Raw genomic sequence first — 288,358 nt, 5'->3', positions numbered from 1 at the left:
ATCTTGGCAGAGCTAGAGGTATGGAAGCAGTTATGGATACAAAGGTACATGGATGCTAGTAACTTTATTAAAGCTTATTTTTGCATCAGTACCACTCACAAGCAAAAGTCTAACCGGTACGTACACGTTTTATTGTGTCCAAGACACTGGGGAACTGATTTATTGCAAAAGTGGGCTCTCAAAATATTATATGAATCAAAGTTGTTGAATGGTCAATAAAAATGGTTTTTTTCAGCTAAGGTATTTCATTCACATTTGCTTTGATATGGCACTGGTGACAAACGACGCTTTTTATGACATTCTTTAAAGCACCATTATGATGTTCATAATAAATAATTAATTTTCTTCTTTTCAAGAGCTAAGGTGTCTCCAAGCTTTTTGTTTGCCAGTTCTGTCTTTGTAAGCCTTTTGTCTTCCTGACCAGCCATCTGTAGGGGTCTGAGTTAAGCAGAAGGGGCTGCTGAGGAGTGATGGGAGGAATTCTTTCCTCCTGAGATGTGGTTGAGGCAGAATACTGGGACAGAAGCCAAATTTTCTGCCAGCACTGTAGAGCATGAAACTGTAGGGTACCCATTGATGTTGTCATAACTTTGTTTTCCACTTCAAATGAGCATAAACACTTCATAGAAATAATGTTGTTTTATAGAGACAGTCTGGCATAGCCAACCAGAGCCATATCTCTGGGCACTTATCCACCTGAGTAGCAGAGGGACATTTTCAGAGTTCTTACATTAGCAAGATTAGGAAGTTATGGGAATATCTTTATCATAGAATCAAAATGCTCAAAGGAGGCACTGTAAGGTCATTTTATGTATTTTCTTCAAAGATAGGCAGACATCCAATTTTTTACAGAGATGAGAGGCAGCAAGGTATAATGAAAAAAGCTAGGCTGTAGGCTGATCCAAATATTGGAATGTTTTTTAGTTCTATTACTTATTAACACGACTTTGAAGGAATTTTTCAAGCTCTCTGATTTTTAATTTTCTCATATTAAAAAATGAGGAAATAGGTGCTTTTGTACTTTTGATCCTCAAAACACGAATGCAAGTTGATGGTAAGATAGTGAAACAAGGGATTTAATAGATGAGGGATCCTGTTTCCATATAAGTTTTACTTCTTACACACAATATTTTAATGATTTAAATTCTCACATCACATCTCACCTAGATTCTTTGATTCTGTTTTACTTTGCAACTGCACAAGTTTTTCATCTGTTTAAGTGAGAATCTGGCTGAGGTCGGAAAGTGATCCTTTTTAACATGCTGAGTAATTTTTCATCCTTTTCTGTATTGTATTAAGTTTGTGATATTCCTATTACTTACTAGTATCTAGTATCTATACTAGTATTGTATTTATTTTTCTATTTTTTCACCATTTTAATCGAAAATAATGATAAATTGGAAAAAAAACCATTCAAATAACTGCACAAACATTGAATTATGGATTGCTCCATCCACAGAAGTTACTTGTTGGGATAGTTGGTTACTGTTAACTATTGCTACGAAGAACTTCCAAATCTCGTGGCTTGGTTCTTTTTTCTTTTTTTTTTTACTTACATAGAATCGAATGGGGTTGATCTTGCTTGAGCAGTTCTTCTCCAAGATGGGACTCAAAGGTCCTGGCATCTTCGCTAGGTGGCTCTGTTACCCATTAGGGCCTCCTTGGGAGGCCTCTGCTGAATCTGTTCTATTCAGCCAATTGATAAGCAAAAAGTAAGAATAAGGAGCATCTCAAGGGTCCTTTTAAGGGCTGTAAGTATGTACATCACATCTGCTCATATCCCATTGGCCATAAATTGTCATGAGATCCTATCTAGATGCAACAGGAATGAGAGATGTCATTTCCCGCTTTGCCCAGGAGAGAAGCAGAATGGTTTGGTGAACCCATCACAGTGTCTCTGCCTGGCAGCATTGCTAAACCAAACTGAATTATAGCAAGCAGGGTGTCTCTCAAAAAGTTTGTTTATCAACTGATGTACAAGAGGGTGGTTTGGGTATATATTTGGTAGTTTATAACCATTTGTGCATGACATACGAGAGCTGAATCTATGAACATTGTGGAATATCTGTATGTCTACCTCTCAGAGTTACATCTACTTTGGAGTAGTTCCAAGAGTTTGGGAGAGAGTTAAGTGACAGCATATGGCACCAAGTTAGCACTGACTGTGTTTCTCACAGTAAGGAACCCAGACCAGCATCACTGGCATCACCTTGGAAATTGGCAGAAATACTGGATTTCGCTTCAGACCTACTGACTCATAAAGTTGGGGTGGGGCTGACAACCTGTGTTTTTACAAATACTTCTAGGTAATTCTGATGCAATGAATGAAGTTTGAGAACTACCAGTTCAGATATCTTTTTCCACTGCACCCCTCCTCCTAAGGAAGGGACATATTCATTTCAAAGAAAATAGATTCTCTCACAATCTTTTTTAGAGATTGTGATGAATGGGTTCCAGCTACTCTGAAATATCTCATAGGTTGATTTTTCCCAACTTGATTTTTCTACAGTTTCCTCATATTCATTTTGAATTGTCCTCGGGGAGAGTGTAACATCTGATGATCACTCTTCCTGTACTTCTGCATCAATGTCAAGGCCATTCGGCCATCTGTAGGTCTTTTCTTCTTTAGGTTCACTTAAAACTTTTATGATATGTCTCCTAGTTTTCACATGTGACTGAAAGGATATTAACTGCCATTTTCTTGTGTATTTTTGTGTGTGAAAAATGGTGCATTATAATAATTTCATATCTGAGAAATTTTCCGTGGACTTAAATTTCCCATTCAAAAATGGATGTTTATTTCTTCAAAACTCTTTATCAAAAATAAGAATGTATTTTATGTGAGAATACATCAGGAAAACAAAGATTTCTTGCAGTGAGCTACTGTTAATTGAAAATTATCAGCCATACCAGCATAACCGGTATTTTCTATCAACAACACATGAGTGATTCTTGCTATTATGATCATTATTTATATCAGAACACTTTAAAAAGAAGTAAATTCTGATGAGTTCAATAATTTGAAAGGTATTTGACTTGAGTGAAAATTAGTTAATTCATACAATAAGCCACAATTATTTAACCAGATCAAAGATTAGTAGTTTTCCTTCTGGACTGGTGGTGAGACCTTCTCCCCTTTCTGCATCTGGTGAAGAGAAAAAGAGATACTAATTTCATAGGTGAATTTATAGAAGGCAATTGAACAAACAAAAAAGGAAAGAAATATAACTACACAAAGGAGATGTCTTGGGACACTGGCTTGGGTAAAGGGCAGATCCTTTGGGAATACCTTCCCAAGATTTTCATCTTATCTTTTTTTTTTTTTTTTTAATTTTGTCTGCATCTCAAAACGTACTGTCTCCTAGGGATGAATCAGATCTGTCCTGGGCCTGCCTTCCTGATGTGCTGCTAGAATTCAGATACTCAGGAATGAGGAGCCACCTTATAATGTGGACACTTAAAGGAACAGAGACCATGTTTTCTCAGGTCTGACTTGAATTTGGGAGGACTGATTTGCCTAATTTCAGAAGTGTGGTGACCCAGAGACATGGGGGCCATGTTTTTCTGCTTCCTTACCCATCCATTTACCAGTTTCCTGTTCAGTTCTCTTCTTTTGCTTAGTAGGTTTCTGGGTATTTTCATTTATGAATGTTACAAATGCCTTTTCAGATGAATTACTCATTTACACATTCCAATGAGAATTTTCATTTGCCAGTTATATCACAGCTGGCATAATTAACAATGTCAAGTTTTTAAACTATACTGTGACAACATTTAAACTTGTTATGCTTTTGCCTGTGGATGTAATTAAGACAGTGTGTTTGGTATCAGTTTATTCTAAAAAAGCAAAGTAAAAGCAGATGAGGTGTATTTATAGACTCATCAGCCAATGAATGGATGAAAGAGAAAAAGAAATTAATGGGGAAATGTCAGCCAGAATGGAGGAGGGACCCACGGCGAAGTTCATTTCCAGACCAACTATTTGGAATTTATTCCAAAGACAGCTGTCTCTTGAATTACAGTAGAGGGAAAAAAAATGACATTGTAAGACTATCAGGCTTCAAGTTAAGAAGCAGGCAAAGAGAACATACTTCAAATAAACTTCTGCAGTCAGGGTGGGGGCCCAGGCACAATACTTACAGTCAGAGCCCCACCTGGAGTTATGCCCTCCTACAAAGACTGGGGCTGAGGAAAATCTGGGAAAGAAGGAAAATCTCTAGGAAACATAGGAGCTTTGGAACTTGGTCCTGGCCACTTGAAAGCTGTTTTGATTTGGAGCCAAAGACCCCATGTTGGCGGTGGCGGGGGAAAGTAGAGAAAAGGGCAGAAGACAAAACTGTAGTATAAAACTCCAACCCAGGGAATTCAGTTTTCAGAACAGACAAAGAAGAAAAATGAATTGCAAAGCTTAAGGGATCTGGATTCATTTCTCTGTGTTCTCTCATGAGCCTGGCCAGTACATTTCCTTGACTGTGAAATGAAACACAAAAGTTGCCGGAGATTCTTGGGCATGTGTCTAACATTAGACACAGGTGAGGCAGAACAAATCTGCATTGTCTTGAGTACATAGAAAGGGGCAGTGTGATGGGAGGAAGTGTGGTTGTTTTGGTGTCCTATTTTTAACCATCAATATCTCAGCAACTAGGAGAAATGACACGGGTCCAATAAAAGTTCTGTGGTCTGCAGCAGTTCAGCTAGGGTGCAGAGAGGGGGTGAGAGAGCTGCAGAGGGAATGGCTTCCCCAATTCTCTTCCCAAGAGAGTCTGAAGGAATGTCTCTTAATGACTTAAAAGAGTTTTCTTTGGATTTTCATGGGTGAACGCCCAAGAAGAGTTCTTCAAAAATTCAGATTGAAAATCTCTCTTCTAGACCATTAAAACATATTAGTAAAAAGTGACTTAATTCAGAAAAGAAAAGTCTCCAGTGGATTCATGGAGGAATGCTTCTTTTGTTTGTTGTATATGCTTTTCTCTAGATCCTAACGTACCCGTGTTTCCCACATGTAGTTCTGTTTCTTCGTATGTCCCTACAGTCAGTCTTTTCCTCCTTCTTCCGCCTCAGTGAATGTTATTGACATACGTTATTGACATACTTTATTGACGTATAGGAACACAGGCTCTTAATTTCACTCTTTAAAGAGAGAGACCATGATGATACTGACCCTACATAGAAAAGAAAGAAGGGAGGGAAGGAGGGAGGAAAGAAGAAAGAAAAAGAATCAAGCATCACAAATCTAGTTGTTTTCATCATCTAGTCAAACCGTCCTATTTCTGAACAATGTACTCAGCTGTGGCACATCTGGAAAGACTGAGGAAATGAGTTCACAGAGTTTTGAGCTTTGTTTTTGCTGAGTTGATTGTTCTGTCATATAGATAAAACCTGTGTATATACACATTTAAACATATATATATGCATATACTATATGAAAACTGTACATTTAACTCATAAGGCAGTTACCTGACTATGCAGATCACTCTGTAGTTTAAACCAATGCTTTTCCAACTACCTGTGGCAAAGATCCAGTTTGAGAATTTCCAGCCAGTCATGACTGATATTTTTGTAAAATATAGCAAAAATGAATTACAAGAAAAACTGAATTAAAAAATATTCCAAAAGAGAGCAAAATGCAAGCCTCTAATGTCTAATGTCCGATTTAATAGGCAAAAAAAATTACCTGTGAAACTACTCTAGAGTGTGTGTGTGCATGCTAAGTAGCTTCCGTCGTGTCTGACTCTTTGTGACACTATAGACTGTAGCCCACCAGGCTCTTCTGTCCATGGGATTCTCCAGGCAAGAGTGCTGGAGTGGGTTGCGATTTCCTTCTCCAACTCTAGAAGTATTAATACCTAAATGCTTCCTCTTGATTTCTGTGCTTCACTCATAGTGTGATGACAATCAGCTCAGGGGCCAACACTGTCTGTCTCGGAGGTAGCACCAGTCTAGCTGTTCTCTCTGCAGAGGGTAGAAAAGTAAATGGGTAACGGCTTAGGTTGTTTTAGTTCAGAGTCATTAACATACCCTTGAAATATAGACAGGGAGATTGATTCTGGTATTTTTCAAATCATTTAGTCTCACTGTGTAATTATGTATTCTTTTCTTTCAAAAGAAAACATTTTATTGCCTGAGCACTGTTGATTTATAAAAATCACTGAGGTATTTGCTTAAGTAAAATAAACTATATACATGGAATATCACTGGTATCATATGGATCCAGTTTATTCAAACACTGAAAGAATGAATCTGTTTTAACACTGAAATTGTTTTAAGAATGAAACAGTTTCTGAAATGTAAATAAGGGCATAGTATTCTGAACTACATATAGAGCTGATATAATATACATATTCATGTATGCCATTTTTTAAAATTGATCTTTCTTTACCCAAATATAGTGAATTACTGTGAACCATTGCCTAATCCAGTGTTGACTGAAGTAGTGTTAATTCACAGATTGGGTTGAAATGGCCAGGAATATTGTGAAAGCTGAAAAGACTCTAAAGTGAATTGTGTGTTTTCCTCTTAAACTGTAAGAAACTTAACAATTCCCACCGATCCCAAGTTGCCCTAACGAACTTTCCACGCGTAGGCTAATAGAATTTACGTCCATAAAAGCAGTAAATTAAAGAAATGGAAGCTTGAGTCGCAAAGACATTCTCTTGCTATAAATTTATTATTTGCGAAGAAGAATTTCTTTTTTAACAAAAAATGCAGAGCAGAACTTTTGCTTATCATCCCCACATGGACCAAGTGGTGAAAGGACTGTGGCGTTGTGGAAATCATATTTATTGTTATCATATGTTTTCCTTAGCTGTGGCTATCAGAGAACCTTTTTGGGAGGGTATCATTTACAATACCCTATTGTTTGACATTCAGCTTTACGATTCCATTTCAATAGTAGTTTATTACCGCTACATCTTTTTTTTTTCCTTTGTAGATTTAATTTTATATATATGTCACACTCGTAATAAGATTTTAAGAATTACTCAGTAATTGAACCATGTGAATTCAACGGTCTCTAAGACTCGGGTCTAAAGAAATTACTGAGTAAGTAAATTTTGGGTGGTGAGCATTAAGAGTTCACATAAATATATAACTTAAACATGGAACTAAAATCCACTTAAAGACAACAAATTGACACCAACTGTCTTTGTTGCGGCCAGTGAGGCGAGCCGGCTGTCTGAAGGCTGAATTAGAAGTGAGGACGGTGTCCTAACTTGGATGGGGTCTTTGTGGGTTCAGGTGCACCACGATGTGGGGGGCAACTGTTGACTGCACTTTGGACACCTCAGAGTGCTGAAACCACTTAAAATTTGCCTATTGTAAGGTGTATGCCTCCCACAGGGGACCCTTCCAGTGCTCTCAATGGCAGGAATCATCCAGTTTTGTCAAAACACATATGTGAATCTGAGGGGCTCTGTGTTCTGAGAAAGGATGTCTCCAGGAGAAGACCATCATTCTCTCAGCCCATGTGCTTAGATCCATTTTTGACCCCAGGGCATGATTTGCCATCCATTGGTCCATTCTGGGTTTCTGTCTTCTGTCCTTTGTGCTTGCTAATACATAGTCTCCAGCTGATTGCTTTTTTGTGTGTAATGAATATTTTTTTATTTATTTTTAATTTTATTGAAGTATAGTTATTGACAATGTTAATTTGTGCTATACAGCCAAGTGACTTAGTTATATGTGTATATATATATACACATATATAACCTGGAATATATATACATATTACACAAAATATATTAATATATGTATTATTCTTTTCCATTCCATTCAACTATATTGAATATAGTTTCCTGTGCATAGCAGGGCCTTGCTGTTTACCCAGCCTGTTTATACTAGTTTGCTTCTGCTGATCCCAAACTTTCACTCCTCCCCTCCTTGGCAGCCACAAGTCTGTTCTCTATGTCTGTGAGTCTGATTCTGTTTCATAGATATGTTCTTTTGTGTCATATTTTGGATTCCACAAGTAAGTAATATCATATGGTATTTGTCTCTTTCTGACTTACTTCTCTTAGTATGATAATCTCTAGGTCCATCCATCTGGCTGCTTTTGGATTGTCAGTTTTTATCTTATATCCCCAATGATGACATTGACTGCTTTGGTTTTAGGAACGGTCAAAAATAGCCACTAAATACGAGAAAAAGAGCAAGGACTGTGTTAGTCACTCAGTCATGTCCGACTCTTTGCGACCCCACAGACTGTGGCCCGCCAGGCTTCTCTGTCCATGGAATTCTCCAGGCAAGAATACTGGAATGGATTGCCATTCCCTTCTCCAGAGGAACTTCCCAACCCAGGGATTGAACCCTGGTCTCCTGCCTCACAGGCAGATTCTTTACCATTTGAGCTACAGGGACGTCTGTAAGCAAGGACTAGTCCTGAGTAATCGGTAGACAACCCTGGTTTTGTTGGCTTCGTTTTCCTCTTGCATACTGGAAAATACAGACCTACAAAGTGACCACTGAGAGTCTGTTGAGGCTCCAGCCTAGCTGAACCAGAAGGATGACTGTGAGTCCTCTTCCCTGCAGACCCAATATCAGGGTGTTTTAGGAGGCTTGGAATCAAGCCAATTCTATACCCTAGTCTGTTTTCCAAAATGAAAACACAAAGAATAGGGCTCATTATTTGTCTTTGTAACGTTCTTACAAGGTATTAAGTAACATCGTTTGGGAACCCTTTTGTGGGGAAATTAGTTTTTCAAGGGGTGTTTGCTATAAGCAGGCTGATGTCAGCACACAAGACCTTGCTCTGCTCAATCTGTGAAGTTTCCAGATGATGAAAAGCTTTTCCATAATCAGAGGATAGTAGTTGAAGGAAGAGAGGTTGCTGGATTAAGAGCATGGTTATAAAAACAGCGACCAGTCGGTTCATAAAGTTCTTTTTTTTAATGTGAGCCAGGTCTTTTTAAAAAACTTTATTTATTTATTTTCTTGTTTACTTTTGGTTGTGCTGGGTCTTCGTTGCTGCATGGGCTTTTCTCTAGCTGCGGTGAGCGGGGGCTACTCTCTATTTGCGGAAGAGGGCTTCTCATTGCAGTGGCTTCCCTTTTGCAGAGCACAGGCTCTAGGGCACACGGGCTTCAGTACTTGTAGCATGTGGGTTCAGTAGCTGTGGCTCCCGGGCTCTAGAGCACAGGCTCAATAGTTTTGGCACATGGGCCTAGTTGCTGCCGGGCATGTGGAATCTTCTTGGACCAGGGATCAAACCCATGTCTCCTGCATTGGCAGGCTGATTCTTTACCACTGAGCCACTAGGGAAGCTCATTCATAAAGTTTTTTTTTTTTTTTGCTTTTCCATACTAACTTTAAGTTTTCTCTTTTAATTTTTTGAGTATTAGTACATTTAAATGGTTCAAAATTCAAAAGATACAACTGCTTATATTGAAAATAGCTTCCTACTCTATCCCTAGACACCCAAGGATTCACATTTTGCTCTGCAAAGGCAACTAATACTACCAGTTTCACTTGTGTTATGTAAATCCAAGTAAATAAGCATATATTTATCAATTCTCCCCTACTGTATATACTCTACAGCTTTTTTTTAACTTAAAAACTTACTTTTGTAATCTTCTTATATCAATACACAATGGCTTCATTCTTTTTTATGAATAGATATGTCATTGCATAGACCAATGCATTTTTTTCTTTTTATTAGATGAAAATCATATAACATACAGTTTATCATTTTAAACTGTACAATCCAGTGACATTTAGTGCATTCACAATGTGCAACCACTACCTCTAAATTTTTTTCATCTGTCCAGAACACCCATACATACCATTTAAAAATCTCCCTATTCCTCCTCCTCCCATCCCTTGGCAACCACTAATCTGTCTTCTGTCTCTATGGGTTTGCCTATTTTAGATGTTTCATATACAAGGAATTACATAGAATGTGGCCCTTTGTGTCTTTCTTCTTTTGTTTAGCATAATGTTTTCAAGGTTCATCCAAGTTATAAAAGGTATCAGTACTTCATTGCTTTTTATGGCTGAATGATAATCCATTATATGGATTTACCACAGTTTGTTCATCTCTTCATTTGTTGATGGACATTTGGATTAGTTCCATCTTTCAGCTATAGGGAATATTGCTGTTATGAACATCTGTGAACAAGTATTTGTTTGAATACTTGTTTTTGGTTCTTTGGGTCTAGACCTAGGAGTAGAATGGCTGCATCATGTGATAATTCTGTTTAACTTCTTAAGGAACTGCCAAATTGTTTTCTGCACTGACTGTACCATTTTACACTCCCACCAAAAACATTGTTATTTCTCTATATCCCCTCTAACACGTTTTTTCTTTCTTCTTTTTTAAGGCCATTGCCTTAAAATGGCCTGTTGATGTAAAGTGGATGTGAAGTGGTATCTCACTGTGGTTTTGATTTGTATTCCCTTAACAACCAATGGTGTTGGTTATCTCTTCATGTACTTATTGGCCATTTCTGTATTTTCTTGGGAAAGATGTCTATTCAAGTCCATTGCCCATTTAGAAATTGGGTTATCTGTGTTTTGTTATTGAGTTGTATGAGTATGTTATGTATTCTGGATGTTAAACCCTTATTAGAGGGAGACAAGGAGAGGGGACTGCCTCAAACGGGACAATGTGAAAAATTTGGCATCATGACACCAAACAGTATTACTCAAAAGGGTTCATTTTTACTGCTTATAATTTATACCCCGTGCTTTGTGTGCTAAATCACTTCAGTCATGTCCGACTCTTTGCAACCCTATGGACTATAGCCCACCAGGCTCCTCTGTCCATGGGATTCTTCAGGCAGGAATACCAGAGTGGGTTGCCATTTCCTTCTCTGGGGGATCTTCCCAAACCAGGAATCAAATCTGCATCTCCTGTGTCTCCTGGAGAATCTCCATTACAGGCAGATTCTTTACTACTAGCGCCACCTCAGTAAGATCAGTATAAACTTGATATTTTAAAAAGTAACAACAACAAAGAAATCAATAATAGCACCAAAAGAATCAGAGATTTAAAGATTTACTTATAAAACAAATGAAACTGGCAAAAAACAAATACAGTATTATAAAGCAATTATCCTCCAATGAAAAATAAATAAATTTAAATAAAAATAGTAAATGAGAAAAAATAAAACAAATGAGATACATTATGCAAAATGGCACATGGTCATTTACTGAAAAATTATAATGGCAAAAATTGGAAACCTAAATAATCCTTTACTAGTGAAGCTGTACAATCCACTTATTTGAGAGGCCAAAAATAAACTGAAACACCTAAGGTTTTGACAAGGATTTTCAACAGGGATTCCAACTCATTTTCAACAAGAATTCTAAAACCATTCAATGGATAAAGAACTGTCTCTTCAACAAATGGGACTGGGACAACTGAATAACACCACGCTAAGGAATGAAGTTGGATCCCCTACCTCACTTCATGTATGAATATTAACTCAAGGGACCTCTCTGGTGGTCCATCTAGTGGTTCCAGCGCAGGGGACTGAGGCTCGATCCCTGGTCAGTGAATTAAGTTCCCACATGGTGTGGGGCACCTAAGCCCGCAACTAGAGAGAAGACTGTGGGCCACAACTAGAGAAGCTTGCGGGCCACAGGGAAGATCCCTTGTGCCTCAACTGAGACCCTGTGCAGCCAAACACATAAATACTAAAAAAAGAAGTTAACTCAAAATGGTCTTAAATATAAGACCTAAAGCTATTCAAATTATCAGATGCAAACAGAGAGATAAATCTTCATGACCTTGGATTTGGTAGTAGATTCTTTTATTTGATCCCGAAAGCACAAGCAACAAAAGAAAAATAAGATACACTGGACTTCATAAAAGTGAAAAACTTCTGTGTATCCAAGGGACATTAACAAGAATGTGAAAAGACAACTTAGAGAATAGGAAATTTAATTATAAATCCATCCCTGTTTTTTATTGAGTCTTTATTTTGTGAAAGGCCCTCTGGCAGGTGCTGGGGAGTAGTATATTTTTGTTGCATTGTGAACTCTTTCAGGTAGGTAGTTTTTTACTATTTTATTGTATTAGCATTTATAAGTCAACGTCTAGGGACCTTGATCAAAGAACTCAACAGAACTTCCCCTAGTGGGCAAAATCTTGATTTTGCCTGTCTCTCTGTCTCTCTCTGTTTTCTTTCTCACACACACCTACCCATACACACTTCTTCTAATTATTTATTGAGGTTGCAGTCGGAGGAAGAGTAATATAGCTATCCCATTACTTGAGTGAATTTTAAATTATTTTTTTGTGAGACCTCTTCCATTCAAGTCCAGAGAAGCAGAAATAATTTGGTGTAGACTTTGTTGAAGTAAAGTTTCAAGGTGGAAAACATTGGGTACTCATTTCAGAAGAAGTAATAAGCAACACATTGTGTTTTACTGCTGAGCTGTGTAAGACATAGAATTATAGAAATCTAAAGAAGGAAGGGTCTTTAAGGGAGGCTGTCCACAGAAATGTATCAAGCTCTGAGTTTGAAGAGCACTAAGCGATTTCTAGTAAAGCCACGTCATTGGAGAGGTTTGTCACTGAACAGTGTTAGCACATGGAATGCTGTAATTCTGTGATAGCTGCAGCCAACGATCCCTAGGTTTTCTGGACAGCTGCACAAATGTTTTCTTTTAGTGTGATATTTAGCTTCTTCTATCATAATTCTGAAGGTTTTTCTCATGCCTCTACATCTGAAACAATTCAGTTCTATCTTTATTTGAAGTCTCTCCTGGTTAGCGAGCTGGCTGTTGGTGATGTTATCATATATAGTGGTTTCTGTGATGTGGTTTGCTGGCCATGGCAAGATGAATGAAGATCACAGTCACATCAAGCTGAGGACTATGGTCAGACTTAAATCATTATCCTTGAGGTGTATGGCTGTCGATTTATCAATGTCCTCATTTTTAAGAATGAAATCTTATCAAGGTTACCATACGCTTTGTGGGTGTATCAAATGAGGTATAATGTTATACTCACTCATAACTTCTTAAATAAGAATGTATTGCTTTGGGGATGGAATAAAATGACAAGCTCTATTTGGCATCTTTGTATTAAAAGGGTCTTAAAGAGATTAATGATTGTTGGCAGCCAATCAAATTTCTTTGATGTCCACTGTTTTTTTTTTCCCACTAGAATTCACCATTTGTCACTCCCTGAATGAGTTGCCCACACATTTACGTACATAAATTACGGTGCCTTTATTACATCACTTCCAACCTATCTGGATAAAAACATGGTGGGATTTTTTCCCTGTGTGCAATTTCCATTTTGGTGGCATTTCCGCCTCATAATAAATTCCAGACAAAGCAAATACCCAAAGCCTGTTTTTCTTTTTTTTATGTATTTCAGCTTTCTGTTTTCAGTCATACTTTGTTTGGGAGATGTCCTGCTAGGAAGTTACTTAGATTTATGAATATTTGGGAAGCTATTTGCAGACATGGGGGATCTGAAGATTCATATAATCTCATTGTATATTGTATCTCTTTTCTATTTAAGCTCTGTATTTCAATTTTTAATAATTTGGATCTGATATTTAATAACTTCTTGGCTTAATTACTTACTTAGTTTTAACTTTGATCTCTTTCTAAACTGTTATCAGAAGGATGTAAAAAAAATTCCAGAATGAACTCTGACAGATATATAAGATGCCTCCTCTATTCATATGGTTTTCTGGTCTTCAGAGACAGGCCAACTGTTTAACTTCCACCACTTCTCTAGTGTAAAATGTATAGGTGCCCTCAAGTGGTCTCCATCCACGCTCATTTTTCTGTTACTTCCTTTCTTCATTTCTCTGCTTTTAAGTGTGGAAGTTGGCTTTTCCTATTACTTGAAAGTAATGTCTCAAGGTGGAGTGTTTATATATTTTTATTTTGGTTTTATAATGTTTTAATATTAACATTATAAAAATGAAAAAGTGAAAAAGCTGGCTTAAAACCCAACATTCAAAAAACCAAGATCATGGCATTTGGTCCTATCACTTCATGGCAAATAGATGGGGAAAATGTGGGAAGAGTGTCCGATTTCATTCTCTTAGGCTCCAAAATCTATGTGGATGGTGACTGCAGCCACGAAATTAAAAGACACTTGCTTCTTAGAAAAATAGCTGGGACAAACCTAGACAGTGTATTAAAAAGCAGAGACATCACTTTGTTGACAAAAGTGCATATAGTCAAAACTGTGTCTTCCAGTAGTCATGTATGGATGTGAGAGTTGGACTATAAAGAAGGTTGAGCGCTGAAGAATTGACACTTTCGAAATGTGGTGCTGGAGAAGACTTGAGAGTCCCTTGAACTACAAGGAGATCAACCAGTCAATCCTAAAGGAAATGAACCCTGAATATTCACTGGAAGGACTGATCCTGAAGCTGAAGCTCCAATACTTTGTTCACCTGATACAAAGAGTTGACTCATTGAAAAAGATCCTGATGCCAGGAAAGATTGAGGGCAAGAGGAGAAGGGGGCAACAGAGGATGAGATGATTGGATGGCATCACTGACTCAATGGAGGTGAGTTTGAGAAAACTCAGGGAGATAGTGAAGGACAGAGAAGACTGGTGTGCTGCAGTTCATGATGTCACAAAGAGTTGGACATGACTTAGTTACCGAACAACAACAACAATATTAACAAATCACTGAGTAAATGCTTCTGGAGCAAATAAGTCCAATACCTAATCGACAAAATCAGTTTGTTGATTTTGCTTAAACCAAGAACAAAACAAGAAACATATTACTATCTAAACCTTCAAACTCCCAAAGTAAAAAAATATAAAATTGTTATATTTGTCATATAATTCTACTAGATATACTGAGAAAACACTCTACCTTCTGCAAAGATGTGTATAATAATATGACTCAATTATCCAGCTCAATGGGTTAGAGTTCCAGGCTCATGGTAATCCACAGAGAAATATCAGAGCACGAAATTTCTGGTCAGCATTTTTGACTGCCAGTCTCTATACTTTTTACTTACCTGGACTTGTGGTGACCTGTTACATCACTCTCCAGTGAGACACTCAGGAACATACTCGAAGTTGGCAATGCATAGGGTTTGTAGATAGGTGTGGAGAGAACGGAAACTCCTAAACCAACACATGAGCAATTACCGGCAAGCTGACTATGATGTATCCCACAAAGTCGACTCCAATGTTAAAGTCTCTACTCTAAAAAAAAATCACTTAAGGTGTATTTCACATCTATTAGAATGGCAGTTGGGGCTCCCTGGTGACTCAGAGGTTAAAGCGTCTGCCTGGAATGCAGGAGACCTGGGTTCGATCCCTGGGTCAGGGAAGATCCCCTGGAGAAGGAAATGGCAACCCACTCCAGTATTCTTGCCTGGAGAATCACATGGAGGGAGGAGCCTGGTAGGCTACAGTCCATGGGGTCACAAAGAGTTGGACAGGACTGAGCAACTTCACTTTCACTTTCACTTATCAAAGAGGCAAAAAATAACAAGTGTAGGTAAGGATGTGGAGAAAAGGAAATATTTGTACACTGTTAGGATGTAAATTGATGCAGCTACTATGGGAACCACTAAGAAGGCTCCTCAAAAAATTCAAATAGAACTACAAATGATCCAGCAACTCCACTTCTGGGTATATATCTGAAGGAAAAGTAATTACTAACTTGAAAAGATAGCTGCACTCTCATATTCGTTGCAGCATTATTTATGAAAACCAAGACAAGAGAAACAGCTAACTATCTATCAGTGGATGAATGGATAAAGAAAATGTGGAATGGACGATTACTCAGCCATACAATGGAAAGATATCATTTGTGACAATTGCAGGCACTTTGAGGGCCTTATACTTAATGAAATATGTCAGATAAGAAAGGCAAAACTGTGTAGTCTTAAAAAAACTATATGTGGAATTGTAAAAAAACCCAAACTGACTCATAGGTACAGGAAAAAGATTAGAGGTTGTCAGAGGTGGAGGATGGGCAAAATGGGTGAAGGTTGTCAAACTTCCAATTATAAAGAAGTCCCAGGGATATGACGTACAGCTTGATGGCCATAGTTAACAATTATATTCTATTATTATTATTTACATTAAGCTGATTCTTACTTTTTTCTTTTTGCTCCTGGCAGTTATTTTAAATTGAAGTTTAAAATAATTTAATAATAAAATTTAAAATAAAATAATAATTGATTTATAATGTGTTAGTTTCAGATAACAGTACTGTATTTTACATTTGATTGCTAAGAAAGTAGATCTTAAAAGTTCTCATTACACACACACAGATTTATAGCTATCACGGTGATGGCTGTTAAGTTAACTTGTTGTGGTGATCAATTTGCAGTATCAGTTCAGTTCAGTTCAGTCACTCAGTCGTGTCTGACTCTTTGCAACCCTATGGACTGCAGCATGCCAGGCCTCCCTGTCCATCACCAACTCCTGGATTTTACTCAAACTCATGTCCATGGTGTCGGTGATGCCATCCAACCATCTCATCCTGGTTGGAACTAAGGGAACTAAGATCCCACAAATTGTGCAGTGTGGCCAAAAAAAAAATTTTTTTTAATCAAAACAAAAAAACAAAACTCTCCTCTTGAAAAAAAATGCAAGTAATTGCAAGTGTCATCCTACTAAGAATAAAGCAAAATCTTTTATTTTGAATTTTTAAGTTTAATTAGCAAGCTTTGATATTTTGACTATTAATGTTCATATTGATGAGCATGGAATTCCCTACATGTTTACAACAGATTAAGCCACAGCAGTATCTTGTATCAAAGAGACTGATGCACAAAAGAATTGAGGGGTTCACAGAAGAGTTCAGTGGAAGGACAAATGTCATCAGGGTCTTTTCAAATGAGTCAGCTCTTTGCATCTGGTGGCCAGAGTATTGGAGTTTCAGCTTCAGCATCAGTCCTTCCAATGAATATTCAGGACTGATTTCCGTTAGGATGGACTGTTGGATCTCCCTGCAGTCCAAGGGACTCTCAAGAGTCTTCTCCAACACCACAGTTCAAAAACATCAATTCTTATATATATATATTCAGGTTATTACATTGCATCTAAAACTAATACAATGTTATATGTTTATCTCAATTAAAAAATCACCTCATAAGATGACAATAACAACAAAATAAGTCACCAAAGAAATCATCCCCAGTCTCAAGGATTAATTAAGGGATGGTTATTTGCAGGCAGAGTTTTTGTATTAGCCAAAGCTCTTCCCTAATCTTCTTTTCTTTATGTTAAACTCAGTAATCCTTTCTATTGCATTAAAAAATAGTTCACTCAATAAAACTGGAAAAAAACCCATAAATTTTAGTTAAATATTTTCACTTAAAAAGTTAAGTTTTAGAACAAAGTTTTTGGTAGATGTACTTTGTGTGTCTTGTATGACTTGTGGACTGCTATTACTACATTTTGTGGTAATGTTTTCCTCTCTACTCACATAAGATACTGAGTTTTCTTAGCCCGAAACATGGGCTTCCCTGGTAGTTCAGACAGGTAGTTCCCAGGTAGTAAAGAATCTGTCTGCAATGCAGGAGACCTGGGTTTGATCCCTGGGTCAAGAAGATCCTCTGGAGAAGGGAATGGCTACCCACTCCAGTATTCTTGCCTGGAGAATTCCATGGACAGAGAAGCCTGGTGGGCTACAGTCCATGGAGGCAAAAAAAGCCGGAGACGATTTATCAACGGGGCACGAGCACGACTAGAATGACTGCAGTCCATGAGGTTGCAAAGAGTCAGACACAGCTTGACCCCATTGACTGTAGCCCTCCAGGCTCCTCTGTTCAAGGGATTTCCCAGGCAAGAATGCTGGAGTGGGTTGCCATTTCCTTCTCCAAGTGATTTTTCTGACCCAGGGATCTAACCCGTGTTTCCTGCGTTGGCAGGCAGATTCTTCACCACTGAGCCACCAGGGAAGCCCTCATATGAATTTGGGTGGGACACAATTCAGTCCGTAACAATCACAGAAATTTGTCAGAGTGAGGTGAGGAGTGGAGGAATGTGATCAGACTTTCTTTTTGAGAGGATCACCTTGGTGGCTGAGAAGCTGGGAGTTCAGTTAGAAGGCTGTCACATAAAATGGTGAGAGATGGTGACAGTGGAGAGCCAGGTGTAGGATCTACTGTGCAGGTGAATTTGAGAATAATATGACTATGACAAAGGACTTCCCTGGTGGCTCAGACAGTATAGCATCTGCCTACAATGCGGGAGACCTGGGTTCAATCCCTGGCTCAGGAAGATCTCCTGGAGAAGGAAATGGCAACCCACTCCCAAGGATGGAGGAGCCTGGTAGGCTACAGTCCATGGGGTTGCAAAGAGTCAGACATGACTGAGCGACTTCACTCATTCACTATGACATTTGTCCTTCCACTGAACTCTTCCGTGAACCCCTCAATTCTTTTGTGTATCAGTCTCTTTGATACAAGATACTGCTGTGGCTTAATCTGTTGTAAACATGTAGGGAATTCCATGCTCATCAAAATGAACATTAATAGTCAAAATATCAAAGCTTGCTAATGAAACTTAAAAATTCAAAATAAAAGATTTTGCTTCATTCTTAGTAGGATGACACTTGCAATTACTTGCATTTTTTTTTCAAGAGGAGAGTTTTGTTTTTTTGTTTTGATTAAAAAAAAATTTTTTTTTGGCCACACTGCAAATTTGTGGGATCTTAGTTCCCTGACCAGGGATTGAACTCGTGTCCCTGAATTGGAAGGACAGAGTCCTAACCACTGGATCACCAGGGAGTTCCTACTGGCAATCTGATAAGTTATCTTGGGTAGAAGAAACAAGTAAGCTAAAGAAAAGCGTAACTTGGGGGTTCTCTAGGAGAAATTTGGGGTTGAAAATTATGCTTTCCTCCTGTTTTCACATGGGTGGCTTTTTCCTATCATTCATGTCTTGGCCCCAAAGTCTTCTCATCTAGGAGGCCTTCCCTGAATCCCCAGTCTAAGGTGTTTCCCTCTGTCACTTTTCATCCCATCGTGCAACTTTAGTTTCTGTGTGGCACGTTCACTCTTGATATTTTGTTTGTCGCCTGCCCCTCCTAATATCTGCATTCCAGGAAACAAGCTCTTTGTCTTGTTCATGACTGCATTCCTCCATCTAGAACATTGCCTGAATCACAGTAAGCACTCAGTAAATATTTGTCAGATGAATGAAAGGATAAAAGAAAAACTTGAAGGCCCAGCTCACTAAGACTTACAGATTGTGTAAGGGGAAAGAAACCCTTTCTGCGTAGTGCAACGCTGGCTCTTGACAGAGGACCACACAGCAGACAAAGGGCTATGTAGATTTCAGGGCTAGAAGGTTTGTATTTTTGATGGTTTATATGCAAATCTGGGAATCAAGAGATTGGGGGTTCACATCTGCTCTATCTCCAACTCACTGAGGGACTATGGTACAAATCATGGAACTTCCGCAAGCGTTAGTTTCTCCATCTGGGTGGCATTACTGGCTAGTTTAAACATTTAGAAACCTTCATTGGCAAATATGACTCTATTTATGCTGTTTCTTTCAGGAGATTGAGTGCTGTGTGGAAGTGAGCCCTGTTTTTCCCTTTGGTTTCTGAGTTGCCCCTCCTCAGCAAGCAAGGTGATTAATTGCCGTGGATTCCTCTTCTGCTATTCCCTTTCCCAGCCTCGCCAGTAAGGCTGCATAGCTTTGATGGGAAAGACAAGGCCCTGGTCATATTAAGACTGCCCTGGGCTGTCATTCCCAGACTTCATTCCTCTTCACTGGCCTCCCCTCGCTCAATCAATCCACCAGCCCTCCACCCACCCAGGCTCAGTGCCAGAGGAGGTTGGTAGCTTTGATTCATCTTCCATGTGATCAACTGCAGAAATTAAGTCCTGTGAGGGGATTCAAGGGGCTGTTCATGCATCCATCACCCATTTATTCTTCCCTGCCAAGCAGACCTGCTCTACAGCAGGAGGCCTTGTCCCTGTGAACGACTATGGAGTGATTTCCATCTTGACTCTGGGGCCTTCTTACCTCCTAAGAGTTAGGCATCTCTCTAGATAGGGTTCTGCTTTCTGTCCTCTGGCCATACCTAACTCGGAAGCAGGAGAAAAATTAGGCATGGCAATAAAGGCCATAAACTTTGGCTTTGGCCAGATTTGTATTAAAATCCCAGCTACATGACTAACTCTGTGAGCTTAGGTAAGTTACTCAACCTCTCTGAGCCTCAGTTTTCTTATCTGTCAAATGAAGATGAGGAAGGGTGATAAGAATTAAAAGAGGTAATATGGGCCAAAAATTCAGTGTAGAGGCTGGCATGCCAGTCTGGGAGTTACCACTCTCAATGACTAGTGCCCTCTTTACCAAGTCTAGGGAACCCACCCGAGAATGCTATGCTCCCTCTCTTTCTTAGTTCCCAGGGTTGTTTTTGAAGGTGTACATGTTGAGGTTTAAAAAAGTTGGTCTCCACTTTTTTGAGACCTCCTTTGTACAGTTAGATAGTCAATTGACTGTCACCCTCGGTGTTAGATGTTCATCAGCTCACCTCTGATGGTTAGTATTGCTGGTCCTCAGAAATGTTTCACTTCATCCTTTAAATAACAACCCTGAAAAAAGGAGGTGTTCCATCTAATGCACTGTCTTCACAGACAAAACCCAGCAGGAGTTCGTGTAATTTCCAGAGAACAAGACTGTGGAGACAAACTGGATTATTCCACTTGAATTATAACATGTTAATATTTTATAGACAACTTCACTTTTCTTTGGACTTCCCTGGTGGCTCAGACAATAAAAAAAATCTGCCCAAAATGTGGGAGACCCAGGTTCAACCCCTAGGATGGGAAGATCCCCTGGAGAAGGAAATGGCTACCCACTCCAGTATTCTTGCCTAGAGGATTTCATGGACAGAGGAGCCTGGCAGGCTACGGTCCATGGGTCACAAAGAGTTGGACACAACTGAATGACTAACTTTTCTTTAAATGTTTGATATGATCAATATTTTTTTTGAATGTCTGTATTCTGAAACCGACCTGATCTAATCTTTTCCATGCAGTGAATGGTGTATTGGTTTCCCACATGAACCAGATTGATGAAATATTTGCTTAGTCCCATGAATGGAATTTGTTTCCTCTTTAAAAAAAAGGAAATATCTCAATAGAGGCATTTGTTATACATTTTCCAACTTATCAAGTGGTGCAGCAGGTTTTCTTGAGTGGCATGTAATGTTACTTTCTGGTTTAAAGTTCTGATTTATCCTATAGGTTAGAACAGTGAGTGGGGGTGGAATCGGCTGGTGTTAAGAAGTCAGCCTCAGCACTAGAAGAAAGAAAGAAGAAAGAAAGACTGAAAGAAAGAAAGAAAGGGAACAATGGAAGCATTGTAAGAAATATTTATAAGTCAAATGTTACAGAGAAAAACCCCAAACCAAAACCTATTTCAAAAAATGTTGGAGGAAATGGTATATCTTTTTATGTGCTTAAGAAAACAGTTAAAAAGAACTTCACAGCATTGGGTCTATTAAGTTCATTTATTCCAGTGATTTCCCAGATATTTCCAAGTTCCATTTAAAACAGAAGTCTTCTATCAAGCAATCCTTTGAAATTATTTACTCTTTTATGGTTGTAAAGTATAGAAACATAATACTTTTAATGGAAACCCTAATAAACGGCACATGCTACAAAGTGTCTACTGATGTGCTTTATAGGTTGGGATTCTTACGTCACTCAAACTTGCCAGTCTACGTTTCTGATCCCAATAAACGTCCCAGGCTGTGGAAGAGGATGGCTGGAAGGGCACGGCCATGTAGTCAGGGCATACTCATCAGAAAGTTATGGCAGCCAGAGTCCTTCTGGAAGCACACCCTGCCAGCAAGGAAGAAACAGAATTATTTGAATTAAGGGCTTCATTTTGTTTGAGGGATGGTGACTTGGTGGGCACCATAACTTGCAAAAAGCTTTTTGTCATATTCTATATAAAGGAATGTTTTGTACGAACCTGGTTGTGAATCCCCAGAATAAAATAGTATGTAATATTTTTAGCACATATTTAATTGGCAACAGAAAAATTAAAACCACTTGACTTATAATGTTAAAATGGTACTCTGGTTAAAGTCAACTCCCAATCAAGAAAATTTAATGCACTTCACCAAATGCATATTTTCATACAAAATAAATATATTTTAAAGTTATATAGCCTTAATTTTATGCTGAAATAGTACCAGCAGTTCACAGATGGATTTTTCCCCCCCGGCAAATTATTTTTCATTGAAATGTTTTCAAAGCGTTCTCACTTGGGTATGCTTCCATTTAACAATTCAGGCATTCTACATTAACTAGTAATTGATTTATTGACATTTGATGGATTCATACTCACGTTCCTTGGTTTAAAAATCTTGTTAAAATGTTGTTAATAATCTGTGGGTATATATTTCAAATAACTGTCATTAAATTTAGAATAACTGTCATTAAATAGAGAAAATTAAGTTTAATAGAGTAGTTATTGTATATTAAATACCAATGGATGATTAGAAGCAGATTTATTGAGGGTTTAATCATGGCTAGACAGATTCATGCCTTTCCAGCAAATATATTCATTTGATTTCTTTTGTTTTTATTTTTCTATTTTAAAGTAAATGGTTAGTAGGCATTTAAATTGGTAGTGTATCAAAAGCGAAAGCTTCAGTTAATGAGCATTCAAAATACACAGAATACATTTTACTGCTTGAGATAATTTAAGCCTGTATATTAATTCTTCGTGAACCTGGAAAACTCTGCCTTTTGTAGGAAGACTCAGAGAAGCCCAGAGAAGAATGGCTATTAGGAAAAGAGAGTTAGGAAATTCACCTGATTGTGTTCATTTTTGCCACTTGGTAAAACAGTTATCTAACCTCTTTTAAAATGTCTTTAATGCTGTGGGTAAAATATCAAAGACTGATGCTTTTAACAACACTGTTCAAAAATGTCAGTTTGATACAGTCAAACTATCATGTTTTAGTTTTGCTTTTATTTTGAAATAACAAGAGCTATCTCCCAAACTATCTGGAGAGGTTGGTTTCGATTCACGGGCCTTCAGCCCACCCTATCCCAAGTTTGAAGCTTTTTGTTAGATCTCTTTGATCTGTTTGACTTCTGCTTCATGGAAAAATGCTCATAAACCTTCAGAGAAAGCCTTTCTTTACTTTTAGCTTTATTCAAGAATTATAAACAGTGCTCAGATCTATAGCAAAATGATTTTAAGAGCACTTAGGACCCCCATGCTAACTTATTTGCTCCCTAGTGAAAAAAAAAAAGGGGAGCGGACTTGTTTGGTAAAAAAGAAGTTTAAAAAGTTCAACTTTGCTTAGTGAAAAGGAACTCCACTTTTAAGCGGCTAAAAGTATTGCATTTCATTTTTTTTTAAATATTAAGGTCTCTAAAGCAACAATCTTTTTAAACATGTTATGCACAAGGATTGGCATGACGTTTGAAATGGCTTCAAGAGTCCTGTTACTCTTGACATGCTGGCAAACACTTCACAGATGTGCTTTCTCGCTGCAGCCACGCCGGGAGAATGCAAAAGCTGCCTCTGCCACCAGTACCTGCCTGTGGCGGTGCTCCGGTGAAATGGGCCAGAAGCCCAGAAGGTGAAAGTCCCCTATTCTTTGTAATATCCAGAATATTATATTCTCTGTAATATCCTCCTTACTCCAGCCTTGCTGTAGCTTCTTGATTAATTTTGGGATCTACCAGCTGAGCTCTACACTCTTAGATGTGGGATAACAACTGTTGAGTCAGAAAAAAACATACTAACAAAGTTAGAAATCTTTGGCATTTCTCAAAGTATCTTCAGTATAGAAGTGAGAGAGGTTAAAGATTATTTCTGCTACTGCTTTTTAAAAATAGAGTCTCCTAGAAATACCGTGTTGTTGCTGTTGTTTAGTCACTAAGTCCTGTCGGACTGTTTGCGACCCCATGGACTGTAGCCCACCAGGCTCCTCTGTCCATGGGATTTCCCAGGCAAGAATACTGCTAGAGTGTGGTGCCATTTCCTCCTCCAAGGGAATCTGCCCAACTCAGGGACTGAACTCGCTTCTTCTGTGTTGACTGGCAGATTTTTTACCGCTGAGCCAACAGGAAAACCCAGAAATATTATATGACATCCCTTATATGTGGAATCTAGAAAGAAATGATACAAATGAACTTAACTTTCAGAACAGAGACTCACAGATTTAGAGAAGGAACTTATAGTTCTTGGCAGGGGGTGAGGGGTAGGAGGCGAGGGAGGGTGGGTGGAAGGGATAGTTAGGGAGTTTGGGATGGACATGTACGTACACATTGCCGTATTTAAAATGGGTAACCAATAAGGTCCTACTGTATAACACAGGGAACTTCACTCGATGTTATGTGGCAGCCTGGAGGGGAAGGGAATTTGGGGGAGAATGGATACATGTATATGTGCGGCTGAGTCCCTTGCTGTTCACGTGAAACTATCACAACATCGTTTGATAATTGGCTATACTCCAATACAAAATTAAAGGTTAAAAAAAAATAAATATAAATGGGGTCTCCTAAAGCTCCACGGGAGTTGCAAAATGACATCTCCTGGACAGAACCAGTACTGTTAAGGAATTTTATTGGGAAAATTCACTTATTAATGCTTTCAGGTAAAAACTCAGATTTCAGTTTATCTTGAAAAAAATAAAGTCTGACCGCATTGGCATTTTCTCCAGCAAACTGGAAATAGTAGTGAATGCACATTTTATAGAGACAGTTTAAATTTTTATCATTTTCCCCACTCTTTAACCATGTCACTGTAGCATAAGATTACTCTGAAATACCAACAATGTTACCCATGTATAGGCCCTGTCCAAAAGACACCAAAACACCTTTTCAGTTGCTGGTATTATCAATTCAATCAACAGATTTGGCTTTCTAATTCCACAAAATCAACTGTGAGGCTGAGCTGACTAATCAGTTCGGGATCTTTCGGGGTGGGAGGACATGGTGTGTAAAGTAAGCACGTAAGAGTTAATCTGTGAACCTGGACCAGAAAGGGCATGAGATACCCCAAGTTAAACTGGGTTTTCGGCCTCAGGCTCTCTCCTCACCTGGCATTTGGCCTCCTTGACCCCATCCTTTTTCAGCTAGAAAGTCTAAAGGATTGAATTTTCTCTGGGTGTCCCCTTTGACCTCTAGTGTGTCCCCTCCATGGCTTGAAAGCCTGGTTAAACTCCCAAAGCTGTTGGCCTTCCTTGCTTACTGTTGGCTGTGTCTGCCTTGTCTCAGATTTTTCATCTTTGTATACCTAGCCTGGTAATCTTACTCCAACTCCTGATTTCTCCTCTAGCCTGGCAGTTTGGCAAAAAATTGAACAACTTCTGGGAATGGGATCTTTACTTTTTTAGATAACATTTTTATCTATGTCGCTCTTCATAATTCTTTCATTAAAAAAGTTAGTGTAGTTTAGATAGGACCAAATTTACCTTTTTTTTAGTATAAAGGTCTATGAGTTGTATCAGCGATATAATTGATGCTGTTGTTGTTCAGTTACTAAGTAATGTCTAACTCTTTGTGAACTCAAGGACTGTAGCACACCAGCTCCTCTGTCCTCCACTATTTCCTGAAGTTTGCTCAAATTTATGTCCATTGAGTTGGTGATGCTATCTAACCATCTCATCCTCTGCCTCCTCCTTCTTCTTTTGCCTTCACTCATTCCTAGCATCAGGGAATGGGTCAGCTCTTTGCATCAGGTAGCCAAAGTATTGAAGTTTCAGCTTCAGCAACAGTTCTTACAATGAATATTCCGGGTTGATTTCCTTTAGGATTGATTGATTTGATCTCCTTGCAGTCCAAGTGACTCTCACGATTCTTCAAAACATAGAACATTTCCACACCAGAAAATTTTCTGTGCCTCCTTGAAATCAAATTCTACCTTCAACCTCAGTTTCTGGAAATCAGTGACAACCAGTATAAAATATTTAGGTTTCCTAACCATTTGCAGATATCCTCCAGCCCTCATCAGGCTGCCCTGTGAGAACTGGGCTTAGAGGTACTAGCACAAGAAAATACTGATATTTTGGTGACTGCTATTGTTGTAAGTAATTAAGTCCTTTTCTCTGACCCAGGAATCTTGTGCCTCTGCAAGCATCTATAAACTGGGACAGGCTAACTTGTTATTTTGCAAGTTAGGATAAAATTTCAGTCCCTTTATATGTCTCTCAACCAGTTTATTTCTTCCTTTCCAATCCATTTCATCTCTCTCTCTCTCTCTCTCTTTTTTTGCCTTATTGCATTGGCTAGGATTTCTAAGTGAAACTGAAAGTTGCTCAGTCATGTCTGACTCTTTGCAACCCAATGGACTATATACAGTCCGTGAAAATCTCCAGGCCAGAATACTGGAGTGGATAGCCTTTCCTTTATCCAGGGGATCTTCCCAACCCAGGGATCAACCCAAGTATCCCGCAATCCAAGCAGATTCTTTACCAGCTGAGCTACAAGGGAAGCCCAAGAATACTGGAATGGGTAGCCTATGCCTTCTCCAGAGGATCTTCCCAACCTAGGGTCTCCTGCATTGCAGGTGGATTCTTTACCAACTGAGCTATCAGGGAAGCCCAAAGAATTTCTTATGGTGTTAAATAAGATCACCTTGTTTCCAATCTTATGGGGAAATCTTCCAAACTTATCCAATTTCTTACCATTAGTTATGATATAAGCTGTTAAGTTTTTGATAAATATCCTGTGTCAGATTGAAGATGTTTCTTGTTATTCCTAGTTTTCTGCTTTTGTTGAGGATATTTTTTTTCATCTTTACTTTCAGAGGGGTATTGGTCTGTACTTTACTCACAACATCTTTGGTTTTGGTATCAGAAAAATGTATGCCTCATTAAATGAGCTGGGAATTTTTCACATCTCTTTTATATTTTGAAAGAGTTTGTACAGTGTTGTTATTACTTCTTTCTTAAATAGTTAGTAGAATTTGTCTTGAAGTCCTCTGGGCCTGGAATTTGCTTTTCTTTTCCTTTATTTTTTTAAGAAGATTCTTAATTAGAAATTAAATTTTTTAAAAACATATGGGACTAGTCAGGTTACCTATGTCTTCCTGAGGGAGCTTAAAGTCCCTGTCTAATAGTCCCAATATTTCTCTATTATTTGTGATTCTGTTGATTGTTTTGTCTCTTAAAATAGTGTACTAATTTAATTTACTGCTTGCTGTGTCTTGCCCTGGACATCTTATGTACAGCAATATAGACCCAGGTAACTATTTATTCTGGATAATGGGCGTGTCTCCTACTTTTGCTAGTGTCTGGAATTGTCTTCCTGGAGGGTAGGGCTGGGTTGGGTTATTTTCTTGCTGTGATCGCCTTCATTGTAGCTCAGAGTTTCAGCTTCTAGCATTACCTTGTGTTTAGGGTCGGGAGCCGTCTGCTAGAAGGTTTTCCTCAATGTCTACTTCACTCTCAGGTTTAGGTCTTCCCTTTTTTGCCTACACTTCAGAAACTTATCTCGCCATACTTTTAAAAAATAATTATTTATTTATTTATTATTTATTTTTGGTTGTGCTGGCTCTTCACTGCTGTGCAGTGAGTAGGGGCTACTCTTTGTTGAGGTGCTTGGCCTTCTTATTTGGTGGCTTTTCTTGTTGCAGAGCTCAGGCTCTAGGTGCATGGGCTTCAATAGTTGTGGCACATGGGCTTTAGTTGCTCCGTGGCACGTGGAATCTTCCTGGATCAGGGATCAAACCCATGTCCTTTGCATTGGCAGCTGGATTCAAATCCACTGGACCATCATGAAAGTCCTCTCCATTCTTTTAAAGACTGCTGTTGCTTGTTTTTTGAGTTTGCTAGCCTGATGTTGGGGAGTGGAATGGAGGTGTTTTCCGTTGTTCTGCTTCAGTCCCAGTCTTAAATAGGTGCTTCAACCCCAGGTCTTACAGGTGGAGCCTTCTCAGTGATTCTTCTGCTTGCTCAGCAATAGGAGATCTCTTATATTCTGAGCCTTGGAAGTATTCTGGACCTTTGTCAGAGGGTATTTCTGTTCCTGCACCCACCTGCAATATATCTTCATCTGTACTCTGAGGGTGACAAGGTTTAATGTCTTTTCTCCAGTGGGATAAGGCTTTTATTCTGTAGGAAATATAGAAGAGAAGGAATGGGCAGATCTTCATACCTTCACCTCAGTGGTTTCTCTTCCTTTCCCCAGGTCTTCACCACAAAGGATGCTTCTCTAGACTCTTATCCTGTCTCCAGTTTTCTTAGGCACACTCAGTGAGGTCTCTGTTGTAAACAGGTGTGAATTCTTCTACACCTGTGACTCTCAGTAATTCTAAATGCTCACTCTAAACTCTATACCTTATACTCTACACTTGCCTTTTAAGGATTTGTTAAATATTTAAGTAAATTTTTTTCTTACCAGTGCATATAACATTTGGTGTTTGCTGTAGCTAAGTGCTCTCCTTGGAGGCATCTGTTGTTCTGAAGTTCTGTTGTTTGACCTGTGACCCTATCTCTGTGACAGATTCAAGAAAAGTTGTAATTTCCTAAGTTATCTAGCTTTTTTGGGGAGTTGTGAGTGTGGGATGATGTTCTTTCCTGTTTCCCATACCCCATAGTGAAACCAGAAACCCTATTTATTGACTTATTAAAGAGTTCATTTCTTGGTGTTCAAACCATCTATAGGCAAATCTCATATTATTGGTCAAATGTCAATCAGGTCATCTTGAACCTCAAGTATCAGTAACAGAAAATCCAACTTCAAATATTGAATCCAGAAAGTATTTATTATCTCATTTGAAGAGAAAAACTGAGGTAAAAGGTTTAGTTAAGTCAGGTCAATAATTTTATTAAGGTTCTAGGGTCTTTCTCTTTTCTCCTCTGCTATTCTCAGGATACTGCTGTGTCCTTTTAGGGTAACTTCCTCCAATGTCCCAAGATGGTTACCAAAGTTACCAAAGAAGAAAAAAAAAACTACATAAAACTATACATAAAATTAATAGCCTTTTTATAATAGTACTTGTTCAGAGAAAGAAAATTATCCCAGAAAGATTCCCATTAAGACTTCCTATATGTCTTATTCGGAGAAGGCATTGGCACCCCACTCCAGTACTCTTGCCTGGAAAATCCCATGGATGGAGGAGCCTGGAAGGTTGCAGTCCATGGGGTTGCTGAGGGTCGGACACGACTGAACAACTTCCCTTTCACTTTTCCCTTTCATGCATTGGAGAAGGAAATGGCAACCCACTCCAGTGTTCTTGCCTGGGGAATCCCAGGGACGGGGGAGCCTGGTGGGCTGCCGTCTATGGGGTCACACAGAGTTGGACACGACTGAAATGACTTAGCATATGTCTTATTTGGGCTTCCCTGGTGGCTCAGAGGGTAAAGCATCTGCTTACAATGCAGGAAACCTGGGTTCGATCCCTGGGTTGGGAAGATCCCCTGGAGAAGGAAATGGCATCCCACTCCAGTACTCTTGCCTGAAAAATCCCATGGACAGAGAAGCCTGGTAGGCTACAGTCCATGGGGTCACAAAGAGTCGGATACGACTGAGCAACTTCACTATATGTCTTATTTAACAGGATTGGATCACATGCACATTGCTCAATTAGTTGCTAGAAAAAGAATGGGACTACTGTGTTTGCTATAACATCAAGATTCACCTTTGGTCTGGGAAGGGAACAAATTCTTCTGAAGCAGATGGCCACCTGATAGCTGAGCAAAATCAGGATTCTATTACTAGCAAATAAAAATGTGAGGAATAGCTGTTAAATGGGTGACTAATGGTGCCTGGTAGAGTCCATAAGTTGTAAAGAAGGACAAGCTTTGCAGTCAGATATCTCTATTCTGGCTCTTTGAACTTTGGAAAGTACAAAATGAATAATATTTTGTAAATATTAAACATTTTATATTTATCTCTGTCCCTTGTGAAATCATATTCTTTGGCATTCATTTTGTTATTGTAGCTGAGGAAGAGGGCATGGATAATGCCACCTAAGGAGGATAGAGGAAGTGATTCTGGACTTGGTAGATGCTCAGAATATGGTAGCTGTTGTTAACCCACAAGTAAATTGTTGTAACACATTTAGCTAATGGCTTTTTCTAATGATAAGTCCTTTATTACAGCTGCATTTTCCATTTTGAGGGAAGATAGACAAGTAATTTCTAGCTTCAATGCAGAGTGACAGGCCTTTAGCTGACCACCTCTTCTGTGGTAGCAAAAGACAGGGTTATATGGCAGAAATGTCAATTTCAGGCTCTCCCATTAGAGAGGATAAGGACTTCCTTGTAGCTCAAACGATAAAGAATCTGCCTGCAATGCAGGAGACCCGAGTTCAATCCCTGGTTCAGGAAGATCCTCTGGAGAAGGGAATGGCAGATACTCCAGTATTCTTCCTTGGAGAATTCCATAGACAGAGAAACCTGGAGGGCTACAGTTCATGGGGTCGCAAAGAGTCAGACACGTTGAGCGACTAACACTTATCCACTTATCCATTAGAGAGGAGGGTCCTATATTCCTGTCTGATTGACATGAGCCCTTGCTGTGGAGTATGGAAAGCCTAGGAAGTGCAAGGAAGTAAGAGAACTCTTCACGGATTGGTGTTTGTCTTTCCATCCACAACTGTGGAACTCTGCAATGAGCAAGGAAAGTTATAGCACCAAACAAGAAATAGTTTAAGCTCCCATTTCTCTTTAGCCACAGCAGAAGAATGAGACATTGCTCAGGTTAAAGTGCAATGCATTTCATTAGGACCAAAAAACAAATGAGTCTTTTTGTTTGCGCATCACTGATGCTTTAGTTGAGCAAACTCAGGGAGATAGTGAAGTTCAGGGAAGCCTGGAGTGCTACAGTCATGGGGTTGCAAAGAGTCAGACATGAGTTAGCAACTGAACAACAGCAACATGCTTTAGTTATTCTAAAACTTATGCTTAGTCTTGTTAGTTTCTCAACATATTTATTTCCCCAAGGCCCACCAATCATATTAATTCCTTTTTAATCCTGAAATAATTTTTCTAAATTGAAAGTGCCATACCATTCTGAAAAATAAGATGGCCCCCCACCCAACCACAATTTGGTTCCAATATAGAAACACACCAAGAGGGTATGAAAAGGTTTATTATTTACCAAACTGAGGATTTTCCAGAGAAGTCAGGGCAGAAACCCTAAGCAGGTCTGAAAATGGCTTGAGAGAGCAAGGAAAGGAGACAGGCCTGGAATTTTAATGGTGCTTAAGGGAGAGTCCAGGCTGAGGGTTCTTGCCTATGAGTGGAGACTTGTGTGTCTTGAACTCCCACCAGTGCTAATGCAGCAAACACCCAGATTTTATCATCTTGCCAGACGTGAGGCAAAGGGAAAGAGATGTGAAGCTTACAAGCTGTCAGCAGTTAAGCTGAAAAATGGAGTCAGAATCCTTATTAAAATAAGATATCTTTGGGAAGTCCTATTGAAGATGATATTTCAGCTGTTTGGACCTCTTGAGAGCTGGGTGGGAAAGTTGCAAGAAACAGGATGAAGAAAGGATGAAGAAGAAAAGAACAAATGACCTTGCAAAATCTTTTGCTAGTACTAGTTACTTATTCTAGTTCTCAGTGAAATTCAAACAAATTTCTTTTGACTCAAGTTCCTTTATAACCACACTCCCGCCTGCCTCCTTCAGCCTCTCTGTAATTCACTGTTTGAGCCTCACTGACTTTTTTTTTTAAATGCTTTACAACTGTGACCTATTTCTAACACAGAGAGAAAGTCATGTGCTTTTCATAAACTGTTTTAAAAGTATGTTCACATACCCATAACTCAGATTTAAAATACACAGTTCTCATTGTTCACAGTAGTTATGCTCTATAAAGTTCCTGGGCTTCCCTGGTGGCTCAAATGGTAAAGAATCTGCCTGCATTGCAGGAGAGCCGGGTTCAATCCTTAGGTCAGGAAGATCCCCTGGAGAAGGGAATGGCAACCCACTCAAGTATTCTTGCCTGGAGAATTCCATGGACAGAGGAACCTTGCAGGCTACAGTCCATGGGGTCACAAAGAGTCATGCGACAAACACTTTCACTTTTCACATGCTCTATACAATTCCTGGAAACACTGATAGTGAGTATTGAACCATTACTCCTAGAAGAAATATAGGGTTAAGTTCTTGTGAGCCTCTGGTCACAACATTTCTATCAACTGATCAACACATAACCTGTCTTCTTTGTTTCTGTTTAAACACATCTTATTTAAGCTATAGTGGTGATAGTGAATCACCAATGTTGAGCTCATGACAACAACATTACAACTCATGCCTGATCAGAGCTTATATGACATGTGCTGTCAGACTTCTTAATTTTTGCCAAATTACTTAGCATAAAGTGCTATCTCACTTTCTTTTTTTTCTAGTTTTATTGAGATATATTTATATACAGCATTGTGTAAGCTGTAAAATGTACAGCATAATGATTTGATTTATATATATCATTAAATGTATTATCACAATAAGTTTAGTGAACATCCATTGTCTCACATAGATACAAAATGAAAGAAAAAGAAAATAAATATTTTTCTTTGTGATGAGAACTCTTAGGTTTAACTCTTTCTACTTTCTTTTAATTTGCATTTTCCTAATTACCAAGGAAGTTGAAAATCTTTCTGTGCAATTATTTGCCAGTTGGTTTCCTTTTATTGTACACTGCTTTTTGAGATCGTTTACCCAACATTATATTTAATGGTTTTTTCCTTATTAATTTAGACATTTTTAAAATGTACATTCTGTATACTAGTATTTTCTTGATTGTATCATCAACATCTTCCTACAGTAGCATGTCTTTGTATTTTAGATGATCTTTGTCATACAGAAATTTCAGTTGCTTTCATGAGGTAAATTTTGTGTTTTATTTAAGAAAATTTCTCTTGCATATTACAAGGTCATAAAGACATTTCTATATATATTGATCCTCTCCACACTATCTTCTCATGATTTTAAAGTTTTGCATTTCATAGACTTTTAATAAGCCTTGAATTCATTTTTATATGTGGAATAAATTTTTAAACATAGAGTCAATTTTCTCAGCTTCATTTATTAGATAGCCCATTCTTTTCCCACTATTTATGGTGTCACTTTCAGGGACCCCCGACCCCAGAAATAAATATACCGAGTTCCCAACATGTGAGTGTCTGTTTTGTGATTTTCTATCCTATTGTATTAGTCTATTTGTCCTTCAGCTAATATCACACTGTTTTAAGGACCAGAGCTCTATAATAAATCTTGATATTTGGAAAGACAAGATGTCCCCCTCCTTATTTTTATTTTTCAAAATTTTCTTGATTACTTTTGGTCCTTTATTCTTCCATATGTATTTTAGGATTAGCTTGTCAAATTTAGTCCAAAACCCTGTTAAGAGTGAGATTAAAATGGCAATAAATTTATAAATTAATTTGGGGAAAATGTATAGATGTGAGAGTTAGACGCTAAAGAAAGCCAAGCGTCAAAGAATTGATGCTTTTGAACTGTGCTGTTGGAGAAGACTCTTGAGAGTCCCTTGGACTGCAAGGAGATTCAACCAGTCCATCCTAAAGGAAATCAGTCCTGAATATTCATTGGAAGGACTTATGCTGAAGCCAAAACTCCAATACTTTGGCCACGTGATGTGAAGAACTGGACTCACTGGAAAAGACCCTGATGCTAGGAGAGATTGAAGGCGAGAGGAGAAGGGGACAACAGAGGATGAGGTGGTTGGATGGCATCACCGACTCAATGGACATGAGTTTGAGCAAGTTCCGGGAATTGGTGATGGACAGGGAAGCCTGGTGTGCTGCAATCCATGAGGTCAAAAAGAATCAGACACAACTGAGCGACTGAACTGAACTAAACATTCTTACAACATGAGTCTTTCCATCTACTGACAGTCTGTACATCTCCATTTATTGGTTTTATAATTGATCCTTAAGTACATTTTACTATTTCCATTAAGAAATGTGCATCTTTGGTTAAATTCATTGTCTGCCTTATGTCTTTGCTGTCACTGTGAATGGGATTCTTAGTTACATTTTCTAAATGGTGGTTTATTAGGTATAATGAAATTACTATTTTTATATATTGCTTCTTGATCCAGCAACTGATGAACTCTTACTGATTTTATTAAACCAATTATGGATTATCTTCAGTTTCATATCATTGGCTCACATGGACCATCCTGTTTCACTTTTCCAGTTCCTCTTTCTCTCTCTCTTTTCCTGTTCTGGATTCCATCCTGAATACAAATGGTAATGGTGAGCATCCTTCCCCTGTCCCTGACTTTAGAGATAATGTTCCTGTGATGTTGTACACTTGAAACTTATACAATGTTATATGTCAATTGCATCTCAATTTTTAAAAAATTGAAACATGCCTCTAATGTTTCCAATTTAGTTTGATATTTGCTTTAGATGATTGGCAGGTACCTGTATCAGGTTAAGAACATTTCTTTTTAGTCCACATTTATAATCATTTTTTGTCTTTTTTCCTTCCCTCGCTTCTCTCTTTTTTTCTCTTCCTCCTCTCTCTCCTTCTCTTCCTTACTTTTTTTTGTAAAAAAGTTAATGAGAAAATGTTCTATTTTACCAAATGCTTGTACAATTTGCCTCATTGTATATTGTCCATGTGGTATTTTAATATCAAAATTTTGCCAGTTTCTTAAAAGAAATTGGGGAGCTTCTCCTGTTTTTCATCTTTTAGAGCTGTTGTATATGATCTAAGAAAGTTTGGTGATATCTGAACCAATACTTTAACATATAATAAACATATGTTTGGTAAATTTAATGTTAATAATTATTAAATTAATACATACTTAATATAAAGATTATATTATAGCAATTAATGCAAATAATTATTTAGCATAATTATTAAAACAAAATGTTAATAGTGATATATTAATATGCAGTTATTAATGGACTGTATTTCTTATATTAAGTGAATGTAGAGTAAGGCTTGATGTTTACTCTTTCCCTTTTATCTCAAGGTTGAGGCAGCAACTGTACTGCAGCTACTCTGGCAATTGTACTCCAGTTTTCCATTTAGCATTTCTTGGACTTATCTTCCTTCTCTGGGAACTTAAAAACGTCCAAATGATCTCAGTGTGTTGAGAAACACAGGCCTAGCCTTCCGACCAGTTCTCAGAGGGATTGTCTCCTAGGTTTCTCCTGTTTCCCCAGTGCTTACTGGGGTGACCTGGAAATTACCCTTCCTGTGAGGTTAGGACCTTATTTCAAACACTGAGAGCAACAGGGCTCTATGTGAACACAAGCTTGTCTACCTTTCCAACTGAATCTTCCCAGTGGTGTCTGAATAAGCCTCACCCATAGCAAAAATTCAAGGGAAACTTGTTCTGGTTTTAATAAAGCCCTGTCAAACAATATCATGAGCCATTAATCCATGCCAAAATGAGGAAGTAAAGAGGATGTCAGGTGCTAGGTCATTGACGTTTGAAGGCTCTTTGTTGATTTTTTTTCGGCCACCGTAAGGCATCTAATTGAAGAGACCTGCGTGGACACAGCCAGGCCTCCCCTTCTTTCTGTGAGATCTGGACCTAGACGTGTCATCTCTGATCCGCTTAGGTGCCCTTCCTTCCATCTGGGGACCCGAGAGCTCCTTTTACCATCTAGATATGAAGCCAACATGGACAGCACAGCTCAAAAGCCCTACACTGGATCTTCTTTGCAACAAATGGTAATAGCCTTAATCGGGCCGTTGAAAAGGAGCATCGCTTGATCCTTCATTCTCATTTCTCAGCTTTGTTTTCTCTTCACTTCCACCTTTATTCCCTGAAATCAGTATTGCCTAGAAATTCTTCCTACCACAATTACGCTTTCCCAGAAACTCTGGAGCTGGCAGGCCAGAGCCGACCCAGCCCACACCCAGGGCTCTGCGTGCCGCCATCCTTACTCATAGCTCCTGTGGGTTTTTCCAAGACAGAGAAGATTCAAAACACACTCTCTGAGGTAAAATGGCCCCAGGAGGAGATTCACGCTAATATAACAAAGTCTGACAAGGAGTGTAACTCATTCCGACCCCTCACCCAAATCGGGATGCATGTTTAAGAAGAATTGCCAAGTATTCAATAAAAAAAGCACACAACTTCATTCTTGTGGTTTTTGTACCCCCATCTCAGACAGGCTTGGACAAATTCTACTAACACTATTGCTTAGTGATGGTTCTGGATGCATTTCCAGCCACTTGAGAGAGAAAGGAGACAAGAAAGAAGGGGGAGTGGGTTAGATAAGGCCGGTGGGCTCCAGCGGGGCCACCCAAACTATTGAGGGAAGCTGCTGCCACTCGCCTCACTAATCTTTTGAAACTTTGCTCCTATTGAAGTATAGGTTGGCTGGGGTAAGGGGTACACAGTGAAGAAGAAGGGAGGTGTATCCCCTTCTTCAAGGAGAGGTCAGCTCATTCAGCCACCCTGCATGGAACTGCTGTTGTGTAGAGAGGTAAGTGATGCCCACCTGCTGGCTGAACTAGGGGTAGGACCCTGGATTTAGTGGTTATCCAACCACCAGGACTGACCCAAGCAGGCCTAAGGCTGTAAGTTTTTGGTGTTCAAAGCAAAGTCTGGGGCTGGCAACATGAATTACAATAAACCATTAAGCCCAAAGCAGATCACAAAGAATAAAACCAAGAGTTGGAAGCAGAATGAGCAGCTGGGTCCAGAAAGGGTATAGGAGATGAAGACTGCAAAAATTCCAGGAAGGAGACCCCTTGGTGCGGACAGAGCTGTACACGGTCCAGCCCTAATCAGAGGAGTGAATCCCAAGATTCATCCTCAAAGAAGGAACCATCCCAGAAGAAAAGACAGTCACATAAACAGATAAACCTACCCAACATTCTAGGGGCATTGTGGATATAATCTCCCAGATGTTAAATAGAAAGAACCCTCATTGGTCCATGGTAGGTGCAGTGTCGTAGAGAGTTTTGCAGAGGAGGTCATGTTTAAGCAGGATTTTGGGGGATGCTGGCAATAAGGATGTGGGGAAGGCATGAGAATGGCTGTGTAAAGACACTGAGGTTTGAAACAGCATGGTGCGTGGAGAGCCCTAAGGAGTGAGGTCATTCTGGAGGGGAGGAAGAGAGGGCAAGGGTAAGCATCAAGACTGGAAAGGAGGACCTATGGGCTGGCATAATGATGGAGGGCTTCAAATCCATGCTGAGGAGTTGCCTCTGATGTGTTTTAACCAGCCTGTGTGACTTCGTCTTTTTTGAGTTTTTCAAGAATAAATTTCTGGAGGCTGAAGCATAGAATATTCATTTTGGCAATAACAATGAAAGGACTTAGCTAGTTAGAAAGCTGCTGCAGTGGTTCATGTCAAGGCTAAGAAAGCTGGAACCACGGTGTCGACAGTGGGCTTAGTGCTGGGCATGGAGAACAGATCCAAGATGCAATTGAGTTGATCATGAGTTAGATATGAGGTGAGGTGGAGATAAGAGTCAAAGATGACTGGATCAAGTGCCATTCATCCATCTGCTGTCATCTTCCTTTGCACTTAACGTTTACGTATAATCCACGTGGACCACAAAGCCTTCCTCACCTGCAACCTCCAGTAAACTTTCTAAGCTCACTTCCTACCACTCTCCCCTTGCTCACTGTGCTTCGGCCACACTGGCCACAGCAGACACTCCAAGCATGCTCCTGTCTCAGGACTTTGCACGTACCTGTTCTGCCTGCCTGTAATGCTCTGCATCCAGATATTCTCATGGCTGGCACTCTGATTTCTTTCAGGTGTCTGACCAAATATCAATTGATCAGAAAAGATTCCTGTATGACTCGATCTAAAAGAGAAACCATTTCCTCCCGTATAATTTTAAAAATACTCTTAATTGTGCTTGATTTTTCCACAGAATACTTAGCCACTTCCTTTTCCCTGAGAATTTCTGATGATTCTCTGGTAATGATCATTCCCAAACGTAATCGTCTAAACACGCATCTGACTCAGGCAACATGTTCACTGCAGACCAGCAGGGGGCTCCACTTGTGCCAATCACGCAGGGTGTCAGAAAGATGAGGCTTCATATACCGAGTTGCTACCCCAATGACCGCAGCGGTGTAAGGGAATGTGCTGTGTTTGTACCTGGACTCCTGAAGCTTCTGCCGGCAAGTGACACAGGTAATCACTGCTCCTGTGTCACTACTGGCAGTAACAAGTCATATTGTTGTTTTGTTTAGTCGCTTCGGTTCTGTCCGACTCTTTGCAGAGTGTAGCCCGCCAGGCTCCTCTGTCCTTGGGATTTCCCGGGCGAGAAGAATGGAGTGGATTGCCATTCGCGTCTGTAGGCGATCTTCCCGACCCAGGGATCGAACACGCATCTCCTGAGTTGGCAGGCAGATTCTTTACCACCAAGCCACCGGGGAAGCCCCAAGTCATATGACCACACCTCAGTCCAAAAAGGGAAGGCAAGTTTGTTGTCACAGTGCGCACAGCAGGCAGACAACCAACAATATCTGAGAAATAGTATCCTTGGTACTATAATAACAGACGCATTAAAGAGTTCTTTCTTCCTTGTCCATCTCCCTCCTCCAGAATATAAGCATGATAGCAATGTCTTTACTTTGTTCCCTCTGGTTTTCCCGACACTGAGGACTTACTTGGCATCTAGTAAGCACTTAATAAATATTTGTTCAATGATTAACACCCTTCTAAGTTCCTACTCTTGGCTGCAACTCCTTGAGGACACATTCAAGGTTCCTGCATCTTTCTATATCCTTTGATTTCTGGACAGTGTCTCGGACCTGTTAAACATTAATTAAACAGTTTCTGAGGGGAAAACAACCTGTGGCTTAAGGCCATGCCACTCTGTTTTATCAGAACCCCCAAATAAAATATTTTTATTTAACAGTATAGGAGAAACAGATTGGGAAAATGAAGGGAGAGACAGACAGAGGAACAGGCAGAAACCTTTTGACTAGGCCCCTGTATTAGATAATTCCAGAACTCTCAAAGATTGAGGGGGTCAATTGAGTCCAGATTTCTTAAAATAAATTATATATGCTACCTGTCTTTTATCTGAAGCCACTTGTCCCCCTCAAAATACACAGTTTCACACAATTCTCTCTTATTTGGATTAGAAAATTTTAGAACTTAGAATGTCACCTGGCTATCTGAATGTAGATCCAGGCAGCAGATACTGACTTAAAAAAAAAAATTGCTGTCCTCTTTATCAGTTCATTTTGAGTACAGATCTTTATTGTGGGAAACTCTGCAGTTGTGGCCTTCCAGGGACAAGCCTGGAAGGGACAGTGAACTGAACAAACTACTTGAGGCATCTGAGGCTGTGACTGAGAGAAAAGTGATATGTATGACACAGGTGACTGACTCAAGTTCCCACTTGTTCCCACTCCTGGATATTGGGTGTTAACTCTGCAGAAACGTGGAGGGAGCAGACAGACAGTCTTGTTCAGAAACTGAGCATTCATGGGAACACATCTGTCCTAGTTTCCTAATTTATGAATAAAAACATTGTAAATGTACACACCAGGAAGCATGTCTAGACCAAGACAGAAAACTTTTGGAGGCCTTTTCAAAAATGGAAAATATGAATGTTTCCTCCTACTTTCACCTGCCTGAGTAAAAGCTGAATGTGAGCCGAGCAGAGAGTGCTGTGGTTGTGGATGAGCTGGGCAAGCTTCGCTTGTTCCTTTCTATTTTCCTGAAAGAGCAGTCTGTTGATGGTAAGAAGAGTGGTGCTGATGGAAACACATACCTATGAATAAGCGCCAAAGGAGACCCTGGGGGAGGCAGTTGGTCTGCATCTTGGTCTGAGCACCTCATCATTGGAGTATGATGTGTGCAGGTGGCACCAGACATCGTGGCAAGAATGGTGCCTTAGTGTTAGCAGGCTTCTTGGAAACAAAGGCAGGATTTCCGAAAAATGACGATGATGCTCAAAGGTAAGGTCCTTTGCCAGGTCTTTCTGCAGCCCAATCTGGCACCCACTTCTGCCTGTTCTTTGGAATGCTGGGATACTCACCTGCCTCTCAAATGATCTGGATTGTGGGAGAGATCAGAAGAGTGCAGATGAACATCCAACGTCACCACTAGCATCCTTAAAGTTGGGGGAGCCTAGGGCAGGACTACCACAAGTACATTTAGAGAATATATATGCTGCTGCTGCTGCTAAGTCACTTCAGTTGTGTCCGACTCTGTAGATGCAAGTAAATTTCCCTTTCTTCTGAGCAGACACAATCCGGTACCACTGTGCATGATTTGGCAGGCAGAGTGCTCGCTCGATTTTAGTCTCACTTGCCACCTCAGCTGTGTACTTTTGCAATGAACAACCCGGACAGCTATGCATGGTGGCCTAGCTCGTTCAACTTTCCTCAGCAAACTCTCTCATCATCTTCCAGTGCTCAGTGACTAAGAATCATCAGTGGAGAAATCTCTTCATTAAGTTTTTGTAGGCTGAGAAGTGATTCTTTCCCTTCTCTGAATATTTACATTCTTCCAAACACATTTTTTAATTAATTAATTTTTTTATTGAAGGATAATTGCTTTATAGGATTGTGTTGTTTTCTGTCAAATCTCAGATGAATCAGCCATAGGTATACATACATCCCCTCCCTTTTGAACTTTTCTCCCATCTCCCTCCCCATCCCACCTCTCTAGGTTGATACAGAGCCCCTGTTTGAGTTTCCTTAGCCATAGAGCAAATTCCCGTTGGCTATCTATGTGAACCGTGAACTTCCTGATGTTCAAGCTGGTTTTAGAAAAGGCAGAGGAACCAGAGATCAAATTGCCAACATCCGCTGGATCATGGAAAAAGCAAGAGAGTTCCAGAAAAGCATCTATTTCTGCTTTATTGACTATGCCAAAGCCTTTGACTGTGTGGATCACAATCAACTGTGGAAAATTCTGAAAGAGATGGGACTACCAGACCACCTGACCGGCCTCTTGAGAAATTTGTATGCAGGTCAGGAAGCAACAGTTAGAACTGGACATGGAACAACAGACTGGTTCCAAATAGGAAAAGGAGTACATCAAGGCTGTATATCGTCACCCTGTTTATTTAACTTATATGCAGAGTGCATCATGAGAAACGCTGGACTGGAAGAAGCACAAGCTGGAATCAAGATTGCCAGGAGAAATATCAATAACCTCAGATATGCAGATGACACCACCCTTATGACAGAAAGTGAAGAGGAACTCAAAAGCCTCTTGACGAAAGTGAAAGAGGAGAGTGAACAAGTTGGCTTAAAGCTCAACATTCAGAAAACGAAGATCATGGCATCCGGTCCCATCACTTCATGGGAAATAGATGGGGAAACAGTGGAAACAGTGTCAGACTTTATTTTTCTGGGCTCCAAAATCACTACAGATGGTGACTGCAGCCATGAAATTAAAAGACGCTTACTCCTTGGAAGAAAAGTTATGACCAACCTAGATAGCATATTCAAAAGCAGAAACATTACTTTGCCAACAAAGTTTCGTCTAGTCAAGGCTATGGTTTTTCCTGTGGTCATGTATGGATGTGAGAGTTGGACTGTGAAGAAGGCTGAGCGCCAAAGAATTGATGCTTTTGAACTGTGGTGTTGGAGAAGACTCTTGAGAATCCCTTGGACTGCAAGGAGATCCAACCAGTCCATTCTGAAGGAGATCAGCCCTGGGATTTCTTTGGAAGGAATGATGCTAAAGCTGAAACTCCAGTACTTTGGCCACCTCATGCGAAGAGTTGACTCATTGGAAAAGACTCTGATGCTGGGGGGGATTGGGGGCAAGAGGAGAAGGGGACGACAGAGGATGAGATGGCTGGATGGCATCACTGACTCAATGGATGTGAGTCTCAGTGAACTCTGGGAGTTGGTGATGGACAGGGAGGCCTGGCGTGCTGCAATTCATGGGGTCGCAACGAGTCGGACACCACTGAGTGACTGATCTGATCTGATCTGATCTATTTTACGTATGGTAATGTAAGTTTCCATGTTACTCTCTCCATACATCTCACACTACCTCCCTTCTCACCATGTCCACAAATCTATTCTCTATGTTTGTTTCTCCATTGCTGCCCTGTAAGTAAATTCTTCAGTACCATTTTTCTAGATTCCATATATATGCATTAGAATATGATATTTATCTTTCTCTTTCTGACTTACTTCATTCTGTATAATAGGTTCTAGGTTCATCCACCTTATTAGAACTGACTCAAAGGCATTCCTTTTTATGGCTGAGTAATATTTCATTGTGTATATGTACCACAACTGCTTTATCCATTTATCTGTTGATGAACATCTAGGTTGCTTCCATGTTCTAGCTATTGTAAATTGTGCTGCAATGAACAATGGGATGCATGTGTCTTTTTCAATTTTGGTTTCCTCAGGGTATATGCCTAGGAGTGGGATTGCTGGGTCATATGGTGGTTTTATTTATAGTTTTTTAAGAAATCTCCATACCGTCTTCCACAGTGGCTGTATCAATTTACATTCCCACCAATAGTACAAGAGCGTTCCCTTTTCTCCATACCCTCTCCAGCATTTATTGTGTGTAGACTTTTTAATGATGGCCATTCTGACTGGTGTAAGGTGATATCTCATTGTAGTTTTGATTTACATTTCTCTAATAATGAGTGATGTTGAGCATCTTTTCATGTGTTTGTTAGCCATCTGTATGTCTTCTTTGGAGAAATGTCTGTTTAGGTCTTTTTCCCACTTTTTCATTGGGTTGTTTGTTTTTCTGGTATTGAGTTATATGAGCTTCTTGTATATTTTGGAAATTAATCCTTTGTCAATTGTTTCATTTGCTATTATTTTTTTCCCATTCTCAGGGTTGTCTTTTCACCTTGCTTATAGTTTCCTTTGCTGTGCAACAGCTTTTAAGTTTAATCAGGTCCCACTTGTTTACTTTTGTTTTTATTTCCATTACTCTAGGAGATGGGTCACAGGAGATCTTGCTTTGATTTATGTCATCGAGTGTTCTGCCTATGTTTTCCTCTAAGAGTTTTATAGTTTCTGATCTTACATTTAGGTCTTTAATCCATTTTGAGCCAAACACTTTTAATAGAAGCAAATGCTTCTAATTTGGAAAAAAAAAATTCTGTCTCTCAACTGATTTCTTGGTGGGGCAAATAGACTCACACTAACAAGACTTAAGAACTCTACAGAAGGAAACTCTTATCTCTTAGCTCTGTCAGTTGAGCAACTGTGTTTCCCTATTGGCTGAAGAGTCCCTTAACTCACCACAGAAACCCCAGCACCAATCCATTGAGATGAGTGTGTTTTAGAGATGGGCCAGATGGAAAGAGTCCAGATTCCATCTGTTCGTTATACAGATGTGGCCATTGTCCAAATCTTGTAAAATTGCCAGGAGAGAAAAACCACAAGGAGGTACATTTTGAGGGTGATCATAGCTCTTTCCCAGGTGGCTCAGTGGTTAACGAATCTGCCCGCAATGCAAGAGTCACAGGCGCTGCGGGTTAAATCCCTGGGTCAGTAAGATCCCCTGGAGAAGGGCATGGCAACCCACTCCAGTATTCTTGCCTAGAGAATCTCATTGACGGAGGAGCCTAGTGGGTTATAGTTCATGGAGTCACAAAGAGTCAGACGCAACTGAAGTGACTGAACACACACGCATAGTTCTTTGGATTATTTTAAATCCCCAAATAAATAGTGTTCCGTGTGTATATGTGTGTATGTATATATGTAAAGGACACCTTCTAGCTCTCTCTAGATCCAGGCAGACCTAGATTTGAACATCAGATCTATTGCTTATTAGCTATATCAGGGCAGGTTAATTCATGCTGTTATCCTTCAGTATCTCCATCTGTGTCAAAGGGTTGGTGTGAGAACCAAGAGTTTGTAGATATCCTTCATTTCTGTGTTTTCAAGAAAGTTATTTCTTCTAAACACTTGAAATTGTCTGCAAGATTTGAAGGGAAAAATACATGGGATAGTTATTAACAGTGCATATCAAAATTTTAAATCAAACTTAGTCCATTTTCAAAAAATGCTCATACCAATGGATTGGTGCTGGGATATCCATGGCAGGTTGACTGTGGATAAAGAAATACAGCTGATCACTTTACAGAGCTAAAGTTCATGGCTTACCTCCACAAGACCCTGTGCCTAATTTACATATATTTAAAATTTTTAAAAAGTTAAATCTCATTATTTTCATAAAACTAAAATCATTTGCAAATCTAAGCTTTAATGTTCATCTAATTACTAGTATAAACAACCAGTATTATAGTTCATGCATTAGTTATCTCTAGGTCTACACATATAAATTTAAGAGTAATATAAATTTTTTAAATGTTGCAGATTTTCTTTTCCAGAAATTATATGCAATGGTTTCAAATAAAGATAGTTGATAGGTATCTCCCAAGTTGGAATATCAAGAGAAGCAAGAAAATTGATGTTCAGTACTGCTGGGAAATGATGCTATTTATGTAAGAGGAAAGATGTGACAACGTCTTTTGTCTCTCTTACCTGAGAACTTGCACTGTTCCAATCCTCTTCTCACTCAAAGCAGTATTTTTACCCCAAGCATTGGTAATAGCATAACCTGTACACATCAGGACAGTCATATGCTTGTAGTTCAAGTATAGGAGGCAAGAGGTGTTTCCCTGTGGGCCTGAAGTATGTTAGTCTTGAGAGCAATGTTTAGGATTGCCAGACATGTGCAGGCATTGAATGCCAGATTGTAAGTAACAGAGTTCATGAGCTCTTCAATAAAACATGTGTGTGTGTGTGTGATGTTGTGACATGCTGCCAGTATTCTTTACATATTGTTACCTCCGTGGAACTCTTGCTTCCTCCAGCAAGAAACTTTGAAATCATCCTGGATCCCTTTCTTTCTCGCACATCCTCTATCAAATCCATCTCCTAATACTATTGGCATTGACTTCAAAGATAGTTCTTGAATATGACCACGTATGCAGCTTCTACCACCACCATTGTAACACAAGTCGCTGTTATCTTTCATCTTGTGTTGACGCTTTGTGCCTCCTCACTCATCTGGTTCCTCTCTCCCCTCCCCCGATTCCTCCTAAAGTCTGTAACAGCAGGCAGTCATCCTCTTAAAGTGAAAGTAACAGCATGGTGATCCTGGGCTCAAATTACTTCAATGCCTTCCTGTTGTATTTAGAATAAAGGCTATGGTCTTTGTCATGATCTACAAGGCGGTCTCCATTTGCCTCCTCTCTACCTCTCTTTCCTCAGTGCCTACCATTCACTCCTTGTTTGCTGTATTCCAGCCACAGGGGCCCTTCCCTGTCTGTCAGATCCTCCCAGCACTTGTCACCCTTGCAGCTTTTGCCCTTCTCTTTGCCCATACCTGGAACGCTCTACACCAGAGTCAACTACTAGTCCTGACCTCACTCCCTGCTGACCCTTTCTAAGAAGCAAACTTTTTCTTCCTCTATTTTTATTCTTTAGTGATTTTTTAAAAAAATTGAAGTATAGCTGATTTACAATGTTGGGTTAATTACTGGTATACAGCAAAGCAATTCAGTTATACATATATACACACTTTCATATTCTTTTCTATTATGGTTTATCATAAGATATCGAGGATGGTCCTCTGCGCTATACAGTAAGACCTTGTTATTTATCCATTCTATATATAAGTGACTGCATCTGCTAACCCCAGCTTCCTAGTTCATCCCTCCCCCAACCTTCCTTACCTTGGCAACCACTTGTCTGTCCTGTACATCCGTGCTTCTGTTTTGTCTATAGGTCCATTTATGTCATAGTTTAGATTCCACATATAAGTGACAGCATATATGTAGTATTTGTCTTTCTAGTTCTGACTTACATAACTTGGTATGATAATCTCTAGTTGTATCCATGTTGCTACAAATGGCATTATTTTGTTCCTTTTTATGACTGAGTAGTATTCTACTGTGTATATGCACCACATCTTCTTTAGCCATTCATCTCTCAGCAAACATTTAGGTTGTTTCCATGTCTTGGCTATTGTGAATAGTGCTGTTATGAACACGGGGTGCATGTATCTTTGTGAATTAGAGTTTTATCTGGATATATGCCCAGGAGGGAGATTGCTGGATCACTCCTCTATTCTTTCACTTTGCTATATATTTACTTAAAAAATAAATAAAAAATATAAGGTTTTATTTAGAGGACTTGTCAGCACATATCTATTTTTAAATGCTATGTGTCTTTCATCCAGATTTGTCATTTCAGATTTGGTTTAGTGGTTCGAGGACCTGACTTTACTCCCTCTGGAGGTGGGCATTTTACCAGGTTTGTCCATTCGCATCCACAATGACTGGTTTGAGATTTTACAAGTGGAGCAAATAGGTATCTGCTTAATACTGTTTACAAAACATTTTGGAGATAGAAGCTCTGATTTTGTCGGATTTGTTAAGTTGAAGCTTCTAGTAACCATTTCACCCATTGATGGGAGCTGCTGCTTGAAAATAAAAAGACAACACAGAAGAAATTGCACTTACAAGAAGGAAAGAGAGATTCTTGAATGTTTAGTTTGAGCACCTGGATTTTCAGTTCAATAATCCAATGAGTTCATCTTTTCACTTGAGCCAATTGGATCTGCAGCCACCAAAAGATTCTGATGAATATAATTATACTGCATTACATCTATATTTACCTTAACATTCTCATACAATGATTTATGGGTACATCAGATTTTATTGAAGATTTGGTGTATCTAAAAAGAATTACCATATGGAGGGTTATAGTACTAATATGATATAGCATATTAATATTATTATGTTAATATAACATACCAATTATATAGTAATGATATAGCATAATATAACAATAAATAGTCTATAATATAAAAGTAAATTATCTAAATGTTGTACACTAAATACAGCATTTCCAACAGTCTAAGAGAAAATAATCCAAGAAGTTGAACAATTTACAGGGTGTTTCCTTATGAATGTTCCATATCCTGTCCTCAGATATGGGACATATCCTTTCTCCTAGAAAATGCCTCTTCTTTCTAAACTCCCACGAAAGAAACTCCACCTACCTTTTGGGAAATCCTACCCTTACACTCAGGATTAAAAAAATTTTTTTTCTCATTCTTTTTTATTTTTTAAATTATAGAAGTATGATTACACATTTACAGGAGACTTGGAAAACACAGAACAAAATTACATATGGTTATACTATATATTACAATTATTTTTTTAAGTAGATAAGCTAAGATTTTTAATTGGAGTTTCAATATCAAACTCTCAAAAATTAATAGAATGGATATACAGAAAAGTAGAAGGATATAGTAGACCTGAAAAACACTATGAACCAATTCAACATAATTAAGATTTATACAATTTTCACACAATAATAGGATACAAATTCTATTCAAGTTCCCATAGAGTGTAAACTAGGAGACATTGGAACATATCCAGGGGCATAGAAACAAGGTGCAAGAATTTCATGGTCTAAAGGTATTGAAATCCTACAGAGTCTGCTCTCTTATCACCGTGAAATTATGTCAGAAATCACTATCAAGAGATATTTGAAAGTAGCCCACATATTTTCAAGTGCAATATGACATTTACCAAGAGAGATCTATGACTTAGGCATTGAAAGCTTCAGTCAAGTTAGAAGACTGAAAAACACAAAGGGTGATTGCAGAGAAGAAAGCATTTAAATGAGAAATTAATATCCAAATGAGAAATTAATATCCAAGATACTTTAAAAACCCCATGTATTTGAAATTAAATGTCCACTTTTAAAGGATAGGTGTATCTAAAGAAGCCATGACAAGGAAAATGAGAAAATATGGCACAGGATTTGGTTTTATTCCTGGGTCCATCCCTCTTCCCTAGCATTACATTTCCCCAAATCTGAGTTTTTCAGCCTCTTAAAATATGCAGGAGTGAGAGTGGAATGAGGAATGGTGGTGGGAAGAGGTGGCCTAAGCAGGTCAACGCGAGTGGCCTCTGGCATTCTGAGTGCCTCAGAGTAGCCCAGGGTACATATGAGTGTTCCAAACCCTGACTACTTTTCAGGTCTCCCTGTTAGGGTGAGTGGTAGATACTCTGTCCAGCAAGTGTTTCCTTTGGCCTCACGATTAACTGTCAATCACACATGTACAAGCACTGCCTATTCTCAAAGGCAGTGTCATCTAGGCCTCCAAGAAAGATATGGGTTTTAAAACATTTCCCTGGAAATGTAGAGTACTCTTAGCTCTTTTTCTTGAGCCTACCTCTAATCTTTATTAGAACTGCCCCTCTTTCAGGCGTGATGGAAATATGAAAAGGTCTTTTATGTGCCATAATGGATATGTGCCTGCGTGCTTAGTCATGTCTGACTTTGGACTGTAGCCTGTCAGACTCTTCTGTCCATGGAATTCTCCAGGCAGGAATACTGGAATGAGTTGCCATTCCCTTCTTCAGGAGATCTTCCCGACTCGAGGATCAAACCTGGGTTTCTTGCATTGAAGGTGGATTCTTTACTATTGGGGAAGCCCATGCCAATGTGGCTCCTGCCAGTAATGTAGGAGACCCAATTTCGATCCCTGGATCAGGAAGATCCCCTGGAGAAGGAAATGGCTACCCTCTCCAGTATTCTTGCCTGGAAAATCCCATGGACAGAGGAGCCTGGCTGGCTACAGTCCATGAGGTCGCAGAGAGTTGGACATGACTGAGCAACTAACTTCACACATACACGTGCCATAGTGTATAGGAGCTGATGAAATTTTTAACCCAGGGTTCATCCTCCTCCCCTGTGTCCTGGTCTAGAGGAAATGAGATGGGGATGATCTACAAAAGGGACAGTTTCATTAATTTACTTACAGTATCTTTCTCCACTGTTGGGTCCGAGGCTCCTTGAAGAGTTCTAAGTTTCACAGCCAGGGTAGATAGTTAATAAATAAGTGTTGAATTGACAGATGACATTTGCTATGGTTATATTTAGGAATTCATCATTCACGAATTTGATAACAGACTTGAATTTATACCCATTATTAAATAGCAATGGATTTTGGGTCTTTATTTTGCGTCAAGCTCTTGGTGTTCCAGAGGTTGCTGATTAAGATAAAAATACCTGAGAAGGAAAATAAATCCTCAAGCGCCATTGAAATGGAGTCAGTTCCCATATTGGCCAGAAGAGGGCAGAGTCCCTGTGGGAATGCGACAGGATAGACGTATTTTGATGCTGCCGGAAGATTTAGGAGCGCTGGCTAGGGAAGGGAGGAGGAAGTGGCAAAGAGAATCTAATGGGGGACAGAGGAAGAAATAATTTCTAGAAGGTGACAGAAGAGGTTTTTTTCTTTTTGGCTGCACTGGGACTTCGCTGTGGTGCACGGGCTCAGCAGTTGTGACGCAGGAGCTTCCTTGTTCTACAGCATGTGGGATCTTAGTTCCCCAACCAGGGATTGAACCCGCGTCCCTTGCATCGCAAGGCAGATTCTTAACCACTGGACCACTAAGGAAGTACCAGGATAGGAGAGTTTAAAAACTCTGTCAACTTCATCCAAATTCATCCTTCATTCATTCATTTATTCTTTTATCAAACATTACTGTGCAAGGAGATCCAACCAGTCAATCCTAAAGGAAATCAGTCCTGGATATTCATTGGAAGGACTGATGCTGAAGCTGAAACTCCAATACTTTGGCCATTTGATGCGAAGAACCAACTCACTGGAAAAGACCCTGATGCTGGGAAAGATTGAAGGCAGGAGGAGACGGGGACGACAGAGGATGAGGTGGTTGGATGGCATCACCAATGCAATGGACATTCGTTTGAGCAGGTTCGGGGAATGGACAGGGAAACCTGGTGTGCTGCAGTCCATGGGGTTGCAAAGTGTTGAACACGACTGAGCGAGTGAACTGAATGAACTGAGCACTTACTATGTGTGAGACACTGTGCCTGGGGTGAGTCAGGCAGAGATGAGCACAGTAGACATGATCGGGGGAACGTCTAGACCAGTAGGGGTTACCGGAATTAAATAGTTAAGTGTATGTATAATTAATGATTTTGCTCAGAACAATGGAAGAAAATAACAGATGTTATGAGAACTTCTTCAAGTAGGAGGAGATCTCTCTGATAAGATGCAACCTGAAGGCTGAAGAGTCATGTGGAAGGTTGGGAGACGTGCTCCAGACAGAAGGAACAGCTTGTATGAAGGCCCTGAGGTTGGAGGGGGGCGGGGGGTGGGGGGGGAGTTGGAAGATTCAAGGAATTAGAAGAAGGTCAGTGTGGCTCCATGGGGTAGTGGCGTAAGATAAATTTTGAAAAATGGAGGAAGACCACGCAGGGCCTTTTAAGCCATGCTCAGGGTTTGGATTTTCCTTTGTCTTTCAGTTTGCAAGCAGTATCTGTTTATTAACAGGCCAGATTACAAACTAATTTCAATAAGCCTATTGATCTTGTGCAAGCATCTCCATCTTCAAGAGAATGGGTGGTCTTTTTCTTCATTCCACCTTGTGGAGAAGATAATTTGAAGGGTCATGGGAAGTTGTTTGCGTCTTTGAAATATTTTTCAACAGAATAGATCTCATGAATCAGATCCTCCATGCAGACGATGCCACAGTTACCAAGAGATTGAGTGATCCACGTGTTACCCGTCAATTCACTTTCTGTTGATTTTGCAAGCTGATAGATCAGTTCATTTGCTGACTTCAGGCTTGGGTACCCCGGTGCATTCTGGGTTCCACAGTCCTCAGCATGTTGACTAAAGCCTCCCTGAACTTCACAAAAGTGCCAATGAAGATCGGGAGGAGGTGAAGAAGCTGCAGTACCTTTGGACCTTTGAGCTCCCACCACTGCTACCTCTGATCCTAATGACAAGTGCCAATTTGGATTGGCACATAGGAACGTAGAAGTCACCAGCCTTTCCTGCCGTCCTAACAATTTTACTTCTGTACGTCTGCCTATACGCCTTGTAATAGTGCTTAGCTTTATCACTGATAAATTTTCTACTTGCTTTTCAAAGCATGTTTTGCACAAACTTCTTTCCCAGGCTCTTGGTCTTCAGTTCAGTGAATTTCCTTTGCTTTTTCTTATGGGTTTCTAGTATAGCAGGAACCTTCTTTTTCTTCTCTCCTTTTTCTCCATGATTCCAGCCAGAAAAGAGCATGTTTTGATACTCTTGCATGAGCCATAAAAAGATCTTAAGCAGAGGCATGGATTGTCTCATTCATATTTTAGAAGATCACTCTGGGGAGTTCCCTGGCAGTCCAGTGGTTAGGACTCCGAGCTTTTACTGCTGAGGACCTGGGTTCGATCCCTGGTTGGGGAAATAAGATCCCACAAGCGGCTCAAGCTGTGCAGTGCAGAAAAAAAAGTCACTTTGGGCTGCCGTATGGAGAATTCTCTGAGGGAAGAGGGAAGCAGGGGTTTTAGGAGGCTGATACAGTAGTTCAGGGAAGATGTGATGATAGCTTGGACTAGGGTGGTGACAGACAGAAGCAAGAATTGGATGAATTAGAGACGTATGTGAAGACAGGCTTGATGAGAGTGGTACTCAGAGGCTGAGTGTGTGTGCGTGCATGCTCAGTTGTGTCCGATATTTTGCAAGGTTGAGAAAAGGTGTCAAATGTGTTTTGATGAGTTTCTATCATGAGCAATTGGGGAAATCTAGGGAAAGGTGGGCTGGGGATGTGAGGATGGGGAGTGGAGAATAGAAAAAGAAAAAACTCAGTGTTGGACCCACGAAGCTTGAGATCCTTGTGAGATCCCAAACAGAGATATTCTGGCCTGGAGCTCTGCAAGGAGGGCTGAGTGAGAGACACAACCTTGTGGATCAGCCCTGTATAAAAACAGCATTGAAAGCCACGAATGTCGATGAAGTTATAGAGTCAGAACACACAGGAATGAGATGTCCCAAGGCTGAATCCTGAGAAACTGTCACCAACGCAGGGATCACAAACGTAGTCAGGATTTTGTGGATGAAAGGGGAGAAAGGCCTTTCAGAAATGTATCTAGTGAGTGGCCACCATCTCGTTCTTTCCTTGTAAGGAACTCTTGTGTACTCGTTTCCTACTACCGTTGTAACCAATTATCTCAAACTCAGTGGCTTAAGACAATACAAACTTATTCGCTTACGTTTCTGGAGGTCAAAAGTCTATAATTGGTCTCACTAAAATGAGGGCAGTGGCAAGACTTGAGTTCCTTCTGAAGGCTTAGGAGAAAATCTGTTCCTTTTTTTTTTTTCTGGTTTCTTGAGGTTGCCCACATTCCTTGGTGTGTAACCTGCTTCCTTCTTCAAAGCCAGCAAATGGTGGGTGGAGATTTTCTCAGGCTGCGTCACTCTGACACTGAGTCTTCTCTCTCTCACATTTATTTCTAGAGATGTTTTATGATTACAGTGGGCTTACTGGGATAATCGAGGATACTGTCCCCATCTCAGGACTTGCTGATCAGCAACTTTAATTCCATTTACATTAAATCCCCATTGCAGTGAAACCTGACATATTGTAACTTATCCACAGGTCCAGTAGATTATGACATGGGCTTCTTTGGGAGTTATTATTCTGTCTATTAAACCTTACAAGTCTGCTTATTCCTCTTTGGAAAAGTGTGAAAAAGTACACACCATTCCTCAAGTCCTAGAAGAAACTCTTCCATGATAGTCCAAAAGGGGAAAAATGACAAAAGTGTGAGATTTACTTGTGTGTCTGTCTGTGTCATAACTATATTTCAGCAATACACTCAGTTGGATAAGAAAGAAAAAAATAGCCAAGTTATTGATTAGGGATTTGTTTATACTTCCTTTGTCCACTAGAACAGCTGTTTGTCTGGATAAGGAATCCTTGAGTTTTTATCATAAATAATGTCTCTGTCTTGGTGCATGGTCCACTATAACATAATACCATGGACTGTGCTATGCCAAATAACTTCAGTCTTGTCCAACTCTTTGCAAACCTATGGACTGTAACCCACCAGGCTTCTCTGTCCATGGGATTCCTCAGGCAAGAATACTGGAGTGTGGTGCCATGCCCTCCTCCAGAGGATCTTCCTGACCCAGGGATCAAATCCGTGTCTCTTATGTCTCCTGCATTGGCAGGCAGGTTCTTTACCAATAATGCCTAGCTTGTAAACAGCAATTTATTTCTCACAGGTCACACACCAAGGAACGTGGGCCGCCTCAAGAAACCAGAAATAACCCAAGGGAACAGATTTTCCCCTAAGCCTTCAGAAGGAACTCGTGCAACTTTCAGTCTATAGCAGTCTCTTGGTAAAACTCAATGTCACCATTAGAATGACGAAACGAAGCTGAGCGCCTCCACCCGGTGCCCGCGCTCTGTGTTGGGTAACTTGGAGCTGTCACCTGTGGCTGGTACGAGCGTCACAGTGATTCTAATCTACGGAGAAGGAAACTGAAGATTTCAGAAATCTGCCAAAGTCACTCAGGTAATACAAGGTTAGAGTGGAGACAGAATTCAATGCTGTCTGACCCTGGGCCCATGTCCGTATTCATTCCTTCGTCTTGCTTCTCTCAGAGCTGTTTTCTGTTTAGAGGCAAAATGTCAAATTAGACTGTGATATATACATACAATCATATTGCATGTACATATAGATATTATATACACATAATTTTTATGACAAAGTTGAATATCTGTTAATACGAACCCATTGATGTTTTTGATCAGTATAGATACAGAAAAGCAAAGAGGGCAGATTGAATGAAATTAGCATTTTTATTACTTGGTTGATAAACATTTTACTTGGGAAAATAAGTGTTTGTTTATTTACCCAATAGGTGTTTATTTATTTACCCAATAATGTTCCTCTGTCCCCCACCCCATTTTTTATTCCAGTAAAATGTACCTAATAATGTTTTGTATTAAAGAAAGATGAGATCTTACTTTGGTGCCTAATTTTTTGGAGTGATTTTATGTGCTTCCTTGAAGGAAATGCTTATTCATTGCAATACTTTTAAAGAAATATTTGAAGCTATAAATTGATATCTAAGAACCACCATATATTCTGATACTTCGATGGTTGTTCATGTCTAAATATTTTGTAATTTCCATCATCATTTCCATTTCAATTCATGAATTGTTTGGAGGTGCTTCCAATCACAATGTAATATTTCTCCTTTTATATATGATTATTGTCATTGTCTAATTTAGTAATGATGTGGTTAAAATGTAATCTCTAAGACATCACATTTTTGAAAAACTCTGTGCTGTCTTTTGTGACTAGTGTGGGATTGATTTGGATGAGTGTTGTATGTGTGCTTGACTAGAATGTGTACCTTCAATTTGGGGAGTACAGTTGCACGTAGCTGTAATTAGCATGTTGAATCTGCCATGTGAGGCCTGTAACAAAGATACAATTTTTTTTTTCTTTTTTTTTCAAAGATACAATTTTAAAAGTTTATGGTAGCAGTAACTTTCTCTGTCCCTGGAGATAAATTGTGGAAATGGTGGTGTCTTTTCAGTGAACTGTGATGTAATAGACAGTCCTGTTCTTTCTCTGGTCCCCAGATAACTGTCTCTGATCAGTGACCAGCAGGAGATATCAGTTAGTGCTTCAGTCTGTATTTAGGGTAGACTGAATCTCCCTCTCCATGTGGTTGGCTGTGGTCTGCCTCAGTGGATAGAGCTGGCTTCTGGATCCTACTCGTCTCTCTTCCCACATCACCTTCTTCTTCGCCTGCTGCTCCATCTGTGCTTCCGATCTTAGCAAATGGCACCAGCATCCACTGCCTTGGTCAGAACTGGCAATTATCCCTGACTCCTCTTCCCGTTTCCACTCTTATTTCTAACAAACACCAAGAGTCATCAACTCTCCTTTCGAAGTATCTCTCAAATTGGTCAAATTCTTTCTGTCTCTGCTGCCACTGACTTTGTTCAAGCCTTTATCACTCAATCATTGCAACCACCTGCAAGCTGATCTTCATCTCCATTTTGCCCCCTACTCAATTATTTCTGCTATAGCCAGTAATTTTTCTTAAGTATAAATCTGATTACATCATGCTCTGCTCATTCAGTGGTTCTCTATCGGTCATAGAATAAACTTCAGACTTCTTAACTTTGCTTACATGGCTCTTCTGGCTCTGTTTTTAAAAAAATTCTCTCCAGAGTCTTCTGTGATCATTTCCCTCTTCTGAAAATAAACATACACTCTAGCCATTCTTGCAGATCCTCAAATATGCTATGCTATTCACCTTGAAACATAATGTATAGGACTTTACGTCTTTGAGACTGAAGGTATTTCTTAAGTTTATGTATCTCAACTCTGAAAGACTGGAATGATGGAAAAAAGATTAACACACACAAATACATGTACATATATACACACATATGTACATACATTTGTGTATACACAGTCATATACAATGTATATTTGGGATAAATTTATGGAAACTGTACATAAATGTATGCATATATATGATGTAAATTAGCAATCAATAAATACTTTTAAAAATAGTACATGGATATCCAATTATAGACAACAGGTTAGACAATACATTAATATTATCTTCTTCTGTAGATTCCACCAGAATCATAGTAAAAGCATGTGAAACCTATACATCCATGAGGACAAAAAGAATGATTGGAGTCAGTAAAGAATTAGGTTTCCACACATTTCTGGAATACAGATTTAGCAAATTTAGCAGACCAGAAGAAGCAGCCTCTCTCACTGAACACAGGGACATATAGACAAGAAAAATCAGATTTGCTCAGAGGAATCCCAGAAAGACTTAGGATTCTCGAATTCCCAGTAGAGCAGTGGGTGGTATTTAGGCTTAGGGCTGAAAACAGGGTGATTGTATGGGCCAGTGGACTGTCATCCACTTGTTTTGGCATAAAATGTCAGCAATTTGGTTTCTATACTGAGGCTGGAAGTCAGAGGTGACTTCCCAGGAGACCTCAGGAGTCTCAAAAAAAAGATATATATATATATATATATATACACACCATATATCTGCGGTATGAAGAGTTAAAAAGATAAAATCAAGAAAATCTCCCAGAAAACAAAACTTTTAAAAAATACATTTAAAATATCCAAGCAGTGTACAGAATTAAACCTGTAGGACCAACATGTGATCAATAGGGCATCCAATAATAAAGAATAGAGAAAACAAAGGTGAAGAACTTGTCAACAATATAAGAAAATTTTCCAAGGATTAAAGTCAAATAATCAACTTCTTGGGCTTCCCAGGTGGTGCTAGTGGTAAAGGATCTGTGCTAGAGAGGCAGGTTCGATCCCTGGGTCAGGAAAAACCCCCTGCAGGAGGAAATGGCAACCTGCTCCAGTATTATTGGCTGGAGAATCCCATGGACAGAGAAGCCTGGCAAGCTACAGAGTCCATTGAGTCCCAAAAAAGTTGGACACGACTGAGGGACTGAGAACACATGCCTGTGCATACATGACTTTTCAGTGAGGCATTCCTGGACCAACTCTTTAAAACTGTAGCCCCTCCACTTAGCCCTACCTTACTTAACTATTCTCCTTTGAATTTTTAACCACCTGGCATACAATATATTTAATTGTTTGTTCAGCGTCTTTGTTCAGCGTCTCTTCTCTTAGAATGTAAGCTACCCACAGGGAAGATATTTTGTTCACAGTGGCACCCTCGGCGCGTGCCTACTCAGTACCTGGCATATAGTCCGTATTCAATAATTATTTCTTTCTTTTTTTTTTTCAATAATTATTTCTTGAGTGAATGAATAAGAGGATCAGTTCAGAGTCGTGTCCGACTCTTTGCGACCCCATGAATTGCAGCACGCCAGGCCTCCCTGTCCATCACCAACTCGATTTAAATCCTCCTTGTGGAAAGAAGTTAGTTAATAACGCCTCAAACTGGTTTCACAATAAAATGATAGGTAAGCCTATAATTTACTAATATGAGACAGCCATCTGAAGCAGTAACTAAAAGAGTTAAAGGCACTCAACTGCATCTGAGGAAAGGATAGGAGAGCAAGAAGGAGAAGAGGCAAATCTTTGTTGATCTTCATTACAAGTTTTTGAAAATTATTTGCTTTTCTCACCATGTGTCTGTACTGTTTGTTTTTTAAAAGAGTGTATATATCTTAGGAAACATTTTTTATTTATTTACTGTAAACATATATCAACACTAATAATAGCTACATTTATTGAGCACTTATTATATGCTAGGCATTGTGCAGAGATTTATATGAATTATTGAAGAAGGCATTACACATATCTGTTGTCATTTTATGCAAACTGAAAACATCTGGATTCAACATAAAAATAGGAAAAAACCCCTCAATCCCCAAATATAAATATTTAGTAACCTAATCTCAATCGAATAAATTCTGCTTCTCAATCTTCATAACAAAGACACAAATTTGATATGCCTCATGTCTTTAAAATGCAAGAAAAAAAGCATCATGCAATAATTTTTAAAAGTTTTTATTTAGTAGGAAATCCTTGTAGAACTAAAAAAGCACCTGTCAACAGGAACTGTAGAAATTGAAAGAAAAATTGTGCATCAGCTCTTTTAGAGACATCTGTCTGTATTATCTGCTGGCTTTCCCTCCACCCTTCTTTCCATTCCTCATTTCTCTTTCAGTCTGTTCATCTGAAATGCAAGTGAGCTTTGTTTCAGGAAATTTATGAGATTTTCGCAACATGAAATGGCTTCTGACAGAGTCATTTCTGGGCCTCGGCTCCGATCTGCTTCCTCCCATCTGTGCCCGATATTCTGCTGTGATGCCATCCATCACTAGCTCAGGAACACACAGAGCCGTCACCTCTGCAAATCATTCTTCATCGTTCCAGATGTGAAATCGAAGCCTTGGTAGTTGTTTAACAAAGACTATTTTAGCACAGTGCTGTCATTTGGCTGTTTCTGGCATTTAGACTGTGCTCTGGATCTTTTGAGGGCTTCCTCGGTGGCTCCTGGATCTTGTGGGAGCAGCCCCCTCCCACCCTTTCCCTTTTTTGCTTGGCTAAACTCCCTTCCACCTCTCAGGCTTCAGTTGAGTGGTGCCCCTGGAGAAGCCTGTGTCAACAGTGACCCCACCCAATGGGGATCCTACACCTCCCGTGGATCCTGGAGGATCCCTCTGACTTTGACTTCATAGATCGCATTGTTGCTGTCATTTACTTTCAGTCTCCACTGGTGGCCCTCAGGTCCCTAGACACAGAGACTGAACTCTGTCTTGCCAGCCCCGCCACACGGTGCAGTGCCCTGGTACACAGAAGGTGCTCAATAACCACTTGACGAATGTAAGAGTAAGTGAAGGGATGAAAGCCACTGTCACTGCATACAGTTCCACTTTAGTTTGCACATACTGTTTATGTATGAAAAATAACAACCAAAACAACTACACAGCTGGGCTTAACAATTACTGAGTCAAAGGCTAATGAGTTAAATAATCTTGGCCTAAATCCAGAAGTTAAGGGAACAAGAGATAGCGAGAAGCCTGTGCATATTTCCTGTGTTCTGTAGGAAATGAACATTTCCTAAGCTCTTTTCCTCTAGCAAGCTCCGAAGTTGAGAATGCACTATATAATTTTATAGCCCCATGAAAGAAAAAAAAGTAAAAAACTTTCAAAATGGTTTGTGCTACACGCTACAACCTAGCCTTTTATTTATGGCTTGACAAATAGGTGAGAGACGGTTGTTCTTTTTTCCTGTTTCTTCAGAGGCTTTGAATAATAGTTAACAAAGATCACATTGAAAATTGAACTTGCCTTATCACTCATGAGACCTGGTTCTGAATTATTTGACCTGAAAATGTCTTCAATACAGTCCCATCCCGCTCATATTCTCTCATCTCCTCATCTGAGCTTAAGATCCTCTAGAGGCATCATAGTTACATCATGCCTTTTCTATGGCTCTTTACTGGACCAGACCTAATATGTGTGGAATGCCCTTTCAAATGACAGGAAAAAGTTGAAAGGAACTTTAAAGGTGGTTCCAAAATTTTAATCTAAGGCTATTTGAAAGATAATTGTTTAAGATCATTATCTATTGAGAAATTAGACAAGATTTCATTTTTTAGTTCCAGTATGTGACGGGTAAAGAAATAACAAATCAAAGAGAAAAACAGAACAAAATTTTTCTACTTTGATGGCTTATGTGTTTTATCTGCGATGCTAGATTTTCAGTTTATGTAACTCTGAGGGGAAATGATAAATTAAGATACTATTAATAATACTTATGGGAGAATTTTCATTGATTTATATGAGATTAGCCTCTGGCTCAGTTTCTCTTTTCACATAGCAATTGTTTCTTTTGTAAGAAAAGTGCTTTTGTTAAACAGAGTATATCTTTGACTTGAATGGTGTTCCAGAGACATATTTAGTTACAAGTTGAAACAGAGTTTGTTCCAAATCTAATATCAGAATAATAGCCACATAATCTTTCATTCATCTCTGGATGATAGTAAGTGATGTTTTATTTACTTTCTTTGCTGGCTCTACTTTGTTTGAAATAAAGTGAAATCTGCTCAGTTGTGTCCAACTCTTTGCGACCCCATGGACTATAACCCCATGGACTGTACAGTCCATGGAATTCTCCAGGCCAGGATACTGGAGTGGGTAGCCTACCCCTTCTCCAGAGGATCTTCCCAACCCAGGAATTGAACCAGGGTCTCCTGGATGGCAAGCAGATTCTTTACCAGCTGAGCTATCAGGGAAGCCCTTCTACTTTGTTTACTAGACCCTAATAGGAATTGTATATTATTATTATTATTTATGTTTAATTATGAATGACTTTATTTTTATATTATCTTAAATTTAAGGAAGGACATATCTCCCACAATGTTTAACTTAAAGTTAAATGTATATTTATGTGTATTATTTATGTATGTATGTTATACATACACACACACCTGCAGTGCTGTGAAATAAAGAAGCTATCTCACGAAACTCCACCGCTATGAGGTTGCTATTTTTCTATTTATTGGCTTCAGACTCTAGTAGGTTCTGTTATCAGTACAGGAAGTTCCTTGTTTCTCTAACCTGGAAACATAATAGGAAGCCGTGCACATATGAACTGTGGGAGGACCAGGAAGAGTCTCTCCTGATCCAGTACTATTTTCTTTATGGGCTCTTATTCCAAATTCTCAGCACTTGGAACTAATTCTTTTGCGTTTAGATTCTACGGACATCTTGCTATCACAGAATCCTAGAATTTTAAACTTAGAAAGAATATTAAAGATCTAGTCCAATCAGCTTCTTCAGTCTGTAGATAAAGAAACTGAAATTCAGAATTTCGTCCAAGGTTTCACACTCTGAGGGTGGTAGAACCACAAGAATCAAGGCCTTCTGCAGGTCATGTCTGCTGACTTTCACTGTGTTCATTCATTTCTTCATTTTTTAATTATATACATATATATATATATACACACACACATTATTGGAGTATAATTGCTTTACCATTTCTTTACTCTTTAATTTATGTCATAGTCAGGATTCTCCTGGGTAAAAGTGAGAAAAAACCAAATCTGATATTCTTCAAGTAAAGAAGAAACTTTATTAGCCTTTAGGCACAACTAGGCTCAAATAATGTCTTCCACACTTGAGCTTCCTCCAGATCTGGCCTCTGGTGTCCTCTGCATGGGTTTCATCCTCAGACAAGCCCATCCCATGCTGTGGCAACATGCCTTCCTGCTCCCCACCCTGTCCTTAGAAGTTACAGGCATGCATCCTACCAGCTTTAATCCCACCAGAGAAAGAGACTCATTTTACTAGTTAGTCTCAGAAAAGTGTTGACATGAAATCTCATGGGTTTGCCTTGGATCATGTGTCTGCACCAATCAGAGGGTCAAAATATATCAACTGGCCTAGCCTAAGTCACATGCTCTCCCCTGCCACCAGGGGAATCTCAGAGGCTGAGAGTGAAAGAGAGGAATTTCCTCCTCCCGAAATTTAAAAATAAATAAAAAATGGAGTCTTGTTGCCAGAGGAAAGTAAAATAGAGACTGAGTAGTTTAAGCAACCCCTGTCTGCTTCAAGTTCGTACTGTGTCTGAGACATGGTGTTTGGTGTTTGTCTGGGAAGCAGCCGTTGTTAATTCACTTGCTTACCAGTTGGTGTTTTCAAAATGAACACACTGGCCCAAAGTTGAGCTGACAGAAATGGAGTGGAGGAAAGACTGTATTGGATGTGTTGAGGGAGAGATGGGGAGACCACAGGGGAGGGGCATGGGGTGCAGAACCCTGGGCAGGGGAGGAAAATGAGGTCTGAATGAAGGTCAGCAGGGGCCCAGAGGACAGGAGAGAGCCGGGAAAGGCTCTGAGGGAGGCTGTGGGTCTCTACTGGGTTGTCTGCTCAGAGTCAGCTCTACTCACCGAACAGATGCCCAATGGAGACACCGTGTGGCTGATTCATCACGCAAATCAGTGGGAGGGGCTGCTGTGCCAGGGGCTAGCATGCAAATATGATGAGACAGACCTTCCCTCACGCTCCGCCTGGGGCAAGTTACGCAAAGCTTACTGACAGTTGCAGGAATTGCTACCAGGGAGAAGTCCAGAGTGTTCCAAGAGAATATACAGAAGACCTGACTGAGTGGAGAATGTGGGAAGGGAGAAAGGCCCCTAGAGTAATATTTCAACTAAGACTTGGGCTAATTCACTTTGCTATATAGCAGAAACTACCATAACATTGTAAAGGAACTATACTCCAAAAAATAAAAATAAATCAATAAACTGAGACTTGAAGAACCAGGAGGAGGTTCGTCAGGGTGGAAGAGGGTCCAGGAGAAAAGAATTCCAGGCAGAGGGTACCAGAGCCTGTGAGAGGGGTCTCAAGGTGATAGAAAAGAGAATGGTGCATCCCAAGCCTCCTAGGAAGGCCGGTGGAGTGGGGATGGGGGGCACCAGGTGGGGAAAGCTGGTGAGAGCTCAGGCTGGGAAGGAAGCAGGAGCCAGACCACTTGATTCTGGCTACTGGAGAGAGACTTTAAATTTTACCTGCAAGCATTAGATTTGTGATGAGATTTGTGTTTTTAGAAAGATCACATTTACTGAGGATGGAAAAGAATTGAGGCAGGCAGTGAGACTACACAGAGCGTAAAAAGGGGTTCAGGGCTTGGACTGTAGAAGTCCAACAGAGATGGAGAGAAAGCAGACACATTTAAGATGTATTTGAGGGACTTCCCTGGTGGTCTAGTGGTAAGGGGCTTCTTCCCTAGTGTCTCAGTGGTAAAGAACTTGCCTACAATGCAGAAGTCAGGAAGATCCCCTGGAGGAGGACATGGAAACCCACTCCAGTATTCTTGCCTAGAGAATCCCCATGGACAGAGGAGCCTGGTGGGCTGCAGTCACAGGGTCACAGAGTCAAACATGACTTCAGTGACAATTCTGCACTTTCACTGCGAAGGCCTGGGTTCAATCCCTGGTAGGAATCAAGATCCCTCAAGCCACAAGTCGTCGTCAAAAAACAAAAGAGGTATTTGAATTTCTTTGTAGTAGCAAGATTTCTTCAGTAGTTGGACAGGCAGTGCAATATACCTGTGGATTTGTGAAAGTTTTAGATTTTTCATTAGCTGGTTGAATTGCAGGTTTTATTTTCCATGATAGTATTAAATTGGCTGGGGATTGGGCTGAATATAATTGTTTTATGGCCAAATGTATCCCACTGTAATAAATAATGACTATATATCAGCCTGCCAACTGCCTGAGGAGTACAAGGCCACAGGAAAATTCTTTGAGTCTACAGATTTGGTGACCAAAGATAAAGGAATGGGACTTTAAACTCTGGTGGCCCCACAGAATGTCCTGGGTCCCATAGCCAGCTTGCTTACTACAGTTTAGAAAATCCTTGAAATCTGTTAGAGTTCATATACATAGACCCCAGAACTATATTCTTGGATTGATGAATGGGATGAATAGTTGAGTTCAGATAATCTTCAGTGCTCAGTCATGTCCAATTCATTGCGACCACATGGACTGTAGCCTGCCAAGCTCTTTTGTCCATCAGGATTCTCCAGGCAAGAATCCTGGAGTGGGTTGCTATGCCCTCCTTCAGAGGATCTTCCCAACCCAGGGATTGAACCCAGGTCTGCTGCATTGCAGGCAGATTCTTTACCAGCTGAGCCACAAGGTAGGTCAAATTAAGGCGTGATCAGAAATAGCAATATCTCAGTGCCTTGAAACAAGTTTTCTTTCTTGTTCCTTCTGGCAAAACCCACCGCCTGACTGGCAACTCTAAGGGTATCTCTCTTCCATTCATGCTGATAATAAAGTATGAGACTTTAGAGACCTTTACTCACATTGACCTCACCTCACTTTCTGGTTTTTCAGTGAGCATTGCTGGCCGTACCACGGAAACAAGCAGCTGCTGTTTTCCCCTCTCCTGGATCTGTTTTCCCTTCTGGAAGTTCATCTGGACTTTTCTTTGGGCCATCACAAATTTCATGTTTCACATGGGGCTGGCTCTTCTCACTACCACCTACAGTTCAGTCATCAGGGAAAATTGCAAACAGGGGAAATCTCCTTGTTTCCTCTTTCTCTCTTCTAGTATTCCACTAAGCCGTCAGTTATTCTCAACTGGACAAGGAGAATAGTATCCTCAGGCAAAGGGGAATCTAAGTGGAGACAGAGGTCTGTGGAAGAGGACTGGGCAGAGGAACACAGTGAGGTGGCCCGAAGAATGCAGGTGAGCAGGCGAGGGGCAAAGACCGGCTGCAGAAGCGCATTTAATGTACTCTCATTAAGTAGGCAGTCCTAAAGGAAATCCATCCTGAAAATTCACTGGAAGGACTGATGCTGGAGAAGGCAATGGCACCCCACTCCAGTACTCTTGCCTGGCAAATCCCATGGATGGAGGAGCCTGGTAGGCTGCAGTCCATGGGGTCGCTAGGAGTTGGACACGACTGAGCGACTTCCCTTTCACTTTTCACTTTCATGCATTGGAGAAGGAAATGGCAACCCACTCCAGTGTTCTTGCCTGGAGAATCCCAGGGACGGGGGAGCCTGGTGGGTTGCTGCCTCTGGGGTTGCACAGTCGGACATGACTGAAGCGACTTAGCAGCAGCAGCAGCAGCAGCAGCAGCAGCAGGACTGATGCAGAAGCTGAAGCTCCAATATTTTGGCCACCTGATGGGAAGAGCCAGCTCGCTGGAAAAGACCCTGATTTGGTGAAAGACTGAGGGCAAGAGGAGAAGGGAACGACAGAGGGTGAGATGGTTGGATGGCATCACCAACTCACTGGACGTGAGTTTGAGCAAACCCTGGGAGATAGTGAAGGACAGGGAAGCCTGGCATGCTGCAGTCCATGGCCTTGCAGCGTCAGACATGACAGAGCGGCTGAACAACATTAAGCAGGGGGCTACAGCTGGAGGCTGGGATCTGGAGGAATAACTGGAGTTGGGTGCTAAGATCTTGGAGGAGGAAGACCCCCACAAAGGTCCCTCCTCCAACACTGTGATCCTTCCAACCAAGACCAATGTCAGGAGTCTGGAGCAGCCAGGCCTGAGGGCTGGACTGAATGGCAGAAAGTGAGTAACCCCATGAGCCAATGAAGCTGCAGGGCATCAGGGACCCCTAAAGTGAAAGTGAAAGTTGCTCATTCGTGTCCGATTCTTTGCGACCCCGTGGACTATACAGTCCATGGAATTCTCTAGGCCAGAATACTGGAGTGGGTAGCCATTCCCTTCTCCAGGGCATCTTCCCAAGCCAGGAATCAAACCCAGGTCTCTCGCATTGCAGGTGGATTCTTTACCAGCTGAGCCACAAGGGAAGCCCTAAGACCATTGCTGTAATGCAGCCAATTTGCATCTTGCTGATTTTTCAGGGGATGATTCCTTTAAGTAAACAAATCCATTGAGATCAAATACAATGCAAATTGCAATGGGGAAAAAGGAGTCTGTAGTTATATTAATGATTTCTATGCATGGAATATACAACCAAAATGGGGTTGAAGACTTTGATATATTTTGGACAATGTCTGTGGATATTCTTGTGTGCAAAGATCAAATAGCCCCCTTGCAAAGGTGGTGATGACCAGGGACACAGGATGACAAGATATCCCGTTTGTTTTCCTCTGAGTTCTGGAGGAAAACATGCTAGTATTATGCCCACCCTGCAGCCAGAGGCTGGATAACAGAAATAAGAACCAATCCTGTATAGCATCTTCTATGTGCTGAGTGCTGTTCAGCATTTCACCTATATTGGCTTATTTAATCCTTACAATGATGCCTCTTTTTTTTTTTTTTTTTTTTTGACCATGCTGCATAGCTTGTGAGATCTCTGTTCCCCAGTCAGGGACTGAACCCAGGCCACGGCAATGAAAGCACCAAGTCCTAACCAGGGCATCAGGGAACTTCCCCAACAAATGTTTTTAGATGTATGCTGTTACTACTTCTGTTTAAAAATGAAAAAATTGATCCCCAAATAGTTATGTGACTTGCAAATTAGTGACAGAGACAGGATTCAAACCCAGGCAGTCTAGGTCCAGAGTCTGCAGCTCTTGCATCATATGGGGCAACAAGATGTCTTGTCCTGTGTCCCTGGCATCACCACCTTTGCAAGCGGGTTGAACTACCTGCATCTTTTGGAGTGAAAGTGTTAGTTGCTCAGTTGTGTCTGACTCTTTGTGACCCCATGGATTCTAGCCCACCAGGCTCCTTTGTCCATGGAATTCTCCAGGCAAGAATACTGGAGTGGGTTGCCATTCCCTTCTCTTGGATCTTCCTGACCCAAGGATCGAACCTGGGTCTCCTGCACTGAGGGCAGAATCCTTACAGTCTGAGCCACCAGGGAAGCCCTCTTTTGGAGTGGTGCTGTCTAAATGGCAACTCCCTTCCCTAGATTCCTCTATGACATAGCTGACATGGCCTGCAGACCAGCAAATGCCAGTCAGTGCCATGGCTCGGGAGGTCACTGGAGCTTCTGGGATTTGGAATATTCAGGGAGACATTGTGGCTGTGTCACAGGGCCCTTCTTTGCTCTGTCTCTCCAGATTCTCAGAGGAAGCAGACCTCTAGGGCTAGATCTGCATCTACTATTTTTCCTCCTATAGAAAGTCTCTTTGTACATATGTACCCGCCTCTCCCCACAGCCAGGTTCTGACATGGAAGCATTTTCAATGTCGTTACTCCATGTTTCTCAGAATATATGCCTAATCTAGGGTTGGGGCAGCCACAATACAGGTGGAATCCAAAAGTGAGAAAATAATTAATCAGATGAGAGAAGGAAAGATGGGACTAACAGATCACAAGGGGTTGGTTCAAGTACAGTGGGAGGATTGGGGTGCTGGGAGGCTTGCAGGAGTGAGGCAGGGACGACTCCTGGAGGACTGGGGTGGAGGTGGTTATTAAGGTTGTGACTCAGGCCTGGAGGCAGAGGACAAGAATCACCTATTGTAAACCGGAGATGCTGTTTACTGACATGGGGGTTTTTCCATAGGCTCTACTGGGACTTGGCTGCCTTAGTGTGGATGGAGTCCCGAATGTACAGAATGAAGGGCGTGGGGACAGGGGATTTTACCTCAGCCATTTCCCACCTCCTTGAGGAAGAGAGCAGTGAGCCAAGTATTATAGATGGCGAAACTACCTCTGTTGTTGCCTTTGGATTGTGGTCGTTGGCTATGTGTGTTTCCTATTTCACAAGTAGTTTTGATTTTTCAATTTCTCTTCCCCTTTTAGACCAGATCTCTTAAATCTGAGAGTAACTGCTCAAGGATGACCTTGCCTAACTTTAAGAATTACTCCTGTTCAAGAAAAAAAATTAATCTTACATAAATAAAACTTGATAAGGAGCACATTCATGCTGCCCCGGTCTCCTCTCTTGGGCTTCCCTTTTCTGAAGCTTCATTCACTAACCTATAGTCTCAGCTTTGCATCACATCCCACTGACCAGATTGTTACTTATTCTGTAGTACTGTTTTTATTGCTTCCCAGGCAGCTCAGACAGTAAAGAATCTGTCTGCAGTGCACGAGACCCAGGTTCGATCTCTGAGTCAGGAAGATCCCCTGGAGAAGGGAATGGCAACCCAGTCCAGTATCCTTGCCTGGAGAATTTCATGGGCAGAGGAGCCTGGTGAGCTCCAGTCCATGGGGTCGCAAAGTGTCAGACACGACTGAGCGACTATATTTTTCTTAAAAAAAAAAAAAGAAAACCTAAACCACTTACCATCCCCGAATTCACCAGAGCGGAGCACACCCAGACCTGTTAGAACATTCCCCTCCCCGTTTATGAAATGCTACCCCAGCTGAGACTCACTGTCCATGAAGACCCGGGATCCGTCTCTAATGGTGGCGCTATAGCCCTTTTGTGGGAGGACCTACGATTTGTCCCTAACATTGGCAGCAAGTTCAAGATGCTTCCAGCCACTTTCAGGGTAACTTAGTAAGGTTCTATTTACACAGCTCTCCCTGAGTCTAGCTCCCTCATGAGAAGTTTTGACTCTTTGTAGGCAGGAATGGGGCTTCCCAGGTGGCTCAGTGGTAAAGAATCTGCCTGCCAGTGCAGGAAACGCGGATTCGACTCCTGGGTTTGGAAGATCTCCTGGAGAAGGAAATGGCCACCCACTCCAGTCTTCTTGCCTGGAGAATCCCATAGTCAGAGGAGCCTGGCAGGCTACAGCCCATAGGTCGCAGAGAGTCAGACACACTTGAGTGACAAACACTTTCACATACTAGAGGCTCCTCTGAAGTTTGAATATGTTGATATTTTTGGATACCCTCCTTGAACTTATATTTAAACTTATGAGCTTTCACAGGCGTACAACTTATTTTGTAAATGCAATACTTTAAACTTTTCTAACAAGAAACCTAAATAAGAGATCATTAATGAACATCATCTCTAAAATATGGGAAATTTTTTAATTTTGTTTTTCTACTTATCCTATTCTGGACATAATATGTCCTTTTTTAGTCTTCCTTTTTAAAGTCAAAGATTCTCTCTTGGCTTATTTTTGTTTTCAAGAATTAATTTTTTCTTATCTGCTTTTCTATATTAATAAAAATGAAGAGACTAAATATGGGTTCTATTAAATACATTTGTCCTATTATTAGGTTTAACTAATGATCCACTCCAGCAGGAAACAGCTTTCCCTCCTCCAAATTCTTGCAACTTGTTGCCTAAGCAATTTACTTGGGTCTTTTTGCATGCTGCCTGTCATTTCTGCACCTGCATAATTATTTTTTCCAAGGAGATAATATTTTGAAAGGCCTCTTGGTCTGGGATTTAAGCACAAAATAGGCACTCACAAAATATAGGCTGTGAAAATAAATAAATGAAGGAATGAAGTAGTAAGTTTGACAATAAATTTCCTGATAGGTTTCTTAAACTGAGCAAGCGCTTCCTAAAAAGCTAAGCAAAGAGGGCTGTAGCGACAACCGTGGCAGCACAACCTAGAGGACTTAGCTTTTAAAAAATGCTGGATTTACTTCTAAAAGGCAACAGAGGTGTAAAGATGAACTTGGTGGAATAATTCTGACTCTGCTTATGGGTGTTACAGAATAAAAAGATGCCTGTTCGGCAGACACTCTGTGACTTTCAATTTCTTATTCTTTTCACCAAACTGTTGGACCTCTACAGATACCAATTCAAAGAGAATGACAGATCAGTTACAAACTTTGCAGATGCAAGCCTTCAGTGAAAACCCTCTGGTGTTAAACTATGATTATTCTTCCTTTACATTGCTTTGAAGATTGTCTTTGTGGAGTTAAATGTCAGATTATGAAATGTAAATTTAGGACAACTGATTCAAGAAGTTTGATATAGCTTTCCCTCAGACTCCTGGGGGCACGGGTTTGATCCCTGTGCTGTGCTTAGTGGCTCAGTCGTGTCTGACTCTTTGCAACCCCATGGACTGTAGCCTGCCAGGCTCCTCTGTCCATGGGGATTCTCCAGGCCAGAATACTGCAGTGAGCTGCCATGCCCTCCTCCAGGGGATTTTCTCAACCCAGGGATTGAATCCAGGTCTCTTGCACTGCAGGCAGATTCTGTACCATCTGAGCCACCAAGAAAGCCCATGAACACTGGAGTGGGTAGCCTATCCCTTCTCCAAGGGATCTTCCTGACCCAGGAATTGAAACTGGGTCTCTTCCATTGCAAGATTCTTTACCAGCTGAGTTACCAAGAAAGCCCCAATACCAAAATCCAAGAATGCTCAAGTTCCTTATATGAAATCACTTTATGCAGTCGGCTCTAGGGAATCCGTGGTTGGTTGAATCTGTGGATTGGGAACCCTCGGAGAGCTGTGCTTGAAAACTTTACATTGGTGTGTGCAGAGGTGTGGGTGCGCAGTGTGTAGCAGGTGCAACAAAATGACTTGTGAATGTCTCTCTCCTTCACCTGTTTTGACCAAACTTTATTACTCATTTAATGGAGTCATGACAAAGAGGAGGAATCAAAACACAGGGGGATCACAGAGGCTGTTATGTTTATTGTGCAGAACAGACAGTGATAATCCACTAGAGAAATATTTTCAACAAGCAAGCGATTCAAAGTACAATCATAGACAGCAACTCTACATGAAGAACAAAGTTAGAAGACACTCAAAGAAACAGGGAGAAAGTCAACTGCAGTTCAACGTCTTGATACTTTTCTCCTGGAAACATACCTAACTTCAGAAATGGTAGAAAAGTTAAATGTCCAGTCTTACTTAGCCTGAGACCAACAACAGCAAAGAACAGTCCTATAAAATTTATCTCCCACAAAAATAAACTATATATATAAAAATTTTATGATGTTCTTACTGTTCCATTGGCCACAAGCTTTTTTTCAGTATGAAAAATGAGGTATACTGGGGCTTAAGAGGTAGTAGTGTGTTTTGATTGTACAACGTATAGGAAATAAGAGAGTAACTTCATCAGAGATGGAAATGACTGGGTGTTCTGAGTTTGGCCAACATGAGCAACTGCTTCAGTTGCTGGCCAATGAGGTTTCAAAAGACCCAACCCAAGATAAGGAGTGGGACTTCCATTTTTATGAGCCACTGTTTATTTGCTTATTAAATGCATAGTTAACAGTACTGTTGGGTTTTAATTCTCTCCATAGCTCCTTTGGTGATTCATAACAGTGAGCCCGTCTCAGAGAGGTATGTGGTCTTTGAAACGACCTCCCTGAAGCGGCTGGAAGAGAGATGGTTTTGAGTTTCATTTGGTATCAGTGCTAAAAGCCAGACTGACACAAGCCGTCATGAGAAGCTACCTCTTGGCCCAGTTGATAATACCATGTTAAAAAGTCAGCACACTCACTAGGAGAGAAAGGAATAAAAACTCTACATAAGAAGCGTTTAAAATAAATCTGGTTGAGACATATTACAAAAATCACATTTGTGTAAAATACATGAAAATATCTGTCAAGCATTTTTTCATAGTCAACTAATCTTCAAAACATATTTTTGATTGCATCATGCAAAAGCTGAGCTTGTTGCATCTCACCTACAAAGCTTCAAGTTTCTTTGAAGGTTGGCTTTATTTTATTTGCAAAAAGTATGTAAAAACCTGTTCCTTTCTATCAAAAAAGCCTTTTACAAAAATAGTTTTGATGAGGGTTAGCTGCAGTCTGAAATATTTCAAACATTGACAAAAATGAAGGCTGCAAGTAACAAGTTCATTCCTTTTGAAGTCTGGAGGTAGGTCTTTGCAAGTCAATTAGTCCATTTCCTTAAACAATTCATGTGAGGTACAAACTTGGAAGGTAATATTTAAACATAACAGTCAAATTTTGTGTGATGTGTAGTGTGATGGAGGAAAATTATCCTTAAGAACCTAGGAGCGACTTGGTTAAAAACAAAAATTCAAGTTACTGTAGAAAATCTAGCAGAGAAGCTGAAACAAGTATTTGTAAAATTTTAATTAAAAAAAAAAATCCCATAGAAAAATACATAGCCATGCTGAAACACAGTAAGGAGACTGCTTCTTTAACTGTAAATAAGTGGACAAAAAAGAACCGTAGATGATTTGTATCACCTACCCATTGCGTTTTCTTTTCTTGCATTGCTTGTGTATAGCAGCATGTAATAAGTACTAAACTGTAAATTAATTGTAACATTCAGAGGTAGTATTGAGCAGTGGGTTTGTATTGCATCTCTGGCTAAAAGTGCAGTTTGAATGAAGAGATGGTGAGCTGAGGTCAAGCACCTCATCCAACCATCCTATGTCAAAACGTATTACTTGACGTAACACATAAGCTTCATTTGAGGTAAGTGGTATTTAGGTCTTTCACGGAAACTGATAAACAATGAAGAGAGAGAAAGATAGGAGAGAGAGAGCCTGCTTTTTTTTTTCTGTCCTTTAAATTGTAGTATAAACTATAGCAAAAGAAATTTGGATTTCGCTCCTCCCACCTCATAATCCAGGTTAAATTCCTCATGCATTATTCTGTTGTACCTTTTCATTAAATTACAAAGAGGATAATTTTACTTGTCTAGGTTCCTTAAAAATGCTTTGAGGCTGACAAGTGTGATTTATTGCTAAATGGCATTTGGCTCTGTAGGAAGTAGATTCTACCCGGATGAGGGTTCCTGAAAATAAAAAAACAAGGGCTGTGAGTAAATTTATTACTCCTGCAGATATGTGGTGGCATCCATAAATAAAGGAGTTGGCAATCAGAGTTTGCGTACTTCCCTTTTTGAAAAGTGAATATCACCTTTTCTGGTTTGTTAAGCTGGATGAACGGATACATCAGCATTTCGTCTCATTTAGAAATAAAAGTAAAAATTAAAAAAAAAAATCATCAAGTAAGTGTCTACAAGGTTATATGAAAAAGAGAGAAGTAGTAGCTAGTCCTATCTTTGGTGTTCTACACAGAAGCTTCACTACTGAGCGGGCTGGGTGGCGTCTGAGGTGGCCAGTGTTTCCCACCACGCCTGGCCTGGAGGAATGCCCGGTGTCACGTGGGTGACACGTTTCTGGTTTGGATGCAGTGCAGTGATTGACTAAACCCGATTCAGAGGTTTTTTTCTCATCCACCCACTCCTGCTTATCAGATCCACAAACTATTAGTAGGTTATGGAAAAAGAAAACAGTAATTAAAAGTTGCATTGTTAAAACTGTGTCCCCTGTGTTTACAGCAGTTTCTCACTAAACCTGGGACTGTGAAGGGATTACAAAGAAGGTGATTAATATAGTCCTTTTTAAGGTTACGTGACTTCTCCCATCCCCACCCCCGCCCCGCCCCCGCCCCACCCCCTCACCCCCAACCCCAGATGAAAGTGGAAAGACCATGGCGATAGAGAGTAAGTGGTCACTGCAGTGTCTTCTCCCTTCAAAAGATTCAACTGCTGCTGAGGTAGAAATTGAATGTTGGCGCCCCCTAATCCTCTTCCGCAGACTCTTGTGAGGATGTCTCTTCAGTCTCCTCCTGGAACACACAAAGGGCACAACCATTACATTGTGTGGTTGCTCTGACTAATGGTTCAGAAGTGACCTGTTTCTACAGCACATTATGCTGGCTTCAAAAGAGGATGCGGATGACTGGCAAGCCCCTCGTTCCCAGGGCTTCTTAAACCATAATTGAGGAATCAAGGTGTTGTTTTTTCCCAGAGCCGTCATTAGCCACTGTTGACTTAAGGCTTGACATCATGGCGGCTGCTCAGCAGATTCAATTGTCTGCCATCCAGAGAATGTCAGGCCCGTGTGAGCTTACTCACCAACGAGAGGGAAAAAAGACATGGATAAATTTTTTCCCGATGGCTCACCAGTCATCAGTTTTAAAAACTAGCAAATCAAGTGGAGGGGATCCATTCCTGAGGCACAAAGGAAACATGTCCTGCAGATATTGGAAATCATAGCTGATGCTCTTAGGGTGCTTACTTGATGCTTTTAGGGACTGGCTGGTATTATTCCCATTCTACAGGTGAGAAAATCAAGGCACAAGAACTCATATACCCAAAGCTGCAGGGCCAGGACAGCCAGGCTTTGGGCAGAGTCAGATGGGTGTTGGCACTCCTGTGTGACCAAAATGCTACCACCACAGTGAGGGAGGCAGCATGAAGGCAGAGCCTGAGAAAGGGCTGCAAGAGCTGAGGACTCACTTCCTTTCCAAATGGATTTCCTCCTTGTATTTATTAAAGCACATTGTAAGACAATGACCACAGTCTGCCATTAACAGCTCAATCTCAGTACTAAATCCACACCAACCAAACATTTAATGGTAGGCTGACCAAACAGAGAAAATCTAATATATATGTTTTTGCAGGGCCTTCTCTTCATAAATCTAATTCTCCCTTCTCTTTCCCTTTTTTGATTCCTTATGGCTCTGGAATTTGTTGGAGTTTCTGCAAGCCGGCTTGAGCTGTAAAGTTCTCTTTCCTTTTGCTTATTTAACAAATGTGCAGTACCTTTCAGGACATGGGTGGTAAAGCGGAGACAATAAACATTTCTGATAAAAGCGTCCTTAGTGACAGGATGATTTTTATCAAATGCTGTACACTGTCTCATAAGACGGCATGTGAAAAAGATCTGGGAGAAGAAGCAAACATTTACTCCTGCAGCAAACTTTAGGAATGGCCAGCTTCAAACAGCTTATAACAGTCTTCATACTTTAATAGATTTGATTTTCCACATGGCTTCATTTTGTCTGGGTGGCTTACTGACACAATTTATACCTCTCTTCCTTTCCCAGGTCACTACAGTACACCATTCAGTAACGCATGCCTTAAAGCTTGTCTGCATTATATGACCAAACTTCCATTCATTAGTGTTTGAAGCACTTCAGCTGTGAAGGAACTCCTAAATGCTACCATGTGTGACGCTTTTGCGTAAAAGCAGCAAAAGGGAGGGGAAAAAAAAAGCCCACATGAAGGGGCACCCACAGGCTCACATGAATGCACACGCACTCACACACTGTATCCTGAGCTTTAATAGGCCACTGCTTATTGCAAACCCTTTGCCAAAGGTTTCCAACATTCTCTTCCCCCTACCCAAGATTGAGGGAGCTGTAAATCCTGGGAATAAACACACATACAAATGAATGGATTACAGCTTAAAAAATATAACCACTGCAGCATCAAGTCATGAGATTTCACACTGGTTTTGTTTAGTCTGCTTTGGGTTATGTAGGAAATGTGGAACGTTTGCAGCCACCTCCCCTCTGCTCCCAACGCCCAAACTGGGCTTCACATATTTAAGCAGCAGGTTTATACCTCTTGATAGGCAACAGGCCAGGATCCTGAGATTCTCCATGTATGGAGTCCTGGCCACAAAGGAGGATGGGAGGGGACGGACACAAGAGTTGAGCCAATGTTCAGCCGCCCTTTGACCTTGTCTTTACACTTAATATTTAAATTCCAGAAAGTCACTTAAGTTGTTCGGCAGATACACTCTTCAACCATCCCCAAAGGACTCACTTCTCATTAGGACAGGAGGTATGGACTTAGGTGGCTACCCTGAAACAGACTACGGCGTACAAGCTGGCAGATAGATTTGATTGCTTCTTGCCCTGGTTAACAAATTAACAGAAGGCTGTCAAGTTGGAAGGCCCCTGGGGCCCCAGATCAACCTGTAATTATTCCATTCCTAACTGTTCAATTTTTCTAGACTATCTGGAAAAAGGTCTTCCGAATCCAGAAGGACATCGAATTTTCAGGCCATGAACTTACAAAGATCTTGCAGTAGATAGGATGTGATCAGCTTCTCAAAACATTCCCAGAAACACTGCTTGATTTGAGTGAGCTCTTGTAGCTCACTCTTGTAGCTCCTGGTATGGAAGTGGTTTATTTAGATCCCTTAGACACAATTCAGCCAAAAATGACGGTCCCTCATCCTCATATTGTTTCCTTTACTTAATGGTTCTTAACACAACACGGAGAGTTGTTTTATTTCCATGGACACTGAAATGCCTCTGCTAGTACTGGCTTTCTAACCAGGATGCCAGAGGGTGGGAGCCTCACTGGGTCAAACTTTGGGAGGTCATGTAGCTCTCACATGCTCAGGATGAAGGTTCTCACAAGTGCTTGGTCTGTGGAGAGTTCTCTCTTCTTGGTATAGCCCTGACTGGCCAACCTCTAAAGGATGACACGGCTGCCAGGGGGATCATGTTGGAGGTGCATGTGAAAGGTGGCAGCTCTCACCTCTGCAAACCCCAGTTCTCACCCTTCCAGTAACTTGGCCTTTTGCTGTGACAGAAAGTATGTGTGTAATTAAGAGAAGAAAAATCTTCAATTTTTTTTTCTTTTTGGTTCCACAGTTTACTGACTGAATTGGGGCAGGTGATTCAATAGCAGATTGCAAAGTAAGGCTGGGAGAGAAGAATTCTTGCTTTCCTTCTCAGGAACCATCTGGGTCGTGGATGCATGATGATGAAGTCAGAAGACTTCCCCAGTGGCACAGTGGATAAGAATCCGCCTGCCAATACAGGGTACATGGGTTCAATCCCTAGTCCAGGGAGATTCCACATGCTTCAGAGCAACTAAATCACAACTGCTGAGCCCAAGCTCTAGACTCACAGCTCCTGAGCCTGTGTGCCGTAACTACTGAAGCCTGTGTGTCTCAGAGCCTGTGTTCTGCAACAAGAGAAGCCACCACAATGAGAAGCCCTCGCACTGCAACTAGAGGAGCCCATGCTTGCCACAAGTAGAGAAAGCCTGAGCTAAGCAACGGACACCCAGTATAGCCAAAAAAAAAAAAAAAAAAAGGATGGGGTCAGAAAATCCATGTTCAGCTGCTGACCAGACTTCATACAGGGCCCTTCTGTGGTGCAAAGAGTGGACAGACAGGAACCAGAGATGAAAGGAAGATGCATCTGGTCCTGACATCCCCCAGGAATCTTATTTTCACAGCAGAGTAGCTGGTAGGAACCCCTGAGATTCAATCCTCCTAAGTAACTTAAAAGACACTGCCATTTGCTGTAGGCAATAGATTGGAACTTGAAGTATTTAATTAAATTGCTTCATGTTCGCAGCATATGGCCAAAAGATCTTTGAGCTTGGGTAGCCCCCCAACGGCAGCTCTGAGGCAATACTGAGTCGTTGAAAGACTGTCGCCAAGCACTCTCCACATCTCATTAGGGGCTAGTTGGCGAGGTGGGAAAGCCAAGCAGCCGCAGTCTGGTCAAGGAGGCTTACTGTTGGAATGGCGCTTCAGGAATGTAGGATAAAAGGACTTTTCAAAGTGAAAGTGCACAGTGACATTTTTATGAGCACCAGCCACTAAGGCCTCTAAACACTGAACAGCCCCCAGCCATCCACTCAGTTACCTTACAAAGACCACTGAGGCTGCACCACACGGGGGTGAAACACGTGGATTTTTTTGGCAGAAAACTGAAGAGAGGGAAAAGAAAGTAGGCAGAGTTGGAGAACTATATTTTTATTATGACTGCTGGAAAAATTGCACTCATTTTGCCTAAAGTTTTTCTTTTGTTCCCCCCAAAAGGAATTTAATAAGTGTAACTCTTTCATTGCTTTCATTACGCTTGGGGGAAAAAACCCACTAAAACCTAGAAAGAGAGTTCTCACCTCTCCCCATTCTTTTGATTTTGTTCAGCATGATGCATTTGGCATATACCCTTGGATGCACTTTTGCTCACTGATTCAAAAGGAGGAAGAAGACATCCCAATATACATCCTGATCCCCTCATGCTGGATGGAATTTTTCAATGTGTTAGGCGTTTAACCATAGGTCTTACCACCACAGGCAAGGGTGAGGGTGTGCACTGGAGGAAGGTTTAAGGCAAGAGCCGAAGCTCTGGGTTTAATTTTCAGATGCAGACTAAACAGAAGATCTGCAGTGGAAAGGAGGCCAGCGAATTTTCAATGAAACTGAGAAATGGAAATACTCTCCCTGCAAATTACAGGGGTGTTGTCATCATCACGCCCCTCTTTGTGTGTAGAAGGAGGGCTAGTCACTGAAGTCCATGTTGCTTTTAATAAACCCTTATTTTTTTCCCCCATGGTTGCAAAGAATTCTGTGACTCTCTTATTAGAAAGTGCTGCAGGCTACAAATGCATCTGTAATTTAAGCTATGTTGCTAGTAAACCAAACAATACCTAGTCTTCCAGAGAGAGTAGTTATGGTTTAGTGACATTCTTTTTGTCATCTTAGTATGTTCAGTTCCTTAAGGACTTGGAATGACACACTCAAGAGTTTTTCATGTTTGTGAATATCTCAAGCCAGTCCCGCTGGAACAAAAATTATGGGTTCCCCTCCTCTGCAGCAGAGACCAGAAACCAAGTTTTCAAGTTCCATCTGCAGCTAAGTGACCCATGAGACCACAAATCGGACATTTTCTATTTTTTGGTCAGATATTTTAATTTAAAATGGATTGGGGCTGTTTAACTTCATGGAAAGTGATTATTTCCTTCAACTAGGAAAACTTTATGTCACATTTTAAAAAAACATGTTCAACGGAACCTATATAAACCCTATGATCTGGCAAGTGCAAGGCATTCTGGTGGAAATATTTTTCAAAAGGATGCTTTAGAAGTTGGGATATTTATGGTACCTTATCTTTTTATTAATTTTAGTCTTATGTATGTAAAAATATACAAGCGTCTACCTTGCATGTGTTACCATCAACTTAATAAAAGTCAGTTTTAAGATCTTATTGTGTGTTCAGGTGATCAGTCGTGTCTGCCTCTTTTCAACACTATGGACTGTAGCCCCCCAGGCTCCTCTGTCCATGGGGTTTCTCAGGCAAGAATACTGGAGTGGGTTGTCATTTCCTTCTCCAGGGAATCTTCCTGACTCACGGATTGACCTGTCTCCTGCATTGCAGGTGGATTCTTTACCACTGAGCCACCAGGGGAGCCCTTTTAAGGTCTTACTGGAGGATGTTTGAGGTAAAGAAGGTTGATCCTAGAGATCAATGAACATGGGCACCAGCTCTAGCATTAATGTGTGCATAACTTGTGCCTGGTTCTCACTGTGTTACACAATAATGATAATACCCATCAGCAGGGTGTGAGAAAAAAATGTGACAATGAAATGGGAAAACTTTGAAAAAAGAGTAAAAATTCTGTAAGACTACAGTGTGGAGCTATGATGAGTAATTATAGCTACTCATTTTGTGTTTATTTCTTTATCTGTAGTTCAATGATAGGTAGCTGTGAAAGAAAGGGAAAAAAACCTGTTACTAAAGAATGCCTCCCAAAGAAAACAAAATATGACATCTTAGATTTGTAACACACTCCTGTTTGTCTCGTGCATGCCTCTGATCAGAGTTTCATCCCTGAAAATACTGCAAAGAGAGGTAACATTCATCTCTGGGATACTACAAATTCTTTTCTGGGATGGAAGACTATTTAAAAATATCTTCAGAAGGGAATCACATTTTTCAGATAGACAATTCATTTTATATATAAACTAAATGCAAATTTGGGGGGCTTCCTTTGTGGCTCAGCTGGTAAAAATCTGCCTGCAATGGAGGAGACCCCGGTTCGAGTCCTGGGTCGGGAAGATCCCCTGGAGAAGGGAAAGGCTACCCACTCCAGTATTCTGGCCTAGAGAATTCCATGGACTGTATAGTCCATGGAATTGCAAGAGTCGGACACGACTGAGCGACTTTCACACTAATTAACTGCAGATTTCAGGATCCTGTAAGATGATTTCTGAGGATCACAAACTTTATCAGTTTTCCATGCATACCTCCCAAGTTGCTTCAGTTGTGCCCGGCTCTTTGTGCCCCTACGGACTGTAGCCCTCCAGGCTCCTGTGTCCAGCAGTTTCTAATTCTTATTGAAGGAATATCATGTTTAAAAAACAGTTAAAGATGCAGCAAAAAGATTTTTATATGAAGGAATCACTCAGGAAAAGGAAATTCATTTTAACATTTCCAAAACTATTGAGGAATGTTCTTCTTTTTACAAAGTAGTTTTAAAATGGATAGATTAAAGGCTGCTTAATGGTTTTATTCGGGATGTGTTTATTGATGGCTCAGATTAGCAGAAACATTTTCTCTTTGTTTTCTATGTATATAAAATTGTTCATGATTTGTATTTGTTGCCAGGAAACAACATTTCTGAGTTTTAATCATTATTGCACCAAACATTATTTATTATCCTGAGACAAGGACTTTTGAAGATATACTGTTATTATATCAATAACAACAGTAAGTTAAATAATTCTTCAGTAGAAACATTTCCATGTCCAGCAAACATTCCCTCAAAGTTAAAAAAGTTTCTTGGACAAACCAACATACTTCTATTCAAACATTAAGGATTTTCTTAGAAAGACAGTGTTTTAAAGCCAGTTACTATTTATTCATATTAATTTGGGTTTAGATAATAAGAAGAAATCTTACATATTGAATAAATAATAGCTTTTTATACAACTCACATCAAAATGCATAGGAAAAGCACTCTGCAATATGCAAAGGAAAGCAGACAGACACGGCCATTTAATTTTAGCCTAATCCACAGGCTTTACCACACAGTTAAAGGCAATCATATTAAAAAAAAAAAACCTCTTACATGAAATCTGTCAAGTTCAGAAACACTATATTTTGCCTTTTGGAGTTTTATGTTGTGCCCCAAACTGAGTAATGTTCTTTCACTTCCGTTAGACGTTTATGTCATCTCTGTAAGACATCCCATGCCAAGAAACAGCTGACTTCATCTCGCCAATATTCCTTTATTAAAACTAAGCTAATGACTTCATATGTTTACAGTTGATGATCATTTTGATATGCTTCCTCTGCCCTACCCATGTGCTGTATCTCCTTGAGCTACTTTATTATAAGAGTTAAATGCTGCCTTCTACTTGGATCTCTTCTTTTTCCTTGACCTTTGCAATGTCAGAGGTCAGAGATTAAATCAAAAATGTATTTCCTATACACAAAACAGTCCCACTCAAGGTGGGCTTTGATATAATTCTTTATGTTTTGCCAGTCGATACCGAACATTTACTGGCCCACAAACTGTTTCACCAGCTTGAAAGAGCATAAGTTGGAAAACAAATAAATCAGCACTCTTTATGACTTAAGCAGCATAAATCACTATTCTCCCTGAGTGAGTAGAGAGTGACTCTTTTTTGCAAGTCTGATTTATGATGAACTATTTACTGCACTGGCCAAGATACCACGTAAAAGATGAGTGTTAGAGAACTCTCCCTTTTTCCTCCTTCCTCCTTTGTATGTCTAGACTAAAAGCCCCCAGTAAAAATGCCTTCTTTGAGAACAAGATGCTGACTGCAATTCATCAACCTGCTTGTCCCAAAGTGAAATCTCTCATTTTGCTCCAAACAATGTTTAGGTTGTCTGAAATATAAACATCCTTAAAACTGCCCTTGAAGTCTCTGTAAAAGCATTCAACTTCTTTTTTTTTTTTTTAAGGGGGGGAAAATCCCATGATAACCAAGGCTTAGATTTCTTTGCCCCAACACACACCACCCACAAATGATGTTACTCGCAGGTAAAAAGCTCTGTTTCGAAACAGAAAGCTTTGTTTCCAGTCTCTTAGAAACTGAAAACTTTCCAGTTCTCTCACTGGGAAGCTGAAAAGGAGCAGGTTTCTACCTGTCTTAATTGCTAGAGGTGTAGCTTGCCACGGCGCTACAACAATGAGGAAACTGGGTTGAAAGGAAGGAGAACGTAGGATTGTTTAAAGCTGTTTTTACCTTCTGAGTAGGGCTCACGTGAGAAAAAAAAATCTGAATTATATATAAGGACTCACTTCTAATTTCAGTTTAAAATTTTAAAAGGCGGAAATCAAGAAACAATAAGATAGCTAATAAATCAATAAAATCTTTTTAGAAATCTGAGATGGAGTGAGATTTTTCTTCTTATGAAAATTAACACTTGAGAAGCAAAGCCCCCTCTATCAGTAATAATAACCATATATCTTATAAGGTTTCTTTTATAAAAAGAACAACAGCAGCAACAAAACCTACCCATCTCCTACTCAAATTGAGAATGTAATCCATGTGGCTGAGAAATCAACTGCTTTTTTAGCAATCAATGGCTAAAAAACTAGGAAATTAGCTAACTTCTTACTTTATCACTTTAAATGAAAATATAGAATTCTCCAGTAAGCTTAGTTTTCAGTGGTTTTGGAACTTATAAATTTAATGTTAAATATTAGAGATTTTCCCCTTTAGATTTTTAAGGTTATTAACTTTCCCATCAGGGTTACGTGACACACATTGAGGTTTGCAGCTGATGGCACCTGGTGGACTTCCCAAGCACACCTCTGCAGAATGGTTTTCCTTAAATTTTTATTCCTCTCTTGATGTATGTACTTATATACACATATGCACATCTAAATTCTGAGATTTAGCCTAATTCTGAATTTGGCTCCTTGGAATGAATTACGACTTTCTTTAATCCATTTTCAAAAAGTTGCATTCCCAAAGTTCTGAGGAAATTTAAGAAGAAGCAACAGTTAGAATCGGACACGAACAACGGACTGGTTCAAAATTGGGAAGGAGTACGACAAGGCTGTATATTGTCAGCCTGTTTATTTAACTTGAAACACAGAGTACCTCATGTGAAATGCCGGGCTGGATGAGTAACAAGCTAGAATCAAGATTGCCAGGGAAAAAAATCAACAACCTCAGATATATGCAGATAATACTACTCTAATGGCAGAAAGCGAAGAGGAACTAAAGAGCGTCTTGATGACAGTGAAAGAGGAGACTGAAAAGGCTTAGAACTCAACATGAAAAAAACTAAGATCATGGCATCTGGTCCCATCACTTCATGGCAAATAGATAGGAAAAAGTAGAAACAGTGACATTTGTTTCTTGGGCTCCAAACTCACTGCGGATGGTAACTGCAGCCAGGAAATTAAAAGACGTTTGCTCTTTGGAAGAAAATCTATGACAAACCTAGTCAGAATATTAAAAAACAGAGACATCATTTTTCCGCCAAAGGTCCATCTAGTCAAAGCCATGGTTTTTCCACTAGTCACGCATGTATGTGAGAGTCGGACCATGAGGAAGGCTGAGCGTCAAAGAATTGATGCTTTTGAACTGTGGCTTGAGAAGACTCTTGAGAGTCCCTTAGACTGAAAGAAGATCAAACCAGTCAATCCTAAAAGAAATCAACCCCGAATATTCATTGGAAGGACTGATGCTGAAGCTGAAGCTCCAATGCTTTGGCTACATAATGTGAAGGGCTGACTCACTGGAAAAGACCCCGATGTTGGGAAAAAGTGAGGGCAGGAGGAGAAGGCGGTGACAGCGGATGAGATGGTTGGATGACATCACCAACTCAATGCACTTGAGTTTGAGCAAACTCCAGGAGATAGTGAAGGACAAGGAAGCCTGCCGTGCTGCAGTCCATGGGGTCGCAAAGACTTGGACATGACTTAGTGACTGAACAATGACAACAAGCATTTGATGGCATTAGATACTGTAGATGAGAGTCTTTGTAACTTCATACACATGGAATTACATTCAAGCCAGGTGCTTTAGTCCTAATGATAATATGTAGAAATCATCATAAAATTTTCCCTTTGTTAAAAAAATCCTTTATTTTAAAAAGATGCAGTGAAAACACTTAAGGTAAATAAAGATAGTAGTTTTGAACTAATTAGACCTTGGATATTTTTGAGAATACAAATCTCTAGAAATGAAAAGCCAAGCATCCAAAAATAAGTCAGAATGTAATAATATTCCCTGGAATTTATACAACTCTTAAAATGTCTTTTGGAGTACATGAAGATGCACTATTATTTTCCCAGTTCATAGATGGATATATAGGGACCAGAGAGATTAATTCATCCATTGACGGGGCCAGAAAGCAAAACCTAGGCCACCTTATACACTGCTGAGTTCTTTTCTTGGATGTAAAATATTTAATTGTCCTAAAATTTTTGCGACCTCAAAACAGGATCTGAATGTAACCCCTCAAAGTAGTGTTAGAAAGGATACGAGTCTGAGTTAATCCAGACTGCCACATGGAAAAGCCATCCAGGAGGGTATTTTGACAGAAACAGATGGAAAAGAGATTCTTTTGAATGTGGTGTAAAATTTACATTATCCTCCACAAACTTCCGTGTAGTCCCCATGTTTATATAATTCATCACTGTGTCCTTAAGACAATATAGATTAGGAAGCCCAGTGAGCTCATGTTCTTTTTTTCTGAGTCTAAACTCGCTTTTCAAGGGCAAATCTGGAGCATGGTCTGTAAGACAGCAAGACTGATCAGTGAGGACCAACCCAATCCATGTGATTTCTTTGATATTCCTGATTTTCTTGGGACAAAAATGTCTGATGTCACTTACATCATTTCTTGGTGTAGTATTGCCCAATTTGTAATCAGTTTCAGCCACGTGGATAACTTCCACCAGTGATTTACCTGTCTCTGCCTCTTTACTTTTGAATATGCCATTCATCTCATCTAAAACATCTTCTATTCTTTCCCTAAAGAATAATCTATGTCTTCATTTTCCCTTCTGCAACTCAACAATAACAAGATCAAAATTTTTCCGAGGATCATCCCCCTTAGGCGACACAGGGCATCCCACTCATTCATCTGTATCACGCTGTGCCTCATACAGACTCTCATTGTGCATTCATTTGCTCAACAAATATTCCAATGTCTTCTCAAATGTGTTCACTGGGTATCTTCATCCATGGCTCTACGTTACTCACTTGAGGAGTTCATACAATACTAATGCGTGGGTTTCCAGACCAAATAATCAGTATCACTGAAGGGTGGGGGCCAGTGGTATGCAGGTAAAAGTTCAACAAGTTGCTCTCCAGTAAAATAAAGTCCTGACTTCTAGTATATATCAATTTTCATGGTGTAACTACTCCCACCAAAATGGATTTCAAGTCACCTACTTGACATCACTAAATATAGAATCTGGAAGAGATACAACTGCCTCACAAGGGCTGGCTCCAGCATACAGCACTGGGTAGGGTTCAGGATGTACACACATTTATAGTTGTCTGTTTTTCAGTATCCGAGGTGGGCTGATTCCAGGATTTGCCTTAGATACTCAAGTCCTATAGTTGGTCCTCACTCCATATCTGTGATTTTGCATCCACCAATTAAACCAACTATGGATCCTGTGGTACTGTAGTAGTTAGTGAAAAAAAAATCCCCATTTAAGTTGACCATCACAGTTCAGACCCATGTTGTTCAAGGGTCAACTGCGTATATTAATATATACAACTGGATATACATAATTATATTAATAGTATCTGTAGTTGACTCCAATATGCAGCCAAGGCTAAGAACCTCTGAACTAGATCACACATTTCTCATATGCAGTGACTGTGTTTTTGTTTGCCTTATCTTCCCTACAACCCCAAGAATAGAGACTGAATCAAAGCTTTAACAGACCACCTAAGATGATTAACCTGTCATTCACAGCCCATGATGTAACAGTGAACACTGCAATATACTTTGACCCCAGTGCACAAAATTATAAATTCATTTTCTCTTGATTTCCCTACTAATGAAGGATGAGAGGATAATATATTTGGGATCTCCTACTTAAAAATGTCAAGTTTTTGTTTATATTTTGCTCTGTTTAATATTGCTTAGAAACATCGTGTGCTTATTTTTAGTGTCCCCTACCGCTCTTGGCTTTTAGGAAAGGGAATACCTATGATTACGATTTTTTTTTCATGGAAACTCTGTTTTTATTATAAAGCACGTGTGTAATTATTCAGATACATTTTTCCTGTATGCTTATATTTGATTAGAAGCTTCAATTCTCTTTCAAGCTGCATTTGCAAAGAACAGTAGATACAGGAGATTGTCTTTCCCGTGCAAACCAACACTGTCTCAAGAGAACAGGGTGAGAGGTACAGTTTTAGAGAACTCTAGGGAAAAGATCCTACAGATAAATTATATGAAAGATCAACAAAGAACTTGGTAACCTGTGATACTGCTTAATAATTTACTTCGGTAGGTTTTGCATGATACACCTAGGTCTCCTGGGCATTTCTTTCAACCCCAAAAGGGAGAACAGCAAGACATTTTTATATTTTATTATTCACGACATACTTTCTCAATAAACATGATTTTTATGCTTCTAAGTACAGATTATAATTGGAACAAGAGGAACCATAAAGACGGTTCCTAATTTTGATGTTGCCAAAGACTTCAGAGACTCATTCAGCTAAGATCGGAGGGTTCATCAATAGCAAAATTAGTATAAAAACTTTTCAATTTCCAAGCCTTCTTTGGGGGGAATAAGTCAATGAACAGGTATGTTTCTAGTCATGGATCATGATATACTTTGCAGCTATTAAGTCCTGTATTGAGTCAATGGGATGTGGATCATTAGAAGGAAAGGACAAAATTTGATGTTTAAGTATGGGCGAAACACCTCAGAAGATTAAGCATTTGTTTTATATGAGGCACTAAAAGGGTTTATTTTTAGAAGTATTTTTATTTGCTTTGTATACTTTAGGTCTTGACGTCTTTCAGAATTTTTGAAAACCTCAGACTATATATGCTTGACTATGTCTGAAGGATACAACCAGTTTTCAAGAACACTACAGTGCTGACATAATCAAAACTAGAGAAAGACTAAATAAAGGTTATTTGGGGTCATAATTTTTTTGTCTTACTTTTTACATTAATTGGGAGAAAAAAATCACAATGACTGTCTCTTACCTGAGCAGGCTTCTTCTGAACGACTTGTTGTGGCTGAGAAAGAAAAAAAAAAAAAAAAAAGAATTGTTATAATTTAAAAAGAAACACACACAATGAGAATAATTAAGTATACATGTTTTAAATATTGATACTTGTTGCGAAGACGAAAGTTTCTTCAAAGTTCAAATGGTTTCTTTCAGGTTAAAGGATGTTTAAAACAATTCCCAACTAAGGTCTGTAATACATAGCAGTTACATCAAAATAAACTTGCTATTCTATTCACTTTGTTTTAACTAGCATATCACAAAACTTAGGAAGTGAAAGGGCTTAATTTGTTACAATTTTGTTTAAAAAAACTCAGCTTTATTGAGATATAATTTATATACCATAAAAGTCACCCATATGAAGTGTATACATCTAAGCTTTTCAGTATAGTTTGAAGGTAGTATAAATATCACCATTATCCAATTTTAGAAGATTTCACCTCTTGGGAAAGAAACCTGTCCATTATCACCCACTCCCATTCCCTCTTCCCTCTTTAGCCAACCTCCAGTCCCCAATCAATTACTAATCTACTTTCTGTCTCTACATGTGTGTTGTGTTCAGTCACGTCTGACTCTTGCTGCAACCCTATGGACTGTAGCCCACCAGGCTTTTCTGTCCATGGGATTTCCCAGGCAAGAATACAGGAGTAGGTTGCCATTTCCTTCTCCAGGACATCTTCCTGACCCAGGGAAGGAACCTGCATCTCTGCATTGGCAGGTGGATTCTTTATCATTAGTGCCACCTGTAACTTGGCCTATTCTGGACATGTCACGTAAATATACAGTCTTTTGTATCTTTTGTAATCATACAATATATGGTCTCCTTTCACTTAAAATGTTTTCTAGGATTATTCATGCTATAGCATGTATCAGTAATGTATTCCTTTTTAATAATTTTATTTATTTACCTATCTTTTGGTGGTGTAGCATGTGGGATCTTAGTTCCCTGACCAGGGAGTGAACCTGTGCCCCCTGCATTAGAATCATGGAGTCTTAACCACTGGTCCACCAGGGAAGCCCCAGTAATTCATTTCTTTTTATTGACAAATAATATTCCCTTGTATGGATATATTTTGTTTACACATCCATCATTTCATGGACATCTGGGTTGTTTCAACTTTTGGCTATCATGAATGATGCTACTATGAATTTCATGTATGAGTTTTCATGTGTACAAGTTATTTTGCTTAGGTATACAGCTAGGAGTGGCAATTCTGGGTCATAGAGGTTAACTATTAAACTTTTTAAAGAGCTGTCAGATAGTTTTCCAAAGCAGCCTCATCATTTTATAGTCTCACCAGCAATGTAGGAGGATTCCAATTGCTCCCCATACATGCCCACACTTGCTACTCTTTTTACATCCTGCTGGTGTTAAGGCGAATGTCATTGTGGTTCTGATTTGAATATTCCTAATGGCTGATAATGTTGACCATCTTTTCATGTACCTTTTGGCCATTTGTATATCTTCTTTAGAGAAATGTTTATTCGAATCTTTAAAAACTGTATTTGTCTATTCATTATTGAGTTATAAGAGTTCTTTATATGTTCTGGATACAAATTCCTTATCAGAATCTGATGTGCAATTTTTTTTCCCATTCTGTGGGTTCATTTGCTTTCTTGATGGTACCATTTGCAGAACATTTTGTCATATCTGTATCTGCATATCTCTGTCATCTCTATTTAATTCTGGATATAATGCAAAGTCCCCCTTTTTGAGTGAACTATCTGAGCAAACTGTTTCCTGTCCAGCCTAAGTTAGCTGTCCAATATTTAGCATATTAGAAAAACATTTAAGCTATTCTTTGTTGCTATAAAAGGTGGATCTGAAGCCCAGTTTTCTTGTGGGGTGCACCTTGGAGCATGCAGGATCTTAGTTCTCTGACCAGGGATTGAACCTGTGCCCCCTGCATTGAGAACAGGGAGTCTTAACCATTGGAGCACCAGGGAAGTCCCATAAAGCCGCAAATTTTTAATGAATTACTTCCAGTACTCACTCTCATGTTTGAATATAAGCCTTATTTATTTATTTTATCTAGACTTCCCAGGTGGTGCTAGTGGTAAAGAACTCGCCTGCCATTGTAGAAGACATAAGAGATGTGGGTTCCATCCCTAGGTCAGGAAGATCCCCTGGAGGAGGGCATGGCAACCCACTCCAGTATTCTTGCTTGGAGAATCCCATGGACAGAGGAGCCTGGCAGGCTTCAGTCCACAGGGTCTCAAAGAGTAGGACATGACTGAAGCAACTTAGCATGCGCACACACACATCATTGAGATTTGCAAATACAACTGAACCACCACCCTGATGTGGGCAATGACATGCTTTTGTGGTACAAATGAAAGAAAGAAACTTGCTACAGTTCTCCCAGATAACAGAAGTTAAGGTAAATTCACTCTTATCGTGAAGGGGTAGAACTTCTATTCATTTTCCTTCCTTTCAGTGATGGTATGATGTCTTACTGCTGCTGTAGTAGACATGTTTTATTAAAAAAAAAAAAATCAGAGCTTTTATTTTTGTAGATGAACAAGATAAAAACAAAAGAAAGGCAAAATACTTTTGTTTACTGAAAAAAAAAAAAAAACACAAAACACCAAAAGTTCTTCCCTCTGACTTTAAATCACTGTAGAGATGACATCATAAAGGCCCAGGCTCTGAGATGATGTTTTCTCCAGGTGGAATCCAACTGAGAATGATTAGGACTTCTTTGCCTCTTAGGATTCAAGAATACTCTGAGCGCTCAGAGAGTATTCATTTCAAAAGAGTCATTTGTAAGAACAGACCACTTTTCTTCCTCCCCCCTTTTTTTCCCTGCCGATTACACCTGTACACATGTTTACTCCCAAATCGTTTCAAATCCCCACACATTCTTCCAGGCTGACTGGTTCCTCCTGCTCAGAAGTCCCCCTCCCTTTTTGGCTGAGGAGCCCGCATTCATGTGACTCCTGCACACTGTGGGGCTCAATGAAATCCTCTGAAAGGGCTGCCAGCTCGCCCAATTTTCCATGAATTAGGTCCTGACACTTCAATGAGGGGAAAGACAATGTCTGAAACCCTGCCAGCCCTGGCTCCCGGCCTAGTCCGTGTCACAGAACTTCTTCCAGCTGCCCTTCCACACAGCACTTCATACTTTTCAGACCACCAAACAAACAGACCCTTGAGGACTTTCAATGGTGGTTGGGGCTATGGCTGCCGGGATGTCTGCCCAGCCTCTGGCACCCAGTGGCTCCAGGCTGCGCTGACGACGTTTTCCGTTGTTGTTATTTTGTTTTGTTTTTTATTTTTATGAATGGCTTTGGTAGAAAATGCAGACGGAAGCACAATACTACGGCCATTCATAAAAAGTGAGAGGAAACAAACTGCTGTCTGGAAATCTTCGGGGACACCAAACAAACTGCAAATCTCTTATCTTCCTTGGGGCACCTACTAGCTTAAATACCTAGAAACCAGTTGCCCCTTAGGGTTCTTGTCATTGAAACTACGGTCGACCACTATATTTTAATAAAAACTGACTAATATCAACTGACCACAGGGACCTGGAGTGTGGTTGGCAGTATATTTCCCTGCACCTTAATAAGTGAGTAATATTTTGCACGTGCATTTCCTGTATAGCAACTAAAATCCTGTTTTAAACATCAGCATCATTGTGACTGGAAGGTCCCAGGACTTGTTATTTTTATTCGCTTAGAGGGAAACTAAGGCAGAGGGAATTTAATTAACTCCCCTGAGATCATCTTCTAAAGCTACAACAACCGGGGTTTCCTAATTCTCTTAATCCCCTATATAATGCTCTGAGGAAACTTGTTCTCAACCTTTTCTTTAAAAAAAGAAAAGTCAAATCTGATTCAACCCTGGAGGAGAAGCTATTATTTCACGACTTTGGTTCCCACCTCCAGATTCACTCTGCTCTTTGGGATCTCTCGGGATTCCACACGCCGCCACAGCCGGGAAGTCCCCTGGTTTTGTCAGCAGGGCCAGCTCTGACTCTCCTAGGCTACTGATGGAGAGTGAACCCTGGGGAAGACTCAGTCCCACAAGGTCCAGCTGCTCCCCCTCCCCACTTGGAGATTCTTCCGTCATTACCTACTGTGGAGGGTCTGAGGACTTCTCTCTTAAAGGCGTGTGCTATTGAACAGATAGCAAAGCCCTCCAAGTTGCCGGTTTAGACAGTTCTGATGGTTCCACTTCTAGTTAAGTCTGTCCATGGGGGGAAGTTTACATGGTTTAGGCGCTCTGCAGACCTGGCATGTCAACCGCGCCTTGCACTGGGATTCTGAGTTCCTTATAAGATGGTTACACCTTTCAAATGGCTTGTAATGAAACTCTCTCATTCCACAGTGGCATTTTAACTTCTGAAATACAATTGGTGGAAGAGAGCTTCCTCCCAGAACAAAAGAATATCAACAACAAAGGACTTTGAAGAAATGCTTTGAATTAAGTTAATGTTAAATAAAACTGTGAAGGCAATTAAAAAACCCATCGACTGAATGAATCATAAAAAGATTAAGCAAGGCCCTCTCTAACCACTGGTACGTCAATGTGCAGTTTTCTGCAGATTAAACCTTGTATCTGACTAGCGCAGCCAAATTGAAAGTACAACCTTTAAGCAAATAAATAGTATTGTTAAAGTCTGTAAATAGCTTAGGAGACAGCATGCTAAACTAGATAATGCAAAGAATGTGAAAAAGGAAAGAACCTATTTTTGGATTTCTGAGATCATACAGCAAACCAGTATTTCTCCAAATGAAAGGGGAAAAATGATTGAATTCTTAATGTCCATAGAGTATTCTGGCTTTTAAAATTTTGTTAAAAGACACTGGTATAGGAAATTTATTTCAGCATAATTAAGGGGCTCCCAGGTCCTCCTGTGAATCCAGCCTATGGTTCCAGGGAGTCTAGGTATTTTAAAGCTGATGCCTAGGCTGCTAAAGCCACCCCTTCTAGTAGGTATTGAAAGAAAATCCTTCATAATAAAGAACCTGAACATTAGTAGTTCATCTCAATACTAACCTAAACATTAAATGAAAAGAAGCTTGAATTGGGCTTAACATCTTGATGTTTTAAAAAATGAGGTACAATGTTTAGTAAAGTAAGGATGATCATTATGCAAAGGGTTGTAAGTTGACCTTTGGAAGAAAACAGTCCTTTACTGGATCTCCATGCAGATGGGTCTTTTGGTTTTATGTAAGTAGCAAACTTTTAATCTGATTATACTCTTTGTTTTATTGCCAGCTAGCAATAGATGGTTTTGCCCACTGGCTTTTAAAATCATAAGACCATTGTTCAGTTAAGAGGTACTTCTGTTCCCTAGCACATACTTTTTTTTTTTTTCAAGTTGACCCTTCTTTCATTCTCATAGCAGTACAGGGCAAGACAGATGCATCCCCTAGCTGTTTACTAAAAAAGAATTTTAAAACCCTCATTTCTTTTGTGAGACATGAAAGGCCCCTAAAATATTAACTCTCATTTCTCATTTCTAAATGAAAGTTACATTTTAGGGGCCTTTCACATCTCACAAAATAACAGCTCACAGGATAAGCTCAGTTATTTAAAAATTTTAATTAAATATGGTATCCCGCTAAAAAAGATATTTGTTTTTAAACTTCCTAAAGAGTCCTTTATGGCTTAATTGAAACAGAGGTGCTTATGATTATGTTTGTAACCACACAAGTGCAATCAGATTCATTTTCTGCCTGAGGTGACTTCTTATTGTTGTTTCGTCACTAAGAAGTCCAATTCTTTTGAGCCCCAAGGACTGTAACCTCCACCCCAACCCCCTACCCCCTGCCCAGCTCTTCTGTCCATGGGATTTCCCAGGCAAAAATACTGGAGTGAGTTGCCATTTCCTTCTCCAGGGGGTCTTTACGACCCAAAGATCAAACCCGTGTCTTCTGCATTGGCAGGTTATTTTCTTTACCAATGAGCTGCCGGGGAAGCCCATGGTGGCTTGTAGTTCAATTTAAAAATGAATGGTCAGGACTTCCCTGGCGGTCCAGTGGTTAAGACTCTGCACTTTCATGGTAGGGGGCATGAGCTCAATCTCTGGTTGGGGAACTAATATTCTGAATGGCATGGCCAAAAATAAATAAGTAAATAAAAACAAATTTAAAAATGAATAGTCAACCCTCAGTGACATCACTATAGGGAAGTTGAGTTCAGAGTATTCTCTAACACCAAGTGGTCAAAAAGTTATTTGATTTACCTAAGGAATCACCTCGGGCTTCCCTAGTGGCTCAGATGGTAAAGAATCTGCCTGCAATGTGGGAGACCTGGGTTTGATCCCTGGGTTGGGAAGATCCCCTGGAAGAGGGATCCCTGGGTTGGGAAGATCCCCTGGAGGAGGACATGGCAACCCATTCCTGTATTCTTGCCTGGAGAATCCCCATGGACAGAGGAGCCTGGCGGGCTACAGTCCACGGGATCACAAACAGTCAAACACGGTAGAGAGACTAAGCACTCAAGGAATGTTTCTGTTAATTAGATAGGACGATGTGTCTGAAGTTTGAAGAATTTCAGATCAAATGTTGGTTCAACAATGTGAGGATGAAACTCAGCTGTAGCTATACAAATCCCTCGCCTAATGAATATATTAGCCGCTCAGTTGTGTCCAAACCTTTGCGACCCAATGGAGCCTACCACGCTCCTCTGTTCATGGAATTCTCCAGGTAAGAATACTAGAGTGGGTTGCCATTCAGGGGATGGATCTTGACCCAGGGATTGAACCTTGGTCTACCTGCATTGCAGGTAGGTTCTTTACCATCTGAACCTCCAGGGAAGTTCTGCCTATTGCATATACCACTCTTATTGGGCTGAGAGTCTTTCTGTATTAACAGCTTCTTCAAGCTGAGAAGGATCCTGCCTCCTAGTGGTGGGAGGCCTTCATAAAGGAGAAGATATCCACCACAATTCAGTAGTTAATGTCAATTTTTCTTCAGCTCAGAAAAAGCCTAGGTTGGATCACAACTTCTATGTCCTGTCCCTCCTGTGTGCACTCAGAGATGACGGTGCAACGTGTATACACATGTAGCCCCGAATGGTTACAATTTGACAGTAACATCTGGCCCTTAGAAAGTAAAGGAGATTTTGTAGTTCTCTGTACAAAGTCTCCTAACAAGTGATAAATCTATGGGGAGTTTTGGCAAAATCTCTGGAATTTTTGCTTGGTATTGGGGGGAAGGGGAGGTGTTCTTTATTTTCCACTCTACTTGGCTTTACTCTTGGACTTAATGCAAAAGACAAAAGTAAGCATCATTTCAAAAGTATTTATTGGATTATTATAGCAAAGTGCCCTCACTGCAGCTGGCCTTGTTTAATCTGTTCAAGGATGAGAACAGTCACAATCTGCTCTAGTTAGTGTTTATTAACATCAGCCTGTGTGTGTATGGCAATGAGCCATTGCAGTTCTCATGAAAACAGATTTGGGAGCTAATACTGGGGAGTTTTTGGTACCTTTCTGACTTCTGGTACCTTTCTGGTACCCTCAGAATGGAGGAGAAAGATCAATAAGGAATTCTTTAAAAACCTCAGTGTCCTGATCAGTTGTAAAAGCCAACCTTTTACAATTTGACCTGATGAAGTTATTCACTAGCTATCAAATTTGAATTGATATATGATAAAGTATACATCAGATGGGGACTGGGTGTACAAAATAAATAAGAAATGTTTCCTAGTTTCAAGAATCCTAGAGTCTAACTGGGAGACAAATGAGGAAATAGATATTAAGGGTATAATGTGCATTTTTAGATTAATTTTCTCCTGTGTTCAATGCAATCAAACATAGAGAACCATGTTCATCACATTACAAAAAAGGATAATTGTAAGAAAGAAGAGCTATTTTCCCTTCTAATGGGGAACATGAGAAAGCAGAGGTAAGTTCACTGAAGAAAAGAAAACACAAGAAATTTGAAGACTTGATGAGTTAAAATATCATTCATCTCTATCACAAAAAAATACAGATAGAAGTAAATTTTCTTTGCTTTCAGTTTGGAAAGTTCAAGATTAGAATTAAGTTTTAAAAAATCAGAAAACAAAACAAAATGCAGCAATGGCAGGAGTGTTGTTAAAATTATGACTAATTTTTAAATGATACTTTGGTATGCTCCTAAGTTGCAGCATTTAACAAGCACTGTTATCTTAGAGAAGATGGCTGCACTTTGGGGATATAAAGCATTCTGAAGCAGACAGTTACATACAGGTGGGGTAAAGGAATACATCGTCTCAAGAGTTGACTTTTCATTTCAATTTTTACAATTCTCCAAGATTTGGGGGGAAGAATTCATCCTTACGCAAAGGAGCTGAGTAAAAATTGCAAGGTTAGTGTTGCTTCACGGAAAAAGAATTACTCTTGTTTCAGATCTATTTCTTCATCCCCAATATTTTTAGACAGAAACACTAACTATGTATTTTTTAAAGATGCAAATTATTTATTTATTCTCTTTACATATTTCTTGTTTTCTCTCTATAACCATTCACAAAGCCAGTTCATTTTGCAAATGCACACATGGCTAACAGCACCAAAGGAAAATGAATAAATATGTGAAACATTATGCTGTTGGGTTTTGACAAATCAAACACATGTGCATAGATGCTATGGACTAAATTCAAACTTTAGTTAATGTCAACTTTATCCTGACAAATGGAAAACGTAGACATCTATGAGATAATGGAAATTAAATTGTATACTATAGGATTCTGTTGTGTGTTTGTGTTAGTTGCTCAGTCATGTCTGACTCCTTGTGAGGAGATGATCGATAATCAATACTCCAAATCTGTTGGAGACATACTCGAAAGTCTACTTAAGACACAACGTCTTAACATTCAACAGATTATTCAGTGTGATTATATGAAATTGGATTTGGACTTGATGAACTAGAGACACAATTTTTCATATCACATGTAATACCTTTTCTTGTGTGTTTGTCCATGTGCATAGGATAGAATGGAGAAGGAAATGGCAACCCACTCCAGTATTCTCGCCTGGAGAATCCCAGGGACAGAGGAGTCTGTGGGGTCGCACAGAGTCGGACACGACTGATGTGACTTAGCAGCAGCAGCAGCATAGGATAGAAATCATGTGACTTTTAGGTAGTTCTAATTACTTTTATTTTAATGAGCGAGATTTAGAATCAATACTCAGAAACCTTCTTTGATACTGAGAACATCTGTTGGGGTTGTAGGATAAAACATTTTAAAATGGCTTACCACTACTATACATAAAATAGGTAACTAATAAGGACCTACTATGTGGCACAGGGAACTCTTCTCAATATTCTGTAATGACCTATATGGGAAAAGAATCTACAAAACACTGGATATATGTCTATGCATAACTGATTCACTTTGCTGTACAGCAGAAACTGCACAACATTGTAAATCAGCCATACTCCAATAAAATTTTTTTTAAATGGTTTTACAAAATGATTTGAGGAGCCAGCATTTCCCAGCAGCTATAGTACTTATACATGGAAACCGAATTTAAAAAGCTGAATCATGATTTTAGGCATTTCCTTTCTTTAAGGAAAGAGTCAGTAAATTTATTTGTAATCTCTTATGCTCTCAAGGACTACAAAGGGATAGTTTATGGGTTGAGAGCTCTACGATACTTAACTGAGTCATATCTCTCCTAGAACCCTAATTTAGCAGTATTTTCTTGGCATTAGCCTGGGGCTGACTTTAGCAGTTGAGTTGTTTTCCTTGGAGGAAGTTTCATATTCAGTCCGAGAAATGTTAACTATTCCCGAACATTAGCTTAAATCCTTTAACGTTTTAAACAGTTGTAGAAGTGAGCTCTCTTTCTTTCACATTCTCACACTTTCAGAGTGTACCCAGCACACCCATCTTTCCAGAGAATACCTTCTTCCTGGATCCTCCCTGGAGGTTTTCTCTGGATTAATGTTCCTTTCTTCAGAATCCGTAAATTAAAATGTCTCCCTTCCTTCTTCAGAAAAACCTCACATTTCATTGGGCTTGTCTCCAAAGTCTCTATTTGAAACTTAAGGGAGTTTCAGGCAACCGACCCCCTAAACTACCTAACTCAGCTCAACTGCTCTACAACAGATGACCCTAGCATCGGTATATTCATTCTAAAAACTATGTATTTGTTTTGACCATTCCAGAAATGACTATCCGAACTTTACTTCATGATCATACCCACTGAATCAAACTTTCTTTCATTACAATTCAGGGTAAGGTCATATGATGCTGCACTTTCTTATTTCGATTGATCACAGAAGAACAATAATAAAAATAATACATTTTACAAAGTGATTTAATGTGTACTTTCTGATGTACCCCACAACAGCCATCTGCGGAAAAGTGTTGCTGTTCAGATTTATACATGAGGAAGCAGAACCCTAAAGACACTCAGTGACTTACAAAGGATTACAAAGCCGGTACATAGCGAAGGCACAACTGTAAGGCAGGGCACGTGCTTCCAGATCTTTTGCTCTTTCTGTCATCCCACACTGCTGCAGCAATCTGCTTATTCTGTGCTTCTTTTCTTATTAAAAATTAGTGCTATAAGCAACCATCATCCATAAAAAGAGCACACATTTAAAAAGATCATAAAGACCTAGCTTTCTGGAGCTATGACTTCACTGAGAAGAAAAATGATCAAACAAGAGGAAAAACTGAATTTTAATGTAACAATATTAAAAGATCTTAGTTCAAAAGAATGCTTCTAATGTTCTTAAAGGAGAAGTCAGTATCAGAAAACTACTTTCAGTTCTGAAAAGTTTTGTTAAAAGTCTCAACATGTTTTAGAAATATAAATAGCAGCTTGTTTTTCACTAGATTTCTATAAAAGTTGAAATCCTGCCCTGCTATTTATATATATATATGTGTGTACATAAATATATATACCTATATATGTATATATACACACACTTTCCTTTACCCTTTTATTTCCTTTATTCTCTTTGAAAAGTTTATGGAAAAAAATTTCAGGCAGAACTGTGAAAGCTAAGATTTCTGTGATAAATGCTAATAAATTACTTTTGCTTTTTTACCCCATTTATCACATGCTCTATTATGTGATGTGTTAAAAACATTAGCTATAAATTCCATGGTGTCTACGATATAGGAAATAATAGACACAGTTCCTGTCTCTATGGTGTTAACAACTTCATGTATTATTGTCTGTGAGCAAAATGTGAGGAAGAATAAAGATGCCTGGTTCTCATCAGATGCCAGGTCCTTCCATCCAGCTTCTCATCTATATCATCAGACAGCTCTTCTCATTCCTTGTGGCTTTCTTTCTCTTTTTAATATTTACATTTATTTAATTGGAGTATAATTGCTTTCAATATTGTGTTTCTGCCATACAGCAACATGAATCAGCCATAGGTATATGTATGTCTGTTCTCCCTTGAACCTCCTCCCTGTGGCTTTCTGCTCAAGAAATCTCCCTTTAATCCCCTGTCCTGTATGGTCTCTGCATTCACTGGTGGGTGCTTTTGTGCATGTGTTCATTTCTTTGGAATGTGACCACCCGTGGCATGAATTTTTTACCCATGATATATGTAAATACACATTGCCATACAGAAGGAGTCATTTAAAACACTCCATTTAAAGCCGCATATAAATGTATAATATTTATATATATTTACATTAAGGCACAATTACTAGTCAAAGCTATGGTGACCATCCATGCTCCAACCTGAGATGTGTATCCGCAAACACTAAGCAGATCACGCCACCAATGGAAAATTCCCAGGGAAATTGCCCACCCACCTGACTCAGCTCCTAGCATACTTCCTGTCTTCTGCATGGAGTAAACCTTCAACAAAGGTTTTCGACTGATTTCTACGCCTTCTCTTTGCCTGGAGGAGGTCCTCCTCCTCTTCTAGCTTCTCTTCCTCAGGTGGTGGTAATAACCTTTCATAGATCTCATAAAAGAATGCTAGAGAAATGCAGATTCCTGACTCCACTCCTAGATTCAGGACAGATTTAGTAACCTGTTTCATAAATAAGCAACATGGTCCTCTGGCTGGTACTCTGAGAAGTATCATCATAGGAAAACAATGGTTAAACTACAATGCTTCCCTCCAACAAGGCTCCTACAAGGTAGTTGATGTGAGAGAGGTTTTTTTTTTCATGGATCCAAGAAAAAAGAGGAGAGGGACATGCTTTAGAATACAATAGGGGATTTAACCTGCTGAATTAACTCAACTGTCTTCTTAAGGATCAAAAAAAAATTTTTTTTTGAGGAGCACCAGTTTTAAAGTCTTTATTAAATTTGTTGCAATATTTCTTCTGCTTTTACACTTTGCTATCTTGGCCCTGAGGCTTGGGGGATCCTAGCTCCCCGACCAGGGATTGAACCCGTGTCCCCTGCATTGGAAGGTGAAGTCTTAACCCCTGGACCACCAGGTAAGTCCCAAGGATGTTATGATGATGAACAGAAAGCCTGGAGATGATGCCTCTTCAGAACTGGTTAATTTAGCAGGTTAAATTCAGTTGGTAAAATCCTTGGGCCATCAGGTTCTTTCTAACCTTCTGCTCTGACACCTTATGTTTGTTCTCAGTGTATCTCCCCCAGAGTTACAAGACCAGTATGACTGCTCCTGGTGGCACTTTCAGGAAAGTTGATGTCTCCAGGAGGAGAGACAGTCTCTTTCCTATGGTCCCAAGCAGACTGCTCTTCTCTCCTCCTGCCAGAGGAATGGAATCGCCCACAAGCTCTGGCAAATCAGACTTACCCCTGAGCAAGGAAAGGGTCACTGTGAACAAAGGAAAAGAGGGACTGGATCTATAACAGCAATCAGTTGGCTTTGAGTATTTTACTCTTCCCCGTGCCTTTCTCTCTGTCTCTGAGCGCTGGCAAGAAGTGCCCTCTTGACTCCGAAATCAGTTGTACAAGATTTTTCTTTGCCCTGTTTGTCCTACTCTAGTGCATAAAAAGCTTTTGTCTTTGTCAAGCCTTTTCACAGGAGATAGAAGAAGAACAGGCCTCTTTGTAGACTGTACACATTGCAGTTTTACGATTATTATAAAGACGGTCATAGGTGGTTTTTGCTTTCCCAGCCTGTTTGGAATTTGCTTTTGGCGAATCCAGATCTGAGTTCATTTCATCGTGGACCGAAGGGTGTAAGCTGTTCCTGACGGCCAATTAATGAGTATGCCGCGCTGCCTAAAAACCAGCTGCAACTCATTGGTCATGTCCAAAAGGGATTCCAGAGATGGGGAGGAAATAACTCACAGGAGCTTCTGCCCATATTCTGGAAGCTGACTAAATGTGGACTTCTAACGAGAGTCAACCGGAGTACTGCCCGGCTGAACGGAAGGGAGCAGGACGTGGGCTGGGGCTCTGCTGGGTGTGCTGGGGGCCTTCGGCTGCCTGTCGGTAACTGCTCTTTGTTGTATGCTGCTCTTGCACCTCCCTGTCACTTCAGCAGGGGAGCGTACCTATTCGGGGAATGAGTTGTCTCTATAAATGCTTCTCTCTCTGTCGGACAGTGGGATTCAGGTCTTGGCTCTAGACAATACATGTTTTGATATGTCTGGGCTTATTGCCAGATCCGTGTGTGTATCTCTGATCTTAGGAGGGACTGTTGGTAGCAGTAGCTTTTTTTTTTTAATAAAGGAAGTATGTTTGTAAGGTGCTATCTTTGATTGTAGTTGCTGTTTTCAGGATGTGGAAGCTGCTTTGGAATACTCCAGAGGCAGCTCTTTGGCCTTGAGAAATTCTCCCCCAAGGAACTCTATTTACTTTGTCAAGGTTTGGAGGGGACGTCTTGGTATCCTACAGAGTTTTAGTCCCTATACACACACACACACACACTCATAGACACATGCATGCAAAGGAAGTTTAAGGCAGTGGTGGAGAAGAAACTTTAGCACCAGAAAGGCCTTTGAAATCAGGTCTAGACCAGTCATGCACAAGCCCTGTGACTTGGTAGCAATTTAAACCTCAATTTCCTAATTTGTCTAATGTGGATACCTTCACTGGGTTGCTGCGGTGATTAAAACTGATTAACGTCTCTAAAATGCATGGCACAATTGCTGGCTGTAAAAACTTCATAAACATTATTTAATAGCACTAGGCGGGTAAGAGTGGAGTAGTACTCATAGTAACAGCAAAGGCAGCAGCAGTAGCAGCCCTCCTGGCCTGTGATTCGAATTGTTCAACATCAAAGAACTGGGTTTCACTCTGGTGAATGATTACCGGATTCTCTGCGATATAAATTTAAAACCCCTCCTCTCTGATTTGCCAATGTGTCACTTCTGTGGCCTTCAAGATTCCGGTTTCAGCGGCACAGGAGTATGCATGGCAACCAGAATAGGATTTTTTATGTGCTTTGTTCACCGAACTTGCACAGGACAATGGCAATTTCCTTTGTATTGTGTGATGCAAAGTTCATTGGCATACATTTTACAAAGATGTTATCTAGCCCGATTTCCTTCGTTCAGCTCTCTCCTGGTTATTTAAAGCACTTGATTTGTGGATAGAGATGTCCTCCCCCGACATTCTTATAAGGCCAAAAAAAAAAAAAAAGAATGGAACAAAAGATTTACAGAGAGCAGCAAAGTACACATGTAGTCACAATATTAACTAGTAACCATTACTTAATGGTAAAACAGCTTAATAATAGTGGCTTGCAAGTTGCATCCGATCCCCAGATCCCATTTGTTGAATGGATCCAGCTATATGGACATTAAACTTACATGTGTTAGGCATGTATGAGAATTCCCTGTAGCTTTTTTTCCATAATATTACTGTAATATGACGCTGCATCAAGAATGCAGTGCCTAAAGCACTTAACTGTACCCCTGCAAGATGTCACAGCTTAAAGTACTTCCCTTGTTTGCCTGTCTTCAAAACACCCTGGGCTGCTGGGAAAAAGAGCTAGGCTTTAAAATGTACTATTGTCAGGGATTTCTTTTGAGAGGAACCTATATTTTATTAAATTTGATTAATGACTACCAATGAAGCAGGGCAAAGGCTAATAGAGTTTTGCCAAGAGAACGCACTGGTCAAAGCAAACACCCTCTTCCAACAACACAAGAGAAGACTCTACACATGGATATCACCAGATGGCCAACACTGAAATCAGATTGATTATATTCTTTTTCTTTGCAGCCAAAGATGGAGAAGTTCTAAACAGTTAGCAAAAACAAGACTGGGAGCTGACTGTGGCTAGATCATGAACTCCTTATTGACAAATTCAGACTTGAAGAAAGTGGGGAAAGACCACTAGAACATTCAGGTATGACCTAAATCAAATCCCTTATGATTATACAACGGAAGTGAGAAATAGATTTAAGGGACTAGATCTGATAGAGTGCCTGAAGAATTACGGACAGAGGTTCATGACATTGTACAGGAGACAGGGAGCAAGCCCATCCCCAAGAAAAAGAAATGCAAAAAAGCAAAATGGCTGTCTGAGGAGGCCTTACAAATAGCTGTGAAAAGAAAAGTGAAAAGCAAAGGAGAAAAGGAAAGATATACCCATTTGAATGCAGAGTTCCAAAGAATAGCAAGGAGAGATAAGAAAGCCTTCCTCAGCGATCAGTGCAAAGAAATAGAGGAAAATAATAGAATGGGAAAGACTAGAGATCTCTTCAAGAAAATTAGAGATACCAAGGAACATTTCATGCAAAGATGGGCTCGATAAAGGACAGAAATGGTATGGACCTAACAGAAGCAGAAGATACTAAGAAGAGGTGGCAAGAATACACAGAAGAACCATACAAAAAAGATCTTCACGACCCAGATAATCACAGTGATGTAATCACTCACCTAGAGACAGACATCCTGGAATGTGAAGTCAGGTGGGCCTTAGGAAGCATCTCTACGAACAAAACTAGTGGAGGTGATGGAATTCCAGTTGAGTTATTTCAAATCCTAAAAGATGTTGCTGTGAAAGTGCTGTACTCAATATGCCAGCAAATTTGGAAAACTCAGCAGTGGTCACAGAACTAGAAAAGGTCAGTTTTCATTCCAATGCCAAAGAATGCTCAAACTACTGCACAACTGTACTCATCTCACATGCTAGTAAAGTAACACTCAAAATTCTCCAAGCCAGGCTTCAGCAATACGTGAACTGTGAACGTCCAGATGTTCAGCTGGTTTTAGAAAAGGCAGAGGAACCAGAGATCAAATTGCCAACATGAGTTGGATCATCAAAAAAGCAAGAGAGTTCCAGAAAAACATCTATTTCTGCTTTATTGACTATGCCAAAGCGTTTGACTGTGTGGATCACAATAAACTGCGGAAAATTCTTCAAGAAATGGGAATATCAGACCACCTGACCTGCCTCCTGAGAAATCTGTATGCATGTCAGGAAGTAACAGTTAGAACTGGACATGGAACAACACACTGGTTCCAAATAAGAAAAGGAGTACGTCAAGGCTGTATATTGTCACCCTGTTTATTTAACTTATATGCAGAGTGCATCATGAGAAACACTGGGCTAGAGGAAGCACAAGCTGGAATCAAGATTGCCAGGAGAAATATCAATAACCTCAGATATGCAGATGACACCACCCTTATGGCAGAAAGTGAAGAAGAACTAAAGAGTCTCTTGATGAAAGTGAAAGAGGAGAGTGAAAAAGTTGGCTTAAAATGCAACATTCAGAAAACTAAGATCATGGCATCTGGTCCCACCAGTTCATGGCAAATAGATGGGGAAACAGTCGAAATAGTGGCAGACTTTATGTTTTTTAGGGTCCAAAATCCCTGCAGATGGTGATTACAGCAATGAAATTAAAAGACGCTTACTCCTTGGAAGGAAAGTTATGACCAACCTAGACAGCATATTAAAAAGCAGAGACATTACTTTGCCAACAAAGGTCCGTCTAGTCAAGGCTATGGTTTTTCCAGTTGTCATGTATGGATGTGAGAGTTGGACTATAAAGAAAGCTGAGTGCCGACGAATTGATGCTTTTGAATTGTGGTGTTGGAGAAGACTCTTGAGAGTCCCTTGGACTGCAAGGGGATCCAACCAGTCCATCCTAAAGGAGATCAGTCCTGGGTGTTCATTGGAAGGACTGATGTTGAAGCTGAAACTCCAATACTTTGATGAGCCACCTGATGAGAAGAGCTGACTTATTTGAAAAGACCCTGATGCTGGGAAAGATTGAGGGCAGGAGGAGAAATGGACAACAGAGGATGAGATGGTTGGATGGCATCACCGACTGAATGGACATGAATTTGGGTAAACTCCAGGAGTTGGTGATGGACTGGGAGGCCTGGTGTGCTGCAGTCCATGGGCTCCCAAAGAGTCAGACATGACTGAGTGACTAAACTAAACTGAACTGAACTGAACCAATTAGGCTGCAGTATTTTCTTCAAAAATTACCTCCCTCTAATAATAACTTTCAGCAAGTTATGAAGTTGGAATTTCAATAAAAGCAAACTTAATTCTCCTTTTTCAAAGTTACGTGCTGCTTGCAACCTCCATCTAGAATGCTTAGGCTGTTAAAGAGTCAGGAGACAGACTTCTCTTTAAGATACAACAGCATTTATTCACATTATGTCTGCATGAGTGTTGCAGTCAGAAAAAAAACCCAAATCAATCAGATGCCCTTAGGCTATAATGATCATGTATCTCACATTGCTGTTATGCAGTTATTTCTATCAAGGAGATTTCCTTTATTCAACAAAATTTCAAGTAGCTTACTTTGAGCTAAGCTATTCCTGGGTCAGGAAGATCCCTGGGAGAAGGGAGAGGCTACCCACTCCAGTATTCTTGGGCTTCCCTTGTGGCTCAGCTGGTAAAGAATCTGCCTATAATGTGGGAAACCTGGGTTCGATCGCTGGGTTGGGAAGATCCCCTGGAGAAGGGAAAGGCCAACCACTCCAGTGTTCTGGCCTGGAGAATTCCATGAACTGTATAGTCCATGGGGATGCAAACAGACATGACTGAGTGACTTTCACTTTCTACTTTGGGCTATGATGACTACCAGACTATTCTCAAACAACTGTTGAGCAAGGATCCAAAAGATGACATTCAACTACATGTTGACTCCTCAGCAATGCTTTTAATGGTTCTAATAATTGATAATATTCCCTGTATAAATATAATATTAAAATCAAGATAAGTTTCCAACCCACTGTTTGACATCAACAGAATGCAGAGCTGATGTGAAAGTGTGGCCATGTGCACAATCTAATTTTCCTAACATTTTTCCCCTCAAAGACTCAACAACTACAGTATCTTCAGGATGCTAAGCTGTGCACACTCTTGAGAGGTCCCTGCTACTAGCCAGCAGTCAAGCCTCCGCTTCTAGCTGTGGGGACAGGGGTAAATGAAAGCAGAATTCTACAGTACTACTTATGCTTAAAGGACAAACATTAAGGAAACTTTAAAAAAGATGTCTAGCCCGGTATTGTGTCTGGTCAGGTGTTTATCATCTTCTGATACAGGTGATAATAATAAAGGAACGAGATTCTGTGGAACTCTGCAAAGATCTTTCCTATATATCACTATGTTTATGAGGACTGACCAGTGGACCTTGGGTCCCCAAGGTAACCCATGCGCTAATAATGGATGAAACAGACACTGAAATCTATGCTATTCTATTCCAAAAGGCACACTTTGCCTCCAGGTTATATAGTATAGGAGTGTAAGGATGACAAAGTATTTGTACAAATAGAATTCATTTCCCGAAATATCCTGGCCCCAATTCTCAAAGTGGTGAGGAATGTTCCTCTGTCACACCCGAGAACAGACTTAGCCCACGGGGGACAGAAGCACAGGGAATAAACCGGCATGTTGGTGTCTGAGATGTGTGCTGAGGATGCCAAAACCCCAGATGTTTTGAAGGGCAGTGGCAAAGAAAAGTTCATTATTGACTGTAGCTGTTACAACAACTGTTTTTTAAGAAGTGAGGAAACCGTTGGAGGAGATGGCTGCTTTAGGATTCTACAGTCAGTAGCCTTGTCACAGTGCCCAGAGTCTGGTGAATGCACAGATTTCTTCCGATGTCATGAGAAAGTGGTTGCTTTCATGTTCGGAGTACTTTGCAAACATGGAACAGGGCACCATCAGTTTGGTGGGGAACACAGCCACTCCTGCATCCCACTCTTCTGTACCATCATATAACCATCCCCAGTTTCAGCGAGCACTGCGCTTGGTCCTACACCCACAACGATGTTTGCTGAACTGAATCTACCCTTCTAACTACCTAACTAACTAACTAACCTCTAACTAACCTCTAACTAAATGAGCTTGTTTACTCATCCTTTTTGTTCCTTCAACACACATTCACTGAGTGCCTTCTAGGACTAGGGTGGCACAGAGTTTGTTTCATACTCAAGAAATGAGAAAGGAAGAAAGGATGAAAGAACATGATCTTTGCCACTTAACAAGTCTAGTGATGCTTATGACAATAACTTAATGGCATCAAGAAACACCTGGAATTTCATCCACTGCATTTATATATGTGGCCAGAGACACATACACCATATCCAATAGCCAGATTTTCATACACGACATTATCAAAATTTCAAGTTAAAAATTTAAAGGTGTTAATATTCAACTGTCTGGAGAATTAACACTTTCTGAGAGTCCAAAGATTAGCTGAACTTTTATAGTCTCTGGTTCTGACTGTAGCTCTCACTTCTTTCTTCTGGGAAAGAGTTGGGCAGTAACAATGAATGTGAACCTTCAGTGAAATTTAATAAGTCTCTTGTTTCACACTTCTTAGGAAGAAAATGGAGATTTCTGGCAGTCAAAAACCTGGACCATGAAGCCAAACTGTGCCACAAACTGAAGGACAGAGATAACTATTTAAGCCAGCTAAATTTATTAGTTTAAGCTATTCAAACAACTCCAATGTCTTGGACTTGATAAATATCCCAGTCCTCCATTGGTTGCAGTGATTTGGCCTCTAGTCACCAATAGGTCCACCCATTCAGAATTTTTAGGAGGAAAAGAATACAAATGCCTGATCAGCAATATATATGTGGAAACTACCGTGCATATTTGGACACACAAAACTTTGTCTATGTATAAGTCTGCCTACACACATGTGTGCACATACATACATATATCTATAAACTTTGTTAGCTCCTGGATTTCATTCTTGTTGTGCTTGATAAACAAAGAAGTTATAACCATATAAAGGATATTTATAGGAGCGAGAACCTCTTAAGTCTTTCAACATTGGATCGCTTTACGTGGTTCTAAGATGATGGTTTCAGGAGGGAGTAAAGAAGGAAATTCCAAAATGTGAATGGTATTTAAACCTCTTAAATTTTTTTCTTCAAAGGCAAAGAAAAAAAATAAAATTAAGTTTTCCTTATTCTACAAGATGGGACACAGAAGGGCTGCTGGGCAGCAAAATAACTAAAAGGAATATAAAGATCTAGTGACTTGAATCCCTTTCATGAAATATGTGAGTTAAAAAAAATCCAATAACCATAAAACAACTTTGTCTTTGATGCTGAACAAAACACAAGCTTGAAATTTAGTGCTGCTGAGCAAATGAATGAAAAATACAGATGTCTTTACCTTCAGTTCAACTCAGATTCATCATCGGAACAGTTCCACGCCTAACTCTTTGTACAACTGACTAAATGTATCACAGCGTTAGTTAACAGCAAAGGTTTAAAGCAAAACTTAAAAGCACATATTTTCCCTTCTTAAAAAAAAATCTCAATGAGTTAGTAAATTCAGCTCTGCCATAGCCCTTCTTTTGTCCTCCATGAATTCAAACCTTAAAATAACCCATAAAAGTGAAACACGTTATGCCTTTTGCTGGTGAATTATTCCAGTCTAATGTTTTCAAATTAACTAAGATGCTGTTTTATTTAAAATGGAGGAATTCGATGCTATTTTAATTTTCCAAAGTCAGCACATAATACCAATTTCCCTGAAGGTCAAAAACAATATATTAAGGAAATACCACCTGCTACTTAGAGCTTCCATAGGAAATTTGCATTTCCACTTTGTAATGTATTATTTAGGGGAGGAAATGACAACCTACTTCATGGTCTCCCATGTGGTTCATGGTCTCCCAAAGCACAGTCTCCCATCCCTGCAAAGCGGCAGACAAAAAGGAACAAGTCCAGTGTCCCTTTTCCCACTGACTCTCTATGGAAATTAAAAATTCAGTAGGCGAAAGCAAAAAGCATGTGTTGAAAGATGTCAGGCCCACCCAAACTCTCTCTTCTGTTTCTATTAAAGCCAGGCTTGCTTTGCCAGCCCACTTGAATGAGGCTAGTTCTGCAGAGAGGGAGGGGATGGGCCCTGGGCACATTTTTCAGTCTTCTGTAAACAATTCTTGAAGGAATAAGGTGGTGGTCATGGCTGTGCCCTTTAAATGGCCTCTGAGAGTGAGAGGGAGCACATGGAGAAGGTCTTTTCAAAGTGCAACAGACCTTTTCTACCGTGTTATTTACAAGCCAAACAAGGTTGAAGATAGATTACTTCCTACTGTCCAGCTCAGAGAGAAAAAGCATTTTGCTTAGGTACATGATATGCATTACAGAACAAAGACACTGCAGAAAGTATCTCCCCTTATTTTATTGGTCACACTGTGAGGCATATAGGAACCTAGTTCCCCAACCAGGGATCGAACCTTCGTCCCCTGCACTGGAAGCACCGAGTCCTAACCACTGGATCGCCAGGGAAGTCTCAAAAGCATCTCCACTTATAAGCATTCAAATATATTGAGGTGTCCAATATATTTTACACTGAGAGTACTTCATAACTTTTCAGCTTTTCTTGAGGTTATCATTTCTTTCCTCTTCCTTCTCATTCTTTTCTATCTTTTACGGCTTCCCTCCCTATATGGTTCTTATCATCATTTACAAAATCCTGCTATTCCCTGCTGTATACCCCATACTTATGTTTATGGTAGTTAAAGAAAACTGTATCTTGATGCATTAGACAAATTTGTTAAATGGATCATCAGTGATTGGATCTGGGCAAGGGCAAGCAACTGGCTTGATCAATTGTTTTTCCCCACTGAGTTTACTATCCTCTTTAAAGTACAGAGTTATTTTCAGTTGAATTTAGTTAAAATTGAGTACAGGGGTATTCTTTGAAGTTACTGATGTATGGTACTTGAAGAACTGATGTAAGGTTTATTGGGTTGTCTACCTGTGAAAATTAACTACTTAAATATGTATATCTTCAGAAAAGATCAAGTTGGTAAGTTTTTTTAAACTTTTAAAGCAAAGGTGAGCTTATAGAGGTCTTTAAAATTAGCAAGAGCTTCCTTTGATCTTCAGAAATGAAATGATTTAAACTGTGTGGTCACAATGCATACAGCTCAAAAAATCACATGTGTTAAAGATACAAAGCTGCAATATAAGAATGTTTTGCTGTTGAGAGAAATGGTTCAACACACTGGCTGAAAGGATACCTAGTCTTTATCTAAGAAGTGGTTTTGAGAGCAGAGAAAGGCAGAATTCACTTACATGAACATAGATACAATATCCAAACACCTATACAAAACCTTGGTCAATTCCTTGAATATTTTCGTTCTGAATCTGAGAGTCTGTTGTGCACAGACTGATAAAATGGTGAAAAGGTTATATATAAAATGGAACTCTCAAAGGAAATGAAAAAAAGAAAACTGGATTGTTTAGTTCGAAGGGGATGAGGATGCTGTCTTGGGGATGCATACATAGCATAGGGACAAATAAGTCTCTCTCTTCCATGAGCACAAACCAGGAAATACTGGCTTCTAACTTCTAACTGGCTATGAGATCTTGGATCAGTCTCTTGAACATCCTAGATTTCCAATGTCTCCATCTTAAATGTCAAATGTCACAATTCTATAAAACAAAGAACTGTTCGTGTCTTTGCCTTCTTTGAAGCTGAAATAATGATCATGTTGGTCTATAACCCAGGCACTTAAAAGTGAAGGAATGTCTTTTCCAGTGTGGTTAATACATTTGGCAGCAAAAAGGAACCCCCAACAGAGGTAGAATGAGAAGTCAAAAGGCAGACGGTTTCTGGTGAAGGAGCAATTCATCTTTTCAGAAAGTTGTGATTTCTTCTTAGAGCCTGGCGTGATTGTGGATTGCAGCTCAGAGAATTACATTTCAGAAAACGCTCTTGGTTTTCCTACCACAAAGGGAAAACATTCAGTTCCTACAAGTAAAGCAATGAATAGGCACCTGTGACCATCCTGCTTGGAGAAAGAAAGGGGCCATTTTGTGCAAACCATGCAGGGCTGAAACTCAGGCTAGTTTGAAAATGGTGTTAAGTTGTGCCTTTAAAATGAGTGATAAAACTCCCACGTGTTGAAAGAAGGCTACAAAACACTGCAACTCTTCCCTTTACCAAAAAAGAAGAAGAAGGAGAAAGAAAACTAGGCCTTTGCCTAGAAGGATGCCATAGCACACTATCCCCTCAGACACTTCAGCAGCAAGAAGAACCCTGTGTATCTCACAGTTAACCATGATCCACAGAGCCAGGAAGAAGATTAAATATAAGAACACTCTTTTTTTTCTTTTGTTGAATGAACACAGGGATGCTTCTAGAATTGGAGGCTGCATTTTTCTTGCCACACAGCTCCCTGGGAGCTGCGTGTGTGTTGGGAAACAGCTGAAGGGGAGCCTATTTCGTGGGACAAGGGGGGCGTTTCAGAGCTTCCTGCTGCTGCTGGTGATCCTGCTAACCTTGCCTTCATGATCTCAGCAGTTAATGAGACTGTAAACTGGCTTCTGAACTTATTGAATGCAGGTTTAAAGGGCAAAAGAAAATGGTAGTTGTCTAATGATCGAAAAAAAAAAAAAAAAGTGAAAGAACATAGGATTTTAAAAGAAAATTGCTGAACATTGAAGTTGTTTTATTTTCATGTTTAAATCAACATACATGTTGATGTACACGGCGTTCAGGCTGAAATAGAACTTCACTGCACTGCTGTGCTCAGGGGGGAAATACTACTTTAAAAACTCAACTTTGTAAACCGGCCTTGAAACCCTCTGCTCCACCCCTCCTCCTCCCAGGAATTAATTCCACAGAGACAAAGTTCAACACATAATTTGTAAAACTATTGAGAAGTACACTTCTGATTGTTCAGTAACTGAGAGTGGTTGCCGGATACAGATAAATCTTCACCCGGAGTAGAAGCCCCACACTGTTTAGAGAACAATTCCTTGACTTTTGCCACTGTTGAAACTGACTGAAGGCTCAAACCACCACGGGCACCACTGTGCTTTTAGGGGTGGAGTCCACACTTTTTCAAATATCAGTGGCATCCCTAATAAATAAAGTGATGTGGTGGAAATTCTGCTTGTCTTGGGTCTGTGTCCCTGAGAGCAGACGCTTTCATTTATTTTGCTCTAAGCAGGTGTGTAATGAGAAGAGAGGCAGTGTTGATAAGAGAACCCTGGAAGCTGGTAATATATTATCCTCTGTAATTTCTTCCCAAAATAGACTTAATGGAAAGAGGATGCATAATATAACCCCTTTTCAAGGAAGCGTTCCCCAATACAACAGAAGCAGTCATTCTAAAAACAGCTTTATGGCTCTTCAGTCAATAGCTCTATTTTCTCCCCTCTCACAACTTCCTTCCTTCTGCTATGTAAGGATGCATGGGTGGACATAATACACTCTCATCCCTGAACACGCCACCGAGAATGCCCCCAAGATCCGCATCCTCCCACTTACTGAAAATTTAAATCATTATTTGAGGTGATTTAACCTGAGAACTTTCAAATGCTTTTGATTTAATTTCACTTTTTTGCTCCAAATCTGATGGTGAAGAACCGTTTATCAGCTTCGGGTGAAATTCAGTTCAAGGAGCAATTACTAACTGCTCAACTATGAAGCCTTGTGTGGGACTCAAAGGCAAATAAGGGCCCATGAAATAAGATGAGCTGCAAGCAGTACAGTTCCCTAGAGATAAAGACGGCCCGAGGAACAGAGCAGAACTCTGGCATCCAGAGAGCTGATTCTCCATCCTAATCACACCCCTAACTGCAAGTCGGATTACTTTCCAAGGTCTCAGAAGTGAAATTTCCTTGCTCTACCTGCGATGTTTTCCTTAGCTGTACTTCATAAGCTAGAGGACTATTTCTTCCTGCTCATTTGAGCCAATCAAATCCTCATTAGAATAGAAGCAGTCCGACAGCTGAGTTGCGTGTCAAATTTTTTCATATTTGGAAGATGTTTCCCTTCAATGAAAAAAGGTATTAAGTGGTGGTAAGATTCTCAGGCTATCACTTGGGCAACAGAAGTCTACAACCTAACATGTAGCAGATTTGTAATAGAAATGATAGGAAGAAATATTTTTGAGCTGTTCATAATTAATTGAAAGAGTTAAGCAAAAGTTCCTAAGAAAGAATTCTGAAATTCGTCTTGGAACCTGACATTCGAGGAATACCAGATTTTAATAAAAGACAGTGGATGGAAACTTTTGAGGAGGGTCTGAATGGGAGCTTCTAGGCATTTTCAAGGATTGGAGATTAATGGCATTCTTTCTTTATTCTATTAAATTTTACCTCAAAACATATGGTTGCTCTCTCTTTCTTCTTTGATACATGTATTGCCTGGGCCACTCTAGCAATATGACAAAATGGTAGAAGAGACACGGGAGAAAGTGGGAAGGCATCCTTTGAAAGAACTTGGACAAGGTGGACGAGAGAAGAAAAGGGAAAGTAAATTGATTACTTGTGTGCATGAAAAAATATATATGAGGACATTATCTTGAGATGTGAAGAACCTCTGAACCCCACATTATTCTAGTGCACAGCAAAGTCCTCTTCAGGAGACCTCACAGATATTGTTACTTCGAGTGACCTTCAAGGGGTGTGTGTGTGTGTGTGTGTGTGTGTGTGTGTTTTGGGAGGCTGAACCAAGACAGAGAACAACTGGGATCTGTAACCACAAGCCATTTACAAAATTTGAGTCCCTGCCTTACATCCAATCTACAGCCCAGAAATTAACATGTTGGAGAAGTTGGAGAGTATCTTCAGAGACAACAAAGAGAACAATGAGATCAGAATCAGGTTAGATGAAGTATGAAAATAATTTTATTTGATTTGAAGTGAAGGATCTAAAGCCTCGCTTCAGTAACACTCAGGAGAGTAGGAAGCAGGCAAAGCTTTTCCCCAAATAAACCATGACAAAAGGAACAGGAGAAATTTTAAATAACAGCAGGAGAAATTTTAGTTACTATCAAGTAGTACGTTCCCAGGCAGGCTGAGGTTGCCACTGGGGAAAGATTTCTTAGGGGTGTGAAAGTTTGGCATCTTTGATCAGACAACCTCCAGAGCTCCCATTTGATGCCATAAAACGGCACTTCTATTGGTGTCGTAACACACTTATTCTCAGTTCTCCCTGGCTCTGGGAACCTACGGAGCTTAAGTTATTCACTAGATAAGTCACACAGTCTTCAGTATCCTAACACATCTTGTTTGCCTAGTTCAGGGCTAGGAGTGGGCACCGGGAGCCCACCATGGTACCAGCTTATTCCTTGAAAGCAAGGAACTGAGGGTGACCTGTCTAATACAGGGAAGCCCACTGTGGGTGACAAGTTTTCCTTCATCAAAGAATCCTTCATCCCACACATAGTCTTGAAACATCAGTCTGTATAAAAATGATAAGGACAGAGGTGCTCTGGTTGTGGAGAAAGCACCCAGAATCTTGTCCTCTTATTCCCCGAGCTTTCCTATAAATATGGCTGTAGGGAATTTTTCCTTCTCTTTTACTGGACCCAGATTTATAATTAAGTCAGCCAGAGGAGCAAGCCACCCTTCTTCAGGGCACACCAGTTACTGAGGAGGAGCAGTTTCCCTTTGATCTATAGCTATGGTCAGACCTTTCCCAAGCCCACGTGGTTAGCAAGAGGGGAACTGGATCTAAAATACACATTTTGCAAAATCTTTTACATTTTGCTTGTGTTTTTCCATTTTCTCTATCATTTCCTATTATATTTTAGTAGACCCTTGATGTTTTTGAGGATTTGGCAAACCCCCAAATTCAGTCTCTAAATTTGGGAATCCAGGAAATATTGTGTTCAGGTTTGGAGATTGCTCTGGATTCCTATTGAGAGGCAAGCCTTTCCTGTGGGAGAGGTAAACTCCCGTTCTAACTTTTACCCAGGAGTAATCCCTCACATGATGGTTATTTTCTCAAAGAAACTGAAACAATTACTTAGTCTTCCTAAAGAGAATGACTAGGCTTCCTTTGTGGCTCAGATGGTAATGAATATGCCTACAATGCAGGAGACTTGGGTTCGATCCCAGAGTCAGGAAGATCCCTGGGAGAAGGGAATGGCAACTCACTCCAGTATTCTTGTCTGGAGAATTCCATGGACAGAGAAGCCTGGCGGGCCACAGTCCATGGAGTCACAAAGAGCTGAATGTGACTGGACAACTAACACTTTAAAAGAGAATGACTACGTAAACTCCAATTAGGGAATAACCAGGTTGCATTGCCATGGAGCTGTTGGCGATGTATCGGCTCCCTTCATCCATAAACTGAGTGGTTTTCTCCCAAACACCAGCTTCCAGGAGCCAGAATTTAACTCTGTGCCTAAGAAAAATGGCAAACCACTCAGAATCATGGATCTCACAGACCACCTCTGGTCACAGAAAACTCAGGTTGTCTGAGGTCCATCGTGTTCCTTTTACAGCTGATTGAAGTAAAACAGGGTCATGTTAAATAAGGCCATAAATAAACAGAGCAGATCTGAACACCACCTGATGTGTTTGGTCCTATGTTGTCATTTATATACATATTCCACCACTTATTTGATTTTACGGCATGTCTTTCACTGGTGTTGATGAAGTCTCAGACATTTTAATTCTCATCAATTTAATGGAAAGTAATAAAACATGTCACACCTTTCCACATTGGTCTGTGTCTTTCTAGGGTTGGGAAAACAGCTAATGCACATAAATGTGGAAGAATTATTGCATTAGCTTTTGATATCATGTTTGGTTTCTGTTTTGTACATTTTATTTCACCTGCAAAGTTCTGCACTCAAGATGCCTGCCCTTATCCATGAAAGCACCTCCAGAGCTGTCAACTTCCTCTTGCTTCCAAAGCTGGGAATTAACTGACTATAGGCACCTGTCTCTTGCAGTGCAGCTCAAGACTCCTCCACAGTCTTAAGAAAGTCTGACAAAAGTGGAAATAGAAGAGTGGATCAGCACATATTTGGCTTTCCAGTATGTGGACCACTACCATCTTCTTATCTGATATCTAGCCTAATTTACCTGAACTTCCTTTGGGGCCAGAAGTCCACGGGCTACTACTGTACTTTCATTAGTCATACTGTCTTACGTGTCACTTAACAAGCATACCACAACCCCGAGTGTTCATATCTTTGTGACTAACGAAGACTGGCTATTGTTCTTCTCAGGGCACCAGTCTATATTTTTATAGTGCTGTCTGTCTTCCATGTTTGGGATTTAGCAAGTCTGCACTGCATGCTGTTCCCACAGAGATGTGGGCTGTAAAATTCATGAGGTCTGATAAACGTTCTTATCTGATATTCATCCATTTTCTGTGGGAACGTTCTATCAGATGAACCAAGACTGTCTAGACCTCCTTTTTCTTTCTTATCCTGAGAGATTTACCAGAGCAGTACCCCTTCCCTGCTACAGACACATTTTTTTAAAGTGAAAGATTCTTTAAATTCTGAGGTACTCATAATTTTCAAAAGTTTCACACATGATTTCATACAATCCCATAATAACCCTTTAAAAAACCCCCTACCCCTACCTTGCATCTCTCCTCTCCCCTGTCTTCACTGGTAACCACCAGTTTCTTCTCCATATCTTTGAGTTTAACTCTTTTTTGTTTTATTCACTAGCTTGTTGTATTTTTTAGATTCCACATATAAGTGATACCATATGTCTTTGTCTGTCTGATTTATTTCACTTAGCATAATACCCTCCATGTTCATCTATGTTGCTTCAAATGACAGATTTTCATTCTTTTTAATGGTTGAATAGTATTCCACTGTGTGTGTGTGTGTGTCTCTATATATATACATCACATCTTCTTTATCCATTCCTCTATTGATAGACGCTTGGATTGCTTACATATTTTGGCTATTCTAAGTGCTCCTATGAACACTGGGGTGCATCTTTTCAAAGCAGTGTTTTCACTTTTTCCAGATATATACTCAGAAGTGGAATTGCTGGGTCATACAGTAGTTCTACACTTTTTTACATCTAGAGGCACTTTGTTACGGTTGACTCACTGGTATTTCTTGCTCCATAGTATCACCGACATCACCCCAAAAAGCCGGAATGACTGCCAGGAAATAAGTGCCAACAACCCTTACAGATTTAATAAAAAATGTAACATCAGAGCATTTTTCAACAGTCTCTTCTTTGGCCTTATAGGAGTACTGGTGATACAGCACTCTCAAGTTACATACAGATGCCATTCCCAAGACTATTTCTAGACTCTCCAGCCTTCTGATATTTGTCAACACTTTCATTTTGATCTCCACCAAAAGGCAAATTTTATTTCTTTTTTTTTTAAGTTTGAGAAAAATATATGCAGATATTTTTGAATGATAAGAAAACCACATTTTTGATGCTTTCAAAGCCACTTTCTCATTCAGATCCTTGCTGCACACAAATTGGTAGAAAATTAAAAAGCTGATGTTTTCCAGGTGTTGGGATTCTTTAAAGGAGATCTTGTGGACTAAATATGGAGGCATTTCCCAGGTTCAAAATTAATTAACCACCTCCACCACATTTTCTCACCAGCCCCTACTTATGTTTCCCACGTGTACACTCCACCTCAACATGCCTGAGCTCTCTTTGTAAGTCTTCCTATGACAGACTTACATGGACACTTCATTTCCCTCCAGAACAACACAGTCTTTAAAATTCATCTGCAAATGCTTCGAGTTATTCTTATGGAAACAGAACAAAAATTGGAATGAGGGAGGAGAGAAGCATATTTCAAATCCTTTAGGCAGGTGGGTCCCCATTTTGCTAAGATTAAGAAGGAAGCTTGTATGGTGGGCTCGGAAGGTCATTTCACAAGCAATGTACATTCTTTTAGAGGAAGAAGTTGGAGTAAATGGTTTAGAAAATCCAAGTTAAAAAGTCAACTGTGAATGGAGAAGGGGCGTTTTAGTTTATCAGAATTGGAGGTTTCATATGTGAAATAGATAACAGACAAAGACCTACTGTATAGCACAGAGAACTATACTCAATATTTCATCATAACCTACAAGGGAAAAGGGGCTTCCCAGGTGGCATTAGTGGTAAAGAACCTGCCCACCAATGCAAGAGACATAAGAGATGCTAGTTCAATCTCTGGGTCGGGAAGATCCCCTGAAGGAGGCATGGCAACCCACTCCAGTATTCTTGCCTGGAGAATCCCATGGACAGAAGAACCTGACCAGCTATGGTTTATAGAGTCACAAAGAGTCAGACATGACTGAAGTGACTTATCACAAAGAAAAAGAATGTGAAAAAGAGAAAAAAAAAAAATATAAAGCTCAGTCATGTCCGACTCTTAGCGACCCCATGGACTGCGGCCCACCAGGCTCCTCCATCCATGGGATTTTCCAGGCAAGAGTGCTGGAGTGGGGTGCCATTGCCTTCTCCAATATATATCTACACACACATATATAAAACTAAATCACTTTGCTGTACACCTGAAACTAACACAACATTGTAAATCAACTATACTTCAAAAAAAGGTTTCCCTTGATTAAATTTCTCAGTAATTACACACTTGTAGGAATGACTGAAAATGTGCCTCTCTTTCTTTCAATCTGTCATTAAGTGTAGAATAAATATTATACTGTATTAGGTACCAGAGAGATAGACAAAAGAAGTTTCTATCTCTGCCAAGAGGCTTAAATTTCCATCCGAGGGACAAGATGAATGTTTGGGAAACAGCTAGAGATAAAAATTAAAGGCCAAATCCCTACATTTAAGTTGTTGACCTCTCCAACTTCACACTCCAGGAATCCCCTGGTCATCTTTGCTCACCACCCATGTCTTCTCTTCTCCTCGGTGATACCTCTCTTTTCTCAACTCCTCTCCTCCCTTCTGCCTGTCTATGTGTTAGGCCTGTCAGTGACTTTATAGGCACTGTTGAGTACTATGCTATTATCCTCTTTTATGGGGAAAAACCCATGATTACTTGTACCTGTTTCTTTGACTGATTCATTTGTTCACTCACTCCCTTATTCACTCAAGATGATCAGACCCAGATTCTGCCCCAAGTTTGCCTCTTCCAGCAGTCTGAGCTTTTGTTCATCCCATTTATGAGCCATCAAACACCGAGGCACTTGACTGAGCTTCTTACCAGTGTCCCAGTTCTAGGGGTCCAGTCAACTAGTCAACTTCCAGAGTAGACTTCCCAACCTCCTTGTGGAGTCAGCAGCATAGGATTCAGGCCATGGGACTCTCAAATATCTCTACTTGCTTCTTCTTTCTTCCCTGACTCCCACCTCCTCCCTCTACCCAGCATTACTTAGTGCCCCCAGAGTTCAGCCCCAGGGTTCCTGGGTCTTCTCTTTCTTCTCTGCTCACTCCCTTGAGCACCCACATGGCTGCAATCAGGACCTATACTCAGAGGAGCCCCAGATCTCCATCTCTGGCCCTCACCTTTCACTTTATCTTTAGTCCCTTATTTCCTAATGAATACAAAAATACACAGACTAGATAGTTCATGGCTATCTAAAGCCAACATGTAAAAACCAGACTGCATGATCTCTTTTCCCAAAGCCTGACTGCTGGCCACCTTCCCATCAGCAAGAAAAGCAGTGGTGTCCCCAGCTCCTCAGATCTATCTTCCACCAGCCTGCTCTGCATTCATGGTCTCCTCTGCCCAGCTCTCTTCCCTCAAGTCTTCTACTGAGCCCTGCTAATTCTTTTTCTGTAGTATTTCCTCAGATCCCATCTCTCACCATTTTCCCCACCAAAGAACTATTCCAGACCTTAACTATCTCAAAGTAAAAATATGTATGTATTAACACACTTGGAGAAGTTATAAACAGGCAAACTTCTCAGGATACCCTGCACAGCCTAAAACAGATCAGGAACGGTTTCTATCCCATGTTTTCTGGTGATTTACAGAGCATGAAAGAAATGCTTCCAGCTGAAGTTATATGAATACCTATTAGATTTTTCTATTTACTTAACTTAATGGTGGTTTTATTGTTATGTTCCCAAACACTGGCCAAACAGGCATGTTAGAAATAAATGAAGAAAGATGAAGGCAAGGCAAATTTAATAATGGCATTCCCAAGCATATCCATCACAGGACTTATCTGCAGTACAGTACATCAAGCTGTCAGGAAAGTGTGTCTCTGGTTTCTCATTTCTTAATTTAATCCCCCCCTTTTTGCACTAAAGTTTTCTTCTACCTTCTTGAGATGAATTTAAAAAGAACCAATAGTTACTGGATATGAGAACAAGCTGGCTGAGACTTATAACTTCACCAGAACTGGTTTGAGTAAGCTTTGGAAAATTTAATTGTTCACTGCATCTACTTACTGTTCTATGCAGCACTTACACAAAGTTGTAAACTTGATGGAAAAGGATCTTCTTTCCTGCTAAGGGAGAGAACAGAGGACTCCTCTCAGAACCTCTGAACTCCCATTCCTGTGAAAGTTACCACTGTGTAGATTATGAAGTCTCTTGGTGAGCCCTCCTCTTTGCCTTCCCATTAATTTGGTTTAGGCCATTTTAGATGTTCATTACAGTCCTCTCCAGAAGAGGAATGGAGAAGAGGCAGAAACAACACTGAAAGGAATGAACTATATTGATTTCACCAATTTGCTTTTAAGAAGAATCATGCGAAGAGTTGACTCATTGGAAAAGACCCTGATGCTGGGAGGGATTGGGGGCAGGAGGAGAAGGGGACGACAGAGGATGAGATGGCTGGATGGCATCACTGACTCGATGGACGTGAGTCTGAGTGAACTCCAGGAGTTGGTGATGGACAGGGAGGCCTGGCGTGCTGCGATTCATGGGGTTGCAAAGAGTCGGACACGACTGAGCAACTGAACTGAACTGATGAATAGAGTGTTGAAAATGTTAGGAACATCTATTTGGCTTAATCCCAAACTGCCTATAATTTAAACACAAAGAGTAACTCCACATGAAGTAAAGGCCACGCAGGTATTCAAAAGTGCAGGTAAAGAAGCAGCTAGAACCAGGAGAAGTAACTGGGGCAAATCTGAAGCAGGGAATGAAATGTTATTATACACTGTACCAAGAATAATAGCTATAGGAAAAGAGGAAGGCCAATGGAATGAGAAAGGAAGGTTAATGTTGGATGACATCAAAGAAACAAGCCAGTATGTCATGAGCATCTGCCTTCTGACATTAAGCCACACCAGAGCCAGCACTCTGGTTTCTACAAAAAGGTTAAATCTGTACTAGTGTGCCCAAAGTTCAGTCCACCCTCCACCCCTCAGGCCATCCTTCCAGGCATGGCATTATTGCACCTGCTGAGAATGGATGCCTTTTCATAATTTGCACAAGGGCCACATGGATCAGCAGTGAAACTGCATCCTGGGATTCATCCAGACCTCAGGTGGAAACCCAGGAATGAGTAACTCAGTTCTGAAATGATCTGAAGGACATCTGACAGGTCCTGTGTTGGAAAGAGCTGCCAAGAAGCCACATAGAGCCAAACTGGGAAACTCTTCAAGGTGAAATGAAGTCAAGAGCTATCCTAGACTCTTCCAACAGATTAAAGGCAGGAGGAGAAGGGGACGACAGAGGACAGGAAGGTTGGATGGCATCACCGACTCAATGGAGATAAGTTTGCACAAGCTCCGGGAGATGGTGAAGGACAGGGAAGCCTGGCGTGCTGCAGTCCATGAGGTCGCAAAGAGTTGGACACGACCGAGCAACTGAATGACAAAAATGCCAATTCAGTCACTTTTGAGGGTATTGTTTCCTTGGGATGTTCTCTTTTCAGAGCTGATTCTTGGATGTAATTGTCCATGTGGACACAGTATCAAAGGGCATATGGAAATGGCATGAATACCTTGGAGGAAATCTAGTGATGAAACAGTATAATGGGGGGAAAATGAATGCCGTGGGGGATGAGTAAGTAGAATTATTTCAAATTCTATTTAATCCCAGGCTCCAAAGTAGTAGGAAATAAGTGTACTGACGTAGAGGAGAGTCACAGGAAAAGGGAACTCATATTTATCAGAGCACTGATTATACACTAGAAACATTATTTGCATCATCAATTCTGACAGGCATTGTGTAACACAGGCCCGTTAACCCTCTTGATAAATGAGAAAACTGCAGTTCAGACAAGGTAGGTGCTCCGAGTCACATGGCCCAGATTCAAACCCAGGTCTAACTACAAAGCCCATATTCTTCCTCTTCTTTTTAAACATTTATTTGGCTGCACTGGGTCTTAGTTGTGGCACGTGGGCTTAGTTGCCCTGTGGCATGTAGGATCTGAGGTTCCTGACCAGGGATGGAGCCCACATCTCCTGCATTGGAAGGCAAGACTCTTAACCTCTGGACCACCAGGGAAGTCCCAAAGCCCATATTCTTTCAATCACACCACAATACTTACTAAAAGGCTGAACAATATACCTGATGAGAAAAAGTGAAAGGAAGCTCTAGAACTCATGCTTGACAAAAAACACTGAAAAGTGAGATCACTTTACTGAAGTAACGTCTAGGAAGGGTGGACCTAAAGGATGGTAGTCAGCTCTTTTGAAACTTTGAAGAAATAAGAATAGGAAATGGGCTTCCATTGCAACACAAAGGAAAGTTTCCTTCTCAGATGGTTGCATGTAATGGGGTTTAGTGGCTAAGGAACATTGTGGAATCTTCTTCCTGTGCAGAAGTCAAGATGACTGACTCCAGGGAGAAGATGAAAAGTGAGGTTTGCTTAAAATAAAGGAAACCACTGAAGGAACTCACCAGGGAGAAGGAAGAGAAGAAAAGCTGCCACTGAATCAGTTCAGTTCAATTCAATTGCTCAGTCAAGTCCGACTCTTTGTGACCCCATGAATAGCAGCACGCCAGGCCTCCCTGTCCAACACCAACTCCCAGAGTTCACTCAAACTCATGTCCATCGAGTCAGTGATGCCATCCAGCTATCTTATCCTCTGTCGTCCCCTTCTCTTCCTGCCCCCAATCCCTCCCAGCATCAGGGTCTTTTCAAATGAGTCAGTCAACTCTTCTCATGAGGTGGCCAAAGTACTGGAGTCTCAGCTTTAGCATCAGTCCTTCCAATGAACACCCAGAACTGATCTCTTTTAGGATGGACTGGCTGGATCTCCTTGCAGTCCAAGGGACTCTCAAGAGTCTTCTCCAACACCACACTTCAAAAGCATCAATTCTTCAGCACTCAGCTTTCTTCACAGTCCAACTCTCACATCCATACATGACCACTGGAAAAACCATAGCCTTCACTAGATGGACCTTTGTTGGCAAAGTAATGTCTCTGCTTTTGAATATGCTATCTAGGTTGGTCATAACTTTCCTTCCAAGGAGTAAGCATCTTTTAATTTCATGGCTGCAATCACCATCTGCAGTGATTTTGGAGCCCCCCCAAAATCAAGTCTGACACTGTTTCCCCATCTATTTCCCATGAAGTGATGGGACCGGATGCCATGATCTTCATTTTCTGAATGTTGAGCTTTAAGCCAACTTTAGCATGCTACAAAAGAGCACAAAACGGTAGAAGGAATGGAGGAAGAAATGTTGGATGTGGAACAAACAGAAAACAAAACAATCATGCTGACAAAGAGTGAAAACACTTTAGTTTCAATAAGGTCTTTGTGGAACCATGTCCTATAGCCTCTCCTTCTCTGAAAGTGTTTCAAGCAATATAGGTTTTAATGTGAATGGAAGAATTTAAGTGTGGTCCTGCCTCAGAGCAGAAATACATAAGTGCTAAATGACCATATTAGGGGCTTTGGCAATCCTCAAAGCAGCTTATTCTTTTTTTTTTTTTTTTTAACCTTATATTTATATGGATCTAATGGGACTTCCCTGGTGGCTCAGATGGTAAAACATCTGCCTACAATGCAGGAGATCCAGGTTCAATCCCTGGGTTGGGAAGATCTCCTGGAGAAGGAAATGGCAACCCACTCCAGTATTCTTGCCTGGAGAATCCCATGGATGAAGGAGCCTGGCAGGCTACAGTCCATGGGGTCACAAAGAGTCGGACACGACTGAGCGACTTCACTCACTCAATGGTGGTGCTAGTGGTAAAGAAGCCCCCTGCCAATGTAAGAGATGTAAAAGACGAGGTTTCGATTCCAGGGTTGCGAAGATCCCCTGGAGGAGGAAATAGCAACCCACTCTAGTATTCTTGCCTGGAGAATCCCAGGGACAGAAGAGCCTGGAAGGCTACAGTCCATAGGGTTGCACAGAGTTGGACACAACTGAAGGGACTGGCAATGGCACCCCACTCCAGTACTCTTGCCTGGAAAATCCCATGGACGGAGGAGCCTGGTAGGCTGCAGTCCATGGGGTCGCTAAGAGTCGAACACGACTGAGCGACTTCACTTTCCCTTTTCACTTTCATGCATTGGAGAAGGAAATGGCAACCCACTCCAGTGTTCTTGCCTGGAGAATCCCAGGGACGGGGGAGCCTGGTGGGCTGCCATCTATGGGGTCGCACAGAGTCGGACACGACTGAAGCGACTTAGCAGCAGCAGCAGCAGAAGGGACTTACTTAGCACACACGCAATAGTAATCTCATTTTAGTATACAGAATGCTCCATTTACTTTTCAAATTCAAGTCTATTAGGCTTTATCATTCTATGACAATTTTTATTTTTAGAGTTGTGAAAACTGTGGCCCAGAGGGTTAAGGGACTTATCTAGTTTATAACCAATAGAGCTAAGACTCGACTTCAAGTCTCTGAATGAACCCCCAATCCAGGATTCTTTCCAGAATCTTAACCTGCATTTTCAACCACATTCTGAGGGCTGGCTGTCAACTATACCACCTTAGGTTGTTCCCTTAACTTTGATGTGAATCACTTGTAAACTCTAGAGATTGCTTGCAAGAGTGGCAGGAGAATTGCTGCAAAGTATTTTAAGTGTCAGATTCAGAGAACAATAAAAATGACTCATGTGTCTTGGATACCCACGTCCTTCTACAGACATGTTGAGGAAACCAGATTCCTCATGGTTCTAGAGAATGGGAAGCATTAAGGTTTTGTTCTTCTCTTTTTTTCCTTTGAAAAGGAGAAAGGAATCCCACCATACACTTCGTGGTATGTGGGATCCTAGTTCCACAACCAAGGATCCAACCTGTGCCCCTACACTGGAAGCTCGGAGTCTTATCTACTGGACTGCCAAGGTAGTCCCTTAGCTTTTGTTCTCTATGCTGTTGGAAGTTGGAACCCAGAGAACATTCTTTCCATGTGTTTATTCACCCATTTATTCAAAATTAAAACAGAGGAGGTCATCATTTTTCTTTTATCGCAGCTCTGAAAAATTTCACAGTATGTTCTTTGGAGAAATAAATGACAAAATATAAAAAATACGTCAAGTTCACGTTAACATTTAGAAAAGTTTTCATTGTTTAGTTTACCAAAATAATATGGAGAAATTTAAAGAAATTTAAAAATATTTATTATTTAAGAATTATTTTGGGAAATGTGCTAATAAGAATTGCAATTATTGATTGTTTTGAGATTATAAAGAGAAGATAAACAGGAAAGCTAATGGGAAGAAAATACAGTTATAGAAAATGAATTTGAAGAGAGCTATGGTTTCTAAGTCAGGAAGCATGGTCTGAAGCCCTGATTTATACTAGATACTTCATATAATATAGTATCTATTACTGGAAATATACCCAGATCCACAGAGAACAGAATTTGGCATAGAGATGCTACCATAATATAGCCTCTTTCCCGTTGGGACATGCTTGTAAAACAATTTGAAGCATGAGATCACTGATAAATAAAGAGCTCAATGTGATCCCACATCTTGGATATTTAGCAAGACGGAGCCTTCACCATGTACGGTGTTATTTCTATAAAGATGCCCTGGGTTTTAAGGAAGGCGGAGAAGCTACAGCATAAGGGATCCACATACTACAAGTATGACAGATGGAAAAGGTCTCAAATGAAACCGTTTGATATCATGAAAATTCAAATGACCCCGTGCTTATTAGGAGGTTCAGCGTTAGGCCTAAGCTGTGCTGGTGGAATTGACCATGCTACAGAGAAAGAGAAAACTTAGAGCCTCTCACCCAGCCCTGCTTCCTGCGTCCTAATCTCACTGTCATCGCACAGCTTTCCTTGGAGCTCTGCCAAGCAGTGTGCCAACAGAGAAGCTGCTCTGCGGAGCACACGATGTGGACAGTAACTACTCAGTCACCTGCTTCCGGGAAAGGCTGAAAGCATATTAAGGTTTTTAGAAGCCTGATCCTCCCAACAGCCAGCCCCATTATTAAGCTCTCCTTTCATCTAAAATTGACTTTAGAGTCAAGTGATAGTGTGTCTGCTATTCCAAGCTTTGAATATCCGTTTTCGAACAACAAAACCCAGCTCTTTCCCAGACTCAACATTTAGCACAGAGGCATTTTCTAAACTTGCTTGTGCCTTAAACTTGTTAATATAACTTATCATAGCATTCCAAGTGGTCTGGAGTCTTCCAAGATCGTCGAGTCTTATGTTGAAATAAAGAGTTGAGTTTCTATTAGATATACATCAGCTTTTAGGACTAGCCAATGTCTGTCATTGGTGTCATTCCCTGGTGGCTCAGATGGTGAAGAATCTGCCTGCAATGTGGGAGACCTGGGTTTGATCCCTGGGTGGAGATGATCCCCTGGAGGAGGGCATGGCAACCCACTCCAGTATTCTTGCCTGGAGAATCCCATGGACAGAGGAGCCTGGCGGGCTACAGTCCATGGGGTCGCAAAGAGTCCGACACAACTGAGCGACTTAGTACACAATATCTGCATACTTCTGAAGCCTTGTTTCTTGATGCTATTATTTATAAGGTTATTATTCATAAGGATCCATGGTTGCAGAGTCTGGCGGGGGGATCGTACGGAATAAACTTCAGTGGGATAAACGAAAGACGGAAAATCAGATCTCTTAACCAGTGACGTTCAGTGACTACTAATTGCTAGTTGTTCAAGTCTATACAGTTCAAAACTTGAATTGATTTTGCCTTCTGAATTCAGTCAACTCATGGAACAAAGGGCACTTAGTTTTTTTTTGTTAAGGAAAGGGGAAGCATGTAAGAAAATCAAAAGAAATGGAGGTGTGCATTTCTGTTTGAGTTGGAAAGTGTTCCGAGAACTCATAAGGAACTACTGTAAAAAAGAAAAAAGGAGGGAACTGTAAAAAAGTGTCCCAGGATCCAGCACCCCATGTTCGTATCTGAAGACATCCATGGAAAATCAGAGTCTGCAGCAGAGGGGCAGAGAGAAATGCATATAGCTACAAAGGAAAAACAACAGGCTTTATGTAGAATTATCAATACACGTGTTTATATCCATGCCTATCTTACTGAGTAATCATTTAAGTTGCAATGACAGTATCTATTTTACAGGAGTAAAGACTGAGTAAGATATCAAGATTGTTAAGTAAGATATAAAAGATTTAACACAGTACTTAAGTAAGTGGTAACTATTGTTCATAATTGTAATATCTGACATCTAGAAAGAATACGTGGATTACTGGACAAAAAAGAAAAAGATTGGAACAAAGTAGCTCTTCCTAGTAATGGAGATCTGTTTTATGTGAATGGTAAGACAATGACTGAATTAAGAGATTACACAGAGCCCCCTCCTCCCCCTGGGGGCAGGAAAGGAGCATTTTTTCAGCTGTGGTATCCCACGGATAAGTGCTCAAGGCCAGACTGTGAGCTGAGTATGACTGAATGTAAGAACCATCTGGGGCGCAAAAAAGGGAGGCGCTAGGAGCCAATCTTTAGAGCTTTGCTCTTAGCTTCTCTAATCTTCCCTTCCTCCTTCCTTCTCTGTTTTTCTATCTCCTTTCTGCCTCTCTACATCTCGGTATATCCTCTTTTGTACTATTAACTTTAACCCATCTCTTCTTTTTTTGTTCTAGTGAAAGTGTTTCTTCTACACATTCAACATCCAAGACAATATGCACGCAGCAATCTCAAATCCTGGGCTTCCCAGGTGGTGCCAGTGGTAAAGAACCCACCTGCCAATGCAGGGGGCATAAGAGACATGGGTTCGATCTCTGGGTCGGGAAGATCCCCTGAAGGAGGAAAATGGCAGTCCACTTCAGTATTCTTGCCTGAAAAATCCCATAGACAGAGAAATCTGGTAAGCTACAGTCCATGCAGTTGCAGAGATTAGGACAGGACTGAAGTGACTTAGCACACATGCACACAGTCTCACATATTAGGACCAAATGGTCCCAAACGGCTGACCACAGGACACCAGAGAGGCCAGTCAGGGAGTCACTGAAGATGTGAATGTAACAGGAAGGCCAGAGTGCTCTACTGGCATATCTGGGTGGGTACATGTTCCTGCCACGTGGTGTAGTCTAACATCTTGGTCCTGTAAGCAGAGTATAAAATTATATGCAATGGATTTATGAATATGGGGTTTATGTTTCCATAACCCTGCCCATGGATGTTCTACTCCTAAATTCATGTCTATGTAGGCAAAATAGAGACATGACATCAGGCTTGAAGCATGGTGATTTGGTTAAGTTAGGTCTAGGGCTCCTAATTTCGTCATTATTCATTTTTTTGGTAGGGCAGGGGCTGTTTCTAAATAGATTCAGATAATGGCATTTCTTCCCTAGATCACCAAGTCAGGCACAGCTTCAGTGCCACTGGCTTTAGACAGTTTTCATTTTCAAGTTAACCTGAGAAAATAAAAGGATTTTTGAATTTGTTTTCCACATGAATGCAAAATTCAAGATATGCTTATAAAAAGATTAAACAGAAATTAGGGATGCTAAGTATCCCATATTACAGGAACAAACAAAAGTTTTTGTTTTTTAAGGCAATCCATAGTTTAAATTTTCTGCCTGCTGGGCATGTTACACCTTACATCCTCTTAAATTCCACAGGTAATATAATTTATATTAAATGGGACAGGTCCCAGCAGAAATTTGTACAGGCGCCAGGCAAAACAATTACTTTGATGTACTCTTTTGAAAGTACTGCAGCTCTTAGGTACAGGGTTTACATGCAAACAAATACTAGAAGACTTAGATGTACTCTCTGCTATTAAAATTATTAAACTGCTAACATGTAATTATTGACTATAATACACAAACAAAGCTAATCTATTCACATTTAAAAAAAATTAATCAACGGTTAAAAGTAAGAAAAATTAAAGTCAGACAGTCTAATAGTTTGCTAAGCTACAGTTTCCTAGAAAAGAAAAGCAAAATAAATCCTCTGCCAGCGGATGTGTTCAGAACTAAACCTTTTTAAGATGATGGCAGGATATATGTTGTAAAGGCAATTACAGTGGAATTCAGGTGGGGCCAAAGTACATCAAGATTACAGTTCTGTAACAAAAAGCCTTTTGCTGTAGTTTGACCACAATGCAGGAAGTCCTCAACCTACACAACAGTTGAGCTTCAAAAGTCTGTTTGTAAATCGACTATCTGGAAAGCAGAATAAACTTTCTTACTGAAATTATGGTGGGTAAAAACGGGAGCATTTATTAAGTTCCCATAAGAATCCAAGGGAACTGCTAAAGATGAAAGTCTCTTCAAGGCAGAGACAGATGCATAATCAAACAACTGCAGTTAGTGACCCTGAGCTGTAGGAAAAGCTGTGGATGAGCCAAGAGAAGACCATCTAATGCCACTTCCCAGAAACAATGGAGATCAGAGTCACCTCACAGTGCGATTGCAAAGAGGGAAAGAGTAAAGAGGACAATGGACAGGAAAGAAGAGATGTGGAGTAGGGAAATATGTAGAAGCCAAGAGAGTAAGACTTTAACAAGATAAGTATAGGAATATATGAGCAAGAAGTTACACAGAATAGAACAGACTTAAGAGCAATACTACAATGATGTGTGAGATAAACCAAGTTGAGAGGATGAGTTCATAGCCCAGGCCAACAGTTTTCTGGGCCTGTTCTTGAGCAGGGAGAGGAAGGCCAGGTCATATATAGCTGTCATTGGTATTCAAAGACTGTTTCAAAGTCAGGCATGAGCAAGTCATAGTGCCTTTTATACCGGACCATAATTCATCATAAAAATCAGGTAAGATCTCACAAATTTATTTATACCAAGTCTTTGTCAAATTCTTGGTCCACTTGATTATCTAACTGACCTTTCTCCTCCACAAGGAGAGAATGTAGTTTCTTCTAAATGCTTAATCTTAAGTTATCGCTATGGTCTGAATGTGTGTCCCCAAATACATATACTGAAATCCTAACCCTCAGAGTAATGGTTTTAGGAGGGAGGCCTTTGTGAGGTGAGTAGGTCATGAGCAGAGCCCTCAGGAATTAGTGCTTAGAGGCCCCAGGGACTTGCCTGGTGGTCCAGTGGTTAAGAATCCCCCTGGTAATGCAGGATGTGGGTTCAATCCCTGGTTGGGGAACTAAGATCCGATCGGCTATGAAGCAACTAAGCCTGAGCACCACAACTAGAGAACCTGGGAGCTGCAACTAGAGAGTTGGTGCACTGCAATGAAGATTCTGTGTGCTGCAACTAAGATGTGACACAGTCAAATAAATTTAAAATGTAAATCAATAAAAAATAAAAGAGGCCCCAGATTTGGCTTGCCTCTTCCACCACGGGAATACACAGAGGGCTCTCACCCAACCACACTGGCACCCTGATCTGAGACTTCCAACCTCTGGATCTGTGAGAAAGAAATGTCTAATGTTTATAATCGACCCAGTCTGTGGGACTGTGTCCTATCAGTACAAACAGGATTAAGACAGACACAGTGTCCATTTAATTTAAAGGAGTAAAAACTGAGAAATTTAGTGTCAAGAGGCAGTCAAGCTACATTTGTAAAGACTGACAAGCTGTGGTAGAAGCTGAAAGGGAATGCCAAAATGGAACTTAGGTCACAGCGGTAGTCCATACCACTCAGGCGCAGTAGGAGGGCTGGAAATGATGTCGGAAACCCAATGACATCATGGCTCTCCAGTGCAGCTGCCTAATCCCATGTCTACCACGTCCCAGAACCACTTAGCCACAACAGGATTGTTACCTAGAAACATCCCTACTGGAAAAATTAAGCGCTTGTCCAATAATTTCCCGTTAATGACCAATTTCCCTAAATGTTGGCTTGTGTATCTCCCCAGGGGCCACTCTATCTTTCAGCTCCCTATTCCCAAACTGCTGTCATTAACCAAGAACTCCCCAAAGGACAGGCCTTCCAGGTGCTTCCAAAGAGGGGCACAGACTCCTCTTTGAATCGCTCCATCATTTTCCCTCCTGCTCGTTAATCGTTGAGTGATCTAACATTACACAAATGCTGAGAGGCCCAGAACACTCAGCACAAGACTCCACCAGAGGACTTCATTGAAGTGAACAGTTCACATGCTTGGTTTCCATCATCTTCAGCCTCAGAGACTGCCCATTCACCACTGGAACAAGTTGCTTACGTGGCATGGGTGTGGCACGTTGTAGATGAGCAGTAATTGTGAATGAAACCCAGCTTAAAAAGGTACTGATCTTTAATGTTTGTAGCAATTATACCACTATATTTAATGGTGAGCCTCTAGAATGACTAGGGCTTCCCGGTGGCTCTCAGTGGTAAAGAATTCGCCAGCAATGCAGGAGACCCATGTTCGACCCTTGGGTCGGGAAGATCCACTGGAGAAGGAAATGGCAACCCACTCCAGTGTTCTTGCCTGGGAAATCCCATGGGCCGAGGAGTCTGGTGGGCTACAGTCCATGAGGGCAAAAAGAGTTGGAGATGATTTAGCAACTGAGAATGAGCATGACTAGAATGACTACTAAGACTCTCACAGCAGCTCCTAAGCATATAAAACCTTATAGGCATGCTATTCTGCCCTCAAAGAACTTACAATCTAAACAAAGAATAACAAAAGAAAACTCAAAATCCTTCCCCCATAGGACTTAGTGTTCAGCATCATTTATTCTTAACCTCTTTCATTTTGATCCTCCTCTTTAATGGCCTCCACCGCTCTGACCAGTACCACCAATTCTGATCAGCATGAAAACAAAGATATCCCCGCCCCCAACATTCTGCGCCAGTTTGAATTCTAAATGTTGGGGGTGGGGAAGACTCCAGAATCTCCTTTTTGCTCCAGTAGGGGAAGCAAAAACCACGTACCACTGAGGCTTCTGCTTAGCTTTTCCCTCCTAAAGCCACGGAGCCCACAGAGAAACACAAAGATGTACTTAAACACTTATTAATGAATATTGCTGGGCTACTGAATCCATTTCTGTAGCAATCACCCTTCAAGGGCTCTCGTGTAAAATGGCAACACATCTGTACGCCTACAAGATGCTGGCGCGCACGCACTGACCCCCCAGTGGCCCCTCCCAGTCCCCCTCACCGCTCTCACCAGACTTCCAGAGAACCTCCCTCTGGCCATTGTTCCATGTGACCTCATGGCAACTTCCCGACAAGAGTTTAGCTGTAGGCTGATGTCTAAAAGTTCAGGCACTATAAAAACTGGTTTATTGGATGCAAAAGAGAATTAGGACTTCAAAGACTCTTACTCTGTCAAATTAAATTAACATATGGAACAGCAACTAAGCTATGATTGGTATTCATAGCATCAGCTCTTTAGTAAGGCTCTGGCTGGTTTTTAATGCAGCGTGTTCACTTGTTTTAAGTGAACTATTGCTGATCTACTCTGGTTACTCTGAAGAGTATTTAATGACGTGGGAAATGCTCACAGTATACTGTGAAGTGTAAAAAGCCGAATACAAATTATAGGTAAAGTATTATCCAAATGTTCTAAGTGAGATTGTCTCCGTATTACATTTGGTTTTTTAAAACAATTCTTTCCTTTGTCTCTGAAAGAATTATACCAAAATATTAATGCTGACTGCCTCTGGAGAGTTAAGATTAAGGGCAATTTTTATTTGATTTCTTGTACTTTTATGAATTATCCAAAATTTCTTTAAAAAATGCTACTTTAAACAGAAAAAAGAATGTATGTGTTCAAAATACATGTTTAAAGAAAAATATTCCTTATGAAGAAGAAACATGCAAAAAACAGTGACATGTACAGAGACAAGCATTTACATGCACATTATTGCTTTGTGTGGCTATTTTCAAAGCAAGTGTAGTTGAGGACTCATCTGACTGTGGTAACAGCAGCATCCAGGCGCAGGACAAGTTTTGATATGAAGTATTTTATTTACTTTTTTGTTAATTTTTCTTCTATTCCTCAACCTAGAAAAAAGTAATGATGAACAAACAAAGTGATAGACGAGTGGTAAGATTTTTCTTTTTCTTTTCCACTGAAAAGGAATTAGTTTCAAAAGCTAGTTAAAGGATATGGAAGAAGCTTGATAAAAAGCCTGATAAAGAATCAGTGGGCTGAAGCTGAAGAAACAGAAAATATCCAACCATTTTTGTCTTATAAAAACATCAGTTTCATTTGGTTTAACTGAAAATATCAACATCACTGATTCTACATAATAATAAATACTCTTTTAGTATTTATCCTTATTCCCCAGTCATAAAAACACACATATGTATTTAAGAGAGAAAGTCAATTTGTTAGAACCTCCCCAAATAATCAGAAAGCCAAACCTCTAAGGAGAAAAAGAGGACATGTGCTGCAGAATCTGATGTAAATGATTTTCTATTTAACTGCAAATTTTAATTTTTGTAAAAAATGCTGTCTCACTCCTCAGTTTGCCTAATCAAAAATTCACTAAGCTATAGAATTATACATACAGTACATGCTTAAGAGTTTTAAAGTAAGTAGTCAAACTAGCAGGCAATGTAATCCCCCAAATATCCAAACAATTGTTTGAATTGATTAATAACCAATATTATTCTGAATCATCAGACAAATCAATGATTCTTGGGCATATAGGGATCATTCTCTGTGCACCTTGCTTTATTCATTTACAAAATAGCAAAACTTTACCTGCAAGACCGCAACAAAAAATGCAGTGAATGAACTATTGTTAAGGAACTGAGGGTCAGGAGTGGCTTGCACTGCCATCTTAATTTGGGATTTTCTACTGTGGAAAAATAGGATATGCCACAATTATTTGAAAGAGATTACCTGATAATTGTACCATGCTTGATATCAGAAGCAGTTTTAAAATGAATTGCTCTGCAGCTTGCAACTGTTAGGTAAGTTTATAATCTAGAAGCAGATATAGTGATTCCAAAGCTTTGATCACTCAGCCAAAGGACAGTAATGCGTGGAAGCAGTAAATCCAGATTCTAGTCCCAGACAGTGACCTTGGAAAAAATCTCCCCAACCTCCCCAGCCCAGAGTTCCCTATAACATGAAACGAATGATTTATCTGTTGGATTAAGCAGTGCTTTGCAAATTACCCGACACATTCAAGGTATTATAATTACTACTCATGATAATCACAATGGGATGTGTTTGGTTTTGTTATTTACTCTTCCTGGCAGATCTAACACCACCTCCCTCAAATGAAACATGTCCCCTTTTCTTCCACCAGGAAATCAAGCTGCTCTAGGCAGTTACTGCGAATGTCAGTTTGTCAGTGTGCGTTCTGTCTCGCTCCAGCCATAGAAATGAATGTTATCTGTTTTCTGCTAATTATGCACAGAAGTCCGCGTCGCACCGATCTAGCAGCCAGAGGATGTGGCTGAACTTTGGGTTCAGAAAATTCTGTGATTTAATCCGTAGTCATTTTCAAGGTGAAGAAGCACTGTGCTCAGAACACAAACCGCCTCTTCAGGCCCACCGATGCAGTGTTTGACAGGGCTGTCAGAAACATTTTGCTAACATTTAACCTATATAAATATTCACTGACACTTCGAACCTGTTCTATTCGCTCCTTTTTACAGGGACTGCTCCGACCCCCCCCCCCCCCCCCACCCCATGTCTCAGTCTGCTCCTGTGACCGCAGGCTTTCCAACTTTCACCAGAAAGAATCCCTTCCCACCCACACAGATCACTTTTCTGTGTTCTTCAGTATTTCTCCAAAGTTTCCGAATAGACTGTAATTTATATCGCCTCCAACTGATGACTTAAACCAATTAAAAATCATAATTTAAAAGACCAACAATCCTACATTCCTCTTCATTTCCTAGGGTACACTGACTATTTCTACATTCAACAGTTTCCCAGGCATTTCTTTAGTGAAGTGTCCCAAGTTTCAGCCTTTCTCATCAGCAAAGCCACGGTTCCAAATTGTGTGTTTTGTGGAAAAGATATAAAGAAAAAAATCCAGACCAATATACAGGGATATATAAAGCAACTAAAGGGAGACAGTATTTCCAGTGATATCGCATGTCCTGATGTTTATTTCTTTAAAAATATGTACATGTATATATATATCTTGGATCAGTATTTATAAATAACATATTCTCTCTTCTTTTATACCACACCTCAGTGTGGTTTATTTTCTAACTACACAACCTGGTTTATCTGATCATTTTACTTTAAACAATTGAGATATAAAATACTGGGTTAATGCTTTGGTAAGTAGCACATTGATGGAGAGTGAGGGGAGGAGAAATTGCATTAGACCATACTGTGAGGGGAGTGACTGTATCCTGTGGCATCAGTGGGGCAAAGACTTGGTTGTTATCAGAGATAAACAGCAAGATCAAAATATGGTTCCCCACTTTCCTCTCCATCAAAAAGAGATCTCAAGACTCTGTCTCCTGTTCCATGCTCTCATTCCTGGGCAGCTGTTTTCTCATGCTGTGCTATCTAAGGCAGAAAATGAATCTGGTCATCCAGAAGTTACGTGGTTTTATCCTCTCACTTGTTGAAAAGCATTTCCCCAGGCTCTGTGGGTGTTCAGTAATGATGTAAGAAAGAATATATTTTGTATTTGTTTTGTGTTATTTCTTAGGGCCTCAGGGTAAAAACCTTTTCAGAAAAGATAGAGAATTTTTGGATCAGGAAGACCCGAACTCAAATCCCATCTCCAGCAAAAGTGAAGTGAAGTTGCTCAGTTGTGTCTGACTCTTTGCGACCCTGTAGCCTACAAGGCTCCTGTGTCCATGGAATTTTCCAGGCAAGAGTACTTGAGTGGGTTGCCATTTCCTTCTCCAGGGGATCTTCCCGAGCCAGGGATCAAACCCAGGTCTCCCGCATTGCAGGCAGACGCTTGTGTAAAATGTCTCATTTTGGTGTAAAATGTCTCATTTTGGTGTAAAATGGAGATATCAAAACCTCGATCACAGAATTTATTAAAATATTAGTTTTGAGGAATGTGTCTGCTACAGAATACTGCACAAAACCGATGGTCAATAGTGTTGACTTAGTGTTACCAGCGGAGAAGGCAATGGCACCCCACTCCAGTACTCTTGCCTGGAAAATCCCATGGACAGAGGAGCCTGGTAGGCTGCAGTCCATGGGGTTGCTAAGAGTCGGACACGACTGAGCGACTTCACTTTCACTTTTCACTTTCATGCATTGGAGAAGAAAATGGCAACCCACTCCAGTGTTCTTGCCTGGAGAATCCCAGGGACAGGGGAGCTTGGTGGGCTGACGTCCATGGGGTCGCACAGAGTCGGACATGACTGAAGTGACTTAGCAGCAGCAGCAGTGTTACCAGTCTATGGAAAACAAATTCAGATGAACATCGGCCTTTACAAATTCACATCAATTCTCCTTAAGACACTGAGACTGGTTTTTTAATCTTCCTATGTATTTGGAATGGAAGAAATATCTTTCAAGTGGGATGATCCGTATTGTGAACACACATTTGAGCTTGACCTAGAGAACAAGGACCAAGTCTCCATGGACAGAGTCTGCCACCTAATTGGTTCTCAAAAAAAGAAACTGAAATTTTAAAGAAAGTTCATATAATCATTAATTTTGACTATTCTTGAAACACTATTCTATGGGCCTAACATAAAAGACTTAGTTTTCTGAAATAGTTAAGTGCATTTCAGATATAAGTATTGATTAGATTTTCAAAGATTAAATAGGTTCATGGTGATAGCTTTATTCTAAGGTGCAAATGTGTGTGCGTGTATGTGTGTGTGTGCGTGTGTGGCTTTTCATTCTGTTTGAAAGTTCCACAGGCGTCCTCGAAATGACAAGGACCTAAAAATAGGACTCAAGAGAAATTTGTGGAGGATTTATGGATTCGGGTCATAAAGCTTCTATTGTCTTCCATTATCTAGTAAATGGTTAACACCAGGCCCTCCAGGTGAAAAAACTGTGTGCACTTTTACACTTACACAAGTTGACTGTAAATTTTGTGATATGAAAAATGTATTGCAAACAATCTCAAATAATAATAATGAGACATATAATACTCTATTTGTTAATTCTAAACACCTGTAACTGTGGTTTGACTTGCTATTTCTTACAAAATTCATAATCACTTTTAATAATTCTATCACCAAATATAGGGTCATAAAATCAGGCTACAAAGGCATGCTTGATTCCTATTCAATTTAGCGAAGAAAGAGCCATGCTGTTAACAAATGCAGTTCCAACACAAATATAGGTTGATATTTTCATTTATACTAACAAGTAAGACCAAAGTGAAATAATGAACTTCACTCATTCATCAATAATGTGAGTAATTTCTTTGCTGAATTAGATAATAGTTTCTGAAGAGTTGAAGAACATTTCCTCATTTTTTTTTTTCTCTATTCACAATGAAGGCTACAGACACAGCATGCTTAAATTTAACCTGAACTGTTAAAATGTTGTCAACGATCATATCTGAAATCTGGACAATCATCAAAACAATATGTCAAGCTCTATTTGTAGCATTTTTCAGTTTCTGTAACATAAATGTTCCCACTGTGGTCAGTTTCAAGCTACCACACTGTGTCATCACTGAATGTAGGGCTGGAAGAGAAGCATGCGTTACATACTGTTTTCTCCTGATGAACACAATAAACATAAATAACCTCAAGGCATAAATAAAAGTCCAGTAAAAACTTGGAAATAATGATCTTTGTGTATTAACTTTCTTTTTAATATATTTCATTATATGTGTACATACCTTAACTTTTTGATAACTGTTGTGTCTAACAACCAGCTCACAAAATTCCTGATAATTTAATAATCTGCTTCAACTGAGCACATCACAAAATCTCCCTTAATTGCTCTGGCTAGTGTGTGGATTTATCCAGCTTTATCTGTGAGCAGGTGGAATTTAGTGAGTCTCCAGAAATGACTGGAGCTTCTGATACAAAAATGGGGCGGATTTCGAAAGCCACAAAATCGTGGCCGTGTTCTCTGTGGCCTGCTCTGGGCACTCACTACAGTTCACAGAGTCATCAGTCTCCTTTGACCTGCTGGCCCTTGACTGGCAGCTGATGTGATTTCACTGCGGTAGCATTAATGCCATGCGTCTGGTTCCTACCTGAACCCTGCACGAGATTCTTGTCTGATAAGCTCTGATCTCCAGTGCTTGGCTATGCCCTGAACAAGGAACAGATTCTATCCAGTTTGATAACACCCTGAGAAGGAATCTTGAGTAGAAGAACTGGAGCCTATCTTGGGCACAGAAATGAATCCCTGGAATTGCAGTGTGAGAAATGCTAAGCCATTTCACATCCGAAGATCTAGTATTTTCACAGCAAAATCTCATTATATAAAATGTGGAATACAGTAAAGCTCTACTAAAGAATGTAGAGACTGACATTTACCGTTCTTCCTATCATATTCAGAGGTAGCAATGACTGAAATAATCGAAAGGGAATTCAATTCAAATTATTTTCATTGTCAATAGAGCAAGTATGACCTGATTTGCTACCAGGAATTAGTAAAATAATCTAAATTGCATATACAACAAAATATACAATGGTGAAATAATTATTTTGTAAGTTGGAGTTTTGAAAAACTCGAAATAGCCAGATGACTGAGACAAACGTTTTCCCCTTTCCTTGGATTGTAATCTTATATATTTATCATTTTATTGAGGTCCCCACATAGCTGCCTCAATGTCTGACTTTGTGAGAAGCTGAAAAACCCAAGTATCAGGAAATGAGCTACTTTGATGGCAGAAATGTTGAAGGGAGATGTGATCATTCATGATGGAACTAGAAATGCCAGCTTTCCTAAGATTCAGTGAGGTGTTTATAAATTACAATGAAAACTATCTAGAGATTAAAAAGTCTCCAATTCTCATCATAAAAATAACACGATCTGGGAAATAATCACTTTCCTCCCCAGAATTACAGAATCCTAAAGGCTACAGACCGTGGTAAAATGTCTAGAATGTAGAGAATTTGCTATAGATAGTGAATTAGGCTTTTCCTCAATAAGCATTCAAAACTTGGCCAGAACGCTTTCATTTAATTCCCCAGACCAGAATTCTTCTCATCCAGAGATAAAGTTGATTCAAGCCCTCACCCCCCTCTACTTAAACCTTTTGCAATTCAGAAAATATCTTGCGATTATCACATCATAAGGCAGATTTTCCCAAGTGTGCATGTCTTGTGATGATAAGGAAGAAAGCCAAAGAAGTAATGGGGTGAATTCTGAAGCAGGGGAAAGAAGGATATGAGCCATTAGTTGGGGGAGGGGACAGTTAAATGTAGGTGCTATAGAGAATAAATAAACATTGAAAAGGACTTGCTCCCCAACGTGTCATAAACTAAAATCTATGAAACACAGATATTTGGAAACATTTGGATATTTGACCAAATTGTTAGGTTTTCATCTGTTTGGAAGCATGAGCTATAAATGAATGGACAAGAGGGCAGGCGGGGAAGAACACAGCCACTGCAGTTTGCCTGAGGTAGTTGGAATCTGGCTCCATTACCCTCTAACACTGTTGCCACACTCAGCCTCAGGTTCCTCACCTGTAAAGTGGGACTCAGAGGATTAAGGATAATGTGAAGCAAGTGCTTGACACAGTTGGTGCTCAAAATATAGTCATTATGGCTGGGACCCTAGTAGATATAAATGAAATTTATGCCCTTAAAGTACATTGAATATATTCAATAACCATATATGTAAAACCACAGAATATTAAATAAGATAAAAAAGTGAAAGTGAAGTCACTCGGTTGTGTCTGACTCTTTGCAACCCCATGGACAGTAGCCTGCACCAGGCTCCTCCGTCCATGGGATTTTCTAGGCAAGAGTACTGGAGTGGGTTGCCATTTCCTTCTCCAGGGAATCTTCTCGACCCAGGGATCAAACCCAGGTCTCCTACATTGTAGACAGACACTTTATCTGAGCCACCAGGAAAGTCCTTTTAAAAAACAAAACAAAACAAAACAACTTTTTGGCTATACCATATGGCATGCTGGATCTTAGTTCCTCGACCAGGGACCGAACCTGTGCCCCATGCAGTGGAAGTGTGCAGTCTTAACTACTGGACTGTGAAAGAAGCCTCTCATGAAGCTTTCCTTATGGAAAAAAAGAAAAATTCCTAGTTAGCCTTTTGGGAACTGGTGTGATGGGGCTCAGCAGGCAACACTAGCCATTGTAGGTTTCTACTGAGACTTGGAAGCTACACTTTGGAACAGTTGCAAAAGTCATTGAAAACAGATTTGAACACTGGTTTATGATTTCAATAGATTATATTGAACTGACTGTAACAAATACATGCGTGCTTAGTTGTGTCCAACTCTTTGCGACCCCATGGACTGTAGCCCGCCAGACTCCTCTGTCCATGGGATTCTCCAGGCAAGAATACTGGAGTGGGCTGCCATATCCTTCTGCAGGAGATCTTCCCAACCCAGGGATCAAACCTGTGTCTCCTGGCCTGCATTGGCAGGCAGATCCTTTAACACTACGCCACTTGAGAAGCCCAAATAGCAGTAATTAAAAAACAAAACCTGAAAGAAAATGAATAAAACACTGATCTACCACAGATAATGATTCTCCATCCTGTTGTGCAGGCTGGCAAACTTTCCCCACTTGAACTACAGCTGCTGCTAAGTCACTTCAGTCGTGTCTGACTCTTCACGACCCCATAGACGGCAGCCCACCAGGCTCCTCCGTCCATGGGACTTTCCAGGCAAGGGTACTGGAGTGGGGTGCCACTGCCTTCTCTATGAACTACAGCACCTGTATATTAAAAAGCTTACTAAGGGAGGGATCTTCGGGGGCTATGAAACAGCATGACCATATCTTAGTTAGAAAGCAGCCTAATATGTTTGTTTCCTAGTAGGAACTGAGGTTCATAATGGAACACCCAGTTAACCAGGACACATCAAAATTAAAGAATTGACACAAATGGCTTGTGGAAACATGTAACCACTGTGCTGTTCTTTTCTATGGATGAATCATTTAACTTTCTTATTTCTTTAGGAGAAGTGGTAAGCATCGTTCCTTACCTACCAAACCAGGTCCTAACACCCCTTTTTAATTTTATTTTTTATTTTTTTGGCCTTATCACATGGCATGGAGAATCTTAGTTCCCCGACCAGGGATTGAACCCAGGCCCCCTGCAGGGGTAGTGCAGAGTCATAACTTGTGGACTACATCTCTCCTTCTGAATTTTAAAACACTGTTCAATGCACTTCCCATTCTTTTTTGGTCCTTTTTCCTGGGCCCCAGTATGAAGCCAGAATATAAGACAATGTGTTGAAAATAAACAAGATATCTCTATTAGGATGCCTAAAATTCTACTTATTCCCGAGTTACATCACAAAGATTCCCATTCAAAATAAGACAGTTTTTTTTTTCCTGAAAGCTTATAAAATGATGTAGATAACATCACTGCATGTTCTCTAGCTCATGATGTCAGTCTCTTTTCATCAAAAACCAGTGTCGTGTCACCTAAAACAAATCTGATCCGCGCTTTTCACTTCTGTACTATTGCAAGGATCAGGTTTCGACAAACCAGTTCTACATTCCTCTCAGAAGCAAACAGGAACTGCCCTAAAGAGCATGACACTGACAACAGGTTAGAGGTATAACGTGTATCAGGCAGAGCAGCCACATGGAGTCAGATTCTCACTCTAACTGTTGGTTCCCATAGCCTCATTCATCACAAATCCCAGGACTTAAATGCCAGTGCGTAAGAAAGATCTCTAAACCATATTCTTCATGCAGTGTTCCCCCAATGTTTAATCAATTAGGAAAACACAGACCTCCCCGCAGGCTGCGGGGCTACTGCAGATCAGTTTATAGAACCATCTTACATCCAACAAAGACCTGTAGCTGGCCACTGACTGGTGAGCAACGGCGAAGGTCAGAAGATCTGCTTCTGGAAACGGCCCTGCTGCACACACACAGAAATGTACATTCATAAAAAGAAAGGAAAGGAAAAGACTGAGAGGAAGGAGGAAAAAAAATAGAAAGAGAACGAGGGAGAAAGCAGTACACCTCCGACAAGAGCGGCTTTGTGACCCCTCTGGTAATGTTACCCAGTTTTGTTTATCATGAAAAGATCCCATTAATGCCTCAGCCCCATCAAACAGCAGATCAAGTCCATGAATGGCACCTATCAGAGCCCAGGGTAAATCCAATGATTAGAGGGAATTCGCCAAAGGGCCTTTGTAGCTGAGAAAAATGCCTACTCCAGAGAGGAATGCAGAAAATTCCTGGGAGTACAGGCCTTCCTTTGTTGGCAGTCTGGCGGTATTCTGGAGCAAATAAAAGGACAAAAATGGGACCTTAGATGCAATGAACATTTGAAGAAAATGTTTTTCAAAGACCTCCTTGAAACATTCCTTTAAAAAAAAAAAACACCCTCAAACTATCACTCTGATAAAGATGAACTACAGAACTTCTTCCCAAAGCACCATTTTATAGGATTGCATAACCTTGGAGATTCTCAACAGGAATAGTGTTTTCGTTAGATCTCCTTTGTCCTGCTGAGTTTCCTGGTTAAACAGTAAGTCCAAGTTAAAACTTGACAGATAAGAAAACACACACATTCCCTCACTCCCCCTCAAACTGATTGACAGAATCCACTGAGATTTAGCATAACATAAAAGCACTGGGCAAGGAAAGAGGAGAACACAGAATACTGAATCAAGGGTATTAACCAAACTCAGACCGCAGCAAAACATACAGGATAATGCTGAGTTATCACGATTATCAAAACATGCGGACAACCAACCAGAAAGAAAATCCACCAGGAAGGCTAAATAGGATGAAGAAGGGACACTAAGGCACTAGCACCCGGACATCAGTAATTCTCCTTTATTCTGTACACAGCGGCAAAATTTTACTGAAAACCTCGTAATAAACTAAAGGATGCAAACATTACAGCCTTACGTTGTTGCTACTCTTCAATAGCCTGGATCTACCAGGGCGGACAGAAGGAATGCAAAGCCAACAACACTTCTCTGAGCAAATTTTCCTGAGGAAAACAGAATCTTTGGGTTTTGTTTGGTGCAAGGAAGCTGGCCTAACAGAAAATGGACCTGAACCTTAGGTACACTTGAGGTAGGCATCAGGCAGGCATTTGGTGCAGCTGAATTTCTCATTTTTCTAAGAAGGTTTTTCCTCTGCTTCTTCAGGCCCAAACAATTTTAATGACTTTTCTGCACAATGCGCCCCTAAGTGTAATACCTTTCCTCATAAATCTTGTTATAGACTTATTTTATGCTCCATTTTAACATTTTCTGGGTTGAGAGAGGAGCAAAATAATAATCATGTACTTCTAGTTGAAGGTTTTCCTCCCCTTTCTCCTGTGCTGAGATCTAATAAAATATTATTTATTTGCATCTTTAGAGAGCCATTTACTAACATTTTTCAAAACTGTAGTAAAGTGGTTGCAAAGGTGGTATCTTTATTGCTTTGCAAATGTTATTCATTTTATTATTTGTTTTAAATGCCATTTTACTGGTACCAGTGGATTTGCATTATAAAGCTTGTATCAGGATGCTATTTGGTGTAGACACAACAAATCCGAGCCTTTGGATTGTGGTTTTCCATCCTCACTTCTGTTTGTCTATGTAACCATATAAAACACTTTCCCCAGACTTCCCCTCCAAATAATTGAGCATACATAATTGTAGGATTATTGCATCACTGTTTATGATCAACTCTGTGCTTTCTAAGAGTTACTCCAAAAAGTCTCTACCTTAGGGTGTACTCCCATAAAGTTTATACATCTGTGCACCAAAGGGGAGAGGTCAATTTTACTTTTGCATCATTAAATATATAGTTTTGCAAGCACTAATGAATACAATAATTTCTCAATGTACATGATAGCTTGAAAAACAACTGGCATACTCTCCTGATGCATTTTGCAAATTTCCTCCTACGTCTGGACTGAAAAAGCTCTATTATTAGAGTACTTATGAATACAATGCTTCATCTCGCCAATGAAGGAAAAAAAAGATCCATTTGAAGAAATATCCAGAGCAGAAATAAATTTAAGCACAGAACCAGATAAACTCTCTCAACGACCCTGATTCAGGATTCCCTATAAATGCAGTGTACCTCTGCACCATTGTAGAGTTCTCTGAAATCTTGCCAAATGCATAAATCCTGGAAACATCTTCTAAAAGATAAGAACGAGCTTGGAAAATAGATCATCAAAGAAGTATGCAGTGCCTATAAAATAAACCACACACATACACACACAATTTTCATTTACCAGATCCTCTTTCACAAATCTAGCAGATGGTGGAGTTCTGAAACTCAGTTTTTCAAAAGGCAATCTGACTTTCTATTTAAACCATAATCTTCAGTATGTTAAAAAAAAATGCAGTGGATATAATACAAACACCAGGAGCACATAACTATGCTCCCGTTAAGTTGGCCAAAGGTAAAGAAGCAAAATGAATAAGATCTGGAAGTTCAAAAACATCACAATTGTTGGCTCTGTAACTTCATACTCTTCTATATCATTTCTTCATGGTATTACAATTTTTTTAAAAAGTGAATTAAAGGACTTCCCTGGTGGTTCAGTGGTACAGAATCCGCCTGCCAATGCAGGAGACACAGGTTCGATCCCTGATCCAGGAAGATCCCACACGCCGGGAGCAACTAGGCTTGTCATGCACCACAGCTACTGAGCCCACATGCCCAGATCCCATGTTCCACAAGAAGAGAAGCCACTGCAGTGCAAAGCCGGAGTACCGCAACTAGAGCAACGAAGACCCAGCACAGTAAAAAATAAATAAAATTTTTAAAAAGTAAAATAAAAATATCTGTAGCAACTTTCAACTTCAGCGAGTGGTGTATTTGAGTACTCTGGGCAAAAACAGTAACACAATGCTGAGGAAGGGCACTCTAGACTCTAAATGGAGTCAGAAAGGCAGACAACAATCAGTCTTGCTTTTTAGATTTCTTGCTTAGAAGGCTCAAACTGTTCTAACATCTTTCCCTATTGATCCCAGTCCCCCCCACCGAAATCCAACCAATTAAACTGCCACTTAGTTGCTTAACACTTGAAATCATAGCTCTGATTCAGTTCTTTGTCAGCAGGGACTGTCGTTAAGCTGTAAACCATGAAGGTGCAGATAGAACAGAAGCGGGTTCTAACAAGCCGTTGCTCTGAGATCTACAATGTTCAAAGGACATTGAACATTGTAAGGACAAACAGCTCAGAGAAGGAGGTAGTTGCAAAAACAAATTCTGTTCTGTATCTGTTTGTAAATACTAATATACAGAACCTAAGTGGACTCAATCCTTCTCTTTTTCTTTCACACTTAAGACGTGCTCTCTGGAAGAAAACGTCACGTCGGAGATATTAAAAAATGATAACAGAAGAGGTTATTTCTTCTTTGCAAAGGTACGTCTGGCCAGTCCTCAGACAAAGTGAGGTTCTGAAGTGCCCTGTCCTGGCAGATCTCATGGTAGGAGTAAATGCCTGGGCTCTCAGGCTTAACCACACAGGGCGGGAAGAGATGGTGGATGGGGCTATGAAGAGAATGCAGCCCTTAAAGGTCCTCCTGTACTAACAGCAATTAGAAAGTGAAGCTGTAATTTCAGCCCTCCTTCCTTCACATTGGACCTTGTCTCCCCGTCTCCAGGAAATGGGGGCCAAGTTAGTGGGGCATGACTATAATAGGGATCTGTGACTACAGCGGGGTAGCCATCAGTATAAATCTGTCATAGACACACTCGCAGAGGAAGAGGGACTTCCATACACTGCAGCCTTTACACTTTTTGATGCAGATACAGATTTATGGCACACGGGAAGCAGAAAGCCTTTGAGCCAAAGGGGCCCTGTGAATCAAGGCCATTTTGTAGGTTTCCGCCGCCTGAAAAAGCTACACATTTATAATTGTGCTTGGAGTCAGCCCCCTTCCAGCCCCAGGAGGCAGCAGCATTTGGTTGAAATAAAACAGAGGACTTTTCCCAACAGCTGGCCAGCTCCAGTTTTAAGTTTTAACAACAGGATGAATGAATTGAGGACGGCTGAAGGGATCAAAAAGCATTATGCCAGACCTTTTTTTTTTCCTTAAAGACCCTTCCCCACCACAACCCCCCCGCCCTGACTACGCTGTTCCCATGTATCAGATTCATTCAGAGATGATGAACTCTACTTTGAAGAGTTCCCTCCCATTGTTCAGCTGACACAGATGACTCTTTCACCAACATACTCAGAAATGATCCAGCGGAGACCTTCAGGAAATGTCTTAAAAAAAAAGTTTCCGGCAAGAAAAAGAGGGGGGGAAAAAAAAAGGAGTCAGCTAGAAGTAAATTAAAAACCAGCCCGGAGTTGGTGTTAATTAATTAAAAACACAATTTCAAAGCATCCTTAATAGAAGACTTCCTCCCTGCAGCCAGTATCTGATTCAGGGAGTGACTCAAGTAATAAAATCACAGTTGGGACGACTCTCGTGGTGCTGGCAGGCCAAGTTCAATATTTTCCCTATGAGGCATGCCTGTACTATAAAAAGAATGCGATGTTTGAAAATGAGTGTCTCTGCTCTCTGTACGCTGGCATTAAAAGCCTCTCCTAGCCCTCTTGCCACACTTCGCGAGTACAGTATGAATCACAATCATGTGGCGAGCACCTCCTTGCCAAATTCTTTCCTGCTGCTACCACGGTGCGTTCCCTCTCAGGCTCCTGCCAGCAGCCCCTGTCTCCCAGCCAAGAGCATCAGGGCGAGAGCCGATGGAGAGCCAGGGCACTCTACTCCACAACCAGGACACAAGGAGGCACATTCTTGTACAACTCGGGATTGCTGAATGGAACGAGTGGGCAGGAGGGTACAAAAGTCAGCAGGGGGACACAAAGCGAAGAAGCTGGAGCGAACGGATGCCTCAAGAGTACAGCCTCTGTGCCAGGTGTGGGGCTGGGCACTTTAAATTCATGCTCTCAAGGAATACTCCTGAGATAGGATTGCCTGTTATCAGGGGTGAGGAAGCAAGAGACCCACGGGGATCAGAGAAGTGGCTTCCAGGGTTTCCTAGCCAAGAAAGGCCATGCTTAGGCTGGAGCCCAGCCTAGCGGTCCTGTCTCTTCCCTCTCTACTCTGATTCTGCAGCCCAAACGTGGAGGAGCCAGAAACTACTCTTCTGTCATCTTGGGCTTTTTAATGTTTAAGCCACTCTCTTAACTATACAGTCCCTAGTTTCTATAGTGTTAGTCGCTCAGTTGTGTCCGACTCTTTGTGACCCCATAGACTGTAGTCTACCACTGTTCCCTAAATAAACACAGTGCCACTTTCAACCACATTTATTAAAGTATGCATCAGCCAGATTAACATCCACTGAACCAACCTTCACAGCTATGGCCACAGAACCACCACCCCCTCAAGCCCAATAGTCATCTCCAAATTCTGCTCTAGGGTCACAGAGGGAACTGGGAGAGAACACGGAGAAAAACATTATTATAGTTCAACATCATGAATCACTACTGATGGAACCACCTAAAGTTTATCCCCTACTTACATCTGCATTTCTTTGTGTTCATTCATTGTTGTGGTTAACTACAGATTAATTGCCTTGCCAGTTTTCTGGCTAAATCTCCCACGAACCTAGCAAGGCTTGGCCTCTAAGAGGCAGAAACAGATTGTGAAACCAGGAAACTTCCTGTGGTAACAGTGCTTCTAAATAGGCTATTAGGTGTAAGGGTGAGCAGCTCAGTGCTCTGTGATGACCTAGACGGGTGGGACTGGGGGTTGAGTGGAAGGTCCAGGAGGGAGGGTATATATGCATATATGTAGCTGATTGGCTTCACTGTACAGCAGAAACTGACAACACTGAAAACTAACTATACTAAACGAAACAAAACAGGGTTGGAAGAAGTTTCTATACTTTGCATTAAAGACAAATTTGTCCCACTGGCTGGGAAGAGGAAGACATGGAAGAGGCAGCAGAGGAAGGAGAGAAAGGCCCAATTCACATCGAAGAGTCTACAGGAGAAGCAGAAAGTGGTCCTTTCAATCTCATCCTAATCCAAGAAGGGACAGCCCCCCCTGGAGTTATGGTCTACCCGAAAGGACAGTGGGAGTGGCCCAACTAGCTAGCTAGCTTGAGTAGGTAGTATAATAAGGCTGTTAAAGAAAGATTTTCATCTTAAGAAATATAATATTTAGAATAATGCCAGGTGACAGTCTTACTCTATGTGGCACTGGCCAAATTCCAAGAATCTATTAATGAAAGATTAAGTAGGAATTTTAAAGGACTCCAAACCAAGACCTATTAATCAGTCCATTCCTTATTTATTAATAATTAATTATGTAGATATTATGTCTCAGGCATTGTGTTAAGGCCTGGACATACAAAGATAAAATAAACATGCTCTCTGTCCTACTGGAGTTGAACCGAGTGGGATAATACAATGTGTTAAGTGCTATACTTCAACAGCGGCCTGTACTTAGTAACTACTAACTTCACAGCATAATAACTTCCAAGATCTGGCCGACTCTCACCTTGCTTAGTGTTTTTGCCGATAAAATTAACCTAGAGGAATTGGTAGGATTTTGTGCTAATTACTCTATGAGTTGGTAATGTTGTTGTTGTACGGATCCATTTTCGTAGTAATTGTGGAAGAAATAAAATGAGTAAGAATTGGGGGGTGGGGGGGAGAGCCTGTATTTTCTCCAGTGGAGAAGACAGAAGAATTTTTCAGAGTGATAGAAGAAAATAGGGGGTCAAATAGGACAGCTCTGAAGCTATCCTGTTTTGCCTGGCTCTATCACTTATTCAACTGTTGAATTCTCCAGTAGGTTACTTTACCAATCTGTGCCTTGATTTCTTCATCAGCAAAAAGGGGATGATAAGAGTACCACTTCATTGAATTGTACTATTATCTGAATGGATGGTGGTTCATAGGGTAAAGTATCTGCTTGCAATGCAGGAGACACAGGTTTGATCCTAGGTCGGGAAGATCCCTTGAAGAAGGGAGTGGCTACCCACTCCAGTAGAATCCCATGAACAAAGGAGTCTGGCAGGCTATATAGTCCATGGGGTTGCAAAGTCAGACATGACTGAGCGACTAAGCACACACAAACACAATCACCTACCTATCTACCTATTTAAAGTCCTACCATTCTGCAAAGCTAAAATATTCTGTCCTACACTTTTTTGGCTTTGTGTACTGGGTTTTCAGGTAGCGTTCTTGGAATGGAAACTCTTTAAAGTATTCATCTCTTTTTATCTGTGTGTATTGATAGTTATTTACTACTCATGTTTTGGGTTGGTGAAAAGTTACAGCTTATGAAAAAACCCAAACAAACTTTTTGGCCAACCCAACAGGTATAGATCAGGTTGTCTGACCACCTATAGTGCATCTAAGATTATTGTGTTGGGAAAGAGAAGGAAAAAATGCCAGTTAACAAGGCAGCTTGTAGTGCACTGAGGATTGTTTGATCTGTTGAAAGAAAAGCCCTTTTTCTTTCTTGGAACTTGAGGGGGGAAAATAAAAAAACAATGGTGATACTGTACTAATTACAACAATAAATCTCACGAAAATCCAAATTAAAGAAGCCTTAAATATCTAATTGAGATCCTGGAGTTTATATAACAAGAATAATAAAAGTTCAGGAGATTAAAATGAGCACATTTAATATTTCTTTTAATTTAAATGTTTAATACTTTGCTATTTTGGTGTTGACTGGAGTAGGGTGCCAGTAGAATTCAACAGTATAATAAAACAACATATCAGGTGTGTTGTCCTTGCTAGTATGCACGTGGAGGGCAGCTCACCACTGGTAGAAAGAACACAGACTCTGAAGTCAGATAAGCTGGGCTGAGTGCAGCTCTAAAGGGATGTTGGTCCATGGTTCCTTGAGTCTTCTTTGCTAAAAATTGTGTGAGATAATTTGATCAAAATGTCTAGTGCTCTGAGACACTCTATATATACTGGTGAAGGAATCAATGAGTGAAAGATGTAAACAACATATTATTCAGTGTTTTCTTTTGATGAAAATAATCTGTGCCTCCCTTACTCATGCATGACATCTTATGCCCCTAAACCACTATGGAAAAGGTTATTAATGACCTCAGAAAAAACAACTACTATTTCTAGTAGTCTTTGTGAAGGGGTGTGTGCATGTGTCTGTGTAAGTGGGAGAGATCAAGAAGCAGCCATCCAAAAGGCAAAAAAAAGCCTTGTGGGGTTCAAATGCAAGGACGGCACAATTAAAATAATAAATTAAAAAAAATTTTTTTTAAAGCTTATCTGTGTCAGGTTGTACTGTGTACAGATATCTTACCATAGAGGTCCTAGGGATTAAACTCCAGGAAATCTTCACTGTTCAATTATTTTAATCATAAAAGTTAAGACCTGACTATGGTTCTTTGAAACTTTTAGAACTGCACAGAGTCCAAGTATAAAATATCTTTCTTAATATTCTTCCATAGGCTGATTCACTGGAACGCCACCTTTAAAAAGAAAAGTTAAAATTTTCATTGCTTTCGTCGAGCTGGCCTTAGAAGATCAAACTTCAGTCTTTGGAACTCCCCACTAAAATAACACTGATTGCACAGGGACCATTTGTGTAATGAGCTCTTTATAGAAAAGGCATCACTTAAATTGCCAAATAAATAGCGTGAGGTAATTGGCCTTCTATAATTCTGGGCCATGAGAAACAGGCATTACTTTCTAAATGAGCTCAAAGTCATTAAAAATCACAAGAACTGCATAATCTAACCTATTGGTCCAGAGAGTCTTTGCTTACTTATTAAGGGGTACAGGAGGAAGGCAGTGCATGAAACAGGAAATGAGGAATTCAATGGACTGTGCCTTCAAAATGCGAGAATGTGTTCCAGATAAGGCAGAGAGTGAAAGTGACCACTGCCAGTTGGCTTTTGGTTGGCAAACTGAGAAGCTTTGTCTGGAAATATCACTAGAATTCAATGGTATGCCCTGGTTGGATATCCGCCTCCTTCCCCAAATACCTCTGTGTTGTCTTCTAGCCAACGAACTTCTCAGTAATTCCCTGCAAGAATGATGACTCAAAAGTAACCCCCCATCAGGAGGAGGAAACAGGGACTAAGGATGCCAGAGAATCTTTAACCTTCAGTGAACCGTCAGCTTGAAAACTGTTTGAATTCCTTGCAGCACTGTAACTCATAAAAAATGGCACTCGTTCTAGTCAATGAATCATTTTTAAGAATGGTAACAACAGAGTAACAAAGATATTTACATAAGCCAAGTTTAAGTTGTCTGATCTTTTAACCTAGTAATTCGGTTTTTTTTAAAGACATTTTCATAGTATAGATATTTGATATCATCAGGTCAAATTTTAAGATAATTTTGAAAATGTGGCTCTCAGTTTATAATCAATAGTTATAATAAAAATCTATACATATCATTGTCGTGATTATTATCATTTGAAGCAAGAAATATGGAGAGGCGGTGGCCTTGACATTACTTTTTAACCAGGAAATTGGGTTATTTAAAGTGTACTGTGTGTGTGTGCGTGTGTATATGTGTGTGTGTGTGCGCGCACGCGTGTGCGTGCATGCTCAGTCGTGTCTGACTCTTTGTGACTCCATGGACTGTAGCCCATCAGGCTCCTCGTCCATAGGATCTTTCCAGGCAAGAATACTGGAGTGGGTTGCCATTTCCTCCTTCAGGGGACCTTCCAGACTCAGGGATTGAACCTGCGTCTCCTCCGTTGGCAGGAGGATTCTCTACCACTGAGCCACCTGGGAAGCCCAGAGCGTACTGTAAGGTGCATGAATGCTTCTGCTGCCTCAAAGAAAACTTTGTTCCAACACGTTATTTATTCCCAGAGACTGTGCACATTCCAGATGACATCACCAGGGCTGCTAGTGCACAGAAAATAAGCAAATGAGACACACATTGGCTCATGTGGCAAATCACCGGGTTTGCCAAATGGAAAAGAACAAAAACGGGGAGGGAAAACATTTTGTTTTCAATCTACAAGGATATTAATAAAACTCAAACCCAGCATTCTGTGGCTACATTTCCCAGGAAGAGGAGTCTTTTCTGGCCAAAAGAACATAACAACAAACTTTTGTATCTGAGAAATATGTATCTCATGATGTCATTTAAAAACCCACTATTTACCATGACTAGGACCAAAAACATGTTTCTTTGAAACTTGGACACCAAGAAAAAAAATGAGGGCAAATTCTACCTATAATAATCTGCAGTTCAGAGTAAATCAATTCAATGAGTGTAATTTGATGCATTATATGTCACAGTTTAAAGTCAAAAGCTGCTCTAGATAAAATTCGAAGGATAAAATAAACAGTAAGTCACCACTTACTAAAGAGAGGATGAAGTAAAAGAAATATGAAAGTTTCTTAAAAGCCTTTCTAAGTAAATGCAATTTATAGACATCAGTGAGAAATGAAAAAAGCAAACTTTATAATGCTGAATACCAACAAAAACAGAATAAGCTGAAGGCTCATTATGATTGAAAACTTAATGGATACAGTTCTTAGCAAATTTGTTTGGAAATCATCAGTGATTAAAAATATTAGTTACTACTGTGTGTCAGGAACAATCTGGAGCACTTTACAAAATTAACTCATTTAATGCTCTTAACAATCCTTTATAATAATATGATGATCCCATTATAATTCCCATTTTGTGGCTGAAGTAACTAAGGCTCAGAGAGCTTAAGAAAATTGTCCAAGGCCACACAGGTAGTGATTATTAGCACACAGTAATCTCGATGAGGCTGCTGCTGCAGCTGCTAAGTCGCTTCAGTTGTGTCCGACTCCGTGCGACCCCATAGACGGAAGCCCACCAGGCTCCCCTGTCCCTGGGATTCTCCAGGCAAGAACACTGGAGTGGGTTGCCATTTCCTTCTCCAAGGCATGAAAGTGAAAAGTGAAAGGGAAGTCGCTCAGTCATGTCTGACTCTTAGCGACCCCATGGACTGCAGCCCTCCAGACTCCTCCGCCCATGGGATTTTCCAGGCAAGAGTAGTGGAGTGGGGTGCCATTGGCTAACTAACAAAATTTCAAAGATACTGATAAATATTGAGAACTTAGAGGCATAATTCCACTAGAACATAAAAATTTTTGATAGAGAAATTTCCCTTAGTAAAGTAATAATGCTGAGATATCTAGATGGCTTACCTTGGGGATATAAATTATTATAATATGCATGAACACACAGTCTTTCTTGAAATAAAGCCCAGCACAAATAAAGTTTACCGTTTGCTTCTGACAACAAAAGGAGATACACCTGTGCATTCATATACTTATCAGGATTAAACTATTAAACTTATCAGGATCAACTGGGCAGGCGTAATTTCGTAAAAATGTTCCTTTTTCATTAGAGTCATTGGGCTTGCACATATATCAAAATACCACATGACGGTTTTTCCCAGTTTTTAATCCCTTTCTGAATTCTGTAACTTGAATGACACATACATACCAAAAAAGAGGAAAAAGAAAGGCAACTGGTTCTTTGATTTTAATAGGGTAGAATTTATTTGGAAAGTAAGATTCCTTATTATAAACTGTACCTCTTTCTGGAAACATTTAGAATTTTGAAAGAAGTAGCCTTGGCAAGAATGTAGTGCAGTCTTAAATTTACAGGGGAAAAAAAAAAAACGGCGGGCCACAGAGATTCAGGTTAGAAGAAAGGTTACCATTAAGAGGAAAGCAGGGCATGGTACACTGGCTAAGGTAAGAGCATAGGAGCGTTTACTAGCTGCATGATCTTGGGTGAGTTATTTAACTTCTTCAAGCTTCACTTTTCTCATCGCAAAACAGGGAAATATTTCATGTGGCTGTTGTGGAAATGAAGTGGGATTACAAATACACTGTGTTTTTGCACAATACCTGAGACTCCAGTGAGGGCTCAGTACATGGTCACTGTTCTTGTATTGTGATCTCTAACTGATTGCCAACCAGCTGGTGTCAGAACTTGATGTAAAGCACTTTGGGAATTAAGTGTTACAAGTGAAGTGAAGGGAAGCTGGTTCCTAATTCCTTCCTTACACCTGGGCCTAAGGGGGCAAAATCATCTATCATTAGCCTTTTCTGCAAAATGCAGTATTATTCACCACTTCCTCCCTTCTTTTACCCCTAGAGCAATTCCTCAGCTTGTAGGAAGCATTTTTCAGTCAGAATGTAACTTCGAAGCCGACTATTCTAAACTCTCAGTCAGGAAGGTTCAGAATTGGCTTTCACAAAGGGGATAAACCCCGCATTCAGGAAGTCTGACCGGCAACAATTCCAGAGCTCTCACATTACCCGCTTCCTCCTCGTTATTACAGTTGGGCTCTTCCTGGAAGGGGGAGTCTGCTGCTTGATTAAACATTCCAATCACATCAACACTGAGAAAAATCACAAAATCAGCCTGGTCTTAATCAAATGTGCTTACCTCTCCTTGGGAAAGGCCTTCAAATTAGAAAACGTTTCACAGATCAGATATGTAGGAACAATTCCCTATCTCTCTTTCTTGATTCAGTGGCATCTCAAGTCCCTGATCATAGGAGACCAGCCAACGTGTACCGAGCACTTCCTAACGGCCAGGCACGCCACCAAGTGCTTTTGCTTACACTTCCTCATTTAATTTTCAGAGCGACTCATAGGAGGAGGGAGGATCTAGTCTGATCCCCATTTTATAGATGAGATGACTGAGGTCCGGGAGACTAAATTGTCCAGGGCTGCACTGTCAACCCCAGAGCTATTAAAAATCCAACAGCGGTGTGGATAGGTCCTCAGCAGACCTGGTTCAGCCACTGCCCAGATATTGCTACTTTCTCTCTGGCCTCAGTTTCCCTTCTTGGAGACGATGTGGCCACTCTGAAAGTTCCCTTCTAGCCTGACATTCCACAGCCTGCTGCTGCTGCTGGCGGGCTTCTTTGTTTCCACGCTCAGCTGCTCTGGCCGGGGCCTCCCCCGGCTCTGCCCTGTTTTGTTTTTGCTGCTGGACCTACTACAGACGCACTCCTGGCAGAGCAGCCCGGAGCACAGCCGAGGAGGCTTCCTCTTTCGCTCAGTTCCTGGCCGCTTTAGTATGAACAGAAAAGGTGGGCAGGGGCCAACTGGCAGAAGCCACAGAAATAGCAGCACATGATTCTCCTACGAGCAGCAGAAAGGTCGGCACGCAGGACCCCGCCATCTGCTGAGCTCTCTCATTGACTAAGGTTGCTCTTGGCACGCAGAGCCACCTGGGGTTTCCACGCTCGTTTCCCTCCGGTCAGAGTAGACAGCTTTGCTGATAGACAACTTGGAGGGGGATGCTTCGTGGTCCCGAGCTAGCAACCGGCCAAGGACAGGAGATGGACAGCTTTAACTGCAAAGCCACACAGGAACACCCCCCTGCCACAGGCACACACATCTGAATCTCTCTTTCTGCAGACTGCAATCTCCTGGGGAGGTCCTCCCTGGGTCCAGGCCACCTCTGAGCACACAGGAAAAGGTGTGCAGTTCAAGGATGTGTAAGCGGTGGTGACTCAGTCATCCCAGCACGGGTGGGAAAGGCGGGTTCCCCGGATTAGCAGGCTCCCTCCACCGGCTCCGCGTCCTCATTAGCAATTGCCTGCAGGGATCGCATGCTGGGGCTGTCTGCAGCACAGTTTCTCCTCTCCCTGTCATCCTCCCCCACTCTCTCTCCCTCTCTCTCTCTCTTTCTGAGTCTAGGACAATACTCAGGCCAGGACAGTTCCAGTCATAACTGGATCTTTCCATGACTTAGTAGCACACACGAGGATTTGCTGGAGTGGTGTTTTGTTTTGTTTCACTACTATTAAGCAAGATTGCTTCATAATCCTTTAAGTGTTTTGTAGCCAAGTTTTATTTACATATCCTGGCCAGCAAGCACGTGATTAACCCAAGGATGTCACGGAGGGAAGGCAAATGCTACATCTGAACAAAATCGGATGCTGTTTCGGTGAGGAGACAGACACAGCTGAGCTGTCCAAAGGACAACCGTCTCTCGGGCCAACACTACACAAAACTCTCCGAGCCTGGAGACCCTCAGGGACCAGAAGGAGCTGCTGAGGTAGGGGCTCAGATGCACGTGATTCTGATTCCAATTCCTCTCTTTTTCTTTCACTCTCTCCACTCTGGGGGCACAGTGTTAGGAAAGCCGGATGCCCAAAGCATCTAATACGTGTGAATGGTGGTTAAGCTGTCTGTCCGTTTATCACAAGGTTACTCTTATGACGTGGGGTCTTCCTACAACGCACACCACCCAGAAAACAAGCTGCAATGGCGTCGACAGGAAGGAATTCTTTCAATCAATGTTTATGGAGTGGCTTGATGTGAAAGAATCATGCTAGGAACTATCAAAGAGCTTTTCATATCTTATCGTTCACCCCGTGATAAAGATAATTAGAGCTGGTTATGACCATTCTCATTTCTCAAAAATATATCTGGTGATAAATCTACCAGAAGGTTAAGTGGATGCTGATTTATCAGTGAATTTTTTTTAAAAGTAAAAGAAACTTAAACCCTGGGACCTAGATTCCTTGGTCCCTTCACTAATGAGAAATCCTTAAACATTAAAATAAGCATTTCCCAGGAAGTATTAATGAGGTCTTCACTCTGTATAGCCTGTGTGTGCGAGCATGCTCAGTTGCATTAGATTCTTTGTGATCTCCATGAACTGAAGCCCACCAGGCTCCACTGACCATGGGATTTTGCAGGGAAGAATCCTGGAGTGGGTTACCATTTCCTACTCCAGAGGGTCTTTCTGACCCAAGGATCAAATCCACATCTCCTGCGTCTCTTGCATTGGCAGGAGGATTCTTTACCACTGAGCCATCTCAGAAACAGCAACCTCCTATTTCTAACTCTCATCCCTCCACACTGCCTAGCTAATGCAACTTTAAAACAAGTAATTTATCTTCTCTGATTATACATTTTATTATCTTTAATACAAAGGGACTGTGTTAAGGATTTTTAATTTCTTATCTAGCTTAAAAATCATGTATTTGTTTAATGAAAGACTATTAACACTGTCAATGGCAGTTTTTATTTTAACCTTTAAATACAAAGGCTGTACAGCACAAAAAAAGATCATGTTGCCGTAACCTCCTAGAGAAATATTTTTGCAAAAATTTCCTTGCTCTTCTTGGAAGAAAAACATATCATGCCAGCAGGCTCTGTGATAAGATGCCAGTGATACAGGATAGAAAATAGTCGTTTTATTTGTTTGCTCTGAATGAGCACGGCTCTGAAAGCGCTAGTATCTTCCCCATGGAAAATGTGTTTGCCTCTAATATTATCTCTCGTGATTGTGATCGGGAGTCAGTGTCAAAGGCTTGTGAATGGATTTCAGAATGTGCAAGTGGCACCTCCCATCGTTAGCTGTCTACATTTTTTTATAACCACTTGCATACTTTTGGTCAACCACTGTAAAATAAACAGTCCTTCCCAAATGTTTTTGTTTTCTTTGACAGCACAGCAATAATTCACTTGGAATGCTGTAGAATAGAAGAGCACTTTAATGCTGTTCTAACATGGCTTTTTATGATTTCTATTCATCAAGTTGTTTTTAAGTTAAAAGATGCCAGACTGAAAAGAGCCTAAAAGAGCATAGTCCACTCTGGAGATGTACTAGGCTTATCCCTTCAAAACATACATATGTATAATATACGTGATAATCACACATGCGCACATGCATAAATTGATGAGTATACACATACTCAAAATGGATATGAAAAACAATACTCATCAAAAGCGTTGGCTGTTTTTCTTTCTGCACTTTTACTTTTGTTTCATGCTTGAGAAGTGTAACATTTCAGTGAAGGTATGGATTTGTGTTCATGAAAATTTAGGTGGAAATTAATATTTATTCCTGCCTAGAAAATATTTTAGGAAAAAATGTCCCTAACACACTCTTGGTTTATTTGATTAAATACTTTTGATCTCTTTTCTCCAGACACGCACATACTAAAGAAAGAGTTTAGAAGAAATAAATAGTTTGGCCAAGAGAGCTTTCTTTTCTTTTTTGAGGGGCTGGGGGATGATCATCTCAGACGTATGTAGCAGAATAAGGTATATATCTGTGTGTCAAAACGGAAGGATGGGAGTTAACTTGAGAACGGTGCACGTTTCTGTGTACCACCACATGCATTAGCTTTATATGGGACAACTTTGGACGTAACAAATTGGAGATTGGGCAGCGATCTATTTTCATCTTACCCATCTTCCTCTCTGAGAAACCCGTTCCTAGTCTGCACACCATGGCTTTTCAGCTGTGATCTATGACAAGCATGGGTAAGTCTTGTGTTAAGGTGAATTTCAGAGGCGGGGAGTTTATCAGCTGAGACATCTTACCTGCATTCCTTGCAAATGATTTGAGCCCTGGAAGCCAGGCCTAGCTTTGGGCTTCTCCAGCAGAGAGCAGTGAAACACTGTCAATAAACTTAATTCTGGAAGCCAGAGTAGCTTCTGAGCTAAGAGAAAAGGCAGAAGCAGAACTGGCAGGCTCATCAGCATTGTAAGGAATGGGAGGATCTGGGCTTGTAGATTTTCAAAGCTGGATGTGTGTTAGAGGTTTGATGCCGATGCGGACAGCACTGCATATATTTAGACATTTAAATATTAGTCAAAAAACAGCAGTTCAGAGCAAGACAGATGACCCACACACAAAGTGTATGCCTTCCAAAACTAGTCTCTCACTTTAATCATGCAATCACTGTATTATCATACATTTATTAGGTCACTTTCATTTGCATTCAGTATTATCACAATGTCAACTCTTCAGTCTTATTCTCCGACCACCTACCTTGGCAGTTCTTCCAGCATTCCTTGTTCGCAGCACAGTAACTGCTTGGCAAATCAAGTGCCAGAAGGAGTTTGTACACATGCCTTCTACAGGAAACGTGGTTGCAAGAGCCGTTTTAAGAAGCTGTGGCTCCAGTTCAACATGAGGTTCCTAGCGGGGATGTGTGAATGATGCTTCCAGGTGAAGGGATTTACGACAGGACACATGAACTTGTTAACAGTACAACACAAAAATGCTAAACTCCCTGGACACCAGCCCTTGGCTGGGGTGCGAATCGGTTCTTCTCCTTCCAATCAACAAAAGCTGATGACAGAGAATATTAGTGAATGGACTGTGTTTGTGCTAAGCTGCTCTCAAAGAAAACCTCTTGTTTTCACACAGGAAGTATGAGCACTAAGGATCCCATGAGGTGGTTTATATGATCTGACCTGTTACTTTTCTTGGATAAAAAGAAGTTTAATCCATTCTGTTTTCTGAAGCAAAGTTATCAGAGAGATTATTCTGCAAAGATCTTTATAAAAAAATAAAAACAAAAGCAGCAGGCAGATCATGCATTTGTTCTGTGGAAACAGGAAGTAATATCCTCTGTATACATCAGTGGCTCTATGAGTTGCTATTCTGAAAAGTTCTACTCTCTTCAAGTGCTGGCCTCAGATGGCAGCCTGTGCGGGCTGCCAAAATACTAAGTGAGGCATGGGGCGCTACACATCAAAGGGGAGAGGTCAGCATGGCAGCATGCCCGAAGAGCACGCTCTACAAAGGATGAACTTCGAAGAGACCGGCTCACATCAAAAGTCACTGCGTGCTTTACATTCCCCAGTGCCCAGGGTCATTTTACCTTCCACTGGCAGCTCTTCTTAGCCAGTCTAGCTCCCATTTCTGAAAGGAAAACTCCCTCCTCTTCTTTACTCCTCCTGAAGCCCCTCTCCCGTCCCATCTCAGCAAAAAAGAGACACCTCACAACCAGAAAACAACTTCCGGGGTGCACCCAGAGCTGCACACCTCAGGGTGAGGCTTCCTGGGGCAGGAGAAGGTGGCGAGGCTGCTCTGCTTGGGAAAGTACAGCCTCGCTGCTCCACGTCAACGTTCCACCCCCTCGGCCTTTCCCAAGGTCTCAGTGAGAAAACTTTTTTTTTTTCATTTTCTTTTTTTTTGGGTTCTTATCGGTTCAAACAAGAACAATGAATTCCTCAAGCCCACAAGAATGTGACAAGGTGTCAACAAAGCCGACCAGGAAGGTGATGTATGGCCCGTGAGCTGCAGATCCCATAAATCACATCACAAACCAGAGCTACAAAGAACGAGCCTTGCAAGTGGAGTGCAAAGGGCCAGCTCCCTGCACCCTCCAACAGGCACCCCCACACTCCACCTCTCCCAGTGGCCTCGCTGGAGCACACCTGTCACCCCCACACCAACAAACTGGCCTACGCAAGAGTTAAGTTCTTTTCCTTCAGTGGCCAACATGGCTCGTACATGGGGAGCACTGTATAATGTAATGTGCTTCAGAGACATGGGTTGATATGGTTTTGTTGAGGGCTGTCTGGAAAGTTCGACGTGAGCCCCCAGCTTCAAAGGTTTATAAATGACAAAAGTATTTGTTCTTCAGTCGAAATTTGATTTAGAAAGTTTGGGCTTTGGTGGTGAAATGATTTTATGGTTTTCAAAAATCAAATGTCAGGAGTGGTTTTGCCTGCTTTGTAAATGATACAAAGAGAAATTGAGAATTACCCAGATAGAATCCTTTTCTGGGTTCCTAGGATGTGGCCTTCTTGAAAGAAAAACTAGATGTATAGTTGAATACAGGTCAAAATTAGGAGAGGAATGGGACTATTTGACATTGCCTTCTACAAAGTAACTTATTGGCAAATAAAGAATTATCAAATAAGATATTTTCCATCACTTTTTAAACATATCTGATTTATATTTGATACCATGATTTGGGAGTGAGTGTACTAATGGGCTTCCCTGGTGGCTCAGACTGTAAAGAATCTGCCTGTAATGCAGTGGGAGACCTGGGTTCAATCCCTGGGTTGGGAATATCCCCTGGAGGAGGGCATGGCGATCCACTCCACTATTCTTGCCTGGAGAATCCCCATGGAAAGAGGAGGCTGGTGGGCTACAGCCCATGGGTCGAAAAGAATCGGACACAGCTGAGCAACTAAGCACAGCACGGCACATCTCCTGAAAATATTGAAATACAATATTTGATGAATTTTGAGGAAATTAGAATTCATTCTATGAAAAACATTATACAGAACTGCTGTTTTATAGGGGGAAAAAAGTGTCTTTAATACATACTTACTTAATCAACAGACCAGCTCAGCTAAGGTGAATTATTTATAAACATGTATTAAAATGATCTCTAGTTGCTACATTCTTATATAGCAAGTAGTTTAGGGAAAAAAGAAAGACTTTCTAAAGAAACAGTGTTATTGAAAAACATGAAGCAACAATAAAAGAATAAACGGAGGCCAGGGGCAGCCTAGTTGAATCATAGTTCTATCGTTTCCATCTAACCATTTTTAAAAAATCAAAGCCTTTAAAAATAGCTGGAGTGGCAATGAGCTCTTTCTCTACTGACGAACCTTGCTCGTTTCTTAAGACAGTGAAGATAATTCAAATGAAAAGCAAATTTAAAAAAGGAAAGTCACTGCTATCACATTGGTAGTTCCACCTCATAGAGAATGGACTTATGACTGAAATAAGCCTTGGAATTAAAAAAAAAAAAAAGTACAGTGATTTAAATAAGGAATTCTCTGCAAGCCAGTGTGATGGTTGAAATAATAAACTGAGGTGTTATAAATGACATGGTCTTCGAGATTATGTCAATAGGTCAACTTGGAATAATACTATTTACTCATTTAAGAACATACAGCTACTCAATTACATAAGGTCCATCTGATATTACTGTCAATAAGATAACCAAAGAAAGCATGGGCTGAGCCACTGTCAACGTGTCTTCCAAGATGAGAATGGAGAAGTGAAAATTCAGTTTGGAGCTACTTTGGAATAATTACCTGCTGCATGAACCCTATTAAGATATAACTGTTCCTTTTTATTTTTACACATGTATAGTTTTGAAAAGTGAAATTCACTATAGCAATAGCATCAAGCTCCAAGATGGTACTTCTACAAGACTATTACTGCGGAAAATCTTCTTTCTGGTTGAGTAAAGAGGGAAGAGAAGACAGGAGTACATGCAGACCTGTGAGATTCCAATTTGCTTGCACTGGAGAAACTTGCAGAAAGAGCTACACCTGCTTCAAAACATGGCTATTTCCATAAGATGGAGTTCCAAACTGGAAAAGGCGAAGAAGAGGGCCTTGGGGATGACCATTTGAAATCCCTAACAGTTAAGCATACTTGTGAAAATATTAGGGGCTTCCCAGGTGGCATCAGTAGTAATGAACCTGCCTGCCAATGCAGGAGATGTAAGAGACTGGGGTTCAATCCCTGGGTCGAGAAGATCCCCTGTTGGAGGAAATGGCAATCCACTCCACAGTTCTTGCCTGGAGAATCCCATGGACAGAGGAGCCTGGTGGTCTATAGACTATGGGGTTGCAAAGAGTCGGAAATGACTGAGGGGACTTAGCATGCATGCACATGAAAATATTAACCTTTCTATATAGATACAGAAAAATAGATGAATTAGAACATGATCATCCATTCTTTTTTTTTTTTTTAAGATACTTTGTTAAGCCATAAGGAGGTTCCATGGGTAAATCTGGGCTGCCTGGTAGGTATCACAAATTGGCAAAGATCGAGTGTACACAGGTTACCTGTATTCCACTGCAATGAAGCTGGTGAGGCACCTGGAATCACCCTAAACCTCCTTCTGAAAAAGACTAAAACAACTTCTAGAAGGAACCACATGTTTAGTTGGTTTCCTTCCTATTGGAAACCTACAATTTGTTGTCTGAAACAATTTGCTCCCATTGAAAAGACAACAGTTAAAATTTCCTGAATATTTGCCTCATGTCATTAAAGACTTTACACTTTCACCCAACGTGTTTCAGCAAGACTGACAAAGCCTTCAGTGAAGCAGCAGACTTTACAGAGCTTTAAATGATATACATTTTTATATATTTGTTACTTTTATGCTTTATGTATACACTTATTATTCACATTATATTTTATTAATTTGATTTCCAACTTGTAAAACAAAACTAAGCTTTATCTGAGATCTATGAAAAGCATTAAGGATAAATTCTTACTCTTACGAACAACTAACTAGTGTCAAAAATAGAGCAAGACCCGACTCCAGGTAAATGCAAAATGTGAAGGAAGGACAATTGAAAAATTATTACAAATTTGGTCTGTCCCATTGTCACTTCATTCACTAAGCAAATACTTATTAAACACCCACTGTGTGCACAGAGCTATAGTAAGGTGTTATTGGTGTTTAGTCACTAAGTCATGTGTGGCTCTGTCGAGACCCCATGGACTATAGCTTGTTAGGCTCCTCTGTCCATGGAATTTCCCCAGGCAAGAATACTGGAGTGGGTTGCCATTTCCTCTTCCAGGATACAAAATGGAATCTCATTTATTATTTGCCATTAATTGGCTTACTTTAAACAGCCTTATTACTTATCTTTTTATGTATATGATTTTTGAGTTCTATAAAGCAGGGACGATATGTTTAACCCCACAGGTTAACCCCATGAAGTCCCTTGTGTTTTTTTTTGTTCGTGTTTTTGGCTGCCCTGCTTGGCATGTGGGATCTTAGTCCCCTGACCAGGGATTGAACCCATCCCCCCTACACTGAGAGCTCGGAATCTTAACCACTGGACCACTAGGGAAGCCCCTAAAGTCCCCTGTGTTTATTATGGGGCTTACAATGATAATTTCCTGAGGATGACTATAATAAATTATAACTTATGTGAAGTTGCTCAGTCGTGTCCGACTCTTTGCGACCCCATGGACTGTAGCCCACCAGGCTCTTCCGTCCATGGGATTTTTCCAGGCAAGAATACTGGAGTGGGTTGCCATTTCCTTCTCCAGGAGATCTTCCCCACCCAGGGATAGAACCTGGGTCTCCTGCACTGTAGACAGATGCTTTACCGTCAACTTAGTAATGTTATAAAGCTGACATTTAAATATATATGTACATATACATATATTTAATATTACACATATTCACATACTTTATATGACTAATTAGACACTAAGCTTTCTACCAAGCTCTCTCTGTATCAGTATGAGAAATTAAACTTTAATGTATGTGACTCACTAATAATTACATTAGAAGTCTCTCCTCTTCTCTTTCACTCTGGTCTATTAAAATAAATACCAATCTTCCCACACCTGACTTCTAGAGTGACTATATATAGCCACATACACTCAGCCTAGATTCAACACAAATTAAATATTAAGAGAAGGAAATAAACCTTTTCTGCTGATAACTGGCCTACTTGGATTTCCTAGCACCATTCATTTCTAACATGCCTGGCAACATAACTGCACCCAGAGGACATGGTGTAGATACTGACATGCAGGTTGGACACATTCGTTTCTTGGATGCTTTTCCTGAGATAGACTGTGTGCTAAGAACTGAAAATACAGTGAGGGAGGAGACAGAGTCCTCTGTGTGAAAAAGGGTAAACAAACAATTATAGTACACTGTGAGCTGTGTTCTCCTCAGGGAGTGTGCAAAACTCCAATGATGGCAAAGAGGAGGGGGTGGTCATTTCGGGAGACGGAGAACCATATTTGAACTGGGGTTTGGGAGGTGTGCGAGATTTCTCCAGATGGAGACGAAGGTCAAGAATACAACAATCAGAGCGGAGGCGCGAAATAACCAATAGAGGTTTCAGAAAGACTAGGCTTTCCGTACTAATGGAGCGAAGATAACAACCAGAAGATGATGAGGCAAGATGAGAAACTAAGCCTAATGCCAGAAGCAACATAAGAAATGTAAACTTCTGCCCCTGGGTGAATGGAAGCCATTGGAGGCATTTGGTCTTGGAAACAGCGCTTGCAGGAGTATTGAGGGTGGTTGGAGACAGAGGACTAGAGTCAGCGGGGGAAACTAGCAGGAGACCAGTGCAAAGAGTTCAAGGGAGGGATGATGAGGGCCTGAACAAAGGAAGCAGCAGTGAGAACGGAGGAAAAGAAAACTCAAAACATATGGTACAGTAAATAAATGACAGGACTCTGTGCGTGTTGAAAATGCAGAAAGAAGGGAGTTCAGGGTGATCGGATGAGTGACAGCACACTCATGATAGCTATGGGTACAGTCCCCGAAATGGAGCTAACAGCCGAAACACAGATGTCAGGAGTCTACTCAGAACGGACACATCTAGTGAAACACAGTGGGTTCCACTTGTCTCCCTGGAGACAAGAAATGTGGGAAGGGCAGGTGAAAAGAGAAGCACCTAGCAGCTCCGAGGAGCTTTCAGGAAAAAAGAGAGCAAATGTCAGGACTAGATTTTGTTCTGGGAACCAAGGAGAGAGAGCGTGAAAGAGGGTAGAATGGTCAAAGTCCAGATCCTTCAAAAAAGACATCAGGATGAGGACTGAGACGCATCCCTAGGATTTGGCAGCCAGCAAGTTCCTGATGAAGTCGAGTGCTTTCCGTGGGATGAAGGGGATGGAAGCCAGATCACATTTGCCTCAGGGGTGAATGACAGACCTGACGAGGTGGGAATATTTTTCACTTTGGGTCCTGTTGCCTCCTTGATATTTCAGAATGGCTGCAGCTTTAGGCCCTAAAAGCTCCGAAAGTGATGATGCTGAGAAGTGCAAACAAAACCACAGTGCACAGATGGCATTAACACACCAAACAGGAAGGTGAAATATACTGATCATTATCCAAGGTTATTCCACTATCCCTGAGCCTTTTTGAGGAAAACTCCCCGGGTAAGACACTGGCAGAGGCCTCTGGAAGAGGTTTTCAAGAGATCCTAAAGGGCTTCCCCAGTGGTTCAGTGGTAAAGAATTTGCCTGCCCACGCAGGAGACATGAGTTTGATCCCTGATCTGGGAAGATCCCACATGCTGCGGAGAAACTAAGCCCGTGTGTCACAACTATTGAGCCTGTGCTCAAGAGCCCGCAAGCCGCAACTACTTCAGTGCTCTAACTACTGAAGCCTGTGTGCCCTAGAGCCTGTGCTCTACAACCAAAGAGGCCACCGCAATGAGAAGCCAGCACACCGTTACTAGAGAGTAGCCCCCGCTTGCTGCAACTAGAGAAAAGCTCGTGCAGCAACAAAGACCCAGTAGAGCCAAAAAATAAAAATTAAAAACAAAGAGATCCTAAGCTCATTTGACATTGTTCTGTGGAACTGACAGCCTGAGTGTGAACTAAAAATGGGATATGATTAGAAAAGGAATGCGGCTCTCTAACCTAAAGAGAAAACCATACTTGCAGGATCCCCATAGAAAAGGGATATACTAATGGATAAAACATATTCTACCTCATTATTCTTTAGCTTTGCAAATCTAGATATATATAGAACATTCAAGATTCTCAAGAGAAGGAGGGGGAAAAAAACCTGAAGGCAAAGCTACAAGTTTCTTGCTTCTAATGAACTGAAACTCATTTTCCATTTGCACAGAAAAGGAAGAAAGCCATATAAATGGATTAAGAAGGCCAGAAAGACACAGTCCAGCCAGGGTGAGCAAACTTTTTCTTGAAGGGCCAGAGAATAAATATTTTAGACTGTGTAGGCCAGGTGGTCTCTGCGACAATTGTTGAACTCTGCCACCGTAGTGAGAAAATAGTCAGAGACAGGACACAGGATGTGAGCAAGAGTAACTGTATCCCAGTAAAACTTGGTTTCTGCATAATGAAACTTGGTTTCTGTATCTTACTTGATTTTCACGTCTCAACATATTACTATTATTCCTTTTTTCAATTATTTAAAAATATATAAACCATTCTTTAAAAAAAGTTAATTTGACTGCACTGGGTCTTAGGGCTTTCCAGGTGGCACTTGTGGCATAGAATCTGCCTGTCAGTGCAGGAGACGCAAGAGACATGGGTTCGATCTCTGGGTTGGGAAGCTCCCCTGGAGATGGAAATGACAACCTGCTCCAGTATTATTGCCTGGGAAATGCCATGGATAGAGAAGACTGGTGGGCTATATTCCATGGGATTGCAAAGAATCGGACACAACTGAGAGACTGAGAAAATGGATCTTAGTTGCTGTGTGTGGGGTCTAGTTTCCAGACTAGGGATCGAACCTGGGCCCCCTGCACTGGGAGCTTGGAGTCTTAGCAACTGGACCACCAGGGGAGTCTTAAACCAGTCTTAGACTGCAGGACATGCAAAAACAGGCAATCGGCTGGATCTGGACCATGATTCACTGTTGACTTCTGTGCTAGAAAACCCTCATCCAGGTCAATCTCTTCCATCAGCCTAGATTTAGTGATTTCAAATTTATGTGTGTGGAACCCACTGATATGTAGATACCACGGAATTTCTCTATTTGACAATTTACAGAAACCTGGTTTTCAGAAGGCCCAAAGGCTTTCTCACTGTGGCCCTGGGTTAAGCATTCACCTTGATGCTGAGTGCAAATTACAGTGAAGCTAGGGGCTCTCCATTCAATTCTTCATCCATCCACCAAGTATTCACGAAGTAATAATGGTTTCTGCAGAGCTTGGGAGATATTAAAGAAAGCAAAAACCACAGTCCAAATCCTCCAAAGTCTACATCTATTGGTGACAATAGACTCATGTATCAAAACAGTGATACAATAAATTCTATCAAGTTTACAAGAAGTAAAGGGAGAGGACTCATTGCTAATACTTAGACCAGATGGCTAGAAGGAGGAAAATTCTTTCAAGATAGTCAAAGCATGTGATTACCAGCTCCTGGCATTAGAAAACTATACAAATCATCTTATAAAATGCTGTGTGTGTGCTTAGTCGTTCAGTCGTGTCCGACTCTTTGCGACTTCAGGGACTCTAGCCTGCCAGGCTCCTCTGTCCATGGGGATTCTCCAGGCAAGAATACTGGAGTGGGTTGCTATGCCCTCCTCCAAGGGATATTCCCAACTCAGGGATCAAACCCAGGTCTCCTGCATTGCAGGTGGATTCTTTACCATCTGATCCACCAGGGAAGCCCTCATAAAATGTTAATTACCTGTATTTTAAATACCTCTTTTTTAAAATGATGTTTTAAAGGAAATGACTGTAGCAAATAATTCTAATGCATTGGTCATGAGACAATCTATGGTTATTGATATAGGCTTCTGACTGACTTTTTTTCTGAATCAAATCAGATGTATCATTCTCTTATGACAAAGTCTTTAATAGCTTCCCATTTCCTATGATGCCTAATCTCTGGGCATGCAGGGCATGGTCTTCATGACCTATATTATCACTTCCTTCCCACACTATGGGCCTAATTTATACTATCCCATACAAACTATCTGTTCTCACTTGAACACGCCCTACACTTCCGTGCCCTCATTGATTTGTTCCTTCTTTTCACATAGCATGGAAGGCTTTCTCCAGGAACTTCATCTTCCAGCCATCCTATTAAAATCCCAGATACTCTTTAGGGCTCAGCTTGAAGTGCCATTTATCTTCTTGATAAAACTTTCCTTATTTTACCTAGTTGGAATACAGGCTTAATTGATCTTTGTTTACGATTTACATCTTGGCAAAAATATTTATAAAATATCTACTTTATAAGACTCTTAGAAAGATATAATTGTAAAGCAAGATAATGTTTGTAACGCACCTAGCATAGATCCTGGCTCATACCTGGAGTTCCAAATAGAAGTTTCAAGTGTATGCATATCTACCCTTAGATTTTAAGTTCTTAATGCTAAGAACCATATTTTATTTACTTACGAACCTATTAAGTGCTCAATAAATGTTTATTAAATCTAACTGGAATATTGAGCACCACATTTTTGCAAAGCATAACCAATACTTTTAATCTGAAAGCCAAGTACAAGAAAGACTGAAAATTATAAGATTTTCAGATTTTTCTAATTGGATTGGCCACATAGTATTGAAAAATCATGGGTTTGTGAGTATGATAGATCTGGACTCTAGACTTATTTTGTTACTCCCTAACTTTTGCCAACATCCATTGGATCACAGATAAAGCAAGAGAATTCCAGAAAACTATCTACTTCTGCTTTATTGACTACACCAAAGCCTTTGACTGTGTGGATCACAACAAACTGTGGGAAATTCTTAAAGAGATGGGAATACCAGACCACCTTACCTGCCTTCTGAGAAACCTATTTGCAGGTCAAGAAGCAACACTTAGAATAGGACATGGAACAACGGACTGGTTCCAAATCTGGAAAGGAGTACGTCAAGGCTATATATTGTCACCCTGCTTGTGTAATTTATATGCAGAGTGTAGTGTTAGTCAGTGTTGTCCAACTCTTTGCGACCCCATGGATTGTAGCCCACCAGGCTCCTCTGTCCATGGAATTCTCCAGGCAAGGATACTGAAGTGGGTTGCCATTTCCTTCTCCATTATATGCAGAGTACATCATGCAAAATGTCAGGTTGGATGAAGCACAAGGTGAAATCAAGATTGCTGGGAGAAATATCAATAACCTCAGATATGCAGATGACACCACCCTTGTGGCAGAAAGTGAAGAGGAACTAAAGAGCCTCTTGATGAACCTAAAAGAGGAAAGTGAAAAAGCTGGCTTAAAAACTCAACATTCAAAAAACCAAGATCATGGCCTCCGGTACCATCACTTCATGGCAAATAGATGGGGAAACGATAGAAACAGTGACAGACTTTATTTTCCTGGGCTCCAAAATCACTGCAGATGGTGACTGCAGCCATGAAATTCAAAGATGCTTGCTCCTTAGAAGAAAAGCTATGACCAACCTAAAAAGTAAAGTAAAGTAAATAAAGTGAAGTCACTCAGTTGTGTCCAACTCTTTGTAACCCCATGGACTGTAGCCTACTAGGCTTCTCTGTCCATGGGATTTTCCAGGCAAGAGTACTGGAGTGGGTTGCCATTTCCTTCTCCAACCAGTATATCAAAAAGCAAACACATTACTTTGCCGACAAAGGTCTGTCTAGTTAAAGCTATGGTTTTTCTAGTAGTCATGTATGGCTACTAGATGTGAGAGTTGGACCTTAAAGAAAGCTGAGAGCCGAAGAATAGATGCTTTTGAACTGTAATGTTGGAGAAGACTCTTGAGTGTCCCTTGGACTGCCAGGAGATCCAATCAGTCCATCCTAAAGGAGATCAGTCCTGGGTGTTCATTGGAAGGACTGATGCTGAAGCTGAAACTCCAATACTTCAGCCACCTGATGTGAAGAGCTGACTTCTTAGAAAAGACCCTGATGCTGGGAAAGATTGAAGGCAGGGGAAGAAGGGGACGACAGAGGATGAGATGGTTGGATGGCATCACTGACTCAATGGACATGAGTTTGAGCAAGCTCCGGGAATTGGTGATGGACAGGGAAGCCTGGTGTGCTGCAGTCCATGGGTTGCAAAGAATTGGACACGACTGAGAGACAGAAATGAACTGTGTATTTGTGCAAATTACTTTAATTTTCCGAAACTCAGTTTCATTTATAAAATTATGTCAATAAGGTACCCTTTGAAGGTTTATTCTGAGGCTTCTAGAATATAACCCGATATTTGGGAGTCATTTAATAAGTATTGATTATGAATATTAAGTGGGACTATGTTTAGATGCCCCATTTACATTACTTACATTGAAAAAAGATGCTCAAATAGTATATACCAGAATGAAATGTGCACTGTATTTCTTGACCATTCTTGTTTTTAAATTGAAGTATAGTTGATTCATGAAGTTGTTAGTTTCTGGTGTACAGCAGAATTATATATATATAATATATGATATATATGCATATATAAAATAATAAATGTATTTCATATATATTCATATATATGAAAATTCATTTCCATGTTCTTTTCCATTATGGTGTATTACAGTATATTGAATACAGTTCCCTGTGCTATACAGTAGGGCCTTGTTGTTTATCTGTTTTATATATAGTAGCTTGTATCTGCTAATCCCAAACACCTAATTTATCCCACTCTGACCCCTTTCCCCTTTGGTAACCATAAGTATGTTGTTATGTCTATGAGTCTGTTCCTATTTTGTAAACAAGTTCATTTGTATCATATTTTAGATTCCGCATATAAGTAATATCATATGGTATTTGTCTTTCCTTCTCTGACTTACTTCACTTCATATGATATTTTCTAGTGAAAGTTGCTCAATTGTATCTGACTCCTCGTGACCCCCATGGACTTGTAGACTTCCAGGCTCCTTTGTCCATGTTATTATCCAGGCAAGAATACTGGCATGGATAGCCTTTCCCTTCTCCAGGGAATCTTCCCAACCCAGGGATCAAACCCAGGTCTACCACATTGTAGGCAGATTCTTTACCGTCTGAGCCACCAGGGAAGCCCATGATAATCTCTAGGTCCATCCATATTGCTACAAATGGCATCATTTCATTTTTTTTCATGGCTGAATGGCTAACATCCCATTGTATATACACACCACATCTTCTTTATCCATTTGTCTATAAATGAACATTTAGGTTGCTTCCATGTCTTGGTTATTGTAAGTAGTGCTGCTATGAACATTGGGGGCGTGTGTATCCTTTTGAAATAAAAGAGTTTGATCATTCTTTCTTAAATACAGAAATGGAACAGGAATCTCTAGCCCATTTATAGGGAGGAGTGGTACAATGGAGGGTAGTTTACTATGATTGCTGAGGACTTACCCCATTGACAGAAGGTAACTTCAACTTCTCCCCAATTATGTCAGCAGATAACAAGAGAGGAGTGTGGTCTACAATGTCAGGTTAGACTTGAGGATCAATCAACCTATCAGTTCAGTTCAGTTCAGTCGCTCAGTCATGTCCAACTCTTTGCGACCCCATGAGCTGCAGCACCCCAGGCCTCCCTGTCTATCACCAACTCCCAGAGTCCACCCAAACCCATGTCCATTGAGTCGGTGATGCCATCCAACCATCTCATCCTCTGTCATCCCCTTCTCCTCCTGCCCTCAATCTTTCCCAGCATCAGGGTCTTTTCAAATGAGTCAGCTCTTCGCATCAGGTGGCCAAGGTATTGGAGGTTCAGCTTCAACATCAGTCCTTCCAATGAACACCCAGGACTGATCTCCTTTAGGATGGACTGGTTGGATCTCCTTGCAGTTCAAGGGACTCTCAAGAGTCTTCTCCAACACCACAGTTCCAAAGCATCAATTCTTCTGCATTCAGCTTTCTTTATAGTCCAACTCTCACATCCATACATGACCACTGGAAAAACCACAGCCTTGACTAGATGGGCCTTTGTTGGCAAAGTAATCAGATGAAACTTCAAAAGCTATGATAACTACCATCTGTTGGGTAGGGTCCCTGAAATACAACCATTATGTTTTATTTTCTAGTCACTGCTGTCATCTTTCTCAGTTGCTCTGTGGTCTACCATGTTCCTCCTCTGGCCTTGCTCTGATTTATGTATAGATACATGATGACGATAGCAGCAGTGCCCTACTTCAATTGATAAACATGTGTATATAGCCAAGCTAACCTGGCCTAGGGAACTCTACACAAAAATGAATCCAAGTCTACTTGGTAGTGAGTGGAGTTCAGCAGGAGTGTTAGGAAACAGTAAACAGTTTTCTAGACTCATTTTAGTGAGCCATTTCATCAGCTGAGTGTTTTGCAAAGGTTTCTGCCTCTTTGATTAAGGAAGTGTAGCAGCTTACTGGGCTTCCCTGGTGGTTCAGTGGTAAAGAATCCACCTGCCAGTGCAGGAGATGAGGGTTCGATCCCTGGGTCGGGAAAATCCCCTGGAGAAGGAAATGGCAACCCACTCAGGTACTCTTGCCTGGGAAATCCCATGGACAGAGGAACCTGGTGGACTACAGTCCACAGGGTCACAAAAGTCGGATATGACTTAGCAACTAAACAACAACAACAATAAAGCAGCTTACTAATGTCAATCTCTTAAAATATATGGAACAGGAAATCAATGGTAATCTATTAGACTAACTTGTACACAATGTGTTGGTGGTTTGGGACAGGACTGGCACTTAAAATACAATAGTATCTGTAATTTGAGTTTTGGCACAAATTCTTGAGTTAATTTTTAATTTCCAAATGCCACGATTCCATTAGTTTATCAAGAATAACCAAAAAAGGGGGACTTCCCTGGCGGTCCAGTGGCTAAGACTCTGTGCTTCCAATGCAGGAGTGGGGAACTAAGAGCCCACATGGCTTATGGTGCGGTCAAATTAAAAAAAAAGAATAACCAATAAAATTTTTAAAAAAGAATAACCAATAAAACCCACGAATCACCTAGCTGATAGCATTAAAACTAATATAGATTAATTAAAACTAATCTATGGGAATGATGCTAACATTCCCATAGATTGTAATGAGGATTCAGGTAAAAGAGCTAGGTGAGAACATGCAAGACCAGTACAACCTGGGGTTTTTTCCTGATGAGTATCAGCATTCTATAAACTATCATTTAAGATGTACTGAATTAGATAAGAACCATGGAGAAAATAGTTAAAAAAAAAATTCTTGCCTCGATTTTTCTCCATATTCAAGGTAAAGGGGGCTTTGGGCCCAATGGATGCAACATTGCCTCCATCCTCCCTTTCCTGTTTCACATTCTGACACAGCCAAGCCTGGAACAATCTGACACCTCCCTGATGCTAGTGGACTGCTTCCAGGATGATAATTTAGTTTTCATTCTTCATGTGCTCTGTAAAACCACCTACTGCTAGAAAGGCTCTTTGACGTGTTCTTCACTCTAAGAACAAATGAAAATGGCATTTTGAAAAAACAAAAAAAAAAAACAAAAAAAAAACGAAGCCAGAACAAAGAAGTCAGAAACATGATACTGCGAGGTCAGGCACTTATCTGCGCTGCAAGTGCCTCAAAGAACTTAGCAATTTAACCACTAGTTTCCTCCTGAGACTTGACTGTCACAAGAGATCCTTACATTTCCAATGGCATTCAACAGAATTCTCTCCCCTTTCAGTGAGGCCAGCGGCAGAAGGTTACTGGATATTTGTTCTTTCTCAGACTCAGAGATTCCTTTGTGAGCAATGTTGGACGGAGAAGGAGCTCGAAAGCGAGTGGACATAGGAAGACAAAAGGGACAGGACCACAGTGCCCGTGACACTTGTTTCCACTTTGAGCTGTGGCCCGTGGCAGAGTAGAAGGCCAGTCTCTCATGGACTTAGCAACATGGTGCCCAAGTCCCTCATTCCAGCTCTTGGTAAACACTGCTATGGAGTAACAAGGGACCTCAGGGAACATATAAGAAAGAGATACTGCATTCTCAACCTCTAGGTGGTTCCAGTCTTCTTCAGGTGACAAGTTTTATGTATGTTAACTCCAGTCTTGTCCTCACTTCCTCCAAAACTCCGCCCAAAATTCTCCTGCAGGCAGCCTTACTGACCAATTGCTCATGCCTCAACTCTGTGTTCCCTACAAGACTCATATCCTCCCCTTTTACACAACTGAAACTTGGCAGAAGTGTTCTTTGGTTAATTCCTGTGTGCTCAGGCCAACTGATTTGTCAGTATCACGAGGACAGGGTTTTGGTCTTCTCTTTCCTTTGTGTCTACTCACAGTAATTAGCTCTGTAGCTTAAGCATAATAAACACTCACTGGCCAGCCAATTCCAACTCCTCCTGCTCAGACACCATTCCAAGTGTTCTGAGTCCTGGCTCTCCCCAGAAGAATAAGTGTCTAGAGGTTCCTCTTCCTGAGAAGATCTCAAGGTTTTCATGCTACCTTTGTTTCCCAAAGCACAGATGTTCTCAACAGAGCAACATGTTCTCAACCTACAAAATATACAACCAATGATGAAGTCTATAACATCACAGAAGATTTCAGAGGAGATCTCAGAGGAAGAAGTTGGAAAAGAATTCAGTGCCTTGGGGGCTAGACCTCTGTTTATCATCAAAACAGGACAAGTCACTTCTTCACAGTTCATGCCATCCACTACCTCATGAGCACCAGCTAAGAACAACAGCAGATCCTAATTCACAGTGTCCACATTTTGTTGTTGTTATATGAGCTGGTAATTCAACCCACAACTAAGGAATCTGCTGCACCGCATTCTACCTCTTTCTTCACATATTCTGTTTCCCCCTCTACTATGTGCTTCTGCAGTGTGTAGAAACCAGAAACCAGAAGTGAGTTCTCCTTTCCCATCCCTAAACACATACTTTCTGTCTCTCTCATTTCTACAGGAAAAACAGCAGCAGAAAGAACAATCTGACTCAGATGGGTTTAAGGGGCACAAGGCCAAGCAGTGCTGATACATGTGGTCTACATCTCAACTAAGTGCCAGTGATTTTATTTTCTGAGTTAGCACTGCTAAGAAGAATGACTATTTTTAATAATGACTGCTTTGATTGCTTTCTTAAATCTGTGCTGAAAAATAAAAGGTGGGCTAAGGTGGGAGAGGTAACCCTTATTATATTTTAAAGCTTACAAACGGTCACATAGGTATCACAAGAATAGACAGAGTGAATCCTGTCACCTTTTTCCTGCCTCTTATAATATCTCCAACAAATCCTTGGGTATTCTGACTATTGCATTCTTCATAATCCAAGGGATAAGAAAAATAAAGCTGAATGCTCAGCAAGCCCCTTCTAACCCCCCACCCCTCGTCCCCATCTGCTGTTAATGCCAGCCAGACCACCAGATCTACCAGCTGTGAGGCTGGTTTAGTCTCACTCGGGGCTCTCAGTTCACATGGCACCTCTTCCACGATGCCCACCCAGATTGCCCTATCTAAAGCAGCCTCCCTGACTCCTCTATTACATGAACATGGTTCACCTCTATCCACAACTCTCATCACGGCAAGAAATGATCATCTTGATTCTTGAGTAACTAGGCCGCTGTTCATAGTCCCTCTTTAGAATGTAAGATCCATGAGAGCAGGGGCCTGGAAGTGCTCACCAGTGTGTCCTCAATATCTGGTCGGTGCCCAGGATTAGCACTGATAGGAGAAAGGTGAGCTGAATGAGCAAATAGCTCTCCTTAGGGATGATTCTTGGTTTCCATTCTTTCTTATACATTTCAGAACTTTTTTTCTCTCCAACACAGAGGCCTGCCCTCCTTGCACACAAATCAATTATAAGTAAATCTGATGTGATTCCCTAGAATTCACACATTTGATGCTCCATCATTTTAGCCATAATGACAGTTTGAATATTAGTGAAAAATAGATGTGGACTCAGATGCTTAGTGCAAGTGTCTTCCCATCTTGGCAATGGGGAAATGGAAAAATGTCACTCTGGTGCATTCCACATTGTATTTCCATTCAAATAGGAAAACTTTAGAAAGTCTGAGGACTAACTTAGATTTAAATTTAATATAACTATTTTAAAACAGCAGCTATAATATTTTCAGTGCATTCACACTTCATTTATATACAGTGCTTTCATTTCTACTTATAAATGTTTAGTATAAAATAAATTGACATGTACACACTGCTATATTTAAAATAAAATGCCTTTCCATGAAAAAAAAAAAAGTTCACCATCAGAAAATCAAGCAAAAATACACTAATGTTCAAAAAAACTGAAGTGAGTAAAATACATCCCACTATTTCTGATCCCAGTTAAATGAGCTAAGAAATAAAGGCCACTGGCAATTGTATGCTGGGGCTCAAGTGGCCAGTGCACACACAAACAAAAGCACATCTACCATGTGTGTTAAATGCAAACACCATAGAACATTTGCAGGGTATCCTAGGGGTAAAAAAGGATATACAAACATTATAATATTAATGTCATTATTTTAAAGCATTTTTCCAGTAGGTCAAATATTTCCCTGTCCTTAAAAAAAATGAACATTGCTATTAAGGTAACAAATCTAGCGATCTCTGCCAAGTGCAGGGTGAACACGAGCTACCTACAAAATATACAACCAACGATGAAGTCCATAACATTGCAGAAGATTTCAGAGGTGCAAGAAAAAGCTTTTATTTTCCTAATAATCGTAATTCTGTTGCTAGCTATGGAATTTTTGACTTTGGAGCACTCTTCAATTAAATTAACCCGTGAGTCAAAAATTATCATCTTGGTTGCTATGTGGTATTCTTCAAATCTCAAATCCCTTGCTTACGTTTGCTTTTCTGAAAAGCACTTACCTACCTCTCTGGGTTGTTATAAGAATTAGGAATCCTGGAGCCCACAGAGTCAAAGTATGGCCAGCTAACAGCACAATGGAAATGGGCTCGACTTAGTTACCATGGATACCTCAGACATAAAGGATTCCTATTGGAGGTATTCATCAGCAACCACTAGCACAAAATCCCACATGCTGCCTGGACCTAAATATGGTCATAAATGTTTACTGCGCATACATAAGACCCATGGAACTAAGACTGCAGAGCTGTGGTGGGGGAAACCGTGTTTCTTTCCTTCAGTGGATTTGAGTATCCCATTTTCCATCTGGAGAAGTGAGTTTTGTTTTGCAATTAGCTCTACAGAATAGAGCCTTTCTGTTGCATTACTGAAACTGTTCAGCCAGTCTTAGATGCGAAGTCTACTACAGGTCAGAGAGACTGTGGTGGGCACAGATCCTGGCATTCTGACCCTTATGATCCTATTCATGTGAAAACCCTTCAGACCTTTTCTTGTGAATGAGTCCCAAATTACAACTCAGTTCCTCATCATCTGATCCGTGCAAAGGATATCATCTTGGCGGGCCTTTTTTTTTTTTTTGTCTTTGAAATCTAATGATCCTGAAAGCTAAGGCTGTCAGTTTAATCAACAACACCCCAGGGACATTTCTCTCTTCTTTACATTCACATCTACCTCAGAAAGGAAGGTGCACTCAACTGCTGGGGCCAGGACTTGCACTTGTGCCCATTTTGCTCAACAGTATCAGTAAACCAACAAAACCGCTCCATTCTGCAAAGCTAATTGCACAAGAGAATTTAACTTTTCCAGATGGAAAAAGGGATGTCATAGATAGGAGTTAATGATCTGGCCTCCAAAAGGATTCTCCTTGGTCTCATTCCCTTGCTGTCTTTGAGCGCTGATGGCATCACCAGGATGCAGGGCTCACTGCTGTCTGTGGTGTGCTTATTTCAGTGAGTCTGTGGAGAACTTAAAGACCATGAGCTGAGCTTGGATGAGGAAGGGGCCAGGGAGTCATACAGACATCCTGTTCATGGTGCAACCACTGGGCCATAAACCATCCCTAGCAGCCTATTTCATCTCCTTTGTGTGTAATGCTCCCATATTCCCTTTCTTCTCCACTTTCTGCACCACCTCCTTTTTTTCCATCACTTTTCTTTTTCCACATTTTCTAGTGATCTTTATCCACAGCCATGGCTTCACTTACTACCACAAATAGCCCTCGTATCTTTATCTGTGGCTCAGCTTCCTTTCTCATACGTCATCCATACATGACAAGGATATGATTATTTCATCTCTGCTTGGAACTTATCTAAACCCATTCTTCTCCTTCTTGGGTTTTTTGTCTCTTAGCTATGGGCATATGGCCACCCTCCAAGAAGCACTAGACTCATGCTTCTAGTCCTTTACACTTACCGCCTTCTAAATGTTTGAAGCACATGAGATTTCTAACAACCGGCTTCTGTTTTGTACAACCAGAAGATTAACTATTTGAAAACAGTATTTTAAATGCACTTTCAGGAATAGTTTTTCTTCACTTCTTATGTAACATAAAAATGTGAAAGTACTTCAAATACTTAAGCCTATTGGTAGTCAGGGTGGTGGTGGGCTCCCCAGGTGGCTCAGTGGTAAAGAATTTGCCTGCCAATGCAAGAGATGCAAGTTCAATCCCTGGGTCAGGAAGATCCCCTGGAGTAGGAAATGACAACCTGCCCCAGTAATCTTGCCTGGAAAATTCCATGGACAGAGGAGCCTTGCAGGCTACAGACCATGGGGTTGCAAAGAGTCGGACATGACCAACTTGAATACCACGTGGTCGTGATACTGATTGTGGGAAGCAGAGAGAGAAGTGGGTAGAGAAAAAGCCATTTTCTGTTGTTTGAAGTTGTATAGGGTGTGCATATGTGTTTTGGTAAGTTTCTTGTAAGAGTCTGAGAAAAAGTAAACATATCCAATGCTTATTCTTTTGTTACCACCCTTTAAAATCTAAAGTCTCATTGTGCAGTTAGGAACATGCCCATGCATAATTTTTAAATGTCGATTAATTAAATTTTAAAGAACTGTCTATTCATAAAATAGTTGCAATATTTCTTTACTGAATTTACTCTTAAGATTTTATCATTTTGTTTACCATGGACATATAAGATGCTTAAATCAAATATACAGAAATCTAGAATACAGTCAAAAGGTACAAACTTCCAGTGATAAGTCATGAGCATGTACTTACAGCATAGCAATTATAGTTAATGATAGATGTTAACTAGATTTATTATGGTGATCCTTTTGCAATATACACCAACATTGAATCATTATGCAATACACCTGAAACTAATATAATGTTATATGTCAGTTGTACCTTTTAAAATTACAATATAATTTTTAAAAAGAAAACTAATTTATTTTCTAAATTCAGTGTACCATATATATACAGAAAAAGGATTAAAAACAATAAGTATATTCACATATAAATTTTGCCACAAGCAACTTTCTTTTGTCCATCCCAATCAACAAGTGTTACTTCTTTAAATGATCTTTTAAAAGTCATTCAAACACATTTTTTTTGGTTTTTATTTGGAGGAAAATCCCCCCAAACAGACACAGCTCTCTCCAGAAGTGCAGAAGAGTAGGCCACCGTGTTATCAATCTTGTTTGGCAGTTTCATCTTAGACTGTGTCCCTGAACTAAACTTATAAACTTAGCAAGATTTTCTACATTTTGTTATCTTTGCAGGTATTTTTCTGACGTCTGCTTCTAAGTCTACTCTCTATTTTGTAATCTCACTGAATGCAGTGGTGGAGCTAATGTCACTTATATTTATGTCTCTAAGTATTGGATCCAAGCGATTAATAGCAGCGGTAATTCCTCTGAGTACTATAATTAATGGCATAAACTGTGGAAATACTTGAAAAAAAAAATCTTCCAATTACACAGTTTTAAGAAATCATCTTTTGGGAATGACCTAAGTCACCCAGCCATAAGCATTTTAAATTTTATTCAACAAATATGTATTAAGCAACTACTGTATACCCCTATCCTGGGTTTTAAAGAAAATGCAAAACACGTGGTAGCTCTTCTCAAAGAGTTTATAAAACTGCTAAACAAAGATGGGAACTATTCAAAAAGTCTCAGTGCAAAGGAAAATGGATCATGCTTTAAGCAAGGCACTAACAACGTATGTTCACATTCAGGGGTGAGACAGCCCACTTCTGACCAGGAGAGTCAGGGGTTACTTCATAAAAGAGTGGTGTCTAGACTGGATGTGGAAGGCTGGAGAAGATTTTCAGCAGCTGGACATGCGAGAAAGAGATTCCAGTCAAAGTTAAGGTGAGAAAGTGTCTGCCTTGTTCGTGGAATAGGAAGCTTATTCACTTGGCTACATGTATGTGAGGAAAAAAACAGAGCTCAATAGTTCTATTTATGAGACTTGAAAAATTTATAATTGATTCAGGAGCTATTGGCAGTTTCCAAACAGAGGAATGACCCGATAGAGAAGTGACATGAAAGAAAAATCTGGAAGTAGCCTAAGAGCACAAATGCAACAAGATTAGGAGAGGCACAAACTGCATGTGTGTGTGTGTGTGTGTGTGTAAAATTTAGGCAGACTGTAGGCAGGGGGATTATAGGATTTACCCTCCCAAGCCGGACACCTTGGAGACTGGCAGGGGTCCTACTGGTAGTTACACTGGAACAGGCAGCATAAACTGAAACTGTACTGAAAAAAACCATGACATACAATCACCTTAATTCTGAGGCACTAGTGTGGTATTTTAAGAGGTAATGGTGTTATACCTTATAAACTACCTCATTTAAAACGGTTTGAAAGTTTCCAACCTTTTTATAAATAAAATCACACTCTTTTGTAATACCTCCCATCTCAAAGCCATAAAGTCCTTCAGGAAAATCCGTAAATGGCTTACTCCTGATTAATGCTGGATCGTGAGCTGTCTGTTCCCTATAACACAGAAAACTCTGGTTCTTTCTACTCTGTAAGCCCTTAGAGGAGATGAAATGGACTGTTTTCTTTTTTAAAAAAATTTTTGGCTGCACCACGAGGCATGTGGGATCTTAGTTCTTCAACCAGGGCTTGAACCAGCACCCCTTGTAGTGGAAGAGTAGTGTCTCAGCCACTGTACAATCAAGGAAGTCCCTGGACTATGTTTTCTTGCTCTATACTTTCTCCAGGTCTATGCACAGAGGCTTCTCGATTTTGTCATATCGAACTACGCAAGAGACCAAAGGCAGAATATGGCAAAGTTGAGGTTGAAGGGCATTAAGGTCTCCTCCAGGGGAAAAAGACACAATAGAATTGATATGCAGAGTACATCATGAGAAACGATAGACTGGATGAAGCACAAGCTGGAATCAAGATTGCCGGGAGAAATATCAATAACCTCAGATATGCAGATGACACCACCCTTATGGCAGAAAGTGAAGATGAACTAAAGAGTCTCTTGATGAAAGTGAAAGAGGAGAGTGAAAAAGTTGGCTTCAAGCTCAACATTCAGAAAACTAAGATCATGGCATCTGATCCCATCACTTTATGGCAAACAGATGGGGAAACAATGGAAACAGTGACAGATTTTATTTTGGGGCTCCAAAATCACTGTAGATGGTAACTGCAGCCATGAAATTAAAAGATGCTTCCTCCTTAGAAGAAATGTTATGACCAACCTAGACAGCATATTAAAAAGTAGAGACATTACTTTGCCAACAAAGGTCTGTCTAGTCAAAGCTATGGTTTTCCCAGTAGTCACATAGGGATGTGAGAGTTGGACTACAAAGAAAGCTGAGCGCTGACAAATTGATACTTTTGAACTGAGGTGTTGGAGAAGACTCTTGAGAGTCCCTTGGACTGCAAGGAGATCCAACCAGTCCATCCTAAAGGAAATCAATCCCGAATATTCATTGGAAGGACAGATACTGAAGCTAAAGCTCCAATACTCTGGCCACCTGATGTAAAGAACTGACTCACTGGAAAAGACCCTGATGCTGCGAAAGACTGAAGGTGGGAGGAGAAGGGGATGACAGAGGATGAGATGGTTGGATGGCATCACCAACTCAATGGGCATGAGTTTGAGTAAGCTCCGGGAGTTGGTGATGGACAGGGAAGCCTGGTGTGCTGCAGTCCAAGGGGTCGCAAAAAGTTGGACATGACTGAGCAACTGAACTAAACTGAACTAAAGGTAAAAAGGACAGATAATGGAGGCAAGGCAAAGATATAATGGATCCAAGATGACTGCACTGACCAATACAGTAGTCACTAGCCCTGTGAAGCTATCTAAACTTCAATTAGTTAAAATGAAATAAATCCAAATATTTAGTTCTTCAAATGCGCCAGCTACATTTCAATTGTTCAAGCAGCCACATGTGGCTAGTGACTTCCATATTGGATGGCACAAATACAGAACATTAACATTTCCATCAACGCAGAATGTTCTATTGGGCATTGCTGCTCCAGAAGAACTGGGAGAATCCTAGCACCTTCGACAAAAGTGAAAGAAAGCAGAGGAATAGTCAGAGAGGCAAAGCGGCATCTAAGCTTTCTGTAGATGGCAAAAGTTGAGGAGATGGAGAGAGAAACAGAATGGGGAGACGTAAAGACTTCTGCAAAGTAGGCTCAAGAAAATCTGAGCACAAATGAGTCTACCAACATGAACAATGACTTGTAGGCTACAAGCAAATTTGAAGAAGTGGGACAGGAAATTGCGGGCCAAATAGGACAGGACTTCTTAGCTTGATTCCTATTGCTTTTAGTGCACATCTGTGTCCTGCAATATTTCAAATTCCCCACTGAGTCTGGCCTACATCGGAGGTTTGACAAACACAGAGAGTCACTAACAGGTGAGACAGGTAAAAATGGCCCACAGGCTCACGCCTGCATGATGCTGACCACATTTCTCCATTAGGGCAAGGATGGCAATATTCCAGGACTGTTCAAGTTCTCCCTTTTATAACTTTTAAGAATGTTTCTAGGTTGGCTCTGCTAATAACTGAGATGAAAAACAATGCCAGATGATTAAGATCAGAAGGAAAAATACAAAAAAAAGCTACTTTTTAAAAAGAGAAAGGAGCATGGAAAGCAGCATTTTGACACTTTGGCTTCATTTTTAAGAGCTTTTGGTGTGTTTTTTGTATTAAAGGGTTTCCCATAGTTGCAATATTTAATATAGATTTTTTAAAAACCCTGCAGTGCTGAAAAACTAAGTTGTGCATTGTTGTCTCATGGATTCACTATGGAAAAGTATAAATATAAGCCTGTATCTTATACAAATGACAGCCAAAAAAAAAAAAAATCAAAGCAGCACAGCAATTTATTACAGGGCTTAAATTTTTTTCTTTCAGTGTTTCATTCTAAAAGAAAAAGCATTATCACAAAAATGGAAAATGAACTCTTATTTTTTTTCCTTTCAGCCCATGTGTGAAACCTGAATATTATTTGAAGTTGATAACAGAAACTGATGTTTTCAAATGTCAGTGAAACACAACACTTTGAAGCCTTGAACCAATGTAGAAATTAAGGAGTCAATTTTTTTTTTTTTTTTTTTGAGCAGGAAAGGTCGAGAACTGTATAACTCCAGTTATAAAACATATGGAATACTAAAGGATGATTCAAACAATCTGACTTACAATTGTATGTATACACAGTCATTTTCTCGAATTAGTACATACCATTGGAAACTGCATCAACCCATAAAAGTAACTCATACGCCTATTATGTTTTTCCATTTTAAGCTTGTAATAGCAGTAACGACCTCAGCAAAAGACATTTCCTCGGAATTAATGGCTGGCTGGGAGGCAGAGCCAAGGGCCACTGGTTCCTCCCAGCTGGTCATTAATCCTCAGGAAATGCCTGCACCTCCATCATTATTGCTAAAGCACCATTATAGAAAATTCTCACAGTTCTAATATATGGAAATTTGAGGCTATTTTGCAAGCCCATGGTATTCATGTTAGTTAATAGGCCACCACTGAGCACAGAGGACGTAATTATCAAAACGACAGAAGGGAAAATGTTGTTCTCCTAGGTCTGTAAGATTATAGGAAATGGGGACTAGCCTTATGGGAAGAAGTCAATTTGAAGCTAAAAGACATTAATTTAAAGAGAGATTTGGAATCACATATATAAAAGTTAATAAAAGACACAGCATAAAAAACAGCATACATTCCCATTACTTGCTTTAAAAAAGACTTTTTAAAAAAATGTACAAATTAAGGTTATATGGACATTTCCTCCAAGATCGATCAAATAGTGCTAAAGAGAATGAGGTCAGGAAGAATGTTTATGAACACAAATGACTGTATTCAACAAGGGACGTTCAGGGGAATGCAAACAGTGGAGAGTGCTGACTGCAGGTAGGATTTCTTTCTTTTTAATTTCTACTTAAAAATTGTACACACACCATGAAATATTTTCAGCATACATTCTGTTCTAGACTTTATTACCACAAAAGTTTTTGAAAAATTTGTTTTTTGTTTTTATTTTTTTAAATCTTAGCTAGAGGCTTTAGCACATGCAAACAAGCATCTAACAACTGAAGATAAGACTAAAGTACTACACAAATACAGTGCTAATGTTCTGTGACACAGTTTTCAATTCTTTACAAAAAACTTTTATTGGCTTCCAGGCTAAACTGAAAATTAGGTGTTTTCAGGTCTATTCATTCCCTCCTTTAAATAAACAGGACCCAACAAATGGTTTCAAAGTGGGGAATTAATCCAATAATCACACCCAAAACAGTCTATAAATCTTTTTAATGTGTTATTGTAACAAACTACAAATATTGGATATGATGCTTTACACTTAATGAAACTCACTACAGTTCTCATGGTGTGTTACAAAGCCTGCCTAGTTCTAAATATGGTTTGGAAGCTAAGTAGACCTATTATGGATTGAACTGTGATCCCCTTCAAAGATGCTGAAGTTCTAACTCTTTGTGCATCTATGGGGAAACAGGGTCTTTGTATATGTGATCAAGTTAAGCTGGGGTCATTAGGGTGGGCCGTAATCAAAGATGGGGCTTCCCCAGTGGCGCTAGTGGTAAAGAAACCGCCTGCCAATGCAGGAGACCTAAGAGACTTGGGTTCGATCCCTGGGTTGGGAAGATTCCCTAGAGGAGGGTATGGCAACCCACTTCAGTATTCTTGCCAGGAGAATCCCATGGACAGAGGAGCCTGGCGGGCTACAGTCCATAGGGCTGCAAAGAGTTGGACATGGCTGAAGCAACTTAAACACAACACAATCAAAGATGACTGGTGTTCTTTCAAGAGAAGAGACATGGGAACACACAGGAAGACAACAGAAGGAGAGACTGGAGCGATGCAGCTGGAAGTCAAGAACATCAAGAGTTACCAGTAGCACCAGAAGCCAAGGAAATGGCATGGAACACAGTGTCTCCTAGAGCCTTCAGATAGAGCATGGCTCTACTTTTTTTGGACTTTTGGTTGCCAGAACCATTAGAGAATAAATCTGTGTTGTGTTAAGGTACCGAGGTTCACGCTCTTTGTCACGGCAGCCCTAGGAAACGAACACAGGACCTGAAGGAAGAGGTGGCGCCACACGACTGTCAACACTACAAATGGAAAACCAAGACGAGACTGGTGGGGTGACAGGAAGCTGCTCCCTGCAGTGAAAAAGCAATGGACTAGGAATCAGGAAACCTGGTTCTTGTCCCAGCTAACGAGGTTGTATGACCCTGAGCTGGACACTTAATTGTTCTCAGCTTTCATACTGTCACCTGCAGAACATGAGAGAATTCAATTATTTAATCTCTAAGTCTAGGGTTACTGACGGGCAGATAAAGCAGCAGACAGACCAACATTTTCATACTTACAAAAATCACTCTTCTGGCACTGCTTTGACAAGGTCTCAGTGACAGACAACAGGACACAGGACGGAGGACCGCTGGCTCTCGTTTGCCACTTCCATGGTCACACCAGCGGTTTCTACCACATTTATTTGGATTAAGTCAGGTCCAAAGAACTTTGCTATGGAAGTAATAGTAGCCTGTCCTGATACTCTTTTATAACACTTTCTTTTTAATACGTAGTTTTTCTGCCTGTCCAAGATTTTCAAAATGTCTCCATCTGATTCAAAAGTAAGCCTGTGTTTAGACAAGATGATTGTTACCACCCAAAATAAAGGATGTCACTTGCAAACCATGATTTTTTAATTTCACTTTGCCAATAGGAAAAGTACTCATCCAGAGAAGAAAATAAGCACTTTATATGCTGTGACTTAGTTGGGATTTAGGATCCAATAGGACAGTGGCAATAAATACAGTACATGTGTTCTCTAAATGGTTACCATAGTGATCAGATTTACAGCTTTTTGCTCATTGGTTTTCATGTCCAAACATCAGCATCATCACCATAAATTCTGGTCATCTAATCAAACACTCAGATTCCAGGAGTGACTAGTGTAACATAACAGACCTTCATCATTCAGAAATTTTCATATTTACAGTTGGAGCTATTTACAATCCAGTTTTTCTCAGATTGGAGTATAGGATACTTAGCTGGTGAGGCATCCTGTTCATCTGCCTACTGTTTGCATCTCAGTTTAGCTTTGCTGTGTGTGTGTGTGACAGGTCCAATCTGTTTTAAAATTAGGGAATGTAATGCTATTGTGAGGCTTCCTAGGTGGGCACAGTGGTAAAGAACCTGCCTGCAATGCAAAAGACCCGGGTTCGATCCCTGGGTTGGGAAGATTCCCTGGAGAAGGAAATAGCTACCCACTCCAGTATTCTTGCTTGGAGAATTCCATGGACAGAGGAGCCTGGTGGGCTATAGTCCATGGGGTCACAAGCAGTTGGACACGACTGAGCACACATGCGCACACACACATACACATCTTACTGTGGCATTCTCAAGTGTATATATTCCTACAGGTCTCACGATAATAGGATTCTACTATAGTTCATTGTAGAGACTGGCCAGATAGGCAAAGTGCAATTAACAGGACATCTCCCCCAGTGAATATCTGTCCTCACGGACATCTAAAGATTGTGTGAAGCAAGGTTCTGGGGGTGGGTGGGGGGAAGCATTTATCCACAACCTCAGGTCTCTGGAGACATGTTTCAGTATATCCTACTAGGGCAAACAGGTACTCACGTCAGCCTGTTGTTTGTGGCCTGGGGAAAAGCAGGTGTGTTACACTCCTAGGCCAACTCTTTGCTTCCTGGCCTCTGAAATTGGCAGAACTCTTAATACAGTACAAAAGCGTAAGTTACTCCAGGCAAGTAGTTAGCTGTGTGCCAAGCCCACCTATGATTCTGTCTGGGCCAGCCAGCCCTTTCTAATGAGGGAATGTGAAAGAGTAACTACACAGCCACAGACAGGAGCCACGGGCCAGATTTCCACTCTCCACCTCCCTACAGTCACACAGAGTTCCTGTGTGTTTAGACGAGAAGACACATCTCCATGTCTGTCATCACCGGATGTGCTGAAAACTCTCAAGCAACTGACAGTCTTCAGAAAGAATACCTCTGGTGGTGGATACAGGAATCTGCACAGGTGGTAAAACTGTACAGAGCTGAAAACACACACATACGCACACAAGTGTGTTCACACAGAGCTGGAGAAATCTGGGGGGAATGTACTCATACAATATCCTAGCTGGGATATTGTACTACAGTTTCACAAAATGCCACCGTTGAGGGGGAAATGTGACAACCTGAGAAAGGAATTTTTCTGTATAATTTCTTGTAACTGCATGTGAATCTGAAATTAAATTAAAAAGAAAAATAAGAATATATTTTCTAAAATTTAAGGTCAAGGAAGAAAAAAAGAAGAAAAGGGTCTAATTTTTCTACCCAGAGAAAGAGCAAGAAAGAAATTTTTTGTTTTAAAAATATCTGTAAATGTGTAAAGCTGTCAAAAGCTTCCTTTCCAGTTTGATATTTTCCCTATTTAGAAATTTGGAAGCAAATGTGGGGGGCCTTCCTTCTGATCTTTTTTTGGGGGGCACAGAGTGAGGTCAGAAAAATGTGGAACACCAAGAATCTCAAAACATGTACCCCCATCAGCTATTTTTCATTCTGATTGCTTTCAAATGTCACAATATTATACATAGTTTATCAATTTTGCATTAAGCTAAAACTCATTAATCCCGTAAGAGGTCTTTTTATGATTCATGAGAAGCCACGCTGTAAACCAGTACAGCCATCTTCTTAGGCTTACATTCCCTCACGACTGCCTCAGCTTTCTCCATGGATTTTAACTAGGGAGTCAGATGCTATGGTGGTGTTCTCAAATTTGGATATTCCTATTTGAGATCCAGGGAGAGACAGGAAAAGTAGCTAAATTTATTGAGCGCTCACGATGTGCCAAGCACTGTGTATTGAGCTGCCGAGACCAGGAAGGGTGGGACCTGTGTGTGGTGAGGGTAGAGGCTCATGCCCCAGACATGACATCACACCACCACTCTGCCCACTCAGAATCTCTGACTTTGGAGGCCAGAAACGATTACATGATTCAATGGCTAAGGTCACAGACAGCCACGGGAGAAAGAACTCCAGGAAGGCAGCATGTACAAATCCGAAAAGGACAGCTGGATCACTGTGGCTAGTTTTCTTAGACTCTCGAGTCATTTAAGTAATCAACAGGGATATTTAACCAAATTCCACTCTCTAGTACCCAAACTTAAGCACATTCAGTTCCATAATTAAACCTGACACCAAACTGAATTGAGGTAACAAAACAAAAAGATGAATCCAAATACAAATATGGGGAAAAGCTTTTGATTAACTACAAACTCTTAACTGTATATTCGATAGATTTAAACAATGAAATCAACAAAACATGTAAATATTTACTTAAATGTGGCTATCTCCTCTACTGCCCAGGTTCCCTCTAACCTCTAAGGTCACTTAGATTCTGAGCAGTCCCAGAAGTCCTAAAGTTCTCTTCTTACTCAGATGTGTTTGCCCACACTGTTCTTCCGTTCGGAACTTCGCAGTGGCTACCTTAAGTCTCAGAATCCTCTCCATTACTGTCCATCGCTGCAGAGATCCCTGCTGCTCATTTCCCCCGTCCTGGGTCATGTCATCTCTTTATTACACCTGGCCCTGTCTTTATGCACCTAACTCTGCTTATTGATTCAGCCTCTCTGTACACAAACTCAAGCCCTGTAATGTTGGAACTGTTTTAATATGTGTCTGTCGTACATCTTTGAAAGTTGTCAGTTTTAGCCTTCCAACCCTAAGAGCTGCTGAAAGTGGAAACAGAAAAAGAGTAAATGTCCTGTAATTGCTCTGCAGGATAAGGGTGAGGCTGAGTTCAGAGACCTATGTTTTAAAAGTTACATAAGTAACAAGACCAATTTCTTTCACCCTATTGTAAAGTATTAAATTTTTTACTTGCTGATTACACTTACGGCTATCATTCTATGATTGTGTGGTGCTTGGTGACTCATAAATGACTTTTTAAATCCTCACTCCAATCCAGTGAGGAAGGTAGAGAGGACAGAATTATTATCCCCATCTTACATATGGGCAAATGGACTCAAGGATGTTAGGTGACTTGTCCAAGGTCATATAGCTAGAAATTCATTAAGTTGGAAAAGAAGTCTGAGAGGCTTTTCATTGCAGACCTTGTTCCACTACCATACCATCTGAAGCCTTGTGTAGAACCATGGTTGTGTGTGTGCACGCTTAGTCATGTCTGCCCATGTCTATCTCTTTGTGACCCCAAGGTCTACAGCCTGCCAGGCTTCTCTGTCCATGGAATTTTTCAGGCAAGAAATACTGGAGGGGGTTGCCATTACCTCCTCCAGAGCATCTTCCCAACAAGGCATCAAAGCCCCCACTCCTGTGTCTCTTGCATTGGCAGGCAGATTCTTTACCACCAAGCCACCTGATCACCAGAACCATGATCAGTGGGTTGGAAAAAAGAACACTGTCAGAAAGACCTGGGAATGTTATTACGCAAAATGAAAAAGCTGACAATAAAATTTCACAGATTTTAACAATAACAATACAAGATACCACATTTTGAGGCTTTACCAGGAATCGGACATGTTAGCTAAAACTGCAAGAGAAGGATGATCAGCCTCACTTTACAAAAAAAGAAATTCAGGATCAGAGAGGTAACAATGGCCTCAGGTTAGTAAGAGATAAGGCCCAGACTCAAACCCACATCTGTTAGGACCCAACGTGTGCACACTTTCTGCTACTCCAAGTAGGAAGGTTTATTTTGAAAAAGGACATACCAGATGTTCTCTATCACCATTAGGAACAAGACGAGAGGAAATGAACTGAAAACCGTATAAGGAGAAATTTAGGTTGAACGTCTTAAGACCTTCCTGTCACAGGCGGAGTGATTAAACTTGCACGCCATTACCAAGGGTCCTCAAGAAATCTCCTTTCTAGATGGCTTTTTCACATACGTAAGTTCTCCCAAAGAGACTTTCATGACTGTAAGGAAATCAGTCTAAACATTTTCTCAAAAAATTCATGAGAAGATATAACCATAAAATAGGACACCTAAATTTTCACGCAGATTCAAAAAGCTGTGTTTGCCTTACGGATATAAAACGTCAGCTTCTCACACGGGGGTCTAAAATCTTATCATAACATATTACTTAAAACAATAGCAAATAGTAGTGCTGAATACACACCATATTTTAATAATCTCAGGCAGAAAATTCTTTATTCATTAAAAAAAAATTGTCAGTCACAAGGGAATTCTTCATACTGTGACCATGTATGGCCAAGTTCTCTCACACTATACAATCTATATATTAATATGATGTATGCAATTAATAGGAAACCATGCGTTGCCAAAGAGTATGCTATGAATGAGTTCTCTGTGAATACTAAGGAATCCTTGAGAGGTTTTGACAATGCAAGTAAGGTAACAGAGATATTTTGTTTCTATAATTTCTAAAAAGGGTCCCAATTGATCAACACTGAGATTAGGGATTTAACAGCAAAGCAGACTGGTTATGTGTTAGACAAAGTTGCCATTTTTCTGCTTATAATATTATAGAGTTCAAACAATTCTGTGTAGCTCATCAGCTGCCTGAATACCATGCAAACAATACACAAAATCCTAAGCCTGGCTGATTCATTGGTCAATTTTAATGCCTACAAAAGAAGTAGATTACCACTGGAGGAAGAGCATGACCAAATAAAAATACAGACTTAATAAACCATTGTTTTGGTTTGATAGCCTGGAAATGAGCACTCTAAATGGCAAATCCAAATGGAAAGTCAGTAAACTCTATACCACTTCTCTGAAAAGAATTATAGGGATGTGAATTAGGGTAGGGAATGAGTTCATTTTCATCCAATCCATATGGGAAATACATGGTCCAAAGATAAGAAAGGAGATGGAAGGATGTAAAAATCAAACATAACCTACTCCTAGAAGAGAAATGGAAAGTTGAGTAAGAGCGCAGGAGAATGTTATGGGATTTCATAAGTGGTATGAAAAGTCCAGTGGTATGAGAAGCACTACTCACCAAATGCCAGTCTCTCAAGAGAATGGGGGGGCCACAGAGGTGGTCATTTGTACTTGCAGTTCCACCCCAGATCTACCAACTGAGAGTGAGCCAGGTCTGCAAATTATGCTTCATCAAAATGCATTAGGGAATTTGTGTGTGGGTGCTCAGCCGTGTCTGATTCTTTGCAACCCTGCAGACTGTAGCTCACCAGGCTCCTCTTTCCATGGGATTTCCTAGGCAAGATAGTGGAGTGGGTTACCATTTCCTACTCCAGGGTATCTTCCCGACCCAGGGATCGAACCTAAGTTTCTTCTGTCTCCTGTATTGATGGCTGGATTCTTTACTACTATGCCACCTGGGAAGTCCATTAGGGAATTTAAAGACCATTAAAGTTGGGCCATCTGAGAGGACAATGGCAGGAAAGAAAATGTATTTTCTTACTGAGATTCTGTAAAGAAGAAATTAGATTCTGGGATCAACTTCAGACACACACTGGGGGATATACGTCTTCTCTGACGTCAGAATCATTTGAAACAGAGAATGATAAAAGACTGCAAAACAAATGGTATTTGATATAGAATAGTATCAGCTATAATCTTTACAATTCCCTGCTCCTCCATACCTCCCTCGGTGTTGGTGCTTCCTGCAATAGGGTGCTCCCTCAAGACTGAAAATATTTGGATTGTCTAGAAACTTGGCCGACCTGCACTTCCTTTATTGGTAATGTTAATGCTTAAACTTCTAAGTTATGTGACATTGCTACCTATGTTATTCCGACATGAAGTCCTTATGCCCACAGTGATGTAAACCTAGGGCATTAGATTTCCCCCCAGTGAATCCCTAGCTATAAACCCCACTGCTGTATGTGTCACTTTAAGTGCTTCAAAACAGCCTTAAAAGAAGTCAAAGAAACAGTTATCAACTGATTCTCCTCATCTTTATTTGCAGGTTAGTACTAAAAATCAGGAGGGAAGGAAATGGGAGACAGACAATGAAAATGAGTTCATGTAGAAAAAAAATCCGAAACTATCTTTGAAAATTATCTTGTGACGTTTTGCCAATAAAGCTCTTTTCTGGTTTTCTGATGATCCAAAGCTGTGACAAAAAATTCTTTTAAGGTAGAGTGCCAGAGTCTATTTTGGAAAGCAGAATGCTATTTCCAGGGGTGAGCAAATGGAAACATTAATATAGAGCAAGGCGTTCAAAGTCTGCATTGGGCCTGGCTGATAGCGGCTCACAGCGTACTTCTTAAGTGGAAAGGCATAGGCTGGAATTCAAAATCATGATAAACACTGCTTTGATGCCTACAGGTTGTACTTTTAACCCTTGTGTGGGCTCTCCAAAAATACAAATCCTCTGGTTAAAGAAGGAACTCAATTCAGATCCACACTTATTACTGGAAACAAAAACTGAAAGGCCATGCTTTATGCACACTAATGAAATACTACATTCTGTTCACCAGACATGTATTCAGTCTTGCTATGGACCTGAAACTATACTAACATCTATGCTTATGATCTATTGAGTGCTTGTCTCTTGATGAATACAAATTTTTGAAGGCTTCTCATTTAATTCTTACGAAACAATCCTAAGGGATGAGAACTATTATTAACCTCTGTTTTGCACCCAGGGAGACTGGGCTGGTGACAATGAGCAACTTGCCTTGATAAGCTGATAAGGGAACCAGGCAGTCTGAGCTCTTAATCACTTTGCTGAATTCCTTCCTATGTCCTAGGTGCTGAGGGTAAAAAGATAACTACAATGTGCTCGCTACCCTCCCAGAGCTAATTTTTAAATACAAATGGTAGCACGATTCTGAAACATTAAAATATATAATCAAGTTGTTTTACCACCTAGTGATCTTTAAATTATTTGATAAATATAAATTAAATTCTTTTTGCAAGAACAAAGAGAGAAAACAAGATGAATGTATGCTAGAATGGCAGCTCAAGAGGATTACTCTGGTCTTTCTGTTTCCCTTCTTTTCTTTTCGGAGCCTGTATCTGACTATTTAATACCTATCTTTTTATTGCTGTTGTTTAGTTTCTAAGTCGTGTCTGACTTTTTTGCGACCTCATGGACTGAAGCCTGCCAGGCTCCTCTGTCCATGGGATTTCCCAGGCAAGAAGACTGGAGTGGGCTGTCATTTTCTTTTCCAGGGAATCCTCCCAACCCACAGACTGAACCCGAGTCTCCTTGCAATAGCACATGAATTCTTTACCACTGAGCCACCAGGGAAGCCCACCTAATTATTTTAAGTCTAACTTAACTAAATATAGGCTTCTCAGCTATTGGCTTCTCAGCTAATCCCACTCCAGTATTCTTTCCTGGAAAATCCCATGGACAGAGGAGCCTGGCGACTACAGTCCAAGGGGTCGTAAAGAGTCAGACATGACTGAGCACACATGTAACTAAATATAATTGAACTATTTTAATAAATCATACATCTGATATTAGCCTGGATATGTGCTGTGGTGATAATGAGAGAATATAACTCTGAGCCCACCAGTACAACTAATTCACAAATTATATATATATAGTTAAGTTCAAAGCAACATAATCACTTCTATGGAAGGTCTCTTTAATTCGAAAGAGCTCAAAATATTTGAAATCTGGGCTTTCATTTCCCCGCACGACATCTGAAGCACAGAGCAGTGATCTAATGAGCTGGCATCAGGTTTCCTATTTGGTTGCGAGCACCCCAAAGGCAGCCTCCACCGATTTTGTTGGCCTCTACATTCCCAGGACCTAGCACAAGCCCTGATCCATAATATTGCCAGAAGACTTTGTTAGACAAACGGAAAGTCATAAAGTCAACAGGTCTCAGAATTGAAGCCCTAGCGTTTAAATGGTCAAGCCAAGAAAGACAAAAGCAAACAAACAAGTGAACCAAAGTGCTTAAGTTTCTTCTCTATCCACACTGTCTGTCTTACATGCTGAGCCTTCTGCACAATATTATGTTCAAAGAGACACTCGCAGTGCATTTTTTGGCTTAATACAGTGAAACCACAGCACAACGTGATGACATGGCTTCCCCTGGTCATAGAGGTAGGGTGAGCTCTATGATCTTCTAACACCCCAACAGGGTGCCTCCTGCTTCATAAGGTAATCTCCATTTGCCAGAATTTAAACAACTGTCATTCCCCAACCTGCCTCTAATCCAAGAGTGCACTCAGCAGGTGGTGCTAGTGGTGAAGAACCTGCCTGCCAATGCAAGAGATGTAAGAGACACAGGTTCGATTCCTGAGTCAGGAAGATCCCCTGGAGAAGGAAATGGCAACCCACTCCAGTATTCTTCTCTGAGAAACCCCATGGAGAGAGGAGCCTGGCGGGATTCAGTCCATATGGTTGCAAAATCCAAGAGTAGACAGTGCAATTCCTCTGTCTTTGAACAGGGACAAAGCCTTGCTAAACCAAGCCTGATCTGCAGCCACTCATCAATACTAAGGAAAAACAAAAAAGAGACTTCACTTCCAACAGCATTCTGAAAAAGATATTTTACTTCGAAAATTATAAGAATGAAAATTACAAAGTTTTATAAATGTATTATAAGAATGAATAATGAATAAAAAATAAATTTCAATGTCATAGCTGCACTGAATTTACCCCTGAGGACAGGGTTTGGGGGTGGCTTGGATGTATCAAATCGACAGGTAATCTGAAAACCCTATGTCTGTCATTACTCCCAGCCTCCTTCCTACCAAGCCTTTTACCAGAGTTGAACCCTGTTCCCAGGCCTGCTCTGCATCTGGTGGAGGCGCTAATGAGCAGTGAAATGGCCAAAGGGCAGGCAGCAGAGGGGAGCAGGAAAAACACCACAAAAAAGGGAACAGGAGGCTGAACCTTCTACAAAATCAACAATCAGTCCCTGGATAATAGTGCTGGTAGTAGTAATAAAGGTTTTTATATTCTGCAACCCAAAATGCTTGACAGTCATTAATTATGGATAGACCATTCCTAGTTAAATGGGAGAAAAAGGATTGAGTACATTGAGCAACCTGCCCAAAGGTACATAGCTCATCAAAACCGTCTTTACCTATGTCCAGAAAAGAAACAGTAGGTTTGATTAAATCCCACTGGATTGACATTTTGCCAAAAAGAGTGAAATATTTGTGTCAAATATGGAAGAGTTTAGAATCAAGAACTCCTTGGTTAAAAAAAAAAAAACAAAAAACCCTGAAAAACAGATTCCACTCTTTAATAGAGAACAAAAACATTCTCTTGACATATGGAGTAATATTTTTACCTATCTTACCTTGTTGAAAAAATATATATGGCATATTAGTGTCATTTATACATGACAGGAGGGTTTCCAGTGTTTTAGAAATATTTACTGCCATCCATAAAAACTCAGATTTGGGGAAACATAAGTAAATAAGTGTATGATAGTATAGATAACGTCTTTAATACATTTACTGTCATATAAAATGATCACTGAATTTTATAGCACCTGCCATTTAATTAGAGTGAAACTGAGATAACTACCTTGGCCAAGATTTCACTGATCTGATTATTTGGGTAGAGAAACGGGACATTTATTTTAACTGCCTCCTGTCTATAACCTGCCACTCAGCCACAAGTGGATAACATATTCTTCCTGGATCATAGTTTAATAAAACCACATGGCCACTGTGGTAGAATCATTTGAGCAGTGGACCCGAAGGTCAATGTCTGAATAATCCTGAATGGTCAGCATCTGGTAGAAGCCAGTCATGCCAAAATGAACTGGATGACCAAGAAGAGCTAGTTATCAATCTCTTTGTTAAAAATATCATTAACTGAAAAATTAAGAACAGGACTTCAGTACTGAAACAAGCAAAAAAGAGACTGGATCAGAATACTAATGATCAAATCCAATTCTTCTATTCTGAGCATGATTTATTTATTAGTGTTTTCATTATTTCTGGAGAAGGAAATGGCAATCCACTCCAGTACTATTGCCTGGAAAATCCCATGGACAGAGGAGCCTGGTAGGCTACAGTCCATGGGGTTGCAAAGAGTCGGACACGACTGAGCGACTTCATTCATAAAAAACCACATGGCCACTGTGGTAGAATCATTTGAGCAGTGGACCCGAAGGTCAATGTCTGAATAATCCTGAATGGTCAGCATCTGGTAGAAGCCAGTCATGCCAAACTGAACTGGATGACCAAGAAGAGCTAGTTATCAATCTCTTTGTTAAAAATATCATTAACCGAAAAATTAAGAACAGGACTTCAATACTGAAACAAGCAAAAAAGAGACTGGATCAGAATACTAATGATCAAATCCAATTCTTCCATTCTGAGCATGATTTATTTATTAGTGTTTTCATTATTTAATCTTGTAATTTAAAATAAGCATTTTAGGGAATTTTGCAATAAGTTATTTAAAAAGAAAGTTAATTTAAATCACTTTCCCCCACAGAGTTCTGTTACGGTTTGCCAAAAAAAACTAAACTCCATTTTTATTACAAAATACTGCAAAGAAGGTAGTTTCAGAAAATATAGTTTATCAATACTGAACACCTTATAAGCATCAGAAAATTTGTACTATAATTACTGAGCATATGTCAAAAACTCATGTGTTTTAGAGGAAGCATCTCTAGGATTTTAAAGCATGTTGTTTTTACATGTTCAAATGAAAAATGGTTTTATCTTCACGTACTCCATTAATAGATGGTTTTTGATGTTCTATCAAAGTCATTTCTTTCCCTCAGTAAAATGTTACAATTATCTGCAATATGCATTATTGGATATTTCTTTCTAATCATAGAAGAAATATTTTCAGTTTAAACAAGCAAGTATTAAATTACAAGTGGCTAAAAGTTTAAAAAAAAGTAAGAAACATCTGGAGGGAAAAAATAATGGAAATGAAAACCCAATGTTTTCAACAGTAGATTTCCAGGTTCTTCAATACATCAATGCTTGGAATATTTAGAAGAAACCCAAAGAGTTTCAATCAGTCTAGTTGTAATAGGTTTTACTCTGATTTAGTTCCTCCCACTTGATTTTAAAATCATAATTTAAGTTTCTAGATTTCTACAAACTCAGAAAAACAAAAGCTCTTGCCACCTATCTAGAATGTTTGACTACAAATGAAATTACATCACTTTCTCGTGATCACAAGTTCTTTTATAAAAGAAAGACAACTGTCTCTCAAAAGAGACGGAACGGAAATGCATATTTTTAAATCAACATACCGCACACCCCATTACCAAAAGAAGAGAATCAGCAATCTGAGAAAACAGCTGGGGTTTGTTAGTAACTTTCTAGTGACCAATTGAAGTTAAGCTTCAGCATCTGGTACTTGGGTCAATTTCTAGGTCAATTTCAGTATCTCCAGAATGATTTTTTTTTTCCCTTTACAAACCATTAATTCATATTGGGGAGTATTTCCCTCCCGTTGTTAATTTCCTTTCTCATAAAGATACTCTGAAAACAAAACACCTAAAAACATCCCTGGTTCCCACTGATTTTTCTTTATTATTTTGTCCTCGCTTCTCTTCCTCCAGAAGCACTAGCTGCTTCACAAAGCAACATCTGGATGGAGCATTTCATACACAAGGTTAACATCTTTATTATCGCCATGTATTCTTGAGCCTTAGCTCCACTCTCTAAAACTTTTGCCAAATATTCTCCATCACTAAATCAGTTGTGTGATGGGCTCCTTTCTAAGGCCAAAATGAAGAAATACAAATAAACACGAAATGCCTAGTTTTACCTGGCAAAAGGATTGACTAACAGATACCTAAATAGGTTCTAAGAAGCCAGAACAGCTCTGCATGTGCCTATTGAGGCAAACAGCAGAAATTCTACTTTCTGAATTGATGAACAACATATGACATCAAACCTCTAGATTAGCAGGCTTATAAGCTGCAATTTAAATTATTTTCCTTAACTATAAGTAGATTTAAAATGTAATTTAGTATTATTTATAGGCTATTCTTAAACTTGATGATATTCAGCAGATATATTAAAGACACCACAAAGGGTACCTGGTGAGTTTGATACATAATTGTCACCTCAGTCCATGTGTAACTATAGGCAGCTATAAGTAATTAGGGTTTAGGCTGTCTGTAATATCTACATGAAAGTGTAGAGTGGAATTAATAATAATGTTGAACATTTATTGAGTACTTACTATATGCCAGACCTTCTATTAAGCCCTTTACATCAAGACCCTATTTAATCCTCACACAACTCTATAAGAAATGTACCACTCTTGTGATCTTTTTAAAGAGGAGGAAACTGGACCTTTAAAACTGAAAACAGAACTACCACATGACCCAGCAATCCCACTCCTGGGTATTTTTCAAAAATATAAAAAATAAATGAAAACACTAATTCAAAAAGATACATGTACCCCAATGTTCACAGCAGCATTATTTATAATAGTCAAGATACAGAAGCAACCTAAGTGCCCAACAACAGACAAATGGATTAAGATGTGTGATATATATAAAATGATGGAATGTTACTCAGCCATAAAAAAGAAAGAAAATTTTGCAGGTTATTGCATTAAGTGGAATAGGGAAAGAGACAAAAGACAAACACTGTATGATATCACTTACACGTGGAATCTAAAAAATAAAACTAGTGATTGTAACAAAAAAGAATTAGACGAATACACATAGAGAATAGGGGCTCCTAGTGGGGAGAGGGTATGGGGGAGGGGCAAGAGAAGGGTAGGCGATTAAGAGGTACAAAATACTGTGACTAAAACAACCTACAGAGATAGACAGTACAACATAGGGAATACAGCCAATATTTTATGATAACTATAAGTGAAATATAATCTTTAAAAATTGTGAATCAGCATGCTATATACCTGAAACAATTAATTACCTAAAATTAAATAATCTTTTAAATTAAAAGATTAGTTAATCACATATTTAAAATAATCTTTAAAGTGTTTTTTAAAAGGTCATGTAATTCTCCAAATTCCAGTGAATCAAGTGATGGACCAGAATCTGAACCCAAGCCACCTGAATCCAAATCCTGAGCTCCTAGTTCAAGAGACCAGTAGAAAAGTCAGGTCCCACTTCTCTCTCCTTCCTTTACCTCTCACTTCCTCCATACCCAAAAGATGTGAAAGTCCAAAACAGCTCATCAGAATAATGGATCTGAAATCTGATTCAAACTCACATAAAAAAAAGAAGGCAAAGGGGAATAAAGTAAACAGAATAAGTGAGCTTAAACAAAGTCTAGCTAGTCGTCACTGGATTAGTCAACACTCCATCCCCTGAAGAGCCAAGACTGGCACAAATTCTGCTTCTACAGCTACGTACTTTCGGTTAATCGACTTTGGAGTAACCTACCAAGTACTGATTCCAATCACATCGGATGAGAGGGTTACACTGTACATATCTTCTTCCAGGCCTGTTACAGGACACTATAAAATGTACAAGACTTCTTTTTAAAAGCAAAAGAACTTTTAAAACAAAACAAATGAGGAGAATAAAAGGGGAGCAATTTGTCTTTTAGGTCCTGTACCTAGTAAATCCTGTCAGTTCAAAAACATAGCTCTAATACAGGGAAATCAGTGAATGACACTGTTGGAAAAAATTGAGCTTACTATAAAGTACAAGGCTTATTTCCTATGGAAAATGCAATAATTTATTTCTTTAGTACAAGCTCTCCAGTAAAGAATGCCCTAGAACTGAATGCCTTGCTGTGACCGGCCATGCACACTCTACCCAACAGAATATATATGAGCAAAGAGGAAACACGCTGTCAAGAAAAAAAAATACACAATTTCCTTCTATTTCCTTTTCTAAGTAGAACAACTCTTCTTTGGGGAACAAATCAGGGTCTTGTAACAATTCACTACACAATATTTTCCATTCTCACAGCCAGTAAAAATCAGAAACCAGGAAGGGTCAATGAGGATGGCCCAATTATTCCCAGAAAGGCAGGGGCTTTTGTGGTGGGCGCTTCACATGGGCTCCTTATCCAGCCGGAATATCAGGTGCCTGGAATCCAGATCTCCCTCAAATAAGCAAGAATCCATTGAGAAAATAAAAACATGTAGGTCCTTTAATTATTACATATTTTATTCCAGCTTGGCTGAAACACTGGCTGTGTAAGAATGAGTAGTGGGAAATAAAGGCATAAAGGGAGGTGGATATAGACTGTGGGGACTTCAAAGAGCTAGGGAAGGTTGTAATCAGTTCAGTGCTCATCCAGGGGGAGTTTCCATGAAGAGCAGTGATGTGAGTATACCCTATGCAGGTTAACTGGGAAACACAGGAGAGCCGAAGGTAGAAAAGGTAGGAAGGCCACATAAGAGGCAGGATATGGAACTTAAGAGTCCATCGACAGATGAGTGCCTGAAGGAGATGTGGTAGACACAGACAATGGAATATTATTCAGCCAGAGAAGGAAGTCCTGCTATCTGTATGGATGGACCTTGAATACATTAATGCTAAGTGAAGAAAGTCTGATATTGTTTGTGTGGAACCCAAAAATGCAAAATTTATCAAAGGCAGTAGAATAGTGGTTGCCAGGGGCTGGGAGAAGGTACAGGGGTAATGAGGAAATATTGGTCAAAGGGTGCAAACATCCAGTAATAAGTTCTGGAGATCTAGCGTTGTGATTGGAGTTCACAGTACAGTATTATGGGCTTCCCTGGTGGCTCAATGAGAAAGAACCCACCTGCTAATGCAGGAGATGCTGGTTCGATCCCTGGGTTGGGAAGATCCCCTGGAGAAGGAAATGGCAACCCACTCCAGTATTCTTGCCTGGAGAATCCCCATGGACAGAGGAGCCTGGAGGGCTACTGTCCATGAGGTCGAAAAAGAGTCAGATGAGACTGAGCAACTAAATAACGACAACAATGACAACACAGTATTATATACTTGAAAGTTGCTAACAGAATAGATCTTAGACGTTCTCACCACAAAAAAAGAAATGGTAATTATGTAAGGGGATGGAGGTGTTAACTAATGCCACTGGGGTAATCATTTTGCAAAAGATAAGTCAAATTAACATGTTGTATTCCTTACACTTACGAAAGGTCAAATGTCAATTGTTGTTGTTCAGTTGGTCAGTCTTGTCTGACTCTTTGCTACCCCATAAATTGCAGCACGCCAGGCTTGCTTCCCTGACCTGTACATATTTTATTCCATAAAATGTTTTGTTTATTCCTGTACCATACTTTATTTATCTCCTGGAGTCTGCTCAAACTCATGCCCATTGAGTCCGTGATGCCATCCAAACATCTCATAATCCTCTGTGGTCCCCTTTTCCTCCTGCCTTCAATCTCTCCCAGCATCAGGGTCTTTTCTAATGAGTTACCTCTTCGCATCAGGTGGCCAAAGTATTGGAGCTTCAGCTTTAGCACCAGTCCTTCCAATAAATATTCAGGGTTGATTTCATTTAGGATTGACTGGTTTGATCTTGCTGTCCACAGGATTCTCAAGAGTCTTTTCCAGCACCACAGTTTGAAAGCATCAATTATATCTAAATAAAGCTGGGTTGGGGCTTTATTTAGATAGAAGCTGTGTGCTGGCTAAGCCTCGTTGTATTTGCTTACAATGCATTTCATTTCGGGAGAAGGCAATGGCAACCCACTCCAGTGCTCTTGCCTGGAAAGTCCTATGGACGGAGGAGCCTGGTGGGCTGCTGCCTATGGGGTCGCACAGAGTTGGACACAACTGAAGCGACTCAGCAGCAGCAGCATTTAACTTCATTTTAGCAACATTAATCTCATTATTTCAAACAACTTATCGATTTCCTATCTTGTTGCCTATAAGAAAGTTTATACAGGTTTTCCTTATTGATGAGTTCAATTGGATATATTCCATTGATGCAGTTTTAGTTCTGATGCTTAGAAAAATGACAAACCTATATTCTCCTTGCTATAGCCAAGGCACCTTTTTGAAACACAATCTGGTCATTTCACCTCCATGAGCAAAATCATTCAAGCAAATAAATAAAATGTATATGATTTTTTAAACCCTTCCTTAACTTGGTAAGCAAAGTTTCCATCCACCTGTCCAGTCTCATCTCCCACCTGCACCCTTTGATCGCTCTGACCCAGTCACACTGGCTTTTCACCCCTATTCAATGTATTCCATCCAGCCACAGGGCCTTTGCAAGTACTACTTCTTTTGTCTAAGGTATATTTCAGCTGGTTAGTCACTACAGATCCCCAAGACCACAGCCAAGGATCACCTCAGGAAAGTGTTTCCCGGTCTCCCTGATAGCGATCACATCATGACTGCAAGCCCTGAGAGCACCCTTATGGCTCCTTCCCAGCACTGAACACAGATGGGAAAGTTACAGTTATTTGCATAACTCTTCAACTAATCACATCTTCCTCCATCAGGGACAGAGTCTGTTGTTCTTACCACTGCATCCCCTGGAAGAAAGTCAATGAATACTTGTTGAATGAAAGAAAAAATAAAAAATAAAACAGCAGATCTATATTTGATATGTATGCCAACACCAGCTTACTCAATAGTGTGCTCACTAGTGTAATGGAATAGCACTTTTTGACATCTAAGTAAAAAAAGGCTTGGGATTTCCTGGGTGGTCCAGTGGTAAAGACTTTGCCTTCCAATGCAGGGGGTGTGGGTTCGATCCCTAGATGGGAAACTAAGATCCCACATGCCTTGTGGCCAAAAAACCAAAACTTAAAAACAGAAGCAATATTGTTACAAATTCAGTAAGACTCTAAAAATGGTCTATATCAAAAAAACAAACAAACAAAAAAACCTTAAAAGGAAAAAAGAGGCCTTGCTTGCAGCTTTCTCCTCACTGGGGAGAACATGGAAGGCCAGAGTGCATGTTAGAAGATTGATTACCTACCCTGAGACCACCAAGGTGGAAAGGCTATGTGTGTGGATGCTCCAGAGGACACTCTCAGATGCATCCAGACTTTAAGCCAATTCTGCAAAAGCATCAACCCTGTGTGTGAAGATACTTCCCGATTCTGCCCCAAGCATGAAAGGTACCCCCCGCCTGCCCCACACACACATCCAGAGCCTCTTGAATCCTCCCTGCTGAAGCCCCAGACATCCTGAATCAGAAACAAGCCTTTCTGTTTCTGTTGTGCCCTTACCCATATTCCTGACACAAAGAATCCATGACGGTTGTTTTTTTTTTTTTTTTTTTTTTTCCTTTCTACATTATTAAGTTTTGGGGTGGTTGATGAAACAGTAATAGGTAACTGGAACCATATGTCTAACAAGAGAGGTAATAAACCCACTGGTTATGGAGCCCACACCTGGAATATGATACTAAGTTCTGGGTGACATATTACAAGAGACAAAGAAAACAAGCACACTAAGAGGAGAATAAGAAGAATGTTTCTTTATGGGGAAGAGCTAAAAGGTTTAGAGATATTCAAACCAGAAAAGAGAACAAAAAGTATATATGTTAATTGCCTTCAACTATCTGAGGAGCTATCACAAGTAAAAGTAACAACAATTACTCTGTATATTCCTAGGAGGGAGGCCTAGCAACAGTGAATGAAGTTACAGGGAGTCAGATGGAAGTATTTTCTAATGTCCAGAGCTTTCCAGGAAAGAAGAGGCAGCCTTAAGAGGACATGAGTTTCCTAACATGAGAAGTAATCGAGCAGAGTCTAGATGATCACCACCTGGTGGGTTGGTTTGGAGAGAATTCATTTCTGGACCAGAAGGTTTTGAATGAAATGCTCTTACTTTAAGTTTACCCTGCAACACTGAGATGTTTTTAATCTAAAGATCATCCCCATTTCCTTGTGCTAAGAAATCTAATCCTAATACATGTTGAGCAGAGGGGAAAAAAATACAAGAAGATGAATAAACTGAATGAAAGGCAATACCAAAGTATAAATAGAAAGGGATGCAGAATTCTTGATGGGAGAGGAATGGCAAACTAATAGGAAAATGCAATCCAGCAGAGCAGCAAAGGAACTTTGGAAAAAGATGAAGCATGAAGACGGAACCACAGAAGAGAGAAAAGGAAGGCTAAAGATCCCATCATAGATGATCCTGGGTAGGGAAGATGCCTTCATCTTTCTTGAGAAATGGTTTTATTCATTTTGAGACTTGTCTCCTCTGTCACTGGGAAAGACAGACCAGAAGAGCAAGGTAATGTAGCAGTATAAACAACAAGTTTCAAGTGGTAAAATTAGCAAAGCCATCCCATGTGGCTTAACCAGTAAAGAATCTGCCTGCTAATGCAGGGGACACGATTTCACCCCCTGGGTCAGGAACAGAGTTGTCATTTAGAATGACATCACTCCAAAGGAGGGCTTCCCTGGTGGCTCAACAGTAAAGAATGCAGGAGACCTGGGTTCTATCTAAAATCCCATGAACAGAGGAGCCTGGCGAGTTACAGTCCATGGAGTCGCAAAGCGTTGAACACAACTTAGCGACTGAGCATGCACTTTCAGCAACCAATGAATTTCTGACCTCAGAAAGAGTCAGGATCTGTGTGCCTATGCAGTCAAGTAAGCTTGCCTGGAAGCCACTGTCAGTATGTAAAAATGACCACTAAGGGAAGCAAGAAAATCTGGACATTAAAACCTGGTTTCCTAACAAAGGCAATGTGAAAAGGAAAACACAAACCACCTAGAAAATGAGATACGTCCAAAGCCAAGTCATCCAGGAAATAGTAACAATAAGAAATGAAAAGAAAGAGGTAAAAAGTTATCTCAGACACACATTTCATCTGAATTTTATCACCATTTGTAATCAACTTCCAACATTTCATAATACCCTTTAACCTTAGTTACTCAACCGACGGAACAAGTCATCTCATTGTTACCGCATTTGAAGAAAGAGTGGAGACTCTTTTCATGTTGATAAGAGGTAGAAAAAGGAGACACTCCCAGGAAAGAAAAGTGTTTTGAGTAAACTCCTGGAGCCTGAGGGTAAGGAATGGTGGTAATGTGCCTTAACCCTTTCAAAGATTCATCAAACCAGAAGTTAGAAATTAATGTAATTGATAAAATGAAATTTACTGTACAATGCAGGGAGCTCAAATCTGGTGCTCTGTGATAACCTAGAGGGGTGGGATGGGGTGGGAGGTGGGAGGGAGCTTCAGGAGGGAGGGAACATGTATATAGATAAGGTTGATTCATGTCATGGTAGAAATCAACACAATATTATAAAGCAATTATTCTCCAATTGAAAATAAATAAATTAACAACAACAAAAAAAAACCAGAAATATTTCATTACAAAAAAAGGACACGAATTTTATCTTATTACTCACCCATTTCCTAGGTCTGCCTCTTGGCCGTTTTTCTCCAGTGGCTTCTGCTTTCTGCAAAATGAAAAAGGAAGTCATATCGTTTCCTACCTGACATTTCTTGTAAGTGCTGCACCAAGGACCCATTCCAAGTAAGAATGTTCTGGTTTGCAGATGAGGTATTGACATTGCTTTAACAATCTCAGTCTTCCTGAAGGCTCATCTTCTTCATTATTCATTCCATGATGCAAAGAGAGATCTAGGCAACCCTCACCCTAATAGACTCTCCTGGAATGATCTCTGAAATGCATGAAAATGCTTTTAAAAAGCCATTTTGCAGTAGTTCCCTGGTGGTCTAGTGGTTGGGACTCCAGGCTTTCACTGCCTGGGCCTGGGTTCAATCCCTGGTAAGACAGAACAAGAGATCAAGAGAACAAGGATGGAACAAGGCAGAGATCCCATAAGTTGCATGGTGCAGGCCCCCCCCCCAAAAAAGCCATTTTATCCTTATTTCTGACTGTAATAAAAACAGGAATTCCCATATATCCATAATTATGTAAAGTAAGATTTTTAAAAAGTGTTTCTTAAATGATTTTCTTTCCATAGCCAAACTAAAATTATGAAAATTAGCACTATATATTACTGCACAATTTACAAAGTACACTGTTAATCAAAAGCAAATCTAAATGTGAGTGAAAATATACAGGCTTCCAAATCAAAGAAACAAATATTAGCACACCTCTACATAGTTCATTTCCTATTCTTTGCCTCAAACAATCACCTATCAGTTCACCCAAAGCCGAGAAAGCAAAATAAGCTGGCAGAAATCATCAATGTTTATCTCTGAGATAGAAACTAGGGATGCTAAAAATAATAATTAATAAAGAATGTATATTATTAACAATTTCATACTCAACATAGACCTGACATGAATATATTTCTAACTCCCTTGAGAGTTTGTTTCATTGCTTTGCTTCACTGAAGATTTTTCTGGTATCACAGCTATTTCTTCCCTTTTGAGTAAGATTTTAATACCATAAAGTAATTTCTCTGTTTATCACCCCTACTGTAATCCCAAAATTCACCAACACACACCATCCTATACTCCTATAAAAATACGTTTACAATTTTCATTTCCAGAGCAAAAAAACTTAGTACATACTCTTCTGTGTATGAGAATCTTCTCAAGGCTCTATAAACACAAAAATACAGGGAACCTGAGCCAGGATAACTTGTTTTACATTTTACTTCTGTCACCTGCGTTAGCAGACAGTGTATTTGGTACAATGATACTACAATTTCCTATTGTATAGTATCTGTCTACACTGTCAGATGACTCTCTCTCTCTTCAATCAGCCTGGTAAAAACAGATGGAGGTAGATGATAGATACAAAGATCCACAGGTACATAGGCAAAGTAAGACTTTTACATCACAAGATTTTTCACCAAATCGTCTTGACCTGGCATTAATCTAACAGGTTCCGTGAATTAACCGAAACTTCGTCTGATTAAAATGCTAGTGCATATTTATCAAGTATTTAAAGTACCCTAGGCACTGGGCCAAGTCATTCGCACGTGTTACTTTAATCTTTACAACAGCTGTATAGGCAGCTATTGTTATTTTTCTTATTTTGCAATAAGCAATTAAGTCTTAAATAGACAAGGTGAATAACCCAGTCTGCACACAAAGCAGATTTGAACCCAGTTCTGCTGGACTCTAAAGTCCAGACTCTTATTCTCCTAACAATGCTACCTTCCTTTAGCATTCATATATTTGCTACTATAAAAAGACATCTTAGTTAACTGAAATTATCACTGATTCAGCTCCAGCTAAGCATCAGATTTGGGCACTCTGAATCACAGTAGTAGGGGTTACTACTTTGAATGGTTCCACAAAGGAATCATTTCTTCTCAGGGATTGGTAGCCTTGTCTTAACCTTCAGTCAGAAGGGCATGAGTTAAGTGAAAACTAGAAGTGCCCAGCAAATCACATCTTCTTTCTGAGTGTTGTCTCCGAGAGAGAGGGAGGAACACAGACCCCGCTCCGGAAAGCTAAGGCTCAAATCTCTGCTCTGCCATGTTGGCTTTATGACTTTGGGCAGGTCCCTGAAAACCTTAATTTGGGTTCAGGTGTGAAATGGAGATAATGCCTCCAGTGAGAAGTGATGTGGCCTCCATAAAGGAGGTGTTCAATAAATGTTCTTTCACTTCTAATGCAATTGAACTCTTAAAGGGAAAGTTTCCCTTCAAGTTAGTCCAATCTCATAGAAGTTTCAGTCAATGCAAATATTCCATTACACCCATCTGTCACCTTAAGAATGAAGCTTTTAAGAAACCCTCTGGTTGGTACATTGTGAGTTATAGGAGTACAAAATTCCCTAATACAGAAGCAGTGTCTGATTTAATCTTTAGGAGTGACTGTAAGATTGCACAGTTTACTCAGTAGTAAATTATACAAACATGGAAGATAGAAATCCTTTTTAATGGGCCTGGGGATGGTAGGTGTGGTTGAGAGCAGGAGTCTGCTTGAGATCTTAAAGGCTAATGGCGCATCTATGCTAGGTTTTTCTGTATGGTGGTTATGCTCCCAGATCCATGATGTGATCGGGTGTATCTAAAATCTGTTGAAGAGGGCTGTTTTCTAAAAGAGGGTTGTTTCACTACATTTCAGAGTTAGAGAAAGCAAATCTCTCATAGAGCGAGAAAGCCCAGCAAAGGAGAAGACTTTAAACCGAGCTTCCCATTTACAAAAAGTCTCTTCAAAAATAAAATTTGCACCATTAACTGAAGGGCAAAGTATCCTGATTATCACTTGAACTTGTTAAAAGTGAACTTGCTCCTTGGTCTTGGGGCCAGTATTACATGTAAGCTGAAACCCTCTTCTGAGACGACATCTAGAAGAAGCACATTAGCTGTGCTGTGTGGCGGCGATCTGGGAGGTTTTCATTGTTCCTTAAAACCCACATTATTTAATCATTCTGATCAAACTTCACAAAGCCTGTAAAACCAGTTAGGATTTTCATTTGTAAACCAGCATAGATCCAGGAATTTTACATATTGGAAAACACTGGCTTTAACATTTTTTTTCCTGTGTTTAATGCTCTTCAGGATATTATTTTTCAATAGAAAACAAACAAAACATTTCGGAGGCCTGTTTTGTTTTTAATATAACAACATATGCAATACTGTGGAAGTGTATATTTGGTTTTCCTTTGCCAGACTGGAATTTGGTTCCACGCTACAAACCCATGTATAATTCAGACAATAACTTACTCTAAATACTTAACTGCTTATCTCAGAGTGGGTGAGTAGGGAGAGAGGGTGGGAATTCTGCATTTGTAAGAACTGAATTTCAGACTATTATCAGCACCGTTACATTAATATTTGCAACTGTCATTATTTTAGAAACGTTATTCGGTCTTGACTTGTCTTCATTCATATTTTTGCCTTTTTAAAGAAGTTCAGATTCAGAACTCTAGATTCATGAGGGTTGGGAAGAATTTTAAGTAGGAAATGTAATTATTTCTGCCCCTAAGAAGTTCTGGTACTCCAGGCTCTTAAATGTTTTAGCACTAAAAATTAATTAAGAAAGGAAACTCATCTAGCAAATAGAACTCTTGAACTTGGAAAGGGTACTTAGCATTAGTGTCTGGTGCATAAGATGTGCTCACTACATATTTATTGCATGAAGGAAGGACGGAAAGTCACTCTGGTATTTATATCACCTGTGTGTCTTGTTTCCCTCTTGCCATCAGAATTCTACAGCTTGGGAGGGCTTTAGAAGACATTTCATCCAGCCCCTTCATTTAACAAATAAAAAAACTTCTGGCTGTGCCATGATCTTCAAAGATACAGCCTTCTGGTTTACTTGGGGGCCAGAAATTTGTGAGGATGGGTTGCAGTGGGCCCACACTTCCAATCCCTTTATAAGCTTCTATAGAACTGCCCAGCAAAGGTTTCTCAAAACCTAACTTCCAACCTGTTTCTGGTTACTGGAGAAAACATAATCTACCTTGTAGCAAATATTTCACAGGGTATTTGACAGCACATAATATGGATCGATCCTAAGTTTTAGAACTGGATTTGAACTCAAATCCAGATGCTCCCATTTAGGACAGCTGACACATCACAGTCTACGTCTCTGAATCAGTTTTCTCATTTGTGGAATGAAGACCACAAAGCCTACATCAGAAGATTAACAGAGCTAAGGTACATGTAAGGTAAGGCTGATAAAAGTTAAAGCACTAGGTAGAAAAGTGTTAGTTGCTCAGTCGTGTCCAACGCTGCAACCCTGTGGACTGTGGCTGCCAGGCTCCTCTATCATGGGATTCTCCAGGCAAGAATACTGGAGTAGGTAAACCAGTGTAATTTCTTAATTCCCTCCATATTTTAAAATGTTACTCTTAAAAAAAATACCTCCCTGGGACTTCCCTGGGGGTCCAGTTTTAAGACCCTGTGCTCCAACTGCAGGGGGCACAGGTTCAATTTTTGGTGAGGAACTAAGATCAAGACCTCACACACCCAAATGAAAGGCCAAAAAGTAGAAAACAACAACAACAAAACCACCCTCCCAATTCTGTAAGTTTCCAAAGAAATGAGTGATTTTCTGAGCATTGTCTTACTTATGTAGGGCAGCTATTACTAACCCCCCAACTTGGCGATTAAGCAATCTATCCATGTGTTTAAGTGGTGGAATTGAGACCTCATCTGATTTTAAGGCAATAAAAGGTCTGTTCTTCTGGGAGACAGTCCCATATAAAGTAGCCATGGGGAAATGTAGGGCTTTCCTGGTGGCTCAGACGGTAAAGAATCTGTCTGCAATGCAGGAGGACCCAGGTTTGATCCCTGGGGGAATTTATATTAAAAAAAAAAACATACTTCCAGGGTGAAAATGAAATGAGTAGTTAAGACTAAAATATTTCCGAGTTTCCTATAAAGACATAGGCAAAAGCCGAGACTGGGAACCAAGAGCAATATCTACTTCTGACTCCTGGGTCAAATTTAGATAGCTATTAATCTTTTTGTTATTCTAAATGCTCACAGCATACTGTGATAAATGCATGGAAGTCAAAATGCCCCTACTCTAAATCAGTCAGCGAGTCTATACACAAACACACAAAAGAGCTAGAGAAACTATCAGCTTAGTGGTACCCTGCTTTGTTTTCATGTATTTTTACAAATATATGTATCTATGACTAAGACCGACAGACTTAAGAGCAAATGGAGCCACCTAAAAAAGTATAGAAAGTCACATTTATTTCTTTTAGTAGTTCTTTCAAAAATACAGTGTAAATCAATGTGCTGTGGTAATCAAAATCCACTGAACTGACTGTCACACTAAATGATAAGTAATTCTCACTTAACTTTTATGCTAATCTAGTTCGATGAGTTTCCAAACTGTACGTGCAACCATTTTCAGTGTTTAAAAAAAATTACAATCTTTCCATCAGTACATATTTTCGAAGAGGAAATAAAAGTGAATTCTATCATCCATTGTAGTTCATACTCATTTTCCCCAAGGAAGTCCTTGTTGTCAACTCCCATGTCATTATTTACACATGCCTGTCTTCACTTATACAAATACAAAATTAAAGCCAAGGCCAAAATGACAGGAAAAGCTATTTTCAAAGTTTAGGATTCTCCTCTTTAAATGGTTCTTTCTTCCTCTTTTGTAATCAGAGAAATCAACAGCAACGATAGGAGAGTTCACAGGGGTGACCTTCCAAGCAAACTGTTCCTTACGTTATCCTAGAGAAAAAAAAATGGCTGTGACTGCTCCTTGCTGAATCAATTAGAAGATGCCATTCAGCAATGTTCAGTAGATTAAAGCAATATAGAATAATAAAGCAGCAGCCTAAAATGGAATCTGTTCTCCATTTACCTTTTTCTCCTGGTTGGCAGAACAAAAACTCAAGAGCTGAAAATTTCAGAATTAAGGATAGTAAAATTCATTGTTCCACCCTTGTGCCAAACTATATGGTTCCCAAGTGAGTTCTGGAAACTGCAGAAAGTCAGGTAACAAGATAAGATAGGTCTGAATGATTTAACTAACATAAAATGTTCTTCAGCACCCATCTAGTCTTTAAAAAGAACTGAAAAGGAAACAGAATACCAATCTGGAGTGTTCTCTTGAGCAAAACGATCTGTTGAGACCTTGAGATAAAAATGAGCCAGAGTTGGAGGTCAGTCAAAGTAATGAGAGGCTTTCGATGAAAAAGTTCAGAATGATAACTGCCAAAGAAAGAGATTTCTGGGTCCCCTAAAGTAAAGGGACTTCAGAAAATAACTCAAATGCATTTGAATCTTCCATATTTGGATCATAATCTACGATGACTCAAAGGCATTGTGAAAGAGAATTTACTGATACATTAAGGCTCCGTCCTCTCTGGCAAAGTGAAGTGAAAAAAAAGGAGGCAACTGTTTAGGTAGAACAGCCTAAAATACCAAGATAATGGAGAAATAACTGGGCTTTATGTAACTCCACCTGACTGGCCTCATCTGTATCCTTGAGCCCTGAGTCGCAGTGGAAATTGCTTGCATATAAAAACACAGAGGAGCTCAAACTACGTCATATTAGTAACATAGAAGCTATAAGCTGAAATTGTACCACAACTTCCAATACAATCTTTCCCTGACTTACCTATAATGATGCTTTTGGTTCCTGTCTTCAGTTGGACCTACTATATCCTGCAAAAAAATCATGCCCTCACTCAGCATCTGTGCTTGAACATTTGTCTGAAATGATGAGGAAACCCCATTCTTTCCTCCTAAAATATCTGTGCATAGTGTTATTAATCATTTGTGAAAAATCAACCACTTTTCGAGGAAGGAACATGATTAGAAAACGAACAATTTCTTTATTTCTTTACAGTATCGAATTCATATCAGGTTTTCTTTGTATAGGCAAATGGAAAATATAAATCAAGTGTTTGTCTGAATACATTATTTGAAGTACACTTTACCTAAACCCTATTTTTATTTTGTGCTTTTTCTCTTTACTACACCTAAAGTCCAAAGGAAGTTCAGGAACATCTATGATATGAAGGAAGGCTATCTCACACCTGAGATCTATTTTATGTGCAGTTCTTTCAATTAAGTTTAATTCAATCTCAGAATTTTTTTTTTCCTAAAAGTACCTGAAAGACAATTGGCTTGCGACTTACAGATGACTTTGACTTCTAAGAAACCCTGCCAGTGTTCTTTTATGATTAAAAAGCCACAACAAAAACCCTAAAGATTATATCTTTCTACTTTCCAAACATGAGAAATATGAAAATACAAAGTATTTTCATCCAGCACAAACAGGAGAGGAAAACAAAATAAAACAAAAAGGAAATTAAGAGGCAACTGGTCACAGGTATATCTCAAACTAACACATAAATAAAAGGGTCAAGACACACACATATGCATACTCAACATGAATAAATTATTTATTCAGGAAAACATTAACTTCTGATCTTTTATTAACATAACAATAAGACTCTGGTTCAGGGATGAATTATGAGCACTCAGAATGGTGCTCTTGGGAATAACTAGAATTTCTACATAATGGTTATCCATGAGAACTTGTCATAATGGACTAGAAGCAAAGTCAAGAATAGTTACATTCTCTTCCAAAAGTTCCAAGCATAACAAATTGTGTTTTCATAAATGTTTGTTTTTTGTATTACACAAATCAATTTTATATTGAATGTGGCCTGAAATTAAAGTGATAGCTAATTTAGTAGTCCTCCATTTGGTCTTTCAACTTTCCACACGCATTGTCAAGTTTCACATTGCTAATTTTCCAACAAGCAGTTTTGTTTTCAAATGCCCCAAGGCCAGTTACTGAGTCCAAACACTTACTTTTCTTTGTAAGTAAAGAAATTTTGAGCAGCAAGAAAATTTAAACACACAGCATCATCAGGATCCCAGTGTACATTGCATCTTCTCTAATTTTAGAGCTCTGTTCTCTTATATACTTACCAGTTTTTGTTATATATTTTCCATTATGATGAGCTTTGGTTTGCAGGAGAATTCCCAATTTATTAATCACAGAAGACTTCTCATCCCTACCCTGGTCAGTCTAGCAGGGTATGTTTATTTTACATGATATGAACAATGTAACTTTTTCAAAAAAAAAATTGCTTTTCAAAGTCCTAACAAAAATATGCTTTTTAGAATACCATGTATGTTTGACAAAAAATATGTTTGATAATCATGTTTATATAAGGTAAAAGCAAACTCAATAAATACTGATCTGAAACTGAAAATACCTTAAGTTTACTCATGCCATGAATAATTCATCAATGTCATTCATTATTTTGTGAAGTATTATCTTTTCCAAATGAAGCGTAATTTATAAAACTGAAGAACTATAACAGTCATGTTCTGAGCAAAAATATTTATCCAGTTTTACTAGAAAGGGAACTTTTATAACAGAAGTGTGTGAAATAATTTTGTCTGGAAGAATGAAAGATTTCAGAGAAAACTTTGCTTGGGAAAAAGAAAGCCTACTTCTGGTTTGGAAGTTGTAATGTTATGTGCACACACATGAAGAATCATCAGAAAGATGAGTAGCCTAAGGGTCATTTATAAACACCTATCACCAAAGTAACTAAAAATAAGCTACACCTTACTTGGGAAGAGACCAACTTTCTGTTATTTTGCTTTAAGTGGTAAATTAGGTACAAGTCTCATCTTTCCTTTTGTCAATCTAAGATTTTGTTAGTGGCAAACTTTTCAAAATGAAGAAAAGGTGATAGAAGCATATCTTTAACTCATTCAGAAAATGTAATACAGTTAAATCTGAGAGATAATTTTTCCTCTTTTGTATTAAATTTTAAATAATTTATGATGAGATTTACAGATTTTTTTTCCTGGCAAATGTTATAATGATGCATTTTTCAGGGCAATTACATCATAGTTTAAATGTCTGTCAGCTAGCTACCAAGATATTCCTTTGGCATTCCATTAGAGTCAAATTAAGATAAAATTAACTTCTGCAACAACAACAAAAAAACTTCTTTGGTAAATTAGCCCTTTTTATTTAATTTAATAAAGCAGGTTAAAAAAAAAAGTATTCATGTTAGTAATACCAGATTACATATTGTCATTTTTAAATGACAAGATAATTTAGAACTACTTCAAAGTGTATTGATTAAATATAAGTATGATTAAATCTTCACTCTGAGAAGCAATTATATTTAAGTATATTAGAAATCTGCTCTTTCAGCTCTGTTCAAGACTTAAAACAGACAAGAACTCACAGTTGCTCCCTAAATAACTTTATATGTATCCCTGGTTGCTATGGTAGTTTACAACACTGAAAACTATCAAATATAATATGGTTAGTGCTCACAGTCATAGAGAAAACCACACAAAACATTAATTCCCCAAAGATGAGCATATAGTTATTCTTAACAAACACTGTACATAGTATACTCAAATCTACTGTAAAGATACATCAAAATTGACTTCTGAATTTTGAACCTTTGTTTTTAACGAGTATACAAACCTACAAATAAAATACAGAAACGTTTTTCTGATTTATTTGTAAAGCTTAAAAACTGTGATTTTTGTCTTCACCTTCACTTCTCTGTGTATGCACTGATCCTGAGATATTTCTTCTTTGTGAGTTCAAATACCATCAAACATGAAGTTTTTAAACTGCAATTTAAAATTTATAAAGAAAAACACTGGAAGTTACACTTGGTTGGGTTCTATTCTGCCCCAAAATGTACAATAAATGAGTCAAACATTTGTTTTAAAACTTTCTCATTGTCCTATTCAGAACATTTCTGTATCACCTGAGATGGAAAGGCTTTTGAGAGACGATGATGTATTATATTGCAGGTTGATGGCAAACAAGCAAAATACTTTATCAGCACATTTAAAGCTGTAAAATTCGTGAATTTTTCCCCCAGAATCCTATAATTGAATTTACTTCTAATTATCACCTATTTGGCAAAGTCCTTAACTTGAAGAGTGGGATTTGGTTTTCCAGTAATCATGTAAATAAGCACAAAGTAAATTAATCTTTATTATTTTTTAAGGAAATTGCAAAAACTTCACTGCCAAACAAAATCTATACTTTTTTTTTTTTAACTATTTCACAACTGGTGCAAATCTTTTTTTTTTTTGGTGCAAATCTTATTTGTTTATTCTCTACTCGCTTACCTCCCCCAACCCCCATCTCTGCTTTAAGTTTCTTATTATTTGGTGATTGTTTAAAAACAACCCCAAGCAGCTTCATGAACTTTTTATTCTAAGAATATGCTTGGAAATCTCACCAATAGTAAATGTAGGAAATGAGTCTTGGGTTACCCACTTGGGAGAAATCCTTAGGTGTGGATCTAGAATGGGAAAATTACAGGGAGGTTCCTGTGGGTGTTGAGAAAGTTGGGAAGACTTAAGAAATCTCTCACCTTTTGAGCTGCTTTGGAGGGACTCTTGTTTTTGCTGCCTTTGGGTCTTCCCCTTGGTCTCTTAGGAGAGGGCTCACCGGTTGGCTCCTAGTTTCGAGGGAAAAAAAAATTCTGTTGTGGCAAGAATGTCTGAAAGAAATTGACCCTGACTCTATAGATATATTTTCTGCCTGTGCTGCTCAACAGAACCGTTGGAACACATTCAGTTCAAGCACAAATGGATGATGCTGGTACAGAGTTTACAGAAAGGGGAAATAACTAGACTTTTAATCCAGGGATTAAAAGAGGAAATTCTATTTTGCATATGAAAACTAGATTCTATTTCAACCAGAGAAAGGTAACAAAGGCTGACAAGGTTGCATGTTCCAGAAAGAAAGTTATATATCCTTAAAGTGCAAAATATGCAAGGTTGTGTATTTGGCAACTGAGAGAAATAATAAGCATTGTACACAAATACTACTCTCCACTGTACTACCATTTTAAACAACAGAAATATGAAGCTAACATCATAAATATTTCAACAATCTCCCATATTGAAAAGGTGGCTTGTGATCATTCTGTATATCTGCATTGTAAGTCAATTATGACTCAATCAACACATTGAGTAAAATATTGGAACAATTATCCAACTTCTTCAACTTAAAATAACTCCATTCCTCCTAAAATTTCCAAATAATTAGGGTAACTCCGTTGTGGAAGGCTTTGCTTGAATTATCTAGATAATTGCTTCAATTCTTCACTTCCCTTTGGAGATGCAGGCATGGTCTCCAGTCTACATTTAAATATCTTTTGATAAAAATAAGCATTTTTTCCAAAACTTTCTTTTGGGAAAACCCTTATGGGGGTGGACCGAAGGAAACTAAAAGGGGTAGGGGGGGCGGGTGGTAGTGAGAAGGAATGCAAGAGTCTGGGATGGAGAAATTGAAACTATCAATAGGTTTAGCAAAACTTTAAATGGCTTCTATGCCAAGTAGTTAATACTCAAGTGGTTAAGAGAATGCGATGATTAATATTCCAGATCCTAAATATTTATCCAGTGAATCATCAATTTACATTTCATTCAGATTCGGTGATTAAATGAGACTAATTAGCTTAAAATGCATTAAAGTCTTCAATGAAAATTCGCATTCTATTTAGACAATCTGGGAAAGGTTTCCTGCAAGCTTCTGTGGGACCACTAGCGCCAGTGGGCACATCCGGAGAAACATCGGAGACACATTTTTCTTTCTTTGTGAACTCTGCCTTAACTCAAAGGTAAAACCTTCAATCACCTCCAGACCCCGCTGCAATTTTATTTGGATTATTTTTCGGAGGTGGGGAGCAATTAGCAGAGTTTGAGAAAGCTGGGTGGCGGGTGGGAAACAAGGGTGGGGGGAAGGGCAGTGACTTCCTGGGAGGTGTAAAACAGGATCCTAACGCGGTGTAAAGTGTCGCTCAGGCAGAGCGGGAAAACTCTGGGGCCTCTAGATTGGCTTGTTTCCTTTGATGATTTCAAAAAGGTACAACAAACGCAATGGCATGTAAACATTGTTCGGTTTCCCCACCTTGCTCTAGGTAGCTTTGGGACTCCAGGATTATTTTCTGCTCGGCCTATTTGCCCTGAAAGAAGCGCTTTAAAGCTAAAGAACGCAGAAGTAGTTTTAAAGCCCGCGGAAGCGGAGTTTAAATGTTCTCAATAGACAAGTCCCGCTCAAGCCCTACCCGCGAAGGCTTGGAAATTGCCGCGAACAAAACCCCTCCGCCCTGGGCGCTGCGCGCAGCTCTGCAAGCGCCTGCTGCACGCTTAATTGGTTGCATCCGCAGACAAAACCCTCCACTCGGCGGGGTCCCGGGCGCCCCTCGATCGTCCCCTCCCAGACCCCAGCCACTCGTTCTGGAAGGGTACATTTAATGTCTGCAGCGCTGAGGCGCGGGATCCGGAGGCAAAAGGGGGACTGGGCGCCTGGCGAGGAAGTGACCCTAGCTACCGTGCACCCTCTTGGACACTACTTTCCACTGCGCCCTTAGCCAAACTAGTTAATCTTGTCCCGTGGGGACGCAGGATCTCCTGCAGCCCCTTTCCTGGGACACCTCAGCAGCGGCGGCCGCAAATCGGACGCCGCGCCGCATTTAAAGAGCCCTAACAGAACCGGGCGGGCCCACGAGTTCTTTGTCGGGAGGGCGCGAGTCTCAGGCCACCGAGAACTTGGGGAGGGCGCCAAGGGGGCGGCTGCGGCGCGCCAGTTCCCGGCCAGCGAGCAGCCCGGGTTGGCGGGAGAAAGAGCCTCCGGGTCCCCAAGACTTCAGGCCCTCCAACCCTGAACCGCCAGAGGACCCCTGCCTCCTGGGCCACTGTGAAGCGACTAGGAAAGTGCTTGGCGAGTCCCGGTTTGTCGGACCCGGCCGTTTCCCGTCACCAGGAGACACCGCGCCACTCGGGCCGGGCACAATAGCGAAAGTCCGAGGACGCTTCGCCCGACCCCACCTCCTGCTCGCACCCGGCCGCCCGCCGCGGCTCCCACCTCCCGGCCCGGAGCGGAGCGGGGCTCAGCCGCGCACTCGCGCCGCGGACTCCGCAGCCCGCCCCCGCGGCGGCGTGCGGCGGCCGCGGCGCCTGGACTCCCGCGCTAGGGTGGCCGCGCGTCTCGGGGCCCTCGCGGAGGTAGCGGAGGTGGGCTACTGCCCCCACCCCGCCCGCGTACTGACTTGCTGCTGCTTCCTGGGTCGGCCGCGTCCTCTCTTCTGAGGCGCCGGGGCGGCAGGTTGTCCCTGGGCTGAAGTGGACGGCTGCCCGGCGCCTTCACCGCGTGCGCTCATCCTGCCTCCCGCCGCCGCTACCGCTGCCGCCGCCGCTCCTACCGCCGCTGCAGCCGCTTCGCCTCTGCCGCCCCGAATCAGCCCGGCACCTTTCGGGAGATTGCGAGGTAGGGCTGGAGAATGAGGCGGGGTGGGCGAGAGCTGGCGTGCGGCGAGGGCTGCTGCTGCTTAGGCTGCCGCCGCTGCCACCATCAACACCGGACGTCCAGCGGCTGCCAAAAAGAGAGAAGAGGGGAGGAGGAGGAGGAGAGAAGGAGGCGCTGCTGGTGGCGGCGGCAGCGGTGGGTGGGTGCCGGAGGTGGAGGTGGCGGTGGAGGTGGAGGTAGTGAGAGGAGGAGGAAAGCGAAGGAGAAGGAAAAGAGGAATTGAAGTTGGGAGGCTCCCCTCTAAGTTTGGGATCAGAAGTTGCGGTCACCGGGAGCACTTCGGAAGCGGCTTGGAAAGGGAAGAGACTTGGAGTGAATTGTGTCCCTTGAAATGTTAGGCGGGGAAAGAATTCCTCCTCCTCTTCCCCCCCGCTCCGCGCTCGCAGAGCAAGAAAGAGAAAGAGAGAGAAAACAAATAACGCCTTGGGCAGTCGGAAAGCGAAGGGAGGATGGGGAGATTCTGCGGGGATCCGGTCGGGCACTGGGCGCAGGCAGGGGACGGAGCGGTGGGTGGCACCGTTCCTTCTCGGGTGGCGGGAGCGGGCGGCAGCGGCACCGTAGAGTTGGAGGGGGACGGGCTGATTACTCCTGCGTCCTGCACCAAGCGCGCGCTGCCCAGGCTGGAAGTTTTCTGAATTTCTACCCCAGAATTCGAGCGGGTTGAGTGTGTGTGTGCTTGGGGAGGGGGCGGCGAGATGGGGGGAGTGCCCACCTCTAATCGTGGGCGGATAAAGGGGAGGGGGCTGCGCTGTAGGAAAAGTATGAGGAGGAGGGAGGCCAGGCAGACCGCCGAGCCAAGGCGCCTGGCCGCGGGCCAGAGGCAGTGTTCGAAATACAACTGCCTCCGCGGCGGCGGCGCCCGGGTGCCACCCGGAGCCCCGCTCACGTGCTCCCGCCTCACGGCGGGGTTAAAGGGACAGGCCGGGAATCCCGGGCCGGCTCGCCGCCGGCCTAGCCCCGCCCGCCGCCCGAGGTCGCTCCTGGGCGGCTGTCCTAGAAAGGCGCGGGAATGTGGCTGCCCCGGAGCCGCGTTTAGGGGCTTGGCCTTTACCTGCACCTCTACGATGCGGAGCCAACACTCTGCAGGAAGCGTCTGGCTGCACGCGCGGCAGAGTTCTAGTTTCCTGGGAGTGGGATCAAATGAAGGGGAGTAGGAACAAGCCCCCACAGCCCTGCTCTATGTCGGAATACCCTCCTCGCAGATTGCACGACCCATCGAGAACGCGCGCGCGTACACACACACACACACACACACACACACACACACAGACTTGCTCGCAAATCCACACACGTGCACTTAGATACACGTGCACACTCCCACAGACACATGCAGGCATAAACACATGTAAACAAACAGGCGCGCACTTATATGCACACATGCACGCAGAAACACATGCACATTCGCACACATGCACACTTGCAAACAATGTGCACACAGGCACACGAGCGCACCAGCCTCCACTGAGCGTTTTTCTCCGGGTAGGGCTAAAGGCGAGCGAAACCTCCCTTCGACTGGCTCTATGCATCCGGCTTCCAGCGCTCGCAGGGTAGAAGAGTTGCCTACGAGGGGACCTCATGTTTCCTAACTCCACAATTGAGCCAACTGTCCAACTCTCCCTTCAGTTTACCTCGATTTAACCTTCTCCCTAGGAACTCCCTTTCTGCCAAGTCCTAATTTTATAGCCTGGGCTGTTTCTGAGTTATGTGAACACCATAATGACCCCAGTCCGTTTTGAAAAAGGTGGAGTACATTTTAAAATGTACCTCTTTTCATCCTTGAATAACAAAAACTCTGAAAAAATTAGGTTCAGATTTTCACACATCACACCCAAAATTATTTTGGGCCAATTCCAAAATAAAAACTTTTACTCAAGGAAGATTTTTTTCTTTCCCTCAAATACAGACCACCGTGGAATTAAAAAACGCCTACTTTACAGCCCTAAGTAGGGAGTTAGGCACCGCCAGGTTCCTCTGTGCCTGTGGAGGAGGCGCGTGTAAATGTCTGCTTCTGGCGCGGCGGCGCTGATTGGTCCGCGTTGCCATTTTAAATCCATTTCCAGCTGCCCTTTACAGAGCTGGGACACTTAGCTGCATATTGAGTGCCCTGCAGAAACCCAAGGTTTCTCCTGAGTCTGGGAACGCTTAACTGTGATGGAAAAGGAGAGCCCCCATCCCTCCGGATGGAGCCCGGCAGATGACTCGGGAGGGAGGGGTCTAACAGGAACCTAAGATTTTCTGCCAGGGCTTGGCTGAAAGATGGTATCTTCATCAAAGAGATTGAAATTTCACGTCCTAACGATTGCAGTGACATTTCCTAACTGCCAAGTTTGCACGTATTTTAATGTGATCATATTTACACAGTGGTGTGCAGTTTACATACTCATACAAAATGGGCTTCTGGGGTTTTTTTGCTTGGACTAGAGATAAAATTCTGAGGATGAATGTAGGAGAAATCAACGAAGATTTGAACCAGCCAGTTACAAAGTTGGGTACATCATATTCTTGAATTAAAAAATAAATAAATAAACAGAGCGGGCAAGGAAGGGATTCCAGAATTTTATTTTTGCATTAATCCTTGACTCTAAGAACAGCACAGAAAAAAAATGGGGGTGAGAATCACTTATTTTTGGATCATTGTCGCTTTACTATCAGACTGACCCTTTTTGAATTTATAATCAGAAGGATAGAAAACAAATATTGCATGTAGCCATTTTATATATTTTCATTCCTGGAAGCTATACTTATCTTTTTTCCAGTTTCTATATGTTTTCTGTACTCAATTCTCAACTGAGAAGATTTTAGGATAAATCTGAGATTTTAGGATAAAATCTCTGAGGGTTCTTCCAACTCTAATAGACTTTTTAAATGCATCATATCTTGTTCTTTAATTGTGTCTTGTCTGTAAACTAGAAGTAAATTTCATGGGGATTGGTAGTATTTCTAATGCCTGTTTTTTCCACCATTTGTATGTAGGTAGTATTTAGTTCATAATAGACTTTTGTTTATAATAGACATACTAATTTACTGTTTTACAAATGTACCACAGGATGAGAAAAGCATTACATATATTAAAATATCTTCAAAATTATTCAGAATAATCAAAATTATTCTGATTAAAAGAAAGTGCATCTGTAATGAAGGTATTGAAGTTCTCACATTGTACTTTATCAAATATTTATCCTTTAACATATTCATAAGTTAAAGAATGATGAAAGGATTTTCTCAGATTATAACTGATTGAATTAATCCTATGTGTATTTTATACATAATTAACCAGAGATTTATTAAAGCAAGATACTTTGGAAGTAAATCTATTTAGGGTCACAGAAAAAATTGTGATTAATATTTATTGAATATGATGTATAGCATATATTCATATACATACATGCACACATATATATATACACACATGTACATATGTTCAGTATATAGAAGATCAGTATAGCACAGGGCAAACACATATTTCTTTTTTTTTTTTTTTTTTATAGTTCTACCAGTTTATTGCTACCAACCCATCACCCTCTACCCTCATGCACACATGCTCAGTCATGTAACCCCATGGGCTGCAGCCCGCCAGGCTCCTCTGTCCGTGGACTTTTCCAGGCAAGAATACTGGAGTGGCTTGCCATTTCCTTCTCCACAAACACATATTTCTGAAAAACACTCCCAGTGTTTTAACATGAACTTATTTGCACCGCTCAAACTCGCAGTTTGAATTTTAGTGACCGTGCCTTTTAAAAGATGTTTAGTATTTAATGAAATGTAAGAATGATAATCTCTAAGAGTTTTCCTACAGTATCACCGAGAAAGAATATACACTACTAAGTTAGCATTTTGATGGGGGTGGGTGAGGTGGTGGTTTGGATAGGCTTTCAAGTCCTGTAGACAGAGGATCACCAAACAAAATTAACTTGTTCCCTCGTTCACTTAACAAATATATGTTGAATTGGCTCTTATTCTCTCAGGACCCAGGAATGTAATTCATTCAGAACTGGAGAGACACTTTGAAAACAGCTAGGTGCTCATTTAAAATCTATTTACCTGTTGGTGAGTCTCTCATTTACTCTTATAAATACTTATTCTCTTCTGTCCAATACATAGGTCCTTCAACAAACATTTATTGAATACCTAAAAGTGTGAGGATTCTCAGAGCATTCTTTTTGTTAAAAGTCATAGAAGTGGAACAGAGGTGGCATAGTTTCATTTCCATGGCTCATCTGTTAACATTATAGCGTCAGCCCCAGTCTTGGTCTTGGTATACTATCCAGCAGCTCTTAAATCAGATATAGGAATGTTTACCACCCTGGGGTGGGCTTTCCCAGTGGCTCAGCCATAAAGAATCTGTCTGCAATGCTGGAGGTGCAGGAGATGCGGCTTCAATCGCTGGGTTGGGAAAATCCACCGGAGGAGGAAATGGCAACCCATTCCAGGATTCTTGCTGGGAAGATCACATGGATAGAGGAGCCTGGTGGGTTACAGTCCATAGGGTCACAAAGAGCTGGACCCTGGTAAATGTGCTGTGTATAATTGATGTATAATTTGATGGCTTTTACTCCCAAGATTAGATTTTGTTAGATGGTACAGTTGACCAGTGGGAGTTTGCTGTATGATGCAGGGAGTTCAAATCTAGTGCTCAGTGACAGCTTAGATAGAAGGGTGGGATATGGTGTAAGATGGGAGGGAGATTAAAGAGGGAGAGGATACATGTATTCCTATGGCTGATTCATGTTGATAGATGACAGAAACTAACAATATTGTAAAGCAATTGTCCTGCAATTTAAAAAAATATATAAATTATCCTAATGAGCATGACTTTATTGTATGTGTACTTTCAAAGCAGAGCATGTTCTCTAGCTAATTTTAGGAAAGGAAGTTAGAGATTTAGAGCTCAAGAATGATTTGACTGTCCATTACCTGTTCAGATATGGAGAGGACACATCACAAGACAAGCAGGGGATCTCTAAGAGCTGAGGGCAGCCTCAAGCTAACAGCCAGCCAAGAAATGGAGACCTCCTTTGTAAAACCACTAGGAGCTGAATTCTGCCAGGAAGAATGAGCTTGGAAGTGAATCTTCTCCAGAGCCTTCAGTGAAAACTCAGGGGTCACCTTGGTTCCATCCTTGTGATACCCGCCCCCCAGCAGATAACCCAGCTCTACCTGCTTTCTGACCTATAAAACTATGAGCTAATAAGTGGGTATTTTAATGATCATTAAGTTCGTGGTGAATTATTGTACAGCAACAGAAAACCAATATAGGAGGGATCAGGTCAGGTAAACGTCCCTTTCCTTCCTCCATCCCATGGATTGCTTCAAAAAACACACAATTACTCATACAGTTGTCTGGAGACCACAACCCAAGTAGTTGTGCCACACCTACCAAGCCACCCAACCACATGCTATATGTCTTTGGGCTTGTAGTGAAGCAAGGGCTAGCATGGAACCACATGATCTGTGCTGCTTTCCATCCTTTCTTCTTGCCCTCTGTCTGCCTCCCCTGCTTCCACCTCAGTCTCAGTACCTTGGAATTCCTGAAGCCGCCGTACTGGTGAGACATGGGGAGAGGTCATACATTCATATAATACCCAATCCCCTCAAGCCTGGCCCTAAAACTCCCCAAACTAATGAGAGCAAATCAGAGAGGAGAGAACCTCTGCTGAGCACTGCCCCAGATGCACTTTTATGAGTATAAGAAAAATGTTTTTATTTTTAAGCCACTAAATTTTGAGGTGGTTGGTTACATAACCATAGAAAGTAGCCCATCATATTTTCCTCCAAAGCTGATTTTTTAAATTAACCAATTAATAAGCTCAAATGAATGATTTTCTTAGCTAGAAATCACTCTTTAGTTGGGGATCACTCTAAACCCTCCTCTTCCCACATCAAGTGATCACCAAGTCTGTCCAGTTCTGCCTTAAATTTTGAAAATGCTTTCTCTACAATGCTTCTAGAAGAATTTGTTCCTTTTTTGGATCAGTTATATTTATTACACTAGAAAATGCATTGTAGAAAATGCTTGGGACAGAAAAGCAAAGAAAAAAATTTACCAATTGTCCCATTACTCACAGATAACCCTGTAACATCTGAAGCCTTCTAGACCTTAAATGAACTTAAATGAACTACTATAGGTTCATGCTGCACATTCTGTTTCATAACCTATTTTTATGTAAATAATATGAATATTTTTTTCATGTCAATAGGATGTCCTACATGGTCTTGTAGAACAACAGTATGTATAGTACGTGGAGAAGGTGATGGCACCCCACTCCAGTACTCTTGCCTGGAAAATCCCATGGACGGAGGAGCCTGGTGGGCTACAGTCCACGGGGTCATGAAGAGTTGGACACGACTGAGCGACTTCACTTTCACTTTTCACTTTCATGCATTGGAGAAGGAAATGGCAACCCACTCCAGTGTTCTTGCCTGGAGAATCCCAGGGACAGGGGAGCCTGGTGGGCTGCTGTCTATGGGGTCGCAGAGAGTCGGACATGACTGAGCGACTTAGTAGCAGTAGCAGCAGCATACCATGGAAATACAGTGGAATTAGAACACTTGGAATTAAATAAGTGTTTAATAAAAAATTTTTATGACATCTTTGTGAAACGATGGAGAAATGTGGCTTGAATGTTGTGCATTCTTTTGTGCTGACATCAACTTCAAAGGTGGTCTCTTCTATGAACATTCTGGCATAATACACAAATTTTCAGATACACTAAAGGTAGAAGGAATAGTTAATCCTGTTAATGCCCAAATTAAGATAGAAAAACAATGCAACAAGCCATACTATGATTTAAGACAATGAATATGAAGTATTCATACGGGGGAATTAGTTTCAAAAGGAGGAAAAAAATCAACCATTTTGAGGAAGTAACTTTAGATATATTCCTTACTGCTTCAAGCAGAAGAAAGATGGGTCATCAGGTTTCAGCCAAATATAATATAGAACTTTCTAAACTTAGAGTTGTTTGAAAACACATTGTTTAATCTTATTGCATAGTCAGTGAATTTCCAGATATGGAGATACTTAGGCAAGAGACTTAGCAACTAAGCAGAGACATTGTAATGGTGTTTGGAGTAAGAGGTGAGATTAGAGAAATTGTTTTCACGCCTTCTGAAGATCAGAACCCTTCTTCAAGTGAAAGCCTACTGAGGGCTTTTCAGTGTATCCCCATTCCTGGCAAGACTGGATAGCACTCCCCAGGACACAGCTTTAAAATACTGGCTTAGAAGATAACTGTCACTTCTATTCCAACTCATAATGTTAAAAAACCTGTTACAAATGAATATTTGCCCATGCAGGATTTGTGTCTTTGATACCCAAGAAAAAGTATTGGGAGAAAATAAGACTTAACCATCAGAAAACTCTTAAATAAAAACAAAGTCCCCTATTATATATGTATCATAGATGAATTGCATATTTTCATATGCATTTATCATAGATGTATATTATATAGATGAATTTGCATATTTTAAATGTAACAACCATGTTATCACCAAAGGGAAATTTTAGTCTATGCCATCACTTTCATAAATTTTTATAAAGTGTACAATTAAATTAGTATCTGGGGTCTGTTATAATAGTAATCAGTAGTAATAAATGGTAACAAAAATGAGGGATAGAACACCCATTTGGCACCAAGCTTTATTTCAGGTGCTTTGGGGAGGGAGGTAGAGTTCAAGGAGGAATATTAAGGAGAGAAAAACAAATCAGACATAGGTGTACATTCAGACTTCAAAGAATTTACAAACTGGCCAGAGTTACATGTACGTAAGTCACTATAATTTAAAGCAAAATAAAGATAATAACTCTCAAGTATGTGTTGAGTGAGTTTCAGGGAAGAAGAGATTTCCATGGTGTGGGAATTAAGGGAGGCTACTTAGAAGCAGTGGTGTTTGAGAGGGCCTGGAAGAACAGCTAGACACAGAAGTGGGAGGAAAGGGATTTCAAGCAAAGGGAAGATTATGAGAAATGTAACTGAAATGCAAACCTGAAGCATGTATACCAAGAGAGGTTTTACTGCATTAGTCAGGGGCCAGCTGGAAACAATTCATTGCAGATGGTTTATTTGAAGGCACTGGACTGCAGGGGCCACATATAGAAACTGGGCAGAGTTATAGGAGCAGACAAGGAATGCTGAAGCTGCCAGAAACCAACAATGTTTGGGAGCCATTATCACCCGAGGAAGTAGCATTAAGGACCCTACAGAGAGCTGAAGCCCTGGGAGAGGGCTATCCCATGGGAGCTGAGGTTGGGAGGCTTGTGACCACTGCCAGAGAAGAGGCACTAAAGCAGAGAGTGGACGGGAAGAAATACCCTGACTTCTTTTTCCTTCTGCTCTGCTTATGCCAGTGCCTCCACGGCCAAACTCAACAAAAAGCCAACAAGCAAGGGACCCTGGATGACAAGTCACCAACATCAGCTTCCAGGTAGGTGGGACACAAATGGCTGAGAAGGACAAAGAATGGAAACTGGGTGCATAGGTGGTTGAGAGAGCAAAGAATAACTGAGATGAAAGATTAGAAGTTTATAGAGCATTTCAGTTCAGTTCAGTCACTCAGTCGTGTCCAGTTCTTTGCGACCCCATAGGCCTCCCTGTCCATCACCAACTCCTGGAGTTCACTCAAACTCACGTGCATCAAGTCGGTGATTGCAGCCAGCCATCTCATCCTCTGTTGTCCCCTTTTCCTCCTGCCCCCATTCCCTCCCAGCATCAGAGTCTTTTCCAATGAATCAGTTCTTCACATGAGGTGGCCAAAGTGCTGGAGTTTCAGCTTTAGCATCATTCCTTCCAAAGAACACCCAGGACTGATCTTTAGAATGGACTGACTGGTTGGATCTCCTTGCAGTCCAAGGGACTCTCAAGAGTCTTCTCCAACACCACAGTTCAAAAGCATCAATTCTTCGGCGCTCAGCTTTCTTCACATTCCAACTCTCACATCCATACATAACTACTGGAAAAACCATAGCCTTGACTAGATGGACCTTTGTTGGCAAAGTAGTATCTCTGCTTTTGAATATGCTATTTAGGTTGGTCATAACTTTCCTTCCAAGGAGTAAATGTCTTAATTTCATGGCTGCAATCACCATCTGCAGTGATTTTGGAGCCCCCCCAAAATTTAGGAAATCTTAATTACCACTTTGGCTCAGATGGTAAAAGCATCTGCCTACAATGCAGGAGACCCGGGTTCGATCCCTGGATCAGAAAGATCCCCCTGGAGAAGGAAATGGCAACCCATTCCAGTACTCTTGCCTGGAAAATCCCATGGATGGACAGAGGAGCCTGGTAGACTACAGTCCATGGGGTCACAAAGAATTGGACACAATTGAGAAACTTCACTTTCAATTACCACATTAAAAAATTTCTAAATTATTTGGCAGTCCATGTGGACACTGATGCCTGATTATCAGAGGGTGACATAATATTCCAGAAGCGGGCAGGCCAGGTGGGGCTGAACTTCGTGATGGTATCAGTGTTCCATGTTCCTCCTTCCATTCTGCACCCTGAGTCTCAGCAAGTGGCTTTCATCTATACATGGTTAAAATATAGCCATTTCACCTCTAGTCTCACATCCTTGTCCTAGGTAACAGCAATGAGAAGAAAATGACAAAGAAACCAAAGTTCTCCAGAAATTCACAGTAGACTTTTATCCCAGGGTGAACCTCAGCTACAAAATGAGAGAGGCTGGGGAAAAAGCACATTGCTACTTGGAATCAAATCAGTTTTTTTTTTTTTTTTTCTTTTCTAAGAAGAAGAAATATTGGGTGGAAGCTAGCAGCATTTGATACAAAAGAGGAAGAAAGCATGATGGGAGATGGGCGCTCTAATTCGTGATTATTTGAGCTTCTGGTAATTCCTATTTGGATGGTGTTGTCTAGATGGAGAGGTTGGGAGGAGGAGTTATTTGGTTAACAAAAAGGGTTTCTTCGATTTGAGACAGTAAAATTTAATGACAGCAACATATTACATGTAATAGCTAAGCCATGTTAGAAAACAAGGAGGAGGATAGAATTGGAGATAGAGAATTGAGTGGTAGGGTAGACTGGATTATTGTTCCCAGCTTTTTACTTCTATACTTAGTAAACTTATACACTTGTACCTTTTGCCATTGCAAACAAGTTTACTTACCAGCTCCACTAAAGTTGGGTTTGGAGACATGAATTTTTTTGATAATGGTTTGAGAGAAGTGACTTGTGCCTGTTTTAGGTCACAGGGTATTTCTGTTTGCTGCTTGAGATTCTGAGCTCCCTTATGAGAAGAGAAATCCCTGGTCCTAGGATAAGGACTCATGAAATGGATCAGAACCAATGCCCAGCCAAGCCCAGTGGAGCCACAGTCAATCCACACATGTTAAAGGGAGAAATAGATGCTTGTAGTTAAAGCCACAGAAGTTTGAGGTTGTTTTTATTATGTGATGCTATTGCAGTAGAAGCCTAACTAATGCATGTAGTCATTCTCAAATACACAAGAACATAATGGGAACTGCTGCTTCTTTCCTAAGACTATGATCAAAAAGACAGACAAAATGAGTTTTGGCAAGGATATAGGCACTCACACATTGCTGGTAGGGATGTAAATAGGTAGAACCTCATTAGAAAAGCCTGGCAATTCCTCAAAATGTCAAAAAGTATTATTATCATATGACCTAGTAATTCCACTCCTAGATATATTACCAGGAGAAATGAAAACACAGGTACATACGAAAACTTATGTGCAAATGTGGAGAGCAACATTATTCACAAACCAAAAAGCAGAAAAAGCACAAATGTCCATCAGCTAATAAATGGATAAATAAAATGTGGTATATCCATCTAAAGGAATATTACTTAGCGATAAAAATGAATGACATACTGATACATGCAATGGTATCCTTGAAAAAATTTTGTTCACTGAAAGAAGCTAGAGCCAAAAGGTCACATGTTGTATAAGTTCATTTATATTAAACTTCCAGAATAGGTAAATCTATTGAGACAGAAAATAGATCTGTGGATTGTAGAGGATGGGGAGGAGCATGAGGAATGACTGCTAATGGGTAAGGGCTATCTTCTAGAAGTGATAAAAATACTCTAAAATCTACTGTGGTGATGGTTTTGCGACTCTGAACATACTAAATAGTGCTGAATTGGGTACTGTTAATGGATGATTTGTATGATATGGTACGGATGAATTGTATGATATGGTTTAAAACAAAGAACAAAGAGCAGAGCCACAAACCTGCCCATAAGACGCATGCTGAGCTGAAAGCCATAAACCAGTGACACACTCGCACCTGATCTGACTGTTAACAGTGGTATCTGTGGTTGAGAAGACTGGTCTGGGATTAGTAGGTTCAGTCTTTTCCAGACAAACAGAGATACTCCGTCTGTGACACTAACTTGATAATGTAGGGAAAAGGCAGATATTCATGGTTTCATTAGCACCATGATGATCTCAAGCTCTGTAAAAAATGTTTTCTATAATAATGTGCATAAGCTATATTTGGATAAAATCTGAGTGTAGAACATTCAAACAACTCAGGAAGATTTGGAAGAAAATGTGAAAGTGTGACAGTCCTTTTTTACCAGCCTGCCAACCTTACATATTCTCCTCCTAGAGGTAATCCCTAGAAACAATTGATATACTATACCTTTCTAGTCCCTTGTTCTAAGCATTTATTAAATATATAGGTAAGTATGTACTTCCCTAGTGACTCAGTGGTAACAAATCTGCCTCCCAATGCAGGAGACACATTGATCCCTGGGTTGGGTGATCCCCTGGAAAAGAAAATGGCAGGCCATTCCAGTGTTCTTGCCTGGATAATCCCATGGACAGAGCAGCTTGGTGGGCTACAGTCCATGAGGTCACAAAGTGTCAGAGTTGATTTAACGATTAAACAAAAACAACAGTAGGCAAGTATATAACCTTATTTTTTCATAAATTGGACCATACTAAGCACATTTTACTGAAATTTTCTTTTAAAAAACTTAAATGTGTCCTAAAGATCTTTCTATGCATTTTGATCAGCTGTATAGTATTTTTTCTATATAGAATGACTATACCATAGCTTGATTATCTAGTCCCCTATTGGAAAGTGTTAGGTTGTTAGTGTTAGGTTGTTCCCAATGTACTGCTATTACAAAGTAATGATAACAGAGTTCTTGATATATAAATCTTGATTATGAGTTCGATTTTTTTTTCCTGCAGTGTAATTTTTTTAAAGTTACATTTCTGAGTTGAAGAGAATACACATTTTAAATTTCAAGTCACTTTGAAAAAAATTAACAGAAACTTTTTTTCCAAATAAGCCTTTACATGGAAGCCCAGTATGTAGAAAGTTAGGAGAGAGAATGGGTTGATCTTGGGCAGGAAAGCAGCACTCTGAATCTTTCACCCCTCAGCCTCACTCTCAGTCTCTGGCTTTCTCTGCCCGAAGGCACCTTCATGGAACCCTAGGGTTCCACAGACAACAGATTGGAAACAGTTACTTTGGTCAACTGAGTTGAAATATAATATTTCAGAATGTAAGGGTGGATTTCAAATGTGATTCTTTTTATAATGAGTTAATTCCAAATCAAAAGAGTGTTAGCTACCTATAAGAGTAGTGTATGATTTTATGTCAGCCAACTGGACCATTGTCAACCAGGATGACTTTTAAAAGCAGTGGAGTTTCAGAGTTTCTAGAGAGGAGAGACTTGGGGGAGATATGCTGGTTGGTAAAAGTAGCTGGCTCCTGCTGCTGAGTTCACATTGCAAGCTGCTTCCCTAGGGTGGCTTTGGGGAGCTGAGGGTATTGTTCAGTCGCTCAGTTGTGTCCAACTCTGCAACCCCATGGACGGCAGCACACAGGCTTCCTTGTCCTTCACTGTCTCACAGAGCTTGCTCAAACCCATGTCCATTGAGTGAGTTGATGCCATCCAACCATCCCGTTCTCTGTCATCCCCTTCTCTTCCTGCCTTCAATCTGTCCCAGCATCAGGGTCTTTTCTAATGAGTCTGCTCTTTGCATCAGGTGGCCAAAGTATTGGAGCTTCAACTTCAACATCAGTCCTTCTAATGAATATTCAGGACTGATTTCCTTTAGGATTGACTGGTTTGATCTCCATGAAGTCCAATGGACTCTCAAGAGTCATCTCCAACACCACAGTTCAAAAGCATCAATTCTTCAGTGTCCAGCCTTCTTTATGGTCCAACTCTCACGTCCATACATGACTACTGGAAAAACCATAGCTTTGACTATATGGACCTTTGGGGAGTTGAGGGTGAGTGGTAGAATAAAGTAACTCCTTTCAAGCTACAACTTGGCTTGACCATATCATTAAATGTTTCATAAATCAAAATTAGATGTCAGGAAGATCGGATGATTCAGACGCTAGATTTTATACATCTTTATTACCTATGGTTTTGTGTTAAATCCCAGGCTTAGAAATATGAGCTTTGAGAATGCTTATATTACCATCAGCTAAAGGAATACATCTGGATAGCAATAAGTCTTTTGCAGTCCGACACAAAACACGAGGTGATGTTACCTAATTCTAATGAAATCTTAAATGAAATTCAAGAGCATACAATACTTTCATAGCAACTTCCTTTCAAATACACCAACATCATTTAGCTTGGAAATCATCAGGAGGATCTACAACTTACAGTCTTCAATTCCATTTTATAGGGAAGAAAAGGAGAGCTAGTTAAAGCTGCCTAGTTCAGGCACTTACTCTCTGAAGCTAAAGTCTGGCTGGTATTTGAGAAAGCAAAATAAAATAAAACCCGCAAATTCAAAAGCATCTTATTCCCAATCCTTGTCACAACCTCATTGAAAGCGGAGGCTGTGTCTTTTTTAATTATGTGGCCCTTGCACAAGATTCAATACATGTTCAATAAATGATTGAAAAAAATGCTTGATCACCACCAAATCTGAAAGGAGAAAGTACATAATTTAATTAAAACATTCTGACCTCCTAAAAGCTGTTCTTAATAAAGGCATAGATCTTTTAAGAAGTAAACCAGTTCTTCAACATTAAAAAAAATAAGCCCCTTATAAAATTCTCAAATACTACAGAAAGATATAAAATTCCACTCTCCAGAGGTAATGTCTGTTAATAGTGTCTGGATAATTCTTAAATGTTTTATGTATTTGTGAGTATGTGTCAAGAACACCTCTTGCCCTTCTTGGCCACACAAGGTGAGCATCCTCTCCCAGTGCTTTGGGAATTCCCACTTAATACTTAATGACACACAGCTTGCCTCTTAATATAGAAGCTAAAAATGCCAGATATTCTTTTTTTCTGGCATCTCTTACAGCAGAGGTATAAACACACATTCTCACCTCCATCACCTAGCCCCCTGTGGGCTGTGCTGTATTTAGTCACTCAGTCGTGTCCTTGAACCCCTGGATGTAGCATGCCAGGCTTCTCTATCCACGGGGATTCTCCAGGCAAGAGTATTGGAGTGGGTTGCCATGCTCTCCTCCAGGGGATCTTCCCAACCCAGGGAGTGAACCCAGGTCTCCCGCATTGCAGGAGGATTCTTTCCCGTCTGAGTCACCAGGAAAGCCCAGTTTCTAGACTTTAGAAATTAGGGACTCAAAGAGCAAGAACCACAAGGAATCCCCGCTGATGAAGGCAGTGGTGGTGGCCACAGTCAGCAGTGGGAAGCGGCACTGAGTTCATGGACACCAGCCCTATGCAGGATTTCCCAGGGCAGCTGCACAGTGTGGTCACTGTGTTTAACTGAGCCCCGTAGTTCAAAGCTGGTTCTGCTAAACGAGTGCATCGTGTTCGTGCCTTGCCCAGATCTCACCAGATCCCCTTTTACTGTTTTGTGTGCTTCATTTTCCCAGCATCTTAAGGTGCTTTCATTCTGAAAGCAACACCTACATCCCATGCAGCTCCTGGATTAGCTTTCGCCAAGGGGCACAGAAAGCTAGAAGTCCTCTGAAGTTGCCTTCCTGGGTAACAGCCCTTATCCAGTTACTTGGAGGTGCAGAGTTGGAAAGGCCAGCCCCTAGACCTTGGGTTGGGGCCATACTAAGGTGTAACTTCTGCTACAGTGTTTGTGGAATCAGGCTGTAGCTACCCTGGGGACCATCACTGGAGACTGCACCTTTGCTGGGCTTTCTCCTTTTCCCTGTCCTGCTTTCCCCACTGCCTAACAGGCATCTCCCAGCAACATTTAATAAGTCACTAGTGTACAAATCTTTCAGGGTCCTCTTTTTAGCAGTCTGACAAGATAGCCAACTTCATGGAGATTCCAAACCAGTAAAAACCTTTTTAAAATATTTTTCCTTTCCGCCTAAATCAGCCTGGCATGGCTTCTCTTGCTGCAATTCAGTACAGATAGATACAGGCACATGCATATATACATATGTTAAAATACATGTAAAGTGTTAGTCACTCAGTGACTAACCGAGTGGACTATAGCTCACCAGGCTCCTCTGTCCATGGAATTCTCCAGGCAAGAATAATGGAGTGGGTCGCCATGGCACCCTTCCAGGGGATCTTCCTGACCCAGGGATTGAACCCAGGTCTCCTGCATTGCAGGCAGATTCTTTACCCTCTGAGCCACCAGGGAAGCTTTTAACAAAAATTGAATCATAAAAATATTTTACATTTGGAGTCTTTGCTTTATTTAATAGCTACTTATTAATTTTTATGTCCATTTTTACCATCTCTGCAGTCTACCTTTATAAAGATTTCATTCTTGCCCCCTTTCTAATGGTTCCTTGAGTTTCTCATCAATCTAGTTTGGGTGGAATTGCACCCCCCACCCAAGTTTCAGGGTTAATCTATACTTGGCTTAAAACAGTCGGCAAATTCCTCAGAACTGAGTTTGGTTCATGGGATAATCACAAGACAAAACCTGGCAAATCAGGAAAACAAATTCTGGAACTTTTGTCTGGGACTTTTGTTCCAACTGTATTTCCCCCACCCTGAATTGAGCAAGAAATAAGTACCTCAACTCACAGCTATAGGCAGCTTTTTGAGGATTAGAAAGGGACAGCCTGCTAGGACCTGAGGTCAATAAAATGGCAACAGAGTGAAGAAATGGAGAGAGGAACACATTTTTTGAGCCTTGGATAACAGCTGAATGTTCATTTGTACAACCCAATATATTTCCTGTTTTGTTTGAGATGGTTTAGGTCAGGCTTTCTATGCTTTTCACCCTGTAGGTCTGTCATGCGTTTAAATGATTTAATACAGTGGTTCCTAGTATTTTTGCCACCAGGGACTGGTTTCATGGAAGACAGTTTTTCCACAGACAAGGTGTGGGGTGGGGATGGTTTCAGGATGATTCGAGGGTATAGTACTTACTATGCCACCACAGATCTGACAGGAGGCAGAGCTCAGGCAATAATGCAAGCGATGGGGAGCGGCTGTAAATACAAGTGAAACTTTGCTCACTCACCCACCACTCACCTTCTACTGTGCAGCCCGATTCCTAACAGGCCACAGACCAGTGCTGGTCCGTGGCCTGGGGGCTGGGGACCCCTGATTTAGTATAGGTAAAATGCTTAGGATCGTGCCTGTACATGGCATCCACTAGATTATGGTTGCAGAATTATTAGGCATAGTCTGTCGTGCATGATTCAGAAATCTTCAGTTTATCTTGTTTGTCTCTGGTGCTCACTGCAGCTTTTATTCCATTCCCCATTTCTGTGTAACTCTAAATGCTCTTTAGTAGTCCCACTACTTCCTCACCTCCACTTTGTTCCCATTTTCCTGTCCTCCCCCTCATCATTTTGTCTTTCTCATCTTCTCTCCTTTCTCAAAACATGAAGTGGTTTGGGGATGCAGAGTTTAGAATCAGAGAGAGAAACTCTGGAAGGTGATGAGAATGCTTTCTGTGCTTGTTTAAGCTGGATCTCTTTGTCTTATACTCAAGTTAATTTATCCCTCTTCCCTCTTGGTACCTAGAGTCATGATACTCCAAAGCCTTTGTTTTTAATAAACAAAGAAGCATCAAAAGTTAACTTCATGTTTTACCACACTATCTGGGAAAGCATGCAAGGGCTCCCATACTCCTTGAAAAGACATCTAGTAGAAAGGCAGATCACTTTTCCTTTTATTAAAAAATTTTTTTAACTTGAATTATTATTATTATTTTACTTTTTGGCCATGCTGCATGGCATGTGGGATCTTAGTTCCTCGGCCAGGGACCAAACCCACACTCCCTGCAGTGAAAGCCCAGAGTCATAACCACTGGACCGCCAGGGAAGTCCTGTTCACTCATTCTCTTAATCCAGTCATTTACCAAGGACTCTATATTACACTATTTTACACTTTATTCCATATCTTCTGTTTCAGATCAATCTTCCCATCAAGTATTTATAATGTGTAAGTCTTCCTCTTTGTTCAGATGAGCAGCCATGTAGTACAAGGGAATAAAAAATTCATTGAGGTGTTTGGATGGCTTCACAGTATAGACAACTGAATTTTTAGTGGCTTGGCATCAGAAGTTTAGGATAGAATTTCTTTTGTGGCGAAGTCTTAGCCTTAAAATGTACATTTCTCCAAGAAAGACCAAAAAAATGACATTAATACTGATATGGCAAAACATCCTTTTATGAATACAGTACAGTCATGATTATGAATTTGACTTCTCTTGGAACATGTAATGTACACAGACATTTTAAGTGGGAACATTCCAGTTTAAATTTTAATGCAGGATAAAGATATAGAATGATTCACAGGACAAGTATTTTTCTCATGAAGAACTAACTACTTATGATTCAAATTTATTTTTCCCTGTTCGTTTTTCCAGATCATTATTTCAATTATTTAATATTTGGCTTCTGATTTTTAATCTACTCATCATTTATTTGCTCGTCTATGCAGTCAAAAATTAACTGTGGAGTGTCTGCTATGTGCCAAGCAGTGTGCTAGGGGCTGATCAGGGTGTAAGAAGGGAACAAAAGTAAGTTCCCTCCACTCAAGGGCTTTCAGTTGATTAGGAGCAGATCCAACGTACAAATAACTCTAAAAAATAATAGAAAGAGACTCAACATGGGGCAGGGAGAGAGAAGATGCTCAGGCCAAATAAGGAATGGTTCATCAAAGGGGAACCTAGGGAAGCATGGTGCCTATGTTTGATCTGCATTCTTCATCTAGAAGGCTCTACAAAAAGGAGTGGTGGCAGGTGAGGGCAGAGACCTAGACTGGGCCACACCTAAGCATTTAATGGTTGACAAAAGCCTAAGGTTATGTATGGAGACTCAAAGGATCCAGTCTTGGGGGGGTTTAATTTGGGGGGGGGTTCATCTTGCAGATCTGTTCAGAATGGAACACAAATGCTCACAAATGAGAGGCACTATCATTGATGACGTCGTGTCGGATACTTCATTTTCCTCAGCTCACCTACCGTTTTCACCAGTGTTGGTGCACCGCTACCTTACATTCTTGCTTATGAAAATTTTGGGGCTGACAGAGAACGAGGAAAGGGAGCCTGAAGCCCAGGTTAATAGCCACAAATTTAGACCCTCTGTGGAACCAGGGATTCTAAACATTTTTCTGAAAATGCTTCGATGGCTCGCTCTATGAGGAACAGGGTTTTCACCACTCCTGGGACATTGTGGATGGAGATGACAAATTGGATCCACTATTCTTTTAATCCTATCAAGTTGCGCCATATGTTTATAAATAGTGTTTTTGTTATGACCCTAATTGAGGGAGATTTAGTGCTGTAACTGGCCTATTTCTGAGTTGCTATTGTCTAAGATCTTGCATTCTTTAAAAAGTTGAAACAGAAAACTAGAGTAAATTACACATATCTGCTGCCTAAAGGATTTATATTTTCCTTTTGTTTGTTCTTAAATACCACCACTGGACTCATCTGCTGACTGTTCAATTGCAGGACACAGTGGCATAAAGCCAGATATCCTGTCCTGTGGTTACCCTTCCCCCACTCATGAGATTAAGAGGGAAGGGGGCGGCGTGGAGGGAAAGGAGGAAAAAGGCAGAGGAAGTTCTGTTTTACTAAAGACCTCATCCAAAAATAAAAGAAAAATATGTTAGTGTAAATACCACTACAAAGACAAGTTCAGATTAGCCGGAGGCTTTCAGTGTAATCGCCAGCACTAGTTCACTTCTACGCAATGAGAAATATAGACTGCGTGAATTTCAGCAGCACGTTTACGCACTTTGTGATGGCACTAAATCTCAGCCTAATGTGCTGATGGAAGGGGCCCACCTGCCTTGCTACCCAGGACTGAGTCTGAGTTAAAGCCTGGGATGACTTGCTGCTGCTTTTAAGAGGCTGGGCTGCTGGCCTCCCTCGCCAATGCTGTCTTAGGGGCTTTTGTATCTTGCATTGGCCAACTGTACCAATTCATTCTGCAGTCAACTAAGAAGACAGCAGAGGTTTGGTTTAACAACATATTCAAGGCAATGGGATTTTAAAAAAAAAGTGGTTTTTTTTTTTGTTTGTTTGCACTGGGTCTTTGTATCTGCACCTAGGCTTTTATCTAGTTGCTGTGAATGGAGGTTACCCTTCATTTCATTGCATGGGCTTCTCACTGCTGTGGCTTCTCTTGCTGTAGACTGAGCACAGATCAAGGCACACAGTCTTCAGTAGTTGCCGCTTGCAGGCTTAGTTGCTCTGTTGCATGTGGGATCTCAGTTCACCAACCAGGAATCAAACCCATGTACCCTGCATTGGAAGGTGGATTCTTAACCATTGGACTGCCAGGGAAGTCCCTGGAACTATCTTTTTGGGGACATTCAACCCACTACGCACTGGTGCTTGTGTGCTAGGTTGCTTCCATTGTGTCTGACTCTTTGCAACCCTGTGACTGTAGCCCACCAAACTCCTCTGTCCAAGGGATTCTCCAGGCAAGAATACTGGAGTGGGATGCCATGCCTTTCTCCAGGGTATATTCCCAACCCAGGGATTGAACCAGCATCTCCTGCACCTCCTGCATTACAGGTGGATTCTTTACCACTGAGCCACTGTGGAAGCCCCCACAGTGAACTGGTTCAGTTCAGTTCAGTTGCTCAGTTGTGTCTGACTCTTTGAGACGCTATGGACTGCAGCACACCAGGCCTCCCTGTCCAACACTAACTCCCGGAGTTTACTCAAACTCTTGTCCATTGAGTTGATCGGTGATGCCATCCAACCATCTCATCTTCTGTTGTCCCTTTCTCCCGCCCTCAATCTTTCCCAGCATCAGGGTCTTTTCCAATGAGTCAGTTCTTCTCATCAGGTGGCCAAAGTATTGGAGTTTCAGCTTCAGCATCAATCCTTCGAATGAATAGTCATTCATTTGAATGGAAATCAAGGAAATAATAAAAGACTGATTTCCTTTAGGATTGACTGGTTGTATCTCTTTGCTGTCCAAGGGACTCGCAAGAGTCTTCTCCAACACCACAATTCAAAAGCATCAATTCTTCTGCACTCAGCTTTCTTTATAGTTCAACTCTCACATCCATATGTGACTACTGGAAAAACAATAGCCTTAACTAGACGGACCTTTGTTTGCAAAGTAATGTCTCTGCTTTTTAATATGCTGTCTAGGTTGGTCATAACTTTTCTTCCAAGGAGCAAGCGTCTTTTAATTTCATGGCTGCAGTCACCATCTGCAGCCATGCATTTCATCACCATGTCACTGCATTTCACCACCATGCAGTGATTTTAGAGCCTCCCAAAATAAAGTCTGTTACTGTTTCCATTGCTTCCCCATTTATTTGCCATGAAGTGATTGGACCAGATGCCATGATCTTAATTTTCTGAATGTTGAGCTTTAAGACAACTTTTTCACTCTCCTCTTTCACTTTCATCAAGAGTCTCTTTAGTTCTTCTTTGCTTTCTGCCATAAGGGTGTTGTCATCTGCATATCTGAGGTTATTGATATTTCTCCCAGCAATCTTGATCCCAGCTTGTGCTTCTTCCAGCCCAGCATTTCTCATGATGTACTCTGCATATAAGTTAAATAAGCAGGGTGGCAATATACAGCCTTGACGTACTCCTTTCCTGATTTGGAACCAGTCTGTTGTTCCATGTCCAGTTCTAACTGTTGCTTACTGACGTGCATACAGATTTCTCAGGAGGCAGGTCAGGTGGTCTGGTATTCCCATCTCTTTAAGAACACACTGGTACCTTAAAACAAAAATATCAAAGATACCACAAACCAAATCAACATTTAAGTCAGTAGAAAAGTATCTTTGAGCTTCAGGATTAATCTGAGACTTGTTACTGAACAAAAGAAAAATTTTTTTGTCTAGGAGGATTTCCACTGAGTTTTGTAAAGGGTGTTCTCCCTAAACACTGATGTCAAGTTTACAATCATTTCAGAAACCAAATAAAAGAAAACAAGGTTGCTGTGTCGCTTCCAAAAGTTTTACTAAAAAAATAAAAATGACGGCAAGGAGAGAAACCATGTGGGTGGCTTCAGTAAAGATTATCTTGGGGTTAAGAACTGTGTTCTATTAGCTGAGGCTTGATCTCTCAGGAGACACCATTCAGAGGAAAGTGAAGAATATTACTAATTACATCAATTTAGCTGTTTTAATACAGAAAAGTCATATGGTCAATTTGAATAAAAAAAAAAAAAAACAACCCTGTCAGCTTTATTGTTATAATCCTAAAGTAAATTCACATGGTAGGTTTTAGTCAATCCTTTGCTACCATAAGTTTTTCATGCTTCTAATATTATGATCATGCAATCCCCCTGCCTTAGAGTAGGAAAAAAAAAAATAACCCAGTAGCACTAATAGATTAAACATTTCTGTGGACAGACCAGCCAGCACCCTCTTCTGACTGGATAACTCAGTCTTTGCATACTTCTCTGTTGTGTTGACATTTCTGTTCACTCACCCAGTGAAACACATGTGCTACTTTCAAGTGAAAACTCACACCTACCTCCCAGTATTTTTGTCATCTATTGACTTTGCATGCAAAGAAGTCCTTTGAAAAGCAAATACTTAAGGAATTTGATTGAGTGAACAGAAGACTGAAACTTGGGGACTTTGGGCAACTAACTCAAGTTCCTGGGACAAGTAGTATTATTAGAACCTTAACTTTGGAATTTAATTCTTAGAGTCCATATTCAAATATGACAACAACAAATCCTGCTACTGGGGAAGTGGTTTTCCCACTCTCTGTCATTTGGGACAGCCCATACCTCTGTGTCTCTCCAACAAAGTAGATCATTAAGAGCTGATTTTCTCTCTCTCTGCATTTAGTTCTAGGGGCATTTCTACCTGCAGTTATTAACCAGAAAATGGTTAAATCGATGCTGTAATGTTAGTTCTTTTTTAAATTGCCATGTAGTTGCTTTATAATGTTATGTTCATTTCTGGTATACAGCAAAGTGATCCCGTTATATATATATATATACACATATATATATGTATATATGGGGCTTCCATGGCAGCTCAGATGGTAAATGTCTGCCTGCAATGCAGGAGACCCAGGTTTGATTCCTGGATCGGGAAGATCCCCTGTAGAAGGAAATGGCAACCCATTCCAGTATTCTTGCCTGGACAATCCCATGGATAGAGGAGCTTTGCAGGTTACAGCCCATGGGTCACAAAGAGTCAGACATGACTAAGCGACCGAGCACACACACACACACACACATATGAGCTTTTTTTCATATAGTTTTTCATTATAGGCTATTACAAGTTACTGAATATAGTTCCCTGTGCTTTATTGTAGGTCCTTGTTTATTGCTCCTCCACTTTCCCTTCGGTAACCATGTTTGTTTTCTAATCTGTAAGTCTGTTTCTGTTTTGTAAATAAGTTCATTTGTATCACATTTGAGACTCCATGTATAAGTGACATCATATGGTATTTGTCTTTCGGATTTGGTTCACTTAGTCCATCCATGTTGTTGCAAGTGGCAATATTTCATTCTTTTTTATGCCTGAGTAGTATTGTATTGTATATACGTACCACATCTTCTTAATCCATTCCTCTGTTGAGGGATGTTTTGATTGTTTCCGTGTCTTGGCTATTGTAAATGATGCTACTGTGAATATTGGGGCGCATGTATCTTTTCAGATTATAGTTTTCTCTGGGTATATGCCCAGGAATGGATTTTTAATGTCAATTCTTATGTAAAGGTGACTTTTAAGTTGAGACAGATTATTAGATTTTTGGACTGGAGAACTTGGCAGCAGTTTGGCAAGAACATATAGTAGTTTGGCATTATCTTGACATGACTTCAACAAGAAATACTTGTCCATTGTAACTGCTGGCTCTGTAGACATTTGGGGTTACATATACGCACCATCAGAAACAAAGAATGGGACCCTCTTTTACAGTTGTGTGACTCTTGAGTATATTTATGGTGGTAGGCATTAACACCTGTAAAAATATGTATGAAATATAAACCTTAATTGAAATATGCTCATCGTGCTTAATTGAAACATGTTCCCAGGAAAGCAGAGGAGGTTTTGCCTATGTAAAAATCTGTAGAATAGGAACCAAAGGTAACATGATATTCTTCTATTAGTAGGGGTTTTTATTTAATAAAACTGTAAGACAAATATCTCATGTGCTTGGCTCATTAGCAATACTTATTTTTTATCAGAATTAATATTCTTCCATATTTTCTTTGGAAAAAGCAATATTGATATTTATATAAAATGCAAACGAATGATGCAATGTTTCACATTTTCCAGTTTTTCACTGTGATATATTTATTCTCTAAAATTTTATGTTAGTGCAACAAAAAAAAAGTGCTTCCACAGTTCATTTCAAGATAATATATTGCTCCATTATAGCAAATGTGGTACAGCTTGGGCTTAGGAACTGGAAGCTAAAGCAATTTTGGTACATGTGTTTATTATATCTTGAACAAGGCTCTTTTGGTAGGTCTTGGACCACTGATAAGTTATTAAAAGACATAATTTCCATACAAGTGAGAAAAACCTTTAAAATACATGGATATAAATTTCAGTGCCCTAACTACTAACGTATCTTTGAAGAGAACATCCTTCTCAGCAAAGAGAAAATTATAAATTAAAAAAAAAAAAGCGTAATTCTAAAAAGTTCAATTCTTGTTAGAAGAAAAAGGAATATTGATTTGACTTTTTGTGTTTTAATGATTTTGGGAATGATAGAGCTCACTTCACATAATCACATATCTCTAACTTCTACTTGTTTACTTTGACACTAGAGTTTGTGAATGTATGCTTTTATATGTAATTATCTATGTAATATTTCATAAATATTAAACAAATTTTAAAAGATAAGCCTAGTTGGGAAACTCTTAATAAATCAACTTCTTGGAAATTTTTGAAAGGAAAAATGGAGCATGGGCATAAAATTGTAAGTAGCTGGATTGAAACAGACAACACCAGTGTGTAATATATCCTTAAATTTTATTGACTTCTTGGTGTATGCCAAGTATACATACATAAGCTCATTAATCCTCATGAAAATCCTTTGAAATAGTTATCCTCTAGATTTCAAACAAACAAGCCTGAGACTCAGAGAAGTTAGATTACCCAACATCACATCTTTCGTAAGTGGAAGAATCTGCACTCTTATTCATAGCCATCTAAAGATGATTCAAGTTATTCACTATGTATTTCCTAAGAAGATCACTTGCATTCTTAAATAATATGTACTCTATTTTTTATATTTCATTGAACAAAATGACTTTCTCTCCAGTTTGAATGGGAAGTGAGAATATTAGTTTCTTAAAATATCTGAACAATGTACACTGAAGCCAGGTACTAAATAGTGAGAATGACATGACATACTTTCTTAGCAATAAGATCTTTCTGAGAGATCATAAATCTTTAAGCATAAACATACCATAGAGTAGCAACCAGGACAATTCTTGATTTAATATGGAATTTTCCAAACTCTGAGATTGCAAACTACGTAATCTGAATTTCTCATTAATTGACAAATATCCACTTTGCTTTGGAACGTGCAGATCTTTAAGTTAGATCTTAACTTTCAAGATAATTCAACCTCTAAGACCTTGAGAAAGTAACAGATAAAAGGAAATAGCCCACAATCATAGGTTTTTTTGTGTTCTGACTTAATGCAATTTGAATATCTCAGTCCACCACTCCTTCTCATTTTTTGTAATCACTATGACTCAATGGACATACATTTGAGCAAACTGTGGGAGACTGGAGGACAGGGAAGCCTGGCATGCTGCAGTCCATGGGATCGCAAAGAGTTGGGCACAGCTTAGTGACTGGACAACAGCAAAATAACTTACTCTTTTATCAATTAATCACAGTTTTACTTCAAATACACATGCTTCCCTTCTTCTCAGAAAGGGAAGTCCTGAGTCTTAGTTGGACACGTAACTTTCTAGAATAAGAGCTACATTTCTTAGCTTCCCTTGCAATCAGGCAAGACCATGTGAATTCTAGCCTGTGTGTTTTAAGTGGAAGAAAGGAGACAGTGCATGTACCTTCCTCATTCTTTCTTCCGTAGACTGAAATGGAGATACAATGTCTGAAGCTTCAGCCACCATCTTTGAACATGAACTGATCTTGGAATGGAAGTTTCACATAACCAGGCAACCACCCCGAAGGAGTCCCTGTCACTGGGGAATGCCATTCCAACCAAGATCAGTTGTCTTGAGACTTTTTAACCACAGAGAAATATTTCTACCTTGTTTAATCCACTTTTGGAGGGTTCAGTTTAGTTCAGTCGCTCAGTCGTGTCCGACTCTTTGCGGAACCTCAGCATTCCAGGCCTCCCTGTCCATCACCAGCTCCCGGAGTCCACCCAAACCGATTGAGCCAGTGATGCCATCCAACCATCTCCTCCTCTGTCTTCCTCTTCTCCTCCTGCCCTCAATCTTTCCCAGCATCAGGGTCTTTTCAAATGAGTCAGCTCTTTGCATCAGGTGGCCAAAGTATTGGAGCTTTAGCTTCAATATCAGTCCTTCCAGTGAACACCCAGGACTGATCTCCTTTAGGATGGACTGGTTGGATCCCTCCTTGCAGTCCAAGGGACTCTCAAGAGTCTTCTCCAATATCACAGTTCAAAAGCATCAATTCTTCGGCACTCAGCTTTCTTCACAGTCCAGCTCTCACATCCATACATGACCACTGGAAAAACCATAGCCTTGACTAGACGGACCTTTGTTAGCAAAGTAATGTCTCTGCTTTTTAATATGCTGTCTAGGTTGGTCATAACTTTCCTTCCAAGGAGTAAGTGTCTTTTAATTTCATGGCTGCAATCAGTATCTGCAGTGATTTTGGAGCCCAAAAAAATAAAGTCTGACACTGTTTCCCCTGTTTCCCCATCTATTTCCCAGGAAGTGATGGGACCAGATGCCATGATCTTCGTTTTCTGAGTGTTGAGCTTTAAGCCAACTTTTTCACTCTCCTCTTTCACTTTCCTCAAGAGGCTCTTTTGTTCTTCTTCACTTTCTGCCATAAGGGTGGTATCATCTGCATATCTGAGGTTATTGATACTTCTCCTGGCAATCTTGATTCCAGCTTGTGCTTCCTCCAGCCCAATGTTTCTCATGATGTACTTTGCATATAAGTTAAATAAGCAGAGTGACAATATACAGCCTTGACGTACTCCTTTTCCTATTTGGAGGGTAACTTGCTGCTAAACCAATTTATCTAAAATGACATACCATTCACAGTCCCATTTGTTATTTACTGCTTATAAAATGTCACAACAATGGCAGCTCAGCTTAGTTTTAGAGTTCTGATAGTAGGCACCAACAAACAGCTCAGGTGATCAGGACTTTGCTGAGTTCTGATTACTTGCAAATTTGCTGGCTGGTTAACACCTCTTTTATTTTACATATTACAAAGTGAGTTGTTTGGTTTTTTTTAACTTTGTTCTGAATAATAGCTGACAATGTCCAGTTCAACAGAATTTGCAGGTGACTTGCTTTTTGAAATAACTGCATGTGTGCGCTTACCTTACAGAGTTTTCTGAAATGCTATTTCGGAATTAATTCACATGTAGAGGCCTAGTGTTCTGCACTCCCTGGTTAGGTAGGTGGGTTTCACTGGTGAAGCAGAAGACCCAAAGGAGACCTTGACATCTGAGTTCCTAGGCAGCTGCTGAACTCACCTTTAAAAGACTCTTCTTACTCAGTAGAGGCAAATCACCAAAGGCAGAAGGAAATACTACAGAAGTAGCTTTGCCAGCCTTGTCACAGGCCTTAATGGCATTTGAACAGGACTTCCCTGTAGCTCAAATGGTAAAGAATCTGCCTGCAACACAGGAGACCAGGGTTCGATCCCTGGATTGGGAAGATCTTCTGGAGAAAGGAATGGCAACCCATTCCAGTATTCTTGCCTGGAGAATCCCATGGACACTGGAGAATTCCATGGACAGAGAAGCCTGGCAGGCTACAGTCCGTGGGGTGGCGAAGAGTCAGACACGACTGAACAACTAACACACACACATAGGCTGTGATGCGTTATCTTGGCTCCATGACTTTATATAGATAAAACTCTGTGAATGAAATTTCAGTCAAATGTTTAGTCAACTTCAATCCAACTTTAGCTCTTTAAAACCAGTCCTGCTTTTACTCCAGATTTGATATAGCAAATAACATCAAACTTTGTAAAATTCTCAATGAATTTTGTCCCTAATTTTTCATGTGTTTAATAATACCAAAAAGAATAATTGAGTGCGACCTAATTTTACAGAAAATCTTAAGTATTTAAAAGTTTGAGTTTTGAGGTATTTATACTTAAAAACCTTTGAAAAAAGTGGTTGAATAACTATTTCCTTCTTGGATGGAGAAACAAATTTTCCTTTAACTTAAAAAAAAAAAAAAATCACATTTGGGAGGCAGCCACCAGGGACAGTTTCACTTGGAAAGAGACTTTTTGAGAAAGTTCCAAGTGACTGAGAAAAGAGAATTATAATGGAATTTGCTCCACAACTTTTATTCTGACAGAGGGGCTATTCATCCTATGGAATTCTTTTAAAATCACTGACCTGAACAATATGCTTCTGAGAATGTTTTCCTGCTTAGCTTATAAAGATATTATTATGTATCTATGATATAATCACTAGAAAATGCTCCCTCTGGGACATTTGTTGTTTCTCTAGTTATCACAGTTGATTGTAGAACTGATATACCTGACATGCTTAAGGGTATAACAGGAAAACAGATACAATCTTTAATGCCAACTGCACCTTCTGCCTTTATATTGGAGTCTGTGATTATAGGTAACAATTGGATTAAAAGATATCCTATAAACAGATTCTTTTTAAATTTAAGGGACAAGAATTATTGTAACAAAGTTAAAATAATAGTTCCTATAGTTATTTGTGATTTCGATGTCAAGATAAACCTATTTTTAACTGTAAGCTGTGATGCAGTCTACTTCTCTGAGCCTGTTTTTTCCTGTAAAACAGAACTAGAAATATCTCTCATTTCCTAGGACTGTAATGAGGATAAAAACATGATATATGTAAATGGTCTAACACAGTGCTTAACTCACTGCTCTCTGTTTTTTAAAATATTTATTTGGCTGAGCCAGGTCTTAGCTGTGCCATATGGAGCTTTTTTTTTTTTTTTCCTTTTAGTTGAGGCATGTGGGATCTAGTTCCCTCATCAGGGATTGAACTCAGGCCCCCTGCATTGGGAGCTTGAAGTCTTAGCCACTGGACAAACAGGGAAGTCCCTCAGTGCTCTTTATTAATAGCGTCATTCTGTGCTACACAGTAATGTTCTTATTTATACCATATATAAAATATATATATAGCAGTGTGTATATGCCAATCCCAGTCTCCCAATTTATTTTTTTAATTGAAATATTTGATTCTTACATTGACTCCACTATTATTCCATTTTTCCTTATTCCTCAATAATCATACTAATATGAACAGTAAGAGTCAAAACTTACAGAGACATGTGACTTGTGCAAGGACTGTTCTAAATGCTTTATGTTTATTAGCTCATTTGCTTTGTGTATATTAACTAATATAATTCTCACCGTAATTCTGTAGGATCAGCACTGCTATTTCCCCCACTTTGCAGATGATAAAATCACATATATTATAACTTCATCTCACAGGCTTACCAGGTGGCACAGCGGTCAAGAATCCACCTTCCACTGCAAGAGATGCAAGAGACGTGGATTCCATCCCTGGGTTGGGAAGATCCCTTGGGGTATGAAATGGCAACCCATTCCAGTATTCTAGCCTGGAAAATTCCATAGCCTGGTGGGCTATAATCCATGGGATCACAAAGAATCAGATACAAGTAGGCAACTGAGCAAATCGTTGATTTACAGTGTTTCAGATGTACCGCAAAGTGATTCGGTTATGTACTTATATTCTTTTTCAGATTCTTTTCCATTATAGGTTATTCTTGTTGTTTAGTCACTAAGTCGTGTCCAGCTCTGTGTGACCTCATGGACTGCAGCATGCCAGGCTTCCCTGTCCTCTATCTTCCGGAGTTTGCTCAAATTCATGTCCATTGAGTCAGTGATGCTATAAGATATTATAGCTCCCTGTGCTATACAGTAGATGTCTGTTGTGTATCTATTTTATATATGTGCATGTGTGCTAAGTTGCTTCAGTTGTGTCCAACTCTTTGTGACCTTATGGACATAGGTTGCCAGGCTCCTCTGTCCATGGGGATTTTCCAGGCAAGAATACTGGAGTGGGTTGCCATGCCCTCCTCCAGAGGACCTTCCCAACCCATGGATCGAACCCGTGTCTCTTATGTCTCCTGCATTGGCAGGCGGTTCTTTTAACACTAGCTCCATCTCAGAAGCCATTTTACATATAGTGTGTATCTATTAATCCCCAATTCCCAGTTTATCTCTCCCCACTGAGAATCCATACAATTCTAAAGTCCATGGCCATAGATAATAGAAATACATATTGTCATTAGTTTCACCGTGGAACTGAAGAAGAGTAGCTCAGTATAGTTAACCAACTATGAAGAAATTGTACCCTTTAACCGTCATTTACACGCGTGCTAAGTCACTTGATGCTTTTGAACTGTGGTGTTGGAGAAGACTCTTGAGAGTCCCTTGGACTGCAAGGAGATCCAACCAGTCCATTCTAAAGGAGATCAGCCCTGGGATTTCTTTTGAAGGAATGATGCTAAAGCTGAAACTCCAGTACTTTGGCCACCTCATGAGAAGAGTTGACTCATTGGAAAAGACTCTGATGCTGGGAGGGATTGGGGGTAAGAGGAGAAGGGGATGACAGAGGATGAGATGGCTGGATGGCATCACTGACTCAATGGACGTGAGTCTCAGTGCACTCCGGGAGTTGGTGATGGACAGGGAGGCCTGGAGTGCTGTGATTCATGGGGTTGCAAAGAGTCGGACACGACTGCGCGACTGATCTGATCTGATCTGAAGTCTCTTCAGTCGTGTCCAACTCTTTGCGACTCTATGGGCCATAGTCCTCCAGGCTCCTCTGTCCATGGTATTTTCCAGACAGGAATGCTGGAGTGGGTTGCCATTTCCTTCGCCAGGGGATCTTCTCAACCCAGGGATTGAACCCACGTCTCTTCTGTCTCTTGCACTGGCAGGAGAGTTCTTTTCCACCAGGGCCAACTTTGGATCCTCTCAATTATTCAGACTATTTGGGAAGATCAGAGATTAAGTTAATATAAAACAAGATCAGAGATTAGGTAGTAAAACTAAAAAGTCTTTACATTTAGCTTTGGAATGTGTTTGGTTATTACATTTGAAAACCAATGCGTCTGGTGTTCTAGAGATTCACTTCAAAGAAAATGATGAAGATGAATTGAGACGTGGTTCAGGCACAGAGAAAGATGCTTGGTCTCCCTACTCAGCCTCTCTATCCAACTATTCCCTTACTGCAATGGCAGAAAATGTCTGCTTTCCCTTAATGGGTGACAATCTGTGCTTTTTCAAAACTTTTTTGTAAAGTAGGGAGGTAGCTAAGTATTTGAGCTTCAAGGGCTTCTCTTCATGCAAAGTAAGTAGAGGAAATTGAAATGTCTAAAAAGCTATAATTAAGCAAATGCCACACTGACTTCATTGAACTTGAAAGCAAGTTTATTATGGAGAACCTAAAACTTTGATAAACCACCCAAGGACAATACTGATTAACCTCAGGGTCCTTTGAATATTTATGAGACATAGAACTGAATATACTGAAAGGAAACCTGCACTGTTAATTTTATTATTTATTTAGAGGTATTAATTCTTTTTTATGTGAACATCTAAAAAGCTGATATAGTAACAACATTAAACTGGAAAGATTTTTTGGTTTGTTTTTGAGAAGGAATTACTCCTAGGATGACTCAGTGGTAGAGAATCCACCTGCCAATGCAGGAGACACGGGTTCAATCCCTGGGTATGGAAGATCCCTTGGAGAAGGAAATAGCAAGCTACTCCAATATTCTTGCCTGGAGAATCCCATGGACAGAGGAGCGTGGCGGGCTACAGTTCATGGGGTCCAAAGAGTCGGACACGACTTGGTGACTAAACAACAGCAGCAACACTTCTAGGAAATGCTTGGATTCTTTTCTTTAGATAAAATAGTTAATACTTAATTTGAATCTGGTAGAAAATAATTTAAGTAAGGCACATTAAAATAATTGAATTAAGGCACATTCAAACTTCAATACACACTTCAATAATAAAACTTGCAATGTATTTTTAAAGCCACACATGAATTTATGGTTAATGAAAATAGACTATTCTTATAAGTAAAAGGTGGCATTTTAGCAAAGATGTTAAGACTGACCTTTAAAAAACCCAGAGAGAATAGTGTTGAGTATGGATTTTTTAAAATTGATTTATTTATTTTTGGCTGCATTGGGTCTTTGTTGCTGTGCATGGGCTTTCTCTTGCTGTGGCGAGTGGGGACTACTCCCTAGTTGTCGTGTGTGGGCTTGTCACTGTGTTGGTGCCTCTTGTTGCGGAGCATGGACTCTAGGGTGCATGGGCTTCAGCCATGTGGCATGTGGGCTCTAGAGCTCAGCCTCAATGGTTGTGGTGCACAGGTTTAGTTGCCCTGCAGCATGTGGCATCTTCCCAAACTAGAGATCGAATCCTTGTCCTCTGCATTAGCAGGTAGATTCTTAACCTCTGGACAACCAGGGAAGTCCTGACAGTGGAGTTTTTAAAAGTTATCAATTGTAGGGTAATTTAAAAAGGGAAAGAAAGTTTATTTCTAAAAGATTTAAAACCAGCTTCAGAGAAACTTGACAGTATATAATTGTAAAGCGATTTTTCACATTCTAATAAGAGTATGGGCTACAGTGTTGATGAGTACTATGTGGAACAGAGTCCAGGGTCAAACACTGGATTGTGTACAGTTAAACAAGTTTTATTATCCTTTAGTTTTCTATTGCTGCATAACAAACTTCCACCAAATTTAGCAGCTTTACTGGGTGGTTCTGGCTCAGAGTATCTCACAGATGCAGCCCAGGGCCGCAGTCATCTGAAGGCCTGACTGGGGCTGGAAAACTCACTTCAATAAGGCTCATGTGGCTGTGGAGGGAGGCATTCCTTCCTTGCTGCATGGGCTTTTCTTTGACACACAGCCACTGGCTTCTCCCAGAGTAACTGACCCAGGAGAGAAAACAAGGAGGAGATGGCAAAACCTTTTATGACCGCGTCTTAGGCCTAGGTCACTTCTGTAATCTGCTCATTAGAATTTGGTCACTCAGTTCAATCTTCATGCAGCAGGAAGGGAACTAAACCCTAATTCTTAAAAGGAGAGGTACCAAAGAACTTGTGCCTATCTATTAAACTCCACATCTCTATAGAACTTTTCAGAGTCTTTAATACTCTGATGTAAATCCAACTGTGTGTGTATCATTTCCCAAGCTTATTTGCTCTGGGATTCATTTTTTGTGAATTATTTTGCAGGACTGGTGTTTCATTAAGGACACTTTGGGAAACACTGCTTTAATACTGCCATCACAAGGGAGAATGTATATATTTCTTTAAGGTTGCAATATGTGGTATTGTTAGCTTTTCATAACGGGAATTCATTATCATCCTGGTGCTAGATACAGGTTTCTAGGCGTTACAGTAATAGCTGTAGTCAGCAAGTGTTTATTGTGATCTTCTGCATGTGCCAGACACTATCTAATAGTTGGCTCAGTTCAGTTCAGTCGCTCAGTCGTGTCCGACTCTTTGCAACCCCATGAACCACAGCATGCCAGGCCTCCCTGTCCATCTACTCAGACTCATGTCCATCGAGTCGGTGATGCCATCCAGCCATCTCATCCTCTGTCGTCCCCTTCTCTTCCTGCCCCCAATCTCTCCCAGCATCAGGGTCTTTTCCAACGAGTCAACTCTTCGCATGAGGTGGCCAAAGTTCTGGAGTTTCAGCTTTAGCATCAGTCCTTCCAATGAACACCCAGGACTGATCTCCTTCAGAATGGACTGGTTGGATCTCCTTGCAGTCCAAGGGACTCTCAAGGGTCTTCTCCAACACCACAGTTCAAAAGCATCCATTCTTTGGCGCTCAGCTTTCTTCACAGTCCAACTCTCACATCCATACATGACCACTGGAAAAACCACAGCCTTGACTAGACAGACCTTTGTTGGCAAAGTAATGTCTCTGCTTTTTAATATGCTGTCTAGGTTGGTCATAACTTTCCTTCCAAGGAGTAAGTGTCTTTTAATTTCATGGCTGCAGTCACCATCTGCAATGATTTTGGAGCCCCCCAAAAAATAAAGTCTGACACTGTTTCCACTGTTTCCCCATCTATTTCCCATGAAGTGATGGGAACAGATGCCGTGATCTTAGTTTTCTGAATGTTGAGCTTTAAGTCAACTTTTTCACTCTCCTCTTTCACTTTCAACAAGAGTAGTGTCATCTGCATATCTGAGGTTATTGATATTTCTCCTGGCAATCTTGATTCCAGCTTGTGCTTCTTCCAGCCCAGCATTTCTCATGATGTACTCAGTGTATAAGTTAAATAAGCAGAGTGATAATATACAGCCTTGACGTACTCCTTTTTCCTATTGGAAGCAGTCTGTTGTTCCATGTCCAATTCTAACTGTTGCTTCCTGACCTGCATACAGATTTCTCAAGAGGCAGATCAGGTGGTCTGGTATTCCCATCTCTTTCAGAATTGTCCACAGTTTATTGTGATCCACACAGTCAAAGGCTTTGGCATAGTCAATAAAGCAGAAATAGATGTTTTTCTGGAACTCTCTTGCTTTTTCCATGATCCAGCGGATGTTGGCAATTTGATCTCTGGTTCCTCTGCCTTTTCTAAAACCAGATGGAACATCAGGAAGTTCATGGTTCACGTATTGCTGAAGCCTGGCTTGGAGAATTTTGAGCATCACTTTACTAGTGTGTGAGATGAGTGCAATTGTGCGGTAGTTTGAGCATTCTTTGGCATTGCCTTTCTTTGGGATTGGAATGAAAACGGACCTTTTCCAGTCCTGTGGCCACTGCTGAGTTTTCCAAATTTGTTGGCATATTGAGTGCAGCACTTTCACAGCATCATCTTTTAGGATTTGAAAAAGCTCAACTGGAATTCCATCACCTCCACTAGCTTTGTTCGTAGTGAGGCTTTCTAAGGCCCACTTGACTTCACATTCCAGGATGTCTGGCTCTCCGTGAGTGATCACACCATCGTGATTATCTGGGTCGTGAAGATCTTTTTTGTACAGTTCTTCTGTGTATTCTTGCCACCTCTTCTTAATATCTTCTGCTTCTATTGGCTACTAAAGGGCAAATAAATGGTAGTGAGCCCTGATGAGCCAATAAATGAAGCACAATCTAGAATAGTTACAATGAGGTAATAGCAGAAACATAAAGGATTAATTATGTGCCTTGCAAAGTCCTATGTGCTTTGGGCATATACCTCATTCAACTCCACAATAACCCTGTCGGGTGCATGAGTATGGCTAAGTCACTTCAGTCATGTCCAACTCTTTGCGACCCTATGGGCAGTAGCCCGCCAGGCTTCTCAGTCTGTGAGATTCTCCAGGCAAGAGCACTGGAGTGGATTGCCACGTCCTCCTCCAGGGGATCTCCAAGACCCAGGGGTTGAACCCGAGTCTCTTACATCTCGTGCACTGACAGGTATGTTCTTTACCACTAGAGCCACCTGGAAAGCCCAGCCCTATCAGGTAGAGCCCTCTTTTACAGATAAGAAAACCGAGACAAGAAAAGGTTAAATAACTTACTCAATGTTACACAGCTATTAAATATCAGAGCTAGGACTTAGGTCAAGGGGGAGTTTGGCCCTCAAGTCTAGCTCTTTGTATTATGAATATGGCCTGCTAAGTACTATACTACCACACACTTGTAGGGAAGAAAAGAAGCTTGCAAATAGCTCTAGTGTAGGGGACTAGAGGAAAGTGTCACCGTGGAGGTAACATTTGAACTGGGTCTTAAAGAGCAAACAAATGGAGAAAGAAGAAAGACAGTTTCAGCCTTAGTACCTAGTGTCCCCAAAGGCATAGAGTTCTGACCCTGAATTGTGGGTTTAGAGAATGCTGGTGTGAATTAAGAGCACATGGATGATAGAGGATTCTGGTAGATGAAGCTGTGAAGTAAATGGCAACTACCTGGAAAGTAAAAATCAGAGCCACAGTGTTATTTGGCTTCTCTCTGCAGATGTTTAAAATGAATAGCCACCTTTGCAAAGAGCGATCCATTGAGCCAGGAATATCTGTCTGAGATAGACTCAAATATGGGGTGTGGTGGACACTTGGATGCACCACCCAGAACCCCTTTCAGGGATGAAGGACTTAACTCTCCCAGATACTGGGAGTTCCTCCAGCAGGGAGCCCTCCATGGTCAGCCCTCTGTGGGGATTGCATGGGCTGAAGACATCTGCCTCACCCAGGGTCATGACCCTTTTTGGGATGCCTGCATGCAATGACTGATCAGTGTTGGGTATAAAGGCTGGCCTTTTCCCCAACTCAAGACAACATAGAAAGGGCATCCTAGCCTTACAGAGCCCTACAGAGTCGGTTGCAGACTTGGTTGAAACTGCAACACAGCTTGACTTATGTCTCTGCTCAGTCCTGCTTTCATCTCTCCTTTTCTGTGGGAAGTGATCCCATGAGGCTCCATAATACTATAAAACTCTCCAGCTCTAATCTCCACCTCGGAGTCTGACTCCTGGGGAACCCCACTAGGAGTACCGGGAATGGTTGAGAAAGCAGATGCTGGGATGGAATTTTGGAACTCTTGGCTGGCAATTTGAATTCCATGACTGGGGTTGCCCAGGTAACCGCTGGTCAAGGCAGCAGTGCAGTTGTTAACACCTTTGACAGCGGTGAACTGGGTTGATATGCTGGTGACCCGTGGGACAAAAATCACTAATTGGCGTGGTGCTGTAGGAATTTGAGAAATGTGTGAGAAAGGGTTAACTATGAGGATGGTGGAATTGGTTGGCTCTACCCAAACTCACTGGGCACTCTCAAAAATACAATTAGGACAAAAAAACCAATTCTTTAAATTTAAAAGCTAAGACTGAAAGCCAGAGACCGCCTCCTTGGCTACATAAAGAGGCTCTCATCTTTTGGAGGGAGAGCAGAGAAAGCTGAGGACCAGAGGACTTAATCATGACAGTAGCAGAGCTCAAAAGGAGGTTATGCTCCCAAACAAGACAGATCTGTTATGCCAAGGTCAGAGTCCTGGATGGAGGAGGAAGGAGGGGAGTGACCTTGGCACATGGACAGGACATCTGGATTGGTGTTCATGAGAATCATGAATTCCCAGATTCCCCCTGAACCCACTGAGCCTGCCTGCACAAGGGCCCACCCTTCTTTAAGAGTAGCCCTTCCCCTGGCTTGCTAACGAGGTCAGTAACTAGAATTCAGTCCCAATGTAACCCAGCCAAGGACATATCAGACCTGATGAGGGAGAGAAGGAACTAGATCTCCCAGGGCAGATGGATGGGCAGGGGCCGAAGCAGGTGGGCGTGTCTGGATGCTGTGAGTGCTTGATGAAGGGTAGTGGAAAGTTGAATAAGAGGGTGTTTATCCAGGATCTAGGATGCAGTCCCCCATACAAGCACAGTACCAAGATGCCTCCTGGAAGGGGCAGTGCATCACAATAAGTGAGGTAGTTGTGCCAGAATTGTTGTGATGGGAGGAGAAACTCTTTCTCCGTCAGTGGGTGTGTGGTATAAGACCAGGAAGCCACGAGAAGCCTTTGTTCTACAGGAACAAGGGAGGAGCATCATTTGCCAAGCAACAGGGATATGATGGTGAGAGGGGCCATTCACCAACCCTGCTAAGAAGTTCAGTGGTGCTTGTCCCCTGAACGCCGGGCGGGATGGCAGGAGAGGCCATTTCTGGTAGCAGTGGGGGTGATAGAACCCCTAAATAAACACAGTTACCATAATGAGAGGCAAAGTCAGAAAGGCAGACAGAGTGGTCTATGCTCAGTGTATTATGGACACTATTAAAATACAGTATCTCTAAGGGCAAAATAGATGGGCAGCCAAGGAAGATGCTACTCGGACTTCCCTGGTGGTCCAATGGTTAAGAATCCACTTGCCAATGCAAGGGACATGAGGTAGATCCCTGGTCCAAGAAGATCCCACATGCTGAGGAGCAATTAAGCCCGTGAGCCCTCCAGCCTTAACTACTGAGCCTGTGTTCCACTCAAGAGAAGCCACTGCAATGAGAAGCCTGTGCACCACAACTAGAGAGTAGTCCCCGCTTGCTGCAATGAAAGCCCGCTCACAGCAATGAAGACCCAGAGCAGCCAAAAATAAATAAAAAAGTTAATTACTTAAAAAAAATAATTTTAAAGGAGGGTACTACTCAATCCATAAAGTCAAAAGTACTCAAGCGGGGATGATCAGGAAGCTAAGGGCAGTCATCCCAATAAAAGTTTCTGAACCTGAGCCAGTTTTCGAACCTGGAACCCAGTGGTTAAAGAGGCTGAGTCCCCAGGAAGAAGAACCCTACAATACTATAGGAAATGAACACAGTAATGATTCCCCCATCCCTCCCTAAAGAAATCTGTGACTGATTACTAGGGAAAAGGAACACTGATACCCTGGGACCAAAGCGTACCTTAGCTTACTGTTAGCATGTGGTCACAGAGGGGCCAGTTAATAGATGGAGTCCTGGCCACTCTGCAGTGTGCCCACTGGGACTGTGGACCTCTCCAGTGGTCATTTCCTGGTTCCCAAATATAACTGAACTAGATAACTTGATAGCTGACTAATTTCTGCATTGGCTGGTGTGGTCAGAGGTATCAAAATCCAGAGAAAGGCCAAGTAGAAGTCTCTGAAAGTGCCCCTCTCCCCAGCCAAAACAGTAAATCAAAAGCAATATTGCATCCTGGAGAAATGACAGAAATTAGAGAGGGCAAGAATGTTTGAATTCACTGTATGTTTCCTACTGAGATCAATACACTTCCCAGCTATCTCACTTCAGGAACTGGATATCAAGTCTAATTCATCTCCAAAGCCTTGAAATTGAAAACAGTTATTTCTAGTGATGATTTCATTTTAGCCATTATAACCCAATTCTATTATAACTAAATGATTTGGAAAATCTACAGAAACTTTTAAAATGAAATCTTGCCTCTATGTGCTGTCTCTGTAGGTACCCTTAAAAAGCACATTCAGTTAAAGAGTTCTAAAATTGTTTGCTGGGAAACAAAAGCTTTTTTAAAAAAAAATATTTATTTATTTGGCTGCACCAAGTCTCAGAGAAGGCGATGGCACCCCAACTCCAATATTCTTGCCTGGAAAATCCCATGGACAGAGGAGCCTGGTAGGCTGCAGTCCATGGGGTCACGAAGACTCGGACACGACTGAGCGACTTCACTTTCACTTTTCACTTTCATGCACTGGAGAAGGAAATGGCAACCCACTCCAGTGTTCTTGCCTGGAGAATCCCAGGGATGGGAGAGCCTGGTGGGCTGCTGTCTATGGGGTTGCACAGAGTCGGACACAACTGAAGCGACTTAGCAGCAGCAGCAGCTGCATGCAGATTCTTTAGCTGGGGCATGTGGGATCTAGTTCCCTGATCAAGGATAAAACCCAGGCCCCCTGCATTGGGAACATAGAGTCTTAGCAACTGGACCAGGAGGCAGGTCCCTAAAGCTTTTCATTAAAAGAAAAAGAAAACTATTTTCATTGTATCTTTATGTGTGTTTATTCATTTTTTGACCCATAATAACCTCAGTTCCTAAAATATGAAACCTTAAGGTTGACTTTCCAGAAAATAGTAAAATACGTATTTTCGATCTTCGCCCTTCTCTTTCTCCTCTTCACTTCTTCAGCCTTTTCCTTTTCTCAGAATAACTTGCTTTTACTAACTTTATGTGAATGTTTTAAATATCTCAGAGAATTAAAAAAACTGAGACCATATTATAATATTCAGCATTTGATATACTCTTTCAAAGAAAACTTACTTTTTTTCATTGTTATTATTTACAAAGTTTTCAGTTCAGTTCGGTTGCTCAGTCATGTCTGACTCTTTGCAACCCCATGAATCACAGCACGCCAGGCCTCCCTGTCCATCACCAACTCCTGGAGTCTACTCAGACTCATGTCCATCGACTCAGTGATGCCATCCAGCCATCTCATCCTTTGTCTTCCCTTCTCCTCCTGCCCCCTACCCCTCCCAGCATCAGGGTCTTTTCCAATGAGTCAACTCTTCACATGAGGTGGCCAAAGTACTGGAGTTTCAGCTTTAGCATCATTCCTTCCAAAGAACACCCAGGACTGATCTCCTTTAGGATGGACTGATTGGACTTACTTGCAGTCCAAGGGACTCTCAAGAGTCTTCTGCAACACCACAGTTCAAAAGCATCAATTCTTTGGCGCTCAGCTTTCTTCACAGTCCAACTCTTTCATCCATACATGACTACTGAAAAAACCATAGCCTTGACTAGATGGACCTTTGTTGGCAAAGCAATGTTTCTGCTTTTGAATATGCTGTCTAGGTTGGTCATAACTTTCCTTCTAAGGAGTAGGCGCCTTTTAATTTCATGGCTGCAATCACCATCTGCAGTGATTTTGGAGCCCCCCAAAATAAAGTCTGACACTGTTTCCCCATCTATTTGCCATGAAATGATGGGACCAGATGCCATGATCTTAGTTTTCTGAATGTTGAGCTTTAAGCCAACTTTTTCACTCTCATCTTTCACTTTCATCAAGAGGCTTTTTAGTTCCTCTTCACTTTCTGCCATAAGGGTGGTGTCATCTGCATATCTGACGTGATTGATATTTCTCCTGGCAATCTTGATTCCAGCTTGTGCTTCTTCCAGATTTGCATTTCTCATGATGAACTCTGCATATAAGTTAAATAAGCAGAGTGACAATATACAGCCTTGACGTACCTTTTCCTATTTGGAAGCAGTCTTTTAAATGGGCACAATTTAAGGAAAAAATGACTTTCTAGGACATTTCAGTCATCACTGGATACAGATTTTTGATATTTCAGTGAAGTAGCCTCCGTAGATCTTTTCTACAAGAGTAAACTTGGTTCCTTAGAGTTTTTGCTTCACAGACCAAGATAGCAATACTGCATTTAAAAAGATTCTCAGAAATTACAGATTGTATCTTTCTTCTATCCCTATGTGCTTCCTACAACAAATACAGTGTTTGGTAGAAGGTGATGAAAGGCACACGGCTCTGACAGCTAATAAATAGGTCTGATTTCTGCAATATTTTCATAAATGTTCTCCAGTTCTCTAAATTCATCTTATCAGGGTAGACCATGCACTGTTTGACCTGCTCTCCATTCCAGGTGCCTCCTCACATGGTTAAGGATATGATTAGCAGTAATCAAGAGCAGTTATTTAGAATTATTTATGTGTCAATTATTTTTGCATACAAAAAACGAAACCATGACATTTACATTTGACACTTTTGTTACTTGTGTGGTGCTATGTATTAATTTGAATGAAAAAGATTAATATGTGTGAAGCACAGTTCTAGGCACTAGTAAGCACTCTACTAGAATCTGAATAACACCAAATTATTATTTTCAAAAAAATATTTTGATCACATACCATGGATCATAGAACATCCCTTTTTTATCTGCTCAACAGTGTTTTCAACTTTTAAAAAACTGGTTGGTAATATTGAAAAAATTCAGGGCATTGCAGTCAGGGACATTGAATGTCTTGGCTGTTGGATCCACTTTCTCTGAAGGCTCAGTCACCACGTGTCCCGCTGCCGTGGAGTCTCCAGTTCCCAACACTTGTCCCTGCTCCTTCCTGCCCTTGCTCCTGAAGCAAAGTGTCAGTTGCTATTTTCTGCAGCATTTGTCCTGTTGTCTTTTCTCAGAGCTGCTTGCTTTTCTTTCTCTTAATGTTCCTAGTCCCTGTGGGCATTTCAGTTTGCGTGCCCATCAATTTGCAAATTGAAAGGGACCTTAGAGTGTTGTTATTATCACTTTTTCTCCTTCCACTTTTGTCTTCTGTCACTATTCAATTGTTACTACCAACCTGCTTCCTTCTTTAGACAACAGGGTCTGAATGAAAGCTTTCACCTGGGAACACACCTCTCCTGGGAAGATCATGTGTGTGGCCTCTGTGCCCAGTAACCTCACAGAAGTTTCTGGGTTTAGTCATTGTTGCAAATATAATTCCTGCTGGTGAGTGGAACAGACATAAGACTGTTTCATGGAACCTGGGAGCTTATATGTTTGCTCCCAGCCCATCCCCCCCAAATAACTCTTTTATCCTAAAATGACATTTACATTCACGAGGTTGAGTAAATAAATGTTGAAATTCCTTTTAGCAAGAATTCTGGCTGTGTATTCCGTACATTCCCAAAGAAATTGTAATATAGGCAATTCAGAAGGAATTAGTTATTTAGTGTTCTGTAATGGAAAATAATTTTTATTTTCACTTTTTAACTCTTTGTAGTGTTTAGACAATTTATTGAAAATTATATGTACTCCAATTTTTATAATGCAGTTTATCTTTTCCTATTATCCTTTTGGGATTATGATTTACCAATTAGAATTGAGGATGATAAACACCCATTTTTGTGAATTACTTCAGTGTTTAATTTCAAAAGTTACTCAACTTTTTTTGTCTTCTGTTCTCAGAAAGGCTCCATACCAACAAATGTGACTTAACTTGTCATTCTGTTAAGTAGCAATTGTTTATAGTATCGCATTAACATATTTTTAAAAATCTTCAAAAATACAGCTGTAATTGGTTGACAGACTGATGTCACATCTATAGGTTATAAGGAGAAACTAAACTAGCTTTGTTCTTCCACTCCTCTTACCTATCTGGGGAGGACCCCTTCTAAGGCAGTTCCAGGTTGGCTCCCTTTTACATGGTCCACATCTGAGCTCCAGGAGACACTCACTATTTGCCAACATCATTTGAAGTTTGTCCCATTGCAGCCCTCCTTATTCTGTCACCAGAGACAGCAGTGTGTCCACCACCATAGCCTTACCATTCTTCACTTCAGTTCAGTTCATTCGCTCAGTTGTGTCCAGCTCTTTGTGACCCTCTGGACTGCAGCACACCAAGCTTCCCTGTCCATGACCAACTCCTGGAGCTTACTCAAACCCATGTCCATCGAGTTGGTGATGCCATCCAACCATCTCACCCTTCATTGTCCCCTTCTCTTCCTGCCTTCAATCTTTCCCAGCATGAGGGTGTTTTCCAGTGAGTCAGTTCTTCTTATCAGGTGGCCAGAGTATTGGAGCTTCAGTGTCAGCATCAGTCCTTACAATGGATATTCATGACTGATTTCCTTTAGGATGGACTGGTTGGATCTCCTTGCAGTCCAAGGGACTCTCAAGAGTCTCCTCCAACACCACAGCTCAAAAGCATCAATTCTTTGGCACTCAGATTTCTTTATAGTCCAACTCTCACATCCATACATGAGTACTGGAAAAACCATCGCTTTGACTAGACGGACCTTTGTTGGCAAAGTAATGTCTCTGCTTTTTAATATGCTGTCTAGGTTGGTCATAGCTTGCCTGCTATAGGGTCAGGGGCACTGAATGTGGCAGTGTGTGCACAGGACCTTTTGAAGGAGGTCGCCATTATCTTCACTTCCTCTACCATAGTTTGGCCTCAGGTCAAACAACAGGGAGGGAACACAGTCCCACCCATCAACAGAAAATTGGATTAAAGATTTGCTGAGCATGGCCCTGCAGCATCAGAACAAGACCCAGTTTCCCCCTCAGTCAATCTCTCCCATCAGAAAGCTTCCATAAGCCTCTTATCCTTATCCATCAGAGGGCAGACAGAATGAAAGCCACAATCACTGAAAACTGATCAAACTGATCACATGCATCACAACCTAGTCTAACTCAATGAAACTATGAGCCATGCAGTGTAGGGCCACTCAAGACCACGGGTCATAGTGGAGAGTTCTGACAAAATGTGGTCCACTGGAGAAGGGAATGGCCAACCACTTCAGTATTCTTGCCTTGAGAACCCCATGAACAGTATGAAAAGGCAAAAAATGGGACACTGAAAGATGAACTCCCCAGGATGGTAGGTGCCCAATATGCTACTGGAGATCACTGGAGAAATAACTCCAGAAAGAATGCAGAGACGGAGCCAAAGCAAAAACAACACCCCATTGTGGATGTGACTGGTGATGAAAGTAAAGTCCGATGCTGTAAAGAACAATATTATACAGGAACCTAGAATGTTAGGTCCGTGAATCAAGGTGAATTGGAAGTGGTCAAACAGGAGATGGCAAGAGTGAACATTGACATTTTAGGAATCAGTGAACTAAAATGGACTGGAATGGGTGAATTTAACTCAGATGCCCATTACCATTCTTAGTGGGGGTAACTGGTAAGATAGCAGGTGCAGTCCTAGTTAGGGCAGCTCATTTCTATATAAAAAGACTGCTTTTTAAGTGCTAACACTTCCTAGGATCAGTAGATTCAGCATGTTCAGGCAAAGTGTGTCTTTCTCGCCAGTGCTTTTAGCTCTTGGGAGATCAAATTGGTTCCTCTTCACAGGTATCCACCCTTAATACATTTTCAAGTAAAAGTCTGAGATTAGAGAAAGAAGCTCCTGCAGCTGCACATTCCTTGGCAGCCCACATCATAAATGCTTTTGCAAAAATGCCTCACCCAATTTTTTAAACTGTTCTGGGCTGCATTTAATAGATGATGAAAATAATGACTTTTAAATATGCCACTGCACAATTAGGCCACTAAAACAACTGAGATACTTTGGGAATCTTAAGCCTAGGAAAGAAGACAAAAATACCTGCAGGAAAAAAAGCAAAGTATCTACAGGGAAAAGGTGGAACTTGGAGGTCAAAATTTGCATCAACACAGTCAAATTGAATAAATGTGAATGACACTGTAAAGAAGCAACCTCTCATTTCTCATTCAATAGTATACATCTGAGCATTAAATAATCTTTCATTTTGTTCTGCTTGAGCAGACTCAGGGAAGAGCTAATGACACCACTGTTTCTCAGAAGTATGGAGAGGATGAAGGATGTTCATTCTCTAATAGTGGAGTCTATTTTAGAAAGAATATGTTGACATGACAGTTGTTGAAAATATGAGAGACTTTAAAGAAAATAATGGGAAAGCCAAACTATAAGACACCCAGAACAGAGAGTTTCTGAATGGAGGTCTCTCCCTCTCTCTCTCTCTCTCTTTATTTTTTTGGCTGTGCCCCATGGCTTCCTTGTGGCTCACACGGTAAAGAATATGCCCACAATTCAGGAGACCTGGGTTCAGTCCCTGTGTCAGGAAGATCCCCTGGAGAAGGGAATGGCAACCCACTCCAGTATTCTTGCCTGGAGACTTCCATGGACAGAGGAGCCTGGTGGGCTACAATCCACAGGGTTACAAAAAGTTGGACAGGAGTAATTTTGACTCAATCCTGTGACTTGCGGGATCTTAGTTCCCTGACCAGGGATGGAACCTGTGCCCCCTGTAATGAAAGTGCAGAGTCTTAATCACTGGACCACCAGGGAAGTCCTAGATCTCTCCTTTATGAGCTCAAATTCCCTCATGGTGACATTGTCCTGGGCTCCCACACATCACTATCTGAACCTGGAGATACCTTTCCCACCTGCCCTATGAGATATGTTTCCCGGCATGTACCAGTGTGAGCCTATTGCTTCTGGCCAGCATCCTTTCTGACTGGTTGTTAAACATTTCAAATATCACTTAAGATAGCCCTCTATATCCCCCCAAGAACATTAAAGTCCACCTTTTTAGATAAGCTTCACAGCCACTCTATCAAGGAGAAAAGACAAGTATGATTGGGCTCCTCTTTAAAAAATGAAATGACCTAGCTATCTGTTGCTAAGTGTTAAGTTGCTTCAGTCATGTCCAGTTCTTTGTGACCCCATGAACTGTAACCCACCAAGTTCCTCTGTCCTTGGGATTTTCCAGTCAAGAATACTGGAAATGGCAAGTGGGTTGCCATTTCCTTCAACAAGGGATCTTCCCAACCCAGGGATCGAATCTGTATCTCTCTCTCTCTCTTTTTTAAATTAATGTACTTATTATTTATTATTAAATCATATATAGTTGAATACAAATATAAATCACATAGAATTTGAGCCATGGGGAGCTCTTACATGATAATAAGAAGGAAAGAGTAGATACATCAAAATAAAACATGAGAGATACAGAAAAAAATTTTGAGGGGGATTTTGAGGAAAGAATTTTACTCTAAGACCTTCTGATTTGTAACGCAATGAATTTTTACCATATCACTGTCAATAAACATTTTTTGGCATCTAGGATGTAGGAGGTGTCCCTTGGGCTGAGTTTTAAAAGGATAAGAGAAGTGAAGCAGGGAAGCTGAGAGGCAGGGAGGAGACCCCAGGCAGAAAGAACAGTCTCTGCTACCAATCTGCATCTCTTATGTCTCCTGCGTTGGCAGGTGGGTGGGTTCTTTACCACTGATGCCATCTGGGAAGCTCCTAGCTCTCTGGGCTGGTAGGCAAAGAAGGTGCAGGTAGAATCTAAAACTTCTATCTCCTGACTGTGGGTCCGGCTGAGCCTAGTAGAAAGAGTATGTGTTCATTTTCTGTTGCCATGTAACAGAGTCCCATGAACTTGGGTTGACTTGGTTTCTGTAGGTCAGAAGTGCTGATGTGGAAGGTCTGGCTTCCCTACTTGGTGTGTCTGTCTCACAGGTGGGAGTCAAGGTGTTGTCAGCACTGCACTTCTCATCTGGACCCTCTTCCAAGCTTGTTCAGATTGTTGGCAAAACTCAGTAACACAGGTTGTAGGACTGAAATTTCTTTTCTTGGTAGATGTTGGCAAGGAGAAGGGAACCAGCTAAAAATGCTCCTGAAGATTGCCGTCAGGTCTTAACCTACTGCCCCCTCATGACATGGCTGCCTACTTCTTCAAAGTCATCAGGAGAATCTTCCTGACTTCTGCCAAGATGGAGTCTTAAAGGCTATAGTGTAATCACAGCATCGACTTTCCCCTCTGACTCACAGTCCCACCCAGACTCTAGGGGAGGGGATTATATGAAATATGGATGACAGAGGAGTGAAATTTGGGGCCTTCTTAGAAATCTGCCTAACACAAGGCATGAGTCTCTGACACACAAAGAGGACATTTACTGTCAACTCTGTACTAACCAACTTTGTGACTTAAGTTCTCAGAGTCTCTTGTTCCTCAAAATTAGGGCAATGCTAACTCGTCGATTGGGCTTTCTTGGTGGCTCAGTTCAGTTCAGTTCAGTCGCTCATCGTGTCTGACTCTTTGCGACCCCATGAATTGCAGCATGCCAGGCCTCCCCATCCATCACCATCTCCCGGAGTTCACTCGAACTCACATCCATCGAGTCAGTGATGCCATCCAGCCATCTCATCCTCTGTCGTCCCCTTTTCCTCCTGCCCCCAACCCTCCCAGCATCAGAGTCTTTTCCAATGAGTCAACTTTTCGCATGAGGTGGCCAAAGTACTGGAGTTTCAGCTTTAGCATCAGTCCTTCCAAAGAACACCCAGGACTGATCTCCTTCAGAATGGACTGGTTGGATCTCCTTGCAGTCCAAGGGGCTCTCAAGAGTCTTCTCCAATACCACAGTTCAAAAGCATCAATTCTTCGGTGCTCAGCCTTCTTCACAGTCCAACTCTCACATCCATACGTGACCACTGGAAAAACCATAACCTTGACTAGACGGACCTTTGTTGGCAAAGTAATGTCTCTGCTTTTGAATATGCTATCTAGGTTGGTCATAGCGTTCCTTCCAAGGAGTAAGCGTCTTTTAATTTCATGGCTGCAGTCACCATCTGCAGTGATTTTGGAGCCCAGAAAAATAAAGTCTGACACTGTTTCCACTGTTTCCCCATCTATTTCACATGAAGTGATGGGACCACATGCCACGATCTTCGTTTTCTGAATGTTGAGCTTTAAGCCAACTTTTTCACTCTCCTCTTTCACTCTCATCAAGAGGCTTTTTAGTTCCTCTTCACTTTCTGCCATAAGGGTGGTGTCATCTGCATATCTGAGGTGATTGATATTTCTCCTGATAATCTTGATTCCGCCTTGTGCTTCCTCCAGCCCAGCGTTTCTCATGATGTACTCTGCATATAAGTTAAATAAGCAGGGTGACAATATACAGCCTTGGTGGCTCAGTGGTAAAGAATCTGTGTGCCAAGCAGGACACGTGGAAGATCCCCTGGAGAAGGAAATGGCAACCTGCTCCAGTATTCTTGCCTGAAGAATCCCATGGACAGAGGAGCCTGGCGGGCTATGGTCCATGGTGTTGCAAAAGTGTCGGATGCGACTTAGCAACTAAATGACAGTGACAACCACTCTTATATTGTTGAGAGAAGTTAAAATGCTAACGTCTAGACAGTGTTTGACATGAAGCTCATTGGGTGAAAACTGTCTGCTGCTCCTGCTGCCTCTGGCCAGTGCATGCGCAGCACAGGCAGGTACACCATGTCAACTCTGTATTTCTCATGTTCTAATAGGTAAAAAGCAGTGTGTTGCAGACTACAGTATTCAACCTGGTGCACTGACAATGGAACATGGAAAGGAAAAAAAAAAAAAAGAGGACTAGCTCATCTTTTATTATTTTATTTTAGAGGCTTCCTGTGTTATCTCATTAACCACAAGAACCCTGCTCAGTAGATATCACCATCCCCATTGAACAGGCAAGGAAACTAAAGCCTACAATGTTTTCCTGTGCGCCCCAGTGGTACAGTGAATAAATGGCAGGGTTCGTGACTGGAGGTCTCAGCCTGTAACAGGGTATCCCACCAAAGGGCCACTGAGAAACCATGCTGTGTGTGTGTGTGTGTGTGTGTGTGTGTGTGTGATTCATCAGGAAGGAATGCAAAGAATTTCCCCTCCCCTCAGGGAGAAGGCTGGGCCCCTTTACCCTCAACAGAGAGTACACAGATTTTCAAATGTTGCAAAGGGCCATCAGTTCCTTTTGTGAGAGGAAAGGAGCCGAAAGAATATTTTGCAAATAAGGACTCAAGAGAGAAGGTCTGGAATTAGTGATTGCAGTGTTTTTCCTACTGTTTGGTGCTGTTTTTAAGGTTCAAAATAATCCATTTGGTTTTGTTGTTGTTACAGTGTCATTATTTCTATTTCTTAGAAAAGCCTCAAAATATGAAACAAGATCAATTACATAATTATTAACTCTCATTTAAAAAGGGAAAAAATAAAAAAGAAACAACTTTCTACCCAGAGGATTATTTACTGAACTAAAATTTCTAATTAAAAAAAAAAAAAAAAAAAGATATACTCATTTAGATTATGCCAAAGCTCTCAAAAAGGAGCAGAAACTTGATCATTGACCAGGCAAAGTTTATGCCGCAAAAATAGTTCTTGCTTTAGTTTAAAGGTTTTCTGAAAAGGTGGGGTGGTGGGGTGGTAAGAACAGAGCAGTACTGAGGTGGATGCTGGTAACACTTTAATAACTTAGCGATCTACAGTTGGTAAAATGAAAGAAGGGAAAGATGAACTAAAAAAGTTTTCTTTGAAATAATAATTACATCTCCCTAGCAATAAAAAGTTTCTGCAAAAAGAAAAAGCAAAATTGTTCAAAAAGATCTCAGAGTTCTGGAATAGAGATGGAAGTCTTTGAAGCTGAGGCATCAGAGAAAAATATTGGGAGATAGATTATTACCATCTCTTCATCATTTCACCAACTGGTATAAAGTCAGAAAGAACATTTCAACAGCTGGCTCACTTAACTTTCTTTAAAGATGATTTAGTTTTGAAGAATAATGAGTATATTGGATCTAAAAAGATTTTCATAGGCTGAAATGAGCACTTTTTATGATAAGGTTTAGGGTCCTCTGCTTGGGTCCAAATATCTAACTGTAGGTATGAGACAGAACAGACACATGAGTTAGCAGTAACATGCAGAGACTCTGTGTTGACTACCCATTTCTATTTTCTCCTCTTCCTTAATAATAAAACTTTAATTTTATTTGGAGCAACACAGTACCTAGCTAAGACTTATTTTCCAGCCTGCCCCCTAAAAAAAGTTTTGTCCAATGAGATATAAATGGGAATCTTTGCAAATGTTTTTTAAGATAGCTGTTTAAAGGTATTGATTCATGTAGGACGGATATCTTTTTTGCCTTGTGCTCTTCCCTTTCCTCCTGCCTAGAATATAGATATAATGTCTGGAGCTCTAGCAGCCACATTGTGTCATTGATGATGGACACAAGTAAGGGTTTCAGAGAAAAACAACAAGGTAGCACTGGGTTCCTGATGGCATTTTGGAACCTTTATGTCAGCTCTGAAGTATATGACCTCCCAACTCCCTTTATGTGAAAGAATAAACCCTTAATTAGTTATCGTGCCACTTGGATATCTGCTACTAGCAGAGAATCTCAATTCCTGATACTGGTCAGTAGTTCAATGTGATTATGAAAATGGTCCCGATGATCTGAGACTGCGTTTGTATTTTGTGCCTGGGTTCATCAAGACTGTGTTCATTGAAGAAGAACATGAACTTGGGCAAACTTCGGGAGCTGGTAAGGGACAGGGAGGCCTGGTGTGCTGCAGTCCATGGAACAGCAAAGAGTTAGACATGACTGGGTGACTGAAAAATGACAACAAGACTACAAAAGCAAGACAACAACAGAACATCAGCAACAAAAATTGATGCCTCAATTTCCTTCTACCACAAGCCCACCAAACAAGGCAAATTTTATTTTCCTGAAGGCCCCTGGGGGGGATATGATGCTGGCCTGATCCAAAAGTGAGGAAATCAAAGAATATGCTTGGATAATAAAGACAGAAATGCTTGACTCTGCCAGCTTTGTACTTCATGAGTAACAGGAAACAAAGGGATGGTATGCTAAATACAACTGGTTGCCCCAGTACCCATAACCCCCTTTCCTAAAGCAGGAGTACCTCCAAGGTTTAGCAGGGCATATGGCTCCCTAGAAAACATTGCATTTCCCAGCCTCTCTTCCTTAGATGTGCAGGCATGCAACTAAATTTGAATCAACGAAGTATAGCCAAGATTGGCAATTTCTGGATGTCCTTGCTAAGGGACAGTACATAGGCACACTCAGATCTTTCTGCCCCTCCCCTGTCCTGTTGCTTAGAACTTGGATGCTAACACTCAGACCTTGAGATGTAAGCCATGTACAAAAAGAACAAGATGGAAGTCTGTGGTGTTGTACAGGGCCATACTAGTCATAGCTCACCTCCCTGAAATTTTAGACAGAAAACCATACATCTTGTCTAAACCATTATTGGTTAGGTTCTTAGTCATTTGTACCATCGCCTTATAGTACAAAGGTTTAGGGAATTCATATTCATGTCAGGGGGTTGAAAGAGCTGAGTCTGTTTAGCCTAAAGGAGAGATCACTCAGAAGGAGAAGGTGGCTGTTTTTAAAAAACCTGCAACTTCTTGCAGAAGAGGCTTAAGCCTTATTCGGTGTGGCTTTAACAAAGAAAACTCTAGGAAGACAAATATGGATAAAATATAGGACAAATTGAGGCTTCCCCAATAGTTCAGTGGGTAAAGATTATGCCTGCTAATGCAGAAGGCATGAGTTCGATCCTTGGGTTGGGAAGATCCTCTGAAGGAGGAAATGACAACCGACTCCAGTATTCTTGCCATGGACAACAATAGGGGAATCTCATGGACAGAGGAGCCTGGTGGGTCTGGAGTCCAAAGACAGAGGAGTCCAAAGCCTCTGACCTGGATCCTGTCATGGGCTCTATTATCTGAGTGGTTCATTTAATCAAACATTCCTTGGACTGTAAGCTCAGTGAGGGCAGGGACAGCATCCCCCACCCCCACTCAGACTGGCCACAGTGCCCCCTACCCCCAGCCTCTTGCGGGTGCTGGATAAAGGTTTGCTCTGTGGGCCAGAAGACAAAGCAAACCTGGACGGTGGAATGAGAGGCCTCTGTAGGACCAAAGATTTGAGGACGGGCCCTCTCCCAGTAGCCAGCAGACTTACACTGCTTTTTAAATTCAATCCTTTTTCTTGTTTGGTAAAGTTAAAGCAAAATCTACTTTAAAAAGGGAATGCTGGCAAGAGTGGCCATTATCACATAACAGAAGAATGTATGGGACAGTAATGATTCTAGGGAAGAGACAGGGAAATTCTCCACTAGGTCTCTCCAATGTGTGTATACATATGTGGATACATCTAAGGAGAAATACACCAGGAAATACGGTATAAGACCTTCGCCACTACCACTCTCAGATATGTAGACATTTACCATAGTTCTTTTATTCCCTTCAGCTACATTTCAAGCCTTGCCATCTTGATCCCATTCAGAAAATTTAAACTTTGCAAGTAAAACTGTATCAGATGTTTTGCTTACAATTTTCTCTGTATTCCTTTTATCCCCAAAGCTAATTCAGGTGTGCCATGCTTTAAGAAATTCAAGTACAGTATACTACAGTATACAGTTGACAACATATAAATTAGGGGTTGAGAATTTGCATTACAAAAAGAGTCTAAATATATCTTCTTAAGAGAATGACACATATATTAAAACTAAAGCCACATCATTATAATAAAACTAAATTCTCCCTGAGATTATAATGCAAACCAAAGGAAAAATGCTATTTTAAGGACACGAATTCAATTGGCAAATCCCTGTGATTAGGGCATTCATTGTAATAGGATTGATCAGCTATCCTTGGAGTCCAGCAAATAACAAAGGTCTATGACACACAGAAGTGTTGTACAAAGAGAGTTCTCCCTATGTTGTATTGGGGGAATTATTACTTAAAATCAAATGGACTTGCAGAGAATGATCATAATAATGACACTGTGTTTTCCCTGATGCATTTTATATAGCAGCCCTTTGAATCAAATGTTTGGTCCTGGATCATTCATTCACTGAATGTTGTTGTTTGTTGTTTAGTCATTCAGTCACAACTGACTCTTTGCAACCCCATGAACTGTGCCAGGCTCCTCCGTTCATGAGATTTTCAAGGCAAGGATACTGGAGTGCGTGGCCATTTCCTTCTCAAGGGGATCTTCCCGACCTAGGGATTGACTCCATGTCTCCTACAAGTCTCCTGCCTTGCAGGCAGATTCTTTACCACTGAGCCACCATTACTTAAAGACCACTGCTCCCTGCCCTAGGCTAGCTGCTATTCCTTTAAAGAATAAATCAACAGAGGTACCAGCATGTTGTCCATTCACAGACAAGTACTCATAATGGTTTAGCTTTACAGAGAGAAGTTATGGCATAAGCTACTTCTTGTTCTTTGAGAACAGAGTGAATTGATGTATGGTCCACTAGTTCCCACCAGGTTATATCAAGGTCAGCAGATGGGGCTTGGAATAACAGTCATAGCCCCTAAGGACTTCCATTGTCTTCTACAGCAGCCATATTGACTATTGGCTTTGAGACAGTTTTGGTCTTTGGATTATGTGGGCTTTCCTTGTGGCTCAGCTGGTGAAGAATCCGCTCACAATGTGGGAGACCTGAGTTTGATCCCTGGGTTGGGAAGATCCCCTGGAGAAGGGAAATGGGAACCCACTCCAGGATCCTTGCCTGGGAAATCCCATAGGCTGGGATTGCAAAGAGTCAGACACGACTGAGCAACTTTCACTCACTAGCTTCAGTAGTGCTCTGAAGGGAAAACGAGGAATAGCTTTTTCTTTTTTTTAACTTAGGATGTGTGATTTCTTTAGAGAGGAAAGGAAAGATTTATCCAAAAGCTAGATGGACCAAAAGACTACCATAATGCTCTCTGAGAGAAACTTCCCTTACATTAGATTAGAGATAGGAAATGACAACCATTATTTCTCTTTTGTAGTTGAAGTATAGTTTTTTATATTGTTGTATGGTATTTTATTAGTTTCAGGTGTACAAAGAAACCATTACTTCTTGATTACCTCCTATGTGTTTGGTATATTGTTCCTGAAAAAATTTACAAAAAGTATTCTGTAAGGCAGCTATGCTGGGGCTTCCAAGTGGTGCTGGTGGTAAAGGACCCTCTGGCCAATGCAGGAAATGTAAGAGACAAGGGTTTGATTCCTGGGTCAGGAAGACCCCCTGGAGGAGGGCATGGTAACCCATTCTAGTATTCTTGCCTGGAGAATCCCATGGACAGAGGAGGCTGGCGTGCTACAGTCCATGGAGTTGCAAAGAGTCAGACATGACTGAAGTGACTTAGCACACTTGCACACAAGGTAGCCATGCTATGACTAACACTCCAATCTTACAGACAAAGAAACCAGGTCTTAGGTTACACTAAAGAGTTGAGGTCTCAGAGCAAGAAAATGGCAGAACTAGATTGAAAACTCTGGTGTTTCCCCAAAGCTGAAAGTAAATTTCTGTTTCCAAAACGATAGAACAAGACTGATTTTTTTCCTCTGTGATTCTGGAAGTCAGAGCTGGCTGAAGGGACTCCATATGTGTTTTCATATGTTCCTAATCCAGAGAGTATTTCTCCAGAGTCAGATCTTCAGATGGAGACCCAAATGGTGCAAAGAGTATATAGATGAATGGATAAAGCTGGAAGAGATTAAACCTCTGCCCAAGAAAGAGTGGGAAGGAGAGTTAGAGCATCTGACACCCTAACCAGACACCACTTTTGGGTGAGCTTCTTGTAGGCAGCAGGAGCTAGACGTGTGGGGGTGATGTTGTCTGTTGATGAGGTGGGGGAGGAAGGGGGCACACTGATCTTGCCCTTGGTGGGCGTGGGAGAGAAGGAGTGAGCTAAGCAAGCCCCTTCAACAGGAGGAAGAGGACCTTGGTCTCCTTGATGAGTTTGGAAAGAGAAGCTGAGCATGCCTTGGCCAGCCCTTCCTCTTCGTTTTATTTTTGGGAGCCACCTATCTATGAGAATACAGCTTTACTTTTTCATGTTATAGTTTTACAAGAGCAGGGCCCCTCTTGAGGGAGGAGTTAGGATTGCCAGATGCAAACCGTGACTGGGTTGGCAAATCTGTCTCATTCTGGAAGCTAACTTGCTGATAGAGGAAACATTCACCAACACCAGCTTTATCTGTAAAAGTACATTTTGTATTCTTTTCTGCCTTGCTCTTTTGACTTGTTTCTGACTTGGTCCGGAATTCAAGTGAGAGAAAGAAAGCAGGTCTATTGTTGCTTAGACCCCCTTAAATTTCAACCAGGTGAATATGAAGAGGAAGGGGGGCCCAGGAGATGTAACAGCTTAGGGACCACAAGCAGGAAGAATTTGGAGCCACACAACTGAGCTGTGATGCTGCTGCTGCTGCTGCTAAATCACTTCAGTCGTGTCCGACTCTGTGACCCCATATACGGCAGCCCACCAGGCTCCCCTGTCCCTGGGATTCTCCAGGCAAGAACACTGGAGTGGGTTGCCATTTCCCTCTCCAATGCATGGAAGTGAAAAGTGAAAGGGAAGTCACTCAGTCGTATCTGACTCTTTTTGACCCCATGGACCATGGCCCACCAGGCTCCTCCGTCCATGGGATTTTCCAGGCAAGAGTACTGGAGTGGGGGGGCCATTGTCTTCTCCGAGCTGTGATGCTGGCAAGAGAAATATCAGTAGGAGGAGCAGAGAGCTATGCAGACTATGCTATTGTCAGAAACTCTTCTGTTTTGGGGGGATGAATTCTGTCTGAGGACCTCTCTTACATCAGACAAGCAGCAGTGAGGCTCAGTGTTTTGCTCAGGCATAAGGGGGGCAGGGGACTTTCAGACTGGCCCCCGTTTGGGTCCAAGGTCCCCCTGAGATTGCAGCACTAACTGCTGACCAAATACTTGGAGCTGCCTCTGTGTGCGCTACAAGGTGACATAAAGGAAGGTGCAGGAATTCAGGATCTGGTTCTTCTTTGTTGGGTAAGTGGACCAGGGAACAAAAAGCAATTTCTGTTTCACGTTTAGAGTACATATTTTCTCCATAGCCATTCTCAAGTATATACACACACATACATATACATATTGCTTTTTTCTAATTATATAAATAGCATATGTTTATTGTAAAAAAAATGGTAAATTGAAAGAAGAAAGTAAAAAATTCTTAGAAATCAGACTTGTGGTTACCAAGGGGGTGGGAGAAGAATGCACTGGGAATTTGGGATTGGTAGATGCAAACTGTTACATGTAGAATGAGTAAACACCAAGGTCCTGCTGTATAGCACAGGGAACTATATCCAATCTCCAATTTTCCCTTCTGGGATAAACCATAATGGAAAAGAATATTAAAAAAGAATGTATATATGTGTATAATTGAGTCACTTTGTACAACAGAGATGGGCACAACTTTGTAAATTAACTATGTTTCAATAAAAAAATGATAAAACTCCTAAAAATTCTAAATCACATTTGGCTGCAAAAATTAGAAGTCCAGAGAAAGCACTTTTGAGATAGAACCACAGCTACCAGATTCCTGTAGGAATCAGACTCGTTCTGCCTTTCTGTTTCACCATGCTTATCATGAAAGTGTTTGCCTCATACCTGGTACCTCATGGCTACAAGATGGCCGCTGTGGCGCTAAGTCGCATATCCTTCTGAGGCAAAGAGAAGGGAAAGCAAGAAAGGTCACTACCTGTATAAGAAAAAGAAAAGCTTTTTAGAAATTATCACTTCAGTTCTCCTTGGCCAATGCATTTCATGTAGTAGTCTCCTAACTGCAGGGAAATTCAAGACAGTGAGTACTTTAGGCTGGTCCCAAGGTTTCCCCAAATGAACTACCATGTGACCCAGCCATCCAGCTATCAAGCATATACCCTGAGAAAATCATAATTCAAAAAGACACAGGTACTGCAGTGTTTATTGCAGCACTATTTACGATAGCCAGGACATGGAAGCAACCTAGATGTCCACTGACAGATGAATAAACAAAGAAGTTGTAGTACATACCTATAATGGAATATTTCTCAGCCATAAAAAGGAATGAAATTGGGTCATTTGTAATGATGTGGATTACCTAGAGTCTGTCATATAGAGTGAAGTAAGACAGAAAGAGAAAAACAAATATTGTATATTGATATATATATATATGGAATCTAGAAGAATCGTACAGATTGTACCTATTTGTGGGGCAGGAATAGGGATGCAGAGGTATAGAATGGATTTGTGGACACAGGGCGGGGAAGGAGAGGGTGGAATGAATTGAGAGAGTAGCGTTGACATATGTACCCTACCATGTGTAAAATAAATAGCTAGTGGGAAGCTGTGGAGAAGGAAATGGCAACCCACTCCAGTGTTCTTGCCTGGAGAATCCCAGGGATGGGGGAGCCTCGTGGGCTGCCGTCTATGGGGTCGCACAGAGTCGGACACGACTGAAGCGACTTAGCAGCAGCAGCAGCAGCAGTGGGAAGCTGCTGTATAACATAGGGAGCTCAGCTCGGTGCTCTGTGATGACCTAGAGGGGTTGGCTGAGGGGAGAGTGGGAGAGCGGCTAAGAGAGAGGGGATATATGTATACTGATAGCTGATTCTGAGACAAACTAACAGAACATTTTAAAGCAATTATACTCTAATTAAAACGTAATTTATTAATTAATTTAAAAAATCAAGGTTTTGTTGGTAAGGAAGGGGAAGCTGTAAGTGCTGCCTGGGCAGGCTAGTGCTTTCTTCAGTTCTGACTCACCCCATGTTCTGCCTCCTGTGCCTTTCCTGAATCATCCTTCCATTCTCTTGGTACCTCCTGTGCTGTTCATTCACCCAGGTCGGAGCACCAAGCCTTCCTCGAATTTTACATCTGACTGGCAACATGAGACCCTTCATCTCTCCTAGTTATTATGCATTGAGTTAAGACTATTACACCTTTTGAAAGCATGTGTATAAACTCCCCATACTATTTCATGACCTGTTCTTTTCTCTTGATGATGTGTGTATTGTCAGTCGTCTGACAGTAGTCAAAGTAAGAACACAATAGATCAGATGGAGATAAATATTAAGGAGAAAAATATAGCTGGATGAGGGGGATAGGGAGTGTCAAGAAGGAAAGAGTCCTGTGTTATACCTATAATAGTCAGGTAAGGTTACATTGATAAGCGGAGCTTGAAATAAGAGAGAGAGCGAGTTGTGGGCATTTTTTGAAATTTTCTAGGACGAAGGAACAGCACATGCAAAAGCTCTGATGTGTGAACGTACATGATAAGTTTGAGGAACAGTATCAGGGCCTTGGTAATTAGATCAGGGTTAGCAAGATAAGAGTATTCAGAGATGAGGCAAAGATAGCCCTGGAAATTCTGATATAATCAGAAGAGCATTTTTTTAAGTTCATTGCATAGTATTTAATCATTTTGTTAGACATTTGAGTTCTTTCCAATTGTTCATATTTATAATTAACAAGATTTTTTAGTAATATGTTACTATGTAATTATATATATATTTTAAAATGCTTATTTATTTATTTGGCTGTGCTGGGTCCTAGCTGCAGCATGCAAACTCTTAGCTGCTGCATGTGGGATCCAGCTTCCTGACCAGAGATGGAACCTGGGCCTTCCACATCAGGACTGTGCAGTCCCAGCTACTGGACTGCAGAGAAATCCCTACAATTAACTATTTTTTTTAAAGGTTCTGGGCCACTGGAAAGAATTCATTGATGCCTACATTGAAATAATAATCACCTTGTTTTTTGAGAGAGTTTTAAGTATAGCTCACCTTCTTCTAAAATAATGAACAAGGAGGAAAAACAGTACCAAAATCGGAGTTCATTTACAAGCAAACAAACATAAAAATGTCTCTAATTATCTTCGTGTAGTGGGCTGTAAGAAAACAGTGAGTAATAGGGGGAGATAGGGGGAGAAAAAAGGAAAGAGCAAAAAGGAAGAAACATAGAAAGGGAAAAGAGTAAAGCTTCCTGAAGTAGAAAGGGGGAGCTGCTAGTTCTGTCTCTTGCTACGTCACCAAGCATCCTTAGTGGGTGATGTGAAGTAACAACCCTTCTCTTAAGCTCATGGTTCTGTGGGTCAGGAGCTTGGGCTTCCATACAACATGGCAGCCTTAGAGCAATTCAACTTGTCAAGGCTGTCAAGAAGCCAAGATGGAAACCTTAAGGGCTAGGCTTGAACTGGTATATATAGCGTTCTGCCATACTCTGTTGGTCAGGGCAGATATAGGCCAGCCAGACCCAAAAGGAGGGGAAATAAACCCCAACATCCAGTGAGAGGGATGTCAAAGAATTTGAAGTCACTTTTTAATTTACCACAGTATTCAACAATAAGATAGCCAGATCCCTACCTTTGGCCCATCTGAGGTTCATGGCTATGGTTACATAGCCACATGACCAATCTCATCAGAATCAGGGTCATTCTGGTCTCCAGTCCTGATTAGGACCTCAGCTACATCTCATATATGATTTATCCTTTTCTAGATCTTAAAAAGCCACCCTTAGTAGATAATAAACTGAAAATTTCCTCTATAATCTTTATTTTTTAATATAAATTGATTCATTTTCATTTCTATAATCTTTAGAAAAATACCATTCTTTTTGTTTTTCACTCTTTCTTGGTGACATGCTCCTTTTTTATTTTTCCTTTTAGTGATCAATTAAGCTCATATGTGTGGCCTTGTAAATGGTAACTTGTCCGAGGTAGCAATTCATGCCAGGGGAGTCTAAGACAAAGTTGATTGTATTTATGTTACTACCTGTGTACTTCCTGAGGGAGGGCGGTATGATAAAATATTACTGTGAAGCTGCTCTGTTTGGGGGTACTTATTTGCAAGGCTACATTAGCTAATTCCCTCCAGACTTCAGTATTCATGTCATCTGGACTCCCTGATTTGTGTACGTTCAGATTTTTCAAGTATTCCTTTACCTGCGTTGACAGAGCATATATTTGACAGAATAATATTAAAAAATATAAGATGGCAAGCAGATGGTCAGAGTCTTGACTGAAAAGAGATCTTACTGAAAATGGTTCGTGAATGCAGACCATGCTTTTGTTTACGCAAATGTCCTTTTAAATATTTGGTTTGATCACCAATGGAGGTCTTGAAAGAGCCAATGCCTGCAGAAATATGTTAGCTGATATCCTCTACCTGAAGTAATGGCTCCCTTAAAAAGAAGAAAAAAAAGGATAGAGAAGTTTTCTGTAACTCCTTGCTGCCAGATGTCTGCATTGCTACCTAAATCATGGAGGTGAAAAAAACCTCTTCCTGATCCCCTATGCTCGATGCAACTCCTTTTTCAGTGAAGAAAGACATAAATTCCATCCAGTGAAAGCAAGAGGAGGCAAAAGAAAAAAGAAATGGAAAGACAAAAACTCATACCAAGAATTTCCAGGGATCTCAAGTTTAGTTTCTTTGTATGGGAAGACAGGTTGGTGAGAAATCCGGATTCTGCACTGATATCTGAAATAAGAAAGCTAACACTTTTATATGTAAAGATAGAGATCTGTATTTAAAATCCTAGACACCTCACACATGATGTAATGGGAAACTTGGTAATGTAATATTTGAGTTTTTTTCTGCAGACCTTTTCTCCCATGGATGCCAGTATCCGAATAACAGAGAAAAGAATGTAGATCAGTCTTTCAACAATGACTCCTAGTACCTTTCATTATTCAAGCAGTCAATTCTAGTACCTTTTCGCCATCAGTCTCTGGCTGTCACCACTGGAAACATCAGTGGAGTGGTTTGTCCAATGGTCAGAATCGACGTCCTGTTTCATAGTCCTTGGATCCCCATTTCAGTTGCTAAGGTATATGGACAACATGAAGTCCACAAAGCAAGCCTGGAAATTGCTTACATCTGTTACCAACTGTTTGTTGCCGAGTGTTTTGGGAAGGTTGACTATCTGGGGGAGGATGAATCTTCTATCTTTAATACACATAACCTTCTTTGTCTCATACTAGGACTCAACACCTATGTATGGAAGCACCCACCAAAGTCTAATGGCTCTGTACCATTTTGTTTCCTCAGGCATATTTCCTCTGTTCCTGACAGCCTTAAGCATTGTTACTCTTTTTTCTACAAATAGTCTTCTCTATCCCTTCTTGTTATGTGTATCCAAGTTTTCCTGTCTTTCATTTCCTAGCCCATACCTCCACTGGAAGTTTTGACAAAGCCATTTTTATGATTAAAATGGAATCTTATCTCTAATGCTATCACATTGAAATGTTCAATAACTAAAAAGATTTTGCATATTCTCAGAAAGACACTTGATGAGAATGTTTCCTTTACCTGGAGTGCAGTGATTTATTTTTCTAAAGCTATATGGCTGGAAAATATGGCAGAAGCTTCCTCCACCCGCTTCTAGATGAGACTGTTTTTGGCAATCCACACAAGTGGGTCTCTTTTGGGAAAGAGAAGATGATTTTATAAGAAGTAGACCAGTGTGCAGAAAATCAATCAAATAGTAAGTCATTGACTACCAATCCATCAAAGAACTAGTTTGCCAAAAGACCATTTTTTTCAATGTTATTGACTCATTAAGAACATGTTGCTTTAGAGTTATTAGCATAATTGCTTGAAAAAATTCCAAACTTAACCCTTGGGCATCTTCACACTGGTGTCTTCCCACTTGCCTTATACCTTATACATATACACCCAAGGATCCCTCCCCATCCATGTATAAAAATATTCCCAGTGAATTGCTTGTCATTCAACTCCTTCCTCTCCCATTCAAGAAAGAAAATCTGTACATTATGATGAGTAGGAAAAGCAATAGAATCAGTTGAAAATATATTGGAAGATTAAAAACTCACCATACAATTTTGAGGTATCATTGAGATTGCTGACAGCATCTTGCCTGATACCAGAATTTTTAAAGACCTGAGAAATTGTCTCTTCCTAAAGTAAGCTGTATATTGAGCAGCCTGACTGAAACACACACCCCTGTTACTTTATTACTTGTTAAAAAATTATGAATCATTAAGTGGACAGATTGATTACTGGACCAACTGATTTTTTGACAAATTGTTATTATGTGAAAGAAATGTTAATGATTCATGTAGCACATTATAGAAATTCTCTTTTAAACACTTCTAGAAGCTATAAATTTTCTCTCCAGAATTTTTTTGGCTTTTGAGCCTAAGTTTGTGCAGTTTTTTTGATTCTCAGTAGATATGCCAATGAGCTGATTGAAACAGTGAAGACATTCATCAATAAATGCTTTTTCAGTACCTAACATAGAATATTTTATTAGACACTTACAGGTGAAGAAAAGAGAGGAAATACTAAAGAAATAGGTGATGAAAATGCTGTTCCTTATTGACTCAGAAGACAAAAGCTTCATATATTGGCTGACTTGAGAACAATTACAAAATATCCTATCAACGAGTTCACAATGGCACTGTACCAGAGTAACGTGAAGACAGCTCTGGCCTGTTGCTGGGTCATGCCCACAATCCCCAATGTCCACACTTGAAAAGAAATCGTCTTTCCTCTGGCAGGATATCTTTTTTCCACCCAAGATAGGACCTCTTTCCAATTTTCAAATCCTGAGATATTTTTTCCCCATGCAAATAATTCGAAACTCAATAGGTATTTTCACATTGTCTGCTGTTTTACTCACATAAATCTGTCTTGATTTTAAATTCAATGGAAAGAAATTGACTTCAGTCTTTGTATTTCCAAGTATAGACTCTTGAAAATAGACCAAGATTGTATTTTTTTAAGATAGTTATGCATAATGATTTGAAGCTACACATCAGTGATCAGATGTCTGTAAAAATCTACTTTTGACATCCTTCTTATAGGCAGAGAAAGTTTGGCGCAGCTTAAAGGACCAGGTGACTAACTAGTGAGTCAAATGATGAGCTACAGAGAATACAGGAGCCTTAAAAAAACCTGTAATTTCAAAAGATGGGTTTTCTGATGAAAATACACCCTAAGTTCCCAGGGATGCAAAAAGACATCTAGGCGCATTAGGTCCCAAGGATTTGGGCCTCTGACATTATACATAATTTTTCAGACATGCGTCTTAATTATTTGGCACTATCTTAAAAAATAACCAAAACATTATAACAGGTCCTAAGGCACGAGAAGAGAGTCCAGGGATTGAGCAGTGCTGTCTGTCCCAGGGCAGAGGCTGCATTTCCTCTATTGTTTCATGTAGCAGTATATATAAGGTTCCTGGTCAATAAATAAACTAATAAAACATCCTCATAATTACAAGCTTCCATGACTGGAGGGAGTTTTCATCGAAGATACAAATAACATTTTACAAATACCGACAAGCAAAATGGTACAATTATGTAGATGGCTTTCTCCCAATACTTGATGTCAGTGTAATCAGACATGGCTCACTTCAGCCTTAACTGTCTTTAGAGACTCTTCAAGGTTTAACTAATGTGCTGGATACATAGTTTGCTGGAGTATCAGCATGGTAAGAATTAGCAAAATTGAAATGCCTGTTTTTAACATACTTATTGTCCTCCAAGTCTACATCTGCTATCTTGGTCCTACTTTATATACTTTATGAGAAAATATTTTATAGATACACATGTATATATGGCTGAATTTTTAAAGCCTCAAAGTGCAGGTTTGGAAGAGCCTTTAAAGATGCTCTAGTCCAGCCATCCAAGTCCAAATTCCTCCACATTTTAGTCTAGACACCGAGATTCCTTGCTGGACTGCAACATCCATACATTTTTGTTCTGCCTAAAGCAGGGGTAGGCAAATTGTTTCTGTAAAGGGCCAGAAAGTAAATATTTTCGGTTTTGTGGGCCACGCAGTCTCTGCTGCAACCACTTCCCTCTGCCTTTGTAGTACAAAAACAGCCACAGACAATATGTAAGCGAGTGAGCGTGGCTGTATTCCATTAAAACTCTATTTACAAAACAGGCAGTGGGTCAGATTTGGTCAGGCCCTCATCTAAATAATTTGCTGTGAAGCATGGAGCATGGCGATGGATGAAAAAAAAAAAAGCCTAAATAACATGAATAAAATACTCATGATGAATACTAACAAAAGCTCTCCCCTGAATTCTCAGTCCAGATGACTCAAAACTTTTAAAAGAAATTGATCTTCTTACTAAATACTTCTATTGGTCCCTCTTGAGTAAGGATCACCTCCTTCTACCCCTTCCATCTTGCCAGCTCAGAGTTGAGGTAGATGAGAGAAGCCAGCAGACATTCACGAAGTCACCTTCATATAGCCTGGATATTCTTAAGAGTAACATTATTTAAAAACAAAATTAGATATACTCTGGTTGTTAATCCAAGGATGTTATCACTTTGATGGGGTGCACCCACATGTAGATGAAAGGGTTGATTCAGGAACACTGGATCAGGAAGTGAGCACAGCTCAACTGCCAATGGAAGATTGTGCAGGGAAGCTTATTTAAAATGAAAGCCTGCATGGCCTGATATAAAGCCTATGGGCTTTTGAGTCAGAACCATCTGGATTTGAATTGTTTCTGCAACTTAGTAATTCTGGACCTTAAGACATTACCACTGGACATACTTCATAATTTTTAAGCTTCCAGTGCCTCATCTATGGAGAAGGCAATGGCACCCCACTCCAGTACTCTTGCCTGGAAAATCCCATGTTCAGAAGAGCCTGGTGGGCTGCAGTCCATGGGGTCGCTAAGAGTCGGACACGACTGAGCAACTTCACTTTCACGTTTCACTTTCATGCATTGGAGAAGGAAATGGCAACCTACTCCAGTGTTCTTGCCTGGAGAATCCCAGGGACAGGGAAGCCTGGTGGGCTGCCGTCTATGGGGTCGCACAGAGTCAGACACAAATGAAGCAATTAGCAGCAGCAGCAGCAGCCGCCTCATCTATAAAATGGGGATATTAGTATTTATCTTTCAGTCTAGTCACAAGGCTTCCATCAGGTAAGGTCTGTGACATTCCTAGCACATTGCCTGACTCACAAGAAGAACTTTATTTTATACTGAGAGAATAAACAGTGAGCTGTTATGAAAAATTGCCAACTGATCACCATTTTGAAAATATCTACCACTGGTGGGATGAAAGCCTAAATTTTAAGGAAATGTTTTTCTTTCATATTTTTCAGGGGCAAATGTCAATTGCTCCCACCATACTAAGTGCCAATTATGATCAAGAACTGATAGAAAGGCATTGAACTTTGCTCAGAAGTTACCGGTTTCTTCCAGTTGTATTTTCCCTGTCACTCTTTGGTTATTCAGACAAGTTTGGGGCCAGATTTAATCACTGAGATTTCTCCTTAGGTGTGAACATAGGGACTCAAGAAATAGATTCCAGAATACAGTCTAGCTCTGTGCTAACCAGGTCCTCAAATGATTAGCAAGGAGAGAAAATCCAACTTGTTTCCCTTTGAAGGCGGCCAGAAGACCACCCAGGAGCTTGCAATGCTCAAGAAAGTGGCAGTGTGTTTACATAGGAATGTGAGCTGTATAGAACATGGAACACCTGTGCTCTGTGGTCTTCACAGACCCAATTAGCTTCTGGAAAGAATTCAGGGTAGAAATCCTTAATGGGATGCCTCAGAAAGTGCCTCAATTCTGAGCACTGAAATAATTTCTTCAGCTCTGCTAGCTGCATGTATAACATATTCACTAATAACTGTTTAGTTACCCAAGTGAGTGCCATAAAAGAATCCTTGACATGCAGAGAAGAGACTCGACTTATTCATAATGAGAACTTATAGTGTTGGTACAGGAAACTGACTTGGGGCTTAATATGAGAAAAGTCTTTCAAAATCCAGAACCATTCATATAAGTAATGGGTTGTCCTGTAGGGTAGCAAATCTCTGTGGTTAGAAGTGATGATCTATTAGAGGTGTTGTGGAAAGTGTTTCTGTAATGAAAGGAAGGAAGATTTGACTGAATTGTTTTATTCTTACATCTTTATTTAACTAGCACTTTTGAGCACCTAATATGAACTAGCAGTTTTTAAGTTCTGGCACACTGATAAAGACTAAGAATGCAAAGATAGATATGAGAACATTTTGCCATTGAAAGACTTAAAAGATGAGGGGCATGGGGAAAAAAGGGAATTCCATGCTGGTCCAGTGGTTAGGACTTGGTGTTTTTACTGCCATGGCCCGGGTTCAACCCCTAGTCAGGGGGCTAAGATCCCACAAACCAGCAATGTGGCCAAAAAAAAAAAAAAAAAATGAGAGGGAAGATGGACAAGTTGCCAATGATTGCAATAGAGCAAGGTGTTCTAGTAGAGAAATGTGCAAAGGTGGGGCACCTAACTTAGCAGTAAAGATGCGAAGTTTCTAGAGTAGGGGACACTGGGTCTTAAAGGGTTAATTATATAAGTTAGTCAGATGGAGGAAGGAAGGAAGAAGCAATTCCAGGCAGGAGGAACAGTATAAACAAAGGCATGCAGTCATTGAAACACAATAATGCTTCAGCCATTCTAGAGGATTGTCCCTAGTGTGGGTCCCAGGTCTCTGTCATCAACCCAATCCCATTTAGTATTGTAATAAATGCATATGAAGCACCCTGAATCAAATTTGTGAATAATGTGAAGCTGAGATAATATATAATACACTCGAATAGCATGTGTGTATTCGAGTATTAACACCCCCAAAATGACACAGTAGGGATTTAATAAATAATTGTGAAACAGTAATTTTTGATGGTGTGGTTAATGTGGCTGCAGAGCTAGAGTATGTGGGAGATGAAGATAAATACAACAGACATAGGGACTTTACTGGTGGCCCAGTGGTTAAGACTTGATACTCCCAGTGCAGGGGGCCTGGGTTCAATCCTTGGTCAGGGAACTAAATCCCACATGCTGCAACTAAGAGTTCGCGTGCCACAACTAAAGATCTTGCAAGCAGCAATAAAGATCAAAGATACAGCATGCTGCTACTAAGACCTAGCACAGCCAAATACACAAATAAATATTAAAATAAACACACAGAAAGAAAAAGATAAATAAGGCAAGCTAACATCATGTATATTGGAGAAGGAAATGGCAACCCACTCCAGTGTTCTTGCCTGCAGAATCCCAGGGACGGGGGAGCCTGGTGGGCTGCCATCTCTGGGATCGCACAGAGTCGGACACGACTGAAGCGACTTAGCAGCAATATCATATATGGATGTGAGAGTTGGACTATGAAGAAAGCTGACCGCTGAAGCATTGATGCTTTTGAACTGTGGTGTTGGAGAAGACTCTTGAGAGTCCCTTGGACTGCAAGGAGATCCAACCAGTCCATTCTGAAGGAGATCAGCCCTGGGATTTCTTTGGAAGGAATGATGCTAAAGCTGAAACTCCAGTACTTTGGCCACCTCATGCGAAGAGTTGACTCATTGGAAAAGCCTCTGATGCTGGGAGGGATTGGAGGCAGGAGGAGAAGGGGACGTCAGAGGATGAGATGGCTGGATGGCATCACTGACTTGATGGACGTGAGTCTGAGTGAACTCCAGGAGTCGGTGATGGACAAGGAGGCCTGGTGTGCTGCGATTCATGGGGTCGCAAAGAGTCGGACACGACTGAGCGACTGAACTGAACTGAACTGAACATCTGTTGATCTTGGTGATGACTTTGTGGGTATCTGTTTTATTTTCTACATCTTTCAATATTTCATGATTTTAAAAAACACAGGACTCTGGTAACTATAATTCAACAATTGGTCATAATTGCCAAAAACTCAAATGCAATTTTCAGCTAGAGTAACAAAAGTCCATATTGAAAACAGTAAATTGTGTCTGTCTCTTCTATTCTATGCTGACCTGATTACACGTGGAGAACCTGATCGATACTAGGGGCTTATACTTAAAAGAACACATGCTCAGATCTGTTCAGAGGAGAAATACAAAAGAATGAGGGGCTCAAAACCATGTTCTATGAGAAACATTTAAAGGAAGATGATGTTTCATGTGGAGCAGTTTAAAGAGTCCTAATAACTGTCTTCAAAGGCTTTCATTAAACAGATATGGGCTTCCCTTGTGGCTCAGCTGGTAAAGAATCCACCTGCAATGTGGGAGAATTGGGTTCGATCCCTGGGTTGGGAAGATCCTCTGGAGAAAAGAAAGGCTACCCACTCCAGTATTCTGGCCTGGAGAATTCCATGGACAGTGTAGTCCATGGGGTCGCAAAGAGTCGGACCCCACTGAGTGACTTTCACTTCACTTCACTTCATGTAGCTTTAAAAGGCTACAGTAATATGTCATGTATGTGTTTGTGCTATGCTTAGTCACTCAGTCGTGTCTGACTCTTTTTGACCCCATGGACCATGGCCCACCAGGCTCCTCCATCCGTGGGATTCTCCAGGCAAGAATATTGGAGTGGGTTGCCATGCCCTCCTCCAGGGGATCTTCCCTACCCAGGGATCAAACCCAGGTCTCCCCACATTGTAGGTGGATTCTTTACCATCTGAGCCACCAGGGAAGCCCCGTGTATTGTGTTTAAAGGATGCAAATTCAATTATATGGCTCTGCCAAAATAATCATATTTTAAAGGTAATAACACAGTCTAAACAGTGTGGCAGGCTCCTCCAGCTATCCACTTAATGAGTGCATGTGTGCCCCAAATGTGCAGGAGACAAAAGGTGTGAACCCCCCATCTCAGGACCATTTTGCTTCTCAGAGCATGAACATCTCCCCAGAGTGTACCTCTAGCCTTGAAAGGTATTGATACATTTTTTAAAAATCCATATATGTCCTATATGCAAATCAACTATATACTTTCCTTGGTTCTCAATGAAAGAAAGAGTGATCAGGACTTCCCTGGTGGTTCAGTGGCTAAGACTCTGTGCTCCTAATGCAGAGAGCCCAGGTTCAGTCCTTGGTCAGGGAACTAGATCCCATAAGCCTCAACTAAAAGATCCCAAGTGCCACAACTAAGACCCGGCACAGCAAATAAATGTATAAAAAGAAAAAACCAGGAATCAGTTCCAACACTGGAGGAAATTGTGGCTGAGGACTCAGACTGATGACTATTGGGGTACTTTCCAGAGGAATGTTCAAGACCAAGTTTAGCTATATGCAATTGTTGCCATGTGTTTACTTTAAAACCAAACTCCCCGCAAAATATGCAACTTCACAATAGAACCACAAGTTAAAAACTTCAGCAAGATGATTTTAGTTTAGCCAAAGGAAAAGGTCTCTAATAGCTAACTTCTTTAGGAAGTTAAGAGAGCTCTTTCTGGCATCAAAGATATTTAATCAGAAACTAGATGATAACTTTTCAGTATGTTGCAGATTGGATTCAGAGATTTGACAAGAGTAGTGAATTAGACCAAGTCGAGTTAGCCTCAAGTAATCTTGAGATTTTGAAATTCTGTGATACAAAGATCAGATTCATCCCAAGTACATGCTTAGCTCATGTTCCCTTCTGCTAGCCTGTCCATCCTTTCTTCAGATTCCTCTTTTTCTGATCTTCTGAAACCAACCATCTCTTTCAAGAAGCATTTCTCAGTTCATGTCTGCTGCAGTATAATGGATGATGAATCCTAGGTGCCCAGGAACGGTCATCATTACTGCATTTTTAGTGATGGCTGCATTGGCTCTTAAACTTCTTTTTCTTAAACCTTGGCAACTCATTTTGCATAGAGCTTTCACTTTTTCCTGGGGTTAAGTCTTAGGAACTTAAGATCCTGGGTTACATGACTTCATTACATGTGGATATTTTTATGTTGTGATATTTATAGGATCAACAACAAACTCCCAGAAGGAGGGGAAAGTTCAGGGTTGGAGTTACCTATTGGTTCATAAGAAAAACGCCAAACTTAGTGGCTTAAAACAAGTCTTTTTTATTTGCCTGTGCTAAGTCACTTCAGTTGTGTCCAACTCTTTTTGAGCCTATGGACTGTAGCCCTCCAGGTTCCTCTGCTCATGGGATTCTCCAGGCAGGAATACTGGAGTGGATTGCCATGCCCTCCTCCAGGGGGTCTTCCTGACTCAGGGTTGGAACCCATATCTCTTAGGTCTCCTGCATTGGTAGGCAGGTTCTTCACCACTAGTGCCGCCTGGGAAGCCCCTTTATCTGCTCACAGACCTGCAATTTGAGCAGGACTCTTCAAGGACAGCTCCATGAAGTGTGAGCTGGGGTGGCTCAAATTCTGGGGTTGGCTTCTGGGGGCCGGAGTCATCTGAAGACTTGTTCACACACAGACTGATAACTGATGTCAGCTGACAGGTGGGACCCCAACTGGGTTGTCAGCCAGAACACATACACGTGGCCTGTCTCTGCTTCTGCCTGGCTTCTTCACAGCACCGTGGCAGGGTTCCAAGAGCAAGTGGATCAAGAGAACTAGATAGAAACTGGATCCACTTTTATGGCATGGCCTTTAGAAGTCACATAGTGTCACCTCTGCCATAGTCACAGGCCTCTCCTATTTGAGAGGAGTGGACACAAACTCTACTCCTCTGTCAAAGTGTCCAGGTCAGGTTGTAAGGAGCCCACGTGTAATGGGAGATCTTACTGCCACCATCTTGGGAAGTACAGCCTGCCAGGAAATAAATGAGTCATTTGGAAACAAGAAGACCTGAAACCTGCTCAGTTTGATTTTTTGCATCCTCCAGTATGTTAGGAAAAATTGCATATGCTTCATCTTTGCTTCTTTACTTTGACATTACCTTTGAATGCAGGGTTTCAAAAATCTATAGGTTTTTTTAAGATGACATGGCTACTTTATTAAGCAGATGCAAAGACAGTCAAGGTAGGTGTCTGAATTTGAGTAAAGCTATGTTCAGCCATCAATTTGATGAACAGTTCAAGGGGACTACATGATTACATTAGATGACATCATCACTGTCAATAATAGTCTTTTTCTTTTTTTGAAGAATAACTTTTTTTTTTTTTTTTTTTTTTTTTTTAGCTGTGCTGTGTCTTCATTGCTGTACTTGGGCTCTCTGGTTGTGGTGTGGACTTAGTTTCTGCGAGGCATGTGGGATCTTAGTTTCCCAACTAGGGATTGAACCTGCAGTCCCCGCTTTGGAAGGTGGGTTCTTAACCCGTGGACCACCAGGGAAGTCCCTGAACACTAGTCTTGGAGAAGACCTCTTCTTCTTCCGTGTGTGGAGATTGTTGGCCATAGGCTGGTGGTTTGTACTCATCCTTAGCAGAGCAAGCAGGCCACAATTTCTTATGTCAGTTAGCACAGGGGGTGCCAGAAAAGAACATTCTGACTGGTTTTTTTCTACTTCTGCTGGTCCCCTAAACCTCCTTTCTACCATTAGGAGTAGAATTTCTAGTCATTGCATTGCTTTCAGTGCCACACCCTAAACTACCCAGCCAACAAAATATGAAAAGCAAACCAAACCAAGAACTTACCATCTAATTAAAGCATCTAAACACTGTTTTGAATGGCATCACAGCTTTGAACAACGACTGGGCTCCTTGCAATGTGTACATATGTGCATGCTCTCTCTGCTCTGCTCTGATCAATCGTGGCCGACTCTTTGTGACCCCATGGACTGTAGCCCACCAGGCTCCTTTGTCCATGGGATTTTCCAGGCAAGAATACTGGAATGGGTTGCCATTTCCTCCTCCAGGGGATCTTCCTGATCCAGGGATTGAGCCCACATCTGCGTTTCCTGCATTGCAGGCAGGATTCTTTACCGCTGAGCCATCAGGGAACCCACATATGTAGATGTATGAATATAAACGGACAATAGTTAAAAAGCTTTGAAAGGATCTATCAGGGACTAAATGCCTTTTTTTTTTTTTTTTAATTTTACATTTCGAGGCTTTTAGATAAATGACCATGTGTTGAGTGTGGTAAGGAAAGGAGAAAGCAGAGGAGGGGAGAACAAGGGGACGTGGAAGCGGGGCACTGCTCTAGGTCTCCTAACACTGAACTCTCCCTACATGGACATATTGCTGCTGTTCATTTCTGGTGTTTCTCTGAGTAAAAGTCACAAATGTGTGATTATCATGACATGAAAGCAATTCTGCAGCACAAAAGTCAACAAAACTAACATAGAATATGTTCATTCAACTTTCTCTCTGAAAACTATACTGAATTCTTAAAAACTATAATGACCAAAAGTAATTTTTTTTTTGTAAGCAAGAAGCACATAACTCTGCTTCTTCAAAAACTGTGGAGAAATAAGCCAATAAAACTATGATAGTTGGAGTGGCATCTCTAAAGTAAAAGTTGTGCTAGTAGACTGTTCTAGAATGTTTTCTCTTTCTCCCCTCCTTTCTTCAAGAGGACATAGCACTTCTTGAGGTCCCTGCGTCCCTAGGCCCATCTTCCAGGCATCGATGCGGAAGGGCATGCTTCTGAGTTCCTGTAAGGGCAGATCCTAGGTGGTGAGTACAGCGGGGATGACAGTGGAGCAGAGCAGGCCAGCTCATCTCATCAGTGCCTGAGTTCAGCAACCCCCCCTGGTTAAATCGCCCAAGTTGAGAGATACTGATTCAAAAAGTAGACCATAATGTGAATCATTCCAAACTGCTAAGAGGGCCTGTCTTTCTTTCAGGGTTCAAAGGTTCAAGGGAGGTTTGTGTATGATAAGAGAGTGTTAAGTTTCCTCTCAGAAATGTTTGAGAAGTTACATTTTTTTTTTCAGGCTGAGACTGAGAATCAGGAATATGCATACATTTGATATGAAAAGGGAAGGCACTTCCCCTCAGGGTAGGATTGTGGCTTCGGAATCCCAGTGGTCAGCTGGAGTCAGACCAAACACACACCTTGGGAAATAGAGACATTAATCTGTCTGGCTTGCGGGTGTGAGATGATTCTTTGGAGGCCAAGGGACAATGAGGTAACCAGGAACGAGGAGGAATAAAGGGGGGTTTGTGAACAGAGGGAGAAGCGATAAAACGAGTAAGAATTACGGGTTTCTGCCTATGGAGAATACACAAGGGGTTTCTGCTGAGATGGACTCAGGCGCAGAAGAACTTGAAAGATCAGGTGACATCTCGGGCTACATAGGGAAGTCTGTCCTTACCTTTGGTATAGTGTAAAGATTTATTTTATAAGGTGCTAGGTCTGATACTGGGGAGTTGGTGGAATTCTCTCCGAGACATTCCAATGTGGGCTGCATCTGTCTAGGGAGATTTGCTATCAGAACCAGCAAGTATCCCCCCAAATAAATATAACCCAGGGTGGTCTCTGGGCACCCGCCCCCTACTCCCTCCTAAGAGTTGGGGGCTTCTGATAGCTGGCAGGCCTCCCAGCTAAGAGTCATGTGTCCCTGCCACCCTGGCAAATTTACAAGTGAGCTGTGGCAAATTTACAAATTTACAAGAGTGCTGCAGAGCC

The 288,358-nt window shown here is 40.6% G+C and overlaps 1 protein-coding gene and 1 pseudogene across 2 annotated transcripts; both read right to left on the bottom strand.

Annotated features, from left to right (window-relative positions):
• Positions 1-49,933: 49,933 nt before the first annotated feature.
• On the bottom strand, positions 49,934-63,074 carry LOC102398844 (annotated as a pseudogene).
• A 5,884-nt stretch (positions 63,075-68,958) lies between these two features.
• On the bottom strand, positions 68,959-216,769 carry HMGA2 (high mobility group AT-hook 2). Of its 2 annotated transcripts, XM_006066451.3 has the most exons (5): positions 215,858-216,754; positions 213,173-213,259; positions 202,791-202,841; positions 85,124-85,156; positions 68,959-71,974 (listed from the first exon to the last, which is right to left on the bottom strand). In XM_006066451.3, the coding sequence occupies exons 1-5, from the start codon at positions 215,966-215,968 to the stop codon at positions 71,927-71,929; spliced, it is 330 nt and encodes a 109-aa protein (XP_006066513.1). In that variant the 5' UTR covers positions 215,969-216,754; the 3' UTR covers positions 68,959-71,926. The 2 variants fall into 2 exon arrangements, with proteins under 2 accessions (XP_006066513.1, XP_044797522.1); XM_044941587.1 differs by lacking the exon at positions 68,959-71,974 and having other exon boundaries at positions 81,773-85,156; positions 215,858-216,769.
• Between the last annotated feature and the right edge of the window lie 71,589 nt (positions 216,770-288,358).

The sequence above is a fragment of the Bubalus bubalis genome, chromosome 4 (assembly GCF_019923935.1).
Source record: "Bubalus bubalis isolate 160015118507 breed Murrah chromosome 4, NDDB_SH_1, whole genome shotgun sequence".
NCBI lineage: Eukaryota > Metazoa > Chordata > Mammalia > Artiodactyla > Bovidae > Bubalus > Bubalus bubalis.
Note: the sequence above shows the minus strand (reverse complement) of the source record. Positions and strands in the feature narration are given on the sequence as shown.

Coding starts and splice junctions, on each gene's coding strand:
- HMGA2 (XM_044941587.1), bottom strand. CDS start 215,968: ATGAGCGCACGCGGTGAAGGCGCCGGGCAGCCGTCCACTTCAGCCCAG. Junction 213,260..215,857: donor GACCCAGGAAGCAGCAGCAA/GTCAGTACGCGG, acceptor CCTCGAAACTAG/GAGCCAACCGGTGAGCCCTC. Junction 202,842..213,172: donor CCTCCAAAGCAGCTCAAAAG/GTGAGAGATTTC, acceptor TTCATTTTGCAG/AAAGCAGAAGCCACTGGAGA.